The sequence below is a fragment of the Symphalangus syndactylus genome, chromosome 2 (genome assembly GCF_028878055.3).
Source record: "Symphalangus syndactylus isolate Jambi chromosome 2, NHGRI_mSymSyn1-v2.1_pri, whole genome shotgun sequence".
NCBI lineage: Eukaryota > Metazoa > Chordata > Mammalia > Primates > Hylobatidae > Symphalangus > Symphalangus syndactylus.
This window is the reverse complement of record NC_072424.2, coordinates 99,560,139-99,805,000: the sequence shown is the minus strand read 5'-3', so window position 1 is coordinate 99,805,000 and position 244,862 is coordinate 99,560,139. Positions and strand designations below refer to the sequence as shown.

Here is a 244,862-nt window from a genome sequence, read left to right as displayed (position 1 = left end):
CAATGACAAATTATGGAGATTGATAAAAAAGATCCAACGAAAGGATAAAAGGGGAGTTGGGGAAGGAGAAACAAGGGAACAGAACAAATGCACAACAAAATGTAATCCCTGAAAAAAATGTGACTGCAAATTGAAAGATCCACAGTTTCATATATCTGAGATTATCTGAGAATATTGACCCACAATGATCACTATCAATGCACATTCTAGTAAAGTACTGGACTTTAAAGGAAAGAAAAAAATAGCTGACAGTTTATAAAGAAAAAATAGATTTTTTCAGACTTGACAGCAATACTTTATGCACTAAGGAAACAGAATAATATATTTAATGATAATGAAAGAAAGAAAATGTAGCTTTGAATAAATATTTACTTGGAGAACTAAAATTAAATGAGAGTTTAATTTAAAAGGGAGAGAGTATTTTAATAGCTACATGTTCTGCCAATGTAAATATAGTACAACTATTCTAAATAACATAGACGATGACTGGAGAAACAATATGGAAAACTGTGACCTATCCCAGTAATCATAAGGAGAATTGTTATTCTGAGAATGTTGTGTGTATAATGTGAAATAAAACTATCTGGTTTTATAAAATATTTTAATTGTGCCATCCTCTGTGTCTTTGAGAAACAAGGACACTTGTGAAAGAATGAAGAAATAGGTACACTTCAGATGCAGTCAAATTAAAAACTCTGTCCTGAAGTTGAATTGTATCAGAATAAAGTAATGAGACATTTTTATATACATACGTTTAAAAATTCCAGCCCCGTACAGTGAAAAGGCCTAGAAAGAAAATCGCAAGTTCTTAGCATGAAGAGGGTGAATCTAGAATTATCAAAGAACATTAAGGTCATGTGAAAAAGATTTAGAAATTTCCATGGAATAACTTGAGTTTCAAAAGGATATAATAATAATTCATTATTTTAAAACCAGGAAAATAAAAGGAAAGCAATCAATTAATTATCTTGACTTACCTATATAAACTATATCACTGAGTGAACAAACAGTATATGAGGATAACTATCTCTACCAAATTCTTTCCACTAATATGTGAAAAAGAAATGACAGAATTTTAAAAGTACTGTTTTGCAGTCTCTTATAAATTAATAGATCTAGGCATTGAGCATCAATAGCCAATAACACCCAGAAAGAGAGACCACCAGACACGGAGGAATAAACCCGAAACTAACCATAGTCTTGCCCAAATGATAAACATTCTGATCAAGCATCTGGATTCAGCCAACAATTTGCAAGGAACGCAGAGGACAGAGGAACTATTCTGACTTCACTATGAAACATCAATCAATAAAATTCAGATTGTGGAAGATTTCCAATGTGAGTTATTGGTATTTTTTAAGAGAACTGGAAAACAAAAAGGAATAGAGAAGGGAACTGGTAGATTAATAGCAGCTTAGAAGACATTGCCTTAAAAAAAAGGGTAAGACCCAACTATTGTTCCTAGGGATGCCTACTTGGGTGATAAAACTATAAAGAAATGCAAGGAAATAATTGCTATAAAAATTAGAGTAGTGGCTACTTTGGAGAGACCAAAAGGGGCTTATGATTGAATGGTGCACATGCAGAAGTTTCTGGGTGGCTGGCAAAGTTCTATTTATTGATCTGGATGGTGTTCACCAGGATGTTGATTTTACAACAATGCATTAAATTATACATTTATTTCATGAGGTTTTCTTTGTGCTTTATTTTATAATTTCAAAAAGAAAGCAAATGGTAGAGCATTGAAGGCATTTGCTTTCTATCTGAGTGCAGATATACAAAGCTTGTATAACAGTTCTTTATGTTTTATGATACTTTGCAGTTTAATTATCACTTTAATTATCTCAAGATTTTCATACTAACCCAATGACATTTAGAGATAAATTGTTATTGTCCTCTTTCAAATATGAGGAAACAAAAATTAAGGGTCTAGATCACAGAAGTGGTCTAGACCACTGAGCGGGCCTGAGGTTTAAACCCAAGCCTAGAAGAGATTCACCTCCACACCTGCATCTACATACAAACACATCACACACATAAATGTTCACACATACAAGTGGTATTAATATTTATAGGCGGAGAGAAGATGCAGCAATCATACCCACTCTACCACCCACCCCAGAGGTTGTATTGATAGTACAAGAAATGGCATTTGTTTGTTTTTTCTACATTGAAGACATTACAAGTTAACCTGTATACATTGGTCACTGTTTCTAAAGGACGTTTTCACAGGATCTCTCATGACACAAGTTGTGTGCTTCATTCTTACGCATTTCATTGTACTTCCTCTAATCTAATCAGGTGATCTACCCACCTTAGCCTCCCAAAGTGCTGGGATTACAGACGTGAGCCACTGCACCCAGCCTCCTAGCTTTTATTAAAATAGCTGTGCATATTTCCATTCTGCCCCTAGCGATACATGTTTAATGTGACTTAGAAAGAAAAGACTGGAAACTACTGTGAACTTCAGTGAACTATAACATAATCTGCAAACCTTACCTCAAAATAAGATCAAATGTATGAATAAATTTACCACTTACCAGAAAAGTTACTGATTTCGTAAAGTAGAAACCAAGTCTGTGTAGATAGACTAGCACTTCATTACGGCTAGACACAGTCTCTTGTGATTCCCACCATCAAATGTTTGTTACAATATACTTTATAAAATATTGGAAAATAGTGTAACAATGCAAAATTGTGATGTAGTATAACAAAGCTAGATACTAGCTCTCTCCTTGCTTTCCTTTTTAAAAGTAAGAAAATCCCCCATCCTATGTAAACGGAAGTTAAAATATGGTGCGTGTAGTAGAATCCTTTAAAAAATTCTGTATTTCCTTGGACATAGAGAGGTATGGAAGGCTTGTCATAATTCGCCTAACCACCCAAGCTCTCCTCTTCTAACATTTTGTGTGCTATATTTTACTTGGTGGAAAATAATGTCCTTCCTGTATTACTCTCCCAGCTGCTGAGGGGTACACAAATTTATAAACTTAAAGTATAACATTTGAAAAAGAAAAAGGATTAGTATAACATAGAACAAATGACCGATTGAGAAATCAGTTTAAGTAGGACCATTTAAAGTTAATCCAGTTTAAGTAGTAAATAGGAATAGTAATAACAAAAACAACCTTATTTTTGCATAATATTGACAATTTTTCATAGTGTCTCGATGAGAAAAAAATTGCCACTGGGTACTATTTTTAATACTTGGAAATAATGTACAGAAAAGTTTAATTCAATTGACATTTGTACTCTTTCAGGAAAAGCAAAACAAAAGCAAAACCAAAACCCAGAAAATAACAAGCAGTTTTTGATAAATAGTACAAAAGTAATCTTAAAATATTCTTTGAAATCTAAGAATTATTCTACAAACATTTTTTGGAAACATTTCCTATGCCACTAACAGCATTATGAAAATTTAGTTTCTAAATTCTCATGACCAACAGGTATGTGCTGAAAAATAGTTTAAATGTTTGTGCATGTTACCTGTTTTCTCAATAAAATTTAAAATATATAAATACAGAAAAATAAAGTGACAAATGGCAGGACTTCAATTTTTACAAATGCATATGTAATAAAAGTTTGGATCAGAAAAAATGCAGAGGGCTGATTGACAAATCAGTCAGTAAAGAGTTCAGGGTATACGAACTTAATGTTTTGATGGCATTACTGCTTCCTGAAAGCATACCAATGTCTCAGTCAGAAATGGAATCTTTGTCTGTGGAGCACAGATCTCAGCATTGAAATCACTGTGCTTTGTTCTTTACCATTTTTATTTAATTAAGTGAGATTCAAAACACTTTTATTTCATGAAATAAACCTAGCTTTATTTATTTTTAAAATTTTCAAACATAGAAATTTCTGCCTGCACTCTGGGTGGTATATTCAGACACACCTCTTCTAGTGGCAGACATAACAGCAAAAACTAAAGTTCAACAAAAACTAAAGTTGAGCATTAGCTCTCACAGGAAAAGTAATTTTCAGTAATTTGCCTATTACCCTGTTACATGTGTGGTTTAACATATTCTAATCATTTTTGGAGTCTTCTTATAATTTATATAAGTAATACCTCTATATAGGCTATACCTATTTTATTGAATTTTAGTAAGATATGCTAGTACATGACAAATAGAAGAATTTTGGATTAACCCTAACCACAAATTAACTGATTTTGAAAGATGTCCAGATATCCTTCCACATATTTACACAACCCAACTCAAATGTAAACTGTCAATGAAAGAACTTTCCAAATTATCTTCCATAAAGATTTAGAGAAACTATTAAACCTGTTAATATGAGACAAAGGATATTATTTTATGTTCACTGACATTTTTCTAAATGATTTTTTGCAACTACGGTAATTAGGCTAAATGTCAAATGTGCCTTGTTGACTCTTGTCAGAGTCAGAAGTAAACAGGAAATTTCAGATTTTGACATTTTCATTCATTTTGGAATTGTCTGATAGTGACAGAGACCCAACACTAGAGGTAATCATCCTGTTGATACAGACTGTGCAAAATGAGTGTACCAGCTAATAACTCTCAGATATTTCACTAATCAAACTTTTAAATGATTCTTCTTAGACTGATAGCATTGATACAATAGGAACGTAGAGAGTAAAACAAGAAAATCTTTATTATGCTTTTTCATGAAAGAGGTGGTAGAAAATTAAATGTCCATATTTTCTGGGTTCTTTGAGTGTCAAAAGGGACAAAGCTTTTTAAGTCTGTACATGATGCTTTAAAGCTTATCCAATTTAAGTAGTAAATAGGAATAGTCCTAATAAAAACAACCTTATTTTTGCATAATATCGGCAATTTTTCAGTGTCTTGATAAACAAAAAATGGCCACTGGGTACTATTTTTAATACTTTGAAATAATATACAGAAAAGTTTAATTCAATTGATATTTGTACTCTTTCAGGAAAAGCAAAAACAATAACAAAACGAAAAACCAGAAAATAATAAGCAGTTTTTGGTAAATAGTACAAAAGTAATCTTAAAATATTCTTTGAAATCTATGAATTCTTCTCCAAACATTTTTTGGAACAATTTATGCCACTAACAGCAGTATGAGGATTTAGCTTCTAAATTCTCATGACCAATAGATAAGTGCTGAAAAATAGTTTAAATTTTTGTTCATGTTACCTGTTTTCTTATATAAAGTTACATGCTATCAATAAATAGTTAAAATCCTTTCAAAAGACATCATTGATTTTTTTATATTGGATGTTGCTTTTGGTGTTAATCAGTCCTAACATTATGAAATGTAGCCATTGAGAAAATAATAGGTGAATAATAGTTATTTAAATCAAGTTTGTATTTTTTTTTTACTATGGTGAAAACCTCTGAAAACATTTTGGATATCTTAATTTTTATCAAAACTGATTCATCTGTTTTATTCATTTCAAAAATATTATTATGCTATTGAAAGAAGAGTTTGTTAATGACAAATAGTCATGATTCCAATTTACATTTTGAAAAAGAAGCATGAAGTTGGAGGACTTGTGTAATTTCAAATTTTAATACAAAGTTACAGTAATCAACGCAGTATGACATCAGTATAATAATAGATATGTAGATCAATAAAACTGGATGAAGAACCCAGTAAAAAACTCACACATTTACAGTAAATTGATTTTTAACAAAGATGCCTAGGCAATTCAAGAGGAAAACAATAATCTTTACCACAAGTGGTGTTAGAACAAATGGATTGCTATACGCAAAACAAAAACCAAACCAAACCAAAACAAAAAATCTCAGATGCTTACTTTACACCATATACAAATTTAAATAAACATGGATCTGAGACATAAGTAGAAAAATTAAAACTATCCACATTTTAGAAGAAGACATCTGATAAACAATGTGTGTCCTTAGGCAAGAATTTCTTAGACATGATTCTGAAAGCCTAATTCACAAAATAAAAATTGGAGAATTTGACTTCATCAAAATTGAAAACTGATGGTATTCGAAAGATCCCATTTCAAAAATGGAAAGACAAACCACAAAATGAGAAATATATTTGCAAATCATACATATAATAAACACTGTATCCAGAATATAGTTGTTATCTATTGCTGAATTACTCTAATACTTAGCATCTCAAAACAACAAGCCATACAGTTTTGAGGGGCAGGAATCTGGAAGTGGCTTAGCTGAGTGGTGCTGGCTCAGGGTGTCTCAAGACAAGCTGTTGGCCAAAGCCGCAGTCATCTGGAGCTAGAAAATTCCGTGCTCACTCACACGGTTGTTGGCAGGCCTCGGTTCCTTGTTGTCTGCTGGAAAAATACCTCAGTTCCTTGTCCCAGGGGCCCTTTATAGGCCATCTGATTGTCCTCATGACACGGCAGCTGGATTCTCTGGAATGAATGATGCAAAGGGGTTTGGCAGGGGAGAGAAAGAAGCTGAGATGGAAAACACAGTCTCTTATAACCTAACCTTGGAAGTGATATACCATCATTTCTGCCATATGTTGTTTGGTTCTGTTGGTCAGACCAATCCTGGAGCAATGAGGAAGGCACTACTCAAGGGTGTGAATGCTAGAAGGCGAGGCCATCTGGCTATTGAACAGAATACATAAAGAATTTTTGAAGCTCAGTAATAAGGTGACAAATAACTCAACAAGAAAATGGGCAAAATATTTCAATAGGCATTTCACTGAAGAAGATATATGTATGGCTAAAAAAAATAATAAAAACGCCAAATGAAGACATGCTCAACATCATCAGTCTTTAGGATAATGCAAATTAAAATTACAATGAGATATCATTATATACCCACTAGAATGATATCATTATATACCCACTAGAATCAAAAAGACTGACCACACCAAGTGTTGGCAAATATTTCGAGAAACTGGAACCTTTATACATTATTGGTGGGGATGTAAAATGGTACAACCATTTTGAAGAACAGTTTGGGAGGTTTTAAAAGTTATGCATCCATTTACCATATGACTCAGCAATTCTAATCTTACGTATTTATCCAAGAGAAACAAAATCATATATTTAGATATCCACATAAAGATTTGTACATAAATGTTTATGAAATCATCACTTACAATAGCCAAAAACTGGAAACAACCCAAATGCCAACCAATAGGTGATTGGAAAAACAAAATTTGGTGTCAGTACAATAGAATGATACTCAGCAATAAAATAGAATGATCCATGCAACAAAATGAATGCATCTCAAAATCATACAAAACGAAAGAAGTCATTTCTATGAGTTTTATATTGCTACCATAATAATTCCTACAAACTTAATGACATAAAACAATACAAATGTATTATCTTATCATTTTGGAGGCCATAAGCCTGACATGGGTCTCACTAAGCTAAATTGACAGGGCTGTGTTTCTTTCTGGAGGCTCTAGAGGGTAATCTATTTCTCTGACTGTTCCGTTCTAGAGGTCCCCTGCATTTCTTGACTCATGGCTCCCTTCCTCCAACTTCAAAGCCATCAATGGCAGACTGAGTCTTTCCTGCATTGCATCTCTCTGACTCGTTTTCCATTATTGTATCTCTCTGACCCAGCTGAGAAAGGTTCTGTGCTTTTAAGGGCTAAAGTGATTACATTGGGCCCATCCAGATAGTCCTGGATAATCTCCACATTTGTAAGTCTTATTTACATTGGCAAAGTCCCCTTTCCAATGTGATATAACATATTCACAAGTGCATGGGGATTTTATTTTGCAAACCACACTTTTTATATGAAATTTCTAGAAAAAGCAAAAATAAGTAGATGAAAATTCTATCAGTGTTTGCTGGGACTGGGGGTGGGAGCAGATTTCACTAAAAATGGACATTAAAGATCTTTTTAGAATGACAGAAGTTATCTAAAATGGAATCTATCATATTTGCACAATTCTAAATTTTACTGAAAATTATCAAGTTGCATATTTTCAATGGGTGAATTTTATATGTAAAATATAGTTCAATAAAACCATTAAATATTTTTAAGTGAATAGAAAAAAGCAAAGAAAAATAATTTATTGAAGTAGTTAATACTATTAAAATAAGCCTTGAAAACATGAACCTCTTATTTGGGATTTTGACTTCTGGTGAATTTCTGTTTTCTTCCAATCAATTAAATTAGTGTTTTAGCTTTCATCATGAGCACATTATGTTTACATTCAATATATCATCTGCTGATCTTAAACACATTCCTATTACATCACTTGATAGAAGTGCATAAGTGTGAGACTTCTGAACTCACATAAGGCCCCCCAAAAAGCTTTTCTTTTAATACTTCCATTGGATAAATTATGAACACACAGACAGAAATGCTAGAATCAAACCTCACATGCTTCATCCTACTATATGTGTAAAACTATGATACATTACTATTAAGAATCACAACAAAGCCCATTCACCAATTAATTTTTTTCACATAAATATGTAGTGAAACATTTGTTTACAGTTTCCTTTGCCTGGCAAGTGGTAAACCAGAATACTGAAAATTTGTGTCTTTTCTGAGTACATAGTCTTAGTGACAAAAAACCAAGCACTTCATACACATTTGCTCCAGAAGTACTCAGAAGGGTCATGTTACCCTAGTGAAGAATAAAGGTACGCACTCTGCACCTTTATTAATGATGAATCATTAATTTATTCTGATTAGCCTTAAAGTTATGAATGAGTCACCTAGCTGAACTGTGTGAAATGGTGGGTGGTACAGCAAGAAGTTTGATGCTGACATATTTAACTATAGATGTTAATGCCTTGTTGTGTATATTCCCATGATGAAATTCATTCTGCTTCTGCTTTGTGCCTCGAGGTCTCCTATAATTAAAGGTGTAATGTCTATGGATTGCTTTGAAATGAAGAGTTATCCAAAGAGAAGGTATTACCATATTACAGAGCCATCTGCTTAAAGCTTGCCAAAACAATACGGACAAGAGTGAGGGCCCTAATAGTGCATGCCAGCATGATCTCATCTTGAAGTATGAGAACATAAGAATCAGCACATACTTCTAAATACTTCCTTCAAATAAATAAAGAGAGCCTAATTGTTTAGCTAATTTATTTTATTTTATTATTTCTTCACTTAATTTTTCCTACTCTATTTTTACTATTATGGACTTTTCAAAATCCCTTAAAACTGATGGCCATATATTAGCATGTAATTTAAAAAGCTTCAGTTTCTTTTCCCATGTATTGGTGATGTAACAAAAGAATCAGGAGTTAAATAGATATATCCCTGGGAAATGCAATTTTAGAGACATTTATTAATGTCTATATTTTATTAATTATTTAAAAGTAGGGTTTTGAGGCAGGAACAATTTTTCTATTATATCTGTAACCATAAAAGATTAAAGATGCATTCATTTTTTTCTTCAACCTTTATTTTAAGTTCCAGGGGATATATTCATTTTTAATTAAGTGGAAGTAATGCTTGAACCATGAATAAAGATACAGATTCATTTGAGTAGGCTTTGTTGGTCTGATTCATTAATAGTTTTTTAAACGTTAACATTCTTAACAAGCAATTTTTATTTCTTAAAAAAATCCTGAGTTTAATAACAGGTTAGAGTAGTTTCTGTTACCAAAATGACTTCGAAATTCCACATAATTAGAATCAGATAAAATATATGTTCTGCAACCAATTTCAAGGGTGCTATTTAAAAAAAACCATGACAACACCAGGATTTAATTTCTGACCTGTTTCTCAGATCTTTTTATTTAGTCCACAATCCAGCATTTAAAAAAAAAAAATCCCACAAGGAAGCAATGGACTTCAGGTAAATAATTTTTTTCTTGAGAAGTGACTGGGATCAAGAGAGACTAAGAGCCATCCTTTGTTTCTTGTCAGGAAACCTTTTTTCCATTCAATTCCCACAGAAACATATTGTGCAATCTAGAAATATTCTATGTCCTTAGCATAAATGAATGGAATTGACTATATAAACTTTTATGAAAGTAAGTTCTAAAACCCTATTCTAGAACTCAAAAGGTTAATACCGAGTCTATAAACAAATGGGTTGAAAAGTCACCTTTGAAGTTTAGAAGCTGGATCTCAAATTCTAGGCCTGTTCATGAAACCACAGGTTTATTGGGGCAGATAAAATAAGGAAAACCTTGTAAAAATTTCTCAGAAGTTAAACTCACCAGAAATGTGCATAATTTTTGCATTTTCCACATCTAAGCTTCTGGTCAATTAGAAAGACTATGGTCAAAAGGTGCACACTGCTTAGATGTTGGCATTGATTTAATTAAAAGGAAAATGGAAGAAATGAATTCTAAGAATGGGGCAAATCTTAATGTCTTAATTTGTTTTGTGCTGTGAGTCTGGGCAGTTTATAAAGAACAGAGACTTATTTCTTACCATTCTGGAGTAATACACAGCAATTTAGGCTTTTTCTAGCCTGCTCCTCTAAATTCTTCCATATTCTACCCATTACCCACTTCCAGAGTGGCTTTCATTTTTAGGTTATTTGTTATAACAATGGTGCTACTCTTTCGTACCAATTTTGCATCATAGTCCGTTTTGTGCTGCTGTAACAGGATACCTGAGACTGGTAATTTATAAAGAACAGGGATTTATTTCTTACAGTTCTAGAGGCTGAGAAGTCCAACATTAAGGTGCTGGTATCTGGTGACGGCTTTTCTGTTGCATCATCCTATGGCAGAAGGTGGAAGGGTAAGAAAGCATGAGAAGGCAAGAGATTTGAAATCACCTTTATCAGGAACCTGTTCCCATGATAATTAATCCATTCCTGTGATAACAGCATTAATCCAGGGCAGAGCCCTCATGATCTAATTACCTCCTAAAGATCCCAACTCTCAACACTGTTGCATTGAGAATTAAATTTCCAATACGTGAACTTCGGGGGACACATTCAAACCACAGCAGTTAAGTAACTCTCATTTTCCCCTTATTCCCATACCCATATTCAAGCTACATGAATTTTTTTTTTCCAATTAGAAGTAAATAGTTGTAGCTACTTCAGTTTAGTAAATGTCACTGAATAGCATTTCATGAGACAAATTCAGTAGATAAACCTAAAGGTCCTTGCTGACATTTTTCTCATGTCAGTCTTAATAGTTTCTTAATCTCATTTTAATTATCTTAGTTTAAAAGCCAGATTCTAAATGGGTTACATGGAATGACCAGTGGACAAAAACTAAAGGAGTCATTTAAGGCTGGAGTCTTTTTTTTTTTTTTTGAAACGGAGTCTTGCTGTGTCGCCCAGGCTGGAGTGCAGTGGCACTATCTCGGCTAACTGCAACCTCTGCCTCCCGGGTTCAAGCAATTCTCCTGTCTCAGCCTCCCAAGTACCTGGGATTACAGGCACATACCACAAGTATTTGCTTCTATTAGAGGTTGCCTTGGTAGTCATTGCCAGATCTGGTGCCTTGTACAGTGCCTGGTACATGGGAGAGAACTATTAAATGTTGGATTAATGAACAGACATACCTCAACCAGGCTTTATTGGGTTAGCCTATCTCAAGAGAGGGGTCACTTGTGTGTAAGACAAAAAGGGGTTATGGGAAGAGTTTATTTTACCTGTTGTTGTATCTGTCTCGCCAAACTTTCTACTGGCTCTCATGAAAATGTTGCTCTCTGTACCTTCCTTGACCATATATTTCCAGAAATGCCACATCATAAATATTACACAGGAAATAAAGCATCTAAAATTATAAACCCTCTGACCAGAATGTCTTTCATCTGACCCACAACTTGTGCTAAGTAATCAAACCCCAAACCCCATGGAATTTTAAAATTTGGGGTTTCTGGCACTGAGTATTTTGTGATTTGTCTTCTCTTGAGGCTTAAAAATTTCTATGTACTGGTACAAGTAAATACAGAGGTAAAAAATAAATAGGCTTTTATTGGACAAGTGACTTTGAGTGCAGACTATAACGTGTTTGAGGAGAGATTTATAATAAAATTTAGTTGGTCCAACAAAGCCTAAATGTTTATGTAGCTCATTCAAACTTGTCTGTGTCCTCAAATTGACACTGTTTTACTTCATGCCATATCAGATAAAGTTTAATGTGTTTATCTGTAGGAGAAAGAGCTTCTTGTCAAACACGAAAATAAGACAGAAAGAGGTGGAGTTTCCTCACTGAAATTAGTCAGTAACATGCCGTGTCCATTACGAACCCTCACATTCAATAAAGTGGAGAATGCCAGGATACTGCAGCAAATGGAGTTTTGCTGAAGATCAAAGCAACGTAAGCTGCTATAACAGACTTTATGTTCTGTCTTTTCATTTCCTGTAGGTGGTAAGCTCCTGAATTGTGGTAATTACCAGTCCTTGATTGAAGGCAATTCATTTCCTTCCTGACACTGAAAATATCAAAAAGCAAGCTGCCTCTCGATGGCCCTAACTTTATAGCTCATTTGTAATTATTCTAATCAGTTGTAAGGAGGAGGTAAGAATGAAAATACGTTTTGTTTAAGACAGTCTGAAGTTCCTTGCTGGAGCTTATTTTTAAATACCCTCAGTAGTTTGTTTTATATTTATAAACTAATTTGATCACTTCAAATTCTTACAAATTTTTAATTAGTCTGTTAATAAAAAATACCTTATCCAATCATATTTTTACAAAAAATTGTATCTTATAATTCTATGATCTAATTAAATTGCAAAATTAAAATTGTGCACAAACACTTTTTAGGTTGAAAAGTTTAAAAAGAACAAAAAGCAGGTATAAAAATACACTCTAGTTTTCATTTTCAGATAGAGTAATTATATACAAATCATATATAAAATTTATATATAAAATTTATATATGAAAGAATATATATTTTTCATATATTTATATATAAAAGAAATCATATATATATATAACTTTTACCTTAGATATCTCCAAAGATAAAATTCTTAAGATTGATAGGGAGCTGAGAAGAATTTTAAATAGTGGATATAACTTGTAATCACTTAAGATTTAATTAAGTCACATTTTCAGCAGATGTTCTAATAAATATAATAGTAGTAATTAGTATTATTTAGGATAGTGCCTGAAATAAAGGGTGTAAACATTACATAAAGCTTGGATAGAGAGCTGTAGGCTCAGAATAAAAAAACTTCAGACTGGAAACATACCTGAAAGAATCTTAGTCAATTCCTGAGTTCTACAGTTAAAATTCAGTTTCAGAAAAATAAACTGTCTCAAGTTAAACTGTCAGTTAGTGGCTTAGTTGAAGCAATAATTTGCGTCTTCTACTTCTAATTCATTTACTCTGCTTTTTTTTTTTTAGATATACTAACTGACAAACAAACATTACTATATGTATTCAACTATTCCTATAATTATTAATTTAAATGGTCTCAAGTTAAACTTTTACATACAGAATAATACTTGAACATATTTTATACAGTGCTATACATTTTGTAGATCACATTGAATTTTTTATTGCTTACTCTATATTTATTTCTTTTGTACCAGCATAATTATGGCAGTAGAGGAAAGTTAAAAAGAAAGGGCAAATACACACAATTTTCCCTATCATGTATGACTTTTAGTTTTTACTTCTAGAATTTATCCATGCTTATGTATTTTCTGAAGTTGTAATGATGAGGAAATACAATCTTTGTTCTGTTTTATTTAAGTAACATTATATTATGACATTGTCATGTTCATAATTACTACTTTAGCAACTAATATTTCATTGACTTAATCTGATAATTATCCAGTCATTTCCCTCTTGTGAGTGATTAGTTCATTTATAATATTACTATAAAAAGTACTGTTGTGAATTTCTTTGTGTACATTGCTTTTCCATATGGTTTGTCTTTTGATTTTTTTGTGCAGATAAATCATATTATGCTTATGTGCATAAATTATGTCATATAGGCTTGTGTGATTAAACAGCACAGTCCCTCTTTTACCTGAAGTGGAACATGAAAACAGCAGAGAAGCTACAGGCAGGACTGGCCTTATGTGCAGAAGGGTACCCAGAAGTCTGCAAAGATAATTTATAGGACAACTCCCCAAATCACCCCCAGTAGTCTTTCCTAAAATTTCCAACAATGCAATTTCTCAGTACTTTTTTAAGAGGTAGGTATTTAATAAAGTTAAGGCATTTCTAGACTAAACAAAGGTAAAGCATTAGCTAACACATACGCAGGGCCTAGTTTATAATGATTAATTCCCATTACCAATCATAAATTCTTAGGCAGCATAGACTTAATTCTTCAAATAAGTATTAAAAAGAACAATATTGAGAGCATGACACTATGACGTCTCTTGAGTGAAAGAAAATAAGAGAATTGAACTTCAATCTCTCATACATTATAAACATGTTTCCTACACAAAACACATACCAGTCAATGAAAAGGTCATGTTTTTTCACAAGTTCTTTAGGACTCGGGCCCAGAATTCACAATATTGTTGTGATTTAGTCACTCATTATTGTTCAGCATTTATTTTCCTGGCATATACAGCTATACAGCTACCATGTATTGCAAAGCTACAATGTCTCAGCCACTTTTTTTCATGATCTCATTTCGTCCTTATAATAACTCTATATAGTATCTATTATTTCTCTCATTTTACATATGTGGACATCAAGGCCGAGAATGTTGAAGTATTTTGCATAAAATCACAAGTTCTGAGCTATGAAGTGGCATAGCCAAAATTCACCTTTCTCTGAATGATTATTCTGTAAGTACTCCTTAGTGAGCAGGGATTTCTACCATAATATGTCAATAGCTTTTTGGGGCTATCTGAATTCTCTTGTGATTTTTCTACTCATAAAACATGAAAAACCTCTTAGTTAATTCTTTTTTCCCAGAATGTCAGTCGTGCTGGACATTTACTCTGCTGTTAAACATGTAACTAGAGAAATACAAGTGGGAACCACATTTGTGACCCAAAATGAACTTTTCAAAATTTTCTTGAAATCTTATAATATTTTGTACTCAATCTTCATGACTAAAGTGTACTAAAGTCACAACAGATATTCCAAATCAGCAGTTGTGTTGCCAATGGAATGTCAACAATATTAATTCATATTTAACAACCACTCGGATTCATCTCTTTAGATTCAAGTCCCATAAAAACACAGGATGAAGTCTCATGACTTTTATTAAAATGTCTCTAAATATAAGCCCTAAAAAGCAATTAACTCTGATATGGTGTTTGCATCTGAAAAATTTTGGAGAAGATAAAGAATGTAAGAATGAACCTGCACCATAAGCATAGCAACTTCAGATTTAATGAATTTTTTTGTTAAATTTTGTTCAGTAACTAAGCTGATCTCTCAGAAAATCATTTAAAATTACTCACGACTGTAATTATGTAGTGTTGGAATGATCTTGGTACAGAATCGAAAAAAAAGTCCTTTCTTTCACTGCTTCAAAAACTTCACCCAAAAAAAGGATTGAATGCATTCTAAGTTTTTAAAGTTTAAGAATTCTACCACAAATTTAACTTCAAGGAGAAAATACTTTAAGTATAATTAATGTATTATTGGTAAATGTTTAGGATAAAAAGTCTCATACTAGAAATCCACAAAAAAAAAAAAAAAAAACAGTTTTGAATCCATAATAGGTAGAAAGATAGTGTGTGATATGGTTTAGCTGTGTGTCCCCGCCCAAATCTCATTTTGAATTGTACTCCCATAATTCCCAAGTGTTGTAGGAGGGAGCCAGTGGAAGATAATTTGAATCATGGGGCGGTTTCTCTCATACTGTTCTCATGGTAGTGAATAAGTCTCATGAGATCTGATGGTTTTGTCAGGGGTTTCTGCTTTTGCATATTCTTCATTTTCTCTTGCTACCGCCATATAAGAAGTGCCTTTCACCTGCCACCAAGACTCCGAGTTATCCCCAGCCACGTCAAACTGTAAGTCCAATTAAACCTCTTTTTCTTCCCAATCTCTGATATGTCTTTATCAGCAGCATGAAAATGGACTAATACAGTAAATTGGTACCAGTAGAGTGGGGTATTGCTGAAAAGATACCCAAACATGTGGAAGTGACTTTGGAACTGGGTAACAGGCAGAGGCTGGAACAGTTTGGAGGGCTCAGAAGAAGACAGGAAAATGTGGGAATGTTTGGAACTTCCCTGTGACTTGTTGAATGGCTTTGACCTAAAGCCTGATAGTGATATGAATAATAAGATCCAGGCTGAGGTGGTCTCAGCTGAAGATGAGGAATTTATTGGGAACTGGAGCAAAGGTGACTTTTACTATGTTTTAGCCAAGAGATGGGCAGCATTTTGCCCCTGTCCTAGAGATTTGTGGAACTTTGAACTTGAGAGAGATAATTTAGGGTATCTGGAAGAAGAAATTTCTAAGCAGCAAACCATTAAAGATGTAACTTGGGGCCAGGCACAGTGACTCATGCCTGTAATCTGAGCACTTTGGGAGGCTGAGGTGGGCAGATCACTTGAGTCAGAAGTTTGGGACCAGCCTGGCCAACATGGTGAAACCCATCTCTACTAAAAATACAAAAATTAGCTGGGTGTGGTGGTATATACCTGTAGTCCCACAGACTCAGGAGGCTGAGGCAGAACTGCTTGTACCAGGAGGTGGAGGTTACAGTGAGCTGAGATCACACCACTGCACTCCAACCTGGATGACAGAGAATCACTTGTACCAGGAGGCAGAGGTTACAATGAGCTGAGATCACACAACTGCACTCTAGCCTGGATGACAGAGTAAGACTTTGTCTCAAAAAAAAAAAAAAAAAAAGTGACTTGGGTGCTGTTAAAAGCATTCCATTTTAAAAGGGAAACAAAGCATAAAAGTTCAGAAAGTTTGCAGCCTGATGATGCAGTAGAAAAGAAAAACCCATTTTTTGAGGAGAAATTCAAGCTGGCTGCAGAAATCTGCATAAGTAACAAGGAGCCCAATGTTAATCCCCAAGACAACGGGGAAAATGTCTCCAGGGCATGTCAAAGGACTTCATAGCAGCCCCTCCCTTCACAGACCCAGAAGCCTAGGAGGAAAAAATGGTTTTGTGGGCCAGTCCTAGGGTCCCCTTGCTGTGTGTGCAGCCTAGGAACTTGGTGCCCTGCATCCCAGCTGCTCCAGCCACTGCTAAAATGGGCCAAGGTACAGCTTGGCTTATGGCTTCAGAGGGTGCAAGCCCCAAACCTTGGCAGCTTCCACGTGGCATTAAGCTGGCAGGTGCACAGAAGTCAAGAATTGAGGTTTGGGAACCTCCACCTAGATTTCAGAAGATGTATGGAAATGCCTGGATGCCCAGGCAAAAATTTGCTGCAGGGCGGGGCCCTCATGGAGAACCTCTGCTAGGGCAGTGTGGTAGGGAAATGTGGGGTTGGAGCCCCCACACAGAGCTCCTACTAAGGCACTGCTTAGTGGAGCTGTGAGAAGACGGACATTGTCCTCCAGACCCCAGAATGGCAGATTTACCAACAGCTTGCACCATGCACCTGGGAAAGCTACAGACACTTAACACTAGCCTGTGAAAGCAGCCAGGAGGTAGGTATACCCTGCAAAGACACAGGGGTGGAGTTGCCCAAGACTTTGGGAACCTACCTCTTGCATCAGTGTGACCTGGATGTGAGACATGGAATCAAAGGAGATCATTTCAGAGCTTTAAATTTTGACTGCCCCACTGGATTTCAGACTTGCATAGGCCCTGTAACCACTTTGTTTTGTCCAATTTTACCTATTTGGAATGGCTGTATTTACCCAATACCTGTATTCTCATTGTGTCTAGGAAGTAGCTAGCTTGCTTTTGATTTTACAGGGTCATAGGCAGAAGGGACTTGACTTGTCTCAGATGAGACTTTGGACTGTGGAGTCTTGGGCTAATGCTGAAATGAGTTAAGACTTTGGGAGACTGTTGGGAATGCATAATTGGTTTTGAAATGTGAGGACATGAGATTTGGAGGGGTCATGGGTGGAATGATATGGTTTTGCTCTACATACTCACCCAAATCTCATCTTGAATTGTACTCCCATAATTCCCATGCATTGTGGGAGTGACTCAATGGGAGATAATTTGAATTATGGGGGTGGTTTCTCCCATACTGTTCTCATGGTACTGAATAAGTCTCACAAGATCTGATGGTTTTATCAAGGGTTTCTGCTTTTGCATCTTCCTCATTTTCTCTTGCCACCACCATGTAAGAAGTGCCTTTTGGCTGGGCGTGGTGGCTCACGCCTGTAATCCCAGCACTTTGGGAGGCTGAGGCAGGCAGATCATGAGGTCAGGAGATTGAGACCATCCTGGCATGGTGAAACCCCGTATCTACTAAAAGCACACACAAAAAATTAGATAGGCATGGTGGCGGGTGCCTGTAGTCCCAGCTACTCAGGAGGCTGAGGCAGGAGAATGGTGTGAACCCGGGAGGCGGAGCTTGAAGTGAGCCAAGATCGTGCCACTGCACTCCAGCCTGGGCAACAGAGCAAGACTCTGTAAAAAAAAAAAAAAAAAAAAAAAGAAGTGCCTTTCACCTCCCTCCATGATTCTGAGGCCTCCCCAGCCATATGAAACTGTAAGTCCAATTTAACCTCTTTTTCTTCCCAATGTTGGGTATGTCTTTATCAGCAGCATGAAAATGGACTAATACAGTGACCATAAATAGATCTTGAACTTTTAACTGTGAAGAACAAAATTTTGCTACATATTCAGCCTAACTTTACATAGTTAGCTAAGCTCTATATCATTACATAATTACGAATATAGTTATATGACGAGTTAAGTCCTATGAAAAGGAAAGAACATGATTCCATGTAGGTGCACATAGTTCTCAATTTGCTTGTAAATGGTTTGGCTTTTAAAACATATTTTCTGATAGAAAATATTTTAAATTATAGCCTCTTCCCACCTGAAACCTATTGAATGTGTAATTAAGTTGAATTGTGCTTACTATGCTTGAGACAGAACTCTGAGTTCAGGAAGGAAGGAGGCAGAGAAAAAATATTTACTTCTTTCTGGCTACAGGGCTGGCTGTGAATAAAATTTGGCATAGGCAATATACATGGGAATTTTTTTACTTCTTTATATTTATTCCTCTCTCACTTGAACATTGCTGTTATTTGGGTATACTATGCTCATTTCCTAATTTAAACTATGCTTACTAGCACACTTCCCAACACCAGCCTACCCCTCAAACTACTCTGTGCCTCAAAATTATCTCCACCATTCTTGTTCCTACTACAGTGCCTTGCACATAGAAGGCACACAATAATTATTCATTAAAAGAATGAATGAAATAAGAAACATAAACTATCGCAAGGACAAAAAACCAAACACCGCATGTTCTCACTCATAGGTGGGAATTGAACAATGAGAACTCATGGACAGAGGAAGGGGAACATCACGCTCCGGGGACTGTTGTGGGGTGGGGGGAGGGGGGAGGGACAGCATTAGGAGATACACCTAATGCTAAATGACGAGTTAATGGGTGCAGGAAATCAACATGGCACATGGATACATATGTAACAAACCTGCACATTGTGCACATGTACCCTAAAACCCTAAAGTATAATAAAAAAAAAATAAAATAAACAAAACAAAACAAAACAAAACAAAAAAAAAGCTCAACTACTATCATAATACACTGGCTGAAGCCCAAAAGATGGCCAGATATTGTTTATTTTTTCCACCTAGCACAGTGTGAATGTAGAAAATTTTTCTCCAGGCAGATGGGACTGAGACCTCCTCAGAGAGTTTCAGTGACCACCACAGAGTCTGGAAGTGCCAGGGAGCATAGGAGCAGAGATCCCCAGTACTCAGAATAGTGCAGGAATGGGGGATGGTCTACCAGGTGCCCCCAGATGACAGAGAGAAGAAGGATTGGAAAATGTCTGGCAGTTAGAAACAAGGAGGAATCACAGTAGCCACATGGACTAATGGCCAAAGTCCACATAGGAATGGCAACTTACCAGCAAATGCCAGTGCTAAGAGCTAATAATGACCCAAACAAGCTTGTGCCCACTCCCACTCTAAGTTAATATTCTCTGACATTACAGACACCCACTGGAATTTAGATACAACCCCAGAAATGGAGTAAATAGAGAAGCCCTGAATTCATTGAAATTAATTTTTTTTTTACCACTTAGAAAAATAGAATCTTGTCATAGACATTAAGTTCTAAAACACTCAAGTTCTAAAAACTAAAATTGTTACCAGTTCTTACATTTCTTGATTTGTGGTCTGTGACCTGTACTTGATACCAAAACAATTGTTAGGTGGTAGAGGGCAGTGGAGTCAAAAGTTATTAAATAATAACCAGTTTGTGGATTATTCATTGCATTCATTCATTTACCAGCCCTTACATAATGTATGAGCACTCAAATATTTGTAAATATCTGTTGAATTATTCCATTTCACTGACTGTGGTATTATATGAATAAACTTTCCTGAATAAATTATTACAAGTAAAAAAAAAAAAATTAAAAAAAAAAAAGAAAGTGTTAGAAAAAGCACCAACCTAACAGAAAGAAAAGATGTGGCTTTAACTATCCTTTGCCTCTTTACTTCCTCTACATTTACATTCTCGGCTATTCAAGTTTTATACGGTTGTTGTTCTGTACAATGATTTCTTGAAAGCAAAAGCTTGAGCTCCAACAAGGTTAGGGGACATCAGTGCAGATGTTTTATGGACATTTTTAGAACTGGTATTGATAGAAGTCTCATTTGAAAATGATGTAAAAACTGAGGCTGTATAGCCTGATTCATAATGCTCAAAAGACCATTATGAATCATTATGAAACAAAGCAAACACATAGTTGTCATATAATATAGGAGTTCTAGGCTTGCTTCACATGTTTCAAACAGTGATGGTTCCTTAAGAGGTCACATCTCTGTGCTATCTAACACATAAAGAGGCACGATAAAACAGTACAGCTACTGTGCTCTAATGTAGTTCACAGCCAACACTGCTCAGTGCTGAGTGTGGCACCCATGGTAATTCGTGAGCGAGGTGCCTCCTTAGGCCTTTCCTGTGTTGCATACCTATCTCATTGCTAAACTGCATCTGGTTAGAAAGCCCATCCACATGCTCTTGTATGGTCAAAAAGGAGAGACTTCTTCTATACAGAACTCATTCAATGCCCGGCATGGGCACATGGCAGGCTGACAGCCAAAATGTGCCCACTAAGCCCCTAACAAATGAATCATGAATCTGGGTGACTGGACAGACAAATGTTTACCATGGAATGGTAACAAAAAGTCTGGGCTTTTTGCCATTTAGGAAAAAAAAAAAGAAGTATGTGAACCTTCTTATCCTTTCCCAGATAGAGCTCTGAGAAGGTGTAGTACAATTCAACTCAGACTTTGGAGGGGCATATTGACAACAAAATGATACTTTGTATAATTTCACAATTTTATGTGCATGTGTGTGTGTGTGTGTGTGCGTGTGTGGTGATTTTCTCTCTTGTGGTGACTGATTTGCTTTACCATAAAATGAAGTAGGATGATACTATTATAATTTATCCTTTCCTATCACATCGCGATTTAGTTTAAGATTGCAGGGCAAATAGACTGTGTTATTACTCATTGAACACCAAGAATAAAGAAAGAATAATATAAGGTTTTTGAGCATGGTTCTTTTTTCGGCTCAGTATCAATTCTAGCTCTGCCACTATCTGGCTGTGCGATGTTTGGCAAGTTACTTAACATCTTCCTCTATAATGTGGTCATTGAGAGTAGACAATATGTGTATATGTATTAAGTGCCTGGAACAGATAAATAATAAATGCCAGTTGAAAATTATTTATTTGCAGAGGCTGATGGTGGATAGGAGGCAGGACTAGCTTGCAGTTCCTGCCCAGATGGACAGAGCAGCATGTGGAGACTCACATAGAGAACTTTTGCTCCAAGAACTATCACAGGAATATACCAGGAAAGCCGAGAGAATCCACAGACCCTTTGAAGGAACGGGATCACTGCTGCAGGCTCTCTAAGATGCCAAAAAACTGTGAGTTGAGTTGCTTTCTCAGGAAGGAGGCTGGTGGTCTGGGACATGTTCTCTGCCTGTCACCAGCTGCCTGGAAATAGACTCAGTGCTGCTGAGGGGATATGGTGGGAGTGAGACCAGATTTTAGGACTGCAGGCTGTGTGGGAGCAGGATGAGGCCTGTGACTGCCGGCTTTCCCCTACTTCCTTGGTGACCTGTATGATGCAGCAGAGGCAGCTATAATCCCCCTGGGAATATAATTTCATTAGACTGAGAACCACATCCCCATCCCATACAGTAGCCGCAAGAAGCCCCACACAAGGAAAGGCTGGGCTCAGACACACTTATCCCTGCCCCCACCTGGTAGTCTTTCTCTATACACCATGGTAGCTGAAGACAATGGTCATAATCTTTTGGGGGCTCTATGGCCCTGCCCACCTTCTGAGAAACCCAGATACTTAACCAGGTATCCCTAGGGCAAGTTTGCATATTCCCTATAGGACTACAACTGATGCGCTCTTGAAAGTGTCACCTTCTGGCTGCAGGCCAACCAATACAAAACCAGTTCACTAAACAAAAACACAACCAAAAACCCTCATAGAGTCCATTTCACTCCCCTGCTACCTCCACCAGGGCAGGTGCTGGAATCCACAGCTGCAAGACCTAAAGATGGACCATATCACAGTACTCTTTGCAGATACTCCTTAGTACCAGCCTGGAGCCCAGTAGTTCTGCTGGGTGGCTAGACCCAGAGGAACAAAAACAATCACTACAGTTTGGTCTCAGGGAGCCTCATTCTTAGGAGAAGGGGGAGAACACCACATCAAGGGAACACCCTTTAGACAAAAGAATCTGAAAGGCAGCCCCTGAGTCTCAGATTTTCCCTCTGTCATAGTCTACCCAAATGAGGGGGAACCAGAAAAACAATTCTGGTAACATGATAAAACAAACTTCTTTAGGACTCCCAAAAGATCATACCAGCTACCAGCAATGGATCCAAACCCAAACAAAATCTCTGAATTGCCAGAAAAAGAATTCAGAAGGCTGATTATTAAGCTAATCAAGGAGTCACCAGAGAAAGGTGAAGTCTACCTTAGATAAATCAAAAACATGATACAGGATATAAAAGGAAAACTCTTCAGTGAAATAGAAAGAATAGATAAAGAACGATCACAGCTTCTGGAAATCAAGGACACACTTAGAGAAATTCAAAATGCACTAGAAAGTCTCAGCAAAAGAATCAAACAAGCAGAAGAAAGAACTTCAGAGCATCAAGACAAGGCTTTCAAATTAACCCAATTTATTAAAAAAGAAAAAAAGAAAAAATAAATTTTAAAAATGAACAAAGCCTCCAAGAAGTTTGGCACCATCTTAAACATCCAAACCTAAGAATAATTGGTATTCCCAAGGAAGAAGAGAAATCTAAAAGTTTGGAAAACATATTTGAGAGAATATTCTAGACATTCAAATGCAAGAAGCTCAAAGAACACCTGGAAAATTCATTGCAAAAAGATCATTGCTTAGGCAAATAGTCATCAGGTTATCTGAAGTCTAGATGAAAGAAAGAATCTTTAGAGCTGTGAGGCAAAAGCATCAGGTGACCTATAAAGAAAAACCTATCAGATTAACAACAGATTTCTCAGCAGAAACCCTACAAGCTAGAAGGGATTGGGGTCCTATTTTTTAGCCTCCTTAAACAAAACAATTATTAGTCAAGAATTTTGTATCCAGCAAAACTAAGCTTCATAAATGAAGGAAAGATACAGTCTTTTCTAGACAAACAAATGGTGTGAGAATTCACCACTACCAAGCCAGCACTACAAGAACTGCTAAAAGGAGCTGTAAATCTTGAAACAAATCCTCAAAATACACGAAAATAGAACCTCCTTAAAGCGTAAATCTTACAGGATCTATAAAACAATAACACAAAGAAAAACCAACAACAAGGTATTCAGACAACAAATAGCAAAATGAATGAAATAATACCTCATATCTCAATACTAACATTGAATGTAAATGGCCTAAATGCTCCACTTAAAAGATACAGAATGGCAGAATGGAAACACATTCACCAACCAAGTTTCTGCTGTCTTCAGTAGACTCACCTAACACATAAGGACTCACATAAAGTTAAGGTAAAGGGGTAGAAAAAGATATTTCATGCAAATGGACACCAAAAGTGAGCAGAAGTAGCTATTCTTATATCAGACAAAACAAACTTTAAAGCAACAGCAGTTTAAAAAGACAAAAACGGACATTATATAATGATAAAAGAACTAGTCCAATGGGAAAATATCACAATTCTAAATATATATGCACCTAACACTGGAGCTCCCAAATTTATAAAACAATTACTTCTAGACCTAGGAAATGAGACAGACAGCAACACAATAATAGTGGGGAATTTTAATACTCCACTGACAGCACTAGACAGGTCACCAAGACAGAAAGTCAAGAAAGCAACAATGGACTTAAGCTATACCCTAGAACAAATGAACTTAACAGATATGTATAGAACATTCTACCCAACAACTGCAGAATACACATTCTATTCATTAGAACATGGAACATTCTCCAAGACAGATCATATGATAGGCCACAAAACAGTCTCAGTAAATTTAAGAAAATCGAAATTATATCAAGTACTCTCTCAGAACACAAAGGAATAAAATTGGAAATCACCTCCAAAGGGAACCCTCAAAACCATGCAAATATATGGAAATTAAATAACCTGCCCCTGAATGCTCATTGGGCAAACAGTGAAATCAAGATGGAAATTAAAAAATTCTTTGAACTGAATGATAATTGTGATACAACCTACCAAAATGTCTGGGATACAACAAAAGCAGCGACAACAGGAAAGTCCATAGCATTAAATGCCTATATCGAAAAGCCTGAAAGAGCACAAATAGACAGTCTAAGGTCACATCTCACAAAACTGGAGAAAAAAGAACAATCCAAACCCAAATCCAGACCCAGGAGAACAAAAGAAATAACCAAAATCAGAGCAGAACTAAATGATATTCAAACAAAAAAGTACAAAAGAAAAATGAAACAAAAAGCTGGTTTTTTGAAAAGGTAAATAAAATAGATCATTTGCGAGATTAACCAAGTAAAGAAGTAAGAAGATCCAAGTAAGCCCAATTAAAAATGAAATGGGAGATATACAACTGATACCACAGAAATACAAAAGATTATTCAAGGCTGCTATCCACATAAACTAGAAAACCTAGAGAGATGGACACATTCTTGGAAATATACAACTTTTCTAGATTAAACCAGGAAGATATAGAATCTCTGAACAGACCAATAAGAAGCAGCAAGATTGAAATAAAATTTTTAAAAATTGCCAACAAAAAAAGTCCAGTACCAGATGGATTCACAGCTGAATTCTATCAGACATTCAAAGAAGAATTGATACCAATCTTATTGACACTATTACAAAAGATAGAGGAAGAGGGAATCTCCCTAAATCATTCTATGAAGCCAGTATCACCATAATAGCAAAACTAGGGAAGGACATAACAAAAATAAAATCACAGACCAATATACCTGATGAACATAGATGCAAAAGTCCTCAACAAAATCCTAGAGAACCGAATCCAACAGCATATCAAAAAGATAATCCACCATGATCAAGTGGGTTTCATACAAGGGATGCAGGGATGGTTTAACATATGTAAGTCAGTAAATGTGATACACCACATAAACAGAATTAAAAACAAAAATCACATGATCATCTCAATAGACACAGAAAAAATTCAGTATCCCTTTATGATTAAAATCCTCAGCAAAATCAGCATAGAAGAGCCATACCTTAAGGTAATAAAAGCTGTCTACAACAAATCCACAGCCAACATTATAATGAATGGGGAAAAGTTGAAAGCACGCCCCCTGAGAAGTGGAACAAGACAAAGATGCCCACTTTTACCACTTCTATTCAACATAGTATGGGAAGTCCTAGCCAGAGCAATCAGACGAGAGAAAGAAATAAAGGGCATCCAAATCAGCAAAACGAAAGTCAAACTGTCATTGTTGATTGTAGGATTGTACATCTAGAAAACCCTAAAGACTCATCCAAAAGCTCCTAGAACTGGTAAATGAAAACATTTCAGGATACAAAATTAATGTACACAAATTAGTCGCTCTGTTCTACACCAACAGCAAAGAAGTTGAGGATTAAATCAAGAACTCAACCCCTTTCACAATAACTGAATTAAAAAAAAAAAAAAACTTAGGAATATACCTAACCAAGGAGGTGAAAGACTTCTATAAGGAAAACTACAAAACACTGCTGAAAGAAATCATAGAAGACACAAACAAATAGAAACACATCCTAAGCTCATGGGTGGGTAGAATCAATATTGTGAAAATGACCATACTGCCAAAAGCAATCTACAAATTCAATGTAATTCCCATCAAAATACCACCAACATTCTTCACAGAACTAGAAAAAAAATCTTAAAATTCATATGGAACCAAAAAAGAGCCCACATAGCCAAGCAAGACTAAGCAAGAAGAACAAGTCTGGAGGCATCATATTACCTGACTTCAAACTATATTATAAGGCCATAGTCACCAAAACAGCATGGTAAGGATATAAAAATAAGCACATAGAGCAATGAAACAGAATAAAGAACCCAGAAATAAAGCCAGATACTTACAGCCAACTCGTCTTTGAGAAAGCAAACAAACCATAAAGTGGAGAAAGGACAATCTATTCAACAAATGGTGCTGGGATAATTGGGGAGCTACATGTAGAAGAATGAAACTTGTTCCTCATCTCTCACCTTACACAAAAATCAACTCAAGATGAATCAAAGGCTTAAATCTAACATCTGAAACCTAAAGATTCTAGAAGACAATGTCAGAAAAACTATTCTAGGTATTGGCTTTGGCAGAGACTTCATGACCAAGACTCATGACCAAGAACACAAGAGCAAACACAACAAAAACAAAGATAAATAGATGGGACTTAATTAAATTAAAAAGCTTCTGCACAACAAGAGAAATAATCAGCAGAGTTAACAGACTACCCACAGAGTGGGAGAAAATCTTCACAATGTATACATTCAACAAAGGACTAATATCCAGAATCTACAAAGAACTCAAATCAGAAAGAGAAAAAACAAACAGTCCCATCAAAAAGTGGGCTAAGGACATGAATAGACAATTCTCAAAAGAAGATATACAAATGGCCAACAAGTATGGGGAAAAATGCTCAACATCACTAACTATAAGGGAAATGCAAATCAAAACCACAATGTTGTACCACCTCACTCCTGCAAGAATGGCCATAATCAAAAAGTAATAGATGCTGGTGTGGACGTGATGAAAAGGTAACACTTTTACACGGTTGGTGGGAATGTCAGCTAGCACAACCACTATGGAAAACAGTGTGGAGGATCCTCAAAGAACTAAAAGTAGATGTACCGTTTGATCCAGCATTCCCACTACTAGCTATCTACCCAGAGGAAAATAAGTCATTATACATAAAAGATACTTGCACATACATATTTATAGCAGCACAGTTTGCAATTGCAAAAATATGTAACCAGCCCAAATGCCCGTTAATCGACCAGTGGATAAAGGAAATGTGGTACATACACGATGAAATACTACTCATTCATAAAAAGGAATGAAATAATGGCATTCACAGAAAACTGGATGGAATTGGAGACTATTATTCTAAGTGAAGTAACTCGGGAATAGAAAACCAACATCTTATGAAGAACGTGAATGGAGAACATTGTATGTTCTCACTCAGATGTGGGAGCTAAACTATGAGGAAGCATAAACTATAAAGGCATAAGAATGATACATTGGACTGTGGGGACTCAGGAAAAAAAGTGAGAGGTGGCAATGGATAAAAGACTACACATTGAGTACAATGTACACTGCTTAGGTGATGGGTTCACCAGAATCTCAGAAATCACCACTAAAGAACTTATTCATATAACCAATTACCACCAGTTCCCCAAAAACATATTGAAGTAAAGAAATGAAAAATTTGAAGAAAAAGAAAATAATTTATTTGCTTATATTGTTTCTAAAATTAATATTAGGATAAAATTCATCAGTAGCATCATAGCTAGAGACCAAAATATCTACCAATAACATTGTGGCTTGCTAGACTAGATTTTTTTTTTTTTTTAATCTAAAGAAAGCTATTTGGGAAATAATATTTTCAAATTAATTATTGTCAACTTTTTCTTGACTTAAGATTTTATTTATACTCTGTGTTTCATCTGCCCCTCTCACTGTACCTGGTAAATAAAATAAAATAAATTATTTGCCGGGCGCGGTGGCTCACGCTTGTAATCCCAGCACTTTGGGAGGCCGAGGCGGGCGGATCACGAGGTCAGGAGATCGAGACCACGGTGAAACCCCGTCTCTACTAAAACTACAAAAAATTAGCCGGGCGTGGTGGCGGGCGCCTGTAGTCCCAGCTACTCGGAGAGGCTGAGACGGGAGAATGGCATGAACCTGGGAGGCGCAGCTTGCAGTGAGCCGAGACTGCGCCACTGCACTCCAGCCTGGGCGACAGAGCGAGACTCCATCTCAAAAAAAAAAAAAATAAAATAAAATAAAATAAATTATTTTAGAAAATGTAAGTAGCAAATGAGAGCTCCAAAACAATGAAAGTCTAATATAATAATGTATTCTATTCTAGAGGAAAAATAATAAAAAAAGAAGCTTCCAGAATATTTATGAATAGCTTAATATTGGTATATATGTATATGTACAAACAGTATAGAATATAAATATTAAGCTATTCATATATATTCATATGCCTATACATATATACATGTATACATATATATGTATCAGCTGTCCATATATACCTATGTGTGTGTAGGTATATTTGTGTATATAGATGTGTGTGTGTATTTTTACACATATATATAGCTGAACCAGGTTTTGAGAACTAGAATGTATGAGGCAGTTGTACTCATCTTTCCTTTAGGCCAGAAGAATGCTTTTTCTTCAACTGTGGTTTCCTTCTCTTTGGCTTTTTGGCACTCTGACCAACTGTGTGACAATCCTGTGTTGAGTATGCAGACTTTGACGGTTCTCTAATATCTTCATTCAAATAGTCAAGGAGAAGCTGGGAATAACAAACTATTTTTAATTATGCTGGAAACACACCACGAAGTTTCCTACTGTGTAGTGGAGTGGAAGTGATTTATTACATGAGAAAATGAATCACTGGTCAATGGAAAGTTGACAGCTAATAAAAATTTTGCAGTTGGGACTCATCACTTCATGACAAAGATATTTGAGAAAAGTAGGAAAATTGAGGTGATTTGAACTACTTATTACATAAAGTTCTGACACTTTTTTTATAAGGCTACTAAAAAAATATGATTTTCCAACTTCAAGACTGAGTGATGAAGAAAAGACATGAAATTTTAGAAACTTACTTCCCAGGAGACTTATTTTGGATGCTCTAAAAATATCAGTAAGACTTATTTTAAAATTTCCTTCTAAGGTCCCCTTTCTTTAGAAATTTGCTTTGCAATCCAAACGCCAAGTTCAACTACAGTATAAGTTGGAGAAGAGAGGTAGAAAAGGAAGGATGGAACTTTGCTCTATCAAAAATACCCTTTTGTAACCTGGTGTTCTAATAACTATTCGCTATTTTAGCGAAATTTGTTCTTATTTACACAACTAATTATGCTTTGAGGGAGGACATCAGCAAGATGCCAAAACAGAAAGCCCCATTACCTCCTTCCCCAGCAGAGACACTGATTCAATAACAATACACAGACAAATTATCTTTGTTAGAAATCCAGAAAGCAGTTAAGAGGTTCATGCATCCCAAGTGAGTGTGAAATCAACTGCATTGAAACCAGTACGGAAATTTGTGACACTCACTTGTCAGAGCAAGAGAACCTGACAAAATCTCTCTAATGGGAAATGTATATGCACAAGTTTAGAGAAGGTATATTCACAGACAAGGTTTGAGAAGCCCACAGAATCACCAGTTGGGCTAATTAGTGAATGTCTTTCTCAGTATAAAGCTAGTTTATAAAGACTGGGAGAGGTAACTGTTTTTTTCAAATGCATGGATCCCAACACAAAGTAACAAGGCACAGAAAGAAATAGTTAAAGTTGGTCAAACCAAAGGAGCAAAATAAATCTCCATAAAGCAACACTAAAGAAACAGAGGTATGTGAATTATCTGACAAGGAATTTAAAATAAGCATCATAAAACTGCTCATTGAAATCAAGGAAAATGTAAGAATAAAATGCAAATATTAATAGATAGAAAATATGCAAAAGAACCAATAGAAATTTTGTAGCTGAAGAATATAATTGAATTTTACAATTCACTAAATGGGTTCAATATCATCTATGATCAAACAGAAGAAAGAATCGGTGAACTCAAATACAGGTCATTTGAAAGTATTCAGTTACAGAGAAATTAAAAAAAAAAAAAGGATGAAGAGAGAAGAAGCCTAATGAATTCATTAGGAAGAAGAAGGCTAATGAGTTTATTTGGTCCACCAAGTGGACCAAAATACATATTATGAGAGTCCCAGAAATAGAAGAGGAAGAAAAAGAAAGAAAGGGGAAAAAAGCTTATTTAAAGAACTAACGACCAAAATCTTTCCATTATTGTGAAGGAAATGAACATCCAGATTCAAGAAGCCAAATGAATTCCAGATAAGTAAGATAAACTCAAGGAAGAAAACACTGAGACACATTATAATCAAATTGTCAAAATCCAAAAAAGAATTTTGAAGGCATCAAGAGAAAAGTGAATTATCACATACAAGAGAGCCTACACAGAGAAAGAAGACTATCAGCTGATGTCTTAGCAGAAAATTTGCAGAAGGAAGCGGGTTAATATATTGAAAAATCTAAAAGAAAAAAAAACCTTGCCAACCAAAAACACAATATCTAGCAAAACTATCCTTCAAAAATGAAGGCAAAATAAGGACTTTTCCAGACAAAGGAAAGCTAAAGAGTTTTATCACCACTAGATTTGACTTATAAGAAATGCTGAAGGGAATCTTTCAAGTTAAAGTGAAAGGACACTGAACAGCAACATGAAAGCATATAAAAGTAGAAGACTTGCTGGTAAAGGTAACCATATAGATAAGTACAGAATATTGTAATACTATAATGGCAGTACATAAATCAATGCCAATTCTGGGATGGACGTTAAAAGACAAAAGTATTAAAATAACTATAAAATGTGTTAATGAATACACAAAATAAAAAGAGGTAATTTGTGGCATCAACATAAATTCTGTGTGGGACAAAAAAAAGAGTAGAGTTTTTTCTACACAGTTGAAGTTAAGTCATCATTAGTTCAAAATATGCTGTAATATATATTAGATGTTTTATGTAAGCCCTATGGTAAACACAAAGAAAACACCTATAGAAGATATACAAAAAAAAAAATGAGAAAGAAATCAAAGCATGTCATTACCAAAAAAAAAAAAAAAAAATCAATGAAGCACAAAAGAAGACAGAGAGGAAAAGAAGTGCAAAAAATTATAAGAGAGAAGACAATTCGCAAGATAATAATGGTAATACCTCCCCTATCAGTAGTTACTTTAAATGTAAAGAGATTGAACTCTCAAATCAAGAGAAACAGAGTGTCTATAATGAGATACCCATTTCACACCAGTTAGAATGGCTATTATCAAGAAGTCCAAAAATAATACATGCTGGCAAGTTTGCAGAGAAAATGGAACACTCATAAACTGCTGGTAGAAATGTAAATTAATTCAGCTATTGTGGAAAGTAGTTTCACAATTTCTCAAAGAACTCAAAGCAAAATTACCATTCAACTCAGCAATGCCATTATTGGGTATATACACAAAGGAATATAAATTATTCCACCATAAAGACATATGCATGTGTATATTTACTGCAGCCCTATTCATAATAGAAAAGACATGGAATCAACCTAAATGCCCATCAATGGTAGACTGGATAAAGAATGTGGTACATATACACCACGGAATACTACACAGCCCTAAAAAAGAACAAGAGCATGTCCTTTGTGGCAACATAGATAAAGCTGGAGACCATTATCCTAAGCAAACTAAAACAAGAACAGAAAACCAAATATGCATGTATTCAGATATGACTGAGAACTAAATATTGAATACATATGTATACAAAGAAGGGAACAATAGACACCAGAATCCACCTGAAGGTGGAGGGGGGCAGGTGACTGAGGATTTAAAAACTATCTATCAGATACAATGCCTATTATCTGGGGTGTTGAAATAACCTGTACACCAAACTCCCATGACATGCAATTTACCTACATAATGAACCTGCACATGTACCCCTGAACCTACAATAAAAGTTAAACAAAAACTAGAAAGAGTATCTAAATGGATACAAAACAGGATCCAACTATATGCTGTCTTGAAGGGACACACTTTAGACCTAAAGCTTATAGGCTGAAAGTAAAAGGATGGCGAAACATAGTCCAGGCAAATAATAATAAAAGAAAGCCAGGGATATTTACATTTATATCAGACAAAGTAGACTTTAAGTCAAAAACTATCACAAGAACCAAAGAAAAACATTATAAATAATTAAAAAGGTCAACTAATCAGGAAAATAAAACAACAATAAACATATGCACCCAACATCAGAACATCTAAGTACATAAAGCATCTAAGTACATAAACTATTGACAGAACAGAATGAAGGAACAGACAGTGACACAATAATATTAGATTTCAACACTCACTTTCAATAATAAATAGAACAACTAGACAAAAAATCAACAAGGAAACAGAGGACTTGACCAACACTATATACCAAATAGACCTGAAAAACATAAACAGAACATATTCTCAACAACAGCAGAATACACATTCTGCTCAAGCACACAGATGATTTTCTTTAGGACAGAATACCTGTTAAGTAACAAATAAAAGTTCCTAATGGATGTAAGAAGACTTTTCCAACCACAATGGAATCAAACTGAAATCAATAACAGGAGAAATTTTGGAAAATTCAGAAATATATGGAAAATAAAAATAAAAAACATACTTACAAAAACAAATGGGTCAAAGAAGAAATTAAAAGGGAAATTTGAAAATATCTTGAGACAAAGAAAAATGAAAATGCAAAACACTACAACTTAAGGGTAGCAGCAAAAGTAGTATTAAGAGAGAAATTTGCAGTGGTAAATGTCTAGATTTAAGAAGAAGATCGATCTTAAGTAAACAACCTAATTTTACACCTCAAGAAGAGAGAAAAAATAAAACTAAGCCACAAGTTAGCAGAAGGAAACAAACGATAAAGATTAGAGCAGACATAAATGAAATAAAGAATAAAAATAAAAAAATAAAATATCAACAAAATTGACAAACCCTTAGCTGGACTAAGAATAAAAGGGAGAAAACTCAAATAAATAAAATAAAAAACTGAAAGAGGAGACATTATAACTGATGCCACAGAAATAAAAATTATTATGAGACTACTATAACCATTATATGCCAACAATTTGGATAAACTAGAAGAAATGGATAAACTCTCAAAAATATACAACCTATGAAGACTGAGTCATGAAGAAACAGAAAATCTAAACAAATCTATAACTAGTAAGGGGACTAACAGCATAATCAAAAACCTCTTGACAAAGAAAAACCCAGGACTAGATGGCTTCATTGAAGAATTCTACCAAACATTTAAAGAAAAATTAATGCCAATTATTCTCAATCTCTTTCAGAAATTTAAAGAGGTGGAACACTTCCAAATTCATTTATGAGACCAGTATTACCCTAATAACAAAGCCAAACACTACAAGAAATTGAATTTTAGGCCAATATTCCTGATGAATATAGATGCAAAAATCTTCAACAAAAGTCTATAGACCAAACTCAACAGCACATTAAAAAGATCATACGCCATGACCAAGTGGCTATTATCCCTAAAACACTAGGATGGCTCAGAATATGAAAATTAATCAATGTGATATACCACAGTAACAGAACAAAGATAAAAATTACACAGTTATCTCAATCAATGCAGAAAAAGCATTTGACAAAACTCAACACCTTTTCATGATAAAATCACTCAACAAACTAAGACTAGAAGGATTTTACCTCAACATATAAAGGCCATATGTGAAAAATCCACAGCTAACATTATACTCAGTAGTGAAAAACTACCATCTTTTCTAAGATCAGGAACAAGGCAAGGATGCCCACTCTCACCACTTCTATGCAATAACAAAAAACAATCTGAAAAGGAAATTAACAAAATAATACCACTTTCAATAATCCCACTTTCAATAATCCCCAAAATAAAATTCTTAGGAATAAATTTAACCAAGAAAGTGAAAGCCTTGTATGTTGAAAACTACAAAACATTGAATAAAGAAATTAAAGAAGACACAAATAAGTGGAAAGACATCTGTTCATGGATTGGAAGACTTAATATTGTTAAAATTCTCATACTACCCAAAGCAAGATACATATTTAATGTAATCCCTATCAAAATCCCAAAAGTATTTCTTTCAGAAATTTAAAAAAAATCCTAAAATTCATATGGAACCACTTAGGATGCAGAATAGCCAAAACAATTTTAAGAAGGAATATCAAAGCTGGAGGCCTCATACTTCCTTTCTTCAAAACACACTACAAAGCTATAGTAATTAAAATAATATGGTATTGACATAAAGACAAACATACAGACCAATAGAATTGAATAGGGAGCTTAGAAATTAACCCAAACATACACAAATGATCTTTGACAAGTGTGCCAAGATCACGAAATGAGGAAAGGTGCAAAAAAAAAAAAAAAAAAAGTGCGAAAAAATGGTGCAAAAAAAAAAAAAAGGAGATGGCCATATTCAAAAGAATGAAGTTGGACCCTCGTTTTACACCATACACAAAAATCAACTTAAAATGGATGAAAGACTTGGACATAATACCAGAAAACTATAAAATTTCCTAGAAAAGAACATAAGAGAAAAGCTTTATAATATTGGTCTTGGCAATGATTTCCTATATATGACACCAAAAGCACAAACAACAGAAGCAAAAATAGACAAATGAGACAACATCAAAGTAAAAAGTTTCTGCACAGCAAAGGAAACAATCAATAGATTGGAATGGCAACTAATGAAATGAGAGAAAATCTTGGAATAACCAGATATCTGTAAAGAGGTTAATATCTAAAACTATTAAGAACTCCTATGACTCAATAATATCAACAACAACAAATAAACCATTTTTTTTTTAATGAGCAAAAGACTTGAATAGACATTTCTCCAAGGAAGACATACAAATGGCCAACAAGTATATGTAAAGATGCTGAACAAAAGATATTCTCTTAATCATCAGGGAACTACAAATCAAAATAACAATGAGACATCACCTCACATTTGTTAGCATAGCAATTATGTTAGAAAAAACAAGCAAATAATAATAAAAAACACCAAAAACCCAAACCTGAAAAATAACAAGTATTGGTGAGAAAATTGGAACCCTTGTCATCGACAGTGGGAATGTAAAATGGTGCAGTTGCTGTGGGAAACAGTGTGAAGTTTCCTCAAAAAATTAGAAAAAGAGAATTACTGTGGGATCTAGCAATCCAACTTCTTGGTATTTATCTGAAAGAATTGAAAACAAGATCTCAAAAAGATATTTGCACTGCCATGTTCATTGCAGCATTATTATTGTAGCTAAGAGGTGAAAGCAACCTAAGTGTCCAGCAATGGATGAATTAAGAAAATGTGGTATTCAACCAAAAAAAGCTCAGGACCAGACAGAATCACAGCTGAATTATATCAAAGGTACAAAGAGGAGCTGATACCCTTCCTTCTGAAACTATTCCAATCAATAGAAAAAGAGGAACACCACCTAACTCATTTTATGAGGCCAACATCATCCTGATACCAAAACCTGGCAGAGACACACAAAAAAAAGAAAATTTCAGGCCAATATGCCTGATGAACATTGATGCAAAAATCCTCAATAAAATACTGGCAAACTGAATCCAGCAGCACATCAAAAAGCTTATCTGCCACAATCAAGTCGGCTCCATCTCTGGGATGCAAGGCTGGTTCAACATATGCAAATCAATTAGCATAACCCATCACATAAACAGAACCAACGACAAACACCACATGATTATATCAATAGATGCAGAAAAGGCCTTCAATAAAATTCAATATCCCTTCATGCTAAAAACTCTCAATAAACTAGGTATTGATGGAACATATCTCAAAATAATAAGAGCTATTTATGACAAACCCATAGCCAATATCATATTGAATGGGCAAAAGCTGGAAGCATTCCCTTTGAAACCTGGCACAAGACAAGGATGCCCTCTCTCTCCACTCATATTCAACATAGTATTGGAAATTCTGGCCAGGGCAATCAGGCAAGAGAAAGAGATGAAGAGTATTCAAATAGGAAGAGAGGAAGTCAAGTTGTCTGTTTGCAGATGACATAATTGTATATTTAGAAACCCCCATCGTCTCAGCCCAAAATCTCCTTAAGCTGATAAGCAACTTCAGCACAGTCTCAGCATACAAACTCAAGATGCAAAAATCACAAGCATTCTGGCCGAGCGTGGTGGCTGTAATCCCAGCACTTTAGGAGGCCGAGGCGGGCGGATCACGAGGTCAGGAGATAGAGACCATCCTGGCTAACACGGTGAAACTCCGTCTCTACTAAAAATACAAAAAAAAATTAGCTGGGCATGGTGGCGGGCACCTGTAGTCCCAGCTACTAGGAAGGCTGAGGCAGGAGAATGGCCTGAACCCGGGGGGCAGAGCTTGCAGTGAGCTGAGATCGCGCCACTGTACTCCAGCCTGGGCGACAGAGCGAGACTCCGTCTCAAAAAAAAAGAAAAAAAAAATCATAAGCATTTCTACACACTAATAATAGACAAACAGAGAGCCAAATTGTGAGTGAACTCCCATTCACAATTGCTACAAAGAGAATAAAATACCTAGAAATACAAATTACAAGGGATGTGAAAGACTCCTTCAAGGAGAACTACAAACCACTTCTCAAGGAAATAAGAGAGGGCACAAATAGAAAAACATTCCATGCTCATGGATGGGCAGAATCAATATCATGAAAATGGCCATACTGCCCAAAGTAATTTATAGATTCAATGCTATTCCCATCAAGCTACCCTTGACTTTCTTCACAGAATTAGGAAAAACTACTTTAAATTTCATATGGAACCAAAAAAGAGCCTGTATAGCCAAGACAATCTGAAGCAAAAAGAACAAAGCTGGAGGCATCACTACTGTATATAGTATATCACTACTGATATAGTATATACAATGCAGTATATATACTACAAGGTGACAGTAACCAAAACAGCATGGTACTGGTATCAAAACAGATATATAGACCAGTGGAACAGAATAGAAGCCTCAGAAATAATGCCACACCATCTACAACCATCTGATCTTTGACAAACATGACAAAAACAAGCAATGGGGAAACGATTCTCTATTTCATAAATGGTGGTGGGAAAACTGGCTAGCGATATGCAGAAAACCAAAAATGGACCCTTTCTTTACACCTTATAGAAAAAATAACTCAAGATGGGTTAAAGACTTAAACATAAGACCCTAAAACCATAAAAACTCTAGAAGAAAACCTAGGTAATACCATTCAGGACATGGGCATGGGCAAAGACTTCATGACTAAAACACAAAACGCAATGGCAATAAAGGCCGAAGTTGACAAATGGTATCTAATTAAACTAAAGAGCTTCTGCACAGCAAAAGAAACTATCATTAGAGTGAAGAGGCAACCTATAGAATAAGAGAAAATTTTTGCAATCTATGCATCTGACAAATGTCTAATATCCAGAATCTACAAGGAACTTAAACAAATTTACAAGAAAAAAACAAACCACTCCATCAAAAAGTGGGCAAAGGATATGAACAGACACTTCTCAAAAGAAGACATTTATGTGGCCAACAAACATGAAAAAAAAGCTCATCATCACTAGTTATTAGAGAAATGCAAATCAAAACCACAATGAGATACCATCTCATGCCAGTTAGAATGGCAATCATTCAAAAGTCAGGAAACAACAGATGCTGGAGAGGATGTGGAGAAATAGGAACGCTTTTACACTGTTGGTGGGAGTGTAAATTAGTTTGACCATTGTGGAAGACAGTGTGGCAATTCCTCAAGGATCTTGAACTAGAAATACCATTTGACCCAGCAATCCTATTACTGGGTATATACCCAAAGGATTATAAATCATTCTACTATAAAGACTCATGCACACATAAGTTTACTGTGGCACTGTTCACTATAGCAAAGACTTGGAACCAATCAAATGCCCATGAATGATAGATTAGATAAAGAAAATATGGCACATATACACCATGGAATACTATGCAGCCACAAAAAAGGGTGAGTTCATGTCCTTTGCAGGGACATGGATGAAGCTGAAAACCATCATTCTCAGCAAACTAACGCAGGAATGGAAAACCTAACACGACATGCTCTCCCTCATAAGTGGGAGTTGAACACTGCGAACAAATGGACACAGGGAGGGGAACATCACACAACACACCAGGGCCTGTCGGGGGGTGGGGGGCTAGGGGAGGGATAGCATTAGGGAGAAATGCCTAATGTAGATGACGGGTTGGTGGGTGCAGCAAACCACGAAGGCACGTGTATACCTATGTAACAAACCTGCACGTTCTGCACATGTATCCCAGAACTTAAAGTATAATAATAATAATAATAAAAAGCTTTCAAATGGAAAAGAAAGAGTGTATAGCCTATTTGTGACCATGTGTATAGTTGATTAAGACTGTATGTATGTTTCAGGCACCACATGGAAAGAGCTGAGGCTGGAAATTTCACAGGAAATTCTCAGATTAAGGGCTTTGTAAGCCACGCTAATGTGGACTTAATTCTGATTGTTATGGTAAGGGGCTGTAGAATTTGAAGCAAGAATTTGAAGACTTCTTTCCACTCAGACTTCAAAGCTTGCAGTTTTAAGACTTTTTCCTCCTCCCAACTGGGCATTAATAGCCTATCTCCCAGCCCTTAAATTCGATATCTGTATCCATAGCTCCTGTGGTTTACATGGTCTCAGCTGCCCACACAGCCTGATCTGGCTTTGAGTTCTCTTTTTTTGTATTTGCCAACTTAGAATTTTCCTTTCACTTGAAACCAGTTTATATATTTTTAAAATTTTATTACATATTATCCTGAACTTTCAGCTATCTGTAGTGGCAGAGCAGAGCCTTTTTAAAAATAGCTTAATTGCCATATTATCATAAAGTTCAATAAAATACAGATATTACTCTGACATCTGTTGTCTTATTCTAGAAAATTAAAAATGGAATTATGTGATATTTAATTTCTTCAACAGACCATAGTACAATGTGACTAATAATACTGTATAGTATTTAAACAACATCATCCTTTCCCCCAATATTAAAAGGTTCAGAGAACTACAGAAGAAAGTGAGGGAACTCCTTGCTTAATAAATGAGCAAGGAGAAATCTTTACGGTGTTGTTCAAATACTGCAAAATAAGAGAATAAATCTGTATAAAGGAGAGAGAATCTAGAAAACAGTAGATCCACTCAAGAGGGAAGCAAATGGAATTCTCAGTATAATGGCCAAGGGAAAGACCATGATGACAGCTTTGAGAGAAACTAGTCCAGATTACAGCAGATCAAAAACACTCTAGAGGACTATGTACGTGTATGATATATCAATTTAAAGACAAAGAAGTTAGCATGCAAGAAAGTCTTCAGAAGGAATATAGCCACAAGAAAGAACTGATAAAACACTTGATGCTTAAACATTTAAAAAGGAGATACAGATAACTTGTGAGAGTTTAAAAATGAATTCATGATAAATATATAGAAAACTAAATGAATAGAAAAAAAGAGAAAAATTTATAAATCTAGGGAAAATAAAATGCTATATAAATGGTGAAGAATAATCTTTTTAACCTCTATAGCACATCGGTAAATAGCATTATACATATATATGCTATTTTTAATAATGTGAATACTTATCACCTATTTAACCAAAATTACGATATAATTATATTGAGAGGCTACGGAAACAAAAAATGAATGAGAAAGAGGTGGAGTGACAAAAGTTAAATGTTAATTTTTCATAGTAGAATGTCAATATGTATTACTTAAAATTAAAAAACCGAAACTAACACTAAGCATATTATTTAAAGGAACAGAGGTAAGTAATAAAGGAAATAGCTAAAAGAGAATAAAGTATTTGCTTCCAGGAAAGAAAACTGGGGTTGAGAGAGGTAGGCACTTTATTGCTATTCTGTAAAAATAATACAAACCTATTGAACTATTTGCCCATGTTACTTTGATGTAGAAAAAAGAAAAATAAATTGTAGTAAAAATAACAGGGCACTCATAATGTTGAAAAAAATGAATTTGATTAATAGATATTTTCCATCCTAATTTGATAAAATATTTGTGGACAGCAGTGTCAAGCTTTGGTCCAGTTGAAAAAATAAAATAAATTAATTAGATAAGATGGAACTTCCTAAAAAAGAAAATAAAGATAAGTGTTTCTTTATCTTCTACTAGAGCCGTGGTTTGTTTGGATTTTTTTCTCTCTTTTTTAAGAAACACAGCTTTACTGGCCGAGGACTGCCTTTCCTGTGGAAGGAAAAGTTATGCTAAGCTGAGTGCTAAAGTCAAAGAGCTGCAGAGCCACGCCTGCTGTTTTCAATTAGCATGCCAGTCCCAATGGCATGTCCGGCAGACGGTGTTTTATTAAGGGTTGGTCATCTCCTCCTCCAAGCCACGTGAACAGCCTGCGGTTCTACATGCTTCCCTTGACCTTCCAGTCCCTCTGGAGCTGTGTGAGTGCTGGGAGCTGAAGCCACAGCTGTCTGCCACTTGACTCCCAAAGCTCAATGTGATCTGCAATCTTTCCTTGGGACAGAGAAGGAAAGCAAGTTGATGGAAAGAAATGTCTCTTCCTGAAATAAAATAGTTCCTTTTCCTTGAGCATGTTTGAGAACTTAAATGAAGGTAATGAGCATACAGAGATGTGGAAGGTGGTCATGTAACAATGCTCAGCAGGAATCAGGTGGGAAGTTCTGGTCCTCTCAGCTAAGGGGCCGGTTCTGGGCTAAAGGAGAGTGGCTCTTTACGAATTAGGATGGCAATCATGCTGAAAAGCTTGGCATATACGACTCTGGAGAAGAGTGAGCAGACCAGGAATTTCGCCTGAAGAAGAGAAGGTTGAGGGTGATTTAAAGAGGAACTCTGGAGCAGGAAATGTCATTATATTAGGAATGAGGACCAGATGTTCTCAATCTCGTCAGAACACAAAGTCGAGACAAAGAATGACTTTATAGAATAAGGCAGAACTTCATGACCGTTGTTAAACACTGGAATGGGGTGTTCATGGAGGCTGTGGAATTCTCCATAAAAATAATTCCTTTGTCTCATATGAGCATTTGTGTGTAGGTTTGCCTTAAGCATTAAAGATTAATAAAACAATCTCTAGGGGTTCCCTTCGTGAGTGTTATTTGTATCACAACAGTCTTTCAGATAAATAAGGAAAAAGGGCCCTTGGAAGTTCTACTGATAGTAATCCCTGGATCCCACGGCTATAGGGGCCTGAATGAACAGTACAAACAAATTTTCTTGTTTTTTCCTTCTATTCTCTTTCCAGTTTCCTGTACATGTTTATAAACATATTGATTACACTGATCAGAGTAACAGAGGGACAACAATCCCTCAATTGCACCCTTTCACCAATGGCTTTGTTCATTATTGTGTTGGAGACAGAAAAGTTTATTACTTAAGACAAATATATCTTAATGTCTTAGTCGTTCTTTGCAATGAAATGAAGTTTTGTTTCCACACTTTCAAGATATTCAATGACAGGAGTAATTTACAGGTTTGAATAAAAACGTTCCTTTTATTTTTTGAATGGTATGACAGTAACATATAAATGTATGGTTAATTCTTCCATTTGATCTAACACTTACTTGATATGTAATTTTACTTTAAGTCTTGCAAAATATCCATTCACCTTTAAGGTGGAACTATCCACATAACCCACAAGACTTGGATATGTCATCTCACAGAAATTTTAACAAACAAACCAATAATGTATTGGTGACTGTAGTTCACTGTAATCTGTAGTTAGAATAAGTAGTTTTCAATTTATATTTCCTATGCTTCAAATCAAAGCTAACATTTTAATTAGTAAAATGACCATAAAAAAGTGGCTGATGGCTAATTACTACTGATTACTACACTGTTAGCTGATTAATGAGTTCAGTTAGTAAGATAGCTATGAATTTTGATTAGTTAAACTCATCTGTGTATTTTTCAATGAACTAAATTACAATTCTGTTTATCAACCTGCTGTAATTTTTGTGAAGTTTTTATATTATTTAACAAAGAAATGGTATTCAAAGGAAAAACTACAAATATATAAACTAAATTGATATATATATAAATAATATAGAGCTATCTTCTCTCTGCATAATGACTAAAGTTAATACGATGACATTTTTCTTGCACTCATCAACACAGAATCACTGCACTTACTTACCAAATAATTTTTTAAGAAATAAATAAGCAAAATTTCTAGGAATGAAAGAGTCTATATTTTATCCATCCCTCTGCTTCTAGTCAAGGTTGAATTTAAAGCTGTCTCATAAGATGGCTGGCTCTTAAATCAACTAGCGAGCAGGAAAAGGAATGAGAAGTTATAGGAAGGAGTGTGAACAGCCAATATCACCATATTTGTGTCACAGTACCACCAGGGTTAAAGAATCTTAGGTGCCAATAACTTGTTACTCAGAGTGTCAGAAGCTGTGCTGCCCCCAAAGTACATAAGCAGTCCCAGAAGCCAGAACAAGTGACAGCACCTTCAGAGTTCTTTTAAGGAATACAAAAGTAAGTGTTTGCTGTAGAAGGGGTTCAAATATTTTATGTATATTAATTGATAATTTTATACCCCTAAATCTAAAAGAAATACGTAGTGTTCTATTTTTATTAGGCTGCTAATAATCCATACTTGGGAATTGTTATTTTGGAACCAGGTAGTTATGTCTACCTCCAAACTTTATCAACCTAAAGAGTAATGAGACCAAACTTTCTGTAACTCAATTACTACAGTAACCCAGAATTATCTCTATTCTATTGGAATTAATATTTGTACGATAAACTGTCTTTTTGTGCATCTGACTGTAGAATACATGGTGTAACAGAGTACTATGTCATAGGGGAAAAAACTTTACTACAAAAAACCTTGGTAGTTTGATGACAAATTAGGTGTAGTGAGAAGAACGGATGTAAGGGAGGGAAGATGGAGGAAAAAGTATAACTGCAAAGTTCCTGGCTTGAGAGGCAGATAGACACAGTGCCCCAGCTGCTGCTCAACATTGGAATGGAAAGGCAGTCTGAGGGAGAAGAAATGAGTTTTGTTTAAAACTGTTGTATTTTAGTTACTTACATGGCTTCTTCTTCTTCAAAAAAAAGTTCTCCTAGAAAGTACAAAATTAAGATTGAACCACAAGCAAGAGGAGAACATCTAGGTCCAAAATGTAGTGTGTGGAAAGCATTGGATTGGAGTAGAAGCTTTCTGAGGCAATGCACACTGGGAGGTTGGACAAACAGTCATAAGTAGATTGTTGGAAAAACAAGAGGTGAAAGAAATCGAAAAGATAAGGAAGTATAGCAATGTAGAAGCTTTAGTTCTGTAACATTCTCTGTATTTTTATATTTATATGATTCTCCATAAAACCTTTCTTTAAAATTATTTTGTAAAGGAAGATTGCACAAAATTATATGCTGTTTGATAATATACTACTACAAATTTATAAGGACATATAAAATCTTAAGAGGTTATTATGCCCTCTTTATGAAAATATCATAGAAAAAGAGTTCAAGGAAGAGGTGGTCTAAACTATTAAGAAATATCTGTTTGTTATTAACCCAAATGAAATCAGAACTATTTAATAGTAGATGAACTCAAAAAGTAGCTACATGATTTTCTATATTTTTTCCATAAGAAATATAGCTAAAAATAGAGACAGAATTACTCATAAATTTGTATCAAATATGTGATTTTCATTAAAAGTTTCCACTGACTTGGCTTTAATTCAAGAAGAAAACAATTCCATGCCGAACTTAATTCTCTAAATATAATATTTAGGCCTGGGTTATTTGGTTTTTTGTTTTGTTTTGTTTTCCTCTTTTAAACCTTTCCTATTCAGTTTCTAAGTTTCCCAGACAGGTACAACTTTGTAATCCTTTCAATATATTGACATAATTTCATTTGTTTGACAACTTTCAATCATTTGTCAGTATTTGAAATATGCTTTAGCTGCTTTAAAATAAATGGAAACAGAAAAAATTTGGTTATAAAAAGTGAAATAGGATAAAACTTTTCTTGAATATAATTTAATAATATTGACCATGTTCTCAGTGGCTTTTAAACCATTTGACAGTTCAAAGGTGAATTTTTGGCTGAACAGACTCAGTTATATTCTGATGGGAACCATGTGCTGCTTGGTAGTTTCTAAGACTGTTTACCCTAAAATCAGTTAAAGTTGGATCTTTGTGGGGTTCTGTTTTTCTTGGGACTAAAATAAAAATTCATATTTACAATTTTGTTTTTGTTTTTGAGACATGCTTACTCTGTCACCCAGGTTAGAGTGCAGTGGTGCTATCTCCTCTCACCGTAGCCTTGAATTCCTGGGCTCAAGGATCCTTTCACCTTGACTCATGAGTAGCTGGGACTACAGGCATACACCACCAAACCCAGCTATTTTATTATTATTACTTTTTGGACAGATAAGGTCTCACTAGGTCACCCAGTCTTGGTCTTGAACTCCTGGGCTCAACAAATCCTCCTGTCTTGGACTCCCAAGGTGCTGGGATTACAGGCGTGAGTTACTGCACTTGGCCCTATTTGACTGTTTTGAAGATTTTCCTAGGCGTGTTTTGTGGTATTAAAATACTATTATGTACAGAATTAACAAAAAAGCTTCCTATAGTCTATCATATTTCACAAATCCCCAAACAGTTTTAAAATACTTAAAGTTAGCATTGAATTTTTCACACGATTCATGTGTAATTCTATTAGTGGCCTCATTTGGTAACACCTCCATAATGGTGGGCACAGAATTTGTCTCCATGTTTAAGGGACAATTTTGGAAGTTGGAGTCAATTTCATTATCTGGGGACTGATTAATGCTAATTGTGGAGACAAACAGTGAGATAACACATTTGGGAACTTTCAAGATTTTTCCTAATTACCCAAAAGTCGACCAAAAAAAGATATAGAGATTTAATGCCTGAAACTAAAAGTAACCAGAGGACTCTACTTTGTATAACAAAGTGCCCCTGCTCTCACCTATTGACTCTGCAACAGTCCTCCCTATTTGGAGGTGAGGGGATGGCTCTTCAGCATTCTTTTTTTTTTTTTTTTTTTTTGAGACAGAGTCTCGCTCTGTCACCCAGGCTGGAGTGCAGTGGTGCAATCTCAGTTCACTGTAAGCCCTGCCCTCCCGGGTTCACGCCATTCTCCTGCCTCAGCATCCCAACTAGCTGGGACTACAGGCGCCCGCCACCAAGCCCAGCTAATTTCTTTTTGTATTTTTAGTAGAGACGGAGTTTCACCGTGTTAGCCAGGATGGTCTCAATCTCCTGACCTGGTGATCCACCCAGCCTTGGCCTCCCAAAGTGCTGGGATCACAGGCGTGAGCCACCGTGCCCGGCCGGCTCTTCAGCATTCTTAATGTTGCCTTCTATGTGGAGGAATACCAGTGTGATGCTCTTAGCCTTAGCCTCTTAGCCTCTCTCTACTCCTTCACTTGCTTCTCTTCAAAAAGACACAACATTCTATCTGATGGGTAAATCTGAAAAAAACTAGATACATATAAACTAGTTTCTTTCTATCCCCATTTCTTTTTGGGAGAAGGCATCTGGTAGTCCAGTACTTTTTGTACCTGGATAAGTAAGTTTCTCTAGTTCTGAGGATCAGTATTTGGAAGTTCACTTGCCCACACATTTAAACCATATTCTATTTTATTAGCTTCATTGGGAATTATTTTGTTTTCCTCTGACTTACTCTTTTGTCCTACTTCTCAGTTAGTTCATAAGCCAAACAGAATAGAGAGGTGTTGAGAACTGAGCCCCTTAAACATCAACACTCCTCTTCTGGCTAACAGTCTCTGATTCATGTGTTCATACAACAAATATCGATGAAACCTTTGCTACATATTGGATCCTGCACTCAGTGCTGTAGGTGGTGAGAAGGTGAATTCAGTCCCAGCTCTAACTTAATCCTGGCTTAGGTCTATCTTCTGAGAGTGAATTATAGGGTCAGCCATAAACCCAGACAAAGCCACTATGTTGGCTGTGAAACTGGAGGAATTAAGTGAGGAAAAGAAGGGAGCATGGGCTTTAATTTTGCCTTGCACAGCTCCTACTCCAATAATTGACAAAAGATAAATTTATTAAATGTAAACAGGTCAGACTAACAGAAAATTTTTTGTTCATGGTTTATGAAAGTTTATTTGAAATTTAAGGTCTTTGTGAACTAAAATTATATTATTTTTACACTTTTGAATGATGCCTACAGAATCGTACTTTTGTTCCTAAATGTTGAATATTGCCTAAATAAATGTTTTGATCAAATCCATTTGACTATTTTTGCTTTAATTGTGATTTGGGTTGTCTGTGAACTCCTTCTTCTTCCATCTTGTTTCCTTTATCCCGGTGATAGAAAGCTGAAACAAGTTTTCGACTTTGTTTAACAAGTAGAAACAAATTTGCTACTTGTTTCTTAGTCTACTCACTATTTAATTAATAACTGACTAGATTATGAATCCATATCTCCTTTATGACTCTGTCTCCTAAGTGTGTTGTTTCTGCCTCTTCACTGGGCTTTCCTAAACAGCCTTACAAAATTTAAGGGAAAAAAATAAAGGGAAAATGGATGGATCTTGGGACTCTCTTAACAGTAGGCCTAGAATAGTACAGAAATAACATCTTTGCAGAGTGTGTTGTTAAACAGCTAGGAAAAAGGGATGGAGGCTTTCCCAAAACCCAAACAATGTTTCTTCCACCTGGAACCCATACCATTATTTTGCCTGAGAGACCAACCTGTTCCAAACTCCTCTTTCATTCCAATCTACTGACAGGCCAAGGTCTACCCAAACCTGTCTGTCACCCATAATGAGCTGGATAATGTCAGAGGACTGGGATGAATTTCTGTTTTCTCAAAGATACTCTGTTCCAAGAAATATAAGGCCTTTTTCTTAACTATGTGAACAGTAAATGTACGTATTGTTTACGGAGCATGCCAAAATAGTTTAAAAATGATACCATGGAAAATTATTAACCAAGCACTTTGCAACTTTTCAAAATAGAATTTAAATGCAGTTTCAAGCACTCTCATTTAAAACATTTTTTATCTGTTTCTGACAGTGACTGATTTTGACTCTGCTAGGAAAATCTCAGGATGGAAATTTCCTGAGCTGACAGTAGGTCATGCTGAATTAGAGACAGCACTCATGTTGGGGGAGGGGGTAGCAGTTAAAAAATGTAACTGAATTTATTTCTCATTAGTTATATATTCATAAAAGCATTGAAGAGTAATTTTCTAATTTCCCAGTTTTAAAAATAATGGATCAGTTTTTCCATTCAGCTTCTCCTAATATGACGGGAGCAAAGAGATACTCAAAGGAAGCTTCACCTCACATGTTTCAGAATGTTTTTTTCTTAAGAATGTTATCTTTTTCTTTTCTTTTCTTTTCTTCCCCAAGTCGCTATTATTTTTTTCCATGACATATGATTGGGATATCAAAAGCAGATATACTGTACTCTATAAATGGACCTCTAACATTTAAACCTTATTGAGAGGCACACAGAATTTCACTGGAAATTGTGACTCAGGCAGGCTGAAATACACAGCCTGTCTGTGCCTACTCTTCATCTCCCAGTGTATTCTTATTTAAGAAAATTAGACTATTCCTTTGCTACTAGATATTTTTATTCACTACTCACATTAGTGGGCACCCTAAAAACTGAAATTTTAATATAGGGATAACAATTAATTTAATCCAGTGCTTGAGAGCAGGCCAGGAATTGAAGGCAAATGGAACTTTGATCCTTTTTAATAACTTTCATTCCTCTCTTAGCTTTTAAAAAGAGAAGTTCTCTCTTGTGCTCCTTTCCTGACATCATCTTTAACTTTATTTGCTCTTATCCTTTCTTTTGAAAATGTCCCCCAATTCAATGTAACTGTATTAATCAGCTATAGCTACTATGATACTACATAACAAATCACTCAAAAGTTCAGTGCACTGGAACCACAAGTGTTTATTTCCTCTCCTGCAGGTCTGTGGTTTGTTTGGGATGGTTCTGCTGTAGGCTATGAGTTGACTGTGCTTCATCCCAGGCTTCAGGTTAACTACGAGTGGGCTTTGTATGTCTCCACATACCCCTAGAACAAGGAGCTATCCAAGTCACTTTCTCTTCACAGTGGCTCACAGAAGGTCAAGGAGGCAAGCAAACACCTAGGATGTCTCTTAAGATCTTGGCTCAGAATTCCATATTCATTGGCCAAAAACTTCATGTGGCCAAACCCAGCATCAATGGAATAGAGAAATCTCCACTCATGGTCATGCACTGCCAGACGCATGGCAGGAAGGACAATTGAGAAAAATTACTGAATCTATAGTGACCAATGGGAGGTAAAATATTCCATTGTTTCTGGACTCCACCTCAGGCTGCACATTAAATGCGATGTGACTTTCCACTGTTGTTATATTATACAATAGGTTCCATTAAAAATAAATGTTGCATTTAAGACAATGTTGTATTTTAGAAAATGATTTGCACATATTTTATCAACCTCATGTAATAATGCCAATACAAATGAACACGCAGGATTTCATAGTCATTTATACAGATAGGCAAGCATTCTCAGAAACATTTGTCTGTCTCTTGTATTTATCAAACATAATTATACTTCCCAAACCCCAGTACATCCTTGGATATTGCAGTGATTTTCCTTTATTCTCTCTACCTCTTATTCCATGGTTTAGGTTAAAGCACGGAATAAGGAAAGTTATACAAAAAGTTAACTAAAAAACTAAGAAATTAGAAAAGGAAAATGTAACAAAATGTGAGTGCTACGTAAATGGGATGAAACAGCTCTGGCAATACTCATTGTGAGTCTATGCAGATCAAATAGACTAGAATCTGAGGTCTCTATTCAGTGCCAAGTGAGCCTTACAAAACATTACAAGGAAATGAACGAATTCATCACAGTGAATTCCTACTATCATCTTAAACCTGGAATTTAACATATGTCACCAAAACTGGTAATGATAAAGTCTCACTAACTAGTCAGGAGCCAACTCTAGTGACTGCAACAATAATCTGATATGTATTATGTGCCTGGAAAATAAGTAAACACTCATAAATGTTTACCATTATTATTCCTTTTATTATTGTATACGAGTTACTGTGCTACATGTTACAGATAAAGTGGTGGGCAAAACACATACGGGTGTACTTCTGCAAATTGTCCAGTGGCTAAACTCAAAATTTGGTCTTAAGACTATCAGGTGGACCTATACACAATGAATTTTGTTTAAGAGTAGCTTTTGTGAAAATTACTTAATGCTTTTAGTTCCCTGCATACTCAATTTGAATTAACAACAGAATATGGCTACAATGGAAAATTGTTTTTACTGATAGGTTAATTAATAGAGATGTAGTTCCCAAATAGGTTAATTAATACAGATATATTTCCCAGAAAAAGGAAGGCAATCACTCCACTTTACCCTTGACAAGTCAGTAAACATATGAAGAACTATATTAAGCTTATGTTACCAAGTATTAACATTTTCAGAAAATTAATGAAAAATTGAACTATGCACAGAAGAGGGCACCCAAAAGGGTAATTTATCTGGAAATGTTTGTATAAGGAAAAGATGAAGGGACAAGTGACTTTTATCTTAAATAAGAGAAATAATTTTTATATAACTGTTTCTTAATAAGTGTTTAAAAGGTTATTGTGGTCAATATATTATTTTGTTATTATAGAGGTCAAAACTTGGAGTAAAGACAGAACTGAGTGCCTTTAGTATAGGTGTAACTACGATTGTTGTATTTAAACAAGAAAATAGATACCTATATAACTTGATATTTTTTTTCCTGGAAATATACAGACAATGCTTGATGGTATGAATAATTATTTAAAAATTTATTATTTCAGGCTACAGTTCTACGCTATTAGTTTTCCAAAGGAACACACATATATTCTGACCCACTCATTTATTAATTTGTTTAGTTTTTAATTCAACAAATATTCTTTGAAAATTTACTAAATTTTGTGCAATGATCTTGTCACCAGGAATATAGCAATAAAGAAGAAAAACAAAATCATTGTCCTCATGAGCCCTACATTCAAGTAAGTAAAACACTTGTAAATAAATCATCTCATATTATTATACATTCTATTAAGAACATATATTTAAAATTGTTTCAAGAATGTCAAAAACGCATGTTTTGTGTGTGCCCACTCCCCATCCCAACTCTGTCACTTTCAATCTCTTCATTTTCATGCTCAGATCTAAATGTTTAAGTTATGATATGGTATGGCAGAGAAAGGACTGTAATATGCACTAGACAGATCTGGTTTCATCCTTGGCATGGTTATTTACTAGCTATGTGAGCTACTTACTTGGCCACTTTGACCCTCACTTTCCTTATTTATAAAATGCAGGGAAATGGTGGTAGCATTTGTACGATGATAAAATGAGATGACATGTGAGATAGTTACCTTTTTTGATAGTTCTTTATTGGCAGCTCCCACCATCCTCACTCTTCTCCACAGATCTGTGTATTCTCTTCCCCTGCCTTACTTGAGGCCAGGAGGCTGAACTTCAAGGACTGCATCTCCTGGTTTCCCTTGTTGATTTGTTCCCAGTTCAGTGCAGCGATTGGAAGCACTGGCAGGAGACTGGAGAACACAAAAAAGAGAGGTAAGAGTATTTCTTCCCTGATGTTTCCATGTGTTGGCAGGTATATTTAGCACTAGCTGCATCCCTCCAAGACCAATGCTTCAACCAAGTGGCCCATATTTTTAATAATCCTAGCTCCCTCTGTGCTTGAGTAACTTCATTTCCTCCCCGACCTTTTTGTCCTGGGAGTAATATGTTTTCTGACTGATGTTAGTCCATGGATACCTCACTATCCCTTCACCCCCTCACACACACATCCCTAAGTGTCCTTCATTAAAGTCTCTGCATTTGAACCATCTGGGGAGAATCGTTTCCTGTAGGGATTCTGAATAATATAGTATTTACTACCAGGAATAGCCACATAAAGTAGCTCCTCAATAGGGTATCTAGAAGCTGGTTTGTTAAGTGTTGGATGAAGGCATTATCTTCCTGAAGATAGGAGATAGGTAATGGCTTGCCATGGTATCATAATTACTCAGATTATTGCCAGTGTTGGCATAGGATGGAGGATCAGATATCCAATTCCTGTTGCATTTCATTTCTATGGCAATAATGGTAATTATGAAAAGTATGGGCTTGCTAGCTACTTATGACTATGCAGGGAGCTAACTACAAAAAAAAAAAAAAAAAAAAAAAAAACCAAGAAAAATGCACAGCAACTTAAATTTCAAATGCAAAGCACTAGTGGAAAACTAGTCAGCTCCTATAGTGAACCTTAAAAGAATTCCTTATATCTAGTAACTACAGGGCAGACATGCCTGAAGACTGGGCCCCAATGTATAATTGTGTAGGTAGCAGAATTGCTGCATTTTATAAATGCACATCATTACCAAAGCCCTTATGATAAGGTTAGGGCATTGGTTGACAAGTTACACTGTGAGACTGGGGATGAGGATATTTGGATAGAATAGACCCATTTGAATGTGTAAACTTTGATTTTCCAAACCACTTGAAGATTATTTTGCAAAAAGAAGAAGCCTTTCTTTCCTGGTGTTAGAAAAATAAACTTTCTGTGCAGAAAGACCTTTCAATGACCTAATCCGCACTTTTGACTTACAAAGGGATCCCAGTTCTTCTGAAAAGCCACCCCCCACTATCTCTCATTGCCTCTGTACCCATAACTAGAGCTATATCTCAGCAGCCCTCAGGTATAGAATTGATAACCCTATTTCAAAAAGAGACAGTATATATCATAAGACTTAAAAGATCTTTTAACACTGGATTATCAGGAACCTTATAACCTGTGTAGGGATGGTTTCTAAGAGTGTTATATTGAGGAAGACAAAATATAAGGGTGAATTGAGGCAATTCATCAATAGATAATAGATGCACTTCCTAGTATTTTGAATTAGTGTGCCAGCCAAGGCAACTTTAAGCACCTCTAGTAGTTTCCTTTTTTGGCTACTGAAGCCTGGATTCAATGAAAAACAACATTTCATGATATTAATCTGCCAGAACTTTCTTGCTCTAATTTGAAGAAAAAAAAAAAGACTTTAGAGAATTAAGGTCTTGAAGCTGATTTATTACATGCAATGTACACACCTTCCTTCTCTGTCCATCAAGAGATGCCAGAGAACACTGTACCTTTTTCTGTGAAGGCATTAAGAAATTAATACTCTTTCCATCAAGGCAAGTAAGAAAATTCACCAGGAAGAGAATAGCATCTTCAGAAAGTTTTGAAGTGGCTCTTTGGCAAACTGAAAATAAAGGTGGGGGATGCTGCCATTCATTGTATTAGGATCTCTCATTTCTTGGAGTCTCTCATTTCAATGAGAATAATGGAATCCTGGGGTAGGAAAGGCCATGTGGTAGTGCTTAACTTTCAGAGAAAAGGTGGTTGCAATTACCATAATCGGCCACAGAGATGGGGTGGCAATCAGTGTTTTGACTTGCAGGAGTCTGTGGCGGTGGCTAATGACAACGTTCCCTGTAATAAAGTGGATGGGCAGTTGATGAGGTATTACTTGATCCAAATAATTGGAAAAAGTGTATGTCTTTTAAACAGAAATCTGGCTTGAGTTGCTAAAGGGCGGGGGGGATTCATGACTTCTTATAGCCTCTCACTCAGTTTCTAGACCTGGGAAGTTTTTGAGGACACTGCAAATCAGCCCCAGGGAAGATGGTTAGATGGTCCTTGGAGAATGACTGTGAATTATCAACAATTTTATCTGATTTTAGCTGTTATGCTAAAAGTGATATCTAGACTGGTGAAAATTAACATAGCTCCTGCTTAATAGGATACCAACTATTCACCTGGCAAACATTTATTTTCTCATCCCTGGGGATACTATATGAAGCCTCCTGGACATACAGGGCATATACATAGAATTTTGGAGCAAAGCAACAATTCATCCATTTGAGAAGCAGCTGTCAGGAGCATCACTTCCACTGTAAAAAGTTCCTAAAATCTAGTGTTTGGGGTTTTGAATGCATAAATGTCTAGCTAGAAACCACGTCTCAACCTCCCTTGTAGCTAGGTATTCCCTTCCCACAGGTTGCATAGATATGCAGCAACCCAGCTTCTACCATACAGAAGAGGATCATATCCTAGGGGTAGCAAATGCTATAAACCTGAGTTTCTGAATAATCACCTGCAGCAGATCTGCCCCATCAGCCCACACTGGCCAGACATTTCATAAGAGAGAGAGAGAGAAACTTACATATTATTTAGGCCACTGTATTTTGAGGTCTTTCTATTTCACCAGCTAAGCTTTTGCCTTATCTAATATTCTTTGAATGTTGCTGTTGCCCTCATTCCTTTCTTCCTCCTGCTATTACTAGAATGAATTCTTCACTGACCTTTCAACTTAACTAATAAACAATCATAAACTTAAAGAATACCAGATGTCATTTTTTACCTATTAATTTGGGAAATAATACTTAATAACATTCACTATGAGAGATGATGTATAAAATAGAATTCTCACAGTTGGTAGAATGACAAATTGATACAAACTCTTTGGAGGATAATTTGGCATAATCAATCAAAATTTTGAAAATATGTAGTCTTTGATTCAGCAATGCCATCTAAGAAGCTGTTGTATATGTACACCAAGTTGTGTTTATAAGAACATTGATTGCAGCATTGATTGAAGCAGCAGAAAAGCTGGTAACAGCTTAAAGTTATCACTGGGACAAATATTAAACTGAACTAGCGTTTCTATTCTGAAATCCCATACCACTATCAAAGTGAATGATATAGATCTTCACATCTTGATATAGAATAAACATCGAAAAATCTCCACAGTGCTGCATGAAAAAAGCAAGGTACAAATTATTTGCAATAACAGCATATAATATATACTACACAGATAAGCACACATACACACACACACACACACATACACAGATATAGAGAGATTAAATGATAGACAACATACAAATTCTAGAAGGAACATCACCCCCCTTAATGGACTTTGGGGAAATTTCATTTTTAGCTGTTTATATGTACAACTGTCTTGAATTTTATATAGTAACTTAATAATTAAAAACAACAAAAAGAAACTATTAGGCTTAAAACACTTAAAGGGGTTGGGGGAATTCCAGGTTCTGCTTTGGGGAAAGTTATTCTAAATCTAGTAATTCCTTTCCCTTTTTAAAGAGCAAACTTATGCCCCCGGAAATCTTTTACACCTGTTAGGATAAACATTATCATTGTTGGCTAACTTGCCCATGAATTTCCAGAGGTAAATAATTTCTTTTTTCTCAAAGTAAGGTGTTCATTCATCTTTAAAAAATCCAAGATTTAAAAATCTGAGAGGAAATCTTGTAAATACATAATTTATAATTGATGTGGTAAATCATTCTGGATAAATGTCTGGTTTATTTTTAGTTCAATTAACATCAGGGATAGAAAGAAAAACCATCCACAAGCTTACTTGTGTTCACAATAAGTATTCTGAAAGTCACTTAGTAACAGTGGCAATTTACAAGCTCACTAACTACCCCAAACTCTTCCCTGGATAAACTTTGTCAAGTAAACCTAATTTTATTCCTAAAGGCACTATTTCCATCCAAAGAATTACATTTCCACATTTGCTTCTCTTTGATTATTTCTTCAGTCTTAATGCTTGAGGAAAGTAAGAATGGCATGGAATACTTCTTCTCCTCTTCATGTTTTATGTAAGATTACAACTAAACCTGGAATACTTCACCTCAACAGACTTATCAAAAGAATGGTTATGAAATGTTTCTAAATGGGTACGTGTCAGATATTTCCCCTCCCCCTATGGTTCACAAGATGAATTCTTATCTAGTGTCGCATTTAAGAGCGATGCTTACACATCTTATGAATCAGTGTTGCTCTTGCTTCAGAGAGTGATTAAGACTTTTCTTTTTGCACACCTCTACTGTTCTCAGCTTGGATGTGGGGCATTTTCCAGGGAGTGCCCTTTGCTTTGAAGTTGCCTTTCCAATCCTGTTTCCTTTTTCTTCTGGGAGGATTGAGAGGGCCTGCTTTTCCAGTTTGATTTATTCAAAGAAGAAAAATATTTCCTTTGAATTTATTAGAGCTTTTTGGTTTTTGTCACTTAGTATTGGCATGAACTTTTTTGTTTTGGTTTTGGTTTTGGTTTTCTTGCACAGAAGCAATTGCATTAAGATAGTGGTTTTCAAACTGTGGTCCCTGACCAGCAGCATCTGTATAACTTGGAAACTTATGAAAGCACAAATTCTCAGCTTCATCTTAGATATACTGAATCTAAAACTCCACCCAGCATCCAGACTGGACTCAGCAATCTTCATTTAAACAAGCTTTCCAGCTGATTCTGGTGCATGCCTAAGTTTGAAACCCCACCACTACCACCCCTACCACCACATGAAATGATATGAAAGGGGCTTAGCATTTTAACATATTGCAAGTATATCTGAGCAATTTATGCTTGGAAAATGGGACATTATGTTGGGCTGGATTCTGGACACAGTATGCGGTCATCAGAAAAGGTGTTCTGAGTTTGAGTGCTATTGGCCACTGGCATGGAGGGTAGACATGGAGACTGAAGTGTCCATTTCTTTAGTCTTTTGTTTAAGTACTCCTTTAGCAGGAAGTACTTGAACCTTGGTACTTCGAGTATGTTCTGAGGACCAGAATCATCAGCTTTTCAGAAATTCATCCAAGAATGTGCATTTTAAGTAGTTCACCTGATGATTCATACTTCCATAAAAATGAGAAGAGTCATTGACCCAGTGAGTACCTGGTGGCCTTTAGTTCAATGTCAAGGTGCCTCTTCTTGCACTTGGTTTTGATTCATGCTTTTCTAATACTTGAACTGCTTTACTGGATTTCTGGCATGTTGCACTTATTTTCTTCTCTTACCTAAGTTAAATAAATATGGAATTGTTGGGTCAAAGACTATGTGTCTTTTAAACAGTGATAGACACTACATAATTGTTCTCTATAGAATGGACCCCTTTATCTTTTCATCAACAATTTGTAAGGGTTCCAGTTTTTTCCAACCTTCTGCCATACTGCATAATTTTAAAATATTTAATTTTTTACAAAACTAAAGGTGAAAAGTCTTATTTTTTTCTAATTTTTATTATATGTTGGAAATGTTGCTTCTTTTCTGCTGTTTCTAACTTTATGCCATTATTGATTATCTATTATGTGCCATCAACTTGCAAATTATTTTAAATATATAATAGGTAACACAATAATCCTGCAAGGTATGCTTTATAGTTTACCATTTAGACCTAAGGATATTCAGGCTCAGAGCAATTAAATCATTGGTCCACTAAGATACACATACATTACACATAAATTAAAATTTTATGCAAAAATTAAAAATCAAGTTCAATTCAAACATGCATGTATTTTCTATGAAATTGTGCTGTTCTGTTCAGAAAAGTCTCCCTGTTCATAAGAAAAGTGAAGAATACCAAACTTGGATTCGAGAAACTGCAAGCAAGAATGAAGAGTTGAAACTAACTCTCATGGGTAAAAAAATGTCAAAAAAAAAATATGAGCTAAACGCTAGTGTGTCATGTAATAAATAAAAAGAAAATGTTACATTCAGATTATGTTTTCCCATTATCAATAACTGGTTGAATGTGAAATAAAACAAATGAATGAGTTCATGGTTTCACTTGTGCAATATTAAAATATTTTTATATAACAAACTTTAAAACTTATTTTCTTCAATAAAGTAACTGCTGCTTTGGTGAAATAATACTACTATTAACAATTATGATATTTATTAATTTACTACTATGTGACAGCCACAATTGATGGTCCTTTAGGTATATTAACTAATTTAATCCTCTTATCAGCCCTATGAGGCAGATACTATTGTCAGAGTAGGTAGATAGGCAGATATGAGGGGGGCAGGATAGGGCCCCAAAAACTATCAGGAAATTTTCAAGCATTTGGTAACAGAGAGGGATTAAATCCAGAATATAATCCCTTGACGTAACCCTCCCAGCTATTTTTTTTTTCTTTTTTTGAGACGGAGTCTTGCTCTGTCACCTAGGCGGGAGGGCAGTGGCACGATCTCGGCTCACTGCAACCTCCCCCTCCCAGGTTCAAGCAGTTTTCCTATTTACTCAGGAGGCCAAGGCAGGAGAATTCTTTAAGCCCAGGAGTTTGAGGCAGCAGTGATATATGATCACACCAGTGCACTCCAGCCTGGGAAACAGAGTGAGATGCCATCTCTAAAAAAATAAATTATTTAAAAGGAATGAAATAATAAAATAATTTTAAAAATAGATGTGCCTACATATAAACTTAAAAATCTGGAAGGGCCAGAGCAATTAAGCAAGAGAAAGAAATAAAAGGCATACAGGCTGGGTGCAGTGGCTCACACTTTTAATCCCAGCACTTTGGGAGGCCGAAACACTTGAGGTCAGGACCATCCTGGCTGACATGATGAAACCCTGTCTCTAACAAAAAAATACGAAAATTAGCCAGGTGTGGTGGTGAGTGCCTGTAGTCTCAGCAGGTAGGGAAGCAGAGGTGGGAGAATCACTTGAATCCAGGAGGTGGAGGTTGCAGTGAGCTGAGATCCCACCACTGCAGTCCAGCCTGGATGACAGAGCAAGACCCTGTCTCAAAAAAAAAAAAAAAAAAAAAAAAAGAAAAGGCAGTCAAATTGGAAAGGAAGAAGAAATTAGCTGTATTCACAGATGACATGATCTTATATTTGGAAAAACCTAAATACTCCACCAAAAAAATTGTTAAAACTGATAAATAAATTCAGTAAAGTTGCAGGATACAAAATCAACATACAAAAATCAGTAAATTTATATGCATCAACACTGAACAATCTGAAAAAGAAATCAAGAAAGCAATTCCATTTACAGTAACTACAAAAAATTAAAATACCTAGGAATCAATCTAACAAAAGAAATAAAACATCTGTAAAGGAAAACTACAAAACTCTGATGAAAGAAATAGAAGATGAAACACACAAAAAATGGAAAGATATTCCGTGCTCATGGATTGGAAGAGTTAATACTGTTAAAATGGCAATACTACCCAAAGCAATTTACAGATTCAAAACAATCCTTATCAAAATACCAATGATATTCTTCACAGAAACAGAAAATAATCCTAAAATTTCTATAGAACCACAAAAGACCCTGAATAGCTAAAGCAATCTTCAGCAAAAGAACAAAGCTGGTGGTATCACACCACCTTACTTCAAAATTTATTACAAAGCTATAGTCACCAAAACAGTATGGTACTAGCATAGAAACAGACACATGGACCAGTGGAATGAAATACAGAAAGCAGATTCATGCATGTACAACCAACTCATCACCGATAAAGACTCTGAAAACTTCCAGTGGGAAAAGGACAGTTTTTTAAATAAAGGATGCTAGGAAAACTGAGTAACTGTATGCAGAAGCATACAACTAGACTCCTACCTTTCACCATACACAAACATCAAATCAAAATGTATTAAAGACTTGAATCTAAGACCTGAAACTATAAACTTACAAGAATAAAACATTGGGAAACACTCCAGTACATTGGTCTGGGCAAAAATTTCTTGTGTAAAATTTCACAATCATAGGCAACTAAAGCAAAAATAGAAAAATAGGACTATGTCCAAATAAAAAGCTCCTTCATAGCAAAGGAAACAACAAAGTGAATAGACAACCCACAGAATGGGAGAAAATATTTGCAAACTATCCATCTGACAAGGGATTAGTAATTAGAATATATGAGGAGCTCAAACAACTCAATAGTAAAATAAATAAATAATACAATTTCAAAATGGCAAAAGATCTGAACAGACATTTCTCAAAGGAAGACATACAAATGGTTAACAAATATATATATAAAAAAAGTTCAGCATCACTAATAAACAGAGAATGCAAATCAAAATAACAATGTGGTATAATCTCACCTCAGTTAAAATGGCTTGTATCAAAACGACAAACAATAACTGATGCTAGTGAAGATGCAGGGAAAGGTGGACCTCCATACACTGTTGGTGGGAATGTAAGTTAGTATAGCCACTATGAAGAACAGTATGGAGGTTCCTCAAAAAGCTTTTAGAACTTGCATTTGACCCAGCAATTTCACTACTGGATGTATATCCAAAAGAAAGGAAGTCAGTATGTCAAAAAATATCTGCACTCTCATGTCTATTTTAGCACTATTCACAACAGCCAAAATGTGAAATCGACCTAAGTATCTATTGATGAATAGATGGATAAAGAAAGTGTGTCATATATATACAATGGAATATTATTTAGCCATAAAAAAGAATGAAATCCTGTCATTTGCAGCAGAAAGGATGAAACAGGAGGCCATTTTCTTATGTGAATAATCCAAAGACAGACAGACAAACATTGCACGTTCTCACTCATATATGGGAGCTAAAAAAAAAAAAGGATCTCATTAAGATTGGTGGGTGGAGGGATGTATGGGGGGAAAAGAATATAAATGTATTTGTTTCCACTGAACTGTACACTTAAAAATAGTAAGGATGGCAAAGTTTATATGTATATTTTACTTCAATAAAAAAATTTTAAAAATACATCTTGAAACAAACCCACCATATATAATTTTCTCACATATTTACCAAGTGGGGCAATATTTTTAACAGAAATACCTAATAAAATTTCTTGATATATAAGTATTGCTGATTTGCCTTTCTAAACTATAAATTGCTTGAGAACAAGGACCTGCACAATGTCATTGAAAAAATACCTCTCGAGGGCATAAATTAGTTAATATATGTCAGGAAATTGATATAGGCAAATATTGAAATATTTTTAAAGGTTTCTCTGGCTGAAGAGTTTTGTTTTTATTTCAACTGCAAGCTATTGGCAAATGCAGTTATTTTTACCTAAGATTAGATATATGATTATTCAATGATAGACACATGAAAATTTTTTAATGATGCAAGCAACATTTAACAATGTCTTAAAAATGACTGTGGATTTGGGCTTTGATGGCTCCTTGTTTTATTATTTTTCTAAGCAGATTTCTTACCATTAAGTATGTGCATTGAACCCAAGTGTCATGAATGGGCATGCCATCTTAGGAAAGCAAATAAATTTCATAAGCTGAACATTTTAAATGTTTTCTTAATTTCATTATTTAGTGCTTTGAGATCAAGTATAAGAAGCAAGTTATAAAAGTCATGCCAATCATAATTGTTTGGTGGTAAGCCATCTTCTCATCTATTTCATCAATCATTCTTCTTTGTTGTGTTTTGAGGTTGGCTTCTTATCCTTGGAAATTCAAACCCACTTATTGCTGTGATAATAAATTGTATTAATGATGATACCGTTGTGGGGTTGGGGGAGCGGGGAGGGACTGCATTAGGAGATATACCTAATGCTAAATGACGAGTTAATGGGTGCAGGAAATCAATACGGCACATGGATACATATGTAACAAACCTGCACATTGTGCACATGTACCCTAAAACCTAAAGTATAATAAAAAAAAAAAAAAGAATGAAACAATAAAAAAAAAATGATGATACCACTTCTGCCATGTAACTTTGGGCAAAAGACTCAATCTCTTTCCATGTCATTGTTTGCCACCCATATGAGTGCAGTTTTAATATTTTAATTAAATCTGAAACTGTTGATCTAGTCACAGGATTTTAGTCAATGAAACAACATAGAAAGAGGCCAGCAGATAATTTTCTTTAAATTAGAGTCACTTATCTTGCAAAAAATGTATTGTCACTCATCAAAAGGAAATATTTACAACTGGCTCAACTATTTTCATTATCAATGCAAAGATATAAAAAGTACTTACTCATAGGGAATTTAAAGTGCTAAAATTTGATCACAAACTCTGCTCTCTGGTGTTAAGAAAGTAAATAGGAAGGAGTGACATCAGCAAGATGGCCAACTAGAATTACTTGGTGCTTGTCCCTCCAAAAAAAAAAGGCACCAAAACAATAAATAAACTACTATATTCCAAGTGGATTGACTGAAGAAGTAAGCTGGAGAGCACCCAGGTAGTGGTGAAATTCTTATGCAGCACAGAAACTCAGCACAGCATCATAGAGAGGTGAGCAAATCACCTACCTCTGCCACATTGTCTTCCCCACCAGAATTGGCTCAGACCCAGGAGGAACTTCTTATGAGGAAAAAGATAGCTGGAGACCTGTAGCAGTCCCCATTACCACTACAAACACCTGTAGTCCTTGCTGCAGAATACTCCTACAAGCCCCACATCCAGTTTTGAGAGTCGCCTAGAGAACACACAACTACATTGCAAAGTAGGAGCCTACATTATTTACTACTCCCCTGTGTCCTAGGCTGCTACAGCACCGCACCACCTAGACTCCAGACCCACTACTAGAGTTCTTCCTGCTCTGGGGGTCAGTAGCCACTGCCTGTCTCCATTCTTTAGGCCCTGCCATTATTCTACCATATTCACATGAGTGGCTACATTACCATGACCCTGGCTCCCTAGACTATAGGCACAGCAAAGCAGCTGAGACCCCAGTGTTTGAAACCATGAAGCATTTAATCACCCTGAGAACAAGCCAAACTTCACAGATAGTAAGCTAACACTGAGTCAGCTGGCCTGCTGCGCTTGTGCATGCCTGCATCTGGCTCTAATAGCCAGTACAGCAGTGGTCCTACCACTTGGAGAGCCTGCCACACAGCCAGCCAGACCACTGTACCTGTACTGGCACATGCTTAACCCAATAGCCAGTATGGAGGTGGCCCTGCCCCGCTATAGAGCCACTGCACATCCTGCTGGTCTGCTATGCCCATGTGCACATGACCTTACAGACAGGATAGTGGTAGCCTTGCTTCCTGGAGAGCATGTAGCACAGCTAGCCAGCCTGCCACTCCCACATGCACCCAGTCTGATAGCCAGCCCAGTGACACCATCCCCAGAAAAACTGCACCACTGCTGTCACAAACTTCATAGCCTAGGCCACCGAAGCAATGGCAAACATCACTGATGAAAATTACAACTGAAGAAACTGCACAAACACCTTGCTTCTGAGTCCACTGAGAACCAAAGCCAATATACTATACCCAACTGACACCCTAGGACCCATCTACAGAAAAACGTCTCTCCCTATGAAACGTGGCTTTATAAAATTGAAAAAGGTGACTGTTTCATTACATGTGCAGATACCAATGTAAGGACACAGGAAACATGAAAAAGCAAGAAGAAATATGACACCCCCAAAGGGGCACAGTAATTCTCCAGTAACAGACTCAAAAAGAAACGAAATGTATGAAATGCCAGAAAAGAAATTCAAAATGATGATCTTAAAGGAAATTCAGTGAGCTATAAGAGAACACAGACAAATAATCTAATGTAATCAGGAAAACAATTGATGATCTAGATTAGAAATTTAACAAAGAAATAGATATCATAAAAGAGAGCCAAATTGAAATCTCGGAGCTAAGCAATTCAATGGATAAATTTAAAAATACAATTGAGAACTTCAACAACAAACTATATCAAGCAAAAGAAAGAGTTCCTGAACTTGAAGACAGATCTTTTGAAATAATCCAGTCAGAAGGGATAAAAAGAAATAAGAATTAAAAAGGGAAAAAAGAAATAAGTAAAAATAATAAAAAGAATAAAAAAGAGAATATGGGATATCATTAAGCAAGCAAATATTCACATGATTGAAATGCTGGAGAGAGAAGAGATGGAGAAAGTCACAGAAAATCTATGTAATAAAATAATAGCTGAAAACTTTCCAAGTCTTGGAAGAAATATACACATCCAGATTCAGGAAGCTCAAAGCTTCCCCATTCTACCCCAAAATGTCTTTTTGTGTGTGTGGCACATTACACCTAAACTGTCAAAACAGAATTTTTAAATGATCGAGAGAAAAACTTCAATTTACATATAAAGAAATTCCAATATACCAAATAGACCTAGCAGTCATTTACAGAAAACTCTATTTTACAGCTACAGAATCACATTCTTCTCAACTGCACTTAGGACATTTTCCAGAATAGATCATGTTAGGATACAAAACAAGTCTTAACAAATCTAAGAAAGAGAGCATATAAAGTATATATTCTAACCATAGGTATAAAATTAGAAATAAAAAACAAATCAAAAATTTACAAACACATGGAAATTAAACAACATGCTCCCAAATAACCATTGGGTCAATGAAGAAATTAAAAGGTAAATTTCTTGAGTCAAATGAGAATAGAAACATCATAGCAAAACCTAAGGGACACAACAAAAAACAGTTGTGAGAGGGAAGTGAATAGCAATATCCTCCTACATCACAAAAGAAGAAAGATTTCTAATAAACAATCTGACAAGGAAAGTGAAAAACAAGAAGAAACTAAATCCAAGATTGACGTAAGGAGAAAATAAAATATCAAGGCCCAGAGAAGAAATAAATAAAATAGAGATTGCAAAAACAATTCAAAAGATCAATGAGTGAAAAGCTGCTTTCTTGGAAAGAAAAACAAATCTAACAAACCATTATCTATAAAAATTTTAAAAAATGAAAAAAGACTCAAAATCAGAAATGTAAAAGGAGACATACAACTGACACAACAGAAATACAAAAAATAGGACTATTATAGACAACTATATAGCAACAGATTTGATAACCTAGAAAAAATTAAATTATAAAGAAATAGAAAATCTGAACAAATTGTGAGTGAGGAACCTGAATCAGTAATAATAATCTTCCATTGGAGAAAAGCCTAGGACCTGATGGCTTTACAGATGAATTTGAAGAAGAACTATTGCCAATTTTTCTCAATCTGTTCCAGAAAATTAAAGAGGCAGGAACACTTCCAAATTCACTTTATAAATTATAGACAGCATTACTCTAATACAAAAACCAGATCAGGATACACACAAATAATAAAATTGCATACCAATACCCCAATGAACATAGATGCAAAAACTCACAATGAAATACTAGCAAACCAAATTCAACAGCACATTAATAAGATTATTCACACTTCTCAAAAGAAGACAGTTATGCAGCCAACAGACACATGAAAAAATGCTCATCACTGGCCATCAGAGAAATGCAAATCAAAACCACAGTGAGATACCATCTCACACCAGTTAGAATGGCAATCATTAAAAAGTCAGGAAACAACAGGTGCTGGAGAGGATGTGGAGAAATAGGAACACTTTTACACTGTTGGTGGGACTGTAAACTAGTTCAACCATTGTGGAAGTCAGTGTGATGATTCCTCAAGGATCTAGAACTAGAAATACCATTTGACCCAGCCATCCCATTACTGGGTATATATCCAAAGGATTATAAATCATGCTGCTATAAAGACACATTCACACGTTTGTTTATTGCGGCACTATTCACAATAGCAAAACTTGGAACCAACCCAAATGTCCAACAATGATAGACTGGATTAAGAAAATGTGGCACATATACACCATGGAATACTATGCAGCCATAAAAAATGATGAGTTCATGTCCTTTGTAGGGACATGGATGAAACAGGAAACCATCATTCTCAGTAAACTATCGCAAGGACAAAAAACCAAACACCGCATGTTCTCACTCATAGGTGGGAATTGAACAATGAGAACACTTGGACACAGGAAGGGGAACATCACACACCAGGGTCTGTCATGGGGTGGGGGAGGGGGGAAGGATAGCATTAGGAGATATACCTAATGTAAATGACGAATTAATGGGTGCAGCACACCAACATGGCACATGTATACATATGTAACAAACCTGCACGTTGTGCACATGTACCGTAGAACTTAAAGTATAATAATAAAAAAGTCTATTCACTATGATTAAGTGTGATTAATCCAAGGCATGCAAGGATGGTTCAACATAATGAAAATCAATAAATGTGATATAACTCATTAACAGAAAGAAAGCTTAAAACCATATTTTTATTTCAAAAGATACACACAAAGCATTTATGAAAATTCAAAAATCCTTCATGATAAAAACTCTCAACAAATTAAATATAGAAGGTATGTACCTCAACACTATAAAGGCCACAAATAACAAATCCACAGGTAACATATGAGTAGGCAAAGGCTAAAAAGTTCTTCCTCTAAAATCAGAAAGAAAACAAGGGTGCTCCCTTGTACCACTTCTGTTCAACATAGTACTAGAAGTCCTAGCCAGAGCAATTAAACAAGAGGAGAAAAATAAAAGGCATCCAAATAGAAAAGGAGAAAGTCAAGGTATTGTTGTCTGCAGATGACATGATACTATATACAGAAAACCTTAAAGACTATACCAAATAACTATTAAAACTAATAAACAGATTCAATAAAGTTCCAGGATATATAATCAACATACAAAATTACAAATATTTCTGTATGTTAATAGTAAACTATCTGAAAAAGAAATCAAAAATCTATAATAGCTACAAAAAAGATACCTAGGAATAAACTTAACCAGGAGATAAAAGATCTGTCACCTGAAAACTACAAAACACTGATGAAAGAAATTGAAGAGGACACACACACAAATGGAAAGATACACTGTTTATGAATTGAAAAAAAAATTGTTAAAATGTCTATGCTACCCAAAGTGATCTATAGATTGAATGTATCCCTGTCAAAATATCTATGACATTCTTCACAGAAACAGAAAATCTTCTAAAATCCATATGGAAATCCAAAAGGCCCCCAATAGCCAAAGCAATCTTGAGCAAAAGGAACAAATCTGGAGGCATCTCACTATCTTATTTCAAAATATTTTACAAAGCTATAGTAACCAAAACAGCATGGTAGTTGCATAAAAATAGATGCATAGACCAAAGGAACAGAATAGAAAACCTAGAAATAAATTCATGCACCTACAGCCAATTGATTTTTCACAAAGGTACAAAAACACAAATTGGAGAAAAGATAGTTGTTTCAATAAACAGTGCTAGGGAAATTGGATATAACATGCAGAAAAATAAGACTAGATCTCTACCTCTCACCATATACAAAAATTAACTCGAAATGGATTAAAGGCTTAAATGTAAAGCCCAAAGCTATTAAACTATTACATGATAACAAAGGGGAAACACTTCACAACATTGAGCTGAGAAAGAATTTTTAAAATAAGGCCTGAAAGTGGCAGGCAACAAAAGCAAATTAGACAAGTGGGACTACATTAAGCTAAAAAGAGTTTGCACAGCAACAGAAAGAATCAGCAGGGTAAGGAGACAACCTACAGTGTGGGAGAAAATATTTACAAGCAATGCACCTGACAAAGAATTAATATACAGAATATGTAAGGAACTCAAACATCTCAACATCAAGAAAACTATTAGATTGAAAATAGGCAAAAGACCCAAATAGACATTTCTCAAAACATGATATATAAATGGCTTAGAGGTATATGAAAAAATGCCCAACATCACTAATCATCAAGGAAATGCAAACCAGTACCACAGTGATATACCACCTTATTCCAGTTAGGAGGGCTACTATGAAAAAGACAAAAGAAAATAAGTATTGGTGGGATTGTAGAGAAGAGGGAAGACTTAGATACTGTTGGTGGTAAGGTATATTAGTACATCCATATGGAAAACTCCATGAAGATTCTTCAAAAATTAACAATAGAACTATCATATGATCTAGTAATCCCAATACTAGGTATATGTCCAAAAAAGTAAAATCAGTATGTCAAACAGATATCTGTACTCCCATGTTTATTATAGCACTATTCACAATAGCCATGACACAGAATCAACCTAAGTGGTCATTAGCAGATGAATACATAAAGAAAATACTGTACACACACACACACACACACACACACACACACACACACACACACACACACAGGAATACTATTCAGCCATAAAAAGAATAAATTCTGTCATTTGCAACAACATAGATGAAACTGGAGGACATCCATGTTGAGTGAAATAAGGCAGATGCTTACAGGAAAATGCCACATGATCTCATTCATGTGGAATTTAGAAAAACTTTATCTCTAAAGAGTAGTTATCAGAGACTGAGAAGGAGATAGGAAAGGAGAAAATGGGGAGAGGTTGGTCAATGGGTACAAGGTTGCAGTTAGGAAGAACAGGTTCTGGTGTTCTATTGCAAAGTAGGGTAACTATGGTCAACAATAAGGTATTGTATATTACAAAATAGCTAAAATAGAGGCTTTTGAATGTGCTCACCACAAATAAATAAAAAGTGTGTAAGGTAATGGATAAATGTGCTAACTACCCTGATTTGATTATTAGATAACATATACATATATCAAAGTTTCAGATTGTACCCCATAAATATGTACAATTACAATGTGTCAATTTAGAAATTAAAAAAATTAAAGAAAGCAAATGAGGAAATAGAAATATATGTTCAATTCCTTTTGTGCCCAGAGGCTTTGTTAAAGGTTCTTCAAAAAATGTTCACTTCTTCTAGCTTCAATTGCTCCAGAGGGTTTCTCTAACATCCATCCCATTTGGCAGAATCAAAATTAGACTTTTCGTTTTGGACACAATGCCTGCTCTCCTTTATATTCATAGACTTAAAAGTTTCAGAGTTTATCCTTCCTAAGACTACTGAGTCTAGGACATGAATTTTGATTTCCTTTGTCCCATGCCTGCAGTTAAGGGCCAACCTTATAGTCTTTGGTATGTGGCTTCAATGATACTGAGATGGGCACCCACACATGCACACACACACACACACACAGACACACACACACACGCACTTCTAATTTAAACTAAAAAAAATCTATAATAACAATGACAAATGGCAGTAATGTTCTCTAATTTCCTCTCACCTCACCATCCCCTATTTCACTACTGGGGAAACCACGCAGTAAGTGGATCCAAAGTGTTGATTCTATTTAAACCAAGTACATTGCTTTCTATGATCACAATGTGAGAGATCAGAAGGTGAAAATCAAAAAGATACTTGAAAGAGGATACTGAGTCAAGCCAGAAGAGGTTGTCATTGTCTAAAACGGATCATCAAGCAAAAGGGCAGACTGCAAATACTAAGAGCTATAAAGGCAGACTAGTTAAGGAGCCATCTTACCTTTCTCTCTTTCTATTCTTATCCCTTCCTATCCAAACTTCGCACCTCAGCCTGAGTGAGCTATTTAAAATACAAATCTAAGTAACTAGTTCTTATCTTTAAAACTCTTTTAAAATGCCTTATTCTTGGTCCTAGAATAAAGTCCAAAGTCATTAGATGATTTGACCCATTAATTGATCTTACCACCTTCATTCTCTTGTCTTCAAGCCCTAAGGAAAACTTCAGATGATATCACAACCCTGCTAAAATATCTTCAGTGGTTTCCTATCACTTGTAGAATTTGAATTTCAACTTCCATGCTTTACCTCAACTCAAATTTATTCCCTGTTATTTCCTTTTATATTCTTTAGTTTGACGACTCACTTTCTTCTGCTTCCTTGTCCTTTTTTTTTAATAGTCTCACTCATCCCAGCCTCTGCATGTCTAATACCTTTCCAGTAGAACTTAAATCCCATCTCCTCCATGTCTCTTTCTCTCTTAATTTCTCTTATCAAGAAATAATCTCTTCACCATCTGCATTATTATAATATTTTACCATGGCACATTACCCCTTGCTTCTTTGGGTTGTAGATAGGAATGTCCCTGTCTCATTTCACCTTCTTTCCTGAGCACTCCTTTAGATGCAAACAAGGAGCTGCATCTGGTTTATCACTTGTTTCAAAGCACCTAGCACAGTATCAGGATTCTTAGCTGGCACTTGCTCAACAAATATTTATGCAATAAATGACTGTCTACAACCATCAGAAATAAATCACTTCAAGAATCTACAAAACTAAACCACTACTGACTTCTTTTGTCTACTGTTGGCTAAGTGGAAACTGCCAAACAGTCCTAGAATAAACGAATTACGTTTTTAAAGATGAAGAAGCACAAAGCAAAGAAAACAAGAGGGAGATGATCACATCATGGCTTGATTGTTTTGCCCAGAAGGCTTCAAGGTCTTTAATTAAACAGTTTAACCATGGGAGGCAAAGGATGGAATGTGTTCCTAATTAATGCTTTAAACTCATTATGATTCCAAGCCAGAAAATATAATAACTACATAAGAATTTGAAAATTATTTCCACCAAGATCATGGCAGGTTTTTTGGGTTTTGGTTTGTTTTTGATAAATCTCAATCACTGAGCTTCAAAGAAGTCTGTGCCATTAACTGAGCTGATACCATAAACCAAATGGGCAGGAGTTGAAGATGGTGGTTTGATTTAGAGATAGTTAGATGAACTATAGTACCACACTAAAATCTCTTCTTTTCCCTGTCTTAATATTTCATAAAAATGTTGCACAGTGCAGTAGGGATATTTTCAGTGATTAGGTTCTAAATACATTTATAGAGGACAGATTGCTTAAGTCAAAATTAACTATGAAAGTTCATTAAACTTTTTTGAATTAGAATAAACATGGTTTGAATATAATTCTATTTCTTGAGAAGTTCAGCAAATTATTTTTCCCCGGAGTAGGGATAGATTATTGGTTTTTATTTGTTGAGCATCAGAGGAAGTGATTTGCTTACGGCCAAAGGGCTTTGCTTTGTGCAAACCATTTTCTTTTTTTCTCTCAATTCATAAAGTTGAATTTATAAGGTTAAATATACATTAAATGAAATATGACTATACTATATGTAATTCCCTTGATCCCAATTCACATGCTGTTAGTAATTTCAGTACTTTTCCACGTAATGATAATCAACAAATATTTTTTGAGTGGATATTGTATGAAAACACTAGTTTGAACTCTACAGGGAACATAAAGATAACCAGTGTATTATCCGTGAGCTAAGGTTTTTACAACTTCTAGGAGAGCTGTGGTAGCCTGTTTCAAGGTAGTCCTCAATGAGTCTTATCTGCTGGTATTCCCAACTGTGTATAGTCCCTTTCTATCCTGAATCAGGGCTGGCCAATAGAACATTGTAGAAATTATGATATGTGACATTCTAGGCTAATTCAAAAAGCCATCTCAGCTTCTGCACTGGTCTGTTAGATCACTCACTGTAAGGGAAGCCAGCTGCCTATCAAGAACCATGAAATATCTGAGATTTTATCTTACTTGCAAACACACAAGTTACCTTGCCACAGTTTTGTGGATGGTAACAGAAGAAACAAGACCCCTGAGTCAAAGTCAAAGGACAGCTGATTACTCAAAACAATGAAAGTAACCAAAGTTTAAGCATGTTCGGTTCCTTCAGCCCCGATTTCCACAGACCAGTGCAAAGTGGAACAAGGGATGCTTATACAGGTACTGGGTTGTGTTAAAGAAGATACACACCCAAATTTAGGGAACTCAGTTTTTTATAATGGGCTGTAAACTTGTCTGACCTTTAGCTTAAGGAGATAGTATCTCTATTAAATAGGAGAAAAATGAAAAATCCTTGCCCTTTGCTCTAGAGGGGGACTATCTTCATTAATCAAGGCAGTTTGCTATGCAAACATCTTTGAAAAGAGAATTCAGAAGAAGGGAAATTTTAAGTTCCCCTGCTCACAAGACATGAGAGATGTATGGAGAGTCATCTCCTAACACTATAAAGCCATGAGATGCTAAAGCATCCCTGGAGAAGGATCTATGTGGTAATGAACTGAGGCCTGCTTCCAGCAACCAGCACCAGCCACCAGCCAGGTGACCACATCTCCTTGAAAGTGAATCCTTCAGCCCCAGTAACCTTCAGATGGCTGCTTTCTTAGCTGAAATCTGACTGCAATCTTATGAAGGACCTCTAGCTGGAGACAGCCAAGAAGCTATTCTCAAACTCCTAATCCACGGAGAGTATGAGGGATAATAGTATTGTTGTTTTCTACCACTAAGTTATGAGGTGATTTGTTACACAATAATAGATAACCCATACAAATTTTTGTACTTGGAAGTTGGGTGCTATTGCAGTCAAAGTTTCAAAATATATTAGTGGCTCTGGGGATGACGTAGTAGAAAGAAGCTTGGGAGGCCTATGGAGAGTGTTAACTAAAGCACTGGAAGCCTTGAAGAGATTTTTAGGAAAACTCTCAAAGCCTCATCAAGATCTTTGAGGAGGCTGCTGGGAGGTCTTTAAAAGCGGTGAAGGAATGCTATTGGATCCTGGAAACAAGGAATCTTTGTTACATAGTGGCAGAAGCTTAGCAACACTGTTGCCTGCACTAACATGGAAAGTGGAAAATGTACCTAATGAATCCAATGATCTAGCTAGAGTTTTTCAAGTCCAATGTTGAATATCCCATCTGGCTTCTTTGTGTTACTTGCAGTAAAATGAGATAGACAGCCCCCTTGAGGATTCTTGAATACAATGTTTTATAGGCAATACATCCAGTACATAATTTGCAATTCATGCCTATTGCATTTTCCGAAGGTAAATCACATTTTTTAATATAAAACTGACTTATCTATTTAAACATTATGAACAAACACCATCTTTTAAGAAAAAATAAGCTAGTAATAGAGAAAGGGAAAGTAAGAACCTTTGTTTCAGCTGCCTTTTATTAAGTGGCTTTGAAGGTAAACGTCAAAGAGTAATATGATCGGAAATAATATTTTCAGTATTAGCTTCCTGGAGGGTCAAATTACCCTATCCTATAGAGCTAAAGGTCATCTACTATGAGCCAAAGTAAAATGAGGGAAGTTACCAAGAAAATGGGTGTTGAGGAGTCACTAGGATACAAGAGAAATATGAGGTATTAAAATAGAACCCTATTCTTAGAGAAACAGTGTTAAAACATCTTTTCATGGGCAAGTACTTTCCTACCTTAAATAATTATTCTGTCTTTGAAAAATTCTAAACAACAAGAAAACACTTGGTCCAAAGATTCAATAAGCTTTTAAGTTGCCAACTTTAATTTGGCAGGGATACTAAGCTGGTCTGTGAAACCTGAACACATTGGACAGATTCAAATGATGAATTATTTAGAGGCCCATGCAAAATAGTTTCTGAACCTTTTCTTAATCACATCGTACTACAGTCAACAATTATTAACCTTTCAAAATCTGTTAAACACGCTTTCCTTTAAATTTTGTAATTTCATTTCTAACAAATAAAATCAAAACAGTCATAGGGTGACTCCAGTTCAGGACATAAAAATTATATTTGGAATATTTTACTTAATGAACACTTCTAAAAATTTTTCCCCCCAAAAAACTACAATAGCTGTTCTCTTCTTTCTTTGGATTTTGTAAGAATATTTGTATTTGGAAAGATAATGTCAACTTCTAGCAGAAACTCATCAAAATGATAAAACACTGGGGGAAAGTTTTTATTTCTTTCTTAGAAACTGAGTTTCTCACTCCACTCAAAAGAGAGCAGAATATTCTTTTCACTGTACATTTATTGAAAGTGAGCAGTCAGGTGTTCCTGGACACATCAGAAGCACTGCCTCTATTTCCTAAGAAAATGTGGTTTGAAATTCAGTCTGGTATTCTCAACCCAAATACAGGTACCTCCCTCTTTGAATTCTAGATGCCAGAAGCACTAATATGGAGTGAAGACAAGCATCTCCCCAGAATCTGCCTGAAATGTGCTATAATAGAATGTGCACAGGGTTTGGGGGGTTAAGAAAACTGAGTCTTGACCAAGTTTTGCCCACAACTTGCTGTGCAGTCACTTGATACCTTTAAGCCTAAGCTTCTTCATCCATGAAGTAATATCCAGGCATACCTTGGAGATATTGTGGGTTCATTCCAGAACACTGCATAAGAGCAAATACAGCAATAAGTCAAGTTACACAAATGTTTTTTTTCCCAGTGCACTTAAAACTTATGTTTATGCTATACTGTAGTCTATTAAGTATGCAATAGCATTATGTCTAAAAGTAATATACCTACCTTAATTAAAAAATACTTTATTGCTAAAAATTCCTAACGATCATCTGAGCCTTCAGTGAATTGTAATTTTTTGCTGGTGGAGGATCTTGCCTTGATGCTGATAACTGCTGATTGATCAGAGTAGTGGTTATGGAAGGCTGGTGTAGCGGTGACAATTTCTTAAAACAAGACACGATGAATTTGCAGCATTGATTGACTCTTCCTTTCATGAAAGGTTTTACTGTAGGATGCTGTTTGACAGAATTTTACCGACAGCAGAATTTCTTTCAAAATTGGAGTCAATCCTTTCAATCCCACCATTGCTTCATCAACTAATTTTAAACAATATTCCAAATCCTTGGTTGTCATTTCAACAATGTTCACAGCATATTTATCAGGGGTAGGTTCCATCTCAGGAAATAATTTTCTCTAACTATCCATAAGAAACAACTCCTCATCGATTAAAATGTTTTTATGAAATTGCAGCAATTCAGTTATGTATTCAGACTTCACTCCTAATTCTACTTCTCTTGCTATTTCCGCTACATTTGCAGTTACTTCCTCCACTGAAGTCTGGAGCTCTTCAAAGTCATCCATGAAGGTTGGAATCAAATTCTTCCAAACTTGTTAATGTTGATATTATAACCTCTTCCAATGAATCATGAATTTTCTTAATGGAACGTAGAATGGTGAATCCTTTCCAGAGGTTTTAAATTTACTTTGCCCAGATTCATCAGACGAATTACTATCTATGGCAGCTATGGCCTTTAAAAATGCATTTCTTAAATAATAAGACTTCAAAGTCAAAATTACTCCTTGTTCCATGGGTTGCAGAATTAATGTGTGTTAGCAGGCTTGAAAGCAACACTGATCATGTACATCTGCATCAGAGCTAATGGGTGACCAGGTACACTGTCAATGAGCACTAGCATTTTTAAAGAAATCTTTTTTTCTGAAGGTTCTTTCCTTAAACCTCATGAATCAACCTCTCCTAGCTTCAGAGATTTTCCTTTCTCACCTACATCAGCCTTTATAGAACTGAAAAGAGTTAGGACCTTGGTCTGGATTAGACTTTGGCTTAGGAGAATGTTGTGGCTGCTTTGGTCTTCTATCCAGACCATTCAAATTTTCTCCGTATCAGGAGTAAGGCTGTTTTGCTTTAACATTGATGTATTCACTGCAGTAGCACTTTAAATTTCCTTCAATAAATTTTTCCTTGCATTGACAACTCGATTAACTGGTACAAGAGGCCTAGCTTTTAGCCTATCTCAACTTTCAAACATACCCTCCTCACTAAGCTTAATCATTTATAGGTTTTGATTTAAAGCAGGATATGTGCAATTCTTCCTTTCTCTTGAATACTTAGAGGCCATTCTAGACTTATTAATTGGCCTAATTTCAATATTTTTGTGTCTCAAGGAATAGGGAGGCCTGAAGAGAGAGAGAGAGAGAGAGAGAGAGAGATGGGGAACAGCTGGCTGGTGGAGCGGTCAGAACACATACACCATTTATCGATTATGCTTGTTATCTTCTATGGGCACAGTTCCTGATGCCCCAAAACAATTCCAATAGTAATATCAAAGATACATCACAGATATAAAAGTAATGAAAAAGTTGGAAATATTGTGAAAATTACCAAAATATAACAGAGACATGAAGTGAGCACATGCTGTTGGAAAAATGGTGCTGATAAACTTGCTTCGCACAGGGTTGTCACAAAATTAATTTGTGAAAAAAAAAAAAATTGCAATTATCTGTGAAATGCAATAAAACAAGGTACGCCTATGGTTGTATTGTGAAGTAAGTTTCCTTTCAACTCAACTAGTCTGTGATTCTGAAAGTCCCTACTTTTCAGATGACTATAACCTGATATAAAATAATGAAGTCCAGCTTTACTGAGCAGCATCATCTGTAGGCATTTTTTTCCTCATAATATATTTTTCCCTGAGGTTAATGCTCAATTATCATGAAAGCTAAACCCTTTTGCAAATCAGTCACCATAATTTAATGACAATGTCTGAGACCTGTGAAAACCCTAAGACCTTGCTATTGTTGGTCATGGTTATGTTACTTTACATATGTGATGAATTATTTAACAACTTTGTCACTAAAATATAAGCTTATATAACTTTTTATAGAGGTAATCTTCATGAAAGGCGATTTCTGTCACTGGACGTATGCTCTTTTACCAAATACCTTCCTTTCATTTATTGCTTCAATCACAAGTCATGATTGAGTTGTCATGAAAAAGAGTATCTGTTCCATATTCAGGAAAACATTGATCTGAATTAAAAATATGATTTGTATTTTATATCAGATGGTTTTCTTCTCCAAAGAAAGAGCAAAGAACAAGTGAGACATGAGGTTGGCTTTCAGCTTCTTACTAAACCCATACACATTCACTCAGTAGATGATGTCACAGCACAGCTTGTTCACGTAAATTTTTACAATACACTAGAATAAAATGAGGTTTTAGTTTCCAACTTTGAAGTGCATACAGCATATTATGGGGGGGGGCAAAATTACTGTATATGGATATGAAAGGATTTTGATATTGAAGAAGATTTTCTATTCTTAAAAAGACAAATTTCTTTTCAAAATACCAGATTAGCAATCTTTTCTAAAAGTCAGAACACTGCAGATACTTGTGTTGGTTTTTTGGCTATTTAAATAAGTGTGTGTGTGTGTGTGTGTGTGCGCTTGTGTTTCTCCAAAAGAAAACAAAGTGAACAAATTTTCTGAAGTGGCATATTTGAAGAGTTGTTCACCCATACTACTTTTAAGTTTTCTGTTTTTTATTCCTAACTTACAGAAGAATCGTGCTTTTAAAAACCCTCCCAAGTAAACAAAATTACTACGAAATCTAAAACATCTGAACAGGAGCCAAACACGTAGGTAAATTCATCTTAAATCATTTGATTCACACGTGTTCCTTCTCTGACAAGATGAGACAAGCCAAACAGCATCCAGCAGCATTCCTCTGTTTTCCCTTTTGTTGTTTGCCAGTTAATTTCTATTCACTGGAAATGCCAATTTTCTACATGCTATTCAATGTGGTGTGCTTGTTTGAAAAGAAGCAAAGAAAAAGCACTAAAGATGCTAAGGACTTAACTCATTCCTCCCTTCTCTCCTCTCCTCCTCCCTAACAAGTTCCCTTTCTTCCAGGTTTAGTGAGAAACAAAAGTAGACTCATTCAACCTCAAAGCTTGAACACATGCCAGGTGAAATATTTTAGTGAGGCTTATCCTCAACTTGGTCATACTGAATAGGTGGGCCTAGTTAAGTGGTTTTTGTTGGCTACTCTGCTTATTATGACTTTGCAGTCACACCCTCTGTGTCAAAGTGGAGCTCAGCAAAGTATATATATATGTATCTGTATTATATATATACACATACATATATCATTTTAGAAATTGAGGAAACATTATTTCAGTAAAAATTTTATCTATAATGAACTAATTTGATCTTTACTACATATAGTATATACACACAGCAGCTTATATATATATATATCCTTATTATTTTTCCCTAATTAAGTAACCTGGAAGAAAAAAGTGCTGGTTCACTTGCTCAAGGACAGGTTTGAAAGTCGGATAGAAAACAGGAGTATAAAATAAAACTTTCAGATTGAATTATTTTACCTGTATCAACAAACAAGTCTCTCGGCCTCTGGAGGAACGTGGCAAAGTCATGCAAATAGCAGAATCTAAACAATTCTTCCATAAGGTGCATCTCCAGAGTCACTTATACAGCAGAGGATTCCTTGCTCAGAGTTGGCACCAATTAGCAGTTATCGGTATACATTACATAAATACAGCTTAGCATGTTTGCTAACAAAAAGAGCCTAAAGAAACCTGTGGAATGCAAACTTTCTTGTAGATTGTGGGTGATTCGCAGCAAAAGAAATCCAAATATTTTGGGATATAAATATGTTCCACACTTTCCTTGTGTGTTATGTAAATGGGGATGACTAAGGATTGGTTATTACTATTATATACTTGGTAATATTTTAGGAGTAGAGATCAGCTTCAAGATCAGCTAGTTCAATCCTTTCATTTTACAGATGAAAAAAATCTGAGGCCAGTAAGTGATTCATCAAATATCACTTGGATAGTTAACAGCAAGAGGGGGATTTTAATGTGGTTTTCCTGACAGCCAACTCAACTCACCAGACTTCGGGTTCTACTTTTCATATGGAAGAAATGTTTCCTACTGATGCAAGAGGTGTAATGATATACCACAGTCCCTACCTTTAAAGATAGAATAATAAAGAAATAAGACAAATTTTGTCAAAGTAAATGAAGATACAAATTTCCATTGGATTCAAAGATGGAGAGGAGAAATTTTCCACATTTTCTCACTACTCTAAATCATAATGATTCCTTTTTCACAACTGTGATAGAAGAGACACCTGAAAAGGACCTCAGAAAAAAAAATCCATCAACTTCATCAGGTGTTGGGAGAAAGGCTGAGTGTTGGGAAAAGCTGTGGCAGGGCTTGCATGTCTGACATAATGTGAAAAAGTCTTGGAACATGTTCGGGGTCCAGGGTCTAAAACCCCTTGTGGTCTTTGGAACACCCAGCTCTGTGCTAAAGGGTGGTAGGCTACCCTGATGCACCATAATCTAAGCCCAGGGCATAAAACCCCTCATGGCTTGGATTGAATCCAGGGCTCGTGGCCTCTGGAATGTATCTAGACTTGCTGGCTCCTTGCTCCTTGCTCTCCCAGGATCAACTGTATCTTGAGTTAAAAGAACCTGCTCTCCATTATCTCAAGGAGCGAGCATATGCTAAACCATCACAGCTGTAAATCATGTGCTTAATGCAACCCTCCCTTTCACCCCCACATTCTCACCACCTGTTTCTTTGTTTGATCACCAACAAATAGTCTAGGCTTCCAGAGCTCAGGGCCTTCACAGCCTCCATACTTAGCAATGGCCTCCTGGACCCACTTTCTGTCTCAAACTGTCTTTTCTCATTCCTTTGACTCCGCCGGACTTCGTCATCCCCACGACCTGGTGTTCAGTCTGATCACCCCAACATCAGGTAGCTATCCGAATTAGAAGTGACAAACTTATGCCTTAGGATGTAGGACTCTTCAGAGCACGAGGTTTACTCATTGAAGAAAGAAAGGTAACACTGACGTTACTGTGAAACAGTACTCTATTTTAACGAAATGCCTATTTTGTTAAAAACTCTAAATGATAACAGTGTGAAGCAATATCTCTACTTTCAAACCACGAAAAATAATAGGAAAACATATTTGTATAATGTAGCCTTTTGTTGATTCTGTACTCTACTATTATATTGGTCACTTTTGGATAAAATCTTACAACTTGTGCCCTTAAAAATTTTTTACATACTTGAATATATGAACTCCATTAGATTTTCATAGATTAATGTTTCCAAATTGTCACAGCATATTTAAATTAATAATTTAAAAAATTAAGTTCACATTTAATCAAGTTTTTCTTACCCCTGTAAATTTAGAATTGTCAAGAAATTTTATAAGCAAATTTTTAACTCTGTAATTCAAGTAATTAACAGAGATGGTGAATGAAAATCACAAATACCATTAGTGAATCCCACATTACTTCATATTGATGGTTCATCTTTAGACAGGACATTTGATTTAATCATTTATCCAAGCAAAAAGACTATGATTAAGAGCACTTTTTCTAACTGATTTTAAGAGCATGTCTTATCAGCTATATGTTGAATATTCTTGGAGGTGTAGCTCTCCAAGAAATAGAAAGTATACAGAATGATTGAGAAAAACACATTAATGCTACCATTAATAAATTTTTCATCTAATGAAGAGATACAATTAATGTAATATCAATATGAGTCATCTAATGAAGAGATATAATTAATGTAATATCACTGTGAGTCATCTGCGAAAGTTGACCCAAACACTGTTAGAAATGAGATCGTACCTGAGAGGAGACTAATCAGTCCCGTCCAGACGTAGAGCAACATTAAGGAACAATCAAAGCAAAAAGAAGCCAGCTTGAAAGGGAAGGGAAAGTCTATATTAATGCAAATGAAAAATGAACTTTAATTTTGTGAATCTTTATATTCATGTTTATTGGTTCCTAGAGGTACAGCCTAGACAATATTGTACATTAAATAATACTCAACAAGGGGATTATCTTTTTGAGTTTAATATTCATTTTCATAAATTGTCAAGGCACTGTGATGAACTCAAATGCCTAAGAATAAACAACTTCTCATGAAGGGGGCTTAAATACACCTATCACATTTAAGATGAGAACAAGCAGATTACCCCAGAGACAATGAGAACATTGAGATGAGAACAAGCAGATTACCCCAGAGAGAATGCAGCAGTCAAAGTGTGGAATAGGCAGAGGCAACATTGTACAAAACACATTAGAGGAATGCATAAGTACTATAAAAACTTCTAAGAAAAATGTCAGAGATGACATCCTCAAAGACTGCATGTGGAAGAAATACCTAGGCAAGAACTAAGAATCTCATAAGAAATGCCTGAAATAAAATGTGAACATCTCTGCATGGACTAATCAATACAGAATAATGTACCACCCATATTGAGAGGATACATATGAGACTGATACTGTTTTTGCTGTTCTGATACTAGATAAAAATTCTCATCTATTCTCAAGGAACAGGCATTGAAATTCTGATGCCTTCAATGCATAATTAAGTTTGTTGCACATAACGTTATAAAATCCTGTTTATGTTTCTCACTATAGAATTTGGTTGAATATTTCTCAGCACATCTCTTTAATTATTTTATTGTTATTGTTATAATATGAATACCTGAATTGGTAGATGATAATGTGTTTTAGAGATTCAGAGTCACATCCAAAATTATTTGAATAAGCGATTTACAAAATAAATATGGATAAGTGCCATAAAAATGTACAATTCTCGTCAGATTCAAATAATGTAAATTAACATGAGATGTCGATTTTCACCTTACAAAATGGCAAATATGTTTTAAAATAAGAGCAAATTTGTCAAGATTATATGAACTGCTGATGAATATGCAAATGTGTACAACCGTTCTGGATATTTTAAATCAAAATAATATATTTAAGGAATATAAAGTAGTTTATTATTATTTCTCATTGTAATATATTATGTAGCCTGATTTATGTTGGGAGAAATATTTAAATGATTGTATATTCAGTCATTTCTCCTTTCAACAAATATTTACTAAGCACCTATTACAGACTTCATGCTAGATGTGCAATGAACGAAATTATGTCCTCATGCAGTTTATATCTGAAATTAATCTGATGAATATTGAAAGATGTTTTGATGTATGAAGTTGTAAGAACATATTATAAACCTTATAGTGTGAATTTATATATATATATTTATATAGCATATTTATGTATATGAGTAAAAAGCAGTCTGAAAACATATGTTTAGAGTTTAATGCTGATAATGTATATCTAGTGAAACTAAGGGCATTTGAATTTGTTTTCCTTTGTTTATTAGTATTACCTAATTTTCTGCAATAAATATGGATTTAAAAAATAAATTGTATTTTCTGGTAAGACAAGAAGCCATCCTTTATAGAGGCCTTTAAGGCTTACTCTTATCTGAGTTGGCTATAAAACATAGAGATTTATTTTGTTGAATCATATTCCTAGAATCTTCATTTAAAAGCAAGATAGTGGAAAATGAATTATTTTTACCTGTTGAGTTAGCTACACAGAATAATAATTTGAAAATATAATACTATTTAGGTTTATTTTCTTTTTACCATTACATAACACTTTCTAATGAAGTTATTTGATTCTAATAATCTTGTAATGTGTTCAGGTCACAGATAATTATCTGTATTTTACAAGTGAGAAAAACTAAGACTTTGGAAAGTTTGAGTCTTTTGCTCACAGGCCCAAAGGAAGTAAGTAGTGAGGTAGGAATTAGAATTCAGATCTTCTGAAAGTACACTTTCTACCTATGTATGCTATGTACAAAGGTTTTTAACACATGGAAAGCCTGCTGTTAAAATTTGGTTCACTAAAAAAATACTAACATAATTCCATTTGGTTTATGATGTGTCCTTTTCCATTTGGTTTATAATGTGTCCATGGTCAAATGATAATAAGTCCTTTCCCAAATAAAGCATCTCTTTAAGAGAGCATTAGCTGAGCTTCTTAATAAAATGCAAAGTGTTTAAAAAGTGGGAATGGGAGTATTTCCATTACTTGTGAAATGCTTAAGTTTTGAGAATTTGACATATGTACCTCATGAAAAATTTTTCCACTCCCAGGGGAAGGCCCTGGTTGGTTTATGAGTGGGCATGTGACCTAAAAAGTTTCAATTTGTGAATCTCAGAACTGTCGTTTCAAATGCCAGGATAGAAGCTTCCCTCTCCTCCTCCAGACCTTGTGGTGTGCACGTGGGAGTCCAAGGACTAGAATACTCATTTTCAAAGCCTGACATTGGACCCGGGAGACAGAGAAAAACCATCCTCAGGAAGTCAGTGAGTTCCTTGATTTAGTTATACAACCAGTATGTTTCCTTTTTTTTAAGCCATTTACCATACGATAATCTGATGCTTACAATGAACAGTATTCCAAATGACATTATCCTTATAACCTTCTGTAAAGTTCTTAGCCTGATCCAAGCTTTGTAATCTGATTCCTTCCTGCTTCTCTTGCTTTGTGACTTGTCATCTTCCCATACTCACCTTTTTCTCCAGATGTGAGATACCATGATAATGTGAACAGATTGTGCTGTTTCAGATCTTCACATACAGACCTTTGTATGTGTTTGTCCCTCTTCTAGGAATGTCTTTGTTCCCTTTCTTGGTCTAATTCTATTTATCCTTCAAAACCTTTCTTCTATGTGATGCCCCAAAAAAGATTTTCTGCAACATCTCCCACCTGACATAACTGTCCCTCCTATGTATGTCCATGGCTTATCTTTCCCATAGTATTTATCTCATTGTTTCACAATTTCTTCTCAACCAGACTAGAAACTCTTCAAAAGGGGAATTCATGTATTATTTGTCTTTGCCTTTTTTTTTTTAAATCACCAGTACTTAAACTAACAGTTGGTATTCAAATATTGACAGAATTAATAAATGTGTCAGGTAAAATCACCACCTACAAAAAAAGAATAATAATAACTAATGCGGGCATAAGACAATGTTATTCTTATTTTTGTTTGGTTTCATTTTGTTTGTTTTAGGTTTTTATGTAGGAGCCAGCAAACCTAATGGATTTTAATTACTAGGAATGTGTTTCCACAGTTTGGCAGAGTTTATTAACTTAACCCATTAGTAGATTGGTAACCAGATAGAAAATGTAATTACTGATGAGTTGCCTTCTCTGATAACCTGTCATTAGCCACCAGAGAGAAATAAGCAAGAAAGATTGAATGGATCAGTGAAAATCCACCATCACAACTTGAAAATTCTCAAAGCACATGATTTACACAATAAAGTCATGCTTATTGTGACTGAGGATATAAATGAAAAGAGGTGGCATTTAAAGGATTATTGTGGAAATTTTATATTACTTGAGAAAAATTTTACTTAAATCTTTTTCAAAAAGAGATTGCCTTTGCTAAATGGGGATGTATTATTAGATATATGGGAAGCAAAGCAGTTTAAGACATCGTGTCTTTCTCCAGAGTGTTGCCCTAGATCCCAGTTTTTCCATAACTGGGACATTTAGCATGCTTCATGGATAATGTCAGCCATAGTTCAGCATCATTTCAGAAATAGTTGGATGTGTTCTCTTAGATGACCCAGTGATATCTTTTTCATAAAAGATACACAATAGAGGAAAATTCTTAGTGACTTCTTTTTTAACAGTGAAGCTTGCCAAGTTTGCTTCTCCTTATTCTAAACTTGGTTTTGGCATATTTGTTATCAGACATCTAAGTGTCATTCAGAGACCTTCCTTACAGGAAACAGATGGCCCATTCACATCAGAATAACTTAAGAAGGGTTTGTTTACAAAGGGACTAATGACTGAGATGTGAATGCAGTTTAAGAAACAGCTCAGATCATGCAGAGACTCAGTGCTAGTATCAATAGAGCTCTCACTCTCCTCTCCCATCCCATGTCCAGAGGGGTGAGAAGAGGAACTCGCTAGGAAAAAGGTGAGAACAGAAGGCCACCTGGAGAGCAGCAGGAATTTCCCATTGAGGGCACAGCCAGCCCTAGGAATAAGTCCGTGATGTCACTCTCTTCCCTACTTCCTGCCTCCTGCTAGGCTCCTCCTTGACCGAAGTCAGAAAGAATGAGAGGCTTTTTGTTGTACTACAAGACAGTCAGCCCTTTCTGCTCAATATTTCTGCCTGGATGGAAAGCCTGTGCCTGAAACTAGAGAAGAAATAAAGTCTCATCAACTATCATATCACTATGGGATAATATCAATTCAATCATATTACCTCCTGAAGCCTAAAAAGTTAACTCTTCTAATTCTTCTTCTTTTTTTTTTTTTGAGTCAAGGTCTCGCTCAATTCCTGCTTATCACCCAGTCAGGAGTGCAGTGGCATGATTGTGGCTCACTGCAACCCTGATCCTGATCCTAATCCCCAGGGCTCAAAAGATCCCACTGCCTCAGTCTCCTGAGAAGCTAGGACTACAGATGCATGCCACTATGTCCAGCTAAGTTTTTATTATTATTTTCTGTAGATATGTGATCTTGCTATGTTGCGCAGATTGATCTTGGACACTTGGCCTTAAGCTATCCTCCCAACTTGGCCTCCCAAAGTGCTGAGATTACAGGCGTGAACCAGCAGGACTTGCCTGCTATACAAGGGAAAGGGAAGAAAAAAATAATGGAGTATCATAAAATATAACTTCTAAATTCTCCCTCTGTAGCTGGCCACTAGCATAAATTGATGATCATAACTGCCTGCTTCCACCATCCAATTCCAAGCTCTCTTAGCATCTGGAAGTACTTCTGCTGGATGAGAGGATTTACCTAGTGGGATGACTTGAATATTCATTCCTCCTTTTGTGAAGTCTTTGTACTCTCAGTCCAGTCTGTACTGGGCTCCAATTTTTATTATAGACCTACTGGCGAAGTGGGTCTGAAACAAGAGTCAATATTTGCTTGTGAGACAAGGAAAGTTTATGGGAATTTGAGAGTCATAGTTCTTAGCTTCATCTATATCTACCAAAATGTCCTCATCCATTGAGACAGTTTCATTGCTTCTTGACAATTACCTTTTACTTAGCATAAGAGACCTGGCAGGTCAAGTTTATAATTAGTGCTAAAACTTTGTAACCTTTACAATCATACCCTGAGTTTGGTTGTCAGCTGCATCTGTCCTGTGACTATAGGAGAGAAGTGCCTACCCCAAGTTATTCAGAAAACCTTCTGGCTCTATGTATACTTTCTTAATTACATGTTTATAGTTATAACTCTTTTCCCCTATGTATATTTTGTAGAACTGTAAGAAGAAATTAAGTGACTCAATTTTAATTGTTAGAACAGCTAAGTGCCACAACCACTTGATCTCTGCTTGCACATTATCCCATGTTCAACCACCAGCGATAACTTGAGTATTTATGATGCCCTCATATGCCATATACCCTATCTGACTCCTCCCACCCCCAGCAAAAAAAAATTATCTCTGTACTCCTCAAAGATATGATGTACCAATCCTAGGATCTCCTTTCAAGAGATCTGTTTCCTGGGGCCACTTCTAGTACCAATTAATGTATCAGCCAAAGTCCCAGCAGAATAGAAATAATTAGATGAGTATTTATTTAAAAAGTAACAGATTATGAATGTTTGCGTGGAAAGGAAGTGAATCACCACAGATAGGTCAGGAGTGGCAGCCAGCGGTAGTGGACTGTTACCACTCTTAATCCACAAGTGTTGAGGAAATGGAGAAGTGAACAGAACCTCAAATGAAACAGTACAAAGCCACAGGATATGGGGGGCTGGGGGGAGGGTCTGTGGATGTGACCAATGCAGGTCCATTTTTGAGGCCAAGGGCAGATGAAGAAGGAAGGAGAGTGGCTCAAGGGGTCACACAGACGTAAATGACACAATGGTATGTTTTTGCTTCCTCTCTGCAAAACTACTTTCCTATCGCCCAGGCTGGAGTGCAGTGGTGCCATCTTGGCCCACTGCAACCTCCACCTCTCAGGTTTAAGAAATTATCGTGCCTCAGCCTCCCTCCCAAATAGCTGGGACTACAGGCATATGCACCACCATGCCTGGCTAATTTTTGTATTTTTAGTAGAGGTAGGGTTTTGCCATGTTGGCCAGGCTGGTCTGGAACTCCTGACCTCAAGAGATCCGACAGCCTCAGCCTACCAAAGTGCTGGGATTACAGGTGTAAACCACCACACCCAGCCCCATCCTTCCAAATGATGCAATATTATCTTTTCTTGAACTATCTGGTTTAATTAATCCATAGACTCTAGTTTTTAATTTATGTGTACACTTCTGTGACAGTAGTAAAATGTACCCTTATTTTTATGTTCTTAACATGCACTCTGCTATTACATATCCATTCTCATACTTTTATGTATGCACTAATATATACATTCACTTTTCCCCCCAAATATGAATGTAACCAGCGACCAGGTCTTTTGTGTTATTAGACCATGCCATAGGCATGTACAAATATTAATGACTTCTTGAGTTTAAAAGGTGAGAATTGATAACTGTACTTGGAATTAAGTACAATCCTAAGAGTGGTATCTTTCTATTTCCTCTCCCTTCCAGCATGAGAATTCTTTCTTTGATTGAAAACATTCGGTTTTCAATTTATTTCATCATCTGGGGGAAGTGCTGGCTTTGAAAATGCAATTCAAAGTATGGCTTTCAAAAAGTGGCAAGAGATATCTTTAGTCTTGTAAAGAGTCCATGAGGTTTTTTTAATATCTCATGTCAGTAATGATTCCTGATTTTCTTAACAGGGATTAAAGTTGTTTTTATAAAAATCTCTTTTAATTACCTCAAACTTTTATTTGAAACAGAGAGTGGGTTTATCTGAATGATTCTCCAAAGAGATATCATAACAGAGCATAACCAATTTAGTTGAAAATTGAGGAATACATGTTGACCATCTTATCCAGTTTCAGAAAATTTAAGCTCTGAGCATTTTTCATGTAAGAACAATAAACTACAAGTAATTACCCTAAAAGACCATTTCGAAACATCCTTTTTTATCTATAAAATGTTACTGATTATGGCATGGGTAATAAATTCATAGTAACACTGTTCTAAATGCATTCTCATTTATAACAACTTAAAACTCAGATGGCAATGATATTATCATAGTTTCCAGATTCAAATTACCATAGGTATTTCCACCATTGTTTACTTGTTTTTCAAGGATCTCACATTGCTCCATAGACCATTTTGTTTGGGACATAAAATATCTATATCATTTCACAATGTGAAAAATAATACATTCTTGAAATTGAGACAATTCGACTAAAGTTATATTTAATGTCTATGAGGAAGAAATAGAAACTGAGATGGTTGATTCTCTACTGTAGAGATCTAGGCTCCCCACAATTCTATTTTACACTTTAAGGGGATACCGTATTGATCATTTTGCTAGGAGACTATACTCAGTCCTGTTTATTGGCTTGGCAGTTATAGCAGACTTGCCCTTTGTGTACTAATTAGGTTATGTGGAGCATGATTTTTAAAATGCTGGTTCCAAATCTACACATGTATATTGAGTGACAAGTTTCTGCCACTCTCTAGAGGCCAAGATAAAAATCAAGGAATATGTAAAAACAAGTTTATTCCTCTTTGCAGTTTTGAGAAACAGCAGATGGGCAGAATGAGTTTATTTTCGATAGTTAAAAGTAAAGAAAAATCTTATCGCTAGCATGTCATAACCTAAATAAGCTATGTGAAATGCACTAATACCTTTAGAACCAAACATTTCTGGCCCAGAAAGGGCCAAAGACATCATTAACATAAACTTGCGCACATAAAAATATGATTTGCAAACTCTCCATGTAAAAGCGTGGCTTAAGATAATTCTAAATAGTAAGAACATATCTGATGTTAAAATAGCATTAGATGTGGGTTGGAATTTTCTAACTATAAAGGCCATTTTAATGACGAATCTGGACAGGAAATGGTCATTTAAAATGTAATCATATGCTTCTAATTGTGATGTAATTGCACACTCAATGCTGAAAGACAACATGACCAATGAAACAAGATTGAGCAATAAAGGAATAGAAAAAGAATTAATACCAGACAGGACAGTTTCAAATCTCTTTGAAGACTTTTCAGTGAAAACATCTTTTAACCTTTTTTTGTACTCTTAACCTGGAGGACACTGAGAAATTCAATGAACCAAGAATATGGCAGAAATGGTTCCAGAAGAGTTGGGAAAGAGCAGGATATGAGGCAATGGCTTTGCCTGCCACACTGTCCCAAAGGTAGGTCCAGAAAAGAGGCCTTACATTCCAAAGATCCTCCCGTGACTCTGAGTCTCACACTTTTTCCACTGTACCATGTGTGTCCAGTAAGTGTTGCCTAAGAAAATATTGGCTAAAAGGCCAGTTTGGATTAAAAATGGGTTTGTCTGAAGCTAGAGTTCACAGTTTTTACCACATCACTCTCCTGTTCAGAAAATCCTTCAGTGGCCTTCCTTTCAAATGTGATGTGTTAACAAAGTGCATCATTATCTTGGCCTCCCATTGAGCCTCTCTCAGCCTTGCCAGTTTCATCTCTCATTGCTTCCCTACAGGAAGGTTCTGCCTCATTCAAATCAGTCCATTGCTCAGCCTTGGTGCTCTTCCACCACTGTACATATTTGATCTGGCTGTTCCTCCCATCTGGAGCACCCCGTTCTGTACTCTTTATTTCCATCCTACACAATATTTAATGCAAGGGTCAGAAACCCACCTCTTTTGTAGGTGTTTCCTAAGAGCTCAGTTAGTCCCTGGGTTCTCCTTTCCTTCCCTGGACACCTAGAGTACACACTCTCAAGATCACTTATTGGGCTCTTATCAGATTCTACTTAGAGCTGCAAACTCCCTTTTCTGGAAAGCTGCTACCATGTTGCAAAACCCCAGATCACAGCACAGTGCCTCCGTCAGGAGGGATTAAATATATAAACTCCCATACAATGTCATGTGCACTTTTGCACTATATAGTTTACACAGAGCTTTCCAATATCCCACAGCTTAAATAAACAAGCTTTCATGCCCTCGATCTATAGAGTACACACAGTTTTTACATTTGGTATCTTGTTTTGCAATATCCTTGGAGAAAGGCCTGACAGATAATTATAATCTCCATTTTACAGATAAGAAAGCTGAACCAGGGAATCCTGAGTGATTTGCCCAAGTCGCATACCAACTAAGGGGCAGTATGAAGGTTTACAGGCTTCTTTTCTGATTCGCTAATGCTCATTTGGCTTAATCATTTTTTCTGTGCCTAATCACTTTAATTTTGTAGTTTGAAACACTGATTTGGAGTTTTCTCGATAAAGTATTAAAAAGACAGAGAAAAATGTCTTGATACTATAAGATCAGAGATACACAAAGCTAATAAACAATAAAGGTGTATGATCAGTATTTTAAATGACTTGGGCAACTGAGGCAAAAGAGAAAAGAGCATGAGAGCTCTTAATGTTGAATCAAATCATGAAGACTTAAATCTCGTATAAAGAAAAATGAGAGGAAAGTCCACAATGTTTTTAAATTACGTATGTCTAGAGCTTTTTTCTAGAATTTTAAGTCATACACTGAAAGAGGGAAAAATACTATACCAAATCCATTACAAAGAAAGAAAAAAATATGTGCTCAAGGTAAGGATTCCATTAACCAATCTGTTGTAGTGTTGAATTGCTAGCATCTCTTAAATGCAAACTCTGAGTCAGGCACAGTCCTGAGTACTTCACATGGATTATGCACCCTCTCTCACAATGGTGCTCAAAAGTGTTATTATTCCAACTTTTCAGAGGAAGAAAGGCAAAGAACAGGTGTTGATACAGGTGTGATTTTCAACCTGTGCCACCTAACTCCTGAGCTCAAGCTAAACTGTGTATAATCACCCTTGTCATCGGGAAAATCTGAATCCAATTATTCCAATTCATTTTAAGTCAAAGTAAGTATATTTGAGCTTTACACTGTTTCTTAATAATTATCCATATGTTTTTTTACCAAAACTACTAAAACCCCTTGAGGTCTTACTATAACTGCATACAACGCCAATGACTTAATATTTCCCCAGAGGACTTGAATGTCACGTTTGGGACAAAATAGTCTCCAGGACAAGCTCCTTTGTGCTTTGCAGTGTATGCACATCTGTTTGCTTCTGCACATGGAAGAAATGAACACATGTGACTCTTAGGGTTGCCAAATATCTCCAACTATGAAAGGCGACATCTGCTTTAGGAAGATACTTAGGTCTCAGTGGTCTCTAGCCTCGTTGAATATAACCATAAAATGCACACGTTAACATTTTTCAAGGAATGCAACTCAGTATTTTTGCTCTTAAAGTGGTTGTTATTGTTGGGGATGATCCATTCTCAAACATTTTTGTGTTTGACACATTCCTTACACTATTGGCAATACAAAGTAACAGCTAACAGATGGTTATTGACCCCAGACAGACATGGATGTGAATCTCAATCTTTCCTTTACTAACTTTGTGGTAAGGGGCTTTCACTGGACTTATCTGAACTTCGGTTTCCTTATCTATAAAACATAAAACTAATTAATAGGATTTGGGTGAGGATAAAATAAAGTAATAAGTGGAAAATCTAGGGAATATGGCTAACAAATGTTCCATAAGTATTAGCTTGACAATATAACTGCAGAGAACACAGAACACATATATAGAAAATGGATTTTGCTAGACAGACAAATATATCAATACAGTTGACTGAGAATATAAGATTATGGATGTTTCCTTTTTCATTCTAATTTTCTACATCTTCCAGAATTTTCATTTATAAGTAAAATAGAATTTGGCTAAGGAATGATATCATCTTACTGGCAGTAGCAAGAAATCTCAGCATACAGAGGTTGACATTGTTATCCACCTCAGTTCATTTGCAAGAAATCAGACATAGTCTCTTGAGGTTTTATATTACATTCATTACAACAACCACCTTTTTTCATTTGATTAGTTCTGTGAACACATTTCCAATGATCGAGCAGTTCACAATCCCAGAAAACTCATTTTTGAGTGTAAAGATGTGGATTCTTCGGGGGAAAAAAAAAAAAAAAGAGTAGCCAAGAGGATTTACACGGGTTCTCACTTATCACACAGTATGAACTTAAGAGGTTAAGCTGGCACACTGAGAACACTGAACTTGGAAAAGCTGCCTCTAGCATAGTCCAAGGAAAATCTGAGGCTGTAATTTTCAACAGGCAGTCCACATCCTTTGGTAAACAGTGGTTTAGGATGAAGAAGACAATTTCACCTGGCAATACCCATTTTGGGACTTGTCTAACTAGCAGAGCTTGCTTTCCTTGAAATTGGTAACCTCCTTTTAGGAGAATATGACTCTTCAGCAGGAAATCCACCTGTAACACCTATTATAGCAGCCTGTGAATACCAGCTATTCCTGGAATGAATTTCATTGTAATATAATGAAATGACCTTTATGTAGATGGATCTTTTTTGAATGGAGGTACCTAGTGTGAGGGAATGAGCTGGAGAAAATGAACATGAGTATAGTTTCCAGCCAGGGAATGCTTCAGGAAAAAAATATGAAATGGATACTCTGAACCATGTTTATGCATGTCCTTGTGTAATTAACCCAGAGCAATTTATTGATCTTAAAAATTCTTCAGTGATGGAATCATTGATTCTGATATAACCCAGGTTTATGCAGGTTAAGTCAGTCCTTCCCCCCAAACCTCAGAGAGCTGATCATTGAAGTTATAGATGTGTAAAACTGAGACACAAAGAGATGTGTATTAACAACTTTGCCAAACTCATAGTGAATCCACAAAAAGTGCATGCTACATTGCTCTAAACTGAGTGGTACACTATGAGTTACCTGCTTTTTCTACACTTTTCCTTTTGTCCCTTCAATTCCAAATCTGCCACTTAAAAACTTTGCAACACAGCAGAGAGCAGGGAACTATGCTTTGGGATTTATGTTTTCAAAGGCAATTTCGGCTAGCTAAAGATACAACTCAAGGCAGGTCTCCTTCTGCTGTCTCTCATACTTCCCTCTGTACTCAGTGACTTGTGGTTACTAGTGGATTCTTGCCAGGCATAGCTCCTGTGATGGTCATCTCCCAGTAGAGCCCTTTAAAATCTTCAGCTTGACCCTGGGTCTCTTTGAGACTGGAATGCTCAGTGTGATTATCACTATGGGTCAGTTTATAACATTTATTATATTCTCAATTCATTGGACATCACAAAGTTGTACACACTGTGGATACAATAGTGAATACTATAGATGGGATTGTTGTGACATAGAACATACAATGGGTTAAGGAGAGGCACTTCCCCTGGAGCTCCTCCAAACAACCACTGTGTTCAGAGCTCCCCATAGTAGCATTTGGAATTTGACCTATGTAATAACACAGGGCCTGATGTTCTCTTCAGTGCCTTTCATGGGTGGAAGCAGATTACACTGTGCTGGACTCCACTTTCCCTTTGGGTGAGCTCTCTTGACTGTTATTGATGCCAGGATGCTCAAGCGTTGGAGTATTTGATTGTAGAGTCATTCATTCTCTTAGGCAGGTACAAATTCAGTTCACCAAAGGAGATGGTAATTCTTTATCTGCCTCATATATACATGATACATATAGGAAATAAATGCTGATGTATCTTTGGTTTTCCTTTAGTTTCTCAATATGGTCATGTAAAAGGAACTTAAGTGATCCTAGAATGCATTAAAAAAGATCTTCCAAAAATGATGAGCACTTAGCCTGTGTTTCAACTTTCTCCACAAGTTCTGCCCATTGCAACCAAAAATTTAAAAATTGGGAAAAGAGTAATTTACTAATTTTCTTCTCTGTTGTCTGAGATTTCACATTTTGAGTGGAGAGAAGCAAACAAAGTATAGAGGGAATGTTATCTATCTCTCTTTAATTATATTTCAATAAGTTTTCTATAGATTCTATGACTTAAACATGGATTACTTCAGTAATGTTATTGTCAATTGTCTCCATATAAACTAAATTAACACATAATTCTGTTGTCATGTTTATTGTCTTCTAAACATTTTATAATTCATAGAAGTAATTTGCATATCTAGAAGCAAGCCCATAAATCCAAATATATCATATATTAAAATAATTATCCACAGAGTACCAGTATAGTTTCCTTCAACTTATACTATAAATCACTGCTTATTATCACTCATTGAATTTGTTTGCAATATATAAGTCTTGTTTTATATACAAAGCTTATTTAGGAGGAACTAGATAGGTGGATAGAACTATTGGCACATACATAAGGCTGCAATTCTGCAGAACGTTTTTATGCATCTCTAAAGTAATAATTCTAAGACATCCAGACTAAGTATGGAACCCTGCATTAGGCTGACATCAAAAAGCAATAAAATAAAACTTTCCAGAGCTTCTAGCTTTGGAATGCTAAATGTGGTCAACTTAAAATGATTTCCTGTTTCCAAAAAGGTCTTTTGTTGTCCCCCCCCTCCCAAAACAAGAAAATCCTCTCTCTAGAAATATCAGATGTCCTCATGGTTATTTGATATTACTGCCCAGGAGAATCTGAGGGGAAAAAGAGAAGTGAAAAAAGGCCAACAGAGTACAGGAAACCCTTCTTGGAATTTCAAAGGCAGTAAAATGTGGAATAACTTAGCTATGCTAAGACATTTTATATAGAAAGCCTGAAGAACTGAGTAAAGAAACATTTGTATAAAGAAACATATAGATATTATATATGTAGCTTCATATTACATAAACTAAAAACAATTAAAATCTTTTAAAAGAGATATTAAGAAAATATTTAGTACAAATAAATGGATGAATAATTTGAATGACAGGGGACTATAGAGTAGCCACTCATATGTTCCTAAAATGGTACAGCTATTACTGTTGCTGCTTTTCTGCATTTGTTTACACCTAAGGTAGTTAATTGTTATTTGTTAATATGTATCTTTTATGCAAAAAATTAACATATGATTTTAGAGAATGAAATCTTTTATGACATTGCCAATTTGTGTTGTCTCTTATCAAGCCATTCTTCACTGCTGTTACAAAGAAGTAGGTGAGGAAACTTCCAAGACAAGTTTCTACATATTCCTGACAACCTAATCACCCAAAATGGAACACAGAAAATTGTGGTGCTTTGTTTTTGACCAAGAATAATTGTTATAATTAGCACACCAGGTAGCACACCAGGTAGCAATCTTGCTGAAAATGAAAAATATATTAAAACTTGTTCTTTTCAAACTAATAATTATAAAAATAGTGACTTGTGATTTGGGAAAAACTAAATATAGATAAATCTTGAAATGATACATTAATGCCTTTTGAATATCTTATATTCCATGCAAGACTAAAACATGAATTGAGATGCTAAGAAAAATTATGCCAAAACCAACATATATGTTAATAAAAAGCACTTTTTAAAGCTTTAAAAAGCACCTATGTGGCACATAGTAGTTGCTCATTATGGCTTTTGGGGTTTTAGTAGACTGAGTTTCAACTCCATCTAAAGACTATTCAATGCTTTGCTAACAACTTACACATCATTCATATATTTACTTGCAATTTTTGAACATATTTGCTTTCTTTAAGAGGAATGTTTTTTTGGGAAAGAAATGGGGAAAAGAATAGGGTTTCCTTGCCATACTATACATTAAAATAAATTATATAATCTTAATAATTTTAAAGTTTATTACTGGTATTAGGATAGAGGCAAATTAATGTAATACACTAGAAGATCCAGAAACATATAAGTATATAAATGACTAATAAATGATAGAGGTGCCATTTTAAATGATTGAGAAAGAAAAGATTATTTAGTAAATGAGCTGGCTGATGGCTTGGGAAAAAAAAGTTAGATCCCTACCTCGTGCCACATGGCAGAGTAAGTTCCAAATGTACTGAAAATTAATAATAGAAAATTGAAACACTGAACTACTAGAAGGAATATAATGACAGTATAATCTTGAGGTGGCAGATAGTACTTTATATTATAATTTAATATATTTATGAAAATTGGCCATATTTTCTAAAACTGACACAAATGTAGTGAGAAGCATGGCATTGCTTTACATTTTTGCAAGTCTCCTTAATGTCCGGCTTAATAGAAAACATCTGGAATCTCATATTTGCCTTGGCAATCATCTGTGGTGATATCATATGTCTGTAGCTGGACAACTCCACTGTAAACTTGTGAAAAAGGCAGATATATCATAGTATTATTACGTAAATAGTTTTGACCTTTTAGGCCTCTGGAATGGATCTCTAGGTCACATGTGGACTGTGAATCACACTTTGAGACTATGAAATATAAACCTTTAAATTGATTGCATTTCTAAAGGATCAATTTCATTTGCATAGTTATGAAAAAGATTCATCTGAATTACCTGTAGTTTCCTATAAGTGATCAGTTTCCTACCCTATTGAGTAGCAAAATAGCTTAGTATACTCTTAAATTGGATTATCCCCAAAAAGGTCTAAAATCACCCCATATTCCACTGAAAGGATACCCTATCATCTCTTCTGTCCATTTCTCAGTCTATCCTCCTAACCTCCACCACCTTCAATTATCAGCCTCCACATTTAACATGTTGATATGCAAAGGTCATAAGGAGATGGGCAAATTTCTAGGTGGTAATACAAGAAAGAAGGAGATTGGAACTGTTTTCAGTGTAGTTAATGTAGTTACTTCTTTATATTTCCACACTTAAGTCCTTGCAAAATTTCCTCCTTCACAAATTCCCTCTTTCATTTGAAAAATCACATTTTCCTAAAGAAGTCCTTTTTCATGTTTCTCATTTCAATCCTTTATCCCCTTTTCAGGAAATCTTATTACTTTCCTCAGCAGGTAGAAGTTTCCCTTTTTGGTCTGTTCCATGCCTACCAACTCAAACGGCACCTCTGACTTAGTTCAAATGTTTATAAGCATCTCATTTGTTCAGGAAGATGGGATGCATTCTAATTACATGATTATAAGTAAATATGAGTTTCAGTTCAGGTTCAGTACATACTCCAAAGGAAAATTTGCTTTTTTTCACACTAGATCATCTGATAGTTAATCTTCATCAAAGTGGTCACTAAGATTACAAAACAAAATCTCATATTCAAAGCAAATGCATATATATATATCTATGTCTCACGACAGATATATATATACATATGCATATGTGAAATGAAAGGCTATTTAGTTTTATTTTGTCCTGTCTTTTTTAGGACAACAGACTCCACCATTATTCTTCTAAGAGGCTTTATTTTTTTCTCTTATGCCCCACTGAGTGTGGTGTCATTATAAAAGACATCATACTAACTATAAATTGCTTAGCCTTAGTTTCCCTTCCTGCAAAGTAGTATTTCCAACCAAATTCCTTGATTTCTCCTTCCTAACGTATGTGTTTGAGAGCAGAGGTGGAGATGGAGAGAGCTCCAGTTTATATATAACACATGCACAAAAATGTATACCCACAATGTGGACATGGATAAGAAGGAGTAGCCCAGACATTTGAAAATTTACAAACATTTCGCTGCTTCATTTTATGGTTTAAATTGAGGTATGGAGAACAAGTCAGTATTTGTATGATTAATAATCCTAAAACATTATTTATTCTAAATCTGCCTTTGGGACTATAGAAGTGTTATTTCCTGTTTTCAGTATAAAATTAGAGTCATGAGGGTCTCAAGTGTGATTCTAGAGATAGAAAGTGAACTGTGACCACAAGCAGCAGGCTTTACTGAGATGTACATAAATACCTAATCGTTCCCCTACTCTTTCCTCTCCTCTTCTATCTCTCCTCCTCTCCACAACATGGACAGGGGGAAGATTAATTAGCTCAGACATTTAAAAATTATCCTCCTTTTCCTCCTCCTCTTTTCCCTTCTCCTTTTCTTTCTCTTCTTTCTCTTCCTCCTCCTTTTTAATGAATGAAAAAAGAAATGGCAGCCATAAGAAATTTTTGGTCTGAATAGGATTGCAAACTCTGAACCATGGATTAAACCTGGCCCTTTGCCTCTTTCAGTACATCCGTGAGCTAAGAATGGTTTTTAACTTTTTTTTTTTTTTTTTTTTTTGAGACAGTCTTCTCTGTTACCCAGGCTGGAGTGCAGTGGTGCAATCTCAGCTTACTGCAACCTCCACCTCCCGGGTTCAAGTGATTCTCCTGCCTCAGCCTCCCAAGCAGCTGGAACTACAGGCATCCACCAACATGCCTGGCTAATTTTTGTATTTTTAGTAAAGACAGGGTTTCACCATATTGGCCAGGCCGTCTCGAACTCCTGATCTTGTGATCCGCCTGCCTCAGCCTCCCAAAGTGCTGGGATTACAGGCATAAGCAAATGCGCCCGGCTTTTTTTTTTTAACATTTTTAAGTGGTTGAAATTAACTCAAAAGATAATATCTGGTGACACTTGAAAATGATATGAAATTCAAATTTCATTATCTACAGATAAAATAATATTGGAACACAGCCATACTCATTTGTTCATGCACTAGATACCATTGCTTTTCTGTTATACTGGCAAAGTTAAGTAATGACAACAGAAACCATATGTGACACTCTCATGACTTCACACTCCTGCTCAATATACTACAGATCACAGTGATGCAATTGTAACTCAACAGTATTTCAAATGTAACTCAACAGTATTTCAATATGTCATGCATATTGCTCCACCACAACATAGTTTTTATAAATTATCAGTGGGTATTATGTCAAAAGAAGAAAAGAGAAAATGGGGGTTTGAAAGTTGCACCTTTGAGGCACAATGGAATGTAGGTTATTTTATTATTGAATTCAATTGTGAAGGGCTGTATTTATTATGCAACGACACTACAGCTGTGATAAAATGCAATATACATCAGCGTCACCAAAAACCATGCATGCACTACAATATTCTTCCAACTCACAAAAAAGGCAAAAATAAAAAAATTTAACATGGACTATTTTGTCACAGCAGAATTTCTTCACAAAAATAAAAAATGAAAATCAGACTGTGACCAAACTACATGTCCACATTGCTCATTTGTTAGTCAAGGAAATTCATTTACAAATTGTGAATTAAATCACATTTGATTGCAGCTATAGTTAATATCTGCCTAGAGAAAATTCTACTGAAGATTATTAGCCTTTTAATAAGAATAACAGTTCAAAACGTTGAGGACATTGGGAGCAATGTCAATAGTCAATTAAAAAACAAGGGAAATTGTGTTTAGTGGTTAGTTTTGGCTCTTGGTAAGTTAACAGGGGTTACCAATACTGCTGAGTTGTTTTTCACTTGAGGAATCAATGCCAAGTTTGAGATGACTGAAGAATTAGTGTGTATGAACAGTTCATGTGGGATAATTACAGGAGAGAATATTTTCCAAAAATTTGAGAAAGCAACAATTCAGTAAAATCTGAAGTGGTATCTGCTAAGATGTGTTATAACTAATGATGGAAAAAAAAGTGTAGAGCAGAAAATGGCTTATTTGGACAAATTTACTAAGCTTTTGACATTGTCTTGAACATGAATAATTGCCCTGAATCAGTATTATTTAATAGTAAACAGCTTTGGAAATTTGCTGTTACTACAGACTTGATTACTTAATTAATTCAATCTAAAATTACAAGGGAATTTAGAGTTTATATGTGAACGATACTGCAATAAAGTCATTTTGGCAAGTAATATTTTCCCAAATGACAATTTTGAACCACATGTTGGCAAAAGTTAAGGCAACAGTCAAGATTTTCTTCCTCATATGAATATTTAGTGCATATGTTCTTTGAACTCAAACTGCAGTTTCAGCAGAACTCTTTAGACCTTGATGCAAATGAAAAGGAAATTCCATATTTCAAAATATATTTCACTAAGACATTGAGAAGCTTTCACCTAACCTTCAATTAGAACGTATTCATCCAAAATGTAGCGACACACTAAAAGCCAAATATCAAAAGACTCTAATAGGAGTGTGTTAACATATTTCAAGTTTCAATTATGATTAAAATCATATGCTGGTGGATTGATAACAGTATTTGGCAGTGCCATCTGTGCTAAAAGATGTTTTGGAAGACGAAATACATAAAATTTCATTATGGACAGCATTAACAGATGATATTTGTAACTGATTTTGATAAGAGAAAACACTAGGAATTTCAGTTAAGCAAATGTTACCTGCAACCCCCAAAAGGGAGAACTCCATTCTTCTCATTATTAGACTTGTATTAAAATTATTTCAACTCATTTGGGTACAAAGTAAAAAAGTAAAAAAAAAAAATACATATTATTTTGTAGTACTCAAAATAACTTGAATGGTGTAGTTAATTATAATTGTTATTATACTTAAATTTCATCAATTAAAAATATGTGGAAATTTGTTTTCTGATTATGTAACATCTATGTAATTTCCATGATTTTGCCTCTTTGCCCACAAAGCTTAAAAAATTCATTATCTGGACTTTTTTTTTTTTTTTTTTTTGAGACATAGTCTTGCTCTGTCGCCCAGGCTAGAGTGCAGTGGCGCGATCTCTGCTCTCTGCAAGCTCTGCCTCCTGGGTTCATGCCATTCTCCTGCCTCAGCCTCCCGAGTAGCTGGGACTACAGGCACCTGCCACCACACCTGGATAATTTTTTGTATTTTTAGTAGAGATGGAGTTTCGCTGTGTTAGCCAGGATGGTCTCAGTCTCCCGACCTACCGCGCCCGTCTCAGCCTCCCAAAGTGCTGGGATTACAGGCGTGAGCCACTGCTCCTGGCCCCATTATCTAGACTTTCACAAAAAAAGCTTGCTGATCTTTGATCTAAATAAAACATATCTGAATTCTGGTTCCACTTTTGGAATGCCAAGGAAACTGACAGCAGAAAGAAAGTGCTGGAGGCCAGAGATCAGTGAAATTGAAATTCAGGTGATGATTATCCTGAGACTTACAGTGAAAGACACTGACTGCAAGGATCTATCTAAGATGTTCTTCTCTCAAAAGAGGGCATCAGGTTCTGAATAAAAATAGCCATCCTAGACATCCGACAGTGGAGCCAGGATAACCAGGCTGTCATGCTCCAGTATACTGAGCACTATCATCTTTCCTTCCAATGACTTTGTTTCCATAGTTATATGTTTGTAGGGAAACTGTATGTTTGCCCTGAACAGGTGTTTTATCTTTTTGACATAGAGAACATAGAAATTTTGGATAATTTCATTGTTAAGAGGTGGCATTGGCCAGTGTTGGTATCATTAAAACATATTGTAGATGCCTAATAAATTGCATGTGAATTTACTTTTTCTGAAACTAAGGTCAACTCTTTATGTCTTATTAGCTTTCAATTTTTCAGAAAGAAATAAGATTTAGAGAAAATTAGAACAGGGACTATTAAAATGGTTTTTCACTTGATTTTCCAACATCTTAGAAAAAAGACCTAGGCTTTGTGCAGACCAGTGTAAAAACATTATGCCTTGTCTGGACATAATTAAGCCAGGAAAATGAACATTTTCCACTTAGTATTTATTTGTAAATTCGTAATCAAAAAGGTGATAGTTATCATTCCTAACTTCTTCAAAGATACAGGGGATGAAAAAAGACTTTTATAATAACCTCTTTAGAATAGATTTTTATGTGAAGGAAGTGCAAAATCACCAGTGTTTTTTTTTTGTCAGCGTACCTCTGGGAGTTACGTTGGGATTAAGTCTCCTCTAATCACCAAGTGTTAGCTGACAAGGTGGACTTTGAACTAGTGCGTTCAAACATGGGGTTCTCTCATATTTGAAAAAAGAAAAAGACCATGTCAAAGCTAGTCTTTATCACTTGTCTGGCAATCAATCACATACCTTCCATGGAAAGCTGTTTTACATACAAAGTATTTGCTTTAAATACTTTATAGAAGTAAAAGATGTGTACTGAGGATAACTTTTAAAAAGTAGCTCACATTTTTGAAAAGTATAATTTCTTCATTACATTTTTTTCATTATTGATATGGTTTGGCTCTGTGTCCCCAGCCAAATCTCACTTTGAATCGTAATCATCCACATGTGTCATGGGAGGGACCCAGTGGGAGGAAGTTGAGTCATGGGAGTGAGTTTTTCCCAAGCTGTTCTCATGATAGTGAATAAGTCTCATGAGATCTGATGGTTTTATAAAGGGTAGTTCCCCTGCACATGTCCTCTTGCCTGCCGCCAAGTGAGATGTCACTTTGCTCCTCCTCCTACCATGATTGTGAGGCCTCCCCAGCCATGTGGAACTGTGAGTCCACTAAACCTCTTTCCTTTATAAATTACCCAGTCTAGGTATGTCTTTACTAGCAGCATGAGAATGGACTAATACAGTAAATTGGTACCGGTAGAGTAGGGTGCTGCTGTAAAAATACCTGAAAATGTGGAAGCGACTTTGGAACTGGGTAACAGGCAGAGGATGGAACAGTTTGGAGGGCTCAGAAGAAGACAGAAGAATGTGGGAAACTTTGGGTCATCCTAGAGACTGGTTGAATGGTTTTAACCAAAATGTTGCTCATGATATGGACAATGAAGTCTAGGTTGAGGTGGTCTGAGGTGGAGATGAGGAACTTGTTGATAACTGCAGAAAAGGTTACTCTTGTTATGCTTTAGCAAAGAGACTGGTGGCATTTCGCCCCTGCCCTAGAGATTTGTGGAAATTTGAGCTTGAGAAAGATGGTTTAGAGTATCTGATGGAAGAAGTGTCTAAGTGGCAAGTGTTCAAGAGGTAGCACAGCATAAAAGTCTGAGAAATTTGTAGCCTGATGATGCAATAGAAAAGAAAAACCCATTTTCTGGGGGAGAAATTCAAGGCTGCTGCAGAAATTTACATAAGTAATGAGAAGTCCAATGTTAATCCAAGACAATGGGGAAAATGTCTCCAGGGCATGTCACAGACCTTCAAGGAAGCCCCTCCTATCTCAGGCCCAGAGACCTAGGAGGAAAAAACGGTTTCATGAGCCAGGCCCAGGGGCCCCTGCTGTGTGAGCCTAGGAACTTGGTGCCCTGTGTCCTGGCTGCTTCAGCCATTGATAAAAGGGGCCAAGATACACCTCAGGCTGTGGCTTCAGAGGGTGTAAGTCCCAAGCCTTGGCAGCTTCCACATGGTGTTGAGGCTGCAGGTGCACAGAAGTCAAGAATTGAAGTTTGGGAACCTCCACTTAGATTTCAGAGGATGTATAGAAACGCCTTGATGTCCAGGCAGAGGTGTGCTGCAGGGGCAGAGCCCTCATGGAGAACCTCTACTAGGGCAGTGCAGGAGGGAAATGTGGGGTGCTAGCCTCTACACAGAGTCCCCACTGGAGCACTGCGTAGTGGAGCTGTGAGAAAAGGGCCACCATTCTCTAGACCCCAGAATGGTAGATCTACTGACAGCTTCCACTGTGCACCTGGAAAGGCCTCAGACACTAAATGCCAGCCCAAGAAAGCAGTCAGGAGGAGGGCTGTACCCTGCAAAGCCACAGGGTTGGAGCTGCCCATGACCATGGGAACCCACCTCTTGCATCAGTGTGACCTAGATGTGAGACATGGAGTCAAAGGAGATCATTTTGGAGCTTTAAGATTTGACTATCCTGCTGGATTTTGGACTTACATAGGGCCTGTAGCCCCTCTGTTTTGGCCAACTTTTCCTACTTGGAATGGGTGTATTTACCCAATGCCTATACCCCCATTGTATCTAGGAAGTAACTAACTTGTTTTTCATTTTTCAGGTTCATAGGCAGAAGTGACTTGCCTTGTCTCAGATGAGACTTTGGTCTTGGACTTTTGGGTTAATGTTGCAATGAGTTAAAGCTTTATGACCTGTTGGAAGGAATAATTGGTTTTGAAATGTGAGGACATGAGATTTGGGAGGGGCCAGGGGCAGAAATATATCGTTTGGCTGTGTCCTCACCCAAATCTCACCTTGAATTGTCATAATCCCCATGTGTCATGGGAGGGACCCAGTGTGAGGTAATTGAATCATGAGGATGGGTTTTTCCCATGCTGTTCTCATGATAGCAAATAAGTCTCATGAGATCTGATGGTTTCATAATGGAGAATTACCCTGCACATACCTTCTTCCTTGCTGCCATGTAAGACATCCCTTTGTTCTTCCTTTGTCTTCCGCCATGATTGTGAGGCCTCCCCAGCCATGCTGGACTGTGAGTCCATTAAACCTCTTTCCTTTATATATTACCCAGTCTTGGGTATGTCCTTATTTGCAGCATGAGAATGGACTAATACAATTATTCTCCAAATTAAGCTTTTCCTTTCTGTTATAAGGGTAACATGATAAAATCACAGAATAGCCACAGAAAGAAAGATTTTCTGAAAATAAGAAATATACACCAAATTCTATTTGCTGATTAAATATTTTACTATGCTTTATAAATACCTAAAGATATTTATCTTATCCAGTTACTATTCCTTTTAAGGAAAGCTTTTAGAATATGTAATTTAATTGCAATTTATACTAAATAGTAAAAAGAAGGTTGTGCAATTTACATAGGTTTAACTTCTAATATGAAATTATCACTCTGAAGTGTTAAGTCAAATCGAGAATGGAAGCAGCCTCCCCAAGCAGCATAAAAGACAGGCTGTAAAAGAAGTGCATGGAAAGGAGAGAGAATAGTAGGCTATAGACAGAGGGATTCCTTTATTAGGGTGTATCATGGAGTCAGGAAGGAGAAGGGTGTAAAATGGAGGGATGTAATCTGACTGGCTGTTTGGTAAAGTCTGGATTTTATCAAAACTAGAATTGGTAAGGGCTTCTCCATTTATTTCCACCTATGTCCAATCAGTTACTAATTGTTGGTGATTCTATTTAAAAAATTTCAATTGGAGATACTGAATAAATATATAAATGTATTAATACATGGATGAATGAATGAACAAATGGGTGAATGAATAAATAAGGGACAACAGTGAAAGATCCTTTGACTTATTATTTCTCGGGTGATAGTGAGATGCTCCGTCCTGATTTCTGGGCAATCTGTGCAATCACAACAGAGCACCAGGCAGTGGATAGGGCACAGCAATTGAGATGCAGTGCTAGGGAAAGAAAGATGGTTTGAGTCAGACTTGGTATTTTAAATAAGTCAGGTATCCAGGAAAATTAGAACAGAAGGGAATGTTAAAAATCCCACACTAGTTAACAGGGCTTAATCCAGGCACACAAAACATCATGTCTTCTTGGTAACATGACTTCATTTTAAGTGCCACTCCGTGGTGGGCTGAGCTTCCTGGTCTACTTCCTATCCTACCATGATCTTTTGGGTCAGCCTGTATGTGGCCACTAGGGGATAGAGTGGTAGGCAGGAAGACAGAGAAGAAAAAAGGCAGGGAACACATGGCAGAAACCAACCAAAGTAATCTAACTTCAGCCACTCTTCAAACTTTTACAGTATTTTGGTTTATGTTCACCACTATGCCTTTTGTAATTCTTGTATTTTATAATTTGTTAAGCTACTATGGGACTTATGTTGATATAGAAAATTCTTTTTTCTTCTTCTTTTCCTTTCTTTTTTGACACACACCTAATTTGTTGCTTATTTGATCACACCAAAACTGCCAAGTGTCTGCATATGGAGACGTGTGATGAGTTAGGTTATATGCAACAATTGGGCAGTGTCATTCGTTGTAAATTCATGGGAACATGCTAGACATTTTCCTAAAATGTAACTGTCAGGTTCATCAGATGGGTGAATTGAATTCAGCTTCATATATTTACCAAGTTACGATATGTTGATTTATTATTTTTTTCCGTGAATGGGCTAGACCAGGTTTACTTGAGAGGCAATGAAGGAGGCAGTAGTAAAATAAGTATTTAGTGTGAGTTATTTCAAAACTGTGTCTATTATATACCATTAACTTGAAGAGAAAACTATCTTAGCAAGCACCCTTTTTAAAAAAAAAAATTAACTTTGAGTAGCAATTTTACTAAATTAAAAGTGATTTTCCCATATTTTATCATCTTCAGTTAATACAAAATAGTGGAATATTTTATAATTCTAATAATTTGCACATTAAAACTCTGTTTATTACTACTATAAGTATTCCAATGACAACTATTGTTTATTCAATTCCTGCTTTTTTGTCCCTATAATAGATCAATTATTTTTGTTAACTAATCCATTGACTTGATTCCCTCATTAGAATAATCAAAAATTTCAGTTTAATTGAAGAAATTCAGTGCTTTATATTTAGTATCATGTGGTAATTATCATTGCCTTTCAGGCCATCAACATTTTTTTTCCAGAATTGACTAGAATAAAAATATTTTAAATGCTGTGCTTTTGACTCTTCTTTTTAGCCACTTTCATGAAATACAAAGTTAACAGAATTTTTAAAGAAGCTCTTTGACCAACTACTGCTGGAAGCAAAGATGCCAAAATGCCATCTTTTTTTTTTTTTTTTTTTTTTTTTTTGAGGTGAAGTCTCGCTTTGTCACCCAGGCTGGAGTGCAGTGGCGCATCTCCACTCACTGTAAGCTCCGCCTCCCAGGTTCATGCCATTCTCCTGCCTCAGCCTCCTGCGTAGCTGGGACTACAGGTGCCCGCCACCACGCCCAGCTAATTTTTTGTATTTTTTTTAGTAGAGACGGGGTTTCGCCATGTTAGCCAGGATGGTCTCGATCTCCTGACCTCGTGATCTGCCTGCCTCGGCCTCCCAAAGTGTTGGGATTACAGGCATGAGCCACTGCACCCTGCCCATCTTTTTTAAAAAGCTCTTAAAATACCTTCTACTTTGGTATATATACCTGAAAATAAGAAGAAATAGAGGATCTTCTGAAACCTTCATATGAGTTTGAAACTCAGATGTAGCCCAAAATGTGCAGGTGATTATAAAATTTAAGCCCTTTTTAAAGTGTTTTTGTTTTAGCCATTATAGTATTAATTAAGAAATCTGTTCAACGTCTGGGCACGGCTTAAACATCGTTCATATTTCTATCAGCTGGAAATAAATACATTTTGTATGAAACATTTTTCTACAAGACAAGAATGCAGAAATATTTTCTCTAATAGTATCTATTTTATAGAAAGAATATCAAGAGAAAGCAAGTTTTTTTTTGCGATGGGGGAGATGTGGGGAGATACCTAGATGACAGGCATGATAATGTTCCTTCTGGTTTATTTCACAGTTCTATCCTTTGCTAAAGCAATGTTTACCTTGATTTGGGGTTTCTCATCTTGTCTTCCTCTTCCTGGCTTGGCTTTAGCTTTTAAACTAAAAATAAAGATAAATGAAGGCAGAGAAGAATTTTTACTAGCAAATGTTGCACAAGAAATAACTATAGTCTCATAAAGTTTTATCTTTTTTGACTTCTTGCAATTTGAAATGTAGTTAAAACGTAAGGCAAGTCTTCATATCACATCCTTGAAGCGAATACAGTACTTTTCTACTTACCTTCTTTAATAGAACTTATGTATTTTTAAACTTTAGTACACTAAGATTTTAAAAATCTTAAACTGCCAATGTCTGCTAGGATTCCCTTTACAAGTTTTGCAGAGGGACACAGACTGCACACAGGAAACTTGGTACCACTTACTAATGCCACCAAATTAGATAACGTGTAACAGAATGTCCAACTTTTGAACAAACACTATTTCAATAAATACCAGATTTGAAGATAACCCCACTGAAATCTGAAATAAAATATTTCAAATCAGATAGAAGATTGTACATATAGTCTTGAGCTTAAAAAATCTGTAACATTTTAGTTTCAAATGCACTTTTTAAGCTAAGATTTAAACATACTTTGGGCACTTAAGATCAAATTTTGGAATAATAGTAGGGTAAGTTTCAATTTTTCCAGGTCAACTTGGGCATTGCAAATACAAACTAAACTATCTATCATAAATATGTTCTATTTCCTTGAAATGCATTAGGTTTTTAAAAAATGACACTACCCACAGTGGGAGAAAAAAATTTATAATCAATTTGTGTGGGTAATATTAAGACAATAATATTAGAAATATTTTGCTATGCTGAGCTAATGTTTAGTAACTTTCTGAAAAGTCTGGGAAGTGTCTATACAAATCTAGGTAAATACAAAAATTTTGAAATAAAAAATGTCTTATATACTTTTTATACTCTCTTCCTTGTAGGGAGAAGTTGAACGGTCTATTAAACTTATTAAGTCCTGTAAAATTTGCAATTTCTTGGCTAAAACACAACATGCCACTTGAGGTCATTCTTTCCAACTGAGTCACTGACTCAGGGCTCAGAGCACGGTGCTTAAATGTCAATGGAGACAAGCCCTCTGACTGTGATCCGATCCTTATTGTCATGATACAGTCTCATGTTCTGGATACTCCCATTCTTATAAAAAGGAACTCATGCTTATTTATTATGTAGGGGAGAAAACATAATTTCTTTTCTTTCCTTTTTAGGTTCTTTGTTGAGAGAGTTTCCTGACAACAAACATTGGATTAACAAAAGAGACAAACGGAAGTTTATTAATGCATGCTGTACCCATCATGCAGCAGAGGCCTCAGTTCAAAAGTATTTCTCTCTCAAAGCAGTGATTTAGGGGACTTGCTTAAATAGTATTTCAACAAAGAACCATCAATCCGATATAGTAGAAAGACAAAGGAGAGGGCAGTTTCAGTCTTTCAAAGGGTAGGAAAATGTAGAAGATAGTAAAATGTGTCTGCAATTTTTTCTGGTGCCTCCTGGAAACTTCTCTGGTGACTTCCCTGGGCTGATAAGCAAGTTCTGTCTCAAGGAAGGATTGATGGCCTGCCATCAGGCAAGCAGAGCCTGAGACAGAGTGTTCCCCTGTGTTTTCAGTGTTTGTAATTCAACAATCACTATTTTGGAGAGAAATATTTTGGTTTCCTTCAGTCAAAATCTGAGAGTTCCTAATGTACAAATACTGTGTCTAATTCACTCTTTTATCTTCCCAAGGATCTCCATATAGCAGTGGGCTAATTTAGTGTTTGTTGAATTGAATTTATTTAAGGTAGGCTTTCTTCTCTCCTTACAATTTCACGTCGTGACTTTTACTGTTTTCTTTGCTGTGTGTCTGCATTAGACCACCACGTACTCATTTTTGCACTACTTAATGGGAGCGGGACAGTAAAATTGCCTATTTGACTCTGAGCCTGAATCAGATAAACAGTAACATTTTGGAAAGCTCCAGGAAAGGGTAGGAAGCAGAAGAAATGTGCTGTCAGGGATTTTGCTGTCTACTAGGGGATTGGTGTAGTAGAAAAGAGCACAGGTATAGATGTAAGATGGGCTTGTTTTCAAACTTCTGCCATTTCCTAGGAGGAGTTTGTCATCTTAACAAGGCTTACCCTTAGGAATGTTGGGAAGAAGAAATAAAATGTTACACATAAAGCATCCAGGATAATGCCAAACGCACAAATGGTAGCTATTAAAATTTGAACCAGAAAGATTATGTATTACAAAATAAGAAGTTTCTTTTTAGGTCACATTGCTTCCTTAGAAATGACTCACCCTGTCAAAATAGGTTTCAATTGTCCCCTTTCACTTCAGTGACATGTGAAGAAAGCTGATCCCATCCAGAGAACTCAACCACCATGGAGAAGACAGCTGAGTACTCCACCATGACAAAGAGCAACTCCCTGCCACTCTTAGGGTTGGTAAGCTATGCCAGAGCCTACATTGCTGATTAACATGTTAGAAGCAAGTAGCATCCCTTAGAAATCAATCAGTAAATATAAAATCTTGAGAAATTCCTCTGATAGAAGACAAAGAGGTATACATTGGCTTATAAAATAGAATTCAACTGTAAAAGTAGCATACAAAAAAATGGTACAGATTAACAAATTTTTTTAAAAGGCAGATAAAAATTCACAAGTCAAGTGCAAATGAAGGAAATCTCAAAATACAATTAAATGTGAAAGACATCTCCCTTCCAGGAGGTGAAACTTAATGATTCCTACCCTAAATCTTTAAATATGGACTGTTCTTAATGATTTGCTTTCAAAGAATCGAATATGAAGAAAGATTTTAAAAAAAGCGGGGGGGAGAGAGAAAGGGGAAGAAACTTTATAGTGGAGAAAACTATCCAACACTTTCTTGCCCAGGTATGAAGGATAACATCACCAGTAATAAGTCATGTCTCCAGTCTAACCATGAGAAGAATGTCAGACAAACCTTCCTCTCTACTAAATAACTGATCACTCTTCCTTAAAACTTGCAAGATCACACACACAGAGAGAGAGAGAGAGATAAAAGATTAAGAAACTGTCACAGACCAGAAGAGATTAAGGAGACACCACAAGTACAACAAGTACATATAATGTGGTATTACTAAATGGGATTCTGAAATAGAGAAAGGATACCAGTTTAAAAAAAAGAAAACTTGCGAAATCTGAACAAAGTCTGAGGTTTAGTTAGTAGTAATGTACCAATATTGTTTTCTTAGTGTGACAAATGTATCATGGTAATATAAGATGTTAGTAATAGGAAAAATTGGGAGGAAAGGTATTATCTTAATAACTTTTTCAAAAAATCTAAAACTATTGTAAAATGAAAAGATGATTTTGACCCATCGTGGAAAGCAATGTGGTGATTCCTTAAAGACCTAAAAACAGAACTGCCATTGAACCCAGCAATCCCATTACTGAGTATATACCCAAAGAAATATAAATCATTCTATTATATCATAGACACATGCTATATGTTCATTGCAGCACTATTCACAATAGAGAAGATATGGAATCAACCTAAATGTCCATCAGTGGCAGACTGGATAAAGAAAAATGTGGTACATATGCACCATGGAATACTATGCAGACATAAAAAAGAATGAGATCATGTCCTTTGGAGGGACATAAATGGAGCTGGAGGCCATTATCTTTAGCAAACTAATGCAGGAACAGAAAACCAAATACTGTATGTTCTCACTTCTAAGTGGGAGCTAAATGATGAGAGAGGAACAGCAGACACTGGGATCCACCAGAGGGTGGAGGTTGTGATGAGGGAGACGATCAGGAAAAATAACTAATGGGTACTTGGCTTAATACCTGGCTGATGAAATAATCTATATAACAACCCCCCATGACATGGTTTACCTATATAACAAACCTGCACATGTGCCCCTAAACTTAAAAGTTGAATTTTAAAAAAAGATGATTTTGAAGAGGGAAAAGCATTTATTAATCAAGAATGTTTTCATGTATTAAATAATATACAATTCACAATAACATTATAAGAGTCATGACAAACATGGGCATGTAGGATCAAATTATAAAAAGCCAAAACTTAGAAATACAGGTAAGTAGGGAAAAACACAGCTGTAATGGAAGACTTTCACACTCTTTTCTCAGCCTTCGATCTCAAATAAGCAAAATTTAATATTTAATTGCATTTTATGCAAATTAAATGTAATACTTATCTGTACAAAATACAAAAATGTAATACTTATTTGTATTTTAAAGTTAGAGAATAAAATACTTAATGCAGTTGAATTAGGATACGATATCTATAATAAAGTTTGTACAATAGTTAATCATATACTAGGACATAAGAAAAACTATATATTCCCAAAAGTTGAGAATGAATAGACCAAAGTAGCTGGCTACAATAAAATTAACCCACACACACAAAGTTGAATGACAAACTACCAAAAATACAAAAACACTTAAGTTTTAAAATATTCTCTGGCAAAAAAAAAAAAAAGATTAAAATAAAAAATCAAGGCGCTAATGCAGGTTAGTTTTAAAATTAAAACAATGAAATCTTATATGTCAAAAAATATGGGATGTGACCAAGGCAGCATTTCAGCAGGAATTCTGTTTTAAGTATATAATGTTTTTATTTTTAAGGCTGAATAGTATTCTGTATGTATCCATTTTCTTTATCCATTCATCCACTGATGGACACTTAGGTTGATTCCATATTTTAGCTACTATGAATAGTGTAGCAATGAACATGACAGTGCAGATATTCTTTGACATACTGATTTCATTTCTTTTGAATATATACCCAGCGTGGGGTTGCTGGATCATATGATAGTTATATTTTTCATTTTTTGAGGAACCTCCATCTTGTCTTCCACAATGGCTGTACTAATTTACATGATCACTAACAGTGTACTAGAGTTCCCTTTTCTTCACATCCTCACCAACGTGTTACCTTTTTCAAAACAGCTATTCTAACACGTGTGAGGTAATATCTCATTGTGGTTTTAATTTATATTTCTCTGATATGAGCATTTTTTTCATATACCTGTTGGACATTTTTGTCTTCTTTTGTGAAATGTCTATTCAAGTCCTTTGCCCATTTTCAATTGAGTTATTTGTTCTCTTGCTATTGAACAATGTGATTTTCCATATATTTTAGATGTTAACTCTTTATCAGATGTATGGTTTGCAAATACTTTCTCCCATTCTATAGATTCCCAACGACATGGATAAACCTGGAAGACATTATAGTAAAAGAAATAAACCAGGCCCGGAAATACTAATACCATATGATGTTGCTTACATGCAGAATCTAAAAAAGTCTAAGTCATAGAAGGAGAGAGAAGAGTGGTGGTTATCAGGGGCTGGTAGTGGGGAAAGTAAAGAGATTGGGGAGATGATGGTCAAAAGATACAAAATTTCAATTACACCACAAGAGGAATAAATTTAAGAGGTCTAATGTACATGGTGATTATAGTTGATAACAATGTATTGTATACTTGAAAGTTGCTAACAGTGGATTTTAAGTATTCTCACCACAAATAAATATGTGAGGTAATGCATATGTTAATAAGCTTAATAAGCTTTATGTAACCATTTCACAATGTATACCTATTTTAAAACATCATTTACACTATAAATGTGTATAATTTTGTCAACTAAAAATAAGCAGATTATTATATATATATATATATAATGTTTTTAATATTCAAAAGATATGGAAAGAATGTAAAGGCATTGACCATATATTCAACTCAAAAACTCAAGGGAAAAATTCAAGAAAATAAACTCTAAGAAGGACAACTGTAGGTACTGAAGCAGAAATCCAGCATTTGAAAATCTAAAGATAGTAGAATTAATAAACTCAAGATATAAATCTTTGAGGAAAATCTATAAACTTTTATAAATATAATTTTAAAACTATGGAGAAAATACAAAATTAAGAATAGAAAGAGGGAAAACAACAGAATATGAAAGGCCAGACATGGTGGCTGACGCCTGTTATCCCAACCCTTTGGGAGGCCAAGCAAGGAAGACCTCTTGAGGCCAGGAGTTTGAGACTAGCCTGGAAAACATAAGACCTTGTCTCTACAAAACAAAACAAAATATGAGCTATTACCATGAAGAACTTTATGTCTATAGATGCAAATATCTCAACATGAAAGATTTTCTACACAATATGTTACTGAAATTTGTTCAACAATAATATGAAAACCTAAAATATTAAATAGCCATGTTATAACTTTACTGGTCTATACATGTAACCGAATAGAACATTGGTAGATTTTCTGTGTGTTACTCAAACTTTCCTTCTAGGCAGTAACTGAGTCTGAAGTTCTAAAACCATGTGTCTGATATGAAAGTGATTGGGGCTGGTTCTTGCTTGTAATCATGGACTAAAGAGAATTTGGATCCCAAATAGCTGGCACATGGGCTCTGAAGTCCATGAGAACATGAACTGAGTCCAAATAAAAGGGTATGTAACTTATGAAAGGCAAAATGAAGCTAAGGGTTTCTTGGCAGGGCCTAAAAAGGTGGTCAAGAAGAAACCAAGCCACAGGTAGGGTAAGAGGTATGAATCGCTCCAGCAATACCACTACTGGGTATCTACCCAAAAGAAAAGAAGTCATTGTAAGAAAAAGACACTTGCACATGCATGTTTATAGCAGCACAATTCACAATTGCAAAAATATGGAACCAGCCTAAATGCCCATCAATCAACGGAGTGGATAAAGTGTGATATGTGTATATATATATGTATATGTGTATATACATATATGTGTATATACATATACGTATATATGTATACATATATACACATATATGTATATATACATATATGTGTGTGTGTGTATATATATATATATATATATATATATATATATATATATATACACACCCTAGAATACTACTCAGCAATAACAAGGAATGAAACAATGACATTCGCAGCAACCTGGATGGAATTAGAGATCATTATTCTAAGTGAAGTAACTCAGAAATGGAAATCCGAACATCCCACATCCTATGTTCTCACTTATAAGTGGGATCTAAGCTATGAGGATGCAAAGGCATAAGAATGACATAATGGACTCTGGGGACTTGGGGAGAAGGGTCGAGGGCATGAAGTATAAAAGACTACCCATTGGGTGAAGTGTACACTGCTTGGGTAATGGGTGCGCCAAAATCTCAGAAATCACACCTAAAGAACTTATCCATGTAACCAAACACCACTGTTCCCCAAAAACTATTGAAATCACAATAATAATAAAAACAAAATACATTCAGCCTCTGCCAGGACCCCTGACAAGTCTTTTCTCATTGTAGCATCAGGCTTTGGCTGAAAAGTGTAAGTCCTCTAAATCAGGTCTATATGCAGATAAAAGGCCAGCAGTCTTTAGACTTAGGAAGCGCCAATATTTTAGTTAAAGTCTAAAGGAATAAAAACAAATATAAAAGATGTCCCAACTCAAGGACATTCAGGCAGAAGGAATTTCCTCTTATTCTAGGAATAGTCAGCTTATTGCTCTATTCAGACCTTCAACTGACTTGGTAAGGCCCACTCACATGCAGGAGGGCAGCTTCTTTACTCAGTCTATCAATTTAAATGTTATATTTATCAACTAACACCCTCACAGAAATGCTCATAATAGTGCTTGATCAAATATCTGGAAAGCCCACAGCCCAGTAAAATTCACACATAAAATTAACCATTACATCCCCAGCACACCCAACATACAGTCATAAGATGAGTATAGGATACCTGCAGTAGACATCTCCATTCAAAAGAGGTGCAAAACAGTCATGGTCCATAGCAATTCTGAAATATATGTAGAGACATGTTTCCATTCCCTTGACCAAGGCTCAATCCTATTACCTAGGAATACTTCTCCATGACTCTTGACTATATTCTGGACTTTTGGCTTATCCCTGTGAGTGACATTTTCATAAAAAGTGTTTCATGTTCACAGCTAAGTCATCTTTGCTAACTTCCTTTTGCCTATAGTAGTTCAGGAGTTCCAAAGGCCTCTCAATTTTGTACTGCCTTTGCCTCTTATAGTTCAAGCTGATACAATTTCTTATAAAACCTTATGGGCTTTATTTTTATCAATTTACTTTCTACTGTTTTAGATAAAAGCCTTCAACATACATCTTTAAGATAGTCCCTCTCTATCTTAGGCTCTGGGCTAGATATGTAAGTTTGTGTGAATTCAGTGTAATAGAAGCCATGTGTGTGGATGAAGCTGCCTGAAGTGACAGAATAGAGTGCTTGTGACCAAACCTATGTGTCAACCCCTTCAAAAAAACAATAAAATTAAAAATTAGAGAATCTGGGTCATTTTCATTTACAATGAATATGATAGGTCAAGATTTATGTTTTATCCTTGAAACATAAAATGTCCTCATAAATGAAATTGTTGACATTTGCAAGGAAAAATTACCATAAGAATTGCTATATAGCAAATGTCAAAATTAATATGTTGGAATCCTAACTCCCAATGTGGCAGTATTAGAAGGTGAGAATCTTGGGAGGTGAGTAGGTCATGAGGGTAGAGCCCTCATGAGTGGGGTTAGTGACATAAAACAGATCTCAGAGAGCTCTCTCACTGTCTTTCTACCATGTAAAGATACAATGAGAAGTTGACAGTCTGTGATATGGTTTGAATCTTTGTCCCAACACAAATCTTATGTTGAATTGTAATTCCCAATATTGGGGGAAGGACCTGGTGGGAGGTGATTGGATCATGGGGTCAAATTTCCCCGTTGCTGTTCCTGTGATAGTGAATGAGTTCTCATGAGATCTGATGGTTTAAAAGTTTATGGCACTTCCCTCTTCTCTCTGCCTCTCCTGGCCATGTGAAGACACTTCCCCTTCACCTTCTGCCACGATTGTAAGTTTCCTGAGGACTTCCCAGCCATGCTTCCCACACAGCCTGCAAAACTGATCAATTAAACCTCTTCATAAATTACCCAGTCTCAGGTAGTTCTTTATAACAGTGTGAAAATGGGCTAATATAGAAAATTGGTATCAGAGAAGTGGGGCATTGCTATAAAGATAGCTGAAAATGTGGAAACAGCTTCAGAACTGGAAAACAGACAGAGGTTGGAACAGTTTGGAAGGCTCAGAAGAAGACAGGAAGAGGAGGAAAGGTTTGGAACTTCCTAGAGACTTGTTGAATAGTTTTGACCAAAATGCTGATACTGATATGGACAATGAAGTCCAGGTTGAGGTGGTCTCAGATGGAGATGAGGAACTTGTTGGGAACTAACTGGAGTAAAGGCCACTTTTACTAAGCTTTAGCAAAGAGACTGGTGGCATTTTGCCCTTTCTCTAGAGAACTTGAGAGAGATGATTTAGGTTATTTAGTGAAAGAAATTTCTAAGCAGCAAAGCATTCAAGAGGTGATCTGTAGCACTATATTTAAAACTTTGGATGGGAATTTTCCCCATTCTTGGTTACGCTGTAGTGCAAGAAAATTCCTGGCTCTCTCTGTTGCACAACTGACTTATGCCATTCTGCTGTTGCTGTATGGAGTTAAGGAACATGACTGTATTTGATTTTTGAAAACAAAAAATTTAAAAATAAAAAATATGTGCTCTGGCTGCTTCTAATAGCATATGCCCACATGCATGAACAAAAAGATTGTCTGAAACTGGAACGTATATTTAAAAGGAAAGCAGAGCTTAAAAGTTTGGGAAATTTGCAGCCATGTGGTATAAAGGAAAAATCCATTTTCTGGGGAGCCGGCTGCAGAAATTCACATAAGTAAAAAGAGTGTGATATGGTTTGCCTCCCCACCCAAATCTCATGTTGAATTATAATTCCCAATGTTGGGGGAGGGACCTGGTGAGAGGTGATTGAATCACAGGGGCAGAGTTCCTCCTTGCTGTTCTCATGATAGTGAGTTCTCACGAGATCTGATAGTTTAAAAGTGCATGGCACTTCCCCCTTTGCTCTCTCTATCCTGCCCCACCATAGTAACTCATGCTTGCTTCCCCTTTGCCTTCTGCCATGATTTTAAGTTTTCTGAGGCCTCCCCAGCCATGCTTCATGTACAGCCCACAAAACTGTGAGTTAATTAAACCTCCTCATGAATTACCCAGTCTTGGGTAGTTCTTTATAGCAGTGTGAGAATGAAGTGATACAGTCAGCAACTGTGAAGAGGGCCCTGACCAGAACCCAACCACGCTGGCACCCTAATATTGGACATTCAGCCTCTAGACCTGTGAGAAATAAATTTCTGTTGCTTATAAGCCACCCAGTCTATGATACTTTGTTATAGCACTCAAAGGAACTGTGTTATAGCACACAGGAAAGTGTGTGTGTGTGTAGACACACACAAACACACACACACACACATATATATATAAGGAGAGAGAGAGAGAGAGCCCAGAAAATGAAATAAAAAGAACCTTGAAAAAAGGTTAGACGAATTGCTCACTGGAGTAACCAGTTTAGAGAAGAACATAAACGACCTGATGGAGCTGAAAAACACAGCACGAGAACTTCGTGAAGCATACACAAATATCAACAGCTGAATTGATTAAGCAGAAGAAAGGATATCAGAGACTGAAGATCAACTCAAAGAAATACAGTGAGAAGACAAGGTTATAGAAAAAAGAGTGAAAAGAAACAATGACTCTGAGAAATATGGGACTATGTGAAAAGACAAAATCTACGTTTGCTTGGTGTACCTGAAAGTGATGGAGAGAATGGAGCCAAGTTGGAAAATACTCTTCAGGATAATATCCAGGAGAACTTCCCCAACCTAGCAAGGCAAGCCAACGTTCAAATTCAGAAAATACAGAGAACACCACAAAGATACTCCTCGAGAAGAGCAACCCCAAGACACATAATCGTCAGATTTACCAAGGTTGAAATGAAGAAAAAAATGTTAAGGGCAGCCAGAGAGAAAGGTCGAGTTACTGACAAAGGGAAGCCCATCAGACTAACAGCAGATCTCTCAGCAGAAACCCTACAAGCCAGAAGAGAGAGGGGGCCAATATTCAACATTCTTAAAGAAAAAAATTTTTGGACCAGGTGCAGTGGCTCATGCCTGTAATCCCAGCACTTTGGGAGGCTGAGGTGGGCGGATCATGAGGTCAGGAGTTCGAGACCAGCCTAACCAACATGGTGAAACCCTGTCTCTACTAAAAATACAAAAATTAGTCAGGCATTGTGGCACACACCTGTAATCCCAGCTACTCAGGAGGCTGAGGCAGAAGAATCGCTTGAACCCAGGAGGTGGAGGTTGCAGTTAGCCAAGATTGTGCCACTGCACTCCAGCCTGGGCCACAGAGTGAGACTCCATCTCAAGAAAGAAAAAAAAAAAAATTTTCAAACCAGAATTTCATATCCAGCCAAACTAAGCTTCTAAAGCAAAGGAGAAATAAAATCCTTTAGAGTAAAGGAAATGCTGAGAGATTTTGTCACCACCAGGCCTGCCCTACATGAGCTCCTGAAGGAAGCACTAAATATGGAAAGGAACAGCTGGTACCAGCCACTGCAAAAACATACCAACTTGTAAAGACCATCAACACTATGAAGAAACTGCAACAAGTAATGGGCAAAATAACCAGCTAGCATCTTAATGGCAGAATCAAATTCACATATAACAATATGAACCTTAAATGTAAATGGGCTAGATGCCCCAATTAAAAGACACAGACTGGCAAATTGGATAAAGAGTCAAGACCCATTGGTGTGCTGTATTCAGGAGACTCATCTGACATGCAAAGACACACACAGGCTCAAAATAAAGGGATGGAGAAATATTTACCACGCAAATGGAAAGCAAAAAAAGCAGGGATTGCAATCCTAGTCTCTGATAAAACAGACTTTAAACCAACAAAGCTAAAAAGAGACAAAGAAGGTCATTACATAATGGTAAAGGGATCAATGCAACAAGAAGAGCTATCCTAAATATATACGCACCCAATACAGGAGCACTCACATTTCTAAAACAAGTTCTTAGAGACCTACAAAGAGACTTAGACTCCCACACAATAGTAGCAGGAGACTTTAACACCCTACTGTCAGTATTAGACAGATCAATGAGACAGAAAATTAACAGGGATATCCAGGACTTAAACTCAGCTCTGGACCAAGCCGACCTAATGGACATCTACAGAACTCTCCACTCCAAATCAACAGAATACACATTCTTCTCAGCACCACATAACATTTATTCTAAAATTGACAACATAATTGAAAATGAAACACTCCTCAGAAAACGCAAAAGAACAGATATCATAACAAACAGTCTTTCAGACCACAGTGCAATCAAATTAGATCTCAGGATTAAAAAACTCACTCAAAACTGCACAACTACATGGAAACTAAACAACCTGCTCATGAATGACTACTGGATAAATAATGAAATGAAGGCAGAAATAAAGATGTTCTTTGAAACCAATGCGAACAAAGACAGAATGTACCATAATCTCTGGGACACATTTAAAGCAGTGTGTAGAGAGAAATTTATAGCGCTAAATGCCTACAAGAGAGAGCAGGAAAGATCTAAAATCGACACGCTAACATCACAATAAAAAGAACTAGAGAAGAAAGTGCGAACAAAATCAAAAGCTAGCAGAAGACAAGAAATAACTAAGATCAGAGCAGAACTGAAGGAGATAGAGACATGAAAGACCCTTCAAAAAATCAATGAATCCAGGAGCTAGTTTTTTGAAAAGATCAACAAAATAGATAGACCACTAGCCAGACCAATAAAGAAAGCAAGAGAGAATAATCAAATAGATGCAATAAAAAATGATAAAGGGGATATCACCACCAATCCCACAGAAATACAAACTACTATCAAAGAATACTATAAACACCTCTATGCAAATAAGCTAGAAAATCTAGAAAAAATGGATAAATTACTGGACAAATACACCCTCCCAAAACTAAACTAGGAAGAAGAAGAATCCCTGAGAAGGCCAAGAGCAAGTTCTGAAATAGAGGCAGCAATTAATAGCTACCAACCAAAATTAGCCCAGGACCAGAGAGAGTCACAGCTGAATTCTACTGGAGATACAAAGAGGAGCTGGCACCATTCTTTCTAAAACTATTCCAAACCATAGAAAAAGGACTCCTCCCTAACTCATTTTATGAGGCCAGCATCATCCTGATACCAAAACCTGGCAGAGACACAACAAAAAAAGAAAATTTCAGGCCAATATCCCTGATGAAATCGATGTGAAAATCCTCAATAAAATACTGGCAAAGATAATCCAGCAACACAGCAAAAAGCTTATCCACCACAATCAAGTCAGTTTAATCTCTGGGATGCAAGGCTTGTTCAACATATGCAAATCAATAAATGTAATCCATCAGATAAGCAGAACCAAGGACAAAAACCACATGGTTATCTCAATAGTTACAGAAAAGGCCTTTGATAAAATTCAACAGCCCTTCATGCTAAAAACTCTCAACAAACTAGGCAGTGATGGAACGTATCTCAATAAGAGCTAGTTATGACAAACCCACAGCCAATATCATACTGAATGGGCAAAAACTAGATTCCCTTTGAAAACTGGCACAAAGATGCCCTCTCTCACCACTCCTATTCAACATAATGTTGGAAGTTCTGGCAAGGGCAATCAGGCAAGAGAAAGAAATAAAGAGTATTCAATTAGGAAAAGAAGAAGTCAAATTGTCTCTGTTTGCAGATGACACGATTGTATATTTAGAAAACCCCAGAGTCTCAGCCCATAATCTCCTCAAGCAGATAAGCAACTTACAGCAAAGTCTCAGGATACAAAATCAATGTGAAAACAATCACAAACATTCCTATATACCAATAATAGACAAACAGAGAGCCAAATCATGAGTGAACTCCCATTCACAATTGGTACTAAGAGAATAAAATACCTAGGAATACAACTTACAAGGTATATGAAGGACCTATTCAAGGAGAACTACAGACCACTGCTCATGGAAAGAAGAGAGGACACAAACAAATGGAAAAACATTCCATGTTGATGGATAGGAAGAATCAGTATCATGAAAATGGCCATACTGCCCAAAGTAATTTATAGATTCAGTGCTATCCCCATCAAGCTACCATTGACATTCTTCACGGAATTGGAAAAAACTACTTTAAATTTTATATGGAGCCAAAAAAGAGCCTGCATAGTCAAGACAATCCTAAGCAAAAAACAAAGCTGCAGGCATCACACCACCTGACTTCAAACGATACTACAATGCTACAGTAACCAAAACAGCATGGTACTGGTACCAAACAGATATCTAGATCAATGGAATAGAATAGAGGCCTCAGAAACAATGTCACACATCTACTACCATCTGATTTTTGACAAACCTGACCAAAACAAGCAATAGGGAAAGGATTCTGTATTTAATAAATGGTGTTGGGAAAACTGGCTAGCCAAATGCAGAAAGCTGAAACTGGATCCTTTCCTTACATCTTATACAAAAATTAACTCAAGATGGATTAAAGACTTAAATGTAGATCAAAACCCATAAAAACCCTAAAGAAAAATTAGGCAATACCATTCAGGACATAGGCATGGACAAAGACTTCATTACTAAAACACCAAAAGCAATGGCAACAGAAGCCAAAATTGACAAATGGGGTCCAATTAAACTAAAGAACTTCCGCACAGCAAAAGAAACTATCATCAGAGAGAACAGGCAACCTACAGAATGGGAGAAAATTTTTGCAATCTATCCATCTGACAAAACGCTAATATCCAGAATCTACAAAGAATTTAAACAAATTCACAAGAAAAAAACAACCCCATCAAAAAGTGGGCAAAGAATGTGAACAGACACTTCTCAAAAGAAGACATTTATCCAGGCAACAAATATATGAAAAAAGGCTCATCATCGCTGGTCACTAGAGAAATACAAATCAAAACTACAGTGAGATATCATCTCACACCAGTTAGAATGGCAACCATAAAAAAGTCAGGAAACAGATGCTGGCGAGGATGTGGAGAAATAGGAATGCTTTCACACTGTTGGTGGGAGTGTAAATTAGTTCAACCATTGTGGAAGACAGTGTGGCAATTCCTCAAGGATCTAGAACAAGAAATATCATTTGACCCTGCACTCCCATTACTGGGTATACACCCAAATGATGATAAATCATTCTACTATAAAGAGACATGCACACATATGCTTATTGTGGCACTGTTCACAGTAGCAAAGACTTGGAATCAACCCAAATGCCCATCAATGATAGACTGGATAAACAAAAAGTGGCACATATACACCATGGAATACTATGCAGCCATAAAAAGGATGAGTTCATGCCCTTTGCAGGGGCATGGATGAAGCTGGAAACCATCATTCTCAGCAAACTAACACAAGAACAAAAAACCAAACACCACAGGTTCTCACTCATAACTGGGAGTAGAACAATGAGAACACATATACACAAGGAGGAGAATATCACATACTGGGGCCTGTCAGGGGTTGGCAGGGGGCGGGGGGTAGGGAGGGATACCATTAGGAGAAATACCTAATGTAGATGTTGGGTTGGTGGGTATAGCAAACCACTATGGCACGTGTATACATATGTAACAAACCTGCATGTTCTGCACATGTACCCCAGAACTTAAAGTATAATTTGAAAAATTAAAAAAAAGAATTTTAAAGTTAATAATGATTATGCCTTAATGAAACAGACACAAGATCACAATAATGAAAAGCACATAAAAGATGATTCAAATTTACTTTAAAATATACATGAACTAAAATTCAGGAGGAAATTTATCAAAATGTTAACATTTTTATCTCTGTGTGATGCGATTATGGATGACTTTTATGTCCTTTTTTCTGTTTAGTTTCTTCCCTCACAGTAAGAATATTACTTAAATAAACAGAAAGCAAAAAAAAAAAAAAAAAAACACACACACACACACAATAAAAATGAGCTTAAAAGATGTGGTACTGAAAGATTTTTCTTTGAACAGTTGCACAAGCAAAGACAGTACTTAGCAGTAAAGCCTCTAAGGAAAAAGTGGACATCTCAGAACAGGTGGCAGGATAAAAATGTAATATGGGGAGCACAGAAAATATGCAGACTGAATCAAAACAGAGACAATTCCCTTAGGTAGGTGGGCTTTTAAAAATTGGGCACAGAAACCATTTATCCATACCAGATCTTGCCCAGAAGCATTGAAAGAAAAACAATGGAAGACAATGATGGGGGTTTGGGAAGAGGAGAATGAGAAGTCGATGCCCTGCTGCCTGCTACCCTTTATCCACACCTGCCTCTCTCCTCTGCCCCAGAGCTCCCAGCAGCAGGCTCTGCAGATGCATTAGGTCCAAGCAACACAATTTGAAAAATCAACAAAATCATCTTAGGTTAGATCTACTATCAATCACTCTCTAGTAAAGATGAGCTGGAAATTATCAGAATCCACAGTATAATCTTTGTGGTTTACTACATATGAAAATTTAAGAAAACTTATGCTATTCTCATGACACTAAAGCTTGGTTTATTAATTCTCCACAAATTTGTTTGTCCTGTCTGTTAAAACCTTATTTTAAAAATATTATTCGGGGCTGGGTGCGGTGGCACATGCCTGTAATCCCAGCACTTTGGAAGGCCAAGGCGGGCGGATCGCCTGAGGTCAGGAGTTCGAGATCAGCCCGGCCAACATTGTAAAACGCTGTCTCTACTAAAAATACAAAAATTAGCCAGGGGTGGTGTCATGCACTTGTAATCCCAACTACTCGGGAGGCTGAGGCAGGAGAATCACGAATCACTTAAACCCAGGAGATGGAGGTTGCAGTGAGCCAAGATCATGCCATTGCACTCCAGCCTGGGCGACAGGAGCGAGACTTCATCTCAAAAAAAAAAAAAAAAAAGTATTCAGCTGGCTGTGGTGGGGTGGCTCACACCTGTATTCCCAACACTTTGAGAGGCCAAGGCAGAAGGATTGCTTGAGTCCAAGAGTTCAAAAACAGCCTGGGCAACATAGAGAGACCCCATCTCTACAAAAAATTAAAAAATTAGCCAGACATTGTGCTGTGCACCTGTGGTCCCTGCCACTCAGGAGACTGAGGTAGGAGGGAGGATTGCTGGAGTACAGGAATTTGAGGCTGCAGTGGGCTATAACCGCACTACTGCACTCTAGCCTGGGCAACAGTGAGACCCTGTCTCAAAAAAATAAATTTAAAAACTCATATATATATTATTCTAGCATTTATAGCTACTTGTTACTTATTATTATTATTAGCATTTATAGGTACTTGGCCTAGAAGGATGCTTTCTGATCATTAGAGTTACCCAGAGTAAGAAAAACAGAAAGAATACAAGTGAGTGAATCTGACAAAAGCTGTGGGACTGAGATGTCGAGTCAGTTTTGGCTTGAGCACACTTGGCTGTACTTGATATGAAAGGAAAAAGAGTTCTTCCTGTGTCTGGCCACAGTGAGCCTGGACAAGGTTGTATAATGATGGCAGCAATAAGAGCAGCAGCATGAACCCAGTCACATTGTATCAAAGCTGAGCTTAATCTAGCAACTGCAGCTGCAGTGAGCAGAGGCTTGGAGAGAACTGAAGCACTTGGTTAGATCTTACTTAATGAATCTATTAAAACTTTACAGAGATTTCAGCAGCTGGCCTTTCCTCATTATGGTACCAATGGCTGCAGTAGAAATAAATGTGGACATCTTTTTCAATTGTATGGGAAACAATAGCACAGAAGCATATTCTAGAACTATGCTGCCCAATGTGTAACCATTAGCCACATCTTGCGATTAAGCTCTCAAATTTTAGCTAGTTTGACTTGAAGTGTAAAAGTACACATCAGATTGCAGACTTAGTATAGGAAAAAAAAAGTAAAATATCTAAATAATTTTCATATTGATTACATGTTGAAATGAGTTTTTTGATATTTTAAGCTAAATAAAATATATTGGAACAATACAGTCAGGATGGATAAAGTTGACCCAAAGAAACCAAAGGGCAAGATGTCTGCCTATGCCTTCTTTGTGCAGATAGGCAGAGAAGAACATAAAAAGAAAAATCTAGAGTTCCCTATTAATTTTACAGAATTTTCCAAGAATTGCTCTGAGAGGTGGAAGACGATGTCTGGGAAAGAGAAGTCTAAATTTGACGAAATGGCAAAGGCAGATAAAGTACACTATGATTGGGAGATGAAGAATTATGAACCAGCTAAGGGAGGCAAGAAGAACCCTAATGCTCCCAAAAGGCCACCATCTGGACTCTTCCTGTTCTGTTCAGAATTCTGCTACAAGATCAAATCCACAAACCTTGACATCTCTATTGGAGACGTGTCAAAAAGCTGGGTGAGATGTGGAATAACTTAAATGACAGTGAAAAGTAGCCTTACATCACTAAGGTGGCACAGCTGAAGAAGTATGAGAAGGTTATTGCTGACTGTAAGTCTAAAGGAAAGTTTGATGGCCCAAAGCATTCCACTAAAGTTGCCTGGAAAAAGGTGGAAGAGGACAACAAAGAAAATGAGGAGGAAGAAAAGAAGGAGGAGGAAGAGGAGTAAAAAATTTAAAAAACTGTTTGTCTCCTTGTGAATACCTTAGAGCAGCAGTCCCCAACCTTTTTGGAACCAGGGACCAGTTTTGTGGAAGACAGTTTTTCCATGGATGGGTCAGGAGATGGTCTTTGGGATGATTCATGCACATTAAATTTATTGTGCACTTTATTTCTATTATTATTACATTGTAATATATAGTGAAATAATTATATGACTCACCATAACGTAGAATCAGTGGGAGCCCAGAGCTTGTTTTCCTTCAACTAGACAGTCTTTCTGGGGGTGATAGGAGGCAATGACAGATCATCAGGCATTAGTTAGATTCTCATAAGAAGCAGCTAAACTAGATCCCTTGTATGCACAGTTCACAACAGGGTTTGCTCTCCTATGAGAGCTGCTGCTGATCTGGCAGGAGGCGGAGCTCAGATGGTAATGTGAGCCATCGGAAGTGGTTGTAAATTCAGATGAAGCTTTGCTCACTTGCCACTCACCTCCTGCTGTGTGGCCTGGTTCCTAACAGGCCACTGACTGGTATCTATCTATGGCCCAGGGGTTGGGGACCCCTGCCTTAAAGTAGGGGAGAGCTGTAATTGACACATCTCTTATTTGAGAAGTGTCTGTTGCCCTCATTAGTTTTAATTACAAAGTTTGATTATGATCATATTGTTGTTTCTCAAACTAGAAACTCTTTACATGAAGTGGCCAAGTGGGTCTAGAGCACCCTGAAACTATATCAAAGTTGTACATATTTCCAAATATTTTTAAAATGAAAAGGCAACTTCATGCTCTCCTCACTCTCTTTGCTGTTAGTGTGATAAGGCATTTAAAGGTGCTTCTGGCTTTTTTTTTTTTTTAATTTGTAAGGTAGTGTTAACTACATAGTTATTGGCTAGAAATCCTGAGTTATCAACTGCATATATCCATAGTTTGTAAAACGAACAAAACAACCAAGACAAACTCTTGATGCTCTTTGCTTGATGTTGAGGCCGTGGTGGAAGATGCCTCTGGGAGTGGCCATAGCTCAGGCTGTGCACTATGAGGCTGGGCCTGTTGACTCTGCACTGGGCATCCATTTAGCCTCAGGTTGTCTTGTTTCTATATCTAATGACATAGCATTCTGCTACCATTCCTAGCTGTGAACAAAAGGTGGTCAGCTGGCTTGAGAAGTGTTTACTTTTTGTTTTTGCTTTTTTTTCAGTTCAGTGTGGTAGTTGTTAAACCATTTGTTTTTAAACAAACTGTAGAACTTTTCATTTTCAACAAAGCAAAGAGCCACTGCATCAATGAAAGTTCAAGAACCTTCTGTACTTAAACATGATCTCCAACATTCTGGTTTTTTTTGTATGTTTAGAATGCTGAAATATTTTTGAAATTAAATAAACAGCATTACATTTTAATAATACATTACTAAAATTATTTTCAACATTTCTCTTACCTTTTTTTAAATGTGGATATTAGAAAATTTTAAATTACACATGTGGCTTATATTTAAGAAACTGGCATTAGGTTTCTACTGGACAGCACTGCTACAGAGCAAACAGAATTGGGACTGCTGTTGTTAGGCCCTCAGCTCTTATTTGGGATTTTTGTGGAGGGAGGATTCCTTGTTTTACGAATGGAGAGAACACAGCCCCATCCTTTTGAGTTCTTGATATTTCAACTGGGGTTTGAGTTTCTTTGTGAAAGCAGGAAATACCAATTACATTCCATAATAAATGATAGAGATGTGGACTAACCCAAAAATGAACACAGAGTGAGCCTTTTTTTGGCTTGTGCAATGGTTAGAAACTGCATTGAGTCTTTTGATCAAACCAGTTCTGTTTTCTTGCCAATATGAAAAGGAGAAAATTATTTAAACAGATTTCAAAAAAGGAATGTGGATATTGACCATCAAAATGAGCCTAGGAATGCACCATATCATTGAGAGCTAGTCTGAACTTTTATCTAGGGATATGTCCTCTTTTATTTAGGTCTAAACTTCTATGCAGAATACTTTTTTTCTGAAATTGAAGATTAATCTTCTGAAACCTATGAATTCTAACATAGCATTAAATTATATATTTCTTCAAGAATGTCTTCATTCATCATTTACATATATTTTGAGAGTCTGAGTAACATAACAGTAGATTCTAAGATGGAGTTTACATTATGCAGTCCCATACTTCAAGGGCCTTAGCATTTTCATTTGTTTATTCAACAGATATTTATTGAGCACTTACTATGTGCCAGGCAGTCTGCCAGGCATTAGGGGTGCGATAGGAATCAAAAATAGAATAAGATCACTGATATCCTACAAATTACAGCCTACTGTGGGAGGTAGACATTTATCAAATAATCACATGTGAGAGGTCTCAGAAGCAGGGAGCAGGGAGAATTCAAAGCTCAAGTGGAAGGATGAATTGTAGACAGGAGGAAGTACGCCTCCTCCAAATGTAACAGGAGAAGTGATTCCCCAAATCCAGTTGGCTGCAAAACAGGTCAATGTGTTTGACATAAAGTGTGTGAGAAGAGAGCAAAACTAGCAGGAATGCTTAGTATATTATTTTATAACTCATCATCTAGGCATGGCTAGTTACGCAAGGTAAGGTTTAATTTAAGATAACATCCAGGATTTAGAAATAGACTCATCTGTTAGTAAATTGCAGGTTTGGGGTGGCAGGACACATCAATAATAGTAGAAGGAGATACTTGGCAGAAGAGACAGGCTTGTCATCACCATCTAGGAAATCTATAATCTACAAAGACTGGGCTTCTGTACTGGCAGAAACCCTTCAGCAGATCTAAGCAGCAAGGCAGGATAATATTGCAAAAACTCAAAACATAGGTCAAGATAGAATTCTAGTAATTGAGCATACAGAATGTGAGGACATGGGGAGTTGGAGAAGAGAGAGATAATGACACTCAAGATAAAAACTCAGGTATAGGAGTATTCTTATCAGAAATATTCAGAAAAAAACCTTTATTTGGAGAACACTGTGGCCATAACCTGGGGTAGATTAGCAAGTGTAATCAGTGCTGCAATACCATGAGCAGGATTAGCCTGTTAGGGAGCAAGGCTTACTCCCAAGTTCCCCAAGGATGTGGAACTTTAAATAGGTTTTGAAGGAGACTCGTGATTTAGAAAGTTCGAGGTTGGTAAGAATGGTCAATGCCCTGTGTAATAAATGCATTGTCACTTAAATTCTTATAACATTTATAATATCTCATATATAAATATATTTGTAATATAAAACATACAATATAGGGTTTATATTTTTAATATACAAATCAAGATTGTAAAATATATACTTTATATTTTCTAAATACGTATTTTCTAAACCATATATATACACATACATAGCTTAATAAATATTCAAATTTAGAGTAAAAATTATGCATAAAGGCATTTTAATCATTTTAAAATTATTCATCATTATTAGGGTAATTTTTGATAACACAGCTATCGCTAGTTTAATGATACATCTTTCTTAGCTATGATTTTACACACAAAAGACTTCTTCAGGCCAGGCGCGGTGGCTCATGCTTGTAATCCCAGCACTTTGGGAGTCCGAGGCGGGCGGATCACGAGGTCAGGAGATCGAGACCACAGTGAAACCCCGTCTCTACTAAAAATACAAAAAATTAGCCGGGCGTGGTGGCGGGCGCCTGTAGTCCCAGCTACTTGGAGAAGCTGAGGCAGGAGAATGGCGTGAACCCGGGAGGCAGAGCTTGCAGTGAGCCGAGATCGCGCCACTGCACTCCAGCCTGGGTGACAGAGCGAGACTCCGTCTCCAAAAAAAAAAAAAAAAAAAGACTTCTTCAGTAAAGTGAAGTTCTTTAGGTAACTGGTGATGCTGTGAGGCACCCAAGAGTGGAGATTCATCCTGTTGCCCCATCCCATTTTCAACTCTCCCACCGCTCTCCACCCACCACGCATTAGCAAAGTACACTGGACCTTTGTCATGAGCCTCTTCGCAGGAGTATGAAAGCCAGAGGGAGAGAGAAAGAGGATGAGAGGGAGAAGGGTATATTAACCATGTCACCTGCTTCTGTAAGCTTAACGCTTTATCTATCCTACATGCATATGCCAGATACATCAAATTCTGGACAACCTGATAATATGCCTGAGTCATCTTGCCTTAGCCTCCTGCCTCCTTTGTCCCCGCTCTTGTCAAAGGGGTTTCTCCTCCCCAGTGGCACACTATTCAAATACAAATGAACCAATTCAGAGTCTATACCCTCAACCACCTCCCTTATCTCACACTCCAAGCCACTATACACCCTGAAATTCACCCCAGGGCTAGATGCCAGACAACTAGGGACAACCCCCATACCCGAGAGCTTGCTGGAATTTTCAAGCTCTCCCATTCTAAGCCTGATTGCCCTGCCTTGCCCATTTTCCCCATAGAAACTATGGTGAAGGCTCGTGGGCACCAGTTTTGCCCTTTCCCTCTGCTTCGGGACCAGCGCTGGCGCTTCCCTATGCGGCCTCTGTGGCATGACCTGTACTCCTTCTCTTGGGATCTGAGAGTATAATAAACTACCTTTTCAATGGCAGTTATCTCCTGGTCTGTTGGTTTTACTATGCCTTAATAGTAATAAAACCAAAAGGAGATAGGAAGAGGGACAAGGGGCATGGTTAATGACTGATTCTAGTTACTTTAGTTGATGATCTGCATGTTTTTAACTGCTGTTGCACCCGAGCAGGGCAAGACGGTTGTCTCCCCTCAAAGTCACAAAACAACAGATCCAAGAAGTTCAGAGGACATCAACCAGGATGAGCATAAAAATATTTATACTTTGATATACCACATTCAAGATGCAGGAAAACAAAGACATAAAGCAAAATCCTGAAATAGAAGGGAGTGAAGGACTAAGGAAAATTCTCAGGCATCTCTGTGGGTGGCACCTCTGAGATAGAAAAAACAAGTGAGAAAAACTTCCATGCTGAATTCAGCCCTACATTCTTTCTTATTTCTCTATAACCTTCTCCACAGAATCTGCCAGTACCCAGATCCAGGCTTTATTTGAGAACTGGATTCCTACATCAATGTTTTCATTAAATCTGATGAATTAATTTTTTTCATTTTCTTCTTCTTATACAGCTTGAGTACTGCTCTGTAACACTTTTTAAAATATTACTAGCTGGACACAGTGGTTCACGCCTATAATCCCAACACTTCGGAAGGCTGAGGTGGGAGGACCACTTGAGCTCAGGAGTTCAAGCCCATCCTGGACAACATAGGGAGACTCCATCTCTCCAAAAAAAAATTAAAATTAAAAATTAGCTATTCATGGTGGTGTGTTCCTGTAGTCCCAGCTACTCATGAGGCTGAGGTGGGAGGATTGTTTGAAGACAGGAGTTCAAGGCTGCAGTGCTATGATTGGGCCACTGCACTCCAGCCTGGGTGACAGTGAGAACCTATCTCAAAAATAATAATAATAATAAAAATAAAAATAATATCACTTCTAGGTTTTGTTTTTTCCTCTGTCACTGATTTTTTACTCCTTTGGGTACTAAAACATTTTTAAATAATAAGGTAATGTGGTTTTCTTGCAGAAGACTAAGAAAGTTGAAACAAAGTCATCTATGATCCTATAGTCCAAAGTTATCCACTGTTAGAAAGTGATGTTTTCCAGTGTATTTCTCTGTCTAGACATGACCATATCTCTTCTGTCTCGAAGTGTAACACATGCTATTTTACACCTCTGAAATACTCTTTCCTCCCATTTTATGTGCTTTCAGCAACAGTAGCTGAGCATGGTGGTATGAACTAAAAAGAGTTTTCACCTTGGCACATACATAATACAGGACACCCCTATGGCCTGGCATGTATATATAACAGCAAGAACACCTCAGCGATGGTACACACCCACTGTCCATCAATCTGCAGGCTCAGGCCTTAACATCAACATTGTGTGCCAGGGAACAGCAATGGCAGAAGGAGTCTAATTGGGCAGATAGTTTCCTTTCTGTTTAGTGTTGGAATCAGGACAAGTGTCACCCTTGTTAGGGTTCTTGGATTTTTCTTCTTTTTTTTTTTTTTTTTTTTTGTTGTTGTTGTTGTTTGTTTTTCTTCTTCTTTTTTTTGCCTAGCAGGGAAAGAGAAGTTTGGTCTTAAAAAAAGATGTCATTTTATTTTGTTTTGTTTTGTTTTCTAAAAAGAGGTACAGGGGAGTAAATGATTGATTGGTGAAGGTACGGTGGAGATGACTATATTATAACCATATTTGTGTCCTTAACTTTGAAACAAGTCATGCCGGTTCCTAATCTGTGCATGCTCTTGTATCTGTAGGATGCATTTTTAAAAGCCAAATGACTATCCCATCAAAACCTAAGCAAAATGAGATGTTGCCTAGTTTTGCCTTTAAAAACAAAACAGATTTTTCACTACTTTCCAATGCAAGCACTAGCTTAATAAACTAGCAAAAATTGGGAGACTTCCTTTCTTTCTTCAGATGCTTCTTAACTTCATTTATTCATCTGGGCTAAATTTTTTGTGACTTTTAGAATTACAAAAGAAAACACATAACCCTTCATTAAACAGACTCACCAAATAACACTTCAATTAAGAACAAAGCCAGTATTACGGTAAACAAGCCATGATATATAATATGCCTAACTAACTTCAGTAGATGCAATTATAAAAGATCTCTTTCATGACTCTGGTTGATAAATGAAATGGACAGTTTTCTATAAAAAGGCTACAAAAAAATAAATAAAATTTAAAAAATTTTAATAACTGTCATTGTGGAAGGAAAAACCACAAGACATTAGAACTCTTGTTTTCTAGTGAATTTTCACAACGATATTGCCTTTTTTGTAAGCTGTCATAGTATAACTTATTTCACCCCTGAGGCTATCACAGTAAAAAGGATACTTTTTTTCTCATGAAAAACTACAACACAGCTAAGATTTTCATAGTGTACCTAGTTGTACACTTAAAAAAAAAAAAAATCATGTTCTTAATTATCTACAATTCTAGGAAGAAAAGCAACTACTGTGATTACTCAGGGAACAGAAAATCCTCTCCGTGTTCCTTCTAAACAACATTGCATAAGATATAAAGAAGAAAACATCTATTTTATTTTGAAATAAGTATCAAAAGAGCTTGCCTGGTGGGATTATAAAAGAGTTCAGTTGGGCTGAGAGTTGCTTAAGCTGGAAGTGCCACACTGCTAGGGAGGGAACAGAAAGAACAGCAGTCTTTTCAGAGGATTACAGGGCAGTGCTGTGAGCCTGAGAGGCTGCATTCAGCTACTGGCTGAAATAAAGGCAGAGCCAGAGCCACACTCTTAAGTGGAGAGAGAGTGAATAAAGAAAATGCCTGGCATTCAAAAGCTGCCTCTCAGCTGGGATTCATGATTGTCCTTTTCGGTTTCTAGGCATCAAGAAATCTATAAATGTTTGGAAAATATGTATACTTTTGAGGTGAGCCGAATATGGCTGGGACTTCTGCTTATCTGGTCTTCAATCTCCAATCTCCTCAATTAGAAGAGGAAAAATAAAACAGACAGAATGAAAAAGATTGCCAAGAGGGAAGTTTCCACTTAAAAAAATATATATATATGGATTATAATAGAGGTCAAAACTGAGCTTGAACCTCCAAAGTATTGGGATAAGGCTGTGCACTGTGGCTCATGCCTATAATCCCAGCACTTAGGGAGGCCAAGGCAGGAGGATTGCTTGAGACCAGGAGATCGAGACCAGCCTAGGCAATAAGTGAGACCTCATCTCTACAGAAAATTTAAAAATTATTGAGGTGTGGCTGCACTGGCCTGTAGTCCCAGATACTGAGGAGGCTAAGGCAGGATAATCTTTTGAGCCCAGGAAGTTAAGGCTTTAGTGAGCTGTGATTGTACCACTACACTCCAGCCTGGGTGACAGAGTGACATTTTGTCTCCAAAAAAAAAGAAAAAGAAAAAGAAAGAAACAAAGGAAGAAAAGAAACAATGGTAGGTGTGCTCCTGATTTTGTTCAGTGTTGCCCAATAACAATCCCTTGTTTGAAGTCTTGCCCATGTCTACCTCTGCCATAAGTCGTTCCCAGGCATCTCAGCTCAAAGTGATCTAGATTCATAGCACTTATTGCTAGTATCACACATATGGCACCAAATACTTGTGGCCTTGACTTTTCATTGGGATACGTTGGATTTGAATTGACTTTGAAATATTCTAAGGGAGAATTCCAGCAGAAAATTGTGAGCTTAAGTCTGTCACTCAGGAAGGGTGCAGTCTAGAGATATAGAGATACAAAGGTGAAAATCTTCAGAAAATAGGTGGTAACTGAAACCAGAAGAAAGAACAGGCATATCTAAATAAAGGTCTATAAAATGAGGAAAGAAAGTTCAAAAAGAATTCTTAAGAACATCATTACTTAAGAAGTACATAGTAGAAAAATTAGTGAAAGATAATTGTAAGACGTCAGAAAGAATGGTTAAGATGACAGAAAGAATGGTTGCTTCATGCGGGCTTTTAGTTTCCCCCAAAGAGTGAGGTATTGTATTGGTAATTTCTGTATTGTCCAGAACACGCATCATAATTTTATGCATGTAGTATGCCCTCAATATTTATTGAACAAGACGTGAGGAATAAATATATATAAATATTGTTCTTAGTTCTCTTTTGATTGTTCTTAGCATCAACAACACCAGTACCACCCCTATTCCAGCGTATTTATCTCACCTTTCAGAAGATACTGAGTAACAGCAGGGGGCCTGTTAATGGAGGACTCTGACCTCTAGGGGGAGCTCAAGGAGAGTAGTACTGAATGAGGGTCCAGACACAGTCCTCACTGGGTCATTGTAGTAGCAGATTGAGCTTTTGGTGAATTAGGAAGGGCTAAGAAGGTCCTGCTTCCACATAGCTCAATCTTTAGTTCTTTTGAAATCATACCTCTCTTTAAATGTCACATGACAGTAAGCGGATCTAGGCTTAAGTCCCATGTGGAAAAACTTTCCTAACGTGGACAACCTAAACAAAATGCCAGATGGGATCTATGGCTTAAAGTAATGGCCATAAAACTATATATAGCCACTGAAATGTTTGGCCCAAGGTGTGTGTGTATGTTCAATAATTTGAATAACTTTGGAACAGGCATAAATGTACCACTCTGCCACAGCCTTAACACTTCTTTCATCTAATACCTGCCCCACTTCACAAATTTATTTCTTACCTTGTTGGTCTCTATAGGCATTTGAATTTGCAAATATTGTTTAAATTTATAAAAGTATATTTTTCCAGATTACATTCTCCAAACTTTCATGGTTAAGATGTAAGTGTTCAATGTCTCCTAAATTCCTGCATTCCTTACCAGAAAAACAACAAATTGAATTCCTTTCTCTGAAGACTTGTTTGATTCCACATAGGGGAGCTTGGCAGAACAGGCAGATGATTGTGTGCACAGGCCACAGAAATTGCTGCAGTCTGTCCTAACTCTTTTGCTTTGGTGTTCTTTAACTTCCCTTATTGTATGTACCTCAGCAGAGTTGAAATTATGGGAGTATCCCTTTTGAAGAGACTAAATCTGAATACTTCTTTTGGTTGTGAATCACTATTGTCACCAAAAATTCAATAGAAAAGACAAATAAGAGCTGAAAACAAAGTATCCAGGACTACGTGTAGGTCCAACCTTGTTTTTCTTACACTTGAAAAGAAAATAAAGTGTACTGAAGTGAAAGCCCTTCTCCATAGTTCTGTGATCAGATCTAAGGCAGAAGACTTCACATCTCGCACAAATGAGCGTTCCAAAGCAGGAGGGATTAGACAACCACCACGAAGCCGGCACACTGCCACTGTGCTGGATTTCCCGGGGTGGGAAAAAAAGCTCTTCTGCTATCCTAAAAGCACAAATATTTCAAGTCTCACCATGGGTAGCCAAGAAAATAGAGTAGAAAAGAGTCTTCCAAACCGTAAACCACCTATTTGTTTGAGGCGTATTTTACAAGCTCAAGGAATCCACTGTTTATCTTATCGATACAATCAGAAAAACAATTCATGAAATGTCTACCATATGTTGGGCTCTGCACCTGCACAGAGGTATAAGACAAGGACCCTGCCTTCAAAAGCAGATAGTCTAACATTGCTGGCAAATGTGGGTGGATTTCTAGTCTCCAGCCTGATCTACAGCAGTGTTTTGTTTTGAAATCCATTTACTTGAGAGCATTATGAACCAATTCATTGGTCGTAAGCTCTATAGTAAGAATAACATATAATATTAGTTCCCAGGTATGAGACATTCCAGGCATATTTTATAAGGGTGATTTTCAGGGTCCCATGGCAAAGATTTTAAATGGATTTGATCAAAAGTCAAAAGGAGCCTTTTCACATGCTCTTGCTGAGGAACTTGGCATTGCGACTGTACCTAATTGAAAGGCTTTGTTGGCTGAAGTGTGCTGGCTTCACGCCCAATCACAGGACCCCTTGGAACAATTAGTAAGGCCATTAGTTTGCATGCCTAATCCCAAGTGACCTTGTATGAGTCTCCCTCTGTCTTGGGATTTGCAGGTCCCATGGTTCAGACCCATGGGAGAGTGAGATGTTAATCCTGCTTTTTTCTCTCTCTCATCCTTACAGATTGCCACAGGCCACTGACTGTCCCATAAATGGAGGTTGAGTCTTTTTTTTTTTTAACTACTTGACAGTAAAGCCTACATCAGAACATGTTAAAATTACAGGTGTTATTAACTTTGAACATCAATCTCACTATAATTTTTACTTTTGGCCTTGATAATAACTCCTTCTCCCTTTTTATTTACTTTTTATTTTATTTTAATTTTTTGAGGCAGGATCTCATTTTAATGCCCAGGCTGGAGTTCAGTAGCTCAAACACAGCTCACTGCAGCCTTGACCTCCCAGGCTCAACTGATCCTTGTGCCTCAGCCTCCCATGTAGCTAGAACTGCAGGTGCATGCCACTGTGCACAGCTAATCTTTTTATTGTTTTGTAGAGACAGAGTCTCACTCTGTTGCCCAGGCTAGTCTCAGACTCTTGGGCTAAGTGATCCTCCTGCCTCAGCCTCCCACAGTGCTGGGATTATCATAGTGTTGGGATTACAGGCATGAGCCATTATGCCCGGTCTCCCTCCCTTTTTAAAAGAAGCTTTATTAAGACATGCCTCAACTATAGTTGGTCTAAATGCTATAAATTAATTTTAATTTTTCATTAATTATTTCTTCTTATTAAAGTCTTATTAAATATTGGATTTGTACTTTTAGTGGCTACAGAGTGACTAACCAAGTGAAGTAACTGTATTAAATACACCTAGTGTACTACTTAATCCCTCAGAAAGTAACTTTATATTTTTGTCTTTAATAAAGCAAAAGCAGGCTGCGCACAGTGGCTCACATGTGTAATCCCAGCACTTTTGGAGTCCAAGGTGGGTGGATTGCTTCAGCCTCAGGAGTCTGAGACCCGCCTGAGGAACATGGCAAAATTCCATCTCTACTAAAAATACATACATTAGCTGAGCATGGTGACACACATCTGTAATCCCAGCTACAAGGGAGACTGAGGCACCAGCATCATTTGAACCCTGGAGGTTGCAGTGAGCTGAGATCATGCCATTGCACTCTAGCTTGGGTGACAGAGGGAGACTCCATCTCAAAAAATACATAAATAAATAAATAAATAAATAAATAAATAGCAAATGTGAAACAGAGAAACAAACAAAAAGGTCCAACACAGAAGCCTTTAAAAGCAATTTTAAAAAGTTTTCTATAAGTAAAAGTAAATCCTGGGCCAATATAAATTATTTAAACCTCATTCCTCTATTGTTACGGACTAGATTTGACAATTCCCTCTGGCCAAATTATTTCTGGTTCTATAGAAAATAGTTTTAGAAAATTAACTTAGAAGAAGCAGAGGAAACAGTTCTCTAAATAAAATAAATGTGTATGATTGTATAAGATAATTAGCAGACACATTGCAGTAAAATTGTAGGTTCAATATGACGGGAGCTGACTTTAAAACAGGGTTCTCAAGGATCTCCTTGATGAGAAAGTTCTCTCTCCCTGAAGCCTGATGGGGGTTAAAGAAGTTTGACTCACTATTGTCCTTCTGGCAACTGAATGGAGCCATGTGATCGTGACCACTGGCATAGAGATTCACTGCCATAAATTTCAGATATGGATATGAACTGTCATGAATTAGACCTGTTTAAAACTTGTGAGGAAGGGGTCCCAATTTAAGATCAACTGGGAAGCATGGGTTTGAGAAGAAAAAAGTGAAAATTATGTCACGATTTTTAGAATTAAAATTACTGGTTTCCATGAACACACGTCTTTCTTAAAAATATATTTAAACATTTATTTAACCTGAAACAAATGCAGAAATGGCAGGTACTTTATTTTCCTGCAACAAATAACCACAGTTTTCCCTGCAATATTCAAAACTCATTATTTGTGCAATAGCTGGTAGACTTACTTCACTTCGAACCCCCTTCACTCCCCAATCTGCTAATAGAACCCGATTTGTTTCCCACTCTTTGCCCCACCTTCCCACACCTGTAAAGGGCTAAGTTTGAACCAAATATGGGTCATGAAGAACTATACATCATTAGAGAGACTTCATATTACTAGCTCCAAAAGCCTAGCTTTGTAGCCAAGTTTCTGTGGTCCACATGCATCAATCTTTGCTATTCGTAATACAAATTAAGTATTGTTCTTATTGTTCTTATTTTAGTGCCAAATTTTAAAAGATGTCTAAGTTTGGTTAAAAAAATCAAATCAAAATCAGTAAAGAAAATCTAGCTTCTTTATTGAAATAGACATAGGAGAAACTAATTAAATGCTTATTGAATGTTAAAAAACAAAAAAGCTAAATAATACCATAAATGTTTTCTCCTTGTGGGTAATTTAATCAGGAGTAGTAACATAAGAAAAGACTCTATAGAAGAATAATATTTGCTGATATTTGTTGTATATTATATCACGAGATGCTTGCAGATATGGTGAAAACTAGGACATTGTTCAAATAGCCAATTAATTTAATATGTAAAAGGATTTTCTGCTTTTAGTGTAATATTTTGCGCTTCTTCTTTTTTAAAAATTTCATAAACTACCTTTCCAAGAGTTGGAACATTACATCAGAAAAAAATACATAAATTAAACTCTGGTGTATTACTTATTTAAAAAATAGCCTAATAGTGAAAATTTTCCTTATAATGATTGCGTGTTGAGTATTTCATAGAAAGTCTAATATGTCTTTAGTCACAGATGTGTATTCCCTATGGACAAAAAGCAGGCAATATGTTTCTGAGCACCTTTTATCGGTTCTGACACATCATTACTCCTGCTTCTCCAGAAGTACCAGAGGATGTGAATGAATGCGCCCTACCTCACTATAATTAGTGTCCTTATCTAATAAAGGTACTAGGTTTCTCTATCTGGGCTCACAGCGTATTTATTGAAGGGAAGGGTGGGGTACTGTCATCAAGTTGGTTTACAGATCACGGCCACCCTGTACTATTTTAGAGATTTCAATTCACTGATATTCAAGGTGACAAAAAAGAACCCCAGCTTCTTCTCTGTAGAAGATTATTTTATATTTATAAAATAATCTTTTTATTTTATATTTATAAAATAATCTTTTTATTTTATATTTTATATTTATTTATTATTATATTTATTATTTTATTATTTTGTAGAAGGAGATTTTATAGGAATACAGTAGTCACTAGCCACATGTGATTACGGAGCCCTAATCTGCATTATGATGTGTATACTACCTATTGTACATATGAGCAATATATGTGACTACTGTATATTGAGAATGTGGCTTAATTATATTGTATATATTGAGTATATTACTATGTGCTGTAAATTGTAGGATTACTATAGTTAACAATAATATATTATGTAATTTCAAATAGCTAGAAGGAGGATATTGAATGCTCCCAACATAAAGAAATGAGGAAAGTTTTAGATGGATATACTAATTATCCTGACCTGATTACTATATAGTGCATGTATTAAAACATCACTATGTATCCCAGAAATATGTACAATTATTACATGTCAATTTTTAAAAAAGAATTTTTTGGAGTGATACAGCTGTTCTGTATCCTTCTTTTATGGATGATTACATGATTCTATACATATGCTAAACTTACAGAACTATATACCAGGATGGGCATGCTGGCTCATGCCTGTAATCCCAGCACTTTGGGAAGCTGAGGTGGAAGGATTGTTTGAGCCCAGTTCAAGGCCAGCCTCAGCAACACCGTGAAACCCTATCTCTACAAAAAATATAAAAATTAGCTAGGTGTAGTGGCACACGCCTGTAGTACCAGCCACTTGTGAGGCTGAGGTGGGAGGATTACTGAGCCTAGGGGGGTCAAGGCTTCAGTGAGCCTTGATCACACCACTACACTCCAGCCTGGGCAACACAGTGAGACCCTGTCTTAAAAAAAAAAAATCAAAGAAAAAACGACAACAAAAAATCTTACTGTTTCAACTTAATGAAAAATTATTTTATTAATCAAGTTGATTAAAAAAATAAAACTTTAGGCCGGGCACGGTGGCTTACACCTGTAATCCCAGCACTTTGAGAGGCTGAGGTGGGCGGATCACAAGGTCAGGAGTTCGAGACCAGCCTGACCAACATGGTGAAACCCCATCTCTACTAAAAATACAAAAATTAGCCGGGCTTGGTGGCATGTGCCTGTAATCCCAGCTACTCAAGAGGCTGAGGCAGGAGAATTGCTTAAATCCAGGAGGTGAAGGTTGCAGTGAACCGAGATCACACCACTGTACTCCAGCCTGGGCAACAGAGCGAGACTCTGTCTCAAAATAAATAAATAAGTCAATAAATAAAACTTTAAAAAGAAAAGTAATGACATGATGTATATACACCTGTACTAGATTTTGATTAGTATTCAAAAAGTAACATATCTCAATCATTTTAATATTAATTTTTAAATATTTTTAAATAATTACATGTTGAAATGAAAATATTTTCAATATATTGGCTATATTAATTATATTAATAAAGCTATTTTTACCTGTTTATTTTCATTTCTTAAAATGTGGCTACTAGGAAGTTTGAAATTAGCTATGTGACTCACATCATGTTTCTATTGGACAGCACTGGATTCGAATATGAATCCCTGGATACTACATCCCTATACTTTCAAATAATCCTTCCTGATTCTGAATCCTTTTGATATTTGCGGCTCACGTTTTCACTTGGACTTTTCGTCTCCACACAGTCGGCTACTTCTCATGTCCACACTGTAAGCTTTAGAGGCCTTCTTAAACTTATATTTTTGTATTCAATAAGCATGTATTGAATGACTATTTGGTTCCAGGGAGTCTGTCAGAAACTGTAGGTAAATTGGAGGCTGGAGTATATTCTGGAAACTGCAGGTGCCTCCCTGTGACTAGAGATAAAGATGCAAGAAGGAAGGTGATAAGATACAATGCAGCCAAGGCAGAGGAAGCCCATCAGGAAATGGCTTGTGTGAAACTATGGAGTTCAGCTTTTATCCTGAAGGCAGTAGGTTGTCATTGAGAAGCTTTAGATGAGAGAGTGACATACTCAGGTTTACTTTTTTAGAAAAATCAGATTATAACACAGCAACAAAAGAATTAAATAGCTGTCACAACAATAAAAAATTAAAAACTTGAATGTAAGCAGTGGTAACAAGGATATCTAAATTTGGATTTAAAGGATGTACAGAGTATAAAAGATACAGAACATGTTAACTCTTTAGATATGGAAAGTAAGAGAATGGAATAGGTCAAGGATAAGAACCTGCCTGAAAATTCTGGTTTGGAAAATTCAGAATGTGCAGATTGGGGAAACATACATTTCAAGTGTGATACATTAAATCTGGGCTTCTGAGAGGGCACACAAGTGGAACTACAGGTAGTCAAAGGATATAAAAGTAGGATAAGCAGAATGGTATAAATCGTTCTGCCATTTATACCATTCAGAATGGTATAAATCAAAGTTATAAATGGTATGAAAACTTAGGAGTTCAGAAAAATCAACTTGGGATAGAATGAAAACTGACAACACAAACTCTGGAGAACTTTTTTGTGAAATACTAAAAATAAAATACTTAAAGTTCTATGTCTAAATACATTTGTACAAGAAAAAGTCCAGAGGGCTATATGTTAAAATGTTAGCAGTAGTTGCTTCTGAGTGTGGGGTTATGAATGAAGTTTCTTTTATTTTTTGGCTTGGTATTATCTTCTAAATTATCTATAAGGTACATGTATTAGTTATGATATTTTCCATGTTTGAAGCCATGTGTCTTCAAACAATACAGAATGTATAAAGCAAAAAGGTAACATTTTCCTTCAACTTCCTCCAATCCCACAACCATGTCAGAATCCATGTTCCAAGTTTAGCTTGTATCCTTCGTGCACTTTTCCACTGTATTGGCAGATACACAAAAGACAGATAAGAAACATTTTTGTTCTTTATGTGTTGTGTTTTGGTTTTGCTTTATCCTAAATAGATCTGAGCACTCTCCTTTTCTTTATCTACATTCTCCAAATAGATGATTGCTTAAGGTCCCATGATGCCAAATCTCCCTATATGGATGGTGACACCTAAATTTAGATGTTAAAGCCATGAATTTTACTGAGAGCTTTAGACTTATTCATACTTTTTACTTATTTGGTGTTTACACTTGGCTGTGTAGTAAGCATTTCAAATTAAATACATTCAAAACAGAATATTTGATGCCTGTTCTGTCTTGAGGCCACAAACCCCCAAAACCGTTCTTTCTCACCTCAGTAAGGGTTATTTATTTTTGTCCACCAATGCCAAGGCCAAAATTCAAGAAGTTGTTAATTTCTCAACTTCACAACTAATGCATCAGCACAAACTGTTGTCTCTATTACTCAAATATATTCTGTATCCACCCACTTTCTCCCATATCCACTGTCATCACTCTAGTTCAAATCATGTTCACTTGTCTGGATTACCTACAGTGGACAGTCTACATCTCTTCCACTAATTTCCCTTTAGAATCCATATTCCATGCATATAAGTGACTTGTAAAAATGTACATCTGTCATCTTACTCTTTGATTAAAAATATTCTATGTTTTCTCATTACTTTTAGAATAAAACCTAGACTCCCTACCACAGCCTGGAAATACTTCCATGGCCTGTGCCTCCATCTCCATCATTCTGGGCACATTGGCTCTCCCTCTGTTCTGAAAACACAGCAATTCTTGTGGCCAACAGACTTTTGCATTGCTACTCCATCTATCTGAAAAGTTCTTCCTCCAAATATAAGTCAGTGTGGCTCCTTCTCAAATTCAAGTCTAAGCTCCAATGTTACCTTCTCAGGGAGTTCTTCCCTGGCTCTAAAGTTCCTGCTTCGACGCATTTTATACATGAATTTATTCACTTGAAGTTTTGTCACAGATCATTGCTATCAGAAAATGGTCATTCATTTACTTGGGCCCAGAACCAGGCTTTAACCTACACTACAATTTATTAAAGGCAAAGAAAATGAAGTCTTTTTTTCTTAGTCTATTAACTAACGTGGTCTTACTCATGAGCCTGTCCCCAATCTCACCAGCTAGGAGCAAGGAAAAGTGAAAAAGAAATTCTATGTAGTATATTTCACTTTAAAACTTAATTCAATCCAAGGGTTTAAATCGTCTCTTGATTTGTTTGATATAATTATTTCATCTTTTACATGTATCTTCTGAACTCCTTGCTTTCCTCAAGTTGGAAAAGGGGGAAGTATTTATGTGTCATCACAGCAATACGGAAAGGGAATTTCCTGGCCTCATGCTGGTTCTTGGGTAACTCAAGCATGTTTAATGAATGATTATTATAATCCCAGAATTGTTCTAAGTTGATTACGTGCATTGCTTAATTTAATCATCACAAAACAACTCTGTCAGGTAAACACAGACAGTTCCTGTCCTACAATAATTTATCTTAAAGCTTCTTGACTTTATGATGGTATGAATGCAATACACATTCAGTAGAAATCCTACTTTGAGTACCCATAAAACCATTCTGTTTTTCACTTTCACTACAGTATTCAATAAATTACATGGGATATTCAACACATTATAAAATAGGCTTTGTGTAAGATGAGTTTGCCCAACCATAGGCTAATGTCAGTGTTCTGAGCACATTTAATTAAGGTAGTCTGGGCTAAGCTATAATGTTCAGTGGGTTAGATATATTAAATGCACTTTTTTATTTTGAGATGGAGTCTCTCTGTTGCCCAGGCTGGAGTACAGTGATGCCATCTTGGCTCACTGCAACCTCTGCCTTCAGGGTTCAAGTGATTCTCCCGCCTCAGCCTCCTGAGTAGCTGGGATTACAGGCATGCACCACCATGCCCAGCTAATTTTTGTATTTTCAGTAGAGATGGGGTTTCACCATGTTGGCCAAGCTAGTCTTGAACTCCTGACCTCAGGTGATCACCAACCTCGGCCTCCCAAAGTGCTGGGATTACAGGTGTGAGCTACCATGTGTGGCCTATTAAATGCACTTTTAGCCTATGATATTTTCAATTTACAATGGGTTTATTGGGCCATAATCCCATTATAAGTCTAAGAGCATTTGTACCTTTATTAAGATTTACAGTTGGAGAAACTGAGGCAGAGAGAGGCAATATGATTTGTGCAAAGTTACTACAGAGACAAGAATTGTACCCAGGCAGACTGCTCCATAACCCATGACTTTAACCACCATCCTGTGCTGCCTTGTTTGTGTACTTGGCTGGGATCTAGTGAGCTGTGGTTGGCTCAGTCCCACCCTTGGGCTTTCTGTTAGTGTCTGCTGCTGACATCTATATCTGATGAGCTTGTGGTTGAATGTGCTTGGCTTGGCCAGGGACTGGGCTGTCAACTCAACATTCACATTACACAGTACCTAAGGGAGTTTCAGGAGGAAAAACAGAGCTCTGACTCAGTGTGTGTATGCCAATCCACCTACTTACCTGATGTAGGCCATTTCATTTTGTCTGGCCACTCTGTTCATGGGCTCATCCCAGAGACCTAATGGGTGTCTGGGCCAAAATCCTGGTTGCCTTGATTTTCCTTAAAGGGCACATCCTTTATCAAAACCCCATGTCTGACTGTTTTCCTTCTCATCTTATGTTTTCTTTCTCTTTTTCTGCCCATAAGCCAGTGAAAGAAGGGAGTGTTCTGTCTGCCTGCTTTGTGACATAGACTTTCACTATGTCTATGTCTTCTTTCTTCCTGAAGAAGCATTTGTCAACACCTCCTTTCCATGCACAACCCCAATAAAATCACTGTGATCAGTAACCAAAACAGCATGGTACTGGTACCACAACAGAGACATAGACCAATGGAACAGAACAGAGCCCTCAGAAATGATGCCACATATCTACAACTATCTGATCTTTGACAAACCTGACAAAAACAAGAAATGGGGAAAGGATTCCCTATTTAATAAATGGTGCTGGGAAAACTGGCTAGCCATATGTAGAAAGCTGAAACTGGATCCCTTCCTTACACCTTATACAAAAATTAATTCAAGATGGATTAAAGACTTAAATGTTAGACCTAAAACCATTAAAATCCTACAAGAAAACCTAGGCAATACCATTCAGGACATAGGCGTGGGCAAGGACTTCATGTCTAAAACACCAAAAGCAATGGCAACAAAAGCCAAAATTGACAAATGGGATCTAATTAAACTAAAGAGCTTCTGCACAGCAAAAGAAACTACCATCAGAGTGAACAGGCAACCTACAGAATGGGAGAAAATTTTTGCAACCTACTCATCTGACAAAGGGCTAATATCCAGAATCTACAATGAACTCAAACAAATTTACAAGAAAAAAACAAACAACCCCATCAAAAAGTGGGCAAAGGACATGAACAGACACTTCTCAAAAGAAGACATTTATGCAGCCAAAAAACACATGAAGAAATGCTCATCATCACTGGCCATCAGAGAAATGCAAATCAAAACCACAGTGAGATACCATCTCACACCAGTTAGAATGGCCATCATTAAAAAATCAGGAAACAACAGGTGCTGGAGAGGATGTGGAGAAATAGGAACACTTTTACACTGTTGGTGGGACTGTAAACTAGTTCAACCATTGTGGAAGTCAGTGTGGCGATTCCTCAGGGATCTAGAACTAGAAATACCATTTGACCCAGCCATCCCATTACTGGGTATATACCCAAAGGACTATAAATCATGCTGCTATAAAGACACATGCACATGTATGTTTATTGCGGCACTATTCACAATAGCAAAGAGTTGGAACCAACCCAAATGTCCAACAACGATAGACTGGATTAAGAAAATGTGGCACATATACACCATGGAATACTATGCAGCCATAAAAAATGATGAGTTCATGTCCTTTGTAGGGACATGGATGAAACTGGAAAACATCATTCTCAGTAAACTATCGCAAGGACAAAAAACCAAACACTGCATGTTCTCACTCACAGGTGGGAATTGAACAATGAGAACTCATGGACACAGGAAGGGGAACATCACGCTCCGGGGACTGTTGTGGGGTTGGGGGAGGGGGGAGGGACAGCATGATATACCTAATGCTAAATGACGAGTTAATGGGTGCAGGAAATCAACATGGCACATGGATACATATGTAACAAACCTGCACATTGTGCACATGTACCCTAAAACCTAAAGTATAATTAAAAAAAAAAATCACTGTGATGAAACATGGTTTATGGGGGAGAGGGATACAAACAGAGTAATTTAACATTTGTCAAATATTATCCATACCTCTCTTGTACATCTTCCCCAGTAGAGCATAGGCTTAATACAGCAAAGACTTTGACTGACCTTGTCTATAGACCAATTTGCTGACTTCTAAATCTTAGCTGTTTACTTTTTGAAAACATATAGTCTATCCATCATGGATATGACCCTAAGAAAAGCCTATGCAATGCTTAGAAAAGTAAAATACCTTATAAAGCATTTCATCCATCAGATGTCTATCCTACTGCCAGACCAGGAAAAGCAGTAATTGTATTTGCATGTATCAGCAAAGAGCAGGGTAATAGATGAAACTACTTGAAGTAATGAACTTACTCATAACTTTTTTTTTTTTGACAAAAACAGGCTCGAAAAACTGAAGTCATAAACAGCAAGAAAGAATGAGGCATGTAGAAAAGATTGCCATAGAATCACTCTGTCTACTTAAATACTGAAAGGGCAAAGTCAGCATGACTACACATACACACATGTGCACCCACAGTCAATTATAGAAAAGAACTCTACTTAAAGAGAAAATGGAATGAATTAGTGAGTAACCTTGAGATGTACACTTATTTAAAAGAAGACAATTCAAAGTATGTTATCTAGTTATAACTTGCCCACTGTATTAATATCTTTAAGCTGCTGTAAAAAAAAAAAAAAAATTCACTACAGCCTTGGTGGCTAAAAACAACAGAAAAGTATTCTGTCACAGTTCTGGAAGCCAGACGACCAAAATCAGATGGGGCAAGGAGACCTTCTGTATAGAGGTTCTGAGGAAGAACCTATTTCTTGCATCTTCTAGCTTCTGATGGCTGCTAGCATTCATTGGCATTCCATGGCTTGTGCCTGCATCCCTGCAATCTCTGCTGCTCTTTACATACTCTTCCCTATGTGTCAAATCTCCCTCTGCCTCTCTTTCTCTCTGTCTCTCTCTCTCTTTTTTTTTTTTTTTACATAGAGTCTCACTCTGTTGCCCAGGCTAGAGTGCAGTGGCATGATCTCGGCTCACCACAACCTCTGCCTCCTTGGTTCAAAAGATTCTCTTGCCTCAGCCTCCAGAGTAGCTGGGATTACAGTGAAGCACCATCATGCCCAGCTAATTTTTGTATTTTTAACAGAGATGAGGTTTCACCATGTTGGCCAGGCTGGTCTTGAACTCCTAACCTCAAGTGATCTACCTGCCTCAGCCTCCCAAAGTGCTAGGATTACAGTCATGAGCCACCATGCCCGGCCATGCCTCTGTCTTACAAGGAAAATTTGATGGCATTTACAGCTCACACAGATAATCCAGGATAATCTCTGTGGCCAAAGAAGGAGAGGACCCAGAGAGAAGAGAAATATCTAGTTCCCTCACAATATATTGACCAGGCTCAAATGGATTGGCCTTTAGAATTTTCTCTATTTTCAGAGTCAAGGAAATCCCTGGCCTTCAATGTTTCAGCTCTCTCATAAATGTGATTACTCATATCCCTTCCCTAAATTTCTCAAATTAAGTTCACTTTTCATTATTTTTGTGTTCATTTGCAATTCAACTCTTGGTGATTTGGGCCACTATAAGTTAATATTTAACAAAAACATGCAACAATATAAGTATCTGCCATTTGAATTCAAAGGAGCCAAAAATACATATCCAAAGAGGGTGGAATCTGATTATCTCATTTTCATCTGTCCACCAGTAGTGTCCTACTTCCAGTCTATATCTCACTATACCCCTCAAGCAAATTGATGATGGGTGAAAGGAAAAATAACTGTGTACACATGTATGACTTTGCTATTGCAGATTTTGGAGAAAGTCTGGAATTGCTTTTGAAAAAGTAAAAATCACAAAACTCTTCAAATGAACACATGATTTAATAATAAAGTTGAATTAATTATGTTGGCCTCTTTGGATACTTTTTATCTTTATTTAATTTACATTAATTATGATACTGGTTTGATGATGGGATAAAGAAGGTCCCCAAATCCCCGAACAAGTCATTTGGCTTGCATGATAGTTCAACAAGCCTCAAGAATAAATCCTCCATCTATATCAGTGCTCCAACCTTCACAATATGTGACTTCCATCTTGCAATTGATGCCCAGCCCTTACCTTCCCACAACTGGGAAAGGAAAAGGGAGCAAGGGAAGGATATCCTTTTAAGAGAAAAACCTAGAAGCACATACTATTTTTGTTCTAGAAGCCAGAACCAAGTCATATCAACACAACGAACCAGCTGCAAAAAAAGCTACCAATGTACTCTTTATTTTGGATGGCTTTGTAAAAGGTAAGATTTCATTACCATGGATAAGAAGAAAATCATCTTTCCCACAATACCTAAGTGTCATATAAGGAATATATTAAAGCCTTTCAAAGTCCCATTCAGCACCTGGCAACCTATGAAATGAAAGACAAATATGTTCCCCACCACCCTGCCCCCTCTACCAATACACACACACTAAGTTTACAATGGTGGATTAAGACTAGGATAACTGTAATAATATCTGTTTTAAATAGGAAAAAGTGAGAAATGTCAGTCATTTATCCACAGGGATTATCAAGAGCTGTTGGATATGAACTGCAAAGATTGCTTCCCTTAGAGTAAGTTTCTTATAGAGCCTGTCTGACTGTCACTGATTCTTACCTTGGTGAGAAGCTCTCCAGCACCCTGTTCTCTGTGAGGAGCTCTCCAGTACCCTGTTTTCCATGACCTCATGGCTTTGGCCTCTGGGAAGTATTTTTCAAGTCTATCTTTCATTCTCTCTGGACATGTCGAAAGTAGTATGTATGTTTGATGGCGCCCAGCTTTGCAATCTGGCTTACAGAATTATCTGATTTAGGATTTGAATAATTAGAAGTCTTTGTAAGCATAACATGTGGATTCTTTGACAATATAAAGTCTTCAAAAGCTTAATAGGTTTCCATGTTTTTGTTCTTACTCAGTTCTATTTGGGAATGAAGACCCAACTTTCCAAATGTGGTACATGAGCATATATACCATCTTGAGGTTACAGAAAGAATGGAGCTTGGACCCTGCCTGGTAAAACAGGTTATGGAAGGGGGAAAGAAGAGAAATTCTATTAAGGAACAATAAATAATTACTAGCGAAAAAGATTGGAGGGAGGACAGAAATTAACTTGTGAAAATAGTTCTCTTTGGAATTTAAATGTTCCTTGAAGACAGTCGTTATCTTGAAAAAGTGTCTGTTCAGATATAGTTACATTTTTTTGGTCTTCTTTCCTATAATGGATAATAAGATAATGTGGGGAGGGGAACAAGAAGAAATGTTCTCCTTGATGGGTCCTATCTTCACGTAGATGGGGGAAAAAGTCTCTTCCAATGCCTGTTGATCTCTAACGGTTTTTAATTTAAAACACTCATTACCATCAGGAAACCATATTCTAGGAGGAGACCTTTTGATTTTCTTCGGGTGATATCAGGATCAAGAAATATTTTAAAAATAACATCTGCATGATTTATTTTTAAAAGTAGTTCAGCAGTGAATAATGTAAGAGAAAGGGTTGTAGAGAAGGTCACAGGAGAAGGAGCAGGGAAGGGAGACTGATTGAGGAAGTCAAGATGAAAGAGACTGAATTTCAGGCATAGATATTCAAAGGAGATAAAGGTTTTTTTCCCAGGAGAAGTCTATACTGGAGAAATCCATTGCAGAAGTCTTTAATAGGCTGTAGATAATACCCTGAAATAAAATGACATCTTTCAGATAAAGTATGTGAAAGAAAAAACAAACAAAAAACGAACAAACAACAACAACAACAAAAAACAAGATCATCAAAAGTTTAGAAGACAGAAAAAAAAGAAGCCCCTCATGAAACCAAGGGAAGTCAGAGAAGTAGGAGGAGAATGGAGTGGTGTAAGAGAATTACTCTGAGGCAAAGGGAAAGAGCCCAGATTGCAATAGGTTAAACAGTGAATTTTACAATAGGTTTGAACACCTATACGAAGTTTAAGTCGATCCCAACATTATAGGTTTCAAAGAAAAGGGGAGTGAATGTCCTACGAGAAGGTAGGAATATGAGAGAGTGAGAGAGACAAAAACTTAGAAGTTACTCCCAGCAGGCCTTGCTGTGGGTTTGGTGGGCATTTATAGCTCTGGAGGTTCTCCCTGGAGAATGGAGAACCCGAGGCTGCTACGTTCCCTCCCTTCCTCACATCTGCCTTTACCTCCTGCTCTTACAGAGTGGTGTTCCCTGAGTTTCCATTCGATATACGAGTCCAAAATACTCAGTAGGGACAACCTGGAAATAGTTATTTTTGAGAATCAAAATATGAATCGACAGAATGCTACAAAATTTGTGTTAAAATTTTAAAAAGCCCTTCATTGAGAGTTGATCAGATAAACAGCATGTTTGAACCAGCATTCCTAATAACCATTCCATAACTGTGATGTTTAAACCATTTTCTCACACTAGGTTGTTCTAAGCTTGGTCAAGTATAAGCTAGTAGTAATACAAATTTAAAGACAGATATAATAGGGAAGAGAGAGAGAGACTGAAAGAGGAGAGAATGGGAATGTTATGAAAATAAAAATTAATATTTGAGCTAAATTTGTAGCATCAAAAATATTCACCTGGGAAAGAAAGACTCTGAGTAGCTCTCTACAATTGCTTGTGTGGGCAAAATTTTAGAGATCATGCCAAGGCTTTTTGAAATCCACACCTAAATTTGCTGTTCTTCCTTACTCTCCTCTTAAAATTGCTTCATAAACAGCCTTTTAAAATTTATGGCCCAGTGTGGTGGCTCACACCTATAATCCCAGCACTTTGGGAGGTTGAGCTGGCAGAATTGATTGCTTGAGGCCAGTAGTTTGAGACCAGCCTGGGAAATATAAGGAGACCCTGTCTTTACAAAAAAAAAAAAAAAAAAAAAAAAATTATTAATTATCTAGGTGCAGTGGTGAACTACTGTAGCTACTCAAGAGACTAAGGCAGGGGGATCCCTTGAGCCCAGGAGTTAGAGACTGCAGTGAACCAAGTTCACACCACTGCACTCCAGCCTGGACAAAAGTGTGAGACCCTGTCTCAAAAAAAAAAAAAAAAATCTATGAAGAGAGGAAGAGCAAATAAAAAGTATTTAGTAGATTATTGCACACAAGCAGTTTGTAAGAATGAATACAAAGACACCACAGAATTTCATTTCTCATTAGAAACACCTGTAGCTATATCTCACTTGGAGATTCTGACTAATTAAGGCTACAGTGGTGAGCTATTATCATAGTTACCTAAAGAAACCATAGTATCTATATTTTAAAGCAAAACCTACACTCTTAAATTTAGTACTTTTTCTGATTATCTGTAGTCCATTTACATTTCTCCCCTTGGGAAAATTTCTCAAGATACTATAAATAAATGCAGTACTTACATAATTTTGCATGGAGTGAAATATGTCACTGTTCCCTTTTACCAGTCTCTTTGCTTTAATCTTTTATCCTGATCATTAGTATAACATAAGTTCAAACTTCAGATCAATATAGAGAAATCTAGTTTCATTGTTCTCTCATTTTGTCTCTGTTCTCTTCGCCAAGAGATAACTTCTGTTCTATGTAAAGGCAGGAAAAGCACATAGCCACATTGATATGGTTTTGCTGTGTCCCCACCCAAATCTCATCTTGAATTGTAGTTTCCATAATCCCCACATGTCTTGGGAGGGACATGATGGGAGGTAATTGAATCATGGGCGCAGTTACCCTCATGCTGTTCTCATGATAGCGAGTGAGTTCTCATGAAATCTGATGGTTTTATAAGGGGCTTTCACCTTTTGCTTGGCACTTCTTGCTGCGGCCATGTGAAGAAGGATGTGTTTGCTTCCCCTTCCACCGTGATTGTAAGTTTCCTGAGATCTCCCCAGCCATGCAGAAGTGTGAGTCAATTAAACCTCTTTCTTTTATAAATTACCCAGTGTCAGGTATGTTGTTATTAGCAGCATGAAAATGGACTAATACACACATATATAAGTAGCCTTACGCACACACGTGCCGATGCACACACAAAATCCTCCTACCCATTCCTCTTTCCACACACAAACACAAACACTAGACAGCTACAGAAGGAAGCAAAAGCTTGAGACAAGTAAACTTCTGTGACAGATTTTCCAAACTGGACCCAAAATAGCCCCTCTGCACAAAAAAGACCAATTTGATGCAAAAAAAAACTTAGCATCTGGTTATTGTCAGGTCTGCAAGTGCATAAAAGAAGACTGTTTTTTATACTTTGATTTATTTTTCTTTCACCAAATACGCTGGATTTTTTCCCCATTGTGTGTATTGTGTCTAGAAAACACATATTTGGTCCTCTTTGTCTAGATAGTCTTAGCAGAACTATATCAAAGCACTTTCATCAGTTTGCACCTCTCACTGACCATCCCCCAACACAAATATAATAAGCAACATTCACTTTTTAAAGTGACAGAGTCTCAGATTCTGAAAAAGTGCAGTTCTGAAATAGTCTTTCATATTGCCATATGCAAATTAAGGCCATAATGACTTTATCTAGCTTTAGTATATATTCTCACATAGAGCTTTGATATCAGAAAAACAACCAACAACTCCAGAAAGGAATGAAATCCTCAACAATGCCCAGAATTTGTCCCCAGTGGTCCACACTGCCAGGTTTTCCAGCTTCTTGAGTGTGAAGGCCTCACTGAGAGCTTCCTTCGCACACCAGCCCAGCACAGCTGCTTTTATTTCCCTAATAATGAAAATAGCAGAAACACATCTGTTTTCATGCTTCACTGTTGACAGCTCACCAAAAAATGTGCATCCAATAGTTTTTATCCAAATAGACAGACATGATGGGTCCAAAACACAGAGAGGTTATATGATGTTTTCGTTTTAAGTTTGTGCAAGAAATTCAATTTTTATATTTTATGTCATGCCTGAAACAAATCCTTCTCAACTTCTGAAAATCTTCTTAGAGAGGTTCCAAAGTGTTTCCTGGAGTGTCACCACAGTGTGTTGAAGCTCATACTTCAAATATAAAGTATATTTTAAGATAGCTATTTGCCAAAAATGATTTATGCAAACTATTTTAATCTTCAAAGCAGGGAAGGGTAAAGTAGTACAAGTGCATGTATAATGCTCACATGATGTAACAGAGAGATGCAAGCAAAGAAGTGTTTGCTTCTTTCTTGTTACTCAACATATCTATATTCAATTTTTCAGCTTTAAAAAAATGTTATTTCTCTTTGATAAAAACCTGTATCTGAAAAGTGTTCAGCTTAATAGATGAATATTTTTCATGGTCTTGAAACAACCAAAACATTAATTGTGATTTTTAACACTCATTAAACAGAGAGAAAGAGAGAGAGAGAGCACAGAGGTATACAGCATGTGAAACTTTGGACTGCTCAAAGAAGACATTTGCAAACATATCTTTTCAGGACTCTCAATAGGAACCGTAAGTGAGTTGCAGATAAGTAGCTGTGATCAAATGGGAAAGTTTTAGGGAGGAGAACAAAGAAATTAGCTTTCATCTTAGAGTTTGTTTCAACCACATCAAAGAGATAGTTAAAAATAAGTAGCCCCATACTACTTAATAATGCTGTTATCATTAATATTTTAAACTGTTAAAGTAAAAATATTAATGTAAAGACACATCTAACTTTTCTGCCTATGATAATAAATCTTCTGAGTAATCTCTTTTTTTCCATTATTGATTTCAGGTTCGCTCATCTAACTGTAGCAGTTAACTGACTGACAAGGTGAAGAAGGATTGTGGTTTTCTGTTTCAGACGGAAAAACTAAAAACATAAGAGAATCTCACAATTATCCATATATACTCCAAAAGTTCATACTACAGAAGAATCTATATATACTTAGACTATTGAGAAAAGTCAAGTTGTTTTTCTATATGAACTCAATAATACATTTTCAAGACACTGGATTAATTTAAAGTAAGGGTCTTACACCTTTACTAGTGAAGGGCCAGTTAATACAAAAAGATCTAATGCCCTTATTGCAGAATTATTCAACCAAATTTCCAGCTAATGCTTTTTAAAGAATAATTTCACAAGAAGTTTTATTTTGGGCACATGCCTTTGGGCTATACTCCTTTTTGTCAAGTCAGCCATAGCCTATGATCAATGTAAGTTCTCCAGCCCAGTTGAACATGCTCCCATTTGAACACATTGAGACCCACCTTCAGATAGGATGCCTATATTCTTTGGACAGGCACTTATTAGGTAATCAACCAATGATAAGTAATAACTGTCCTTTTATAATTGCTCACTTAAAAGAAAAAAGCTCAATCACCTAGCCAGGTAAAACTCTTGTCCAGTATTCACACAATGCACTGTAACATGAACCAAATGCCTAAATGATACTGTTTCTGCCCTCCAGATGCTTAAAATCTAAGTGGTACACACACACACACGTGCACGTGCACACACACACACACATCTATAGTCACCCTATATGGTTAAAATGGAAAGAAGTACTATAAAAAGAAAGAACTACTATAAGAACCAAATTCCTAATTGTAAAGTAGGTATGTGAGAGGCCAGTATTTTAATATTTTTTCTCAATCTTAGAAAAATGGGCATTTTCCAGGAAAGGGAAAGACTAGAAATAAAATAGAAAAAGCAGGCTTAAACAATATTCTCCTGTAAGTTTCTGGTGAGTTTTCCTGTTTGCTTCTTCCTCCCCATTTTGTCTTCAAGCATTCCCTGCTGTGCAGAAAGCTGTTTTCAGCAACTTCTCTCTGTAGTCTTGCTCACACCAAGTAAGAGTCCAAAATTGTGTTCTGCTAAACATTATTCTCTGTGATGATTCATCATTTACAGAGAAAAAAGGGTGTGTCAGCAGGGAATCTGGACTAAGAAACAAAGAACCTGGATTCTAATCCTAATTCCTCCATTAATTAGGAATTCATTTTGGCCAAGTCCACTAAACTACATCATGACTCATTTTAGCTCATTGATAAAATGAGGATAATAACGTTTGCATTGTCTTAGAAAAAATGTTGAAAATAGAAAGCATTTTGAACATTACAAGTGTTCTATATTATTATTGTTAGTAAACCTGCCAAAAATTAATTCTAAGTTTACAACTAAAAGCCACAAATGAATTTTTTATTTACTCAGTCATATGGAATCTTTAAGCACAAGTAAAAGATCTCCAAGTGGCCCTAGGAAATAAGAAGTGTTAAAACAAATCAGCTTTGCCAAATACTGGGAGTTCTGAGAACTTCACTGTGTCCCAAGCCATGCTGGTCATCTTCCAGTTTCCACTCAGAGCTTTTTATCTAATCAGTGAATTTACTGATTTAAATACAGGTTTAGGAACAAAGTCCTAAGTAGTTATTTTATGGTTCTTGCTTTGCTTTGCTTTGCAACCATATCCCAGCATATTTCCCCCCTCTCACTGTGCTCCAGTCATAATGGGCTACTGTTGATTCCGATTCCTTGTCCTGATGTCAGGACTTTTCCCTTTCAACTGTTCACTCCAGCCTCAGATTTTTCAATAACCGGCTCCTTCTCATGCTGCAGATCTCTACTCAAATGCAACCTTCACAAAAGCCCTTCTGTGACCACACTATCTCCAGGTAGAGTAATGTCTCTCCCATCACCGCCTACCACATCATCCTCAGAGTACTTACCACTTCTATTATTATCTCATTTTTTTATTTGTCTGTTGTAGGCTCAAGTGAAAATAGAATCATCCTTGATTCCTCTCTTTCCCCCATGCTCAGCCTATCAGCCAGTCACCTCTGTCTCCAGAATTATTACATAAATTCATTGATTTCCATCTCTAATGTTATTATGCCATCCCATCACCGACATTGCTAACTAGGCTACTGCAGTATCCCTCTGACAGGAGCACCTGCATCCACATGCATCCTCGCATATCTGATTTTTTCATTGTATCCATAATAACCTTTTCCCGAAACTTGTCAGGTTTAGTAGGTACCTACTTAAAATCCTCCAGTAGTTTCCCAATGCTTAGAAAAAGAGTCAAACTTTTCCCATGGCCTACAAGGGCTGCCTACTAACCTCACCATCTACCCCCTCTCCTTACTCTGCCCAACCATACATCTGTCAGCTGTTTTCCTGTTTCCCTCAGGACATTCACTTGTCACCTAAGCTTGAGCACATTTCCCTCTAGCCTTTACATGGCAGGCTTGGTCTCATCATTCAAGTCTCATCTCAAATGTCACCTGCTTAGCCATTCCTTTATTGAACTATCCTCTATCCCTTTGATTACCCATCACATTACTGTTTGTTATTTACTGCATTGCATTTTTACATTACATTAGCATTATATAGCATTTTTACATTACAACTCATTGTTTTCTCCATAGCACTTATCACTATTTGGAAGTGTTATATTCTTTTACTTGGTCATTTATAATTTCCATCTCTCCCCCTAATACATTGGATCTTTAAGAGTACAGACACACTGTCTTATTCATTGTGATGTATCTAGAATTTAGAGAAGCATCTTTAAAATAGTAGAGGCTTAATAAAAATATTAACTAAGTGAATTAATAGCAGTTCTGCCTGCTTTCCTCATAAAAATGTAATTTCCATGAAGGAAGGACCTCATCTTGTCTTTGTGTCTTGGTGTAACATATACTGCTATTTCCCCATCACCCAGCCCAATGCCTAATGAGTACTCATTAGTTATTTTAAGAATATTTGCTGAATGCAAGATAAATAAATGACTGAGTCTGAAGAAGATAATAGGTTTAAGTATTTCTAGACTATAAATCAGTATTTATTTGTAGTGGATAATGTGGTTGCAGAAGTTAGAAGCTCTTTCTAATATTTTTGGGTAGTCTACTAAAGGGGCAGATAGCCAAGAATTTACCCTGAAAGATATCATTGGGTCAGTAAGCATGAGTTCTTATTCCAGACAAAAATGATCTTACCTTAGCTAGTAAGATCATTGCCTACTGATGACTCACAACTGAGTCTTTTTTTAGGCATTGTGAACTAACCAAGGGAGCTGACTCACCCAAAGTGATGTTGCTCACTTCCAGTGATTCTTAGATACTGACTGAACAATAAAGGCACAAATTCCCTTACCGCAATTCAAATTGTCTGGGAACCTCTGTAGAAACTGCATCATGTATTGGGTATCCCTCTTGCTTTCCTCTTTCCTTTAGAAGTATTGTTCTTGTCTATCAAAACCTATGCCCTGGGAGCCATGTCTCCTTTAAGGGTCAAGGTAGTCGTTCCCACATCTGTTGGTAGTGTAGCCTGCTGATGGCTCTCAGCTGAGTCCTACTCAAGACTGTGCCTTCTTCCAAGGAAAGCCTTTATCCAATAACTACCTAAGGCAGGAGTGCAAAGGCCCAGTCCTCCTGCCTCAGTCTGATGCATCTCTAAAATGCAATCTCACTTTGAGAGCTTTCTGTGGGATTGGCTGAAGCCTCATGACAACTGCATTCAATTTAACTACTCTCTGTGCTTAAACTGCTTCTCTCCCTCTTCAAAGTATTGTTACAAAGAGCACTCACCAGTAAACCATCTGCAGGTAAATTTTCATCTCAGAATCTCTTTTCAAAAAAACACGATGTATGTCATTATTAAATAAGATTGAATTTTAAAATATAGTATGGCTTTGAGTTATCATGACTATCATTGCTTTTTGTATGGAAATACCACAAGTTAAATATTGATGTCATGCAGGAATAAGGAAAGAAATTGAAGGACCTTACTAAGGAGTTGATCCTCTTTCACTTTATGGGAGAAATAATATAGTGCGATATAGCTATAGACTATGGTTAGATAAACAGAAGATACATAAAACAATAGACAATAAAACAGATAACATAGGCACTAAATTTATATCATATGCAGTACTACATCACTTAGTGCTTCATATCAAGGGTGTGGTGTTCTCAAATGAAAGAGAATCTGAAAATAAGCAAGAAGGTCTGTAAGAAGACAAATAAAATGTCATGAAATCAAGTATTCAAATTATAAACTATATTTGCGAGAAAACTACCAGGATTCAAAGCCTTTTCCTTATTTGAACATTAATTCTAATAGTCTTGATTTTCGGTGTGGGGCTAGCTATGCATCACAAGCTATAAATTACTTGTATGTACATAGGCATGGTATTGTTAAAATAATAGGAAATGAATGAGACAGAAATATCGAAAGAAGAGACAGAGCCATAAAAATTGTGGGCAAAATTAGTAGTCAGTAAGATGGGCTCTAAGGATGGAAAGTCTATGTTCAGGTCTGACTCTTCTACCTTCTTGTTTATGCAAATTATTTCACCTGATCTCTTTATTTAAAAAAAAACTGGGTAACTGTGATAGGCAGAATCATGAACCTCAAAGATGTCCATGTCCTAATATGTTTATTGTAAAGATCTCATTAGATAATGCTTGCAAAATAATACAGTTTCTAGTACATAGAACGTTCATTATGGTAGCATATTATAGTCGTGTAAGGGCATTCAGTAGAGGAACAAACCACACTGCTCACCTCAGTGAAGCCCAGAGTCACAGTATTTGGCATCTATAGTAATGATCTTAGTTATCAAAAAAAAAAAAAGTTGAAGTTTGCACATTGTTCTTTTAAGATGGCAAAGAAGTGTGAAAAATTTTTTCTCTAAAACTTAATTTCAAAAAAGTGTTAAAACCAGATTTTCTTTGCCTGTAACATGGTTTTAGAAGGAGCATATAATTTTTCCAGAAATCAGATAGATTTTTGAATAAAGCTCTATATGGGAAAACAAATCATGTCATTCTCCAATGTCTGACACAACATTTACAGAAGAGAATCTCATCTGTCTTTCTTGAAGTATGTTTCTTAAATTTTATACACTCAATAATGACAATGATAAAGGTCTCATACAGTAGATAACTATTATCATCTAGCACTTATGCAATTACATAAAGAAAATAAGCGACTTATTATAAAACTGTAGATTTACCTGTAGAAATATAAATATGCCCTTAACATAGAAATTTAGGTAAGTAAGAGTGTCTGTGGTGGAAAATGGATTTAAAATAAATGAAAACAAAAAATAAACGAAGTAACCAGTGAGATTCTAAGATTATAATATCCAATTTAGCATTTTGGGCTATGAGTGAGAAAGAAAGTAAATCTTGGAGATCATTTTAACCTGTGATTTCAAAACACTGCTGGAGAATAAGTACTCAGTTTTTATTAATTTTTTACCAGTCTGTAGAGAAATAAGATAAATGAGGACAATGTAGTCGTTTTTTTTTTTTTTTTTTTTTTTTTTTTTTTTTTTTTGAGACGGAGTCTCGCTCTGTCGCCCAGGCTGGAGTGCAGTGGCGCAATCTCGGCTCACTGCAAGCTCCGCCTCCCGGGTTACGCCATTCTCCTGCCTCAGCCTCTCTGAGTAGCTGGGAACAATGTAGTCGTTTTTTAAATCTAGATTTATTTCATTTAAAAGACTGGTATTATTCTGAGATTACACTGTTCTACTTTTGAGTATTCAAAATCCTTCTTTAATAAAATGATGAGGATAACAGTGGTAGAAGTTTGCATTGTTAAATGCTCTTATTTGGCAAAATTTACAAAGGTTATCAGTTCCATGTCAATTGCTTTTAATTTTACTAATCCATTAATACCACAAGTCTGGGAGCTGCTGATTTAGCCTTACCTCCATTTTGCAGAGAAAGAAATTTAGGCCCAGAGAAGTAAATATCTTCTTTAAGACCTCATCAGTGGCAGCACCCAGCCTAGGACCTTGCCATGGGTCATTTATCAGTGGTCATTAATATAGCATTTTGGAAGAATATAAGTAGCTTTATTTCTCATCCAGAATGTTGGACTAATTTTTTTCCAAAATAGATTATTAAAGAAGTTCCAATGTTTATTGGCTTACCAAAACTGTGTAATGCATATCTGAATTGACTTAAATTTAAGCAGAGAATCTATTGCAAAAATATTGCCTTTCCACTTGTGTTACTTAAGTGTTGAGTCACCTTTTCAGAAATAACCAAATCCATCAGGCCATAATAAATGATAGAAGCTAAGTGACAAGACATCCGCTAGGCAGTACAAACATTCACATCTCAGGAGGACAAACATTCACATCCCAGGAGGGCAAGTGCTTGGAATTCTCAGCTGGATTTTAAGTGGTTCAGAAATGTTAGCGGAAGGTAGAAATTCCTTCTAGTATCTTTTGGCTGCCTATTGGAAGGGCGAGTAGCCAAGAATTTACTTTGAAAGATGTAATTGAGTCAGCCCCTATGGGTGATTCTTGTTAAGAGAGCTAACGGTAGATAAGCAGCATTTGTTTGGAGGTTGTGTAAATATCCCTGCTCTGAGATAAACAATTTGCATATCTGGAGAGAAGACAAAGTCAGCCTCTCCGGGGTACCTGACACTGGCTTTTCTAGGCCTTCAGAAATAACAGAGTTGTTTTCTTAGCTGCTGGGAAGAATTATTTTAGGTAGATAGATTCTTAAATGAAACAAAAGGATGTAATTTGAAACCCTAGGCATCCTATACCTATATTATTTCACTCTTTTCTAAAATGAACATTTTTATAATTGTGTATGTAATGTCTTTGAACCCTGAGCATCTGCCTGAAACAGCTGTTTGTGATTAAAATTAAACCAAAGCTTTCTACCAGTGAAGAATTCACAGCAGATAAAAAGAAAAAATCATGGGTGCTATAGGGACAATGCAACATTTAACTTTCTTCTCACTTAGATTACGTGCAAGAGACACTTGCTCATTTTATTTCCAGAAAGGGAAGGAGTTTAGTGTCAAAAGTTGGAAATTTTCTGAGACACAAGAAGTCTTTTCAGATATGGCGCTAAGACTTAAACCAGTTCACTAATTAAAAAAATTTTTTTTCAGTTATTGAACAACAAAAATATTAATGTGTGGTTGACTTCTTTGAAGAAGCATTTATTTATGCTAATCTCATGTGGGGAACTTATAGAAGTATTTATTATGCTAATCTCATTTGGGGAATTTATACTTCCTATAATTAATAGAAAGAAATCTATATGGCTAATTTTAAATTTATACTTTGATGGCTGGTTTTATGTGTCATCTTGGCTAGGCTACAGTACCCAGTTATTCAAACACTACTATAGGTGTTGCTGTGAAGGTATTTTCTTGATATGGTTAGCATCTGCAGTCAGCTTGAAACCACGATTGCAAAATTGTAACTGAGACAGTGAAAAAGATCTGAACTAACCCACTGAATCTTGCTTCTAACCTCCAAACTGTCCTTGTTCATTCCTGGGTGTAGGATGAGCTAACTTTGTTAGGATCTTAGTTTATAGTTTAAAACAAAAACAGTAACAGCCCTTTCCCAAAACAAATTTCCTTCTTGCATGGGGACTAGACTGCTTTTATAGGACTAATAAATTAGCCACAAGATTAGAAATTATGGTTTAGGAGTCATGCAGCTGGAGGCTACAAGATTCTGACCCTCTCTAAACTGCTCCTAAGATCAGTGCTTGAGATATGATGCAGACCCTGCACTTGATGGATCAGCTGACACCACCCAAATCAATACATTGGCTCATCTGATCTTGTGGCTCCCACCCAGAAACTCACTCAGCACAAGAAAACAGCTTTGACTCCCTATGATTTCATCTCTGACCTGACCAATCAGCACTCCCAGACATACTCCCATCCACCAAATTTTCCCATCCCAGACTCACTCCCATCCACCAAATTATCCCAGACTCACTCCCATCCACCAAATTATCTTTACAAACTCACGGAATGCTCGGGGAGACTGATTTGAGTAATAATAAAACTCCAGTCTCCTGCACAGCCGGCTCTGCATGAATTACTCTTTCTCTATTGCGATTCCCCTGTCTCGATAAATTTGGCTCTGTCTAGGCAGCGGGCAAGGTGAATGCACTGGGCAGTTACAAGCTAAGTAAAGAAGACTATTCTTTATAAAGTAGGTGGGCCTGTCCCATCTGTTAAAAAGTCTGAAAAATAAACACTAAGGTTTCCCTGAAAAAGAAGAAATTCTACCTAAGGCATGCAGCATCAACTTCTTACCAACAGTTTCCAGCCTGCAGGCCTGCCCTATAGATTTCAAACACGCTATCCTCCCAAAAACCATGAGCCAATTTCCTTAAATAAATCTATCTATCATCTATCTATCTGTGTTTTTTACTCATTCAGTTTCTTTGGAGAATTCTGACTCATATATCTTCTAAACAATAAAAATTTTTTCCATGAATAATTTCAAAATGCTTGTGAAATGGTTATCAATTTTCATAATAAATCATCAATTGCTATAAATTAAAACCCTCTTAGTTGCTTGTCTCATCAACATATTTTTTATTTCTATTCAACTTCTCATTGATTACCTCATATTCAGATATATTTTTAAATGATTAGTTATACTAAGAAGTCAAAGATAAAAAACTGAAGCAATCCTTTTATATTTGATTTCAAAAGAAGAGATTATTCCTACTTGGGGACTATTCCTACTTAGTAGAGGGGAAAAGGCAAGCATGTATTAAGCTCTTAAAACTATTACTAATCAATAATAAAAATATTCAAAGAATTTTCCTTCACCTAATCCTCAGCTAGCCATTTAAAAAATGAAAAAAGGGAAGAGGGAAACATATGTGGAGACAGGGAGAAAACCAGAGAGAGAGAGAGAGAGAGAGAGACAGATTCAGAGTATGTGTATGTGTGAAAATAACTATAAATAGTTTCCTAAAACAGCAACAGAATACTATCTAATATGGGGACTTGGGGAAAAAATGTGGACATTTTACCAGCTATTGGAGTTATTTCATCATTGAGAATTTCACCTAGGAAAAAAGGTTAATCATGGCACATGCTCATCTAATTTGGATTGCTAAATATAAAAACTGTGGTCCCTGCACCTCAGTGAGTTCACAGAGAGAAACACTGACACCAAATCACAGTAGCAAGATCACTATTTATTTACATTTCTCTTTAACTTCATACATCTCTTCTGCTACTTCTATGCCTGAAGGATTATGCAAAAAAGAAATAAATGACAAATTTTATGACAGTAAATAGCTTAAATATTAGAATAACATTTGATCCTTACTTATTGCGCATAACACAATATTGCAAAATTTAGTAACTGTTAGAAACAAATGCTTGTTCCTCAGTGCCAAAAAGAAGAACTAGCGCTCAGACAAAGAATTTTCTCAGCAAGGCAATTTTACTTCTATAGAAGGGTGTGACTCATGGATGGGGCAATAGTGAGAGCACAACTGAACAAGGGAGGGGAAGGGGTTCTTATTTCTGATACAGGTAGCCCCTACTGCTGTGTCATTCCCCCATTGGCTAGGGTGGGACTGCACAGTCTAAGCTAATTCTGATTGGCTGTTTTAAAGAGAGCAGTGGTATGAGCCAGAATGGCAGGGTGAGCAGTTTGATGGGAAAAATGGTTACCAAACAGGTAACTAAAGGTGTCTTAGGTCAGAGCAGGTGACCAGGGATGACTCAGGTAAAAGCAGGTGACCAGGATGAGTCAGAATGGAGCAGGTGACCAGGGGAATGATGTGAACTACTGATTAAAATTGGTGGAAAAGGTTGTTTACTGAAACTATGAGGAAGTTAAACTTTAAAATGGAAGACAAAGAACTGAACATACTGACATACTGATTATTTGAAGAGAAATCTCGAACTCACTGTATCCAACATAACTTTAAAATTATACATTATTATCTTACAGTTTTTCAGGAAAATGAGAGCAGCTGAATTGGGTATTTCTAGCTCAAGACCTTCCTTGCATGAGTTGCAGTCAAGGTGTCAGCCTGGGCTACAGTTATCTGAAAGCTTGACTGGGGCTGGAAGATCCTCTTCCAAGATGGCTTTCTCATGTAAATGTTGACAAGAAGCCTTAGTTCCTCATTACATGAAACTCTCCCTACAGCTTCTCCAATGTCCTCCTAACATGGGAAATGGTCTCCTCCTGAACATGTGATTCAAGAGGCAAGGAAGAAGTTCCAATGTCTTTTATGATCTAGCCTCAGAAGTCTCTGTCATTTTCACAGTGTCCAATTCATTATCCAATTTAGCCCTATCTACTACAGAAGGATAATACTAAGGCCATGAATATCAGAAGGGAAGCATGCTTGTGATCTGTCTCAGAGGCTGGCTACCATAATCATTAAATAAGATGGACAAAAAGCACATTAAAAATCAACAAATGCATATTAATAGAGCTCAAAGTGAGTATGTCAATTTTGAAAAATAAACAGCATAATCAGAATAAGATAGAATTTGTCATGGGATTTTTTTTTTGAAGGAGGTGAGAAGTTTTCAGTTGAGTTTAGAAAAAAATGAGAGACTGAAATTTTGATAGAGAATAATTAAGAGGAGTGGACATTTCAGGTAAATACACATGTCTATCTTCATAGGCTACTGAAGGATAAGGATTATGTCTGAGAGAGTCTGATCATTTAGCATTTAAATCAGAGTTACAGACTTTTATTTGTAGGTGATCTTAAAGCAACATTATAACAGTGAGTGAAACATATCCAAAGGACCCTTTTACTACAAAGGCAGGGATCTGAAACATTACCGTGAAAAATTGAAAAATGTCCACATTTTTTTAGAATAGGTGCTGTATTAGTCTGTTTTCATGCTGCTGAAGACACACCTGAGACTGGGAAGAAAAAGAGGTTTAACTGGACTTACAGTTCCACTGTAAGTGGCTGGGGAGGCCTCAGAATCATGACGGGAGGTGAAAGGCAGGGCAAGAGAAAATGAGGAAGATGCAAAAGTGGAAACCCCTGAGAAAATCATCAGGTCTCGTGAGGCTTATTCACTACCATGAGAACAGTATGGGGGAAACTGCCCCCATGATTCAAATTATCTCCAGCGGGTCCCTCCCACAACACATGGAAATTATAGGAATACAATTCAAGATGAGATTTGGGTGCGGACACAGAGCCAAACCATATCAGGTGCTTTCTTACATATGTAAATAATCATAAGCAACTGTAATAACTAACACAAATGTAATAAAATGTGCTTAGTAAAATGCATAGTTTTTTACAGATATAAAGATATTTGTTAATATCATAAACTCATGTACAGACACAAAATATATTCTTTAAAAGTTTCTCTGTACCTTAGCTTCTCAACATGTCAAATTAACTAAAAATTTGTGAATCAGCTTATTGAGTAAAAAATCAGATTACTAACAGACTGCCAACACAAACAATTTAAATTGTTGAACTCGCCTGATGCTGATTAAATCATGCTGAGCAACCCCACAATTATAATTTGGCACTCTATTTGCTGTTCAGTAAACATAAATATTCTGTCCTGTTGATAGTTTTATTTTTTCATTGTAAGTTAGTCACTGGACATTCTTTATAAACCCACTTCTAGTAAGTTTATTGTATGTCATTTCATAAGAATTGAATCATTATCTTAAAGTATAATGACAAAAAAAGTGTAATGATCTCGAAAACTGGAGGACCAATTTCTAGAATATAATGACCACTTTAAAGCTTCCTCCTTTGCCAAAATTCCATCTGAGTGACCATTGACCTCTCAAGACCTAATGGTAACAAGTCCTAATTATTTTCTCTTTATACTTTGACTAAAATCAATACTATATCTAGTAAGGATCAAAGTTGGCAGAAGGAAGAAAACAAAAACTTCTATTAGAGAGGTAAGATAAGAAAACCTTTCCTCTTCCACTGAAAAAACTTGATATTATATTTTCTTTAAGGATCAATGAAGTTTTACCTAAATTTTAATATTTTGCATGGCATATCAGGAAGAATAAGATGAAGAATTATGACACATGGATTCAGGTTCTTGCTCTGAGACTATTTATGTGGCATTAGAATATTGCCCCAATTTTTTACATCTCAGATTCTTCTACTTTTATCTCTAAAATTTCTTTTGCTAAGAAACTCCTTGATGTTTCTTCAAATGACTAACCAAATTCTTCAAGAAAATAAGATAGTGTTAAATTAGTCCAGTAAAAACAAAGGAAGGCAAAACACAGCAATAAGATATTATTTCCATGAGAAGAAAATAAAAATTTTAGCTATTATTGCAAATTTAATTAGAATGCATTAAAGCATTCTATAATTATTATCAAGCCTCCTAATTTATGCCATCCATACAGAGATTACAGAAAAGAACAGAATTAAATTGAGGTCAGAATCCCAGTAGCTAAAATGTTGGCCAACAGTCTAAAATGTTGCCAGATTGTCCAGACACACTACAGGGAAATGAGCCAGTTATCTTTAGTTTTTAAAGTACACCTTGCCCATCTCTGCTAATGGATTCAAAACTCTAGGGTAGCTCCTGGACATCTGTACAGACTAAAAGGCTCCTGCAACGTCTGGGTCACCCTAATCCTTTAAAAAGTCACTATGTGCTTCTTTCTTATCTGAAAAATCTTAGTTATGCTTTCAAGACGGTTTTCTGGTAGATTTTATAAGATAATACCTCCTCTCACCCTCCCCTGCCTATTTCATGAGCCTACGTATGTGATAAACAGCAAGCATTTTGAAATCATCTGAGGTCTTTATAAACAAACATGCTGGCCTCAGACCCCAGATAACAATGTGTGTTTTTCATGTGTGAACAATCACTAAATGACTTTTGAAAACTGGGAAATGTGCAGAAAAAAATTTTCCTCAGTTTTAAAATACACCTCGTTTAGGAAAAATAATTGTTTGTGTAATTCCTTTGATTTTTAGTAATTAAAATTACATCTTCCTTTCACAAATAGTTTTATCCTCTTGAAATAGTGCTTAAATTGCTGTGTTTTATGGAAAACATATGATGCTTGATTTTTCCTTGAAAGAAAAAACCTGGAAAAAAACCTCCAGAAAACAAATATACCGTAGAAGAAAAAGCATCAAGCTCAGGTTTGGGCTCCCAGGTTTTCACACTCACTTGCATGAAAAAGTCTGGATCTTTTGTTCCCTCGGCTCTAAAATGAACAATTAGAATCTAATTTCCCTCCAGGCTTAAAAAACTAGGAATATATGTTTTTTCATCATGTATGTTATGAACAGAATTATGTGCCCCCCGAAATTTATATGTTGAAGCTCTAACCCCCAGCACTCCAGAATGTGACTGTATTTGGACACAGGGCCTTTAAGATGTGACTAAGTAAAATGAGGCCATTAGCGTGGGCTCCAATCCAATCTGACTGGTGTCCTCGGACAAACAAAGAGACATCAGGGATGTGAACACAGAGAAAAAAATGTGTGAAGACACTGCAAGAGGGCATCTGCAAGCAGAGAGAGGCCTCCGAAGATGCCAAGGCTGCTGACATCTTGATCTTGGACTTCGTCTTAGTTTGGGTGCTATAACAGAATACCAAAGACTGGGTGGCTTAAACAACAAACATTTCTTTCTTTCTTTTTTTTTTTCTCAATCTGTCGCCAGGCTGGAGTGCAATGGTGTGAGCTCAGCTCATTGCAACCTCCGCCTCCTGGGTTCCAGCAATTCTCCTGCCTCAGCATTAGGAGTAGCTAGGACTACAAGCACGAGATACCACGCCCCGCTAATTTTTGTATTTTTAGTACAGACAGGGTTTCACCATGTTGGCCACGATGGTCTCGATCTCTTGACCTCGTGATCCATCTGCCTCAGCCTCCCAAAGTGCTGGGATTAGCACAGTCAGGTTCTTGGTGAGGGCTCCCTTTTCCCAGTTATGCCCTCACATGACCATCCTTGGTGTTTGCACAGGGGGGACACATCACGTGTCTCCTCACCTTATAAATGCACTAATCCCATCATGAGGGCCCTACTCTCCTGACCTAAGATAACCCTAAACACCTCCCAAAGGGGCACCTCCAAATACATTAGGGGTTACATTTCAACATATGCATTTTGGGGAAACACATTCAGTCCCTAGCAGATTCTAGCCTCCAGGATGGTGAGAAAACAAGTTTCTGCTGTTTAGGCCACTCAGTCTTGTTATGGCAGCCCTAGTAGAGTAATATGACGTACAGCAGTATTAATCATTAGTTTCCTTTTGTTGTTTTCAAACAAAAGAGAAGGCTAACTTTCAAGTTCAGATATACAACTCAAAATTAGAAAAAATGTTCCTGTATGAGCTAAAATTTATACTTATGAAACAAAAATATTATACCTCACTATTCACATCCTGTTCTGCCGTTTTAACCTTTAAACAAATATGAAAACTCCAGGTTGTCACATACAACTAGGGTTGGTAAATGTTTTTCATAAAGGACCAGACAAGGGTATCCGTTATCTTAAATGTTTTGAACCAGAAGTGTTTTGGATTTTGAATTTTTTTGGATTTTTGGAATATTTGCAATCTATACTGGATTTTGAATTTTTTTGGATTTTTGGAATATTTGCAATCTATACTGGTTCAGCATTCCTAATCTAAAAATCTGAAATTCAAAATGGTCCAATGAGCATTTCCTTTGAGCATCATGTCAGCACTTAAAAAGTTTTGAATTTTGGAGTACTTCAGATTTTGGATTTTCAAATTAGGGATACTCAACCTGTAATAAATATTTTGGCTTTATAGGCCATATGATCTCTTGTAAATACTCAATTTTGCTGTTACAGCAATGCATGAACAAATGAGTATGGCTATGTTCTAATAAAACTTTATTTTAGACACTAACATTTGAATTTCATATAATTTCACGTTATGAAATATTTTTTGAATTTTTTTCAAATATCAAAAAATGTAAACATCACTCTTAGCATGCCAGTTATAGCCCATGGACCATAGTTTGCTAACCCAGAATAGTATAATAAAATGAAACAATCCACTTTCTGTTTCTTCCTTGTTATATCACAGTTATTAATGTTTATTTTATTTGTTTATTTTTAAATTTTTTTGAGACAGGGTTTTTTTCTGTTGCCCAGGCTGGAGTGCAGTGGCATAATCACAGCTTATTGCAGGCTCAACCTCCAAGGCTCAGGCAATCCTCCCACCTCAGCCTCCTAAGTAGCTGGGACCACAGGCGTGCCCACCACGCCCAGCTGATTTTTTTTATTTCTTGGAGAGATGGTGTTCTCCCTATGTTGCCCAGGCTGGTCTCAAGCGATCTTCCTGCCTCAGCCTCCCAAAGTACTGGGATTACAGGTGTAGGCTACTGCCTAAATCTAAAAATACATAGTACCACAGGGGTTTGAGACAGGAACTAGGCAGAAGCAAGCTCAAACCATTTCTTACTATTAAGAATTTACTCTAGAAATTAAACCATGTAGCAAAGTCTGCATGTTTCAGGGCCACTGAATAGTTGGGAGTTCTCTGAATTAATGTGCATGTAAAATATAGCATTTATTAAAAGATAAGTAATAAAATATGCTAATTGTAAGTTTATATACATTATTAAAACTCATCACTAACCACAGCAACTATTTAGAATTTAAGCCAGAGTTCCACCAACTACATCCCACAAGCTAAATCCAGCCTGCTGCCCAGGGCTACTATCTATCCCTTTACAGAAAAACTTGCTGACTTTTAACTTAAATTAACAAAAATATTTTTTCAGGGGAGGGTATTTTAACACTGATATTGTACAGAATTGCTGGTGTTGGGGAATAATAAAGAACATGACCATTGATAATATGCACACTTATTGCCTGTACCTAGGGTAAACTGTTCCCACTTCCCTGTCCTTGGTATGTCAATGGGATGTAATAATATCTTGACAGTAGAAACCTAGGGCTCAGACTCTGTAAATATTTGGAGTTGTACAACCCCTCATACAACATATTGATTGGGTCTTAGATTCTACCTGACTCTTCCTACATAACTATTTGAATATATAACTATAAACAGTAGTAGAAGAGCCTTCTAGGATAAAAGAATTTAGAAGGCATCATGCCTTTTATTTGAGGTTCAAAACAAATGTATACTATTTCTGCTTTATCTACCATTGATCAGGCAGTGCCTTAAATGCAGCAATATTTGCATTCTATACATATTTATAGTGATACTAGGGAAGCTCCAACTAAGGAGAGATACAAGTAAAGGGTAATGTCGGTTCTGGCCAATTTAGGGGTACGTATTCCCAACCCAACTCAGCCATCTTGGAATCATGGATGGCCTTGGGGGGAAATGGCTATGTCAGTGAATCTAAAGGCCCACACGTCTAGATTTGTAAACCTTGGAGCCCAAGAGTGTGTGTGTGTGTGTGTGTGTGCTCACATGCATGCATGCATGACATAGCCTGGCACATTTTGCATCTGGAAGTTAATGTAAATCTTTACTGGCAGCCAGTAGCAAAGATGAATAACATAAGCTCAACACCATCAGTAAAGGGAATCTTTCTTACTAATATGTTACCTTAATGGCTATGTATGTTTTTTTAATGACACTGTCAATAGAAGACATATATCATTCATCTTCTATTTTTTACTTTTGATTGTAGTCTTGTCTAATAATTGGCTCGCTTTTAAAATTTGCTACAATAGGCAATAGGCCTAAAGAGTCAACCTTTTTAGTTTTTTTGCTTTGTTTACCTTGTAGGTTTCTTTCTGACCTTGCTTTAGCCTGACTGAAATGTTATAATCATTGAGCTGTGTCAATATCTTTTGGTAAAAATAGTTTTTTTTTTTAATTTTAGATTCAACATATTAGTTTCATAGATCTTTTTGGATGGGATTTTTCAGTGATCACTGAACACTGCCAGGTTATAGAGAATCATAGGTTAAAATAAACTAAGTTGTGGAGCTTCTGCCTTTTCAAAAATACAGGGATGCTTTCCAATAAAAGCAGAGTTCAAGTAGAAAAATCTCAATTTTTAAAAAACTGATAATTTTTTCATCTACTACTAGTAATAATAGCTAACATCCATGCAATGTGTTAATAGGGTTTGTTTTTAAATCTCACAACAACCCATGTGAGTATTATTATCCCCATTTTACAACTGAGGACATTAATGTTTAGAAAGGTTAAGTGACTTGCCTAAAGTGACAATAATGTGTGGCTACACATCATTAACAGAGGATTCCTTTAAATGTCAGTTTCCTCTAGGATAAGTAAACTACTGTTCTAGCACCATGAGTCAGGAGTGCACCTTGGAAAAACTATGCTTCAAAAATGTACACAAAGAGAGCAAAGAGAGAACTGCAGGAAGGAAAAAAAGGGTATTGGAGAGACTTCAGGAATCTTTTGGACTGAAAGGAAGTAGAGGCCACTTTGAGAGGGACTGGAATAGAAGAAATAGGGGAGCTGGCTAGAACCAGGGTGACATGCCACTCTACCACTCTCTCTACCACTCTCTCTGGGGATTTTCATTTGTGTTTGACTATGTGAGTCTAGCTCATCTTCTCCTTGGTCTGCAGCCTGGCTGCTTTTTCAGCTTCTCCTTGTTCACTGTCCACCCATACTTGCCCCTGCAGGGACTTGTATTTAAAGTGCCTATGCGGACTTTGGAGACTGACCCTGACTTTAAATGCCCACAGAAAAAAATTGAGGTAGAAGAAGGAGGAAAGCCAGGAAAAGAAATTGTGGAAGGAAAGGTTAGACAATTGGAAAAAAAAAATAAGACCAAGTAACAAAATGGAAAGCAAGGAAAAGGTCTTCAACAGTGACAAATACTTTCAGAGAGAGCATTTCTCACTCAAAATCAAGAGAAAACGAATCGATTTTTTGATAGAGCATAATTGAACCTAGAACTATGTTGTTTTTTTTTGCTTTTCATCTCGATAACAAAACTTTAAATTCAGTTTGAATTTATTGATACTGGAAGATTCTTTCACAATCTTTCCTCCTTTCTTTTCTCTCTTCTTTTAGTAGTTCTTGCCCAACGCAGTTGGCAAATTAGAGCCAGGTATCTACTTTATCAAGAATAAATGTTTCCAAGTAAACTTGTAAATTAGAATGTAAACTCTATTTAGCACAGACTTTTATTTTATGCTCTATCATCTTTATTGGTTTTACCTTTCCAATTTTGAGACTAAAAATACAACCCGAACAGCTCCTTATTTTTGTAATAAAAATGTGCTGCATTCCTGTCCATACAACAAAGAACTAAACGCCACATTAATCTAAGGGAGATCTTTACCATATAGTATCTTGAAATGTGCTGCTATATATTTTAGTTCTTCTCTGTCTCAGGTAGGGAATCTTCAGTTTGCTCCTGCTGTTGTTTTTGTGTTGCTTTTTTGTTTTGTTGTTCACACTAAGGTTTTATTTGAAAAACAAATACAAAACTTTGTTCATGATATGTATCTTTTTTTAACCTTTTAAAAATGCTCTTAAACCTTTTTTAACCTTTAAAAAAATGCTTAAGATTATCAGCATTCCATAAGCACAAATAAAGACGTGAGTGGTGTGATGAAAATAGGCCTTAGGTTATGTTGTAAGAAACTGGATTAAAAAAAAAAAAAAGCTGAACTCAAGCCTTCAATAGCCTGATTTAATTTCCTGTGGAGTAAATCCATTCTCAGGCACCTGTGGATAAGTTTGTTATTTAGCACTTCACTGAGTCTCTTTTTGAACTTTACAAAGAAACAAACTTCGGGTCACAGGGTCTCAGGGCTTTGTGGACCATCCCCTGACACACCGCTCCGACCCTTTAATACATGGTCATTGCATTTCACCCTTGATCACTGGCTAGGAATTAACCACGTGCAGAGAGTTGCTTTTGTTAATTTTGGTCATACCGTACATTCCTGGTAAAAACTAAAGAAGGATTACTGGAGAGGCATGATGAAAAAGAAAATGAATTAGCAATTTTGTTTTTAATTCTATGTTTCTATGTGAGATATATATTTTGTCTCTCAAATATCACAATTTTTTTCAGAATTTCTGCCTTTCTAGCCATTATTAAAGGTTAATGGTTTTTTTTCTTTTAAAAACAGTGATATATATTCATGCTAGTTAAAAAAAAAAAATTCTCAAAGTAACTATAGCTAGAACGTAGTAAGGTCACCAGAAGAAATGTCCTGGGTCCCTTGGCCCAATCTCTTACTCCTGGATGATGCATGTGAAGAAACCAGAGAGGTAAGATTCTTCCAGAGCCATGTAGTTAGTTGATAGCCATGCCGAGATGTGAACTGAAATCCTTGGACTCATGGTGAACTTTTTTACAACTTGCAACCTCTAGGTAGAGTGAATGATGCATCCTTGTCTGTCTGGGACTTCCCAATGCTTTTTATAATGCACCTCAAACTTTTACAGTTAGGGATATCATTGATGAAAATGTGGAGATGATTTTACAGTCAGTGCTCCCTGTCAGGAATATTCTAAACTGCTGATGGCTGGTTGACAGCCAAATTCTGGAATGTGCCTTGGGTTGTCATGACAGGTCTGCTGAGTGACCTCCAAGAGCTGCACAACAGAAGATTATCGTGTTGACTAAATGTGCTTTCCTAAGTCCAGAAGCTTTTGTTTTTCTCTCTTGTGAAGTAGATTCTCACTTCAAAATAGTCCTTTATTTAGAAAAAGTTACTGTAGAATAGTAATAGAGAATGAGTCACTATGAGATTTTACTTTGTAGAGCATGTTTCAGATTACGTTTTTACATATTATGACAGTGCCTAAAATATTTATTCTAAATGTTTTCTTTCTGACTACTTAAACAAAAAAGCACATAATAGGTGTACTTTCTAATGATAGGCTAGTTTAACATTCCAGTAAAAATTCTGGTCAATTTAGTAAACCTTGAAATTTGCAAAATGTCAATCATTTTTCTAAATTTTTCAAAGTATGCAGGAAACTTCCTAATCTCAAATTTTACTTTTTCTGCTCAATTATGCTCAGAAAAGAAATTGTCTATAAATTTAGATGTAATACAATTTCATTTCACTTTAGTTCTTAGTATTAAGCTTGCTGATACCTAAGGGGAGATATCAAATAATTTAAACATTTGAATGCATTTAAATGTCTCTTGAGCATATTATGCGAATAACTACCACCCAAAAGATAAAATTATTTCAATTCTTTAACAAAACGGAGGCATATAATTCCAAAAGTATCATTACCAACATATATTTGTAAAGTTTTATCAATATTACAATCTATTACATTTAACTAAAGGAAAACTTTGGTGAAAATTTAATTTTGTATTAATACATTTATAGCCCAATTTACAATGAGTTATTTGGTTATATTACATAAACCAGTCAAAATTATTTCAGGGTGAATAAGCTGAAGTACTATGACTTTAAAAATATTCAGTAATGGTATTTTTCTTCTCAACTCTTGAGTTCTCTGTAATCCAGGATATAATTAGTAAAATTCTTCTTAGTAGTCTTTAGAGCACGTTAAATTGCCAAAGTGTAGAAAAATACCTGTTTCTGAAAATCTGTGCTTTTGATGTTTTTTATTTGAGAGAATAATATTTCTTCACAGGAAGCTAGGGCTACATCAGAAGCAGGAGACTTGTCAGAGACATTTTACGCACTGAACTTTCCCTTTGCTTTGACTCTTATTGCTATTAAAAATGCATTGTGCTGGTGACAGGATTTACAGATTCAAGCAAAAGGGAAGAGCATGTTTTTCCTTAGTAAGTTGTGGTACTACGAGTGGCTGATTCTTGGTCAGGGCACCTATTGCAAGCCCACATCTTGAAAGTGGCTGTGTCCAGTAGTAGGGCAGGGGCTAATGGGGCCGGAAAACACACTGGACTCCCAGCCTTAGTAGGCACCTCCTGATATCCTGAGTCAGTGGTTGCAGTTTAAAAGACCAACATGAGCAAAGGAAAAAGGAGAGGCCTTAGACAAATGGCCAAAGAGTAACAATTGCACTCTTTTAGTGTTGCAGTCAGCTCCCATGTATTTACTTTTCTCCTCTACAACTTTCTCTTTGCGGTAACTGTCTTGTTGAGACAAACAGGTCAGACGGGGTCCCCAGAAAAACTCCCAGCGTCGGTGGGCATGAGCACCACTGTGGAGCCGGGAGGAGCCTGGCCCCTCCTCTTCCTGTGTGGAACCTGGGATTCAACCTGTGAGTGGGAAGTGCTCTAGCAGGGAACTCTGGCCTTGCCAGAGTCCTGTTGCCCCCTTTTTTTCCTTTTCACCCAATAAAGCCCTGTCTTACTCACCATTCAAATGTCTGTGAGCCTGAATTTTCGTGGCCATGGGACAAAGAACCCTGTCTTTAGCTGAACTAAGGAAAAGTACAACATTATTATCTTCCTTTCTTAGCAGGTAACTAATTAAGGTATTCATTGATATCAATGTGCAGCATTCAATTATCTCATGTTATCTATTCCATGATGCAAAATTCACTTACATTTCACTTTCTGGATTCCCTCCATCAAACATACATGCACGCACACACATACCCAAGTAAAAAGGAGAGTATTTAGGATTGGAAGACTGCTCTCTGCTCTACAAATTACACTACGTATGGAGTGACACTTGTTCTTGGTGTGTGGCCTACATAGGAAGCCTTTCCTCTCTATTGCCATACAACCCATGCCTGATTCATCTGGTTCTTTCCTTCTCTTTAATGAAATAATAGTCAAAGTTGTGTGTTCATGTAGTAATACAAAATCATTTTCTTGAGGTTAAAGTTTTCACAGATTTTACATTATAAATGTGTTTTACGTTTTTAAAAATAAAGGTTAGCCTAGAGTTTCTTATTTTTTGTAGGCATTAACATATTTTGAAAGCTAGAAAATAACAAAAATATGATTTTTTGTTGTTGTTGTTGTTGTTTTAAACAAGGTCTCACTCTGTCCACTCTGTTGCCCAGGCTGGAGTGCAGTGGTATGATTGTGGTTGACTGCAGCCTCAACCTCCGTGTCTCAAGTGATCCTCCCACCTCAGTCTCCCGAGTAGCTCTGACTACAGGTGCCTGCCATCATGTCTGGCTAATCTTTTGTTTTAATTTTCCTTTAATATAAACGGGACACGAATTTTCGTAATAGTTTTTCAGTCAACTACAATGCATCCCTAGAATAGCAACAAAAAATGTTTCAAAAACAATTATCTTTTAAAAATATAAATGCCTCTGTAAACTAAGTCTAGTGTAACAGTTATCAAATGTTTTGGTTTCAGAACCCTTTTACATTCAAAAATTATTGAGAATGCCCAAAAGCTTTTGTTTATATGGTTTATTTTTACTGTCATTTACTTTATTAGAAATTAAAACAGATTTTTAAAATATTCATTAATACATTAAAAACAATAAAATCACATGGGTGATTTTACAGACATGATTTTCAGTTAATATAAAAAGCAATTTTATCACAAATAACTGTGTTTTTCAAAAAATAGTGAAAAACGTTTCATTTACATTTTTTATTGTGAAACATTTTGTAAAGTCTGGCTTCATGTAAGATAATGGACCCTCATATTGGTTTCTGCATTGTTATCTATTGCAATATTGCAATGTTTTAGATGAAGTAAATGAAGAAAATCTAGCTTCACACAGATATGTAGTTGGAATGGAGAAGAGTAGTCTTTTTGGATGATTGTAAATATTCTTCTTTGATACTACACTAAAATTCAACAACCTATAGGTTCTTAAAGATTAGTTGTAATGTGGCATCTGAAACCTTGTCAGTGAACTTTTGACATTCTGTTATAATCTATTGGTCTACATTTCACCTTTGATTGAATCCTTTGCCTATGCATGGTTTTGTAACATTGTTCACTAGTCTTATGGAAAATACTGAGTCACTGAGTAATGCAGATCTAAACACTGACTTATTTCATGATACAATGTCAAAAAAACTCATTAATATCACCACTGATCACATAGAAAAAATCTTTTAGTATCAGGAAGCTCCCAGTGTTGGTTAGAAGCTTTCCAAAATTCTAATTTTTGTTTAAAAGCTTGAATTTTATCATTGGTATCAAGTGCTGTCAGATGTTTTCCTTAATGTAAAGGCTCACTTTGTTCACTTTTGAAAAAGTTTCTGCAAACACCCAAGTCCCAATCACCATAGTTTCTCTGTTGCCCCTTTTCAAGGAAAAACGATGTTTCATTTAAAAAAAAAAAAAAAAAAAAGAGGAGCTAGTTCAGCTTGTAAATCAAACAACTGCATAAGTGCTTTTCCTCAAGACAACCATTATTCTCAGTTAAGCAGCAAATGTGCTTTATGCATACTCCTAATTCTTCACATAGGATATTAAAAGGGGTGTACTCAAGGGTTGAGATTTAATAAAATCTGTAATTTTTATTGCTTCATCAAGAATATATTTAAATGAAACTGGCCATTTTCTTCACTCCGTGTGCATGTGGCAATAAAAAATGCAATGGGTGCTAGGAGTTTAGAGCCACTGCCTTGATTTGTGCTAAAAAGCCAATTGTTTTTTGGTGTAAATATTGACCAAGTAAAAAAGCAAATAATGTTTTAGTATTATTAGGAGAATAGTTTTGACCTTAAAAGTCTGTTGAGAACTCTCAGGAATTATCCAGTTCACATTTTGAGAATGACTACTCTAGTGTGATGACTTTGTAAATCAGGAGACAAAAAAATGGCATTCCTTGGACCAAACATAGCCTGTGGATCTGTTCTGCTTGGCCTCTTCGACATATTGTTATATCTTTAGACAGGGAATGCATTCCCCAGTTTACAACAAGTTCTCACCACTTTCTTCCTTTTGGCTCAGCTCCTAATTTGCTCATTGATGTTAATTGGCCTTGATTGAGATTTGAGTCTATGACCATTGCCAATTCAATGAGACAAGTAAAACCTGAAGCATACATTTTGGAAAGCATTTGTAGATACAATGATTTTTCATTTTAAAATCTAAGAAATTCACTGGAAAACCAGTAAAAGTAGTAAGAGTTAGTAAACACTCCCGGTTATGATATCACCTTTTAAAATAAATGCATACAGCCACAATATCAATTAGAAAATATAAAATACCTGAATTTAAATCTAATAGCTAATATATAAGACCTATCCATATGTATTAAGAAAATCATAAAATAGTAATGGAAAACAGAGTAGTCTAATTGATTAATAATAATTACAGTAATAATAAAAACTATTATTTACTAGCACTTACTAGATATCAGGTAATGTACCTCAGCCTTTCCTTATATTATCTAATTTTATCCTCATTTTATAGCAATCCTTTGAGTCAATACTGTTACTATTCCCATTTCATAGATGAGGAAACTAATGTGCAGATAAATGATTTACCCCAAATCAAATAGAGACATTATGCCATGTTTCTAAATGGGAAAACTGAGTTTCATAAATAAATTGATACTCCTCAACTCACTCCATAATTCATGGAATTTTAAATAAAATCTTACTTTGATTTTTTAAAATAAAACTTGACAAACTAATTCTAAAGTTCACATGGAAAGATAAATCTTTAATACTAAAAGCATTTTTAAAAAGAATAAAAGAAGACTTCAAGATTCTACAAAGTAATTAAAACATTGTTGATTTGGTGCAGATATAAAGAAATAGATGAATGTAATAGAATAGGGTATGGAAATTCACCTATATATGTATGTTCTTAATGTATGAAAACTGGTGTATCTCAAATCAGTAAGGGAAAGATAAGGGCAATGTAATGGGTGGTTTGTGACAATGGTTTATTCATTTAGAGAACTGTTAAATTAGACCCCCTCCATATCAAATAATATACAAATAAACACTGAAAAACACACACAAAAGGTTAAATGTAAAAAAGTTAAGCTATGAGACATAAATAAAATATAGGAGAATATTTTTATAACGAGATATTGTAAGCCTTCCTAAGCTATATTTTAAAATTCCAGAAAGTAGAAGAAATAAACTAATACATCTGACCTTGTGTTAAAAAATACATTTTTTAAAACTTTTATAAGGTAAGACATTATTCATATGTAAAAACTCAAGTGATACTTGAGAGAAAACATCTATAACTCATCTAACAAACAAAGTTTATATCAGACTATTTAAGGAGCCCCAAAAAATATACTAAAAATTGTTAAGTGATCAGATTTTTAATGGACAAAAATGGCCTGGCGCAGTGGTTCACACCTGTAATCCCAGCACTTTCGGAGGTCAAGGCAGGCAGATCACCTGAGGTGGGGAGTTTGAGACCAGCCTGACCAACATGGAGAAACCCAATCTCTACTAAAAATATAAAATTAGCCAGGCATGGTGGTGCATGCCTGTAATCCCAGCTACTAGGGAGGCTGAGGCAGGAGAATCGCTTGAACCTGGGAGGCGGAGGTTGCAGTGAGCTGAGATCGTGCCATTGCACTCCAGCCTAGGCAACAAGAGCGAAACTCTGTCTCAAAAAAAAGAAAAAGAAAAAAAAAGGGACAAAAATATTAAAAATACAATTCCAAAAGAAATATAAATGCTAAATAGACATTTGAAATTAGATTCACTCTCACTAATTACTAGGAAAATAAAAGGCTTTAATGACATAATATTTCCTATCAAAATAGCACAAATTCAAAGATTGCTGATGTTAAGCATTGCTTAGAATTCATTGAAAAGAGCATTCTCATACCCTCAAGTACAGTCTAAATTAATGAAACCTCTTTGGAAAGAAAATTGTAAGTATCTACTTGTATTTTAAATGTACATCTCCTTTGTTGGAACAATTTCATTTCTGGTGATCTACTTTTAATGGATGCCAGCACATGTGCTCAAAGATATAGGTACAAAGATGATTACTGTTTCATTAGCTGTGCTAGCAAAAGCAAGCATGCAAACAAATGAAAAGAGCTAAGAACTTAAATGGCCATTAATGGGTAAGTGGTTATTTAAACACGCCTGTTACTGATAAAAGTGAGCTACTGAAGTGAAAATAGCTACATGAATATTGTTAAGTGAAAAAAGAATGTTATAGCTTCAGTTGGTTTAGTAAAATACCAGTTACCTAAGAAAGAAGAAAGATGTATGCACATCTCTTTGCAGGTAAATAATTAGACCACAAGAAAGATGGTCAAACAGTTGGCAATGCTACTTCTGGGGGAAAGGAGGCCTCCATGATAGCTCCCATTTTGCTTGCTATCATTCTTCAAAATTTGAATTTTTTCAACTCTCAGTAAGAATATACTAAGGCTATATGTGCATATATCATTATATATTATATTATATATTATATATACAGAGATATATATGTTATATTTGAAATATATACTTCCATGTATATTTGAAAATGACTGTTTTCAAACTTCCATTGGGTGTCTGTATTCATTCTACAGGTGCAGAGTGAGGCAGCGAGGAAATAAAAATTGAGTCCGCACTTTCAAGTGTTTCCTGATCTGCTAGGGAAAATGGTCATATTAACACATGGAGTCATGGCACAGTGTGTGCTAAGGATCATGGTAAAGGTGTAGACAGTGTTTTGCTAACAAGAAGGATAGAATGTGTGGCTCAGGGAATGACAGAGCTGTCTGAAAGAGTCAGGAAATGTACCACAGAGAACGTGACAGAGATCTAGATCTCGAAGAAATGAGAGGTTGCCTAGGGAGCAACGACAAGGAGGGCATTCCTGGCAGAGGAAATGGCATATGAAAGAGACATCAAGTGCATGAAGCATTAGAAATATAACTAAGTTATGGTTATAGCTTGGATGCCTATTAATAGATCTGCTCAATATTAGGCAAAAACAATAACAATTGAGAATTTGTATAATATCTTTGGTGTCTTCTTTGATAACTTATTTTGTGTATGTGTGTTTTTCTTTCCTACTACCACTCTGGAGAGTTGTTCCACTGGTGACCTTTATGCATTCTAAACAATCCTAATTTCACAGACTAAGTTGTTCTGTGCTCCCTATGTGTTTTGTCACTAGCCAATGTTTTAAAGTAGCTTGCTTGGTTTTTTGTATTGCATCTTGTGAAAGCTTAGATGCCTAGGGGCTTTCATACAAATGTAGAAGTCAAAATACATTTCTTCTTGGAGTTAATAAAGTATGAATGTTTTCAACAAATAAAGCATTAATATAAGACTTGTATTAGTTCATTCTCATGCTGCTACAAGGACATACCCAAGACTGGGTAATTTATAAAAGAAGGAGGTTTAATTCACTCATAGTTCTGCAGGGCTGGGGAGTCCTCAGCAAACTTGCAATCATGGTGGAAGGGAAACAAACATGTCCTTCTTCACAAGGTGGCAGAGAGAGAAGAATGAGAGCCAAGCGAAGGGGGAGCCACCTTATAAAACCATCAGATCTCATGAAAACTTACTACCATAAGAATAGCATTGGAAACACCGCCCTCATGATTCACTTACCTCCCATCGAGTCCCTCCCATGACATGTGGAGATCATAGGAACTACAATTTCAGATGAGATTTGGTTGGAGACACAGCCAAATCATATCCTTAAACCCTAGCCCCTCCCAAATCTCATGTCCTCACATTTCAAAACACAAGCCCTTTGAACAGTCCCTCAAAATCTTAACTCATTCTAGCATTAACTAAAAAGTCCAAATCCAAAGTCTCATGTGAGACAAGGCAAGTCCCTTCCAACTATGAGCCTATAAAATCAAAAGCCAGTTACTTCCTAGATACAATGGGAATACAAGCATTGGGAAAATACACCCATTCCAAATGGAATAAATTGGCCAAAACAAAGGGGCTATAGGACCTGTGCAAGTCCAAAGTCCAATAGGGCAGGCATTAAACCTTAAAGTTCCAAAATGATCTCCTTTGACTTCATTTCTCATGCCCAGGTCATACTGATGCAAGAGGTGGGCTCCCACAGCCTTGGGCAGCTCCATGCCTGTAAATTTGCAGGATACAGCCCCACTCCCAGCTGCTTTCATGGGCTAGCATTGAGTTCTGTGGCTTTTCCAGGTGTATGGTGCAAGCTGTCAGTGGATCTACCATTCTGTGGTCTGGAGAATGGTGGCCCTCTTCTCACAGCTCCACCAGGCAGTACCACAGTGGGGACTCTGTGTGGGGGCTAGCACCCCAAATTTTCCTTCAGCACTGCCCTAGCAGAGGTCCTCTATGAGAGTTCTGTCCCTGCATCAATCTTCTGCCTGGATATCAGACATTTTCATACATTCTCTGAAATCTAGGCAGAGGTTCCCAAACTTCAATTCTTGACTTCTGTGTACCCACAGGCCCAACACCACGTGTAAGCCACAGAGGCTTGGAGCTTGCACCCTCTGAAGCAATGGCCTGAGCTGTACCTTTGGCCCCTTTTAGCCATGGCTGGAGCTGAAGCAGCTGAGATACAGGGCACCATGTCCTGAGGCTGCCAAGAGCAGGGGAGCCCTGGGCCCAGCCAATGAACCATTTTTCCCTCCTAGGCCTTCAGGCCTGTGATGGGAGGGTCTGCCATGCAGGTCTCTGACATATCCTGAAGACATTTTCTCCATTGTTTTGGTGATTAACAATTGGCTTCTCATTACTTAGGCAAATTTCTGCAGTGGGCTTGAATTTCTCCCCAGAAAATGGGTTTTTCTTCTCTATCATATCATCAGTCTACAAATTTTCCAAACTTTTATGTTCTGCTTCCTCTTGAATGCTTTGCCACTTAGAAATTTCCTCTACCGGATACCCCAAGTCATCTCTCTCAAGTTCAATGTTCCATAGATCTCTTGTGCAGGGGCAAAATGCTACCAGTCTCTTTGCATAGCAAGAGTGACTTTTACTTCAGTTTTCAACAAGTTCCTCATCTCCATATAATACCACCTCTGTCCATATCACTATCAGCATTTTGGTCCAAGCCATTCAACAAGTGTCTAGGAAGTTCCAAAATTTCCCATATTTTCCTGTCTTCTGAGCCCTACAAGTCTCTAGGAAGTTCCAAGCTTGGCAACATTTTCCTGTCTTCTTCTGAGCCCTCCAAACTTTTCCAACCTCTGCTTGTTACCCAGTTCTAAAGTCACTTCTACATTTTTGGGTAGAAGCTTTATAGCAGCACTCAACTCTCAGTACCAATTTACTGTATTAGTCCATTCTCACGCTGCCATAAGGACATACCTGAGACTCGGTAATTTATAAAGGAAAGAGGTTTACTTGACTCACATTTCTGCAGGACTTGGGAAGCCTCAGGAAACTTACAATCATGGCAGAAGGGGAAGCAAACATGTTCTTCACAAGACAGCAGGAGAGAGACGAATGAGAGCCAAGCGAAGAGAGAAGCCTCTTATAAAACCATTAGATCTTGTGAGAACTTACTATCATGAGAATAGCATGGGGGAAACTACCCCCATTACTAAATTACCTCCCACCAGGTCCCTCCCATGATACATGGGGATTATGGGAACTGCAATTCGAGACTGGGATGGGGGCACAGCCAAACCATATCAAGACCTTATAAAGAATCATACATAGGAGACACCTCATGCTGAACAAAAGTATGGGTACTTCCTTCCATTTCCATCCATTTGTTCATCAATAATATGTATCCACTTTTCCTTGGTAACACATTCTATGCTTGGCTTCACTCATTGTACATTTCTAAACCACTGGCATATGCAAAAAATGGATCACACAGATATTCACCTCACAAAAATACAGTCTTCTGGACAAAAGAAAAGCAGGCCTCTGAGATTGTATGTGAAATTTATATGATAAACTTCTAGAACCCTGTGCCCCCAACACAGCATTGGTGAAACAGATGAGTCAATCACAGGCCGTGCTTGGACAATCTGGCCCCTTGAAGTTAGGGAAACTCCTTCTATTGGTTTGTTAGTCCTGCTATAAAAAAATACCACAGACTAGATGACTTAAAGAAGGAAAATGTATTTCTCGCAGTTCTGGAGGCCTGAAGTCCAAGACTAAGGTACTGGCAGAGTTGGTTTCTTCTGAGGCCTCTCTTTTTGGCTTGCAGATGGCTTCATAGGGTCTTTGCTCTGTGGTTGTGCATGCCCCTGGTGCCTCTCAATGTATGTCTCAGTTCCCTTTTATTTTTATATTTATTTATTTAATTTGAGACAAGGTCTCACTTTATCTCCCAGACTGGAATGCATTGGTATGATCATAGTTCACTGCTGCCTTGAGTTCCTGGGTTCAAGAGTTACTCCCACCTCAGCCTCCAAAGTAGCTGGGACTATAGGCATGTGCCACCATGGCTGGCTAATTTTTTTAAAAAATTTTGTAACAACAATGTCTCATTGTCTTGCCCAGGCTGTCAATTTCCTCTTCTTATAAGAATATCAGTAATATTGAATTATGGCCCATCCTAAGTGCCTCTTTTGAATATAATTGCCTCTTGAAAGGTCCTATTTACAAATATAGTCACATTTCAACATTTTAAAGTATTGTTGATCAGTGCTTCACATATGAATTTGGAAGGAATGCAATTAAGCCCATAACATCTCTGGGTTTTGTTTTATCTTTTTTTTTTTTTTCATTTTGGAAGGGTGAGTGATTCTCCCCACACATAAAGAAATCCAAGTCAGTGTTAGGTCTAATAACTTTTCTTCATTGAATCAGAAGTGGCTACATGTATTCAAGTGTTATATCAAGAAGGAAGAAAGGGACCCAACGTATTCCAAGCTTTTTGGTGGGCAGGTTACATACATTTTTTTTAACTTGATCTTTAACAAAAAATTTAAGAATATGATATACTGATTAAACCGCCCCCCCCTTTTTTTTTGAGACAGGATCTCACTGTCACCCAGGCTAGAATGCATGGCATGAACACAGCTCACTGTAGCCTCAACCTCCTGGGCTCAAGGGATCCTCCTACCTTGGGTGCTCAGTAGCTCAGAGTAGCTTGGACCACAGGCACACACCACCATGCCCAGGTTAATGTTTATTTTTTAGTTTTTTTGTAGAGACAGGATTTTGCCATGTTGCCCAGGTTCATCTCAAATTTCTGGACTCAAGCAATCCTCCTGCCTTAACCTCTAAAAGTGTTGGGATTACAGGTGTGAGCCACCACACCCATTTTATAAAGAAACTGAGATTTAGAGGCAGGCCTAAATTCACTGTATAGGCAAAGAAACTGAGGTTTAGAGGCAGGCCACTACTGAGACCCTGCTCTCTGACTTCCAGCAAAGCTCCTGTTCTTAGTGTAATTGCCTGATGGGTTCATTCGGGCTGCTGCACAGACAAAACCAATTTTCTGAGACCTTAGTACTACAGTAAAGAAAGAGTTTAATTAATGCTAGGCTAGTCATGCTAATAGATGAATTATTACTCAAATCAACTTCCCCAAAGACTCAGAGGTTAGGGTTTTTCAAATATAGTTTGATGAGCAGGGGTCTCGAAAATGGGTGCTGCTGATTGGTTGGGGATGCAATCATAGGGGTGTGGCAAATAGTCCTTGTGTGCTGAGTCCACTGCTTTGTTGGGGGATGGGGGCCACAGGACCAGATGGGTTGAGTAGTAAGTCATGAGTCTGGATGGGGTGAGTCAGTTGTCAGAACACAAAAATCTGAAAAACATCTCAAAAACACAATCCTAAGTTCTGCAATTGTGATGTTATCTACAGGAGCAATGGTGAACTCACAGATTTTGTGACTTCTGGCCACATGACTCCTAAACACTAAGGGATTATAGAAACTACACCTATATGTTAGGAGCATTTGCCCCCCCCCCCCCCCCCGCCAACCTTATTCCTAATCTTGTGGCCTTTTATTAGTCTTACAAAGGTGGTTTCAGCTCAGGAAAAAGGAGGGGATTCATTTTAGGGAGGGACTATTATCATCCTTGCTTCCAAGTTAAACTATAAACTAAATTCCTCTCATGGTTAGCTTTGCCTATGCCCAGGAATGAGCAAAGACAGCCAGCCTGTGAGGCTATCCATGGAAACAAGATAAAATCACCTACTGGGGGTACTAGCCCCCAGTATTTCAACGTAGGTTCTTTTCTATTTTCCCTAAGTGTCAGCTGATCTGAGAAATAAAGGGAAAGAGTACAAAAGAGAGAAATTTTAAAGTTGAGTGTCTGGGGTAGACATCACATGTTGGCAGGTTCTGTGATGCCCCCTGACCTGCAAAACCAGCAAATTTTTATTATGGATTTCAAAAGGGGAGGGTTGTACGAATAGGGTGTGGGTCACAGAGATCACATGCTTCAAGGGCAATAAAATATCACAAGGCAAATGGACAGGGAAAGGTCACAAGGCCAGGGTGAAATTAGAATTACTGATGAGGTTCCCTGTCCCACTGTGCACATATTGTCACTGATAAACTTCTCAACAGGAAACAGGGTTCAAGAGCAGAGAACCAGTCTGACTAGAATTTCACCAGGCTGGAATTTTCCAATCCTAACAAGCCTGGGGGCGCTGCAAGAGACCATGGCGTATTTCATCCCTTATCTAGAACTGCATAAGACAGGCACTCCCAGAGTGGCCATTTTAGAGGCTTCCGCCTGGGAGTGCATTCTTTTCCCAGGGCTTTTCCTTGCTGAGAAAAAGAATTCAGCGATATTTCTCTTATTCGCTTTTGCAAGAAGAGAAATATGACTCTGTTCTGCCCAGCCCTGCAGGCAGTCAGACTTTATGGTTATCTCCCTTGTTCCCCGAAAATCGCTGTATCCTATTCCTTTTCTAGGTGCCCAGATTTCATATCGTTCAAACACACATGCTCTACAAACAATTTGTGCAGATAACGCAATCATCACAGGGTCCTGAGGCAACACACATCCTCAGCTTACGAAGATGACGGGATTAAGAGATTAAAGTAAAGACAGGCATAGGAAATTATAAGAGTATTGATTGGGGAAGTGATACATGTCCATGAAATCTTCGCAATTTATGTTCTGCCATGGCTTCAGCCGGTCCCTCCATTCAGGGTCCCTGACTTCCCGCAACAATTACCCATGTTAGATTTCTCTCACTGTCATAATCTTTGCAAATGTGGTTTCATTACCACTACACTAGATTGCACAGGGCATGGACAGCACCTAACACTGAGTGTGCTACATGGCAAGCACAATTAAATGTTAGACATCACCACTGTCCTAGTTAGGGTTCTCTACAGAAATAAAAGCAGAGGACACATAAAGATATCTAGAAAGAGACTTATTATGAGGTTTTGGTTCATGTAATTATGAGGGTTGAGAAGTACCATTATCTGCCCTCTGCATTCTAGAGACCCAGGGAAGCCAGTGGTGTAGTTCCAGTCCAAATTTGAGCACCTGCATGCCAGGGGAGCTAATGGTGTAGATTTCAGACCATGTCTGAAGGCCTGAGAACTGGTAAGGTGAGCCAATGATGTTAAGTCCCAGTCCTGAAGCACCAAGAACCAACAGTGCTGATGTCCAAGGCAGGAAATAATGGATGTCCCAGCTCAAGCAGAGAAAAAATTCACCCTTCCTCTGCCTTTTTGTTCTATTCAGGCCCTCAAAGGATTAACTAGCACCCATGCACATTGGTGAAGGTGATATTCTTTACTCAGTCTACTGATTCCAATGATAATCTCTTCTGGAAATACCCTCACAGACACACCCAGAAATAACCTTAGCCCAGCTCAGTTGACACATAAAATTAATCATCACAACCACAACCATCATCATAAATCATTACTATCATTGTCATCACCATCATCACCTTCCTCAATCATCATTGTCATAATTGAGCTCCTCTAAAGGATAAACATTATTTCTACCTTATTCATAGGATAACTGAAATCCGAAGAGGAAAAATATATGTCCTTAGGATTTTGACAGTTTTTCTAACTACCAATCTCTTTTCACCATAGAGTGTTGCCTCTCACAGAATTGTCTCTGCAATTTGACAACTTCACTTCTAAATTTTTATTCATGTGTTCATTCCTTAAAAACGAGAATAAGGGGAATGCAAAATAAAGTGGTGGTTAAAAGGTGATAATTGTGAACCAGGACTTGTGGCCTCAGTTCTGTCCACGTATATGGCTTTTCACATAGCATATTGTTATTCAGTATCCATTAGTCACAGAAATTTTATTTGCATGGAAAACTAAGTGGAGGCATTCTCCTTTTCAGTATAAAGTCTTCCATTTTTAGATGTTTATCTTTTTCTAATCTTACAAACCTATTTTTCAGAAAAGTATCATGCCCTTTATAAATGAGTTTCAAATCCTGAGTTGTAATTTATCATAAAAAAACAGATACATATATTCCTGCCCATAGAAAGGCTACAATTCTCTATCAAGTTTCTACTTGGATGTTATGTGTACTTTTTAATTATACTCTCAGTCACTTGTACTTGATCTTGAATACATTGGATTCTGAATATCTACTGTGAGGTTTAACAGTATACTGTGGCCATAGTGCATATACTTGAATATTTCAGCCCTGTTTAGTTTTGTTATAGCCATATACATAGTCTGATTTTCAAAAGTCTATAATATTCACATTCTTATGAAAGAATGGATCATGACTTTTTATTTCTGACAAACAATAAACCACATATTTCATTACACATAACTGCAGCTTATTTTCAGTGTGTATAGCAAGCAATTCACATGCTTTCAAATAACTTTCACTTTAAAAAAAAATTTAGCACTAATAAATATCTACAGGTAAAGTATGCTTTTAAACTACAATAATTTTAGAAAAATATATATAAGAAAAACCTTTAACAATAGTATCATTTTTCAGTAAAAATATAAGAAAAAAAAATAGGTCTACTCTTTTATGCTCATCTCATGGACAAGCAGAGTTTAATCTATTCATGGTCACATAAAATAATAAATGTAAGCTCCATGAGAGTAAGGATTCTGTTTGTCACCCTGCAAAGTGCATAACACACACTATATAAATGTATGTTGAATGAATAACTGACTGGCTGAATCAATACAATTGGCCTTGGTATACGAAAGTACCATTCATTTCAGCAAGTAAACATCTTTATTTATAACAAAAAACATTTATAACACAGTTGGAAAATATTGTTGTCAGTAGTGAGGAACACAGAATTTTGTTTTTGGTAAAATGTGGTGTATGCACGGTTATTTCAAGGGCTTTTGGATTTTTATACAATGTATGCAATGTAAATAAAATTTTTAAAAATCCTTTCTCTTGCCTACTGTTTTAGTATACTTTGATTGTTTCATTTATAGTCTCCTTCTAACAAAAATAGAAATACCACAGAACACATGTCAATACCTATAGAATTGCATCTGTTTTGATTAAAGACAGTTATGATTTCTTTAAATCAGTTGCTGACCTCAGACTGACTGGGCACAGCAGCTGAGGACTGTGGCTGAGCGCTCACCACCTAGAATGCAGTGAGTCAGCCTTCTGGGTTTTCATTCCGAGCAAAGTTATTGACTCATGGAATGACCTTAACCAATCCTCTTGTGACTCAGTTTCTCCAAGGAAAATAGCTCTCACATAATGGAGGGGGTTAGTATTATGAGCACCAGCTGATGGGAATAGGATTTTAAAACAGAAGGAAAGTCATAATTTATTTTTAAATTTTCATTTCTCTTTATTCACAAATGAATAGTTGTCATGTCATCTTTGTATTAATTTATATCTTCTTCCCTACTGGAGTTTACCAGCTGGTAGAGGACAAATGGTATGTGAAGAGGCAAATAAAAGAATTACAGTTTGTTGTGTGAACAAAGAATCAAAGAAGGAGCTATGATAAAGACCAAGAGAAAAGGGCCCGGATTACATCACGCCTGTAATCCCAGCACTTTAGGAGGCCGAGGCGGGTGGATAACCTGGGGTCAGGGGTTCGAGATCAGCCTGGGCAACATGGTGAAACCCCATCTGTACTGAATATACAAAAATTAGCCAGGTGTCATGGCGTACCCCTGTAATCCCAGCTACTTGGGAGGCTGAGGCATGATAATTACTTGAACCCAGGAGGCAGAGGTTGCAGTGAGCCGAAGTTGTGCCACTCCACTCCAGCATGGGCGACAGAGTGATACTCTGTCTCAAAAATAAAATAAAATAAAATAAAATAATAAAATAAAATAAAGGAAAGGGATCTTTTTGAATGGATGAACAGGGATTGTTCCCCTAAGAAGTGACAATTCAGCAAGCCCAAAGAAGGAGAAAGAGGCCTCCCATCAAGAGGAAACTGAACGAACAAAGTTTCTGAGGTACCAAAAATTATGATGTGTCCCAGGCACTGAGGTAGGGCCAATAGGGCCAAAGTATAATGACAGATAGACAGTCCCTTGGTCATGCTGGGGCCCTGTAGGCCTAGAGAAGTTACTGGAATTTCATTTTAAATGCAGTAAGATGTTTTCATAAATGTTGACAATACAATTTCTCATTTACTAACATTTTTATTTCTTTTTTTTTGAAGGCCTTCAGTTGTCATTCTCATTTCATGGCAAATCAGTCTAGGCAAGGCCCCTCTCCATTTAATTTATTCCTTTTCTTCTCAACCCTTACTCCCACTTACCACTCATTCTTAACCTGTCAGTCATCTTGTCTCATGTACTTGATTTAAACACGTGAGTATGTAGCATTGCTTTTTATGCTCATGTGGTTTTGCACAAATTGTACTAAAATCTTATTTTATCTTTTCACTCAACACTGTGCATTCAGCCTACACATGTGGTCATTTATACACCTGGTTCAGTGCCTCTAATCCTGCATGTAAATCCATAAAATGCATCCATTTCATGTATCAACACCCTTAGCTAGTGAAGGACTCCAAGGAGGACCTCCATTTCCTAATACAAAAAAATACCATGATGAACTCCCTCCTGCACATCTACTTATGGACCTGAGTGAGAAATTATTTTAAAAGTATATTCAGGGGTTGCATTGCTGAATCTTAAAACATATAGATACTTATCTATCTGCTTAACTTACCTATGCTGTCTTTTAGGTTGGTTCTGTTAATTTACACTCTCATCAACAAAACTCAAATAAGTATTCATCTCCCTGTATCTGCACCAATATTTTGTTTTAGGAACTCTTTATAATTTTGGTATTTTCATGTCTAAACAGTGGTATCTGATACTTTAATTTTGTTTTCTTATTACCAGTGAGTTTGAGTTTCTCCATATATTTGTTGGTCATTTAGGCTTTTCCCTTTCACCAGTCATTCCCAAACCCGGAGCCATAAACCAGTAGCAGTCCATGGCCTGTTAGGAACCAGGCTGCACAACAGGAGGTGAACCTGTGTATATGAGGATCTAGGTTGTGTGCTCCTTATAAAAATCTAACTAATGCCTGATGATCTGAGGTGGAATAGTTTCATATCAAAACCATCTCCTCATCCCTGTCCGTGGAAAAATATTGTCTTCCACAAAACCAGTTCCTGGTGCAAAAAAGGTTGGAGACCACTGCATTACATGTATATTTCCTATTGGCTTTCTTCTCTTCCATTCTTGTCTTGCAGAATAGATAATGATCCCTTATTGCTATTTAATAATTCCAATTATCTTGTCTGTCTATTGATATTTTTGTTGTTTTTGGGTAGACAGCCTTAATTTTAGTATAGCAAGTCTATCAATTTTTCACTTTTGGTTTAGCTACTAGAGACTTAAGGAACTTTTTTCTACTCCTAGGATACAAGGAGCATAAAAAGAGTATTTAAATCCATCATACTTATTCAGAGCATAAAAAGAGTATTTAAATCCATCAAACTTACTCATCTCACAGAAAGAAAAAAAAGAAATAAGAAATAAAGAAAACTCAGAAAAACTCTAATATTTAATTGTCAAATAAAAAAGAATTTAATTGGCTTAACCATTGACTTAGTTACTGCACAAATGTGCTAATTCAAGTGAGGCTTATATCTATAAAATGTAGATATATGCATATACATATAATGTATATACATATAATTCATATATATGTATATAATCATGCCTATAAGATGTGAAGGGATTTGGATTAAAAACCCAAAGGTGGGTTACTACCATTTTATTCATGATAATGGAAATCCAAGTCTTCAAGATTTATTCTTCTGGGCAAAATTGTTTAGACAAACGCCTCATGGGAGGAGATGCATCAATAGTAAAAGTGATGGTCAAATGAATCTGTCATTTTCATTTGGTTAATGATAGGCATCCCAACTTGACTGCTAAGAATATTTTTAAAGCATAGAGAAGAAGGAAGACTAAAAGTAGAGGATAAAGAAGGCCCCTTCCTCTATTCCTCTGACCCATGACTCTCCCAGGCTTTGTTTCTAGGTGGCCAGCATCCTCATACAGATGTTAATTGTCACCGTCTCGGCCACAAGATTTCTATCCCCAAGAATAGTGTTGCATTCCTGTGGAAGGAAGCTCCAGCTTTTGCTATTTCAGATGCTAAAATTATTTCTTTTTATTATCATCAGAATTAAAATATCTAAAACTAATTGCTATTTCATACTTTTTGTTTTTTTAACATTACTTGCCCAATATCTTTGTTTAAAAAAAAAAAATCTAACTCTTGGTTTCCTTGCTGTGGTGATTGCCCAAGAGTCCTTCAACCAGGATTCAGTCTTAAATATTCTCTGATCCCCATGGAAAAGTTTGATTTAATTCAATACTTAGATGTCAACACTGTGGTATATATGCAACTCCTGCCATTGCTTCTGGGCCACTGCTCTCCTCATTTTGCAGTGTCATGGGATTCCATGAAGCAATAATTATTTTCTTTATGTGAAAATTACAAGTGGGAAAAGAGAAAAAATTGGCACATACAGAGGGAGAACAAAAGAAGAAAAATATGCAAAGACTATAGAAGAGAACTAGGACGTGTTGCTACTGTTACTCTTTACTAGAAGACATTCTATAAAGTAGCATGTCCTGCTTCTATTTGATGTTCTTGGTGAAGGAAGGTTGGCTAAAGGTAACTTGACCTTTGTTACTTTTGTTAGGTTTCCCTAATTTCTTCACTTGTAAAACAAACAATCTATCATTCACACAATTATAGCATGTATATTGAGAATAAACAAAACAACTAACTAAAAGAAAACTCTATTAAAAGATGTTCTGCAATTCAGGGTTTCATTTTTACCATTATCACTACTATTAATAATTTCAGTATTTTTAATAGAACACAGATAAATCAAGTGTTAATTTTTTTGTGGACTTTATCAACTAGTTGCTATTTTTCCCCTCAACTCCAGATTACTGTATCCTGGAGATAGCAGTTGTTGAAGTTAAATGTTATACTTTTGAAGTGATTAAACTGTAAGCAATCTTAAATATTGGTGTGCTAAATTTTATTCTGCTGGTTTTTCTTATGTTTCTTCATTATTGTGTTTTGTAATCATGGGGAAAATAGAATATAGACCACCTTTCTGTTTTCAGAGAAAATGTTACCTATAGTGGAGTTCATGTCAACATCCAGCTTATCCCATTTTCTCTAGGGTCTTGATTCAAGCAAAGTCAATGCATCAGCAGTGGCTTGAGCTTTAAGGTTGCTGCATTAGTCTCAGCATACTCTAAATGATAGTGAGGGATTTATTCTTCCCACTTTTTCAAACATTTAAAATGTTACCACACTTGTAGGGATATCTTTGGGTATTTTCCTTAGGCTTCAAGTCTCTCAATACCTCATCTCATCACCTAGGTATCATTTGTTCGTTTTCACGTTGTACACTGTGAAAGAAAATCAGTGCAAAAATGGAAGATACTGCTGGTGCTTTTTGAAGATTATAGATTCTTCACAGCTACTCTTTTCTTCTTTATATTCCTCCAATATTATTCCTACAAAGACATAGTTACCCATATCCCTGAGTGAGTTTAGTCCTGTTCAACCACCAGTGACCCTGGGTTGTATCCCTATATCTACTGATTGATGGTGGAGAGTAACTTGATAATCACAAAAACAATGTCCACTAGATACATTAGCAATCCCAAGTAACACAGTCCTATAATCTTTCACTTATATTTAGCTTCTCCCCAGTGTAGAGGATGCAAACTTGAATTAAGAACCACAGAATTTTATACTCAGGTAAGACTTTTGGCCTTCTTGGCATCCCACACATCACAGATACTCCCAAGATAGTTGTTGATTGAATGTCCCACTGAAAATATCTCAAAATAGTAATATCAGTAAGAATGGTAATACTTGTCTCTGTGACAAGACTTCGGTAAAGTTAACTTTCTTAAATGTCCTCTTCAAACTATGTCATGGAAGCAAATCTGTATTCGGCCTAATTCTAGAGTCAGATCTTAACTCTGTTTTTAATCTCTTTAACAACAGAAAGCAATGCCATTTACAACAAAATTCTACTGTAATTATCCATAAATGCATAAAGATATTGGTAAAAGATTATTTTTTGTTGAGATTTATTCATGTGAACTCATTTTGAATTCATGAGCATTCTTTTCATTTTTAGTGTTTCTAATTTATGGTTTATGCATACAGCTCTCCTTCCTTTTCTTTTGGGAACTTTGTTTTATAGTATCTGTTCATTTGTCATACCTATTTCATCATAAATTTTCACAAACTGAATTGTTACCAAGAATGTTGATAAAATTTAATCTATGATTTATATTATCTTGAAATGAAATTCAGCTAGGTCTGGTGATCCAAGTCATATAAGTCACTAATTTCCTTTCTCTAAAGCACAGTAACGTAGAGCTTCTTTCATCAGGATCTAGAGTCAGCCTGCCTGGGATTACATTGCTAGCTATGTGATCTTGAGACATTTAACTTCTTTATGCCTCAGTGTCCTCTCCGGAAAATTTAAGGATAAAATAAATATAAAACCTGCCGGGCACGGTGGCTCACGCTTGTAATCCCAGCACTTTGGGAGGCCGAGGTGGGTGGATCACGAGGTCAGGAGATCGAGACCACGGTGAAACCCCGTCTCTACTAAAAATACAAAAAATTAGCCAGGCATGGTGGCGGGCGCCTGTAGTCCCAGCTACTCGGAGAGGCTGAGGCAGGAGAATGGCGTGAACCCGGGAGGCAGAGCTTGCAGTGAGCCGAGATCGCGCCACTGCACTCCAGCCTGGGTGACAGAGCGAGACTCCGTCTCAAAAAAAAATAAATAAATAAATATAAAACCAATAACATTATTACCTTGAAATGTCATAGAATTAAATGTAATAATATATGTAAAACATTCAAAGTAGCCCACATTTGGTGATTAAGCAAGGCAGGACCTGGCCTGAGACACTCAGACAGAAAATTCCTACCCCAGAGATCCTCACCAGGTTACTAAAACCTTGGTGGGCCTGCAACACTGTTCGTCTTCCTTGTCCAGTTCTGCTTCTTCCTCCTTCCTTTTTCAAGTGTTGATCCTTAACAAAAAGTTTGAAACCCAAACACCATCTCAGCATCCGAAGACATCAAACATTCCCATAGAATAACAGTGTGTAACATCAGCTCATCAGGAAGTTCCCAGAGGTTTCCTATAGATGTTTTCCTTTATATTCTTCATTGATGCAGTCCATGCTTGAAGTGAGAGTTTGATTTTTATAATTTCCCAATATAATTTTAAGTCAAATTAACATTTTTAGTCTAAGTTTATTAAATTATGTTATCTTCTATTTCAAGCTTTTGCTTATATGAGTCTTCAGTTATTTAAGAAACAATATCAGATTTCCCATTTATAAACTAATATATGTAGGTAAATAACTTGGAAATTTTTTTGAGTACAGAAAAAAATTAAAATAACCAATATCATCATCACAACATCAGAATCAATCTATAGGTCTTATTTATAAGTCATTGTTCTCATTTTACATAATGGAGACACAGTCCTGTGGTATGCATTCATGTAAAATAATTTGTTGATATGTATTTATGATTAATAATAATTGCAAACATATACCAAGCGTTTATGTGCCAGGTACTATTCTAAGCTCTTCTTTTAACACTATTTTTTTTTTTTTAATTTTTTGAGATGGGGTCTTGCACTGTCACCAGGCTGGTCTCAAACTCTTGAGTTCAAGCAATCCTCCCATTTCGGCCTTCGAAAGTGCTGAGATTATAGGTGTCAGCCATCGTGCCTGGCCTTAAGTTCTTTTTGTGTCTGTCCCATTTTGTATACCTAATCAGCTTATGAGATAATAACTATTATTACCCCATTTTAGAGATGAGCAAAATGATGTCCTGAAAACTTAAGCAATTTGCCCACAATCACACAGTATGCAAGTGGCAAAGCTGGGATTCAAACCCAGAAATGTGGCTTAAAACTCATCTTAAGCCTAAAAACTACTGTCTTTTTATTTCTTAAAACATCTAATATTTAACATTCTCAGTGGGAATCTTCTAAAATCTAGGACCTCATAAGCATTTTTACTCTTAGACGTTATCTGTCATATCTAAAACTCTATTTGGGGGCACCATGGGTTACAGAGAGGCATAAGACACAGCATCTGTCTTAAAAGTAACCTAATGGGCAAGAAAGATGACAACTGACCTGAATATATGAGAGTAAAATGAGTGCTATCAGGGACATAGAACAAACTACAGTTTGAGCAAAAAGAAAAACAAAAAACAAATAGAATTTCATAGAGGGGGATGAAACCTGGGGAATTGTTGGGAGAGAAAATGAGCTTTCAAATATGGATGATGGAGAAACCTATTAACATACTATAGATTTGCTTTACTTTATTGAACTAAATTGTTCCTGAATAGCTGCATGAAATTTGAATTTGATAAACTAAGTCACACTTAAAGTACTGGGATACTAAATCATTTAACCTTAAACAAATCATTTAACCTTAAACAAAGCTAAGAATTCCTTTGTATAGTATAAAAAAAAAAAAAGCTAAGAATTCCTTTGTGTAGTATAAAATCACACCTTCATGTTTTCTAAATCTACTTAGTAATTCTATCTTTCCTTATGTTGGAATTTTAAACCAATGGAACCTGTCTTTTCATGCTTTATATGTAGCTTTCTTTGGAATTCATGGCTCTGCTTCTACTTTTTGTTTTGTTTTTCTTGTTTGTTTGTCACAGTTGGTTGTATTTCTCATGTTTCCTTTCTAAGTCTGTAAATACGGCGTAACAACAAAATATACAAAAAAGGAAATAATCCCAAAATGATTTCAAAATCAAATTTGCTTTTCTGTAATTTGATTTATAGGTAATGCCAAAGAAAGAATCAGGAAACGCTTTTAACGAACTCTTACTAACAGACAAAAATGTATTAGCAAAGTTTGGGCATGGAATTCAGGCAGCTGGTTATGTCAGAAATGCAACTGCATGCTTCCATAGGTGAATACACCCTCTCTTTCCAGACTGGCCCACCCAGTGCTTTCTGGGTCCACATTCATACTGTTCATATTTCCATGTACTTATGCAGTATTGCCTGAAAGTATTACAGGAAGAAGAATTATCTGGCTAAAAATGCCTAGCAGTTTTCCATCTTTAAATTCTCATACTTTAAGAAATATTATTGACATCATATCTTCACAGGTATTATTTTACTTTGTAAAACCTTGTATTTGCCTTTTGCATCAGTTTCAAAGGTAAAAGGTGACTCTGGTCCTGAAGACTAGTGTCAGGAGAGTATAGTCCTCACTATCTAGAAAATACTGACCAACTTTGAGTCTGCATCACTCAGATTTCCTGTGGATAGGCCTGAGACCATCCACAAAGGAAAATTATAGAGATAATCTGATGCCCATGGGTGATCTAGATTTGCTGAAAGAGGCTGGGCTTGATATTGGCTGATGCTAAGTACTGTAGGTCGTTCATATGCCACCTGATTAGCCAAGGTTATAGGGAGACAGAAACAAATACCACAGAGCAGCAGTGTCTACAGAAGCACTGGCAGTGGTAGGGGAGGGGACAGCAGTCAGGTTCAATTCATTCAGAGACTTAGGAAGTAAAAACCAGGGTAATTGTGGTAGTCACTTGCAGGATATATGCTATGTTCATCTTTCTCTATGATGTGGTAACCAATTGCATGTTCTCTACGGGGAAGACTCAGACTTTGCAGAGCCTTAAAGTTTCAAATATTTGGGAAACCCACATATTATTTAAGGAAAACTTTTTTTTTAAATTACTATTATAAAATTGCTAGGGTTCTTCCTGAGTGTTAGAAGGAACTCATGCAAGTAAGCGGTCCTGATACTCAAGTTTCAGTAGCTTCACAGAAAATTTACTTCTGCTATCAAAGGAGTATGAATATGCTTGAGGAAATCCTATTATTCTCTTTGGTTTATTCAACAGGATGAATGGCTTCCAGGAAATATAGCAACATTTTTAAAAGGAAGCTGGGGAAAAAAGGGAGTATCTGATGGGAGTCAGAAGGAAGTTTTTATGGGACTTCTTCACAGTGGTATGTGGGAATAAGCTCATACAAATTCACAAGAGCCAGTTAAATTTTTAGGAATTTTGTGCCTCTGCTGATGTCATGTGGGTAGATTGAAATCTGCCATGATGGGAATATTTACAAAGTGAAAGTTGGCAAATGCTATGACTCAGGAGCCAGTACACCACTGGGTTTATGAGAACTCAAAATCCATGATGTTAGTAAGTTATGACAGAATTATGACAGAATTTAGGGAAGTCAAACTGTACCACGAGTCTGTTGTACCAACAGGAATCTCATTCCAGGGAAGGCTTTTCCAGAAACTTGAAGAAAGAAAGGCAAAAGCAGAAGCACACAGATTGGACACTTTCCCCAACCCAGGGCCCATCATCAGTTGGGGCGATGGTCCTTATGGATAACCATCCAGCCTTTTTATACCAGGGTACCTTAACCTTCAGTTCTTCACATTTATGATCACATTTTGGGCCTTCTCATCACCTACTTGTTTTCCATCTCTGAGATCCATATTTCAAACATCCAAAACTCTAAACACAACTTCAATTATTCAGTCTTTCAACAAATACTTATTTTACATACAGTATATGCCAAGCAGTGTTATAGACACTACGAATAATGTGATGAACAATAGATATGCTATAATGGAAAAGAAAATGAACAAATAAACTCACAAAATAATTCCTGGTAATAAGTCCTAGAAGAGAAATGTGGAAAGGTGATGTGACAGGTAATAATTGTGTTTGGGAAAGAAGTCTACTTTTCCTAGGCTGGTCTGAGCAAAGCCTCTCTGAGAGTTCATGTTATTATTAAGAGATACTTATATCATATTAAGATATAAGGAGAACCATACAAACAGAAGAGGAAGGCTATCTAGGCAGAGTGGACAACATGTGCAGAGGCCTTGAATTGGAAGAATCTTGACTTGTGTCTAGAACAAAAATGAATTGGAAGGAAGAATCTTGAATTGGAAGAATCTTGACTTGTTTCCAGAACAAAAATGGAAAAAGGCTAGTGTAAAGTAGAGAAGTAGAGAAAGAATATAAGGCAATTGTAAAAAATGAGGATAAAGAACCAAGAAGAGCCTTGTAAGGTATGGTTTTGTTTCTTGGATTTTATTGTAAATACAATGAAAAGGTTTTGTAAGATGTTAAACAGGAGAACAACATAATCTGTTTATTATTTATTTATTTATTTTTGAGACAGAGTCTTGCTCTGTCACCCAGGCCAGAGTGCAGTAGTGCCATCACGGGTCACTGCAGCCTGGACCTCCCAGGCTCAAGCAATTTTTCCACTTCAGCCACCCAAGTAGCTGGGACTACAGGCATGTGCCACCATGCCTGGCTAATATTTTTGTATTTTTTGTACAAATGGAGTTTGTACAAAATTCCTTGGCCTCAAGCAAGCCTCCCAAAGTGTTGGAATTACAGGCATGAGCCTCTGTTCTTGGCCTGTTTTTTATTTTTAAATTATTAATCTGTCTGCTATGTGATAGTAGCATTAAAGAGAGATACAAGTAGAATCAGGAAACCAATGAGAAGGGCTTTATAAGTGTTCAGGCAGATAAGAAGATGTCTGGAACCATGGTGCCGGTGATGAAGATGGGCAGAGATAAGTGGATAGATGAGAGATACTTTAGAAGTATAACTAAGAAGAGTTTTTTTTTTTTTTTTTTTTAGACAAGGTCTCACTCTGTTACCCAGGCTGGAGTGCAGTGGCACAATCTCAACTCACCACAGCCTCTGCCTCAGCCTCCCAGTAGCTGGGATTACAGGTGCATGCCACCATGCCCAGGTAATTTTTGTATTTTTAGTAGAGACAGGGTTTTGCCATATTGGCCAGGCTGGTTTCGAACTCCTGACCTCAAGTGATCCACTTGCCTGGGCCTCCCAAAGTGTTGGGATTACAGGTGTGAGCCACTGTGCTAGGCCAACAATTGTTTTTGAATTGAGGATTGAATATAAAACACAGGATTCAAAAATGGTTCTTCAGGCTGGATGCCATGGCTCATGCTTGTAATCCCAGTACACTGGGAGGCTAAGGCAGGAGGATCACTTGAGGCCAGGGGTTTGACACCAGCCTGGGCAACACAGGGAGGACCTTTTCTCTACAAAAAATAAAAATAAAAAAATTAGGTGGGCATGGTGGTATGCGCCTGTAGTCCCCAGCTACTTGAGAGGCTGAAGTAAGAGGATTGCTTCAGCCTAGGAGGTCAAGGCTACAGCGTGCTTTGATCACATCACTGCACTCCAGCCTGGGCAACAGGGCAAAACCCTGCCTCAAACAAACAAAACCAAATAAACAAAAGAATGTATACAAAGAAAGCAGGTAGAAATCAAAGTGTCCATAAGCTTTTATGCCATTAGCTCTGAAGTAGAGACTGAATTGGTCCTAGAGCCAAAGGTAGTTCACAATACTTCCTGCAAAATCCCACCTCAAGACAACCCATCCAAGAGATAGTCTAATTTGGCCATCTGACTGCTACCCACACATCTCCATGGGGAAATTTTACTCTTTGTGCTTACTGGGCTCCAGGAATGGGGACAGCACGTGATGGGTCTCCTGATCTTCCTCTAGAATGCACGCTAATAAGTATAGATAAACTTCCGTATGACAGCATGGAAGCAGGAAGAGAGCAGAATGCATCTTGCCTAATAAAATAAACTCTATCTAAGGCTCTGTCTGCTCATGATCAGATAAAACGATTCCCATTTCATAGGAAAGAGTGAGCAAGTGAGAAGGGACGCTACAAGTGTCATTCTCATGGCCATCTCCTAATGGAAACATGGAAGTGATTGTCTCTACACATTGAGATTTTGGATTTCTTTAGTTCCTTAATTGTATATTATTTGACTATATTATGATAAACATGTACTTTTACAAAAACGGTAATGTGCATGCGTCTCTTGTATCTTGTCTTTTAAAACTTTTTCACGTATTCCTTCTGCTTAGAATGTCTGTTACGCTCCTATCACACCTAGTTGCTATAAAACACTAATATTTATCATTCGAAGCCTAATTGAACTATTGGCTACTCTTAAAATTATCCCCATCTCTTCCCTGAACAATAATTACTGTACTGACCATATACTTTAATTAACCGTTTTCTTGTTTTTCTTCCACCTAAAAGAGACTGTCAGCTTCCTGGGTTCCCCAAGACCACAGATAATGCCAGTACATAGTAGCTGCTAAATATATATATACATACACACACATATATATACACAAACACATATACATATATGTGTGTGTGTGTGTGTGTATATATATATATATATGTATATATTTGACATGGAGTCTTGCTCTGTTGCCCAGCCTGGAATGCAGTGGTGCGATCTCAGCTCACTGCAACCTCCACCTCCTGGGTTCAAGCGATTCTCCTACCTCAGCCTCCTGAGTAGCTGGGATTACAGGTGCACGCCACCACATCTGGCTAATTTTTATATTTTTAGTAGAGATGGGATTTCACCATGTTGGCCAGGCTGGTCTCAAACTCCTGACCTCAGGTGATCCACCTGCCTCGGCCTCCCAAAGTGCTGGGATTACAGGCATGAGCTACTGCTCCCGGCAATATATTTTTATTGAATTGAATTCGATATTATTTCTAACTGGCTGTCACTGGATCGGTGGGCAATGATACTGGCTACACTGTGGACTCAGGATTCTCATACTAATCCCACAGAACTTTGGCCTGGGTTGCAATGATTAATATCGCATATTAATTGCTTTCCTTTCATTTTAACTTGAAGAAAGGTGGCATCCTAAACATTTCTGAGAACTAGTAGATGGCTATTGGCTCAGAACGTAACACCTGATGAAACTTTGCCACTACTTTTTCTTCATAGTCTTTGTCTATTAAACAAAGCTTCATTCAAGACAGAACTCTCTGCTCTGAAAGTTCAGGGGCAATTGGCATTGCCCTCTTTTAATTATAGCACTGCAGTACATTTTTTTCTACACTAAAAAAAAAAAAAAATCACCCACAAGGCTGAGAGTTTAAAAACACCTTTTAAATACATCAATAAAATTTTATTTGTCCACTAAAATAAAAAAAAATGAAAAAACAGAAAGAAACACTTGCTGTAAAGCAGCTACAGGTTGGTTTCCATTTCTGGTAAGAGAGCATGTTTTTGAGGAGCAGCATGCCCTGTGATTAGGAGCCCAGACACTGAGCCAAATTGTTCAGTAGGAAGTCTGGCTCCACCAGCTTCTCATTGCTGACACTAAGCAAGACATTTGATCCTTCTGAGCCTCAGTTTCCTAGTTTACAAGAAAAACCTATCTCATAGCATTATGGTGGGATTAAATATTAAGTATTTTAGAGAGTAATTGGGAACAGTAAAGTTAGGTAAGGGATCAGTAGAAAGTAATCACTATCTAAGCACTAACTATTATTAATATTCTTATCTAGAAAATGTGATTGATATAAAAATGTGGTTTTAAAGAATAGGTTTAAAAATCACACTTAAATATGTCCATAAGACCCATTTTGAACTGCTTTTTTCTCTGATTAAAATGAAAAAGAGATTTAACACAATTTAATAACTGAAAATGTGCTTGTATGCAAATGGTTCTTGTCTCTGCTCTTCTTGGGGAATTTGCTGTGTCGTTAATATCTCGCTTTGTTTTCAATCATTTGCTGAAACGTTCCTGCTGTTAGATTCAGGACATAAGAACTACCTTAAAAGTCTTAAGAATCAATGAATAGTCATACCTATGTGTTCAAATGAGATAGTTCAGCCATTTAAAATTCAGTAAGGGAAAAAGTGCAGCTAATATGTCCTTAGGGATCATTTTCAACTACAGTCATAAATAATCACTCTGTCTAAATGACTTACCATACACTTACATTGTTCCTAAGTTTTCTCCCTTTCCCTTCCATGTCATGACTCCATGGGGCCTTGCACATCACAGAACATATGGAAGAAGATTGAAAAGTGGTCTTTGCTTTCTCACTTCCCAGTTATCTCTTGAAATCCCCCCAACCAGGTTTGTATTGTCATTACACAACCAAACTGCTCTTGTCTTGTCAAAGTCCCAGCAACCTCCACCTCACAACACCCAGTCACCAGTTCATTGTCTGCACCTTGCTTGATCTGAGTCATCTGCAGTATCAGACACCGCTGTCTCTCCTTTGTGAAGCACCTTTCATCTCTTGGCTTTCAGGACACCACATTGTTCTGGTTTTCCCCCTTTTTCAATGGCTTCCCCTTCTGAGTCTTCTTTTCTGGTTCCTCTAACTCTGAGAAACTACATGTCGGTGATCTTCCAGGGTATAGTCCTTGGCCTTCTGTCTCTTCTGGCTTTACTCTAAGCAATTTCATCTCTTCTAATGGGTATAAATGTCAGCAATATGCTAGTGATTTCCAAATCTATTTTTTTAAGCTGTAATAGTTTTAAAACAAGTCCATAAATGTTTTGACACACCTCTTACTAAAGGTGGAGTCTGATTCCCCTCCCTTTGAATAGGGGCCAGCCTTAGTAATTGACTCACTTCTAATAAGTAGAAAGAAGCAAAAGTGACGCTGTGGGACTCCTGAGGCTAGATTGGGAAAGGTAATAGAGCTTCACCCTGGTTCTGTTTCTTGGGATGTGCACCCTTGGAACACAACCATCTATGAGGAAACCAGGCAGCCACATGGACAGGCCATGTGTGGGAGTGCTGGCCCAGCCCCAGCAGATGGCTGATGGCCATCCCCAACCACCAGACAAGTGAGTAAGACAGGCTGCAGATCATTCCAGCTTCCAGCCTTCAGGTTGCCCCAGCTGATGCCAAATGAAGCAGAAACACGTCGTCATTAAGCCCTACTCAAATTACAGGTTTGCAAGAAAAATAAACGTTGCTGTCGTTTTAAGCCACTAAGCTTTATTGGAGTGGGGAGTGTTATGTGGCAGTAGGTAACCAGAGCACTATCTGGAAACTTCCTCTGTACTCCAGAACCTGCTCACTCACATCCCCATTTCAATCTATTGTAGGAAATCCAACTTTATATTGCAAAAAAAGAACTCATAATTTCCCCCACAAAACTAACTCCTCCCTATCTTCCCTAGCTTAGTCCAAGTCACCACTTCATTACTCAGGCAAAAACCTGGAAAATCATCCCTGAATAAAGCCTTTTCCTCACACTACACATCCAATCTATCAGCAAATATTACAGTAACTACCATCAAAATATACCCCTAAGATGGCCATTTCTAAGTACCTCCCCATCACCTCTTGTAATCATCATCACCATCATCTCTTGTAATGTCTGAACTGGTACGATAGCCTTCTAAAGTGCTTACCACGTTCACCATGCTACAGTCTATTCACAGGTCAAGCATCCCCTGTGCACATGTGAATGGCTTCTCACAACACTTAGGGTAATGTACAGGCCTTACTGTGGCCGACAAAGTCCCAGATGAACAGGCCCTTGCCTTCTTCTCCAATTTTATCTCCTACCACTTGCTCACTTGATTCTCTCACATTAGGTTTTTGCATTTTCAAGAGCAGATTTTGCTCTTTCCTGTCCCTGACTGGCTGGGATTTGACTGTCTGGAAGACTCTTTCCCTCAAATATTACTCAACCAGGACAAATATTACTCAAATAATATTTCCCTCAAATATTACTCAACCAGGACACTCAGGTCTCTGCTCACACATCACCTTCTCAAAGAGGCCTTCCTCTGTATGTTAAGTCCTCCATCAGCCTATATTACTCTCTAGCCCCTTGTGATATTTTTTTATCCTTAAAGCACTTTTTAGTATCTGAAATCATATTTATTTTCTTACTGCTTGCTCTCTTCCACATGAGTCCCCAAGGGACTTTCCCTGTCCTTTATGTTTCTGTAGTCCACAGTTGCCAGAGGAGTGCACCACAGCTGTCAGCAGTCTAGAAGTATCTGATAAATGGACTTTATTCAATAAAGAAATTGTTCAATCAATTAATACCTACTGCTTCATTGAATTAGTTTGGGTTAAAAATCTGTGAAGGATTTTCTTGATACTCAAACTATTTCCATGGATGAGAAGTTGTCCTCCTTACAATGAGGCCTTCTTGAATAAATTGGTATGACTCTGGACTATTTTGAGATATTATGACTGTAATGTTACATGAAAGCCTTGGATATAAGAACAATGGGAACATTAAAATATGTAATGCAGTACCAATACCATACTTCATTTTAGCCTAGGGGTTATTTATAAATTCATACATAAAGTTTTATTGCCTGATCACACATAGTTTTTTGTATTTTTTGTTTGTTTTGTGGTTTAGATATTGTCAAGAACTGTGAAGGGTCTGAGATTTTACCCTACTTGCAAGCTACAAATTAGGTTGCCATAGATGTAGATGTGCTGGCAAAAGACATGAGACCTGAGTGAGAGGAAAGACAGTTTATTGCTCACAGCAGTAGCAGTAGTCAAGATATCAGCATTTTATTTCACTAATTTCTTTACTCCTAATTCCCAGAGAGTGACAAAGCAAGGCTGTAACACATGCACATGTAGTGGATTGTATTACAGAAGAGAAATCTCAAGTTTAGGAAACCTCAGTCCTTTAAAATGGACTGCAAGCAAATCTGCTTAATCTTGTCTCAGAGAGAGACATTATCCTTATTAAACTGCACAAAAAACAAAACCTCCCTTTTCTCCAAAGGCCGACATTATCTGTTTTCTAAAGCTGTTTGCTTTAGCAACACCTTTGAAAGGATAGTCTAGAAAAAAAGCTGTCAGTGCCACTGCTTATAAAAACATGCAATAATGCAAAAGACTCAAGAAAAATTGTCTCTTATTATGGACTAAAAAATGTCCTCTCAAAATTCTTGTTGAAGCCTTAACTCCTGATGTGGAGGTATTTGAAGACTGCAGCTCTCGGGAGGTAATTAGATTTTAATGGGGTTATGAGGATGGGCCCCTTATAATGGGATTAGTGCCCTTATAAAGAGAGAGTGAACCTCTCTCACTCTCTTCGCATCTATGTACAAAGAAGAGGTTATGTGAGCACTCTACAAGATGGCAGTTGCCTAAAAGCTAAGAGAAAAAGCCTTAGAATGAAACCTACCCTACTGTATTAACCTTGGACTTTCCAGACCCCAGAACTGGGAAATAAATCTCTGTTGTTTAAACTACCCAGTCTGCAGTATTTTGTTATGGCAGCCCAAGCTGACTAAAACATCTCCCAACTGACATTCCCCTTGCATTGTCTTTTATTTTTTCTAAAGAAAGTTTTTTTTTGCCAGGCGCAGCAGCTCACACCTGTAATCCCAGAATTTTGGGAAGCCGAGGCAGGAGGATCACTTGAGCCCAAGAGTTTGAGACCAGTCTGTGCAACATAGTGAGACCCTGTCTTGTCACTACCAAAAAAAAAAAATCTTAGCCAAGCATGTTGACATGCTCCTGTGGTCTCAGCTACTTGGATGCTCAGGTGGAAAGATAACTGGAGCCCAGGAGGTCAAGACTGCAGTGAGCAATGATTCTACCACCACACTCCAGCCTGGACAATAAAGTGAGACCCTGCATCAAAAATAAAAATAAAGAAAGGTGTTTAAAAATATATAGCTAGCTAATAAAAATATTTTGGCAGAGAACTATCAGAATAAAAAGTGCCATTACTGCAGAAAATTAAAGCAAGACATCAAATGAAGTGATATTTCACTTTTAATTGACTAGATACTTCGTATTTTATTTATTTATTTTTAAACAAATTTATTCTTGTTAAATATCAAGAAATCTGCAAATCATATAAATCTGGTACAGTGACTTATTGATGCATTAAGACACACTCCTGTTGTTTTTCTGCTCTGCCTACCTTAGTGTTTTGGTAACATATGGTTAAAAGCAATGATCCAGCCATAGATTTTGGTGTTGGGCAACAGAACTGAATCAAGAGTTAAAACACTGATGCCACTATTTGGTGTTAATGTCAATTTCACCAAGCCATCTTATCTCTTGGAGCCTCCAGGTGCTGAGCTGTAAAATGACAATAATGGTAATATTCACGAGTTATCATGAGAACCACAAAGGTGAATGTGGGTGTTGGCAAACAATGGATTTGAATATTGAGCAGAATTGATTTCTTCACAGCATATTTATCATCTAAATTGTAAAGGAACACACAATTTAAAATTATTGCAAGGTGATGATTGTTATGTGACCAAGGAGAAACCACACATCTACCGACTACATAGCTGTCACTTATATATTCTCACTTTTCAGGTCTGTGCACTGAAGTCACATTAAAGTATTTGGTACTCCAGAGAAGTGCCTTTAAATGTGAACTTCTAGGACTCTACACACACTGCCTCTCCTATTGACAATGACTTATCCCTTCAATCTACACCTAGTAATATTCTTCAAAGCTGGGTTAAATATTGTCTCTGGAATCTCTTTCTCAGGCTTCTTGGGCCAACTGGGCTTTTCCATTGTAGTTATTATTATAATGTATCATCTTAACTTGCAGTTGAATCTATTTATCCTACTGAGTAGTGAACACTTTGATGTTAGGGATCCTATTTGATTTACCTTAGAATTCTCAATATGTAGAATTATCTGGCACTTGCTGGTGTTTAAATTACACTTGCTGAAAGAAAGGGTAGAGTTGGGGGATAGGAAGATAGGGGAAGAAAGAAGGAAGGGGAATTCTTCAAAACTTAAAGCCCTTTTTGAGATGTATTTATTATGCCATTATGAAGAAGAGCATGGACTCTGAAGCTAGAGGACTGAGTTGATTTCCAGCTCCATTCCCTATTAGTTGTAAACTCTGAACATATTCCTTATCTTTACTATGCCTCATATTCTTCATCTACAAAATAAATATAATATTACCAGCCATTTCATAGTTTTTGTGAGGATTACATGAATCAAATATACACAAACAACCTAGAATTTTGTGTACACTGCAGCGACCACTTAGTAAGCATTAGCCATTTTTATTAATATTGATGCACTTCCTTCTAATACCACTACCAAATAATATGTGATGACTAATCGTAACTTCAGAGATTAATGATGTGTCAGTTGACATCTTTGAGGTGTTTCTTGTTAAAGGTCATTTTGATCAGGTGGTCAGCCAGTTCTCATTAAGGGACGCTTGTAAAGAATATGACCATACATTTTGAGAAAGCTGTCCTTTGTTTGTAATTTAATTGTGCCCATCATTGCAAGGATTCTCCATATTTAATTTTATTTTTATTATCTGCTGAGGTTGAGAAAACTAAAACTCCTTATCCTTCACTGAGCTTTCCTGGAAATCGCTGTAATTTTGGAACTAATGCAAAATTCTTGGACAGATGTTTGGTTTGACCCAATCCCTCTGATAGGAAACAAGTAAGATTTAGTGAAATTTCCAGGACTTTACCAAATCCAAAAGAATGGAGTTTATATTGTCCAATATATCCTCCTTTCTTTACAGATGCAGAAGGCCTGTGCAGAGGCACAAAGTCTAAGACCACTTTGCCTTTTACGAAGGCCACTTCTGGAATATAGGTTTTTCATTTCCCAGGTGCTCTCAAGCTCACAGTATGAAATGAAAATGGCCAGTTATTGACGCTACATTTTATACTTCCACTTTATTATTAAACATTTTCTCTTTCTGCTTCAGGTAAAATATTTTGTACACTAAATAAAAAGTTAAATTTTCAATATCATATAAGATGAAAACATGTAGGAAATTTTAAAAATAGACATCACACTGAATGATTGATTTTATTATTTTGATTCTTGTCTAGTTTTTTCTAGGCATGGATAATTGAAAAAATACAAATATTTATTAACTAGATTGTTTTAGATCATAGATTAATGCTTTGTAATACTTAAGTACTGTTTTAAGCAATCATGCTACTTACTAACACCTGCAGCCTTGATTTCATATCAGGAACCTGTATCATTTTATTTTAAATAGACCCCAATGTTCATCTTCTAATTGGGCTGGCATTGACCTGTGATGGTGCCATAAGTCTGTCATCCCCTGATGGATATCCCAGGCTGTTCCCATTCCACATGGGAGCCCTATGGGGAAGGTAAAACGTGCTCCGTGACACTGTGACATTGTCTGGAGAAGGATGTTAATTCTTTACGATCATTCCCACGGAGAAATCTGACCTCTGTTCATCACAAACAGGAACTTTTTTTTTTTTTTTTTAACCGGAAGGTAGAGTGAGAGAGGAAACATTGTTGATTTCTGGGAGAAGTGGTATTGGAAATCCAGTTTGTTGGCTCTTGGAACAATTATGGGAAGCCCCACAGAACATGTCCTTTTTACTAGAATAACAGAAAGCACTTCCACTCCTGTGTGGAAACAGCAGTTCAAAGACAGGACAGAGTCCCTAAGCTCTGGCAGCTTTTAAATAGTGTGTGGATGTGTGTGTGTGTGTGTGTGTGTAGATGTGTGTGTGTGTGTGTGTGTGTGTGTATGTGTTTCCTTTTCCCTCACTGGTAAACTGAAAGAGGACTCTCCTTGTAGGCAAACTGTGCAATATGGATTTCATTTATAAACCACCATGCTAGTTGCCTTTGGGAATTTAAAAAACTAGACTATCTGGTCCCATTTGTGTATTCAATAAATATGCAATAACCACTTTCTCCACAATGCGGACATAATATTATAACAAGTAAGGCAATTTTGCCTGCCTTCAAGAAATGTATAGTCTAGACAAACACATGAGTTGAAAAGCACATCGTTCTGGAGAGCAGACAGGAAATATGTAATCAAATTGCAATGAATGAGCAATCTGTCTTCTGGTATTTATGTAAGAGGAATTCTCACGAAGCTCTCCAGGGTCCATACACCAAGATCGTTAGCTCAGCCCTTTTGAAGACGGCAATAAGTTGAGGGCAATATAGGTCCCAGTGTGGAAGCACACTGTGGGATGCTTTGCCACAGTTAGAAGCAAAGAACTAGATGTAACAAAATAACACAGGTATACCTTTAAAACACATAGCGCTGAGCAAGCTTAAAAGGAAGAAACAAAATAATCTATAACAATACCATACGTGTAAATTAAAATACATTCACACAAAGCAATGATGCCCATTTAGCAAACAAATTAAAGGATACATGGAAACATGTTAAAATGACAGCCTATGATGTGGAGGGACGTGGGAGTACAGACTGTTGAAAAAATGAATTAGATAGATAAATAAATAAATAAATAAATAAATAAATAAAATGTGTGTGGGATCTTTGTAGACCACTGATGATTATGTGACACGAACTAAGTGTGAATAACTCAATCGTCAACCAAAGTCCTAAAATGGATAAGAAGAGCAAAAACTATGGTGCAAAGCAGTAAGCGTGCCTAGAATGCAAAGTTATTGCCGTCAGAGTTCATAAAATCAGCCATGGGGGATTCAGCAAAATGTCCTAGGGGAGGTAACATCAGAAGGAGACTTAGACACTCAATCTAATAGCTGTAGCTATTTCTCCCACCACGTTCTTGCTGATCCTTGCCTTTGAATAAATTCAACTTTATTTCTAGTGAATTAATCCCTACTAATTTAAGAAGCCCTTTCTTTCAATAATATTGATGACGACTCCTTTTATTCTTTACAAATTAAATGGGAAGGGTACTATTGCAAATTGGGTACCAAAAGTTCAAAGAGTAGCTATCTTCATCTTTTTATCTGGATTTATTGTATTGAGATAGAGCACACACACCGTTCTTAGAGACCAATCTCCTTGATTGTAACAGCCTCTGTCTCACTCAGGGGTTCTGAGTACAAACCCATGCTGCATGCTGATCATCCTATTATGTTTTGGTGCCCTAGGGCCAGTACATAGGCTTTTGCACTGTTTTGTTTTTGTTTGTTTGCTTGTAAGATACGACCTTTCATTTCCCTTCCAACAATCAGGTTTACTCCTGGCTTACTCCACCATGGTCTAGTCAAGTGAGACCCACCACTTGATTTCCTTTGTATCTCTGGGATTGTGTACTACCTGGTTCTGCCCCGAGTTTTTAGGAAGCAGAATCATGTCCTGTGCCTAGCCAAGCAGCAAAGCTTCCTACCTGATGCCAACAGTTTATCATGAAAAGATTCACCTATTCTGCCTTGCTAAACGTCTCTTTTCCCCTCTCACCTTTCAACATTGGTCAATGGACAACTTCTTTCTCCCTAGTCTCTTTGTGCCTACGGTGTCTGCCAGTCTGGCCTTTTCCCTGTACTGTAAAGCCAGGATGCCCCCAGAATGTACCTGATGCAGGCTTGTGGGAGAGGCTAAGTGCAAGTGATTATGCTAGGGGCTCTGAAGCCAGGCTCCCTAGGTTCAAATTCAGATGTTCAACTAACTCATTGCAGAGGAATAAGTGAGTTATTTAATTTGCGTGCCTATGGGATGAGAAGAGGAATATAATATATTGGGGTTCAAAGTTTGTATAAGCATTAAAATAATTAAAATGTGCAAAGTCCTTATACCAATATCTGGCATGAAATAAGTGCTCTGGAAATGTTATCCATTCTGTTATTACCTACAAGTTTTATCCTCTCTGAGATGCCTATCTCATTGTTAACAGCTTCAGCTCTGGGCCTGGGAACCAACAGGAAAAAAAAATTGATGACAACTCTTTTGTTTTAACTAAAAAGAATTGTTTTAGGTAGAATGAAATATAGTATAGTGGGAAGAGCCCAGTATATTATTCCAAATGACCTAGGTCAAAGTCACAGCTGTCCCTTCCTCGCTGTGTGATGCTGAGGAAGTTTATCTGTCTTGGCCCGTTTCCCTGTTTATGGAATGGAAATGATAATGACCCCTACCTCCCAGGATAGTTGTGTGGATTCAGCAAGGTAAAGGTTGCGAAAGCCCTTTCATAAATGGTATTATTCTAGCATCTGTTACTGTTGTCATTGTTATCTTTCATTTGTTTTATGCCTCTAGAAACTATGTCATAATGCTTCCTGCAGAGTCAAGGAATGATAAGCCCAGTTCAATATTCTAGGAACAAACTTGATCTATTATGATGGATACGTTTCACAATTTGAATTAGCTGGCCCAATTCATTATGAGAAAAAAAATCAGTGTGAAAAGCTAAATACATCACTAATACATTATCTTTTAGATATAAAAAACAGGCACCACATAGCCCACAAACACAAATTTCATTTTTTCTTTCCATTTCTCACTTTCAATTTTTTCTTCATCAGTTAGCAGAATCAAGAGGACAGAGCAATTCAGAAAAACCAAGACGTTCTTGGAATATGTGTTGACTATATCCTTTAATGATTATAATCATCTTGGGAAGCAGGTGACATAGTATTATAAGAACCAGGAGAGTAGGGAATTTTCATCAAGATTATCTGGCTAATGGCCGGGTGTGCTGGTTCACGCCTGTAATCCCAGCACTTTGGGAGGCCGACACAGGTGGATCACGAGGTCAGGAGTTCAAGACCAACCTGACCAACATGGTAAAACCCCGTCTCTACTAAAGATACAAACATTAGCCGGGTGTAGTGGCACGCACCTGTAATCCCAGCTACTCAGGAGGCTGGGGCAGGGGAATTGCTTGAACCCGGGAGCTGGAGGTTGCAGTGAGCTGAGATCATGCCATTGCACTCCAGCCTGGGTGACAGAATGAGACTTTGTCTCAAAAAAATAAAAGATTATTTGGCTAATTAGTGTTGAATTGAAGGTTAGAATATAGGTGGCAGGACTCTTACCCCCTTCTAAGAAGCAGCTCAAGATTTCTTTCTTCATAAAAATTGAGAAGAATGTATACGTATTATCCCAGATCTTTGCAATGCAATAAACAGAACACAGTCAGCGAATGTGTTTGTGTTATTTGCGGGGGGGGGGGGGTGATAAAATTTTAGAGGAGGGAAAATTGTATGTGAATACCTGACCAACCTGACCAGATACAGTCTTCATCCCCCTGTAATGGAATATATTGCAGTGCATTCAAGCATTTTTCCAAGTTCACTAAAATACCTTCCCCAGCTAGATCTATGCCTGGAATGAATACCTTTGTCCTCTCATGCCCTGAGTCATTTTTCTCAGATGAACCTCTGAAACTTAATCAATATGCCTTAGCAGAAACGAGAATCATGACAGTTCTTTAATATGAGTCATCCATGAATGAGCCATAGTATAATGCGAACAGCCCAGAATCTGACTCCAAGTGACCTAGGTTAAAGACATCAGCACTGTGTTCATTCATCTGTTTAATGCCCTTTTAGTATGAGTTTCATGTATTTCCTGAGATGCTCCCATTAGAGTCTAATGAGAGAGAGGCTTTCAACCAGCAGGACTGTTTAGAACAGTCAGGAAAAGCAGCCTGAATAAAATAAGACAATGTAAGAACCCCAAGTGTAGATGGCAACTTTCAAGAGGCCATAATAGCTGAAAGGAAAGAGTACAGTGATCATTATGGCCCTTTTTATTTCCCAACGCAACCCACTAAAGATGTACTCCCTTTACCTTCCTCCTGCCATTAACTCCTCAAAGTCTAAGTGGATTATTTCCTGGGGGGAAAAAGATACTTTAACAATTGCAGATTTTATTTCTAAAATAAATTATTTTTAATATCAAAATGTTACTAACTTGTCTTTATCAAACCTAAGTATTTTTATGTAGGTGGCAAACTTTAATTTCCAAATGCTAAATAACTATAAGTTCTGTGCCTGCTCTCATTCTTTTTTATAGAAATGAAATTAAAAAATTATACATGTAGATAAATATTCTTTTGTCAGAGTCTATGAAGTATATTGAGTCATCAAAGACCCATAACTGTATTATAAATTCAATTATCAAGCTATGTTTCTCTTACCAATTTACTGAATAATGTATTCATCCAACACATTCTTGTTCAAAGTTTTGTCTAACCTTTATATTAGTTTCCCTTTTATACATACAGTTTTTAAACAACCAAACTATTAAAAGTTGATTAGCTCTGTATCTGAATATTCATATATAAGAGCAATGGCAAATGATAGTTTCTTACATTAAAAAAAAAAAAAAACTTATCAAGGACTCTAGAGCCAGGCCGTTAGGATTCAAAGTCAGACTCTGACACTTACTAGCTATGTCACTTTGGTTAAGCTTCTGAAACTGTGCCTCAATTTCCATAATTATAAACTGGTAATAATAATACTATCTTATATTACTATTATTATACAGAACAAATAAGCCAATATTTTGAAACCATTTTGAATAATTTTTGACACACTCCAAGTCTTATAAGTCCTAAATAACATACATATAAATTATATACACATGTATGAATATACATAACTCATTTTTATGTATGTATGCAAATATATGAAGAAAGAAGACATCAAGTTTCTCAGAATGTCTCTCTGAAGTTCAAACATTCATAAACCTACAGATTTATAATTCTTAGTCTCTTTTGAAATTTCATCTTTCAAAAACTAATTACATAATACATTGAAAATTCCTTTTTGTTTGTATTTATTGTTAAACACTGAAATTTCAATTTAATTTTTACTACTAAAATATAAAAGGAGTGTAAATATTATCCTTAAGAAAACTTGTATTAGATAAAACCTATATCAAAGAAGACAACCTTTAGCTAAGTTTTTAAAAAATTAGTGAAGTAACCACTGTCAATGTGGTTTAATGTGCAAAATATTGAAATGAGTTCCTGCATGTTTCATATCTTTTTTATGGTACCTGTTGATCCAATGTGAAGCTAATTTCAAGTTTTCTCTCACCTTCTAAATCTATTCAGTCACTGACACTTACTGACCTTGCATCTGAAAGGTTTGAACCAATCACTTGTTCTCTAGTTCTTCTGACACTTAGTTGAGATTCTGCTCATTTCTCACGTGAACTATTTCTATAACATATTCCCTCTAATCCATGCTCCATATGCTCACAATTCATCTTTTTGATACATTGATCATTGTTATTTAAAAAATTTCAATGCCTCTAAAGTACAAAATTTGAAAGTGGCTGCATAGTGAACAAGGTCACCCAAAAGCCAGCTCTAACTTACCTTTTCCTCATTGTTTTATGCCACTTTCTTCTCCTTCATGTCCCTCTCCAACCCGTTAGTAGATGAAACTTGTGACCATTCCTTGAATGAGCTATGTAGCTTTTAATACCTCCATAGCTTTCATTCATGTTATTTCTTCTGTTTTTGATGCCCTCAATTTCTGATGTCTTCTTACTCTCAGTTTAGAAGATTCTCGGTTGAACTAAGCCTTTAGAGATAACTGTTTCTCTAAAGACTTCCCTTAAATCCCTTCTCAATTCCCATACCACTTTGCACATGGATTTATTACAAAAATTTGTACTGTATAATTGTTTATGTATATGTGTGTGTGTGTATATATATATAATCTTATATTATATATATATAATCTTATATATATATATAATCTTATATATATATAATCATATATATATATATATAAAATCTTATATATATAATCTTCCCCCACTCCGTGTAAGTTTGCAGAGCCAGGCATATCATAAAAATACTGTAACCCTAGGGCTCATACTGACCTGGGTTGTGGTAGAAGTTTAGTCAGCATGTATGTGTGTGTGCTTGTGTGTCTCTGTGTGTTTTAATAAAGAAAATGCCACTTTTAGCTCTGAAGCTAACTGGCTGAATCTCTCTAGGTGAGTCTATTAGTTTCTCTTTATTCTTTAAAATGATGAGATTATGTAGGAGGCCCCTTTCTGACTCTAGAATTTTATAGTTTTATAAAAGTAAAATAAAAAATAATTGTAAACATACTTATAATAAAAATACTGTCTCAGGTTTAAAAGTGCAAATGTCCTTAGATACAGATAAACAAGTATTAACATGTTTCTAGCCAATTACCTAACCAAGCTAACACTAAGTGGAGATCTCTCCTTCATTATACTTGAAAAAATTTTTTGAAACCCTTTCATGAACTTATTAATAAATGTGATAAAAGGAAGGAAAAGAAGGACTATCCTGGAAAGAGGAGAGACTGAGAGCATGGAGATCAACTCTAGTACCACTTTAAATTTTCATTTGTAGGATGATTGGAGTTTTATTAGGGTACAAGTTGTACTTTGAAGGGGACTTCTAGGGATATTAGCCTTTAAAATTTTACAGAAAGCAAACATTAATTAAATGGGATATCAGGAAAACTGATTACTAAAACACCTAGGCTTTGCAACTTTCTTCTTTCTAAAGAGGCTACAGATAAAAAAAAATGCATAACTTTTTTGTTTGCCTTAAACTAAAGATAGAAAATAAACTGTAAGGAGTTATAAATGTCCCTGATAAGACTCAGTGAAGTTTCCATTAGATTTTCCAAGATAGGATTGTTGAGATAAGATTCATAATAACAACAACAAAAAGATTTTTGCCAAACCACAATGACATTTTAGATGCAGAAATTTTTTTAAATCTTATTTTGTAATCAGATCCAAAAAATTATAAATGATAGTTCAATTTGATACAGTATTGTTAACTATTATTGTTGTCCTCAACCAAATATAATATAGCCTAATGCTGTGAAACAAAGCTAAGTTTAAGGGCATTTCTTTATATTCTTTTCTTATCTTCAAAGCATTACACTAATTACACTGAAGAATACAAAAAAACTGGAGACAAGGTCTTTGACTGTCCAAGGAAGGCAAGAGTAACACACAGACAACAAATAGACAACATAAGCAAGGCCAAAATAACATACCTCCATAACATACTCCATAAGTGCCAGTACAAAGCTGAGAGCTGATCTCATAGAAGAGAAGTTGGTTTGGAAGGCATCTAGGAGCTGTTAGCAAGGTCTTAGAGGGAGGAAACCTCAGGTCATGCAGCTGAGGAATGAGGGCCTTCCAGGCAGAGCAGCAATCTTAGCAAAACATATCCCAAAGTACTGTTGGACCAGATGTGTGCAGAAGCTGAGAGTAGCTTGATTCAAGTGAAGAGACTCTGAGATGTGACTTGGAAAGAGAGAACTGGCAGAGATTTACTTGGAAACATCCTTGGGTAATATTAACACTTAGCCCTAGCAGGGAAGGAGAGCCAGAGTTGATACTAAACTTCTCATTTCTGCACTCCCATAATCGGAAATGTATTATGAGTTCCCTAGGGGATATTACTGCAAATTTCCATTCAGTTTAGTCTTCAAAGTTCTCTAGGAGTCTGAATATTTATTCTTGCATTTCAGACCCTTCATGATGTGGTTCCAACTTACTGTTCCAGTCCAATGCCCTCCTTCTCTCACATATAAAATTCCTACACCGCCATATATTGAAGTTGGGTATAGATGAGGACATTTATTTGGTTTTATTTTGGGTGGGGGGAGGTTCAGGGGTTTTGGGCCAGGAGATTTGCACAAAGGAGAATGATTTTAAGTATTTCTGTCATTGCTACCTATTTTCAATCCTCCCTCAAATAAATATCTTCCTCACTCCTATCATTTTGTATCCTCTCCATCCTTCATAGTCCAGCTGGATTTCTGCAGTTTTCATGAAGCCTTCCCAATATCCCAACTACCCATGGTAGTTTCTCCTCTGCACACTTTTATGCTGTGCATATTGCTTGTAACACTCATTTAGTACTGAATTGCTGACTTTCATATCGTTATCTTTATGTATACAGTTTATGTGTATAGTTGTATGTATACTCATAAATAGATAATAAACAACTAGAGGAGAGAGATTTCTTTTATATTTTTCATTTCCTACAATGACTTGTAGATATTAAGTGTCCAATGAAAATTAATATATTGACTTTTTAGAACACATGAAAATGGGACTTTTTTAGTGTTAAACTCCTAATATATTTTTATTCCACATAAATAAGTTAAACGAATAAATGATAATAATGAAGTGAAAGCAGCACAGTCTCTGTAATCAGACAGACCTAGGTTCAAATCTAGCCCCTCCCACTACAAGTTTCGTGACGACCTTGGGGATATTCTCAACCTCTCTAAGCTGTATTTTCCTCCACTGCCAATGAGGTAATAAATACGTAAATTGCAATATTGTTGCAAGATAGCACACAGAAATCATAAGTATTCAGTGAATGTTCTCTATTATTAAAGTTTTTCATTCAAATTTGCCCCATTAACATTGCATGTTTATCCTTCAGTGGAAAAATTTGCCCACTGACCCCAACAGATACCTTGTTCATTTTGGCCATTTAAAATATTTCTACATTACTGAGAATAAATACCTTATTGTTTCTCTAGAAAATGATGTCTCCTCATTCTTCCTTCAAGATGTCCCTGTTGTTTTAAGACTCATAAGACTAACCACGCACTATCCACTTACTTAGATACTGTTTCCTACTGCTAAAATAAATGAAAATGGAGATCAGGCCTGAAGAACTCCTGCACAGACAAAGCCAGTAAGGCCTCATAGGTAATTCAAACCTTGGATGATTTGCAAGCATAGGCATACTTAACTTGAGCTATTAATATTTCTTATAAATGCCTACATTAAAGGAAAAATGAACTTAAGCTCAACCAATCAGAAGCAGCCAAAAAACTTGTAAGTGTATAACTAGGGACTTTCCAATAGGGTAGACCAAATAAGGCAACTGTAACTGTAATCACTGTAATCAATCTTCGTTCTGTTTTTTTCTTTCTTTTTCTTTTTTTTTTACTTCTGTGTTTGTTCTATAAAAGCCTCCCTCTTGCATTTCCTCAGTGGAGCCCCAGAACCACTTCTGGTTTGGAACTGCCCAATTCATGAATCAATGTTTGCTCAAATAAACTGCTTATATTTGTGTGTGTGTCTCGGTTTCTTTTTAACACCATTTATATCCAGGCCATTTTCCCTTATTTCCTTAAAACCTGAGCACCTGGCCACTTTTCTTCCTCCCCACTACCATTACTATTATCATTTTGGAAACCCAACATCTGAGCATACCAGGTCTGTTTCTGACCCAGATGAGTGAATGGTATATGCATTAGACTTTGGCACATACTATATCCAAAACACTGATCCCAAACAACTTACTCTGACCATGCTACTACTTCTTAACATTCCAGTTGAATTATTTTAGATCCCCCATTGCAACAGTTATTTAGTTCTACTTGCATTCCAAACTATTGACTCCACCAACTGCCCCCTTGTGCCCTCCTCACTTTTCCCCTAACCCAACACAGATTTCAGACTTCATCCCTGAGATTACTCATTTGCATACACTCTTAATTCTCTTACCCTTCTAGCCTTCTATTGTACCCTTTTGCAAAACCCCAATTCAAACTAAATCTTATTCATCACCTACCAGAGCAGTTGAATATGGCTAAAGAATAATATACAATCATGCTGAAGTTTCACTTTAATTGCTCTTCTTTCTCAGTCTTGCTTGTTCACCTAATTGTATTCATTTCTATTCCAGCATTCTAATTCAGGCCTGGCATTACCTTGTTTCTGCTCACCTGTGTCTCTAATGTTCTGTCTTCCTTCAATTCATTTTGCATGCCGGCTTCCATTGATTTTTTTTAATTTAACATAAGTTAATTGAATAGTGAATGATTCTCAGATTGGGCAGTCCCCAGAACCAGAATAGTTCAGGGAGACTCCAGGGTTGTCACGTGTTGTAGAACATTTATGAACAGAAAAAGGAAAGTGACCTGTGATGTACTGAAACAGCTAGATTTGTTACAGCTGTTTCTGTATTTGCCATATTTGGGTGTTTGCCTTATTTGAACCTGGTTTGAAGAGTTGGTGGCCTGTAATTGGCTGAGACTTGGCTACTACTGTTTATCTTTCGGTTTCAACTTTCTATTTTAGGTTGAAGTGTATATGTGCAGGTTTGTTACATGGGTAAATTGTGTGTTTCTGGGGTTTCGTGTACAATTGATTTTATCACCCAGGTGGTGAGCGTAGTATCCAATAGGTAATTTTCCAACCCTCACTTTCCCTCCTCCCTCCCTCCTCAAGTAGGCCCTGGGGTCTATTGTTCCCACCTTTGTGTCCAGGTGTACTCAATGTTTAGTTCCCACTTATAAGTGAGAACATTCAGTATTTGGTTTTCTGTTCCTGTATTAATTCACTGAAGATATTGGCCTCCGTCTCTATCCATGTTGCTGCAAAGGACATGATTTTGGCTTTTTTTAAATGGCTGCATAGTACTCTGGTGTGTATGTATGACATTTTCTTTATCCAGTCCCACATTGATGGATATCTAGATTGATTTTATGTCTTTGCTGTTATGAATAGTGCTGTGATGAACATACAAGTTCATGTGTTTTTTTGATAAAATGATTTATATTCCTTTGGGTATATAGCCAGTAATGAGATTGCTGGGTGGTATGATAGTTCTGTTTTAGGTTCTTTGAGAACTCTACAAACTGCTTTTTAAAACAACTTTATCACTTTCTCATCACCACTGAAAATGTCTTTATATCTACCAACTTTTACAATTTTCAAAGTGATTTTTCTTGCATTTTAAAATTCACTTGAACAGGTGAACTTGCCAACACAAAAATCTTTAAAACATTTTTTCAGCCTAAAAGTATTTCATATGAAAGTCAAAACCTTATATAATATCTTGTCAATCAACATTTTAAGTTTTAGTTTAGATGTCATCTACTGTAGATCAACAGTGATATCTCTCTGGAGCTTCTGAAGTATATTCTGTTTACACACCCATATAGCTTTGTCACATATTACATTACATTGTATATATACCTTCCTCTGCTACTAAATTGTAATTTCCTAGATGGCAGGAACCATATTTGATGCATAGTTGTATCTCTCAGAGCAGCTAACAGAATAACATAACTATACCAGTGATCAGTGTATATCTGTGCTATGATTTTCTTCTTTACATTTTCATTATCAAATTTAAAATATTTGCATTAGAATGTATGACTTAAAAGTATTGTTAAAAAAGTATTTGTTTGGGGTTATCTTCCAACTTGGTGATTTAGATTATGGCGACTCTTAACACCTAGTCTTAGGGGACTGTCTATCATAGGATCAAGGGGGCAAGCTCTGGAGCAAAACTCCCTAGGATCAAAATATTTACTCCTCCAATTCCTAACTTTGTACCTTGGGCAAGACAGTGAACATCTTTTTTGTGTCATTTTTTCATTATTATTAACAAGGAGAGAATAATTAGTAACCACTTCATTATTTGCACCTTAGGCTCTTACTCTAGGTGCAAATGTTGGAGCTCAGTGTTATTGCCTGGAAGGTACTAGATAAGCAAATGATTAACCAGCTCTTCATCCTCACTTTAAGGGTGACAGTTTTGAGTACACAATTACATATTCACAGTAGCCATAGTTCAAATTAAACTCCTTAAAATTAAATTTATCCTCTTGAGAGTGCTCAACTATAAGCACAACTATAAGCAGAGATAAGATGAAATAATTATTTTTATTATATTTTAAGTTCTGGGATACATGTGCAGAAAGTGCATGTTTGTTACATAGGTAAACACGTGCCACGGATGTTTGCTGCAACCATCAGCCCATCATCTACATTAGGTATTTCTCCTAATGCTATCCCTCCCCTAGCCCCCCATCCCCTGACAGACCCCAGTGTGTGATGTTCCCCTTCCTGTGTCCATGTGTTCTCATTGTTCAACTCCCACTTATGAGTGAGAACATGTGGTGTTTGGTTTTCTGTTGGTGTTGGTTTTCTGTTCCTGTGTTAGTTTGCTGAGAATGATTTAATGGTTAACATGATTTAAGGTTAATTAATATTGTTATGTGTGAATTTGATCCTGTCATTATGATGTTAGCTGGTTATTTTGCCCATTAGTAGATGCAGTTTCTTCATAGCACCAATGGTCTCTACAATTTGTTATGTTTTTGCAGTGGCTGGTACCGGTTTTTCCTTTCCATATTTAGTGCTTCCTTCAGGAGCTATTGTAAGGCAGGCCTGGTGGTGACAAAAATCTCTCAGCATTTGCTTGTCTGTAAAGGCTTTTATTTCTCCTTCACTTATGAAGCTTAGTTTGGCTGGATATAAAATTCTGGGTTGAAAATTCTTTTCTTAAAAATGTTGAAGATTGGCCTTCACTCTCTTCTGGCTTGTGGGGTTTCTGCAGAGAGATCCGCTGTTAGTCTGATGAGCGTCCCTTTGTGGATAACTCGACCTTTCTCTCTGGCTGCTCTTAACATTTTTTCCTTCATTTCAACCTTGGTGAATCTGATGATACGTGTCTTGGGATTGCTCTTCTTGAGGAATATCTTTGTATGTTCTCTGTATTTCCTGAATTTGAATGTTGGCCTGCCTTGCTAGGTTGGGGAAGTTCTCCTGGATAATATCCTGAAGAGTGTTTTCCAACTTGGTTCCATTCTCCCTGTCACTTTCAGGTATGCCAATCAAACGTAGATTTCGTCTTTTCACATAGTCCCATATTTCTTGGAGGCTTTGTTCATTCCTTTTCATTCCTTTTTTTTTTCTCATCTTGTCTTCACTTTTTTCACTAAGTTGGTCTTCAATCTCTGATATTCTTTCTTCTGCCTGATCAATTCAGATATTGATACTTATGTATGCTTCATGAAGTTCCTGTGCTGTGATTTTCAGCTCCATCAGGTCATTTATGTTCTTCTCTAAACTGGTTATTCTAGTTAGCAATTCCTCTGACCCTTTTCCAAGGTTCTTAGCTTCCTTGCATTGGATTAAAACATGCTTCTTTAGGTTGGCAGAGTTTGTTATTACCCACGTTCTGAAGCCTACTTCTGTCATTTCATCAAACTCATTCTCCATCCAGTTTTGTTCTCTTGCTGGTGAGAAGTTGTGATCCTTTGGAGGAGAAGAGGCATCTTGGTTTTTGAAATTTTCAGCCTTTTTGCGCTGGTTTTTCCTCATCTTTGTGGATTTATCTACCTTTGGTCTTTGCTGTTGTTAACCTTCAGATGGGGTTTCTGTGTGGACAACCTTTTTGTTGATGTTGATGCTACTCCTTTCTGTTTGTTAGTTTTCCTTCTAACAGTCAGGCCTCTCTGTTGCAGGTCTGCTAGAGTTTGCTGGAGATCCACTCCAGACCCTGTATGCCTGGGTATCACCAGCGGATGCTGCAGAACAGCAAAGATTGCTGCCTGTTCCTTCCTCTGGAAGCTTAATCTTAGAGGGGCACCCGCCAGATGCTAGCTGGAGCTCTTTTGTATGAGGTGTCTGTCAACCCCTGCTGGGAGGTATCTCTCAGTCAGGAGGCATGGGGGTCAGGGACCCACTTCAGGAGGCAGTCTGTCCCTTAACAGAGCTCCAGCACTGTGCTGGGAGATCTGCTGCTCTCTTCAGAGCCTGTCGGCATGAATGTTTAAGTCTGCTGAAGCTGCGTCCATAGCTGCCCCTTCCCCCAGGTGCTCTGTCCCGGGGGGATGGGAGATTTATCTATAGGCCCTTGACTGGGGTTGCTGCTTTTCTTTCAGGGATGCCGTTCCTGGAAAGGAGGAACTAGAGAGGCAGTCTGGCTACAGCGGCTTTGCTGAGCTGTAATTGGTCCTGCCCAGTTCGAACTTCCCAGCAGCTTTGTTTAGGCTATGAGGGGAAAACCGCCTACTCAAGCCTCGGTAATGTCTGACGCCCCTCCCTCCACCAAGCTGGAGCTCTCACGTCGACTTCAGACTGCTGTGCTGGCAAGGATAATTTCAAGTCAGTGGATCTTAACTTGCTGGGTTCCATGGGGGTGGGATCTGCTGAGCATCGGCTCCCTGGTTTCACCCCCTTTCCAGGGGAGTGAACCGTCTGTCTTGCTGGCATTCCAGGTGCCACTGGGGTATGAAAAATAAAGCTCCTGAAGCTAGTTCAGTGTCTGCCCAAATGGCCACCCAGTTTTGTGTTTGAAACCCAGGGCCCTGGTGGCGTAGGTACCTAAGGGAATCTCCTACTCTGCAAGTTGCAAAGACCGTAGGAAAAGCGTAGTATCTGGGCTGGAATGCACCACTCCTCACGGCACAGTCCCTCCAGGGTTCCCTTGGCTAGGGGAGGGAGTTCCCCGACCCCTTGCACTTCCTGGGTGAGGCGATGCCCCGGTCTGCTTCAGCTTGACCTCCGTAGGCTGCATCTGCTGTCTAACCAGTCCCAGTGAGATGAGCCGGGTACCTCAGTTGGAAATGCAGACATCACCCACCTTCTATGTTCATCTCGCTGGGAGCTGCAGACTAGAGCTGTTCCTTTTTGGCCATCTTGCCAGCCACTGAGATAATATTTTTAATGTTAGCATTTCTTAATGGTGATTTAGAGACTTGACACAAAGATTCAACTTCTTCCCCAGGAAACAGATTAATGGATAAGTTTATAAGGATTAAAAGCAATTAATACCAAAAAACAAATGGCTGGAAAATGATCATCCTAATCCATCAGGTTTTTAAATGGCTTCAGAAGCTTTTGTCAAGATTCTCAAGGCAAAGACCCTTCAGAGTTTACCATCAGTAAACCATATATCCATTTTTTTAACCATTAAAAGAATTTAAATTTTTTTGTTTTAATAGTAATAAATTATTAAATAAAACTCACATGACTAGATGCTTTACAATAATTGCTCCCAGTTTAGATATTTAGGTTGCCTTTATGGAATTAATACCAATAAGCTACATGGACGTGTTCCTTTCACAGAGCTGCTGTTTGGAAAACTGAGAAAATTCACATTGTTTTTCCTTCTGATTCTGGAGTAATACTAAAGTATCTGCTTTTGTTAATGTGTCCCTCAGCCAACCAGAAGGGAGAATATTTCAGCCTCCTACGCTGAGGTTATATAGCCTCTAAGTGAGGGGCATGGTTAGACTGACCTCAAACTAAACAAAACTATAACAGGTTTTAAGAGAAAAAGGAAGTGGAATATGCTGTGTACCATTTCAGTCTAGAAACAAAAATAAGGAAGTGGGATGGCCCAGAAAAGAAATTCCCAAACATTTTTTGGCAATGTAACACTTTTTCGTTATTTGATTACGTGATAAGTTTTCTCCTGTCTCTACCAGCTCCTTTCTCATGTCCTGGGGGAAAAAAATGTATAGTAAAATTATATAATAAATTTGACATTTAGATTCAACCAAAACTATTTTGATCTGAAAAACTGTATGAGTTTTGAATAGTAATTGAAAATGCCTTCGGATGTTGTAAAGCCAAGACCAGAAATTAATATTCAATAATCAGAGATTTATGGTGGAAATATTTTTGAGCTGGTGTTTACTTCACTGAAAAGAAAGTGAAATTGTATCTCCCTGTCTTTCTACTTGTTCTTCCCTTCCTTCTTCTCAATTCTTAATGTAAATACCAATTCCTTCTTCAAATAAAAAGCCAGGCCACAGTCATGTGAGAATCTCTTAGTGGCCCATCCTTTGAGTAAGTGCCGGTTAAAGTTAAGGCCATAGCACTTTTAGGGGCTGTGTTAGTCCACTCTCACACTGCTATAAAGAAATACTTAAAACTGGGTAATTTATAAAGAAAGGAGGTTTAATTGGCTCACGGTTCCATTGGCTGTACAAGAAGCATGGCTGGGGAGGCCTCAGGAAACTTTCAATCATGGCAGAAGGTGAAGGGGAAGCAAGCATGTCTTACATGGCCAGAGCAGGAGAAAGAGAGAGAAGGGGGAGGTGCCACACACTTTTAGACAGCCAGATCTCATGAGAACTCACTCATCATGATGAGAACAGCAAAGAAGAAATCTGCCCCCATGATCCCATCACCTCCTACCAGACCCCTTCTCCAACACTGGGGATTATAATTCGACATGAAATTTGGGTGGGGACACAAATCCAAACCATATCAGGCTGATGGGGTCAGTAAAGCACTTGGTAAGTATACACAGTGGCTCAGCATCTATGCTGCCCTTTAAATAATAGAAATACATATATGGTACATCCATATTCCTATATAAAGATTAAGCCATATCATCCACAATTGCAAAAACAGTGTAGATCTATTCTGAAGTGTACTGATGTCTTTTTGTGTCTACAAATATCTATTATTAACAAAAATTTTATATTTGTATATGAGGTCATTTATGCCCTAGAAGATTTCATAGCCACTATGCTTAGAAACAAAGAAATATACATAAGGAGAGAAATAGCAACACAAAGTGAGGTAGGATACTGACTCCTAACAGTGTGTGATGCAGGAATTCAAGTGAGCACTAATAGCTGGGTTGTAATATTTACAAATGATAGGTTCCTGTACGTGTGTGTGTGTGTGTGTATAAGATATATATATTATATGTATGAATAAAATGCATGTATAATATATATAGTGTATTTTATGTCCATTCCAATTAGCAAGCTTTTATTAGGTGGCAAAGTTGAATGCTGCGTGTACTTCGGAGGCACCAAAGGAAGGAGGCCTGGTGGAGCTCTGGCTCCTGGTTAATCTCTCCCAGCACCTTCTGGATTCATATTAAAGGAACACATAATCAAAGTATAAAAACAGTGTGTTTTGCTGTGCTATCATTGCTGAATAGATGTTCGTTTTCAGGCAGGTCTCGGACCTAAACCACTTGTTTAGAAACTCTGTAGTTTGTATCCCTGGGCCCAAGATGCACGAAGATGAAGAAGACATGATCTTCCTTCAAGGAATTTGTTTTGAATTTTCCTGTCAACACATACATGGGGATTTGGTTCGTTGCTCATAGGGAAAACATCATGTCAGGGGATAGTCTCTAAGAATTGTATACAATTTCTGTAATGAGAACACATCACTGAGACAAAAAATAATAATAATAACTCAGCATAATGAGTCTCTTGAACACATGCACATGGTCTCAGGAGCTCAGTTGTACATAAACTGTATGAAGATGTTAAGCCTCACTTTTATCATGCCTTGGTTCTCAGAACCAAAGTGATCTTGATTTCAAGGTCACTTTCTATTCATTCAGCAACATTGCACTTTAGAATAATTTATAATTAGATGAGAATGTCTCAATTTCTTGCTCTCAATAGGTACTGAAGTTGTTAGAATCATCCATTATTTGCCATTTAAGCTTCCTCATATAAATCCACACAGCAAAATGCAGTTTGTTTATTTCATGTAATCGATTGTCTGTGTCATCTCCAGAAATGAACAATTAATATTATTGAGGTCTCAGGCTCAGGTCTGTGTATTCTTAACTGTGTGCATGTATCATATTCTTTAGTAAATATGCTTTCAAAAATATCATGGCTAGTCTGTCAAGCGTCTACTCCAAAAGATCACTCAGCATCACTCTGATGCTCCTTAAGACCCACTTTATCCTAGACCAACCCAGGCAGAGCTGCCACTCATTACCCCTGTTCATTCCATCCCTAGAAAACTCATTTAACTTGCAAATTCAAAATAAATGCCTGCAAACTAGATAGATACTATTATTGGTTTCAAAAAAGATTATTACATTTTTATCAATCCAAAATCTTTTGTACACCTGCTTAGTCTTCTGCCTTAAAATCTCTTTAAAAAACAAATGGGCCTAATTCTTCCCTCAGATCTAACTAAAGCCAGCACAGCACAAATTCCAGTTGCCATTGGAAAGGATTTAAATGGAGATGGCCCTTTACTCAGTCTTTCTTTGTGGATTATACCACAGAAATATTCCAGGGCCAAATTTAAAACACATTTGTTTTAGACTCTGCCAAGTTGGGTATTATTTTGCAATTTTAGTGCTTTTTTTTTTTATTTCTCTGTAGAAGTGTTTTTCTGTCTTCACCCTTTTACTTCTTTCTGTCTCTAATATCTATTTTCAGCAAAGACAGTGAAAAAGGATAGGAAATTCAAAATGGTTCTGCTTTTGTTTCAAAATACTACAGCTGTTTCCATAAAAACTATTCAAAAGCTTCCAACATTATTACCCATCTTACCCCATTGTTATGGGCACGATAATATTGTTTATAGAATTATTAAAAGTATCCTAAGAAGTGAATCATGTAATAGTTGGTGGTTGGAAGTATGTATCCCTATCTGTAGCGATTTTAATAACTTTGCACTTGCTAACCTGGCACTACCCAAAATCTGTCATAGAAACAACATAGCCCTCCTTTGAAGTTACATCATTTCTTCTCAAAGGATTAATAGTACTTTCAAAGTTTTTGTTTTATTGGATTCTTTATCTTATGAGATCAGCAAATGTAAATTGCTCTTAAATGTAAAGGTTACTCCTGGCCTGGTGAATATCGAAGCAGAGTCAAGTGATTTGTGCTCCCAAACACATTTACCAGAAGTCGAGGATGCCCATGTGCTAGCAGCCTGAAAGTCCAAACTCTCTATCAGCGTGGTAAAATTTGTTTCACATTGAACCTCAGTTCTCAGTCCTGGTCTAATTGAAGTCTATCAGACAGCACATTAGATGACTAATGGCCCATTCCTAAAATGAAGGCCTACCGAACAGTTTCATTTATAAAGCTCCTTTAGGAATTCACTCAAAGGACATCTGATAGCTCTCATTAAGCTATGCTTAAAATTCTCTGAGGAACACCATTTCCTAACTGTACTTTAAATTAAAACCTTTAGGAACTCTGTGATAGTGACCTCACATTGGGTGCTAACAGTGGTCCAGCACCATGCTGAGAACTTCACAGGCACTGTTTCACTGGATCACCTCAACTGCTGTGAGGTTGATATTATTTTCCCTATATCATGGGTTTAGAGCCTTATAGAAAGCTTCAGTAACTTATTTTCATATATTTCATCATGTTCACAAAGAGCTCATAAACTCTTCCTGGGAGTTTCCTCACTTGCATCATGGGAACAATAATACCACATAAAACTTAAAATCTTATTCTCATCAATCAGGAAGCAATCCAAAGATTGACACAGAGTAAACTAGAAGTAAATATGAAGAAATTTTTTTTTCCAGTGGGTTTATGGAAACGTATTTCAGTATGTCAGCCTCCAAATTCAGCCACAAGTTTTAAAAAGGGTGTGTGGTCGAAACTGCTCTTTAAGAACTAGGCTAAAAATCACTTTCCAGATCAACTTATAATAGCATTTAGTGTACATCAGAGTCCCACTTAAAATATATTATCTCTTTTTGGTTTGAACTTGCACAGCTCATAGCAAAAGTACCACATTTTAAAGGCTTATGCTGGAGCAACCAAAAGCACAAGAAGGAAAACAAAATTCTGCAAGAAATCACTGCCTGAAAAAAATGAACATTATGAGCAATAGGCTCTATACCTATCCTCATTACAGCCTCATTTGTAACCAAAGGCAAGTCACTCCAACCTATGTGGGTCTCAGTTTTATGAGAAAGTGATTGACTAGAGAATGCTACTCAAAGTTTTTTCAATTTCTCTAAGTAACTTTCGTTAGGTGATTGAAAGGAGATAGTAGCCAGGCCATCATAGAGAGGCGTCAGTCAGCATGAGGGGTGAATCTTTTCAGTGTAGAAGTAAAGCACGTGTCCCAGAAGACAAGTCCACATGAGTTTAAAGACTTGGCATAGCACCTCTAAGTGATGGGGAGGAATGCATTTTGGTTTTTTCATTTCTATTTATACACATAAGTAGTAACATCTTTAAGAGTAACATTTCAGAATTCTTATGAAGAATACATAAAAGACTATTTGTGATTTTGAAGACAATATTTGAAGAAAATGTACATTGTTGTCAGATTGTTTTAAATCAATGTTTAACTATCTTTGGCAAAGGGAAAATTGTGAATAGCATGGTATGCAGCTGTGTATGGAAAAACTAAAAATGGAACTGTAATTGGGTCTTAAATTGGAAACACATCTGAGTTTTGTTAACAATTTGAGAGTGATATTAACTTGTTTTATTCACTCCTTAATTGTGTATATATGTGTCAGAGAATTCGGCAGGGAGATGGAGAAAGAAAAGAAGACAAGGACAGAGAGAAATAGGAAAGTAGGAAGGGGAATTAAAAACGGGAAGGAGAGAGAAAATATATGACAACTAAACATAGATATCATAGTTCTCATGTGGACCTCTTTCTATTTACAGTTAGGCTCTTTCCTAGAAAGGGAAATATCAAATTTGAAAGGGAGTCCTTTCAAATTCAACTAAAAAGGCAACACCTTAAGAGAAACCTATGACTTCTTAGCTATATAAATAATCGAATAGTGCACCAGTCCTACCACTGCTTTCAATAATGGGCACACAAATACAAAATCAATGAAAAGCATTACAAAGTCCTATGAGATAAACGACTATGAAAACTACACCCGACTATACAATCTAAGCACATAGAACAGATTTATTCTTATTACCTGAGTTCAGTAATGATTACTGAGTGGCCATAAATGTTTCCATTTAGACTATATCCAAATGCAAACAGGCCACCTTCCCATGCCGATCCACAGGGATCTTCATAACTAGAGCTTTAACACAAGTCAATTTCATGGTACTAATCGAAGTAATAGAAAACATTCTCTAGGACAAGTTTATTCCATGCCAAAAAAAATCCAAGTATTGATACTCATGTGTGCCCTTTAAGTCACATACATTCAGAAAGGAAGAAATTAAGGAATGCATTGACCTTTGTCACAATTTTGGATATTATCACATTGGTCCCTAAATGGCTTCCCAAGTCCTAAGGATTTAAGTTGACTCTTTTTTATTTCATTTATAAATTACTGAATTAGTTTGCATAATAATGCAGGAGCTTGTAAACAAGATCAGTTCTTTAAACCTACCCAAATGATTCTGATTCAGTAGATGTGGGTTTGCACTCTGGAATATACAGTTTTAATGAGTGGGTACTCTAAAACCTAGATTTCATAGACTGTACCCTTAGAAACACTGAATGCTTCATTTCTCAGTTTCCTTCCAACTATGAAACGTTTGAGTCTTTCAGAACAAAAAGTAGTAAAGGGAGGATAGAATACAAGTGAGTAAAGCTACAGAGGCAAACACATTATAAAAATAAGTGAAAGACTCATTCATTCATCAATACATACTGCCAAAATGCCAAGCGCAGTACACATATTGGGTGAAAAAGAGATAAACGAGGGCTCCCACTTTGCTGGAGATGATAGCTTATAAGCAAATAATTTTGAGAGCAATTTAAGTGTGATAATGGAAGAGGATTCATAGAAGAGGAGAGCTGAAAAGTCATCAACTCTGTCAGAGAGAAAAAAAATGTTGAATCTAGATTAAAAGGGATCTAGATTAAGAGGAGGAAATAAAGACAGGAATCAAAGCAACTCATACCACAGAAAGAGAGAGAAGAAAACGAAAGTAGGAAGAAAGGCCATAAACTAGATAGACCTGCATGAGAAAGTGACAAACACTAAATTTTGTGCTAGGTCTATCAATTCAATATACCTACAAGGCTTAAATCTTTTTGCCTTTTTCATTCAATTTCTACCTATCAAAATTTATATGATACTTAGTTCTTTGGAAAATTGAATCTATATTTCGTTTTGTTAAAGAAGCTAGATTACTATTGTGTCTAGGTAACTAAATAATAATACTATTATCATTTTTTTTCTGTAGTTACCAGCTTCCAAATATTGAGGTTTACTATTCAATTGGAATTATTTTGAATCTGATAACTATTTTCATTTGTTGTTTTCTCCTTGGACGCTCCAAAACAGAACCTTTTAGACAGTTTTTAAACACTTGACAATCACTTCACCAAATTCCATTCTCTTATCCTGCAAACTAAACTGGACTCTGATATGTAGTTGAGGGGTCAGGGGGCACGGTGTAATGTGTGTGGTATATGTGTACATTTGAAAAGACACTTCGATTGTTACATCTGTGCGTGGAAACAGTTTAACATTCTAAAGTTGTAAATGACATAAATAAAAATGCTGTTCCATAGGCCAATGGAATAGAACAGAGAACTCAGAAGTAAGACCGCGTACCTACAACCATCTGGCCTTTGACAAATTTGATAAAAACAAGGGATAGGGAAAGGATTCCCTATTTAATAAATGGTGCTGGGAGAACAGGCTAGCCATATGCAGAAAATTAAAACTAGATTCCTTCCTTACACCTTATACAAAAATTAACTCAACATTTTAGGAGGCCAAGGCGGGCAGATCACCTGAGCTCAGGAGTTCGAGACCAGCCTGGCCAACATGGTAAAACCCTGTCTCTACTAAAACTACAAAAATTAGCCAGGTGTGGTGGTGAGTGCCTGTAATTCCTACCACTCAAAAGGCTGAGGCAGGAGAATCACTTGGACCCAGGAGGCAGTGGTTGCAGTGAGCCAAGATGCACCACTGCATTCCAGCCTGGGCGACAGAGCAAGATTCTGTCTCAAAAAAAAATTTAAAAATTAAATCAAGATGGATTTAAGACTTAAACATAAAACCCAAAACTATAAAAACCCTAGAAGAAAATCTAACCAATACCATTCAGGACATAGGTATGGGTAAAGATTTCATGATGAAAATGGCAAAAGCAATTGCAACAAAAGCAAAAATTGACAAATGGGATCTAAACTAAAGAGCTTCTGCACAGCAAAAGAAACTATCATCAGCGTGAACAGACAACCTACAGAATGGGAGAAAAATTTTGCAATCTATCCATTTGACAAAGGACTAATATCCAGAATCTACAAGAAACTTAAATTTACAAGAAAAAAACAACCCCACTAAAAGTGGGCAAACAACAGGAACAGGCACTTTCAAAAAAGACATACATACAGCCAACAAACATATGAAAAAAAACTCAACATCATTGATCATTAGAGAAATGCAAATCAAAACCATAATGATATACCATCTCATACCAGTCAGAATGGCCATTATTAAAAAGTCAAGAAACAACAGATGTTGGCAACGTTGTGGAGAAAAAGGAACACTTTTACACCATTGATGGGAATGTAAATTGGTTCAATCATTGAGTAAGACAATGTAGCAATTCCTCAAAGATCTAGAAGCAGAAATACCATTTTACCCAGTAATCCCATTACTGGGTATATACCCAAATGAATATAAACCATTCTATTATAAAGATACATGTACACATATGTTCATTGCAGCACTATTCATAATAAGTAAGACATGGTACCAACTCAAATGCCCATCAATGATAGACTGGATGAAGAAAATGTGGCACATATACACCATGGAGTACTATGCATCCATAAAAGGAACAAGATTATATCTTTTGCAGGGACATAGATGGAGCTAAAAGCTGTTATCCTCAACATAGTAATGGAGGAACAGAAAACCAAAAACCTCATGTACTCACTTATAATTGGGAGCTGAACGATGAGAACATATGGATGCATTGAGGGAAACAACACACACTGGGGCCTGTCGGGGGAGCAAGGGGAGGAAGAGCATCAGGGAGAATAGCTAATGGATGCTGGGTTTAATACCTAGGTGATGGGTTGATATGTGCAGTAAACCACCATGGCACACATTTACCTATGTAACAAACTAGCACATCCTGCACATGTACCCTGGAACTTAAAATAAAAGTTGAAAATAAATAAAACATAAAAATGCTGTTCATTTGCTAAAGTTTTTGCTTTTGGCACTATTGTTGTTTTCATATTGTTTTTTAAAAAAAAAAACAACACTTTAGTTCTATTAACCAAATTTACAAAAAGCGTCTTATAAGAAAAGCAAGAAAATAAATCTTTCTTTTAAAATTTTTTATTTGTAACATAGTTTTTATTTAATTTCTTTACATGTAATTCATGTACATGTATATATAGTTCATATATATGTATTTTATATAAATGAATAACTGTGATAATATGCATGCTTATTTTTAAATGAGCAATTTTTTTGTCTTTTGGATTCCCTGTCCCATTTTCCTCTTTCTTATCATACTAACACATTCCATTATCTCCCTTCATGATAACTTGTATCAAAGCCTAGTGTCTTTCTCCATAGCCATAGAATATTTTATAGACACATACCTACACTCATAGACAAATACATACATATATCTGATTTTTAAAATTGTTTATCACATTGTGGCAGACAGACTTTAATGTGGCCCCCGTAATTCTCACCTTTTGATATTCTCACCCTTATATAATTCCCTCACCTTGAGCAGGAGGGGGATCAACTTGTTTCTAATAAATCAAGTATAGGAAAGGTGATTGAGTATACATGATTACATGTATGTGATTATGTCACATAGGATTGTAGCGCCTGTCTTGAGGAATGGCTTTCTCCCTCTTACTGCTTTGAGGATGCCAGTGGTCACGTTAGGAAAGCCCACATGGCCCAGAACTGGGGGCAGTCTGCAGCTGACAGCCTGCGAGAAACTCACACTCTCAGTCCAACAATCTACAGGAACTGAGTGCTGCCAGCATTCATGTGAATTGGGAAGGGGATCCTTCCCCAGACAAGCCACAGCTAACACCCTGATTACACAGTCTTGTAAGACCCTGAGGAGAGGTTCCAGTTAAGCCATGGCGTAACTTCTGACTCACAGAAACTGTGAAATAATAAAACTGTGATGTTTTAAGCTGCTAAATTTGTGATAAAATTGTTATTATGCAGCAATAGACAACTAATGTACATATAAAGTGAGATTATATCAAAAACAGTAAAAGGTGGCCAGGCACAGTGACTCACGCCTGTAATCCCAGCATTTTGGGAGGCTGAGGCGGGTGGATCACGAAGTCAGGAGATCGAGACCATCCTGGCTAACATGGTGAAACTCAATGTCTACTAAAAATACAAAAAATTAGCTGGGTGTGGTGGCGGGCGCCTGTGGTCCCAGCTACTCGGGAGGCTGAGGCAGGAGAATGGCGTGAACCCGGGAGGCAGAGCTTGCAGTGAGCCGAGATCACGCCACTGCACTCCAGCCTGGGCGACAGAGCAAAGACTCCGTCTCAAAAAAAAAAAAAAATCAGTAAAAGGTAACTCTGCCTCAGTTTTGCCTGAGGCATGATGACTTGCTCATATAGACAGAATATACAAAGTAGAGCATTGAAAAGCAAATTTCAGACCATCTTCCAAGCAGAGTACAAAAGGGTGGAGATTGAAGAGCCCAGAGTTGAAGACTGAAGATTTCACTGGAGAGAGCTACCAATTAGCTGAGAATGCCAACCGCTGCTCCCATGGGAGACTGGATGAAAGGGATTATCTCTTGCCTCAAGCCTAGTGAGTGGGATTTCAGAGAAACCAGTGGCAGAGCTTGATATGTGAGCCCAGTGCTGATAGGGACAAAAGGTGAGAGAACTGCTGAAGGAGATTGGGTCAGCAGAATAGAGAGCAATGACTGGAAATATACCGTGGTCTGTCAACAGAGCTCCAGGGGTGTATCTTTCCCATGAACAAGACATGAACTATAGAACAGAGGGTTGGCATGGCGCTATTGTAGACCCTGCCAAGAGGGCTTTTGGGAGTGGTGAAGAGGCTTCAGCAGAGGGACGCTGAAGTGTATACCCAGATGCCCAGGTGACTAGAAAGAAATTGGAAAATAGCAGACAAATAGTTGTACCAGCTCAAGTCAAGTGAACTGCAAGGAGACGTCCTCAGTAATAGGAAGTTCTCTAAAGAACCCGCAAACCATTCATCAGAAATAGAGTCAGCTTTAAACATTTGCCAAGCCTGGAAAATACCAAGTCAGGACAACTTAGTCACAGAAGATCTTTCCTAATCCTTTACAAAGCTCTCCTCCTCTCTTCCTCTACTACCAGTCTTTGATGCTCGAGGAGTTAGAAACCAAACCTAATCAGTCATGGCCAAAAGGGCGGAAACATAGCCAGGCAGATAGCCTTTTCTTCAGCACCAGACCAGAGCTGGGGAGACCAAAAGCTTTAACTTTGAATGAAGTCTTTAATTATCACATCAACTGGACACATTAGTTACTAAACTGGATCTTTTGTAAGCTCAAATGACGGAAAAACATTTTATTTTCTAACAGTGAGCAGAAATTGTGAGTTTGCCCTAGATTTTGCCCAGTGGCAGGAGAACTTCTAGAGCTCTACTAAATCCATAAAAGCAGTTGTGAGTAGAAACTGCTGTTTATAATTGCAACCTATAAATTCTGCATTTTCAGTGTTATTCTGCTCCCTTTTCACTCAACTAAAACCTCATGGAACTTCTCACAAGTCATTTCATGTAACTCCAATCCATTTATTAATAATGGTTCATGTGCACGATAAGTCAATTTGACCTGTTGATAGGCACACTCTTTTCCTCCATCCAGTTTTATTTGCTACTTTACTCCTATGAAGAACAATTTTTATATTAAACATGCAGCAATTAATACTCATGTATATATTTTTTAAATACTGATGCTTTTTATTTCTATGAGGTATTTCTAGTGATAAAATTTTTTGGTTGAATGATATCTATACATACATATATCCATAAACGCAGAAACACTTCCCATTTCTTCCAGTAGTGAACAAGTGATTTTTCACCATGTCTCAACAAGCAGTGTAGGTTAAAGATATTTTCCGTTTTTGCCACTCTAATGGGTACAAAATGATAATCACTAATATAATTATTTCTATTGATTTGAAGAGTGACAACTTTGAAAATGTCATTTTACATAACCCAACTCCTAGAGTAAGAGTGTTTTTAAAAAGGTATGCTAAAATGTTTACCTAGACTTAATAAATTTTAGAACAAAAGAAGTTTAATTGACTTACCAGGGTCACACAGCTCCTTATTGGCAAACTAAAATAACATTGCAACTGTGGTCTTTTGTCTTGTAAGGCAATTATCCTTGAATTACAAAGCCATTCTTTAGCAGGAAAATATTTGATTAATGAATAAAAAAGAGGTATAATTAATAATTACAAGTGTTCCAAGAAGGTAGATAAAGAGCACTATGAACTGAAATAAGCGGAGCATAGAAAGAGTAAATATTTGGAAGGAGTTAAAAAAAAAACTTATCTGAGGGATAACAAGTCAATGAGTCTGATGTGAAGTTTCTCTAATGGAAATGGCAAAGGTAAGATTGTGAAGATAAGTTTAAAATAGATCTTACTTTCAATGCCAGATTAAGATATTTGTACTTTATGTTATAAATGAAGATGAAGCATTTTGAATAGGAGCATAGAAAAATTAGCAATGTTGTAGAATAAGTGATATGGAATATGTATATAGAATAGTTTTAAAATTACATATTTAAACAATGTATTCTTTCTTCATAAAAAGTTATTTTTTTAGTTTCTCATATTTAAGTGTCATCATGCAAACATACATACACAAATACACATGCTCTACATCTTTCAAAATAATTATTTGACTACATTATTTTTCCATAAAGATGCTGGATATTTTACCTCTTAAAAGGCTAATCAAACTGTTTTTGTAATTATATTTTTCTTCTAACATTGTTCCCAAGATATGATACAGAACAGAACATAGATAATTCTATACTACCTAGATTCAAAACTTTCTTAAAATAGTGAAAGAAAAGTAAAAGAAACAAGAAGTCAGACATGCAAACTAAAGACTGAGGAGTCTATAAGATTGTGTTAGGAAGCTTGGAGTGAGCCTGCTGTAGAATGAGACATCTGAGTATATCTGAATGATGAAATACAAATAAAAATGGCTCTGCTTCAATGGAGTATACTCAACATAAGGAATTTTTATCCCTTAGAGATACTTGTGAAACTAATCTCAGAAAGTGATTAGAATTCATGCATGAGAAATTTATAATTTAATTGCAAATTCATACTTAATATGTGCCAAAGATTTTGGTATATGCTAGATAATCAAGCTTATGAAACATGATCTCTTATTCAATTTTCTGCTGCTATAATAGAACACCACATATTGAGTAACTTATTTAAAAATGAGATGTATTGGCTCGTGTTTCTGGAGGCCGAGAAGTCCAAGATAAAGGGGCCACCCCTGGTGAGGTCAAAACATTGTGGAAGGTCTCACATAGAGAACACACAATCAAGAAAGAAAATTGGGCTGAATTCATTTTTTACCAGGAGCCTACTCCCAAGATAATGGCATTAGTCCATTCATGAGGGCTCTACCCTGGTGACCTAATCACCTTTTAAAGGTCCCATCTCTTAATACTGTAATGATAGCAATTAAATTTCAACAAGAGTTTTGGAGGAGACATTTAAACCATGGTACATGGTCTTTACTTATAGATGTTTTAAAATTTATAAGATAAATAGATGTGTAAGTACACTACTTATTAGCAGCACTTACTGTTAAAACATTACCTTTGTCACTGTCAAAGATAAAATATTGAATAGATGAGAGTCTCAAAATGATCGTTTTTTGTCCTATTTTATTAGACTGAGCAATGTCAATATCAATGTTTTTCCCATTACGACACTTTAAAAATGCAATTTATGTTTTCAAAAAAGGAATGCTTCTTTCTTCCTTCTGTAAGCTTGAATGATAGTTATTATCTGTACTACTTAATGCTGATTACCTAATGCCTTTCATTCAGTCACTTAACAAATATTTGGAGCATTTATTATGGCCCAGGCACTATGCTGAGCACCTTTTTATATTTCTGGTTATATTTTTATGACTATAAATTGATAGCAATATCCAATCCTTAACTAAAATTTAAACTCTGCCAGATGAAAGAAAATATATATATATAACGTACTTATACTATGATTTATTGTATCTAACACCTGCATATATGTGCTCTTTAAGTGTAGTATAACATCTGGAATCAAGCTGCTGTGGAATCAAGCTGCTGTGGAATCAAGCTCACTAGCTATGTGATTTTGAGCAAGTTATTTGACCTGAGCCTAATTTTGTAATCTGCCAAATTAGATTAAAGTATATCTCTTATAGGTTTATAATGACTGATGATACACGGCACAGTGTTTAGTGCATAATTGGTGTTTAATAAATGTCAGTTATAGGTAGTAAAGTAGGAAGATGTTTTAAAAGTTTTTAACCTAAATGGACCCTTAAATTCAGAATATAATAGAAATGAAGGTATCCTTGATAAACCCAGTGATCAGCAGAAATGTTAGGAAAAAACGGCAGGTCCTGGGGCCTCTTTGGAACTTATTTTCTTATTTGTAAAGATTTATAAAGTATATGAAATTTTTTCTTAAATCTATTCAAATATTATTTTTATAAAGTTTTTCACTGAAGCAGAGTACCCACAGAGTACTGCAGCCTCTAGTCATGAAACATAGCATCAATCTGACATACAGAGTGTGAAAGTTATATGATGATAAACTCTTATCTCTTCAGGTGCCTGTTTCCTTTGAGCACCCACTGCCCATCTCATTAAGGTGACGGGACATGGTTAAATAAAACTTATGAAAGAATGAGATACACCAAAAATAAGCTATCATTTATTACTGAAGGCAAAATATTGAATTACTGTAAAACAGATAGGTAACGCTCTCACAAACAATGAGATGTTATTCATTTAAGACACACTTGTTAATGCAATGCTTTCATCATAGCGATTCAGGAAAAAGTAACTGCCAAACATTTTCTCAAATGCTTTAAGAAAATAAAACAAACTCTTTGGAGGGCAGATGTTGGCTGGCTGGTGGCTGTTCTTCTCTCTTTTCCCTTCATCTCTAGCCATAAATCACACAGAGTACAATCTTTAACTTTACAAGAGTTTAACATTTTACTATGAAGAAAAAATGAAATTTCTTAGACCTCTATAGTCTGTAGGAGTCTTTTTCCTAATAAAATGCGTTTGAGTCATTTATGCAAAATACATCTCAGTGTCCTCACAAATAGTAAAGGACAATAACAGTGTTATCTGGATCTCATTTCAACTGCTCTTCTCAGCTTAATTGCAACAAATTCCATCATCCTTTCCAATTTGATTGTCTCTATCAAATATTTTTGAATCTGAATCTGTGCCTTGGAGGGAAACCTTGCTTCTTGCCCTCAATATAATTATCAGCAGCCATGCATGAAGCACAGCATGTATTGTACAAATATTTGGACTGATCATCTATTTTGCCAGGAACTTTAAAAATGGTCTTGCTTCACACATGATTTGCCCTCTAAAAACATCCAATAGACACTATTAACTTGACAAGAGAGGAAAAGAAAAAAAGAAATAATTAGATGTGGATGGGTAAAAGGGAGTGGTGCTCAGTGCTTAAAGGCAGTTTTGGATCATCACTATTTACAGGAAAATGGAAAGGGTCAGAAGCAATGGAAATCTCATAATTCAATATTCAAAGAAATAAAGAAACAGGACAGAAAAGCGCTGTGATGACTCTTCTCCTCTGGACATTTTTGGTTCCCTTCCTTTAAAGCTTATTGAGAGTAAAAGAAGTAATTTCAGTGAGAATAAATGAAATGAAGCATGTTAGTTTAACTTTTCCATTGGCAATCCATGAAAAAGACACGAATTAGCAGTGGGATCTTGAGTGAGCTACTTTACCTCCTTCGCTTCAGTTTTCTTATCTGCAGGATGAGTGTATTGACTAGACAGTGGTCATTATCTATGCCAGCTCCAATTTCTATGATTTGTATATGCATGGCTGATCTGGCTGTCATGAGAATTTAGTCATCCAAACAACAGATTAAATTAGCTATAGCAATTTCTAAATCTTTGAAGCTATTATGTTGACTTTTTTCTTAAATTGATTTGGCTTTTCTATTAGTTGAAGAGAATGTACACGTAAAAAAGTGGAAACTGGTGCAGCTTCAGAGACCTGGGTAAAAAAAAATTCCCAAAAGGACCAATCAATAATAAATGATATGAATACATGAAGGAGTGGTGTTCAGTGTTTGAAATACAACTTTGAAGACATCAGTGTTTACATGAAAGAGAATTTATCATAAGCAAAAGGGGATACATGATTATAAAAATCAACTTCTTCTTTTTATCAAAACAAATTTCAAATAGCATCAACCAAAACTATATACCTGAGCGTGAAAGGGGAAGAAACTAGGGGAATTAATCAGAAAATTAGAACATAGTATAACTTCAAAAATATGAATGAATATTAGGTTTATCTACTATCAGGATGAAATAGGTTTGGGAGGCTGAGGGTGGAGAATCCCTTGAGGCCATGAGTTCAAGACCAGCCTGAGTAAGTTGGCGAAATATGGTCTTTACAAAAAATAAAAATATTATGAGACGAGATTGCGCCACTGCACTCCAGCCTGGGAGACAGAATGAGACTCCGTCTCAAAAAAAAAAAAAAAAAAAAAAAAATTAGCCAGGTGTGGTAACATACGCCTGTAGTCTCAGCTACACGAGATGCTGAGGCAGGAGGATTCCTTGAGCCCAGGAATTGGAGGAAGTAGTGAGCTGTGATAGCCCCACTGCATTCTAGTCTGGGCAACAAGGCAAGACCCTGTCTCAATTAAAAAGAAAAGAAGGAAAGAAAAGAAAGAAAGAAAGAAAGAGAAAAAAAAAGAAAGAAAGAAAGAAGAGAGAGAGAGAAGAGAGAGAGAAAGAAAAAAGAAAAAAAGAAACAAAGAAAAGAAAAGAGAAAGAAAGAAGAAAGGTTTTTGTTCTCGGCCTGAGCATGTCCCTGTGCAAAAACAGAATTCTTGAGGTTATCATAGATGCTTCTTCATTCTTAATGCTTCCCCACTCTCATGACTCACCAGCAATACATTTTTCAGCTGGGCGCGGTGGCTCATGCCTGTAATCCCAGCACTTTGGGAGGCCGAGGCAGGGGATCACAAGGTTAGGAGATCAAGACCGTCCCAGCTAACATGGTGAAACCCCGTCTCTACTAAAAATACAAAAAATTAGCCAGGCGTGGTGGTGGGCACCTGTAGTCTCAGCTACTCAGGAGGCTGAGGCAGGAGAATGGCGTGAACCTGGGAGGCGAAGCTTGCAGTGAGCTGAGATCATGCCATTGCACTCCAGCCTGGGTGACAGAGCGAGACTCCATCTCGAAAAAAAATAATAATAATACATTTTTCATTTCTAATACCCACTGCTACCTCTCCTCCAATGAAGGCCTCTTTGAGGAAGCTCCATTTCCTCAGCCTCAGACTGCTTATCTTCTACTCTATAAGGAAATATTTACATACCTTCAATCCCAAAACCCCACCTAGGAAAACTGAACAAGTGGAAATGGTTGACTTACAGTCATGCTTATTGATTTTTTTACAATTCAAACATAGAATGGCATTGTAGATGAGACAAGTATCAAAATTTGGTTTGGTTAGGTTGAACTGTGGTTTACTCACCAACAAATAAGACACAGGCCCTGACCAAGGAGCTCAAGGTCTATGATACTTATGGAGACAAACTATAAATATATAAAAAGTTTTAAAAGTAGTCATTCAAGCGTAATAAATGGATACTTAATAACTACACACACAGACACACACACACACAGTTATTTATCTCATTGCTTGTGTTATTTATTAACAACTATTGCCATCATCTAACAAGCTGGAAAAAAATAGCTTTCACAAATATGACACAAAAATTGCATGTTACATAAAAAGTTCAAACAAATCAATAAGAGAAACCATTCCACTCTGTCAGCTTATAATTACACTAGAAATTTATGATGCTCTATCCTTTTTGGTATTATATTTCTAATGCTAACATCCCTCAATTTTTCCATATATTCCTGCACATTAATCTCTCTTCTTTTTGTATGGCTTATTATCACTGCAAGATTCCATATTTGGCAGGACTTCCAATCTACACCAACGTAAAGATATCATTTCATAATGTCAATATTAAATTAAGTGGACAATGTGTCAACTTTTGCTTATAATGCCTACAAAGGCTTGATTTTTGCTTCCTGGGAACATGCTTTTCAATAATAAAATATATGTTTATATAAATGATATATATTTACTAAAATATTCTTTCAGTTTTTATGAGTAAAGAAGGAAGAAAGACTTCAGAGAGAAGAAAGGCTACAGAGAGAAGAAAAACTAATTAGAAAAGGATCTAAAGTCAAACTGAAGAAGAAAATAGTCAGCTGTGTATATTCCACATAGCTATTTTTAGCTCCTTGAAAAAAAAATTCCTTATTATAGTTTCTGACACTATATTTTATAACTGTAATCTTCCCAGGATAAAAGCTCATCTCTAAGTCTGATAAGCTTATTCTAGGGGTATCCTCCTAACATTTTAGTCATCAATTAAGAATTAAATGTAGCTTGAGTAGGTAAGCAATATGGTTTTCCTATCTTATAACAGAAGAAATGATATGATTTTATCTCATAATACCTGTCTCATAATGAACAGTAACTTAGACAGACAGCCATAGTGACAGCTGAAATAATGTTTTTGGATTCTTTATCATCTCTTCTATGGAATGGTAAATAAATGTGCCAAAAAGAAAAGAGTTGTTGGGCATTGTTAACAGCTTTAATTTTATATCTATCTGTCTATATCTTTTTATCTGTCCTACAAAGTATTTTATCAAATATGTTGTTCCTTTCCGAAATGAATATATGCTGCCATATTTATCAGTTTATTATTTTTATAAACTTCTTGATTTTGAAGTGGTTCTCCCATCAAAGAATCTTAGAAATCATTCAATTTGATGTTTCATCCAGTATAATAATCCTATTGTTAAGTTTTTTCCTGATTTCTTTCTTTTTCTTTCTCTTCTCTTTCCTTTTTTTTTTTTTTTTTTTTTTTTGAGGCAGAGTATCCATCTGTTGCCCAGGCTGGAGTGCAGTGGCGCGATCTTGGCTCACTGCAGCCTCTGCCTTCTGGGTTCAAGCAATTTTCCTGCAGCAGCTTCCCGAGTAGCTGGGATTACAGGCACCCACCAACACACCCATATAATGTTTGTATCTTTAGTAGAGACGGGGTTTCACCATGTTGGCCAGGCTGGTCTTGAACTCCTGACCTCAAGTGATCCGCCCACCTCAGCCTCCCAAAGTGCTGGGATTACAGGCCTGAACCACCATGTCTGGCAGTACCCTGATTTATTTCTAAAGCTTATGCTAACCCAGTAACGAAAGAAGAAAACAGAAGTAAAGACATTAGCAGATAAATAATACAAAATTATTAGACAGACCTAACTATAGTGGAAAAAAAGTGAGTGTAAAAAGTGATATGTTTGAGAATTCCAGATCACATTTGTTCTTTGTCAAATGTTCTGACAGTAATACTTAACATGGACTTAAACTCCAAAAATATCTGTGACACATCCCAAAACCAGGATGGGTGGCAACACGCAACTTCCTGACTCTATATTCTTAATTACACTGCACAAGGTTGCAACTTCATTAGTAAATGTAATAGTGATTATCCTCAGGCCTTAAAATTCACTTAAATAGAATACTAACTAGGTGAAAATGCTCTATTTCTCAATAATGAGTGTTATTTTCCGATTAAATTGTTCCCTGGGATTTGATTTTATTTTTGAGTTTAAGAGTGGAGTTTAATAGGCAAAAGAAAAAGAGAATAGCTCTCTTGTAGAGAGAGCAGTGTCTGATTTACATAGGGTTCAGACAGAGGATTGGCTTGGCCAGGCATGCCATTTACATAGGGGTGTCCAAAGAAGCTGGACACCCCACTCTAATACGTTTCTTTTCTTTTTTTTTTTTTTTGAGACGGGGTCTAGCTCTGTCACCCAGGATGGAGTGCAGTGACATGATCTCGGCTCACTGCAACCTCCACCTCCCAGGTTCAAGCGATTCTCCTCCCTCAGCCTCCCCAGTAGCTGGGATTCCAGACACGCACCACTACAACAGGCTAATTTTTTGTATTTTTAGTGGAGATGGGGTTTCACCATGTTGGTGAGGCTGGTCTTGAACTCCTGACCTCAAATGATCTGCCTGCCTCGGCCTCCCAAAGTGCTGGCATTACAGGTGTGAGCCACTGTGCCGGGCCCCATCCCAATGTTTTATTATGCAGATGGGGCCTTTACATAGCCAGTACCATGTTGCCCGCTTCTTTGTTTTTTTTTGTTTTTTTGCGACATTATGTTGCTCAGGCTAGAGTGCAGTGGCATGATCTCGACTCACTGCAACCTCTGCCTCCTGGGTTCAAGCGATTCTCCTGCCTCAGCCTCCCAAGTAGCTGGGACTACAGGCACATGCCACCACGCCCGGCTAATTTTTTGTATTTTTTAGTAAAGACAGGGTTTCACCATGTTAGCCAGTATGGTCTCGATCTCCTGACCTTGTAATCAGGCTGCCTCGGCCTCCAAAAGTGCTGGGATTACAGGCGTGAGCCACTGTGCCCGGCCACCTGTTTTTTTTACTGTACATGTGATTGACAAATAATAAGAAAGATGGAGCTTTCGTGTAGAACATACCTGGCCCCTAGGTAGCTTTTTTCTATTGGCACAGCTGACAGCATTCACCTGTGCAAGCTTCTAGCTTGCCTTTCTATGTCTCCAGCTTGATTTTACAGGCTGCTGTTTGTTAGAAAAGAAATGATTTGGGGGCTGCTTTTTGTTAAGACAGGAAACCTTGCCAAGGACTCTGTTACCCTCACTAACTGCCTAAATAATTTCTTTTTAGCTCTTGTATTCTTCCTCCCCTCAGGAATATCCATTTATTACACTTCAATTACTACTTTTTAAACTTTTATATATTTACAGTTTGTCTCCATAAATATCATAGACTGTGAACTCTTTAGTCAGGGCCCGGGTCTTGTTTGTTGTTAAACCACAATTAAATCTAGCCAAATCAAATTTTGATACTTGTCTCATCTACAACCCCATTCTATGATTGAATTGTAAAAAAAAAAAAAAAAAAAAAATCAATAAACGTGACTTGAAGTCAACCATGTTTATGCCCAGCAAAAATTACATTGAAAAATGAGGGGGAAGGCCAGGCGCAGTGGCTCACGCTTGTAATCCCAGCACTTTGGGAGGCCAAGGCAGGCAGATCACCTGAGGTCGGGAGTTCAAGACCGGCCTGACCAACATGGAGAAATCTTGTTTCTATTAAAATTATAAAATTAGCTGGGCATGGTGGTGCATGCCTGTAATCCCAGCTATTTGGGAGGCTGAGGCAGGAGAATTGCTTGAACCTGGGAGGCGGAGGTTGCAGTGAGCCGAGATCACGCCATTGCACTCCAGCCTGGGCAACAAGAGCAAAACTCCATCTCAAAAAAAAAAAAAAAAGAAAGAAAAATGAGGGGGAAAGGAAAACACATTGTGTAAATGAAATCTGAAAGAATTCATTAAAAAAAAAAAAAAAGCTGTACACCAAAGATAAAGTTTTCAACCTGAAGTCAAATAACAGGAGAAAAATATTTGGATATACTGGGATGAATGAAGAGCATCAGGAATGGCAAATACTCTGGTAACTATTAATGTTTATCTTTTTTGTCTTACAGTTTATTTTTTAAAATTAAATGTTTAAAGAAAAAATATTAACAGTGTATTATAGAATGTATTATCCATGTTGATGTTAAATGTTTGACAATAGAATAAAGGATGAGGGGAATGATCAAAATTTATGAATACATACAGAATGAACTTTAAGCGGACTATAATAGTGAAAGATACATATAATTTCTAAACCAACTGCTAAATTAAAATGCAAAAAGAAAGAAATAGCTAAAAAGTAAACAGAGAGATTAAAATGAAATAGTAAAAATAATAGATTAACCAAAAAGAAGGTAGAAAAGAAGACACGAGAGGGGGCGGCCGCAGTCTCAGTTTGAGTGGACTTAATCTTTCCTACCTGCTGGCTCTGAAGAGTCTGGCTGGTCCAGATGAGAGGGATTTCCCCAGCACAATGCACTAACTCCACTAAGGGACACTCACACTGCTTTCTTAAGAGAGTCCCTGATTCTGTGCCTCTGTACTGGGTGAGACTTCCCAAGAGGGGTCACCAGACACCTCATACAGGAGAGTTCCAGCTGGCATCAGGTCGGTGCCCCTCTGAGATGAAGCTTCCACAGGAAGGAGCAGGCAACAATCTTTGCTGTTCTGTGGCCTTCACCGGCAATTTCCAGGCAAACAGGGACTGGAGTGGACCCCCAGCAAACTGCAGGAGTCTTCCAGAAAAGGGGCCTGACTGATAGAAGAAAAACAGACAAACAGAAGGCAACAAGAACAACACCACCAACAAAAAAGACCCCATAAAAATTCCATCCAAAGGAATACAGCCTCACAGATCAA

At 36.6% G+C, this 244,862-nt stretch overlaps 1 long non-coding RNA gene, 1 other non-coding gene and 1 pseudogene across 2 annotated transcripts; 2 read left to right on the top strand and 1 right to left on the bottom strand.

Annotated features, from left to right (window-relative positions):
* Positions 1-10,175: 10,175 nt before the first annotated feature.
* On the bottom strand, positions 10,176-124,029 carry LOC134733019 (uncharacterized). Its single transcript, XR_010116557.1, has 5 exons — positions 123,907-124,029; positions 105,206-105,263; positions 72,818-72,894; positions 50,637-50,816; positions 10,176-10,623 (listed from the first exon to the last, which is right to left on the bottom strand). It is a non-coding gene; the product is annotated as an uncharacterized lncRNA (long non-coding RNA).
* Positions 114,605-114,741, top strand: LOC129478163 (small nucleolar RNA SNORA46). The gene has a single exon (XR_008656318.2). It is a non-coding gene; the product is annotated as a small nucleolar RNA SNORA46 (small nucleolar RNA).
* On the top strand, positions 123,107-123,693 carry LOC129472877 (high mobility group protein B3-like; annotated as a pseudogene).
* Positions 124,030-244,862: the final 120,833 nt, after the last annotated feature.